This window comes from Elephas maximus, chromosome 26 (genome assembly GCF_024166365.1).
Source record: "Elephas maximus indicus isolate mEleMax1 chromosome 26, mEleMax1 primary haplotype, whole genome shotgun sequence".
In the NCBI taxonomy this organism is placed as follows: Eukaryota; Metazoa; Chordata; class Mammalia; order Proboscidea; family Elephantidae; genus Elephas; species Elephas maximus.
The window spans coordinates 13,481,521-13,742,041 of NC_064844.1; the positions used below are offsets into that span (position 1 = coordinate 13,481,521).

Sequence of the window (260,521 nt, forward strand, 5' to 3'; positions counted from 1 at the left end):
GTTGTTGCTGTCAGGTACTGTCAAGTCAGTTGTGACTCCTAGCAACCCTACGTACAACAGAATGAAACACTGCCCAGTCCTGTGCCACCCTCACAATCATTGCTGTTTCAGCCTATTGTTGCAGCCACTGTGTCAATCCTTCTCATTGAGGGTCTTCCTCTTTTTTGCTGACCCTCAACTTTACCAAGCATGATATCCTTCTCCAGGGACTGATCCCTCCTGATTACATGTCCAAAGTATGTGAGACTAGTCTCGCCATCCATGCTTCTAAGGAACATTCTGATTGTACACCTTCCAAGACAGATTTGTTTGTTCTTTTGGCAGTCCATGGTATATTCGGTATTCTTTGCCAACACCACCATCAATTCTTCTCCCATCTTTCTTATTCACTGTCCAGCTTTTGCATGCATACGAGGTGGCTGAAAACAACCATGGCTTGGGTCAGGCACACCTTAGTCTTTGAGGTGACATCTTTGCTTTTCAACACTTTCAAGATTTGCCCAATGCAATCCACCTTTTGATTTCTTGACTGCTGCTTCCATGGGTGTTGATTGTGAATCCAAGTAAGATGAAATCCTTGACAACTTCAGTCTTTTCTCTGTTTATACTGATGTAGTATTGGTCTAGTAGGAAGGATTTTTGTTTTCTTTATGTTGAGGTGTAATCCATACTGAAGGCTGTATCCTTTGATCTTCATCAGTAAGTGCTTCAATTCCTCTTCACTTTCAGCAAGCAAAGTTATGTCATCTGCATAACACAGCTTTTCAATGAGTCTTCCTCCAATCCTGATGCCCCATTCTTCTTCATGTAGTCCAGCTTCTCGGATTATTTGCACAGCATACAGATGGAATAGGTATGGTGAAAGGATGCAACCCTGACGTATACCTTTCCTGACTTTGAACCACGCAGTATCCCCTTGTTCTATTCGAACAACTGCCTCTTGATCCATGCACAGGTTCCACATGAGCACAATAAAGTGTTCTGGAATTCCCATTCTTTTCAATGTTATCCATAATGTTAGGATCCACACAGCCGAATGCCGTTGCGTAGTCAGTAAAACACAAACACCTTTCTGATATTCTCTGCTTTCAGCCAGGATCCATCTGACATCAGCAACGATACCCTTTGTTTCACGTCCTCTTCTGCATCCAGGCTGGCTGAATTTCTGGCAGTTCCCTGTCGATACACTGCTTTTGAATGATCTTCAGCAAAATTTTACTTGCGTGTGATATTAATGGTATTGTTTGATAATTTCCACATTCAGTTGGATCATCTTTCTTTGGAATAGGCATAAATATGGATCTCTTCCAGTCGGCTGGCCCGGTAGCCTTGGAAACCCTGTGGGGCAGTTCTGCTCTGTCCTAGGGGGTCACTATGAGTCGGGTTTGGTTTTGATTTATACCTATGGATATGATCCATTTGGGAATAGGATTTTGTTATGTTTATGAGGCTCTATAGTGTAGAAGGAAAGCCTGTGGTATAGCGGTTAAGAGCTAAGGCTATTAATCGAAAGGTTGGCAGTTCGGATCCACCAGGCACTTCCTGGAAACGAACAGTATGGGGCAGTTCCACTCTGTCCTATAGGGTCGCTATCAGTCAGAATCCACTCAATGGCAACGGGTTTGGGTTTTTTTTTTTTTTTTTTTTTTTTGGCATAGTGTAGAATGTATCCTAAACCTAATTGTTTCTTGGGTTGTAAGCAGAAGCATAGACAGAGACAAGCAAGTACAAATAGGGAACTACAGACGCCAAGTGAAGATCGCCAAAGAACCAGGGCTACAGAAGCCGAAAGAGACAGGATATTCCCCCAGAGCCAGCAAAGACAGAGAACCTTCCCCAGCAGCCGGTGCCCTGAATTTGGGCTTCAAGCCTCCTAACGTGTGAGAAAATATGTTTCTGTTCTTTAAGCCACCCCCTTTTAGCATTTCTACTAAGTAGCACTAGGAACTAAGTCAATAGGTAAAGGAGTATTCCAGGCAAGATCAATCGGTCAGTCCCTCAGAGGCTAACCCTGCATAAAGCTCACCAAGACCATTTTTGCTTGCAGGAGAAGCTGGAAAGTAAGTAAGAAAGCACAGAAGAATGTGAGGGTGAAAAAAAGTTTGAGAATTTCTCAAACTGCTTTGGTATAGGAAATTAGGATACTTGACACTTTTCCCAAATTTTATTTAACACCGGGCAAACTGTACTCTGTCTGAGAGATGCTTTCTCCACCTATAAAAGGGTAAAGGATAACACTTCGCAAGGTATTGTATTTGTAAGAACGTAGAAACCTACTTGATGGTATTTTGTTATAAAATACAACCAGAAATTTTTAGCTTGGACGTGAAGAAGAAGTTTCTGAGGGTAGAAGCAAGATGATATCAAAACCAAGTCTAAGATAAAGTTCCTTGATTTATGGGGCTTAAAGAATAATTTTCTCTTTCAAAATGAACCAAGATTTGTCCCATTCTATCTTTAGCACACGGGTTAAGAATATTGTTTTTAACTGTGGGTGATGACCCATCAGTAGGTAGTGACGTCAGTTTAGTGGGCCAAGACTATTAGTTTTTTTTTTTTTTTTAATGAAATAGAACCGAATAGAAAATGTAGTAGGACACTGTGTCTCTAGCACAATGTCAAGCATGATTTTCTGAAGCTTTTGTTCTAGTGGTGTTATATGTGTGCATGTGCATGTTAAATATATACTGGCTTGTTAAAATGTATTTCTTAGTATGCATTGTGGTTGAAAATTTTTGAAAACTACTAGTCTAGGCAACTTCTCAAGAAATAGGATTTTTTTTTTTTCCTAGCATTATCTGAGACTAACAAAAGAGCAACAGGTCCAAAGTCATTTGGGAATACCTTAGTTCCCTCTGTAGTTGCCACCAAAATTACCATCGGTTAGCACGCAAGAACGATTATTATTGGGCTTTGTTCTGTTTTTGATAAGTCTATTTTAAATTGATTATTTTGCCTTTTAAAAGATCAGAGGTGTGAAGGTATGCACACACACAAATAGGACAACCATGACTTTTTCCTCTAATGATAAAATGTACCACCTAAAGACAGATAAAAATATAATCACAGTATTCATAATATGCCATAAAAAAAAAATCACTCAAACAAAATACGCAGATTAAAAATTCAGAGGAAGAGAGAAAAAGAATTTCAGAAGCAACTATTATTGCCTCTCCCAGGCGCTTGGGCCAACTCATCAAACCCAGATGAATGCACCCTGCACCCATGTCAATATAAATTCAGCTCTTAATTGACAACACTGTTTACCTAGGGCAGATACAGAATGACTGGATAGGACTGGGAGGAAAAAGGCAGGAAGAAGACAAGAAAGGACACTCCTCAGCCCCGGAGAAGATATGATCCAGGGGAAGATACAAAGAATAAGTGGTATCCTCTTTTCATCATCCATGTAAAGAAAATGGACATTTTATGGTAATCGACACCCTTAAAGACAAACAGTAGCTCCTGGGAGTTCTCATGAGCCAGAGAAGGATCTGGAATCACAGTGGTGGTGTAGAAAACAATAATCACTCTGAGAATGAAGAGGGCATAGCTGGAGAATCTGGTTAGGGGACCAGCCCACTTACTAGTTAGTACTAACTTAATCCTCATGTAGCTGCGGCCAAAGACAACCCCTAACCCATGCTGTCCAAGGCCCAAAACAGAGTTATATAGCTTCTGAAAAGATCTACCAGCAACTGAGTCCCCTGGGTAGAATAGAACAAATGTTGGAATAAAATAAAGCCTCCAAGTAGGATTGCTTCTCAAAAATAAATGGGACATTTGCCCTGTGCCCAGCCAGATCTACCTAACTAATTCTTAGGGAGCTTTTTTACACCATAACCCACTCATCCCAGCATCACCTTTGATGTGAGAGTCACTGCCATGGAGAACACCACTGAGGGCTGAAACTAGATTAAAGACCTTGTGAACTCCACCTCCTGAGAGAAGCAGAAATGATAGGAAAATGTTTCTTTGATGAATCTGAAGATCTACTAAGAAAGAGAGTGCAGTATTACAGAATAGCTTATTAGGATATTAATTTGCTTTGTTTTTATTGCTACAGGAAAATGAGAGCTCTGCCCTGATGTCAAGGCAGTATCCGGGTTTCCTTGTCTCAAGTGAGACTGCCAGGCCAAAGCAAAAGGTTCCCAAACAGAACACCTCTTCTTGACTTACTTGTTTTAGAAGGCCTAAACTGAATGAAGGGATTATGTTAGGGAAAAGGAAGAGAGACAGTGTCTCTGAGGGAACGGGTTTGCAAAGAGGTCTTCCACTGCAAGGAAAATTGGCGGGGAGGGGGAGGAAAATGGCAGGAAGACAGGGAAAACCCACCATGACTTGGAAGAAGACAGAATTTTGAGGTTTCTAGAATGCAGGACCCTAACCCAGTCTCTAACAATTCCCCAGGGAGACCAGAGGATTTGAAGAGGTGGTCTGGCCATAAGTATAGAGAGACTGATACTTAGCTCCAGGAATCCCGGCCTTGGCAAAGATTTTCGTATTCAAAAATAGCGCAGGAACAGGAGAGCCTTCTGCCTCCCAGGGACCATCTGGGCTTACAGGATCAGCACACTGCCAGAGACCAGTGTAGACTGAAGACCTGGAGAAGCTTTCTAGAACATCCTGCTACTTATGAGATGCCCCAAGACCTTTTGTAATATGTTTTGGGGAGAGGTGGGGGAACACTGGCCCCAGTCTCATAGCAGACACTGACTTTACCATGAAGGAGATCTGGGGTCTGATTTAAATTCTGACTTGACAAAGAAATGTGACATCGCTTCATGCCCCATCAAGCCCAGTGCACCTATGCTTTGTAATGCAGAAATAGTGACAGTTAAAACTTAAGAAGTTAAACCAGTAAACAAAAGAAATACACAAACATACATTTGTATCTGCATCTGAATTATAATTTATTCAATTCCATACAGTGAACGAAAAATGTGAGCAGTTCTGTACTGGGCTGTATTTAAAATAAAAGTCAAGTTTCACAACATGCAATATTACAGTCCCACCGATTTACGAGGTTGATATACTGAGCTCAGAAGATTTACCACTCTGCATCACCAACAGCTTTTGCAAATACATAGTCTTTCCCTCCAAAGCACATAACACCATCTTTCAAATAGAATTTCCATTTGTTCTTGTTTCGATGAACCTAGAGGGAGAAAAATAATCTAAATTCATTCATTTTGTAAGTGAAAGGATCATGTATATTTCTCTGCTATATCACATGGGATTATTCTGACCCTAAGTGGGAGTTCCTTAAAAGATCGCCTTAAGATAGCTCATTCATTCACTCGACAAATATCTGAGTTCTGTGTATCTGACTCCGTTTTAGTTTAAATATGTATATTTACACACACACCAAACCAAACCCACTGCGTCAATTCTGACTCATAGCAACCCTATTAAAAAAAAAACCCTATAGGACAGGGTAAAAATGCCCCGTAGAGTTTCCAAGGAGCACCTGGCAGATTTGAACTGCCGACCTTTTGGTTAGCAGCCGTAGCACTTAACCACTAGGCCACTATACACACACACAAATATAAAACAGACAAAAGGGATGCCTTTGAAGAGTCCACACTTTAGTGAGGAGGAGAGAGGCAGAAAATAATAAGTAAATGATATAAAATATTAAAAGATACTAAGTGCTATTTTTAAAAGTAGAGCAGGAAAAGGGGGATCATAAATAGAGAGGTGGAGATGCAATTTTAAATAGGACGGTCAGGGTGAGCCTGACTTCGGAGGTGACATGTGAGCAGAGACTTAAAGTATGTGAGGGATAAAGATAGGCAGATACTGACTCAGCAAGACAGAAGTACAAATGCCCTGAGGAGGAGCATGCCTGGACTGCTCAAGAACAGCAAGGAGTTCAGTATGTCTGCGAAGGGATAAACAGGGAGCATGTAGTTATCATCAGGGATGGAAAAAGGCGCATTTCATGATGAAGAAAAAAGTCACAATAAAGCACTGAGCAAGGTCAGAAAATACAGCTTACAATCTGCTAGATTCTACTGGCTGTTCTTTGGATCCCATAAATCAGCCTAGACAGACAAAATAAGACATGAGAAACTCTACCCACCTTTCAGAGGTAAGAAACCATGAAATCACTGCTACCTCTGGGTAAACCACAAGTGACTATTTAGAAAGCCTTAGAAATATATGCTCTAAAATTGAGGCAAGGGGAAACATTAAACCTAGTCGTTGACTATAAATAGTCAAATGCAGGAAGAGAAGCCCGTGACTGCTACTCAGATTCATTTTGTGAAGCATAAGAAAAAACAAAGGATAAATCCTTGCTTGTGTTTTAAAAAAAAGTTCTAATAGTAGAAAATGTTTACTCTGAGTTTGACTACCAAATTTTCACTATCAGAGGTCCTGAAAAGTTCCTGGAATGCAAATAACAACAGAATCCTGCACTCATCACATGTGGTAAAATCTGGCCAGAATTAGGAGAAATTAGGACAACAACTCATGCTGGTAGCTTTATCAAATGACTATATTTATTCTAGAACTGCAACAATGGTTCAACATTAGGAATTTACTAATATAAAAACCATATTATTAGACCTAAAGAGCCAAATCATATAATCATCAGCAATGATGTTGAAAAAGCATTTGATAAAAACTCATGCATTTTAGATTTTTTTATAAACTCAAGAATCAAAGAGTACACACGCATGCACACACACACCTACATCAGCCACCAATCCAGCAACATGCTTAGCAGGACACAGACAAGAACGCCCACTATCATGCAACTTCTTAACACTCTAGAGGCTCTAGTCAGTAGAGGTACTAGCCAATGCAATTAGGCAAAAGAAAAGAAGTGGAAAAAAAAGAAAGGACAAAACAAATTTGCAGATGCTATGATTATATGTCTGAAAAATCCAAGTTAATGACAAATTAATATGAATTCAATATTGATACAAAATTAATATACAGTAATCAACAGCCTTCATATATACAAGCAACAGAAAATATAGCAGAGGGCCCCATTTACAGCAGTAACAAAGGAGATAAAATAACTAAGACTAAACTTTGAAAAGATGATGCTTTCTCACTCTTTGGTCCACTAGAACCGGTATGTTCTTTGCTCTTCATTATTATTTCAAACCATTCCATTTTCTTCCTCCTTAAAAACATCCACTTTTTGACATCTCTGACCAGCGCCTGATCTCTAAAATCTATATGATTCTGTTAAAACTCAACCACAAGAAGACAAACAACCCAATCAAAAAGTGGGCAAAGGATATAAACACGCACTTCACTAAAGATGATATTCAGGCAGCTAACAGATACATGAGAAAATGCTCTCGATCATTAGCCATTAGAGAAATGCAAATTAAAACTACGATACAATTCCATCTCACTCCAACAAGGCTGGCATTAATCCAAAAACCACAACATAATAAATGTTGGAGAGGCTGCGGAGAGATTGGAACTCTTATATACTGCTGGTGGGAATGTAAAATGGTACAACCACTCTGGAAATCTATCTGGCGTTTTCTGAAAAAGTTAGAAATAGAACTACCATACAACCCAGAAATCCCACTCCTCGGAATATACCCTAGAGAAATAAGAGCCTTTACACAAACAGATATATGCACACCCATGTTTACTGCAGCACTATTTACAATAGCAAAGAGCTGGAAGCAACCAAGGTGTCCATCAACGATGAATGGTTAAATAAATTATGGTATATTCACACAATGGAATACTACGCATCGATAAAGAACAGTGACGAATCTGTGAAGCATTTCATAACATGGAGGAACCTGGAAGGCATTATGCTGAGTGAGAGATGCAAAAGGACAAATATTGTATAGGACCACTATTATAAGATCTTGAGAAATAGTATAAACTGAGAAGAACACATTCTTTTGTGGTTACGAGACAGGGGGAGGGAGGGAGGGTGGGAGAGGGTTATTTACTTATTAGTTAGTAAATAAAGAACTACTTTAGGTGAAGGGAAGGAGTGAAGGGAAGGACAATACTCAATACAGGGAAGGTCAGCTCAACTGGACTGGATCAAAAGCAAAGAAGTTTCCGGGATAAACCGAATGCTTCGAAGGTCAGCGGAGCAAGGGCGGGGATTTGGGGACTATGGCTTAAGGGGACTTCTAAGTCAATTGGCAAAATAAATTCTATTATGAAAACATTCTGCATCCCACTTTGAAGTGTGGCATCTGGGGTTTTAAATGCTAAAAAGTGGCCATCTAAGATGCATCAATTGGTCTCAACCCACCTGGATCAAAAGAGAATGAAGAACATCAAGGTCACATGATAACTATGAGCCCAAGAGACAGAAAGGGCCACATGAACTAGAGACTTACATCATCCTGAGACCCAAAGAACTAGATGGTGCCCGGCCGCAACCAATGACTGCCCTGACAGGGAGCACAACAGAGAACCCCCAAGGGAGCAGGAGAACAGTGGCATGCAGACCCCAAATTCTCATAAAAAGACCAGACTTAATGGTCTGACTGAGACTAGAAGAATCCTGGCAGTCACGGTCCCCAAACCTTCTTTTGGCCCAGGACAGGAACCATTCCCGAAGACAACTCATCAGACAGGGAAGGGACTGGACAATGGGCTGGAGAGAGATGCTGATGAGGAGTGAGCTACTTGTATCAGGTGGACACTTGAGACTGTGTTGGCATCTCCTGTCTGGAGGGGAGATGGGAGGGTAGAGAGGGTTAGAAACTGGCAAAACGGTCACGAAAGGAGAGACTGGAAGGAGGGAATGGGCTGACCCATTAGGGGGAGAGTAAATGGGAGTATGTAGTAAGGTGTATATAAGCTTATATGTGACAGACTGACTTGATTTGTAAACTTTCACTTAAAGCACAATAAAAATTATTTAAAAAAACAAATCCACCTTTGATCCCATGTCTTCAGACTATACAGTCTACTACCCGTCATTGGTGCAAGACCCTGTTCCCCCTCAGTCCTTGAGGATTTTTGTTCCTGGTTCAGTCACTGTCTCCAGTAAAAAAACCCACTGCCATCGAGTCGATCCCGACTCATAGTGCGTTAAATCCTAAAGATTTCAATATGCTCAAAGATGTGCCTTCCAAATACCCTGGCCTCTTAGTTCCCTGACTTATCCACTGATTTTTTTCCTCCGCCCTACCTCAACCATTTATGAGTTATCAATATGGTTATCGATAATTATATCAACGTGACCAACCACTAAACCTCTCCATAATCTCAATTTCAACCACTGCACTATCCAAACCCAACTTCCTATTTTTCCAGCCCATTCCTTCTAAAACCCAACTCTAACATTCCTTTACCCCTGCCAGGACCTGATGCCTTTGGTCCTCTTATCTTTTCCACTATTTCTCCTTCCTCCCTCCCTCAACGGCCTCACTTTCCTCCTTGCCCAGCTTAAATTCTGTATCGATCATTATCATCATTCTGCTGCCCCTCTTTATGTCGTTCTATTTATGCAGCTAAACAAACAGCCCGAGTTAAATCCAACTTTTCTACTTACTCTGTGCTCATATCCATACAGCTGACCATAGATGGAGAAACACATACACACCACGGTACAAATCACAATCGTATTCTAACAATTTCTACCACCTCCACTACTGTAGCTGTTGTCTAAGCCAACGTCCACTCTCGCCTGGATTCATACAATAGCTTCATAACTAGTCTCCCTGATTTCTCCCTTGTCCCCCTACAGTCTAGTATAAACACGGCAGCCGAAGAAATTCTGTTAAAAACATAAACCAGATGTCATTTTTCTCCTTGAAAGTTTTCAACGATTCCCACCCAAAAACTAAAGTCCTCACCATGAACCACAAAGATCCCTCCCTTGCTGCTATGGCCTCCTCACTGTTCCTTGAATACATAGGCTTTCCTCTACCTCAGGGCCTTTATATTGGCTGTTCCCTCTGTTTGAAATGTTTTCTCTCCAAATATCCTCATGCTTCACTCCCTTACCTCCTTCTGATGTTTACCCTACCTTGTTCTTAGGAAGCACTCCTCTACAAGGTAGCCTTGCAACCTACTCCTCCACAACATCATGAAAATATCAAATCCCGTAAATGTAACGTGAGGCCAAAGAAAATACCAAAAGGGTTTTGTTTTGAACAAGACAGACTGATTCTGAGGTTAATATTTAAAAAATAAATTAAAATATCTAGGAAAGCTCTGGAAAAGAACATCAGTGAAGAAGAACTGATCTTACCAGACATCAAAACCTCAATAGTTAAATCAATGTAGTACAGGTCCATGAACAGACAAACCAAAGGAACAAAACAGAAAGTCAAGAAGTAGACCCGAATACACACAGAAATTTAGTATATGATAAAGGAATCGTCTCAATCAGTGGGGACAAAATAAACTTTTCAATAAGTGGCATTACGACAACTGCATAGTCCCTGGGGTGGAGGAGGGGGGAGGAAGGTGGAATCCTATGTCCCATTATACACCAAGATACACAGCAAATGAATGAAGACTCAAGTATAAAACAGAAACCAAAGAAATACAAGAATACCCAACCCAAAACCCGTTAAATGAAGATGCAGCATATGAAAATATTTTCACATTCCACTATAGTGTCCTATTTATAGCACAGAATAAAACCAGTTGCTAATGAGTTGGTAACGATTCACCGGCAATCCCACGTGAATTAGTAGAACCGTGCTCTACAGCGTCTTCAGTGGCTGATTTTTCTAAAGAAATCACCAGGCTTTATTTCTGAGGTACCCCTGGGTGAACTCGAACCTTTCGGCAGCCGAGCGTGTTGCCAGTTTGTACCACTCAGTGACTCCAAAGCACAGGATAATCTATAGTAAAAGGTCTCATTTCACCACTAATCTTCCCTATCAGATCCTTGTTACTTTAATCTTTCTATTAATCTTAGACATTCTCTAGGCCTCTAATAATGTGTCCGCACCCTTTAATTCTCAGTTAACACGTAGACCAGTGGACATCATTTAGTCCTTTTTCACTGCACATCTTAATATTTTCACGTTTTTCCCAAATTAGCCTGTAAATTTTAAAGGTAAATTCTATATGCTAATCAAAGCCAAACAAAATACACTCAGAAAAGACAAAAAGTGCTTCTCAAACTTGAACGTGCATACAAATGACCTGGGGGTCTTGTTAAAAAGTACGTTTTGATCTAGTACTCTGGACGGGGACTCGAAATTCTGCGTCTGTAACAACCTCAAGGGGAATTTACGCGACTGGCCTTCAAAACGACTGAGGAGTAAAGCCCTAAAAAGAGACTGAAAATATTTTCAATTGCTTTGAGTTTGGTTACATTTAATACTCCTTGAAACGAGTCAACCAATGACCAGAGCTGGGAAGCTTTTCTTTGATAAAAATGTACCCCAACAGTGTTCCCCCTTTGACCTTTCAGATATATTCTCTCTGTTATCTATCTTCTGACTTCATCATTCCCTTTTAAAAGCATTTCAATGGTTCCCTATTGCCATGGTTTCCATTAATTTTTTAGTATTGGCCTTAAAATATTCACTAATTAAAGAATATTCTCAGACAACTAGATTTTTAATCACTGTAAATCTAATATCACTCCTTCTATGACCCCACAAGGTTGTTGTAAGGCGGAAAAGACAATGTACGAGAACACTCTGAAAAGCACAAAGAAGTACGTAATTAATCTCCACAAAGCAAGCTATCTCCCACAATGCAACACAATAAAGGACACCATATCCACAATGGTCTAGAAAATTCTTTGAAACTCTATGAAATGCATATATAATGTAGTGCCTTATAACGGTTTTTTCATAGAAAGTAATGTAATATACTGTCAATAAGAAACTAAAGTTAACTTTCAAACTGAGAACTCTCGCTATGCTTTCTTACGGTCACGTTTACCAGCGTCTCCAAGTTGCCTTCTCTAAAAAAACTAGCTGTATAAAATGTTATAGGACAGAAAGTGATCTGATTTTTAGAGAAAAGGATTCATTTTATAGCAATTTAAAGCATTATTATTTGTTTCCCCTAGGTATATTCAAATTATGACTGGGAGAAAAATAAATCAAAGATATAAATATGCCTGACATAAGGCCAAAAACTGGCCAATCCATCCTCTCACAGCTGTAGTATTTTAAAAAAGAAGAAGAAAAAAAAAAAGCAGTCTATTTTTTAGTTGCTAAAGTTAAATTACTGGGAGCCCTGTGGTACAGTGGTTAAAGCCATCAACTGCTAACCGTAAGGTCGGCGGTTTGAAACCACCAGTGAGTGGCTCCACAGGAGAAAGATGTGGCAGTCTACTTCTGTGGAGATTTACAGCCTTGGAAACTCTATGGGGTCGCTAGGAGTCAGAATCAACTCAGTGCAGTAGGTTCAAGTTAAATTGCTACTAACTTAATCTCTGTATCTGATACCTCACAGATACCTTCAGTTGCCCTCGTCCGGCATTCTCTAATGTCCAACTAACGCCGAGTCCCACTAATTCTTCTGTCATGACTTCCAATTCTCCCGTGTTCTCACTACCGTCCTTAGTCTGGGCTCCTGTTACTTCATGTCTGCACCTGCCCGTTTTTCTTAGCATCTGCCGCTTCCAAACCACTACTCACTCAAGTTTTTACACCCAATACCCAATTACAATATATACAGTAACCTGTTCAGAAGACTAACGTCCACCAGATCCAGTGTGGATTTCTCCTACCAGCATTCAGTACGTTCCAATCTGCTCCCTGCCCAGTCCACTCCCCCAGCTTCATCCAAAATCCCTTCCCATCTGACTCATAGCGACCCCATAGGACAGAGCAGAACTGCCCCATAGGATTTCCAAGGCTGTAACCATTAAAGAAGTAGACTGCCACATCTTCTTCCTGTGGAGTGGCTGGTGAGTTCGAACCATGTGCTCTCGGTTAGCAGACTAGTGCTTAACCACTGCACCACCCCCAGGGCTCCTTCCCCAGCTTCACAGTACACCCAAAAAGAAGGCATTCAGGGTAGAACTATCTCTTCACTGCCCCTCAAACCTACCACGCCCACTCATGTCTCTGTCTTTTATCAGTCTATTCCACTCTGAATGCCTACTCTCCTCACTTATCTCTATGCTACAAATCATTCAAGGCCCATTTCAAAGCCCACATCACCCACAGCTCCAACTACAAATGATTTCTTGCATTTCCTAGCCACTTTTAGGACAGTGCCACATATCTTAGCATTTGATTTCCATGCCACTCGTCTTAGCTTTTGATTTACCTGCCATCTTATTGTTACCACTCTATTATTCTGTACAGAAACATCTTGTTTCAATAAGCCTGTCAACTCCTTAAGTTAAGGGCTGTTGCACTTTTGGCATCAAGACCACACAGTGTTAGACCCAAAACACACCCTCAAAACTTACAGAATTAAACGGTTTCAAGGTTAATTTAACTGTGAACTAGAACTTACCCATCATTACTTCCCACCCTTTTGCATACCTTTCTACTATAATACAATTAAGAAACACAAAGTGCAAGAGGTGAATACAGCACCTTGTCATACTGACAGACAATCACGTTATCCGTATCAAACAGGTCTGGCATATCCTGCTCACTGTCATCATCTCCGGAATTTAAAGGGTCCTAAAAAAAAAAAAAAAAAAAATTTTTTTTTTTTTTTTTTTTTAAAGATGAAGATGAAAGACGACCACATTAAGGAATTTCATGGTACCTTGGATTTTCTAAAGAGAGATATATAGAAATAAAAGAGCTTGGAGAGGCACGATAGTATTACACTTAAAAGCATATGTTTTAGAGTCAAACTCAGCTTTGAGACTGAATAGCTGCATGACTGATCTAAGACAAGTTGTTAAAACTTTCCATATCTCAGTTTTCTCCTCTGTAAAATGAGGACAGTAAGAACACGCATAGCACACTGGGAATATTAGATAAGACATGGCAGGCAAGACTCAGCACACTACCTGGCACGTATGTAAGGTCATCATAAATGACAGCTAACACTACTTACGTACTTAATTATCATCTTCCACCCAGGTTTTACCACATTTATTAGCATTAGAGCAGATACTGTATCTACCCTGGCTGTCTTCTTTAAGCCCTGCTTCCACCCCCCAAACATCCCACTGTCTCTAGTTAAGGCCACCAAATACAGAAGCTGATTCCTAAATACATAAAAAAAAAAATTTTTTTTTTTTAAAATACATAACACTGGTTTAAATTACAGTTTAAAAGTTTAAATCCCATAATACAAATAAGACTCACGACAGGGTTAATCTTAATTGTTATTTCTTTTGACACCAAAGTATACTCAAATACAAACATTATAAATTCAGTAAAAAAAGGTCGCATCTCAAAAGCGATCCTCACCTCTTCTACAATGCCTGTTTGAGGGTCTCTGTTACCACTGCTGTTAACAGTAGAGTCTCCATTTGATACACCATCACCTTCTTCCTCAAGTAACTTCAGGTGTGCCGCATCAATCATCCTTAGAAAGTCATTCTCCTCTACGTCTCTTGAACTTCCTATTTCTTCATTGGAAGATGTATCTCCGGCTCCATCTATTTGAATTATTTCATGAATATCGTCATCAGTGGCTGGAGTACTTAAATCCTTCTGAGAGTTAGAATCCTAAAAAGAGAAAGAAATTCAGTAAGGGTTCTTCAAGTTACACAAGCTGTGAAATATATAACACTGAGAAATATAAAAACATTGAATCACACAGAATTTAAAATTACCAAGTATTCTACAAGTGGTCACTTAAAATATATTTCTGCCCTATAAAATGATGCTCCTTCTAATTTTGAATTTTAGAATATCCCTAGCATTCCCAAGTGCTATGGGAATGAAGTATAAATGACATTAAGCCCACTTACAACCAGACCTAGACAACAAATGAGTTCAACGCCATCAAATAATATTTGCCAGTTGTTTTTATATCCCATCTTCAATTTATTTAGCACCTAAATATATACAGTACTGGTTAGTTTCTAAATATTTCTTTTGATATTAAATAATTCAATGAAGTAAAAAGGAGAAGCAGCATATTCAAGGAATAAATAAAATACACAAAAGAAACTTGGTCATCACTTCAGGCTACATAGGTAGCTATTATTTTTATCATTATTTTCATCCAGGACAACCAACAAATGAGCATTTGCTGAGTATTTTACAGGCATTTTCTGATGTAAGCCTAGCAACACTCTAAGAAATAAGGCACTGTGACTTATCAAGGTCCTAAGCCAGAAAGGAATAAAGCGGAAGTCAAAATCAAGGTTGATTTCTAAGACTACACTCCTAACTACCGTGCCACACTGCCTCCCAAGTGGTTTTTCACAGGCAGAATCAAAATCAACAAGATTGTAAGCTGCTTAAGAACAGGGACTTTTAAAAAAAGATTGTATATGCCACAGAATCTACAGCAGTAGTTCTTAACCTTTCTGAGAAGGTCACAGACCCCTTGAAAAGCTGGTGAAAGCTCATATGCTGGTTGTTTTAGAAACACATCCTAGGTTGACACACACATTGTACATGCAACAGGGTACTTTAGCTTCAAGGATGGGGTAGAGAAGTCATGGAAAGACAGCTACTGAGTACTCAAAGGGCCTTCATCATAACAGCCCGAGAAGTTTTGGGAGCCTGGAGGGTAACAGAAGCTAAAGAAGGCCCCCAACAGACCCAAGAAGCTTTACTAAGATCTGAACAGATGCCTTTCTTCATATTCCCCTGAATTTGTGAGGTACAGGTGATAATACAATATGACGTATCTCAATCCATCAACTTAAGATACAACATATTGAACTTGTTTTTTTGAATAGATGACTGTCCTGAGATTCATACTCAAAAGAATATTCTCTACAACGAACCCTCAAAGTGCCCCCAACAAGTAATCCTACACAGAAAAATTCAGATAAATAAAATACATTTTGCATGCAACTATTTTTTACCATACTGGAAACAGATTTCCTTCACAGATGGAATATAAGAAAATTCAGAAGGCAGAGCTAGCATAGCAACCTAGACAGACATCATGCTGTCCCTCTGCAGTAAAGACCCGAAAAACTAAGCAAAACAGATACAAACGTCAATCCTAGAACCGTAAGTGTCAAATGGAAGGATGAAGAACTAGATCAAACACCAAATAGAAGAAGAAACTAAAGGAAAATAGAATGAGGACAAGACACAGAGTAGAGGTCCCCTACCAACTAACAAGGCACAACATCACCATCTTCGAGCATAGCCAGCAACAACCCCAGACAGAGAGTACATATGGGAGGGCAACTTTAGGGAGCTCCCAACAGGAGACAGCACCCAGTAACCAGAGAAACATACCTTACCACCCCTCACCCTTCTGTTTCATACGCCATCCCTACCCCCTTCCGACAGGCCAGGTACTGCCACTGGGCTTAGAGAGCTACCAGGCCACCACCACTCCAGGTCCACCCCACCCCCACCTGCTGGCTCCTGCTGTGACACTCTTCCCCCTTTCTTCCTTCTTTTCTCCCTCCCACCCAGCCCTGTACACCGCCCCCACCCCTTCCTGACAGGTCACACTTCGCCACACAGCTAGAGAGTTACTGGCCTGCTGTCACCTCAGGTCTGCCCCACTCCCAACTGCCATGCAATTTTTCCCCCTTCTTCCTTTTCTTTCTCCTTCCCACCTAGTCCTGTATGCCACCTCCCCTACTTCCCACCACCTCCCAGGTCCAACCACTCCCCGCCGCCAGCTATCCTTTTGTTTTCTCCATTCTCTTTTGTTTTCTTTGTCCCCCCTGCCCTGGCCACCTAGTCCCATACGCCACCCCCCCTCTTGCCAGCCCTCACCATGTGGCTGCGGCTAGAGCATTCCCAACTCAGGCCCGCACTGCCCCTCCCCTTCCATCACTCAACCAGCTCCTGGACAGAGGGAAGCAAGCCTGTATCACTCCCTGTCTAACACTCCCACCTATCTGGTAAGGGGCTGTGAATGCTATCACACCACTGGACCAACAACAGGAGGCAGACGGCGCCTGCCCAGTCAGCCCTCAGCCACCTTGCGAAACCAGTGTCCTGAGAAGCAGGCTTGCCCTGCCTGCTGCTGCCCTGCCCACCTGGACAAGGTAGTGAGAGCTATCATGTCCACAGATGAGCAATCAGCAAAGCACACTTGGCCCACCTGCCCTGACATATCAAAACAAAACAAAGAAGCTGGATGAAATAAACAAATATACAATCAATAAACAAAGAAAACATACTTTAATATCTCAGAGATAGCAGACAATATCAAGACATACAAAAAAGCAGGACCAGATGGCTTCAGTAAGTGACCAAAATAAGGAACAAGATGACCTTCCAATAAAAGAAAAGGTAGTGGAACTACCTGATATGGAATTCAAGAGACTAATATTTAGGCCTCTCCAAGAGACTAGGAGGAGCCCTGGTGGTGCAGTGGTTAAGGACAACAGCTGCTAACCAAAAGGTAGGCAGTTCGAATCACCAGCCACTCCTTGGAAGCTCTACTCTGTCCTATAAGGTCATTATGAGTCAGAATTGACTCGATGGCGACAGGTGCTTTTTTGTTGTTGGTGGTGTTTTTTTGAGAGACTAGGAAAGAGATGAGGAAAAAACAGAAAAAAACAAGGGAAAAATAGACAAGATCATGGAAGACACAGACAAAACCAGCAAAAATCAAGAAAAACACAGAAAAATCAAATAATTCAAGAAAATAATATAAGAACAAAATGTCAAAATAGACAATTAGAAATCATACAAAAACAACAAATAGAAATCCAAATGATAAACAACAAAATTTTAGAAATAGACAACTCAATAGAAGGTTTTAGGAGCAAATCTGAAACCACGAAGACAGAATTAGAGAGACTGAAGACAAATCCATGGACACCACTTTGAAGAGAACTCAGAGAAAAGAATGAAGAAAACCTAAAAAATTATGTGGGACACAATCAAGACCAAAAATCTGCACATGATCAGGGTTCCAGAACAGGGGTAGAAAGGGGACAACACAGAGAATATTGCTAAGCTTTACTGGAAGAACACTCCCCAAATATCATGAAAGACAAAAAAACAATCATCCAAGAAGCTTAATGAATCCCATTTAGGATAGACCCTGAAAGAAAGTCACCAAGACATACCATAATCATAATTCATAAAAACCAAACTTACAAGAAATATTAAAGGGAGTCCTTTAGAGACCAACAACAACAGACATCAACTGGAGCCTAGGACACAGATCAGCGTCAATCAAGGCAAAGAACGCACAATAATAAAACAAAGCTAAAAAACTTAAAACAGGGAATCACAGACATCAATCCGTAAATGACAATTACATCAAAACAATAAAAGGCGGAATAAACGGTGTAGGTGTAGAACTTTCAAATGGAAAAGGAAGTCAAGGTGATACCAATAAAAGACTGGTTCAAATGTAGGAAGTGTAAATTTCAAGGTAAACACAAAGAAAACTAATAAACCTACTCCTCTAAATAAAAAAGAAGAAAAACAAAGTCTCAGTAAACATGAAATCTGTGATAAAAAAAAAAAGAAAATTCACAAACAAAAGAAATTGGCACAAGAAAGTAAGAGCAACAGAAAAAAAGGACCACAAACACACACAAAAAAGGCAGAATAACATGACAGCAATAAGCTCATTCGTACCTATCATAATCACACTGAATGTAAATGGCTTAAATGTGCCTACAAAAAGAGAGTGGGAGGATGGATAAAAAAACATTGCCCGTCAATATGCTGCCCACAAGAGACAGACCTTAGACACAAAGACATAAATATATTAAAAATCAAAGGATGGAAAAAATATATCAAGCAAACAGTAACCAAAAAAGTGCAGGAGTAAATGGACTTTAAGGAAAAATCAACCACAAAAGAACAGGAAGAACATTATATAATGATTAAAGGGACAGTTCCGCTAAAAGACATAACCTTAACAAATATCTACACACTCAGTGACAGGGCTCCAAAATACATAAAACAAACTCTAACACACTGAAAAGAGAAACAGGCAGTTCTACAATAATAGTAGGAGACTTCAACATACCACTCTCAGTAATGGACAGAACACCGAGAAAGAAACTCAACAAAGATACAAAAGACCAAAGGCCAAAATCAACCAACTTGACCTCACAGACATATACAGAACACTCCACCCAAAAGCAGCAAAGTATACATTCTTTTCCAATGCACATGGAAAATTATCCAGAATAGACCACATTTTAGGCCACAAAGCGACTCTCAATAAAATCCAAATCATCTAAATAATAAAAAGCATTTTCTCTGATCACAATGCCATAAAAGTAGAAATCAGTAACAGGAAGAACAAGGATAAAAATCCAATTACATGGAGACTGAATAGCGCCTTGCTTTTAAAAAATGGGGTAATAGAAGAAATCAAACAGGGAATAAAAAATTCCGCAATCATATGAAAGCACATCATACCAAAACCTTTGGAACACAGCAAAGGCAGTGCTCAGTGGTCAATTTATAGCAATAAGTCCACACATCCCAAAATAACGGGCCAAAATCAAAATGTTAGCCCTACACCTCTTACAAATAAAGAACAGCAAAAGAAGCTCACAATCAACAAAAGAAAAAAAATAATAAAGATTAGAGCAGAAATAAATGAAACTGAGAACAGAAAAACAACAGAAAGAATCAACAAGACCAAAAGTTGGTTCTTTGAAAAGATCAACAAAATTACCACTGGCCAAACTGACAAAAGAAAAACAGGAGAGGAAGCAAATAACCCAAGTAAGAAATGAGATGGGGGACATTACAATGGACTCAACTAAAATAAAAGGGATCATAATACTATGAAAAATTGTTCTCCAACAAATTTGAGAACCTAGAAGAAATGGAAACATTTCCAGAAACACACTACCTAACCTAACACAAACTGAGATAGAAAATCTGAACAGACACATAACAAGAGAAGAGACTGAAGAGGTAATAAAAAAAAAAAAAAAAACTCCTAACCATAAAAGGCTCTGGCATGGACAGCTTGACTAGCCAGAATAACCCTGAAAACAAACCCAGGCAAGGATATCACAAAAAAAGAAAATACAGACCAATATCTCTCATGAATATAGATGAAAAATTCTCAACCAAATTATAGCCAATGGAATTCTGCATCATATCAAAAAAAAAAAAAAAAAAGCCATGACCAAGTGGGATTCATACCAGGTATACAAGGATGGTTCAACATTAGAAAATCAATCAACGTAATCCAGTGCATAAACAGAAAAGAAGCAAATGATCATCTCAATTGACACAGAAAAGGTATCTGATAAAGTCCAACATCCATTTCCGATAAAGAAAACTCAGTAAAATAAGAACAGAGGGGAAATTCTTCAACATAACAAATGGCATCTCTACAAAACCAACAGCCAACATCATTCTCAACAGAAAGAGGCTAAAAGCATTCCCCTGAGAACGGGAACAAAGCAAGGATGCCCTTTATCACCAATTCTATTTAACATTGTGCTAGAAGTCCCAGGTAGAGCAATCAGACAAGAAAAAGAAATAAAGGGCATTCAAACTGTAAAGGAAGAAATAAAACTATCGCTATTTAGAGATGACATGAACCTATACAAAGAACCCCAAAGATTCCACAAGAAAACTACCGGAACTAATAGAAAGATTCAGCAGAGTAGCAGAGTATAAGATCAACATATAAAAATTTAGCTGGATTCCTATATACCAACAAAGAGAACTCTGAAAAGGATATCAAGAAAACCATACCATTTCTAATAACCCCTAAAAAGATAAAATACTTAGGAATAAATCTAGCCAGGCACGAAAAAGATCTATACAAAGAAAACTACAAAACACTACTGCAAGGAGCCAAAAGAGAACTACATAAATGGAAAAACATACCATGCTCATGGATAGGAAGACTCAACACTGTGAAAATGTCAATCCTACCAAAAGTGATCTACAGATATGATGCAATCTCTATCCAAATACCAAAAAATTCTTTAAGGAGATGGAAAAACTAATCACCAACATTACATGAAAAGGAAAGAAGCCTCACATAAGCAAAGCATTATTGACAAAAAAGAACTAAGTAGGAGGACTCACACTACCTGATATTAGATCCTACTATATAGCCAGGGTAGTCAAAACATCCTGGTACTGGTACTATGACAGACACAGTGGAACAGAATCGAGAATTCAGATGTAAATCAGCTGATTGTTGACAAAGGACCAAAGTTCACTGAACGGGGAAAAATAATCTATTTAAAAAATGGTGCTGGCAAAACTGGATGTCCCTCTGTAAGAAAATGAAGCAGGACCCATACCTCACACCATACACAAAAACTAACTCAAAATGGATCAAAGACCTAAATATAAAACCTAAAAGGATAAATATCATGGAAGAAAAAATAGGGACAATGCTAGGGGCTTTAATACATGGCATAAATTCAATACAAACCATAACTAACAATGCACAAACACCAGAAGATAAACTTGGTAACTGAGAACTCCTAAAAATTATTCACTTATGCTCATCAAAAGACTTCCCCAAAAGAGTAAAAAGAGGACCTACAGACTGGGAAAAAAAAATTGGCTATGACATAGCAACAAGGGGCTAATCTCTAACATCCCCAGAAAACTACAGCACCTCAATAACAAAAAGACAAATAATCCAATTTAAAAATGGGCACAGGATATGAATAGACACTTCACCAAAGAAGACATTCAGGCAGCTAACAGACACATGAGGAAATGCTTATGATCATTAGCCATCAGAGAAATGCAAATCAAAACTACAATGAGATTCCATTTCACCCCAACGTAACTGCCACCAATCAAAAAAACATAAAATAACAAATGTTGGAGAGACTGCGGGGAGATTGCAACTCTTATGCACTGCTGATGGGAATGTAAAATGATACAACCACTATGGAAAATGATATGGCATCTCCTAAAAAGCTAGAAAAAGAAATACAATTCAGCAATCCCACTCCTAGGAATATATGCTAGAGAAATAAGAGTCGTCACATGAATAGACATGCACACCCATGTTTACTGCAGCATTATTCACAAAAGCAAAAAGACAGAAACTATCCAACTGCCCATCAAGAGACGAATGGATAAATAAATTACGGTACATAAAAAAAACGGAAAATTCCTTTTTTTTTTTTTTTTTTAAATACTACACAGCAATACAGAACCGATGATGAATCCGTGAAACATCTCACAACATGGATGAATCTGGAAAGCATTATGCTGAATGAAAAAAGTCAATCACAAAAGGACAAATATTGTTATGAGACCACTATTATAAAAACCCAAGAAAAGATTTACACACAGAAAAAGACAATCTTTGATGGTTACAAGGCAGTAAAGGGGTGAGGAGGGGAAATTACTAACTACATAGTAGACAAGTATCAACTTTGATGAAAGGAGAGACAACACACATATAGGAGACGTCAGCACAACTTGCCCAAGGCAAAATCATAGAAATTTTCTAGACACATCCAAACAGCTTGAGGGATCGAATTACTGGGGCTGAGGGCTGGGGACCAGCATCTCAGGGGACATCTCATTCAACTGGCATAACATAGAGAAAATGTTCTACACCCTACTTCAGTGAGTAGCGTCTGAGCCTTAAATGTTTCCAAGCAGCCATCTAAAATACACCTATTAGCCTCATCATGTTTGGGGCAAAGGAGAATGAAGAAAACCAAAAGCACACGGAGAGTATCAGTCCAAGGGACTAACGGACCACATGAACCACAGCCTCCACCAGCCTGAGCCAGAAGAACTAGATGGTGCCTGGTTACCACCACTGACTGCTCTGAGAGGGATCACAACAGAGGGTTCCAGACAGAGTGGGAGAAAAATGTAAAGCAAACTTCAAATTCACACACACACACACACAAAAAAACCTTACTGGTCTAAGAGAGACTAGACAAACCCCCAAGACTACATAGGCCCCTGACACCCTGCTTACTCAGAACTGAAGCCACTCCCAAGTCCACCTTACAACCAAAGATTAGACGGGCCTATAAAACAATTAACATTGGAGAGGACTGTGCCCGAGTTCAATCAAGTATGTAAGACCAAAAGGGCAACATCTGCCCAGAAGCAAAGCCACGAAGGCAGGAAGGGACAGGAAGCCTGGACAAATGGACACAGGGAACCCAGGGGGAGTAAAGGGAAAGGGGGAGAGAGCTGACACATTGCAGGGATCTCAACCAATGTCACAGAAGAATTTGTGTACAAATTTTTGAATGAGCAACTAATTTGCACTGTAAACTTTCACCTAAAGCACAATAAAAAATTCATGCTTGTGAAAAATTAATGGCTATATCCTCAAGAGTAAAATAAGTCAACATTGTAAAAATAAAATAAAAATTTTAATTCTGTTTAGAATAAATTATAGAGTGATCTCAAAGTTTCCACAGCTGCCTATGATATAAAATGCTGGAAAAAGAAAAAATCAGTACCACTCTAACAGTGAGCAAAAGCTGGATAAATCTCCAAATCATAATCCATAAGAGAGCTGGGGTCTTAGGGCAACCAAACAGTCTAAAATCCAAGGACTGGCATCCCTTAGAGGGATAAGACATAAGGTCATATCCCTCTCTGAGAAGAGAAATGACCATTTCCAAGTGTAAATACTATTTACTTTAGTCTCTCCCTTTCTATATGTCTGGTATTCAATCAAAAATAACAAGACAAACAAAAAATGAAAACAACCAACCATCAAGAGACAAAGCAATCAACAAAAGCATATACATATGACCTAACAATCCCACTCCTAGGTATTTACTCAAAAGAAATTAAAATATATACATATATCCTTATTAAAAAAAAAAAAAAACCTATATATGCATATATTTAGGGGCTTCACTCACAAATACCAAAAACTGGAAACAAATGTGCAAATGGTAAGTGGATAAAGTGTGGTATATCAATATGACGGAATATACTGATACACGCAACACACGGATGAGAATTTCTAACGTATTACGCTAAAGCTATGTATTATCCTATTCTATTTATTTTACATTCTGGAAAAGGTTAAAATCATCAGAAAGAAACAGATAAGCAGTTGCCAGAGACTGGGGAAAAGGGGAGAAAACTGAGTTCAAAGGAACAAGACGGAACTCTTTGGGGTGATGAAAATATCCTGTATCTCAGCTGCGGTAGTGGTTACGCAACTGCACACATTTATCAAAACTCATACTGTACTCCTTTAAAAAGGGTGAATTTCATTGTATATAAATTATACCTCAATAAACATGATTTCTTTAACAGTAAATTATGATAAACTTAGCCTTAGGCCTGAATAATAACATGTTGAAATTGGCTTTTCACTTTAGTAGCAACAAGTATTAAAAACCTTAACTAACTAGATCTTTTGCTGCAAAGTGAATCAGAGCTTCCATGGTACTTTGGTAGCTGACTATAAGCTTATTAAGATTCCAGGACTCTTCTAGCTGAATTCATGTAGCATCATCACCTTTTACTTAAATCAGTGAGAGCATCTCTATGCTGGGACAGAAGATTACACATCCAAATTTTTTATCAGTAACTGCAAAAATGACTTAACATTGTCAACTTCAGAAGCACTTCCACCAGGCCTTGGAAAGTTCACGTGATTATCTGACTCCAATCTCTTCTTCCAAGATGGTAATTTGACCAAAATGGTCACCAGTTTTTCGGCAACATCCATAATTGATACTACAGGACCTTGAACAGAAAGGTTTAAGTCTTTCAGATGGCCAGCTGGGGCTTTGAACTGGTTCTTCTCAGTTCAGTCATAGCCAATGAAGTGACACTGGGACAGACCTGCATTTTTACACTCTGGGTGAACTGCAACAGTAGCCAGAACAGGACAAATCATGAGTCAAAGCCTTGCTAGAAACATAATCTCTCTCTTAGGAAACAAGGGCAGTGTACTCTTTGCACAGCAACCAAGCCTCTTGCCTGTCAGATTTTGTGCAGAGTGGGAAACAGCAATGCCCCACACCAAGATGGTGGCCAGATGAGCCTCTCAAATGTGCATCGCTCTCCTCAGTTCTGGCAATAATCCAATCACACACATCAGGCTCCTGAAAGGGCTCGGGACACCTCTTCCAGGTCTCCCATTCCAGGGCTTCGACCTGTAATTTCCCATTTTAGATCACCCAAAGTATAAAAATTCAGATCTGTTCCAGTTTCACTTCGTCGGCCATGAGTAAACTGGTTCAAACCAGTTCGACGCCCCGTGGCCAACATCTACCACACAGATCACCAACAAGCTCCTCCAGGTTAAAGTCTTAGGTGGGGGGCTTTCATTCTATCTCAAAAGTAGAAAAAAAATCTCCCCAAGGATCAATCAAGGGCTTTAAGCTTTGCCCTTAGGAAAGCCAGAAAAATTATGCATGAAGAATGTCGTGTTTTGCTCACATTTTTTGATAAATGTCTTGGAAAAGACAGTAATTCAAACTCTTAGCTCTGATGTATTTGAGTTTCATGGCAGCAGATGAGACTTCTTTTAGAATTATTGGCTAAATCTAAGCACTAATGCATGATGCCAGTGTGCGGAAATACATAGCAATGCCTTGTTTACCGAAGCAACAAAGCCACGTGCTGTCAAGCATCTTGAGAGTTCTATCAATATACAGAGTACCAGTATGTTACCAAGTAAATAAAGTTTTCATTATTTCAAAATGTCAACCATTCCAGCTTCCCCAAAAAAGGGGGCTCACAACACAGGAATTCTTTGATTGTATCAATGTGCAAGTAATGATTAAAGTCAGATGTTGGCTGCCATTGAGAAGAACTGGTATTTTTACCCTGTTAAATGTTAAGGAAAAGCCACATAGCTGCTGACTCTTCTACAGACTCCTGCTGAATGTGAAGAAATCTCGGCAATTCTAGTGCAGACGGTATCACCTGCCAGGGTCTCTGCTTTTTCTTTCTCTGCTCTAAATTATAAAGCACCCCAGCGAATGCCAGGATTCCCCACTTCCCCAAGATCTCTTCCTTTTGCTGGGTAGCACAATAAACAAATGTACATGATGCTTCAAGATAAGGTTTTGTTGGCCAAAGCCAGCTTCCAACTCTCTAATCATTAAGCTTTCTTCTCATGAAAGCCCTATTTTTCCACAGCTAGTAAGTACTGACAACTTTGCACCCATATGGGGGGGAGGGGGTACATATAAAACAAGAAAAACCTAAGCTATAAAATACTTTCTTTTTACATACACACAATGGAATACTTCAAAACAATAAAGAACAATGACACATCTGTGAAGCATCTCACAACATGGACCAATCTGGAGGGCACTACACTGAGTAAAATAAGTCAATCACAAAGGACAAATATTGTATGAACCACTATGAGAAAAATTTAAGAAAAGGTTGACACACAGAAAAAGCAATCTTTGATGCTTACAAGGGAGGGAAAGGGTGGGAGGGCAAATCAGTAACTAGATAGCAGACAAATGTCAACTATGGTGAAGGGAAAGACAACACACAATATAGGAGAAGTCAGCACAACTTGACCAAGGCAAAGCCATAGAAGCTTCCTAAACACATCCAAAAACCTTGAAGGACCAAGTTACTGGGGCTGAGGGCTGGGGACCAGGGTCTCAGGGGACATCTAGGTCAATTGGCATAACATAGTTCATAAAGAAAATGTTTTACATTTATATCCTACTTTGGTGTGTAGCTTCTGGGGTCTTAAAAGCTTTCCAGCGGCCATCTAAAATACATCTATTGATTCCATCACATTTGAAGCAAAGGATAACGAAGAAAACCAAAGACACAAGGAAAATATTAGCCCACAGAACTAACAAACCACATGAACCACAGCCTCCACCAGCCGGAGCCCAGCAGAACTAGATGGTGCCTGGCTACCATGACCGACCGCTCTGACAGGATCACAGCAGAGGGTTCCAGGCAGAGCAGGAGAAAAATGTAGAACAAAATTCAAATTCACACACAAAAAAAAGACCGGACTTACTGGTCTGACAGAGACTGGAGGAACCCCCGAGACCATGGCCCCCTAACGCCCTGTTAACTCAGAACTGAAGCCACTCCCAAAGTCCGCCTTTCAGCCAAAGATTAGGCAGGCCTATAAAACAAACAATAACACAAGTATACAAGACCAAATGGGCAACACCTGCTCAAAAGCAAAGACGAGAAGGCAGGAAGGGACAAGAAATGTAGACAAAGGGACACGGGGAACACAGGGTGAAAAGGGAAAGGGGGAGACTGCTAACACATTATGGGGATTAAAACCAGATGTCACAAAACAATCTGGGTATAAATTCCTAAATGAGAAACTAATCTGCACTGTAAACTTTCACCTAAAACACAATAAAATTAAAAATAAATGGTCGATAAATATGGAATAATTTAAAACAATACTTTTTGACATCTTTCAAGCTAAACTATGTCAAACCCAGTTGTCTATAATCATAAATGCCAGGGTGTATCTTCCAGGCATTGAGCACTTGGGACGCGTCAGACAACGTGCTGCTGAGCACATCACACCATCATTTAACACTTCCACCACCTCAAGTCTATGTCAGATACTACTGGCTTTCTTTTACAAATGAGGGAACTGAGTAACTAGCTCAAGTGTCTTAGTTATCTAGCACTGCTGTAACAGAAATAACACAAGCAGGTGGCTTTATCAAACAGAAATTCATTTTCTCACAGTTTAGGAGTCTAGAAGTCTGAATTCAGGGCTTCTCTCTCTCTCTGTCCACAGTGAGGGAAGGTCCTTGTCTCTTTTCAGCTTCTATCCCTAGATTCCTTGACAAATGTGTGGTGTGTAGCTTCCTCTTCATTTATGCTTGCTTGCTTAATCTGCTCTTTACATATTTCAAAAGAGTTTGAATTAAGACACACCCTACACTAATACCACCTCAACGTAAGAAAGAAACCTCATATCCAAACATAACCACAGGCATGTTGTTGTGTGTCCGAGTCGATTCCGACTCATAGCAACTCCATAGGACAAAGTAGACTGTCCCAAAGGGCTTCCTAGGCTATAATCTTTACAAGAGGAGACTGCCAGGTCTTTTCTCCTGCAGAGCCACTGGGGGTTCAAACGGACAACCTTTCAGTTAGCGGTAGAGCATTTAACCACTGCACCACAAAGCCTCTTTCTAAACCACAGGTATAAACCCACTGCCGTCAAATTGATTCCGACTCATAGCGACCCTACAGGACAGAGAAGAACTGCCCCATAGGGTTTCCAAGGAGTGGCTGGTGGATTCAAACTGCCAACCTTTTGGTTAGCAGCCGTAGCGCTTAACCACTACACCACCAGGGCTTCCCACCACAGGTATAAAAAGCAAAGCCAACCTCACTGCCGTGGAATCGATTCTGAATCATAGCAACCCTGTAGGACAGAGCAGAACTGCCCCGTAGAGTTTCCAAGGAGCACCTGGCGGATTCGAACTGCTGACCTTTTGGTTAGCAGCCGTAGCACTTAACCACTACACCACCAGGCCTTCCCACCACAGGTATTGAGGTTAAGATTTACAACACGTATGTTTGGAGGGCACGATTTAATCCGTAATACCAAGTCACATAGTTATCAAGGGACAGAGAAACAATTCAAAACAATTCTGAGCATTGAGGCCAAAACATTAAACTTTTAGGATGGATAGAAGGAGATGGCTGGAGTAAGAAGCTGCAGAGGCTATAGACTGATAAATTAATTATGAAACTATTAGCCCAAATGAGAGATAATTAGGGCAATGATAGTAGGGATGGAGAAGACAGATTCAGAAATATTTAGGAGTTACAACAAAAATCAAAGGCACATGACTGATTAATATAAGTGGAATAAGGGAGAAGAATGAGCCAAAAGGACCACCGTGGCCTTTAGCTTGGGGAACCAGGTAGGTAATGGCACCATACATACAGCATCTCTGATGAGAACAGTGACTTACTGACACATTCAGATGGAGAAGCCTCGAAGACAGATGGACAGGAGAATGAAACTGGGGGGAGTTATTCAGGTACAAACGTAGTCTATCAACAAATGGGTGACAGTTAAAACCATGGCAACACACGAGATTGCCCGGGAAAAGCACGAAGTAAGAAGAGACATGGGCTGAAGACAGAGAACCATTAAGAAACTCCAGGGGAAGACAAAAGGGAGCTCATGAAGAAAACGAAAGGATACAGGCAGAAAGGCCGGATAATGAGAAGCTAGGGCAAAAGGAATGACAGTATTTGGCAGTAAGGCAACGAGGGGGTGGGAAGCACAGGCAAAGGATAAAAAGGCGTTAAAGAGGACACACTACCAATGCCCATTTCTTTCTGTAAAAATGGTGTGGGGGCAAAGTCTGATCTCCTCTAACTTCCGAAGGGGGAAGGACAGTCAAGATCAACAGCTCAAGGCTGATTCCCATGAGACGGGGAAGTCAGACGTGCCTCCTCTCTCCACCATCTTTACCAATTCTGACACCAGCCGTCCCTCCCATGGCACTCTCTACTTCTCTCCTGGGTTCAGTAATTCACTGCAGTGGCCACACAGAACTCACAGACCATACTCACGATTATGAGCTTTATTAGGGAAGTAACAGGTGCAGGAACGCTCAGGATACAGTCCTTCCACCAGGACAGCCTATTCCCAGCTGTGCTCAAAGGCATGCCCCTCTCTGGCAAGTGTTACAAAGCTTTTAGCTCTGCTGATAAGCACCCAGAGGCATACCACCGGGAAGCCTCTTGCCTGAAAGCGTTCAGCTTTCTCCCTCTGTGGGCTGGGAAACCCACCGCAGTGTCTCCTGTTGGTCTCTTCTGCTGCCACCTCTTGCCATCTTCGGTGCCATAGCTCACTCTCTCTCACTCTCTTTTTCTCTCTGTCTCCTGGTTCCAGAAGCCTCTCAGCACAGGGATCCTGGGTCCAAAGGACACGCTCCACTCCTGGCTGTTCTTCCTTGGTAGGGTGTGATCCTCTTTTTCCTACCTCTGGGATGGCTCATTTCAAGCCAAGCGAGATGACAAAGCTGACCAATCCCCTTGGTGGGCAATAATTACCCTATCTGCAGAGTCTCACCCAATTATTTGGGTGGGAATTACAAGACCCTGGCAAGAAAGGCTACACAAAAACAATCCATTAGCGCTGCACTCTCCTTCTACTCCTAATTTTTGGTGTTCAAATGAAGAACTGAGTTTATAGTTCTCTATAACCACCAGCGACTCCATGGGAGAAAGATGTGGCAATCTGCTTCCACAGAGATTTAAAGCCCTGGAAACCCTATGGGGTCACCATAAGTTGGAATCGACCTGATGGCAGTGGGTTTGATTTTTTTGTTTTTTTAATAGCTTTCTAAGGTTAGAAAAAAATTCCTAGACCAGGGAAAAACTGAACATAGTAATGTGCACTTTAAAATCAGAGCACAAAGATTGTCAGAAATATATTTTATGTAATAGTAAGAGATGTTAAACCTACATGGATCCTTAGCTCTTAAATCTACATAGATTCCCACAATCTCTGGAAGTCCATACAGGAAAGGTAAACAAGTATAACCAGTCGTAACTTGTTTTAAAGCAGTAATTTCTGAAAGCTACTTGTAGAGAAAAGAAAAGCTATTCAAAAAAAAAAATTTTTTTTAATTTACCAGGTTGCTAACTATTTTAAAGGTATCTGACAGTAAAGAAACATTTCACAAAGTAAATACTCTTTTTCACAAAGTAAATAATCTTATAGGTTCACATTTTTTGTTTTAGATATAAAAACCAGTTGCCATCAAGTCAATTCTGACTCATGGTAACCCCATGTGTTTCAGGGTAGAGCTGCACTCCATAAGGTTTTCAATGGCTGTGATCTTTCGGAAGGAGATCACCAGTCATTTCTTCCAAGATGCCTCTGGGTAGATTCAAACCACCAACCTTTCAATTGGCAGCCAAGCACATTAATCGTCTGTGCCACCCAGAAACTCTGTTTCAAATACAGACCTATTTTAAAGCTAATAAAGTTATACGAAACATTTCCCAATGTATGATAAAATCACAGAGCATGATACCACTAATCTCTATAGCTGTTAAATACTCGACATACATTATCTCAAATAATCCTAAAAATTACGAGGTTGGCATTACGCTCAGTTTACGGACTATGACCGAATAATTGAGTAACATTACACAGCTCTGCTTGTAAGTGGTGAATCTGGAAGGAAAACCTGGCGGCGTAGTGGTTAAGAGCTACGGCTGTTAACCAAAAGATAGGCAGTTCCAATCCACCAGGTGTTCCTTGGAAACCCTATGGGGCAATTCTACTCTGTCCTATAGGGTCGCTATGAGTCAGAATCGACTTGATGGCAATGGGTTTGGTTTTGGTGGCTTCAAAGCTCAAGCTTTCAATAACATTCTCCACTAACACTCTCCTAAACAATCCTTGGTTATCTCCCTTAACGAATCTACATCCCCACATTAGAACAAAGTACAACAAGACGACATCTAATGAGTAACAGCAGCATAAGTCCTTGGCTCATCCCATCAAAAATGTGCGAAATTCATATATAGGCCAGGGAGAAAATTTCTCCCAAACTAATAGGACAAAAACTAACACTTATTTTAAAATGTACAGTTATTTCTTTTTTCACTGCAAAACCCAATGTTTCATAATTGAGTTCAGCCTACATTGATTTTTACAGTCTTACGTACTGTATGAGAAATATCATGAAAAAATTCTCAAAATAAAACACACTTAAATCTCGGCACTTCATACCAAAACCAAAAAACAGACTTGCTAAGAGGTCTTGAACAGGCTTCATCAAACACCTGAAACATTCTAGAAGAGGCCTAACAGTTTTAGACAGTCACGTTCTTTGCTCTTTGTCCCTCACTGTACCCTAATAACTTCCCATTCTACCTAGGAAATTTAAAACATTCTGAAAACAAAATATTAAGGCAGCACTTAAATACCCATTACTACAGGTTTGTACAGTGGCTCGAGAGAACCACTGAACAATTAGCTAATGGTACAGCCTGTAATTATTTGTCAGGTGTCACTAAATCTTATAACAGGAATTAGCTACAAGTCATTTGGAAAAAAGATAATGCAAGATTGTTCTTTTTTAATTTTTACCATCCAAAATTCTCTATGAATCTTTTTTCCATCACTATGAAGTCTCTGGAAATTAATATCTCTGGCCTATGTTCAGTGAAGAACGTTAATTACAAGCTATTTTTTAGTGGTTTACACTTCTAAACAAAATTAAATAAATCCAGTATTTTAGCAGGTAGGGAGAAACAAAAATATATACTGGCAAAACAGTTCCTCATATAGGAAAAACTTCCATATTGGGAGTTTAGGAAAATTAGGTAAAGGAAGAAAAAAAAAAACTCTGGACTTCTTTTGTATATTAAATATGACAAGGCATTACCTGAAAATATTTAATTACTGAGATGGATTTCTGGGTCTTTAAAAAAAAAATTCACCTGCCAGGAAAAAACAATTCTCACAATATAAAGAAAAGGTAAAATGGATTACCTTAAAACAAATGCATTTTCTTTAAAGAAATATTCTAATTCATTGGTTAAAGTAAAAGTTTAAAAATGCCGAGCATAAATACTTTAAGAACTAATGGTTATATGAAATACAGCAATAAAGAAGCAATCTTCTAAAGGAAAACAAACATAGACTTCTGATTAAACTTAAACTGCTTTAAAAAAAAAAAAAAACACTGAGGACGTCTGAACACTGGTCACTGCCCGCCATCGAATACCATTAAGCTGAACATACAACTACCTTCTCTGAGACGGGTAGGCTGCTGGGCTCCTGTACATTTCTTGGTTGCTTTACAGAATCGCATCCATACACCCTATTTTTAAGAACACGAAGCTGAACATCAGGCAGGTGCTGGTGCAGAGCCCCCCGAGGGCCCGCGGAGTAGGGCCTACCACGCAGATTCTGAGTCACGGTCGTTGAAACACTGAGCGCTGACTCCACGTTAGAATCTAGTTGAGAGACCTGTGGGGCAAATACAACGCCTGGAAGATTGACATACTGAGGGCTTTCCTGCTGACTCAACGAAACGTCCAACATGATTTTATGCTCGTTCCCAGGAGGGACAAATACGTCGGTGGTGACATTTTCTACGTGTTTCCTATCCACCGTCCCAGGATGCAGAACCGTGGGCTGCTGGAACACAGGTTCCAGTCCCTGTGGTTTTTCAGTAGTTGTGTGAGGAGACGAGCTCAGTTGTGGAAGGCTCATCTGTATTACGGGAGGCTGCCCCAGCTGCTGAAATATTTGCTGAACTGGATGCTGAAGAATACTTGCTCTTCCAGGAGTCTGTGTCACTATAATTGGTACATTGACTTTATAAAGGTGGCCTTAAAATGGAGAAAGCAAAGCTGTAAGTATAAGAGAATCCTAACTTTCTTTAAACAAAAAAATCTCATGCACAACAGACTGGGAGGAAATGTACCAATATGTTAACAGTGGTTCTCTCTACTAGTGTTTATTTCCTTCTTCAGGCTTTTTTGTATTTTCTACAATGCATCTATATTATTCTTTATTTTTTTTTAATTAAATGTTTTTCTTTAACTCCAGCCTTTTCTACTATTGGTTATATAGTACATTTTAATATATACGCAGGCCACCATATTTAATCCATTTTCTCCCATTGATAAATAAATGGCAGTGTTACCAACCCAAAATGGGATTTTAATAAACATAATCATACAAAATATATTTCTGATATTTAAGGTCTCACATAAAAACTGCAAGGCCAACTAAAAAAAGTTTAATTATTTCAAAAATTATCAAATGTCTTCTCTCTCTTTCCTCTAAAATACTACTAAAAGAAGAGAAAAAAAGGAATTTCTTTTTTGAGCATCAAGTTGGATATGTTGCTTAAACCTTACAACCCAAGGTTTAGACACTGTACTCTTTCAAATCAAGAAACAGTGTTCTGAAAAGCAGAGGTTGTTTAACCTTCAAACCTTCAGTCGTTCTTTGTAGTATACCATGCAACCTCCAAGAGAGGAGGAAAAAGTGAATGAGCTTAATTTTCAGTTTTCCTTGTTAGAGCTAGCAGGCACCCAGATATGTTATTTTATTTTGTATCTGTTGAAATGTAGATAACGCCCTTGAATTAGAGAAAATATATATAAAGCATCTAAATAAAGTTGGGAAAGAGAATTGGGAATAAAACACAGCACAAGGCCTATTATAACATCTTTTGTGGCAGATGCCTCCATGATTATAATAACCACCATTTATTATTACATTTAAAATAGATTTTATTAAACCCACTAAACCCAAACCTGCTGCTGTCGAGTCGATTCCGGCTCATAGCGACCCTACAAGACAGAGTAGAACTGCCCCATAGCATTTTCAAGGAGGTCCTGGTGGATTTGAACTGCTGACCTTTTGGTTAGCAGCTATAGCTCTTAACCACTATGCCACCAAGGTTTCCAGATTTTATTAAAATTTCCTATAATTTCTGGTATGTAGTATATTAAAATCATGAAACTTAAATATCCGGAAGTTAGTACCCACGCTAAACCCTTAGAATATACTCTCACCAGATGCAGTCCGTAGCGTCACACCTGCTGGTACATGAATAGGATAACTGATACCGGAAGGAAAAGTAAAATTTGCACTGGAGTTTGAGGTGCCCTGGATATGAGAAATTTACATTAGAAAGTTAGAAAAGGAGTTGTACCTTTTTTCCCTGGCCTCACAGGGAGTTAAAAAATCTGATTCAGAACAGTAGGACGATAGTTTTGACAAGTTCATTAGGGCTGAGTTCTTTGAATAAAACTTTTTAATATTCAAGTTAGGTCATCCCACCAGGGAGCAAGACAAATTCTGTTCTACAGCTCTTAGCAATGAGCCAGTAAGTCTCAGTGAGTACTATGAACATTGATTCGTAAAATTCATACCCCCTGTCTGGGCCACTGATTCTCAAGGTGCCAAATACAAGGCCCACAGCTGTTTATCAGTGTCTTCTAGTCTGTAAGTGGATCACTTACAGTATTTTAATGTAGATAATATGATAGCCTATCATTCTTATTTTGGAAAAATTAAACCTTGTTAGTTGCTGTAGAGTTGGTTCTGAGTCATGGCAACCTCACTTCAGGTTTGAAAAAAAAAGACACTAAATCAAAAGACAAACATTTTTACCTAGCAGATCTGCAAATACTTAGGATTAGTAACACCCAACGTTGGTGAAGATGTGATAAAAATCAGTTCTCTAAGACCACTGCTTTTATGAGTATATATTGATATGAACCTTTTGGAGGACAATTTTGCAATATATTATCAAAATTGAAATTATGCATGACTTTTGAGCCATAAACTCCACTTCCAGGATTTATCCTGATGATCACATAAGTACACAAAGACATATGTACATGTATGTTCAATGGAGTGCTATATTAGAAAGACTGGAAATAATTTAAATGTCTATCAACAAAAGATTAGTTAATTAAACTGTGATACAACCACTGGGGTCAATCTACATTTACTGGCATTGAAGGTCCCACTATATTATTAAGCTTAAAAAAAATTACAGGAACAGTACAGACAGTGATCCTACTTCTACCCTGAAAACCAGTGTAATTTCTTCAAAGAAGTTTAGGCGGACACATATCACATGGTGAAACAGTTATCTTTGCACAATAAGGGTGCAGGGCTCTTTCACTTTTTACTTTATAAATCTCTGGGGGATTTTGGTTTTGTTTTTTATACGCATACATTTCTACAATTTGTATTTCTATCATATTGTAGAAATTTATATTTCTACAATCAGGAAAAAAATGTATATTCTCATGAACTTAAAGGTCAGACATATTTCTTCTTGGTTTCCTATCCAAAACAGTAGACTTCCCCATAAATCCTGATGAGGGTGAGGATTTTGGTTGTTTTTAACGAAGAAATGGGAAGAGATGGCCCACTAAACTTTTTACCTTACAAAAGTAAAATGGTTTGAAAGAAAATGAAAAACAGTAGATCATGTATCATCAGTACCACAGAAGTAACATAAAAGAGAAAAAAATCTGTTCTTCCCCACCTGAAAAGCCATTCAATTTTCTATTGAAAGCTGTAATTTTATTTCCTGCCCCTAAATGCTAGGGGGAAAAGAAACCTACACTCTAACTTCTACTTTACAAAGACAGACAATGACCAGAATAGTTCACTTCGGTAAAAGGAAAAACTATGATATAGCTCAACGCTGGGGGGGAAGAAAATCAGAAAAAAAAAAAAAACCCACCACCTCAAAATTATTTATTTAGGACCCACCATTATACAGTGTATTAAAACTGCATACAACTTCAGCAACTTCAAAACTCTCCTAACACTGTAGGTACAGACTTGGCAGATGCTGCTGCCATGAAAGATAGGAAAAGTTGGTAAGAAAATGTCAATTCTGGAACTCCTGAGTTTTTGCTATAGAAGCTACTCCTGTTTCCCCATCCCTCACATATCTTTTCCCATTCAATTAGAGGATTGTGAATTTTATCTACGCCTGTTCTGCCACCATGCACTAAGGGGCAGGTGTATCTTTTAAAATATATGTTAAAGAAGTTACATACCAGTTCTGCTGTGGTAAAACTGGGAATGGTTCTACCAGGAGGGATAACTAAAGGTGCTGCATAGAAAACAAGATAAACATTACACATCTGTTACAGTTTACCAACTGAATAAAACTGGTAAGTACAGCTTTTTAAAAAATATATGTAGAGCTTCCATCACTAACATATTTTTTCCAACAAATTCAGATAAAGATATAAGTACCAGAAGAAAGTATCTCACAGTAATCAAATCTACTATACTTTAGAAATCCATAACAAAACACCTAGGATGTCTTTAGTAAGACAACATAGCACCAAATCTCCATTAGAGTTTGTCATTGGGGGAGGAAAGGTAACATTTCTTTTAAAGCCACACGTTTCCAAGACACTACACCACAGAGCCAACTAACCCAGCACAGAACCATTCTAAACGTTACAGGTTTGAAATAAATTCCAATTTATTCTCTATCAACAGATGAATGGATAAACAAGGTGTGGTACACACATACAATGAAACACTTCTCGGCCATAAAGGAAAATGAAGTCCTGATACATGCTACAACATGGATGAACCTCGAAGACATTATGCTGAGTAAAACAAGTCAATCACAAAAGGACAAACAATGTATGATCTCATTTATATGAAATGACATGAACAGGCAAATGTATACCAATCAAAATTTATCATTGGTTACCAGGGGCGGGAGGGAGGAAACAAAAGGGAGCCATTGTTTGGAAAGTAGTTTCTATTCCCATCGATGGGAAATCTGGCACAACGTGATTAATGCAATTGATATTAATAAACCTGAAAAAAGCTAAATTGGCAAATGTTGTGTTATATGCATTTTTACAACCACAACAACAAAGAACAGCTGCTGATACTGCTTATGTACAAACAAACGCCTTATGGGATTTGTTTCCTTGGTTCAGGGGTTTAGGGTTATGGTCTCATGGGACATTTCAGTCAACTGACTTGGTATTATTTTAGTGCTCCTGTTCTAGGTCCTAGTTCATTGTATAGTGCCTGGGGTCTTATAAGCCTGCGAGTGGCCATCCCAGGTCCAAGGATTGGTCTCTATTACCCTGGAGCAGCAGAGAAAGAAGGAGGGTCAGGAATCAGAAGAAAAACTGGAATGGATGTCTAACATGAACAAATGCCTCCTTTGCCATGAGACCAGAAGTATTAGATGGTACCTGCTACCATCATTGAATGTTTTGATCAAAGATTCTACAGAATCTTGATCACAAGGGGAAAAAAGGTAGACCAGAATTTCAGATTTTAAAAAAATCCAGCCTTTCTGGAGCCATTGATGTTGAATCACTCCTCAGAATTATTCCCTTGAGGAAATCTTTAAACCAAAACTATCCCCTGAAGTCATCTTGAAAGAGATTACCCAAATTAGTAAGGAATGTTTGCTTTGAGTATTACGCTGTTTTAAAGAATTATCTACATCTGATCAAACTGATGGCAGTAACTTGAAAGGTTAGAGAAGCTCGGGGGAAGTGAGCGTGTGTTAACAGTGGTGAAATCATCTGGAAGAGGGCATGGAGAAAGGTATCACAACGTGAAAAATGTAACCTATGTCACCAGATTCTACGTTTAGAAATTGTTGAATTGGTATATGTGTTGTGTATATTTTCACCAAAAATTAAAAAAATAATAACCAAGAATATAAAAAATGCCAATTCATTCATTTCGTGAAAAGTTATTTACAGTACTTTGGTCAAGTAAGCAAGAACAGCTAGATAAACAAGTTTTAGGAATAAATGGTCTTCTGAAGACTGCATGTGAAGTAAGTACAACTGCTGAGAAAAATACAGGAACAAACTCCCTGAACTTCAACTCAACCTGCATGAAAGCTGCAAACCCATGTGTCTTTCCTTCATTATCTACCAATTTTCTATACTGTCCCTTCATTTGGAAACCCTGATGGCGTAGTGGTTAAGTGCTATGGCTGCTAATCAAAATGTCGGCAGTTCAAATCTACCAGGTACTCCTTGGAAACTCTATGGGGCAGTTCTACTCTGTCCTATAGGGTCACAACTATGAGTCGGAATTGACTCGACAGCAGTGGGTTTGGTTTTGATTTTTTTGGTCCCTTCACTTGTAATACCTCTAAAAAGTTGACCTTGTTGGATATACAATCTAACATCTTTAAAAAATGTTTTAAATCGTAGCCCACAACAGAAGGATTTCAGTTCCACTGATGTAACCACAAATATTAAATACTCAAGGTTCATTTCACCCAGCTGAACTTGAGTGTTAAAATGTCATTTTGCCTTTTCTTTATAAAAACAACTTTTTAGCATGTTTATGCAGCACAGCTGCATTAAATGTAATGTTTATTATGGCCAGATTTTCACTTACAGCATTAAGGAAAATTACCCAAATATCTGTTTCTAGGATGCTAGGACAGCTCCATCATAGGCAACCAACAGCTCAGAAGAACAAACGTTTTTTAAACTAGCCATTCTTTCCACGTTAAGGTAACAGAAGTGAGGCTGCAAAGACTGATGGTTAAGGAAGCAGTGAATTATTTTTATTCTTTGTTCATCTATGGCTTTGCTTACTCACAGGCATTCCTTTAGAAAGGCTAAATTAGAAAGAACTGGAGTGGCAGAAACACAATGGTATTAGTCTTAATTAGCTGAAGTGAGCAAAGCTCAAGCTGCTACGGCTTAAGCCACAGCCTGAGAGGAAACAAAAATCTGTTAACACACTGTCTGAAGCAATTAAATGAATTTCTTGAGGAAGAACAGCAACCATTTTCCTCTGTTAAATACCCTGCAATAAATCCTGAAGGAGAATGCGCTATATTTAATGAAATCAAACACAGCTCTGAGAGTTTTACAAATGTCTTTACAGCCATAGGAGTAAAAGTACTGAACTCACACAGTTCTAGAGTGAAGTCTCAAGTAGCTCCTATTTAATTTGATACTAAATTCACAAGTTATGTACACTATTGATGGATGCTCGCAAATTATATACACAACTAAAGGTGCTTGAAACGTTCTTTTAAATATTCAGGATAACATTAATAACCAATTAAGTCTTAACAGAATATGTGTTCTTATGTAAACTAAGAGTATCAGAATTTATAACTTCATGTATATATTCCAAAAACATTAACTTTAATTTTCACAATGAGGTTTTATGACATAGAAAAAAATCAATCCCACAAACATAATTTAGGAAACTTTGAAGAAAATCTGGCAAAATAATATGTACATTTCTAAGTATATTTTCTCCTACCCAGCATAAAAAATTCTTTGATACATTGTGACAGGTAAGAGTTTCAAAGTTCCTGGTCCTGCTTTGAACCATTCTGAGTCCTCACACCCAAATCACCTGATTCAAAAGGAACAAAGACTGGTCAGTTTCATCTCTGTGACTAAGCGTTAGCATAGGGAGGTCTCCTGATGAACAAACTGAATATTCTAACCTTCACATTGTCTACAGAACCAATGACGCTACTGAAATTTTCACCAGATCTGTCTAAGAACAAATGGGCACACTGTACCTATAGTTTAGGAGTACTAATGCTCAATGATAAAAGCCACCACAGGTTTCAATGTTCCTACTTACCTCTTCTTTCCTTCCATAATGATAACGACTGATGGTTTCGTTAAAAAGACCATTTGCAATAAAGACCAAATAACGGAAGCTGATGGGAAGGACCCTGGGAAAAGGCAATCATAGGCAGGTGACTCACTACACACACATCCCAGTTTATAACTGCTATTCTGTTGTTGTTAGGTGCCATCGAGTCAGTTCCGACTCAGCAACCCTACGCACAACAGAACGAAACACTGCCCGGTCCTGTGCCATCCTTACAATCGTTGTTATGCTCAAGCCCGTTGTTGCAGCCACTGTGTCGATCCACCTCGTTGCTATTCTGAGGTATCTATTAATAGAGCCCCACTGCCTTCTCAAAAGTGGATTACAGGAGGCGGGGCCAAGATGGCGGACTAGGTGGACGCTACCGCGGATCCCTCTTGCAACAAAGACTCGGAAAAACAAGTGAATCGATCACATACATAACAATCTACGAACCCTGAACAACAAACACAGATTTAGAGACGGAGAAAAAACAAATACGGAGAGGCAGCGATTGTTTTCAGAGCCTGCAGCCAGCGTACCAGTCAGGTGACCTTCGGCGCCCCATTTGGGGCAAAGCCCGGGGGCAGACGGCACAAACAAGGGGCCTACCCCTAGCCCCGAGCTCATTCCGGGAGGGGGCCCAGCCGGTTCGCGCAGGCGGCGTGGCGGCGCAGCCGGTGGGAAAAGTCCCCGGGAGGCAGTGACTGGTCTTGGAGCGGGGAGAGCAGCATCCCAGAAGGGGAGCCATCCCGCCGGGATTTAGGAGGGGAGCAGGCGCAGGGAGCTGCTCCACCCCCCTGAACTAACCCCGGGAGGGGGCCCAGCCGGTTCGCACGGGCAGCGTGGCGGCGCAGCCGGTGGTAGAAGTCCCCGGGAGGCGGTGCCTGGTCTTGGAGAGGGGAGAGCAGCGTCCCAGCCGGGGAACCGTCCCGCCGGGATTTTGGAGGGGCCGGAACACGGGGAGCCGCTCCACCGCCCTGAACTGACCCCGGGGGGGGCCAGCCGGTTCACAAGGGCGGCGTAGCGACGCAGCCGGTGGGAGAAGACCCCGGGAGACAGTGACGGGACTTGGAGTGGGGAGAGTGGCGTCCCAGCCGGGACGCGTGGTCGCGGCATAGGTACGGGGAGCTGCTCCGCTCGCCTGAGCTGATCCCGGGGGGGAGCCCAGCCTGTTCGCGGGGGCGGTGCGGCGACGCGGTCTAGGCGGGACGGGGAGTCCCCGGGAGGCAGCAACTGATTTTGGAGTCGGGAGTGCACCGCCCCAGGCTGGCAGCTGAGGATCTGACCGTGACTCCAGTGGGCCAGACCCCCCCGGGGGCAATCTCCACACAGACAGCACACATAGGCGACGCGCCCCACGGAAATCTCAGATATAATAGTCATTCCAAGCAAGACAAGCAACTCTGGCTATATTCTGAGGTGCTACTCTCCTATCTCTCTGATCCCTCCCCCACCCTCCCCAGGCGGCTTCATTAACATCCGAATAGCCTGAGCCAGAGGGAGAACTCTGATAGGGATCTGACTGCATTTTTTTTTTAGCGGATTTTCTGGAAAAACTAGTTTCCCAGTGATGGCTCGGAGACAGCAGTCCATATCAAACCACATAAAGAAGCAGACAATGACAGCTTCTCGAACCCCCCAAACAAAAGAATCAAAATCTTTCCCAAATGAAGATACAATCCTGGAATTATCAGATACAAAATATAAAAAACTAATTTACAGAATGCTTCAAGACATCACAAACAAAATAAGGCAAACTGCAGAAAAAGCCAAGGAAAAAAAACAAGATAAAACTGTTGAAGAACTCAAAAAGATTATTCAAGAACATAGTGGAAAAATTAATAAGTTGCAAGAATCCATAGAGAGACAGCATGTAGAAATCCAAAAGATTAACAATAAAATTACAGAATTAGACAACACACTAGGAAGTCAGAGGAGCAGACTCGAGCAATTAGAATGCAGACTGGGACATCTGGAGGACCAGGGAATCAACACCAACATAGCAGAAAAAAAATCAGATAAAAGAATTTAAAAAAATGAAGAAACCCTAAGAATCATGTGGGACTCTATCAAGAAGGATAACTTGCGGGTGATTGGAGTCCCAGAACGGGTGGGGGGGGGGGGGACAGAAAACACAGAGAAAATAGTTGAAGAACTCCTGACACAAAACTTCCCTGACATCATGAAAGACGAAAGGATATCTATCCAAGATGCTCATCGAACCCCATTTAAGATTGATCCAAAAAGAAAAACACCAAGACATATTATCATCAAACTCGCCAAAACCAAAGATAAACAGAAAATTTTAAAAGCAGCCAGTGAGAAAAGAAAGGTTTCCTTCAAGGGAGAATCAATAAGAATAAGTTCAGACTACTCAGCAGAAACCATGCAGGCAAGAAGGGAATGGGACGACATATACAGAGCACTGAAGCAGAAAAACTGCCACCCAAGGATCATATATCCAGCAAAACTCTCTCCGAAGTATGAAGGCAAAATTAAGATATTTACAGATAAACACAAGTTCAGACAATTTGCAAAAACCAAACCAAAGCTACAAGAAATACTAAAGGATATTGTTTGGTCAGAAAACCAATAATATCAGATACTAGCACAATACAAGGTCACAAAACAGAATGACCTGATATCAACTCAAATAGGGAAATCACAAAAACAAACAAATTAAGATTAATTAAAAAAAAAATAAAAAGTAAAATAACAATACATATAACAGGGAATCATGGAAGTCAGTAGGTAAAAGATCACAATAATCAAAAAGAGGGACTAAATATAGGAGGCATTGAACTGCCAGATGGAGAGTGATACGAGGCGATATAAAACGATACAAGTTAGGTTTTTACTTAGAAAAATAGGGGTAAATAATAAGGTAACCACAAAAAGGTATAACAACTCCATAACTCAAGAAAAACTAACGACTCAACTAACATAAAGTCAAACACTATGAAAATGAGGATCTCACAATTTACTAAGAAAAACGTCTCAGCACAAAAAAATATGTGGAAAAATGAAATTGCCAACAACACACATGAAAAGGCATCAAAATGACAGCACTAAAAACTTATTTATCTATAATTACGCTGAATTTTAATGGACTAAATGCACCAATAAAGAGACAGAGAGTCACGGACTGGATAAAGAAACACGATCCATCTATATGCTGCCTACAAGAGACACACCTTAGACTTAGAGACACAAACAAACTAAAACTCAAAGGATGGAAAAAAGTATATCAAGCAAACAATAAGCAAAAAAGAAGAGGAGTAGCAATATTAATTTCTGACAAAATAGACTTTAGACTTAAATCCACCACAAAGGATAAAGAAGGACACTATATAATGATAAAAGGGACAACTGATCAGGAAGACATAACCATATTAAATATTTATGCACCCAATGACAGGGCTGCAAGATACATAAATCAAATTTTAACAGAATTGAAAAGTGAGATAGATACCTCCACAATTATAGTAGGAGACTTCAACACACCACTTCCGGAGAAGGACAGGACATCCAGTAAGAAGCTCAATAGAGACATGGAAGACCTACTTACAACAATCAACCAACTTGACCTCATTGACTTATACAGAACTCTCCACCCAACTGCTGCAAAGTGTACTTTTTTTTCTAGCACATATGGAACATTCTCTAGAATAGACCACATATTAGGTCATAAAACAAACCTTTGCAGAGTCCAAAACATCGAAATATTACAAAGCATCTTCTCAGACCACAAGGCAATAAAACTAGAAATCAATAACAGAAAAACTAGGGAAAAGAAATCAAATACTTGGAAAATGAACAATACCCTTCTGAAAAAAGACTGGGTTATAGAAGACATCAAGGAGGGAATAAGGAAATTCATAGAATGCAACGAGAATGAAAATACTTCCTATCAAAACCTCTGGGACACAGCAAAAGCAGTGCTCAGAGGCCAATTTATATCAATAAATGCACACATACAAAAAGAAGAAAGAGCCAAAATCAGAGAACTGTCCCTACAACTTGAACAAATAGAAAGTGAGCAACAAAAGAACCCATCAGGCACCAGAAGAAAACAAATAATAAAAATTAGAGCTGAACTAAATGAATTAGAGAACAGAAAAACAATTGAAAGAATTAACAAAGCCAAAAGCTGGTTCTTCGAAAAAATTAACAAAATTGATAAACCATTGGCTAGACTGACTAAAGAAATACAGGAAAGGAAACAAATAACCCGAATAAGAAATGAGAAGGACCACATCACAACAGAACCAAATGAAATTAAAAGAATCATTTCAGATTACTATGAAAAATTGTACTCTAACAAATTTGAAAACCTAGAAGAAATGGATGAATTCTTGGAAAAACACTACCTACCTAAACTAATGCATTCTGAAGTAGAACTAAATAGACCCATAACAAAAAAAGAGATTGAAATGGTAATCAAAAAACTTCCAACAAAAAAAAAGCCCTGGCCCGGACGGCTTCACTGCAGAGTTCTACCAAACTTTCAGAGAAGAGTTAACACCACTACTACTAAAGGTATTTCAAAGCATGGAAAAGGACGAATTACTACCCAACTCATTCTATGAAGCCACCATCTCCCTGATACCAAAACCAGGTAAAGACATTACAAAAAAAGAAAATTACAGACCTATGTCCCTCATGAACATAGATGCAAAAATCCTTAACAAAATTCTAGCCAATAGAATCCAACAACACATCAAAAAAATAATTCACCATGATCAAGGGGGATTTATACCAGGTATGCAAGGCTGGTTTAATGTCAGAAAAACCATTAATGTAATCCATCACATAAATAAAACAAAAGATAAAAACCACATGATCTTATCAATAGATGCAGAAAAGGCATTTGACAAAGTCCAACACCCATTTATGATAAAAACCCTTACCAAAATAGGAATTGAAGGAAAATTCCTCAACATAATGAAGGGCATCTCAAAGCCAACAGCCAATGTCACTCTAAATGGAGAGAACCTGAAAGTATTTCCCTTGAGAACGGGAACCAGACAAGGATGCCCTTTATCACCGCTCTTATTCAACATCGTACTTGAAGTCCTAGCCGGGGCAATTAGGCTACACAAAGAAATAAAGGGTATCCGGATTGGCAAGGAGGAAGTAAAGCTATCACTATTTGCAGATGACATGATCTTATACACAGAAAACCCTAAGGAATCCTCCAGAAAACTACTGAAACTAATAGAAGAGTTTGGCAGAGTCTCAGGTTATAAAATAAACATACAAAAATCACTTGGATTCCTCTACATCAACAAAAAGAACACTGAAGAGGAAATAACCAAATCAATACCATTCACAGTAGCCCCCAAGAAGATAAGATACTTAGGAATAAATCTTACCAAGGATGTAAAAGACCTATACAAAGAAAACTACAAAGCTCTACTACAAGAAATTCAAAAGGACATACTTAAGTGGAAAAACATACCTTGCTCATGGATAGGAAGACTTAACATAGTAAAAATGTCTATTCTACCAAAAGCCATCAATACATATAACGCACTTCCGATCCAAATTCCAATGTCATATTTTAAGGGGATAGAGAAACAAATCACAATTTCATATGGAAGGGAAAGAACCCCCGGATAAGCAAAGCATTACTGAAAAAGAAGAAGAAAGTGGGAGGCCTCACTCTACCTGATTTCAGAGCCTATTATACAGCCACGGTAGTCAAAACAGCCTGGTACTGGTACAACAACAGGCACATAGACCAATGGAACAGAATTGAGAACCCAGATATAAATCCATCCATGTATGAGCAGCTGATATTTGACAAAGGACCAGTGTCAGTCAATTGGGGAAAAGATAGTCTTTTTAACAAATGGTGCTGGCATAACTGGATATCCATTTGCAAAAGAGTGAAACAGGACCCATACCTCATACCATGCACAAAAACTAACTCCAAGTGGATCAAAGACCTAAACATAAAGACTAAAACGATAAAGATCATGGAAGAAAAAATAGGATCTACCCTAGAAGCCCTAATACAAGGCATAAACAGAATACAAAACATTACCAAAAATGATGAAGAGAAACCAGATAACTGGGAGCTCCTAAAAATCAAACATCTATGCTCATCTAAAGACTTCACCAAAAGAGTAAAAAGACCACCTACAGACTGGGAAAGAATTTTCAGCTATGACATCTCAGACCAGCGCCTGATCTCTAAAATCTACATGATTCTGTCAAAACTCAACCACAAAAAGACAAACAACCCAATCAAGAAGTGGGCAAAGGATATGAACACACATTTCACTAAAGAAGATATTCAGGCAGCCAACAGATACATGAGAAAATGCTCTCGATCATTAGCCATTAGAGAAATGCAAATTAAAACCACGATGAGATTCCATCTCACTCCAACAAGGCTGGCATTAATCCAAAAAACACAAAATAATAAATGTTGGAGAGGCTGCGGAGAGATTGGAACTCTTATTCACTGCTGGTGGGAATGTAAAATGGTACAACCACTTTGGAAATCCATCTGGCGTTATCTTAAACAGTTAGAAATAGAACTACCATAAAAAAAAAAAAAAAAAACAGAAATCCCACTCCTCGGAATATACTCTAGAGATACAAGAGCCTTCACACAAACAGATATATGCACACCCATGTTTATTGCAGCTCTGTTTACAATAGCAAAAAGCTGGAAGCAACCAAGGTGTCCGTCAACGGATGAATGGGTAAATAAATTGAGGTATATTCACACAATGGAATACTACGCATCGATAAAGAACAGTGACGAATCTGTGAAACATTTCATAACATGGAGGAACCTGGAAGGCATTATGCTGAGTGAAATTAGTCAGAGGCAAAAGGACAAATATTGTATAAGACCACTATTATAAGATCTTGAGAAACAGTAAACCTGAGAAGAACACATACTTTTGTGGTTACGAAGGGGGGAGGGAGGGAGGGAGGGAGAGGGTTTTTTATTGATTAATCAGTAGATAAGAACTGCTTTAGGTGAAGGGAAAGACAACACTCAATACATGGAAGGTCAGCTCAATTGGACTGGACCAAAAGCAAAGAAGTTTCCGGGATAAAATGAATGCTTCAAAGGTCTTTTTTTTTTTTCCAAAGGTCAGCGGTGCAGGGGCGGGGGTCTGGGGAAAATGGTTTGAGGGGACTTCTATGTCAATTGGCAAAATAATTCTATTATGAAAACATTCTGCATCCCACTTTGAAATGTGGCGTTTCGGGTCTTAAAGGCTAACAAGTGGCCATCTAAGATGCATCAATTGGTCTCAACCCACCTGGAGCAAAGGAAAATGAAGAACACCAAGGTCACATGACAACTAGGAGCCCAAGAGACAGAAAGGGCCACATGAACCAGAGACCTACATCACCCTGAGACCAGAAGAACTAGTTGGTGCCCGGCCACAATCAATGACTGCCCTGACAGGGAGCACAACAGAGAACTCCTGAGGGAACAGGAGATCAGTGGGATGCAGACCCCAAATTCTCATAAAAAGACCATACTTAATGGTCTGACTGAGACTAGAGGAATCCCGGCGGCCATGCTCCCCAGACCTTCTGTCGGCACAAGACAGGAACCATCCCCGAAGACAACTCATCAGACATGAAAGTGACTGGTCAGCGGGTGGGAGAGAGATGCTGATGAAGAGTGAGCTAATTATATCAGGTGGGCACTTGAGAGTGTGTTGGCAGCTCGTCTGGAGGGGGGATGGGAGGATAGAGAGAGAGGGAAGCTGGCAAAATTGTCACGAAAGGAGAGACTGAAATGGCTGACTCAAGAGGGGAAGAGCAGATGGGAGTACGGAGTAAGATGTATGTAAACTTATATGTGACAGACTGATTGGATTTGTAAACGTTCACTTGAAGCTTAATAAAAGTTAATTAAAAAAAAAAGTGGCTGGGACACAGCAAAGGCAGTGCTCAGAGGCCAATTTATATCGATAAATGCACACATACAAAAAGAAGAAAGAGCCAAAATCAGAGAACTGTCCCTACAACTTGAACAAATAGAAAGTGAGCAACAAAAGAATCCATCAGGCACCCGAAGAAAACAAACAATAAAAATTAGAGCTGAACTAAATGAATTAGAGAACAGAAAAACAATTGAAAGAATTAACAAAGCCAAAAGCTGGTTCTTTGAAAAAATTAACAAAATTGATAAACCATTGGCTAGACTGACTAAAGAAAAACAGGAAAGGAAACTAATAACCCGAGTAAGAAACGAGAAGGACCACATCACAACAGAACCAAATGAAATCAAAAGAATCATATCAGATTACTATGAAAAATTGTACTCTAACAAATTTGAAAACCTAGAAGAAATGGATAAATTCTTGGAACAATACTACTTACCTAAACTAACACATTCAGAAGTAGAACAACTAAATAGACCCATAACAAAAAAAGAGATTGAAACAGTAATCAAAAAACTCCCAACAAAAAAAAGTCCTGGCCCAGATGGCTTCACTGCAGAGTTCTACCAAACCTTCAGAGAAGACTTAACACCATTACCATTGAAGGTATTTCAAAGTATAGAAAAAGACGGAATACTACCCAACTCATTCTATGAAGCTACCATCTCCCTGATACCAAAACCAGGTAAAGACATTACAAAAAAAGAAAATTTTAGACCTATATCCCTCATGAACATAGATGCAAAAATCCTTAACAAAATTCTAGCCAATAGAATCCAACAACACATCAAAAAAATAATACACCCTTGTGATCAAGTGGGATTTATACCAGGTATGCAAGGCTGGTTTAATATCAGAAAAACCACTAATGTAATCCATCACATAAATAAAACAAAAGATAAAAACCACATGATCTTATCAATAGATGCAGAAAAGGCATTTGACAAAGTCCAACACCCATTTATGATAAAAACTCTAACCAAAATAGGAATTGAAGGAAAATTCCTCAACATAATAAAGGGCATCTATGCAAAGCCAACGGCCAATATCACTCTAAATGGAGAGAACCTGAAAGCATTTCCCTTGAGAACGGGAACCAGACAAGGATGCCCTTTATCACCGCTCTTATTCAACATCGTACTTGAAGTCCTAGCCAGGGCAATTAGGCTAGACAAAGAAATAAAGGGTATCCAGATTGGCAAGGAGGAAGTAAAGCTATCACTATTTGCAGATGACATGATTGTATACATGGAAAACTCTAACGAATCCTCCAGAAAACTACTGAAACTAATAGAAGAGTTTGGAAGAGTCTCAGGATATAAAATAAACATACAAAAATCACTTGGATTCCTCTACATCAACAAAAAGAACACCGAAGAGGAAATAACCAAATCAATACCATTCACAGTAGGCCCCAAGAAGATAAAATACTTAGGAATAAATCTTACCAAGGATGTAAAAGACCTATACAAAGAAAACTATAAAACTCTGCTACAAGAAATTCAAAAGGACACACTTAAGTGGAAAAACATACCCTGCTCATGGATAGGAAGACTTAACATAGTAAAAATGTCTATTCTACCAAAAGCCATTTATACATACAACGCACTTCCAATCCAAATACCAATGTCATACTTTAAGGGAATAGAGAAACAAATCACTAATTTCATATGGACAGGAAAGAACCCCCGGATAAGCAAAACATTACTGAAAAAGAAGAAGAAAGTGGGAGGCCTCACCCTACCTGATTTCAGAACCTATTATATAGCTACAGTAGTCAAAACAGCCTGGTACTGGTACAACAACAGGCACATAGACCAATGGAACAGAATTGAGAATCCAGATATAAATCCATCCATGTATGAGCAGCTGATATTTGACAAAGGACCAGTGTCAGTCAATTGGGGAAATAATAGTCTTTTTAACAAATGGTGCTGGCATACCTGGATATCCATTTGCAAAAGAATGAAACAGGACCCATACCTCACACCATGCACAAAAACTAACTCCAAGTGGATCAAAGACCTAAACATAAAGACTAAAACGATAAAGATCGTGGAAGAAAAAATAGGATCTACCCTAGGAGCCCTAATACAAGGCATAAACAGAATACAAAACATTACCAAAAATGATGAAGAGAAACCAGATAACTGGGAGCTCCTAAAAATCAAACATCTATGCTCATCTAAAGACTTCACCAAAAGAGTAAAAAGACCACCTACAGACTGGGAAAGAATATTCAGCTATGACATCTCAGACCAGCACCTTATCTCTAAAATCTACATGACTCTGTCAAAACTCAACCACAAAAAGACAAACAACCCAATCAAGAAGTGGGCAAAGGATATGAACACACATTTCACTAAGGAAGATATTCAGGCAGCCAACAGATATATGAGAAAATGCTCTCGATCATTAGCCATTAGAGAAATGCAAATTAAAACTACGATGAGATTCCAGCTGACACCAACTAGACTGGCATTAATTCAAAAAACACAAAATAATAAATGTTGGAGAGGCTGCGGAGAGACTGGAACTCTCATACACTGCTGGTGGAATTGTAAAATGGTACAACCACTTTGGAAATCCATCTGGCGTTATCTTAAACAGTTAGAAATAGAACTACCATACATCCCAGAAATCCCACTCCTCGGAATATACCCTAAAGATACAAGACCCTTCACACAAACAGATATATGCACACCCATGTTTATTGCAGCTCTGTTTACAATAGCAAAAAGCTGGAAGCAACCAAGATGTCCATCAACGGACGAATGGGTAAATAAATTGTGGTATATTCACACAATGGAATACTACGCATCGATAAAGAACAGTGACGAATCTCTGAAACATTTCATAACATGGAGGAATCTGGAAGACATTATGCTGAGCGAAATGATTCAGTTGCAAAAGGACAAATATTGTATAAGACCACTATTATAAGATCTTGAGAAATAGAAAAAATGGAGAAGAACACATACTTATGTGGTTACAAAGGGGGGAGGGAGGGAGGGAGGGAGAGGGCTTTTTATTGATCAATCTGTAGATGGGAACTGCTTTGGGTGAAGGGAAAGACAACACTCAAAACAAGGAAGGTCAGCCTAATTGGACTGGATTAAAAGTAAAGAGGTTTCCGAGATAAAATGAAAGCTTCAAAGGTCAGCGAAGCAGGGGCTGGGGTCTGGGGAACTTGGTTTGAGGGGACTTCTAAGTCAATGGGCAAAACAATTCTATCATGAAAACACTCTGCATCCCACTTTGAATTGTGGCGCCTGGGGTCCTAAATGCCAACAAGCGGCCATCTAAAATACATTAATTGGTCTCAACCCACCGGGAGCAAAGGCAAAGGAAGAACACCAAGGTCACCCGACAACTAAGAACCCAAGAGACAGAAAGGGCCACTTCAACCAGAGACCTACATTATCCTGAGACCAGAAGAACTAGTTGGTGCCCGGCCACAATCGATGTCTGCCCTGTCAGGGAACACAACAGACAACTCCTGAGGGAGCAGGAAACCAATGGGATGCAGACCCCAAATTCTCATTAAAAGACCACACCTAATGGTATGATTGCGACTAGAGGAATCCCAGAGACAATGCTCCCCAGAACTTCTGATGGCACAGGACAGGAACCATCCCCGAAGACAAATCATCAGGCATGAAAAGGACTGGTCAGTGGGGGGGAGAGAGATACTGATGAAGAGTGAGCTAATTAAATCAGGTGGACACGGGAGAGTGTGTTGGCAACTCTCGACCGGAGGGGGGATGGGAAGATAGAGAGAGAGGGAAGATGGTAAAATTGGCACGAAACGAGAGACTGTAAGGGCTGACTCAATAGTGGGAGAGCAAGTGGGAGAAGGGAGTAAGATGTATGTAAACCTACATGTGACAGACTGATTGGAATGGTAAATGTTCACTTGAAGCTTAATAAAAATTTAAAAAAAAAAAAAGTGGATTACAGATCATATATCACCACCGTAAAAGTACAGTAGTCCCTCAGACTTCGGGGTGTTTGACAGGTCAGAACTATTTTCACAATACCAATACATGCCTTTTTCTTTTTTTGGATGATGCAAAAGCAATGATGAGTAAACTACAGACACCTTAGCATGAACTGAGGCAGCAGACACTGTCTTCTCCACTGTCACTTACTCTCGGAAAACAGTTTCACTTAAGGTCTTTGATGAAACCACAGGAGTTTTACCAAATTTTCAGTCCTCACGTACACTCACTTCTCTTTCCTATTCCATGTGATGAAACGAGGAGAAAACATAAAACACGTCTTCAGCACACTGAAGAGCAAGAAGTAGGAGGAAGAACATTTGTGTGATTCCTTAAATTGGGTGCAGACTTATCCTTGTTTTTCATGAAACATCTGTCTTAGTCACCTAGTGCTGCTATAACAGAAATACCACAAGTGGATAGCTTTAACAAAGGAAAGTTTATTCTCTCACAGTCCAGTACACTACAAGTTCGAATTGAGAGCACTGCCTCCAGGGAGACGACTTTCTCTGTCAGCTCTGGAGGAAGGTCCTTGTCGTTGGTCTTCCCTTGGTCTGGGAGCATCTCAGCACAGGAACCTCAGGTCCAAAGGACATGCTCTGCTACTGGTGCTTCTTTCTTGGTTGTATGAGGTCCCCATGTCTCTCTGCTCACTTCTCTCTATTATACTTCAAAAGAGATTGGCTTACGACACTATCTAATCTTGTAGATACCATCGATGCAACTACCACTAATCCATCTCATTACATCATGGTGACAGAATTTACAACACACAGTGAAATCACATCAGATGACAAAATGGTGGACAATCCTACAATACTCAGAATCATGAGCCAGCCAAGCTGACATATTTTAGGGGGACACAATTCAACCCATGACATTCCACCCTTTGGCCCCCAAAAATTCACGTCCTTGCCACATGTAAAACACATTTACCCCATCGTGTCATTGCAAAAGTCTTAAATCAACTACAAGTCCCAAATCCAAAAATTCCTCTTCATCTGTGAAATCCAGAACACAATTTATCTGCTTCTGAAGTACAATGGTGCAACAGCCACAAGGTAGGTATTTCCATTACAAATGGGAGAAACTGGAGTGAAAGAAGACATTAACAGGCACCAAACAAGTTAGCAGAACACATTACATTAGCCCTCAAGGCCTGAAAATAATCCTCTGTTCTCTGAGATCGTTCACACGATACCCCTGCCCTCCAGACTCTAGGTATTGGCCACACTCTCTGGAATGTGACTGGAGGCTCCTCAGCCCTGGGCTTCAGCTCCACCTTCCAGGCCCACTGGGGTGGCCACTCTGCTCCTTCGGCTTTAGGCGCACCATTCTCCTAGTCCATCTGAGTGGCAACTCCACCTTTAGAAACACCAGATGCCATGGCTCCACCCTTTGAAACCACCAGAGGTTGAGGCCATACCTTTTGAGTCTGAGGCAGCTTGGCTTCCTGTTCCTTATAGCTTCAGATTCTGCTTCCTGGTTGCTTGGTCCCTCAGACCCTCCCCTCGGGCCGCACACCCACATCTCCCCTGCTGGGGCAAGCGTTCCAGCTCTGTAGCTCTACTAATAGGTGCCTGGAGGCACCCCACTCTGCCAGTAAACTTTGGCTGGAAGGCACTCAGCTCTCTTGCTCCATGGGTCGGCAAGCCTAGTTCCACCAGTAAGTGCCCAGAGATACCCCTCTCTGCCAGGAAGCCTCCTACACACAGGCACTCAGCTCTCTCGCTCTGTGGGTCAGCTCCAGCAACGTCTCATGCTGGTCTGCTGCTGCTGCTTCTCTCAGCCTGTGCCATCTCCATGTAACAGCTCTCCTCACTTCCTTCTGGGTCCTCTATCCATTCACACTTCCAAACTGCTTCCACATTTTAGGAATCTGTTAGAACAGCACCCCACTCCCAGTACCAAATTCTGTCTTGGTCATCTAGTGCTGCCGTAACAGAAATACCACAGGTAGATGGCTTTAACAAAGAGAAGTTTATTCTCTCACAGTCCAGTAGGCTAGAAGTTCAAATTCAGGACACCAGTTCCAGGGGAAGGTTTTCTCTCTCTGTCAGCTCTGGAGGAAGGTCCTTGTCATCAGTCTTCCCTTGGTCTGGGAGCATCTCAGCATAGGAACCTCAGTTCCAAAGGACACACTCCCAGTGCTTCTTTCTTGGTGTTATCAGGTCCCCATGTCTCTCTGCTCACTTCTCTTTTTCATATCTCAAAACAGACTGGCTTAAGACACTAACTAATCTTGTAGATCTCATCAATGTAACTGCTACTAACCCATCTCATTACATCATAGTGATAGGATTTACAACACATAGGAAAATCACATCAGTTGACAAAATGGCAGATAAATCATACAATACTGGGAATCATGACCTAGCCAAGCTGACAGATATTTTGGGAGGATGCAATTCAATCTATGACAACATCATTTTTACATGAAGGAATAACTGACAGAAACTATGGTTATACAGACTGGAGCATTTGGCAGACTTTTTTTTTTTTTTTTTTGGTATCCATTACTGCAAGGAAAACAACTGACAGCATTTGTATGCCAAAGAAAAGACTCAAGCTTTTAAGCAAAAATCAGAATTTTGGAAAATTTAGATCTACCACAGTAAGCTTGACAGGTTTCCCATATTTGAAACACTTTCGTGATGAGATGATCGGCGATATTTAATGAACAGGATTTTACCTTGTATAACAAATGTGTCAACTGGGTAACTTAGTGAACCAATCTTTTCCAAATAACCAACATATGCTACAAATCGACACATAGGTTAAAGAGTCATTCAAAGTGCAGGATAAGCAATGAATTTTAGTATAATGTTATGAAAAATTTATTAATATGGTGTCAGGTTCCACCTTGTGGCTAACCTCTCAGAAACTACCATGTGTGGAGTTTTGGTGCTGTACCATCTGAGAAAGCTATTAAAATACTTTTTTCTTTTCTGACTATGTATCTGGAAGAGGTAGACTTTCTTAGTGTATTTAAACCAAAACAACATAATCGAGACGGACTGAATTTAGAAGCAGATATTAAGCTGGACATTAAAAAGCTCTGCATAAAAAACTAAAACAATGCCATTCGTCTAACAAAGTATTTTTTTTGTTGTTTTCTGGGAAATTGTTATTTTTCATAAACGTGTTATTATGCTAACATGTAATAGGTTTTTAAAACTGATTAATACACCAACTTTTTCAAATATCTCGGTTTTAATTTCTAGTAGGATATAAACCAACTGCGGTCGAGTCGATTCTGACTCATAGCGACCCTGTAGGGTTTCTAAGGCTGTTAATCTCTACGGAGACAGACTGCCACATCTTTCTTCCGAGGAGCTGCTGGTGGTTTTGAACTGCCAACTTTTCAGTTAGCAGTCAGTCGCTTTAACCACTGCACCTCCCGGGCTCCTTAATATGATATATAATCAAAAACCAAACCCGCTGCCGTCCAGTCAATTCCAACTCATAGCAACCCTACAGGACAGAGTAGAGCTGCCCCATGGAGTTTCCAAGGAGCACCTGGTGGATTCAAACTGCTGACCTTTTGGTTAACAGCTGTAGCACTTAACCAATGTGCCACCAGGGCTTCCATATATGATATATAGATATTTATAATCCACATAAATAACAGCCCTTTGGGGTTCTCAATTTCTAAGAGTATAATAGGGTCCTAAGACCAAATAAGAACTAAAGATCCATGAAACTACTAAATAAATGGATTTTTTATGTGGTTGGGCAAGTGGTGGAACAGACGAATGACTCAGTCCACTGCTGATCTAATTTGAACTTATTATCAAAGGAGATAAAAAGGCTATAGACATTAGTTTAGGTTATTTTAATCACACTTAAGCATTAAGATTAAGAAGTAGTTCAATTTTATGACACTACTTACTTGGAAAATGTTATTGTAGGGTAGCTAGTAATGAAGAGAGGAACAAGGCCTATAATGCATTTTTAAAAACTACACGTACTTCCTCTTGAACCACTTCATTATAAATGTTGTAGAAGAGAATAAAAAGAAAAATTGTCTTGTTTAAAATGCAATTATTTCTATTACTCTAACTTCTAAGACATCGAGTAAGATGCTGAGTGAAAACCAGCTAGATATATTAACTGCAAGACTTGTGATTTAAATGACTGGTAATATTACCATCTTGCGGCAAAACCAAGTACTGCAATTCTGAATGACAAAGAACCTGAGAAGTCTAACTAGACTTTGGCTAAAAGACATCAAGTGTTTCCTTCTCCACACTACCACCTCTGTTCCACCCCTCGGAAAAAAAAATCTTTAAATTCCTTTATAAATAAGATAGACATAAGGGGAAAAAAAGTTAAGAAGAGTGTTACTTAAACATGGAAGTACAGGGGATGTCCTGATAAAACCATAAGTTAAAAATGAAAGCATAGCCCCAAAAACCCAACAACTGATGAAAAATGTTTCAATGTGTCAATTTAGAAATTAACACAACCACGGGTAATTTTTATAAGCATAGTACTGGGTAAAACTCACGTTTGGTGATTCAATATTCATTGTTAATTTATTTCATTTTTATAAATTATAATTGCTGTCATACTTAAATTCTCTCATCTTTAATAATGATACTATTACTTCTTCTCTTCACCTTGGCACAAGTGATTTTCATGTGAATTTACCTGAGCATGCGATGAACGCTCGAGTTATTACTGACAACCTAACCCAAGCCTGCCTGCACTTGTTAAGAGACACCAGTCTACTGAATATCAGTAAAACTCAATAAAACCTATTTGTGTATGTCTCCGTAGACACAGGTACACCCAGTACAGCAGCAAAAATACAGTAAGAACCAGAGGAGAAAAGAAAGATTAAAGGCTAGAAAGACAGAATAGTATCAAAACCAAAAACCAAACCCACTGCAACCCTATACAACAGAGAACTGTCCCATAGAGTTTCCAAGGCTGTAACCTTTTTTTTTTTTTTTTTAAATCTTTACAGAAGCAGGCTGCCACATCTCTCTCCCAAGGAGCAGCTGGTGAGTTCGAACCACCACCTTTCCGTTGGCAGACCAGCACCTAACCACCATGCCACCTGGGCTCTCTAGAAGAGTATCAGTACCACTTTTATCTAATCAGCTAAGTCATTTCCAGTTTACATATATATATATATATACATATACACCGTGGACGAATATTTTCCTTAAAAGCAGAGATCTAGATTCAAGAAGTCCAAAAATAAAGGTAAAATGCGTATGGTCAATTTCTAGCCATTATTTTATATACCCAGAAGAGAAAGTAGTCTGAATAATCTCCATACTCTTATGAACTCTGTTTTGTTTCCAATACATTAACAGGATTATAACGCAGAAAAGGAGAGAGCAGGAGACAGTGCACACGCTCACAGGCATGCGCCTTTCCGTCTGCTGCCTAAGCAATGGTGGCTGGATTCCTCCTTGACTAGACCCAATCCAACTCTCTGATGGAACCAGTGGGTTCTCCAACAGCCCACAAACTATACAACTTGTTCCTCTGAAGGCTTTAACACTTTTTGTGAAACTTGACACGAAAAACAAACAAAAAATAGCAATTTGAGAAACTGATTTTTTTCATCATAGTTACATGGGGTGATGGTTCACGCTCAGTTTATTTAACAGGAATCACCATAAGGTACAAACAAGCCTTCTCACCTTAAAAACACTACCCTAATGAAAAAAACCCCACCAAAGGAATTTGTTCTGAAGATTCAAATAGTACTAATTTACTATCCAACCTGCTGATGTTTGCAATGTTTGGTGCAAGCCATGTGGCAACTGAAGGGTGAAGAGAGGCGAATGGATGCTATTTCTGAAGAAATCATCTGTTGCTTTAGACTGCAAGATCTTGGTTTCCCAGAGCTGCAGAGAAAAATGGTTTGTTTTTAAAAAAAAAAAAATCATTGGGACATATTATTTCTGTTTTTTAGAACATTTTTAATTTAATTGTCATCTAATAGCACAATGAACGGGTAAGGACTAAACTAAAATTTACCACTTTTTATAGCTGAAAAAAAATAAAAAAGGAGAGAGAAACATGTATTGTCTACAAACCTGCTTCAAGTCTTTTAAGACCTGTTCCTCTATGCCTTCTTCAGCAAATAGATTCCGCACTCTTTCAATTACATCTTCAATTACAGATCTGTAGAGTGTAGGCTACATAAAAGCACTTGTTAAAGGTTTAAATTCCACGTTTGCATGTATTTACCCTTAAAAGACATGCAATGTACTCTCTAACTTGTAGTTTAAAGAAAAGCCACTATAAGGACTTTTACTAACTACCTCCCACTCCCAGTATCATCTTAAAAACCAAAACCAAACCCATTACTGTGGAGCTGATTTCAACTCATAGCAACCAAGCCTAAAGGACAGAGAAGAACTGCCTCACAGGGTTTCAAGGAGCGGCTAGAGGGTTTGAACTACCGGCCTTTTGGTTAGCAGCCAAGCTCTTAACCACTGTGCCACCGTCTCTCTTAGCTTTCCATAAATTGTATTAGCTTCAGGCCCATATCTGGATATGAGATGGATTTCTTAACAAAAACTACGAAGGACCTGAACCAACTTTACCCTTCCACAATCTACAAATTTCATAAGGGTAAGTAACATCTAGGAGGCCCGGTGACGCAGTGGTTAAGTGTTCAGCTGGTAACCAAAAGGTCAGCAGTTCAAATCCACCATCCACCCCTTGAAAACCCTATGGGGCAGTTCTACACTGTCCTCTAGGGTCACTATGAGTCAGAATTGGCTTGATGGCAATGGCTTTTTTTTTTAAGTAACATCCTAATACACTTCCTAGTAAAAACATGCCAAGACAATAATATTAAGCAGATCTCTACTCAGATTATACACTGGTTTTACCAACAGAACAACGGATCCACGAAAAAAGTCCTTCATATCTATGTAAATTGTGCTCTCTCCCTCACCCTAGCCCCAAAGTGGCAAATGTGCTAACAATACTGACCTAGTGGACATTCCACTGATTAAAACAAACAAACAAAAAAAGGCAAAACAGGAATTTAGTTGAGCTGCTCTTATTTCAAATTGCTTCATCAGGTCAAAATGAACTTTGTGCCATCCTAGGACTGCTTTCTCATAAACACTCTAAACATTCCTGCTCATGCGATCGGTGGGTAAGGCTTTAAACTAAATCTTCTAAAGATCCAGGGCAACCCTATGAATAGGCTAATCAGAAATGTTTAAATAAGAAGGTATTCACAAGCACATCCATTGGGATTAAGTGCCCCAAGATTAGTTGCTTCTAGAATGGTTTACCTTGATTAAAAAAAAAATTAAGGCTTGCTAAATCAACACCTGAGGATTAGTCCCACCCTAGCGTGACCACATTTAAAGCTGGGGGAAGTGGGGGGGGGGAGGGGACTCCTAGGTCTAAAAACATCTTTAAGATCCACCCTCCCGGCCTAAAAGCAGCAGTCAAAAAAAAAAGAGAGAGCCCATTAAAACAATTTTTTGAAACCAAAATAGGTATTGGACATACTTTCTCTTTCGAGGCTTTATTTTTGCTTTACCTTTGATAAAGCGGCATATAGTCCAGGAAATCTATTTTAACCCCTCGTTAAGTAAAAGAAAACACACACCCCTTCCTGGAGTTCATGTCAGATAAAATAGTACACACGGTAAATGTGTATTCAAGTATAAGTATTTTACGTATCTTAAAACGCATTAACATCAGAAGTAGATGCACATTAAAATAATCTCTAAAAATAGACCTTTTTAGGCTGGCATATGTATAATTCACAGAACATATGAAAATGACACACCTATAAACACACTGCCTTTCACAAAATGTGATATTTGTTGACCGGAACTAAAAATAAAGGTGAATTCTTGATTTTTTTTTTCCTTTTAATTCAGGTTTTTAAGATTGATGGAGGGTCTTAAAGTGCGTGTATCCTATAAACTCTCACTGTGAGATTTAGATAGCTGTCGAGTAAAAGATAAATGTCTTTTTTTTAATTCGAATTGTACACTTACGCATTAACATGCTAAAGAAGGGGACTTTGAAGGGCCCAAAAAATACGCGGTTGAGTAACACGAAACACCACATTACCTAGTTTTCATGTTAGTAAAAAAATATGGCCTGGAATCAACAATACTCATACTAAAAATGAGAATTACAGTACAAATGAACCTGGAAATTTTCTTGACTCAGGAAACTGGGAGGATTTTGGGTTCCACCTAAAGTACCCCATTGTTTTTGTTAGTTGCGATCGAGTCAGCAACCCCGTGTGCAGAGTAGAACTGCCCCAGCGTGCCACCCAGGGTCTTCCTCAATTTGGGTGAGAAAAAAGACGAAGAGGGGGAAACTTGCTCTTCCGGTCGGGGGCCAGGGCCAACTTCCGGTTCACTGGCCCTCTTCGGCTTCCTCCAACACAGAGGTAAAGAAGATGCGGTTTCAGAAAGTCTGTGAGGGACCAGGGTAAAGAAAGGCGTGTGCCGGTGGGGCTGCCTGGAGTCATGCGTCCAGGGTCGTGGGGGGCTCCCCCTACACCCTGCTCAGGCCAGAGGCCAGGCTCGTCCTTACCACAGAGTTGGCACAAGCCATGCCGGTGGGCTCAGCGCCTCGCGCGTGCGCAGCACGCCTGACCCCCGCAGGAAGCGCATCCGGGGCGTTTTTTGAACGCTTGGTGTGCGCGGCCTGCGCAGCCGCAGAAGGACGCGGGAGCGGGGCGGGGAAGGAGAGGAAGGTTAACGAAATAAGCTGTCTTAGCTGGAGGGGTGGATCCGGGCACCTTGGCCTGAGTCAAGGCAGCTAAAATGGGTGGTTTACTCGGGTCTAGGCCAACTCTTGAGCCCTGTGGCGAAGTAGCTAAGAGCTGGGCTGCTAACCAAAAAGGTCACCATTGGAATCCACCAGCCGCTCCTTGGGCAGTCCTACTCTCCACTGGAGGGCAGCGGTTTTTGGTTTAGACCAATGCCGGGCAGCTCACGTGACCCTTAAGTACCCTGATTTCCTCAATCTGTGAAATAGACTTAAGGAAAAGTGGAGGGGCAAGGAAGTGACCATTCGCCCTTAATTGCAGCTTTGAAATCGGTGGGGTGGTAGCTGGCCCAATCCTACCAATTTTCATTCCGCCCCAACATGCCACCCCCAATTGAACTCCAGTGAAAATAACAAGAGCCAAATTCCTCACAAACTGGTTCTCAGAATGTAGTCCCGGGACCAAGCAGTGCCAGCCCCATCTGAGAACCTGTTAAAACGCAAATTACCAGGCCCACTCCAAATCTTTGATATCAGAAACTGGATTGGGCCCAGCGCCCTGTAATTTTAACCATGATCTCCAGGTGACTGATGAGCTCTGAAATGAGACCTACTGACCTATGACAAGGATTCTCAAACTTCGCTGCACATTGAAAATCACCTGGGAAGCTTAAAAAAAAACAACTGATTCAATTAGTTTGAGATGTCCCTACGGGATTTGCCAATGCCTCCCAGTTCTCCTCTTCAGCAGAAATCGCCATCTCTTGACTTGGAATAATTCCCCCCCACCCCTGAAGAGCGGGCATCTAGGGGCACGCCTTACATAGGGCTGACGGTAGATGCGAGCATAGATAACCAGGAAGGTTAAAAAAGGGAAGAAGTCTTGTATTGCCACTGCCCTGCCTTTTAAACAGCCTTTCTAGTCTGCAGATTGGTCTTGACCTAACCAGGTGGCTAAGTTATTTGATGATTAAAACTATTCGGTTTAAAATTGGCTGATATAAGTGCGCATATATTTATTTGCCCATGTAAGTATGAAGGAACTGTTTATGACCTACCAGTCTGTATTTGCTTTGCCTGAGTGTCGGTTACCTCATGGTTTGTGAGTTTCAAGCAGCTGATTTATATGAAGCCCTTTAGAAGATTTTCCTAAATTGACCACTACCTGAAATTTCATTTACAGAAAGCCCAGAATTTTATATAATAATTCTCTACCTGGCAATTTACTACCAGGAGTAGTCAAAGTGACTTACCTTTCACCCAAAATAGAAAAGCTAAAAGCAGTCATTGATTCCTATTCATGTTATGAAATTGAATTAAATTATTCAAGCTAGTTAAGTAAGAAAGCTGAAATGTCTCGTTTTCCACCTTTTTCATAGGCGGGTTTTCAAACTTGATTCCTAAATGCACAGGGTTGGTAATCACCTGAATTTTTGTGACACCATACTGTTTTATTTTGCTTCATTATATATAACACCCTTCTCAGGGCTGTAGTGTAGATCATATATATTTTCAAAATTAAATTTAGACGTTGGTACCTGTGGAGCAGTGAATTACTATTATATGGCCCTTCTAGCCATGGTCTTGTGACTCCCACAAAATGATTGGATGGGACTATGCAGATAAGGTACTTGTGACCCGTGAAGGGGATTGGACAGTTTTTCTAATGCAAATAAGGCACATGGAACCTTTATAGGGGGTTGGTCAGTTTTGCCACCCTGTTAGGCTTAAAGGGAGCCAATCCCAGAAGCTAGGGGTGGGAGAACCTCACTACCATTAAGAACAGCCAGGAGTGGAGCGTGTCTTTGGACCCAGGGTTACTGCTCTGAGAACCTCCTAAACCCAGGAGACAGAGCTGTAATGCTGTAGACAGCAGCGGTTTGAGACAGTGGGAAGCAGGAGACCGGTGCCGGGTGGCATGGTGGGGTTCTTGGCCCACGGAGCCAGGGAGCTATGCCTCTTCGAGCAGAAGACTTCCTGGCAGAGTGGAGAGCCTTCGGAAACTTTGCTGCAGAGCTAGAGTTTTGTAACCCTTGCCTGAGCAGGGCAGAGACCAGGCCAAGGGTTGAGGGCCAAAGGCTGAGGGCCAAGGGCTGAGAGACCTACCTGCAGGCACAGCTGAGAAGAAGCTGTCCTGATCGAAGAACTGTATCCTGAGGTTTTTCCTGTTAACTTCCAAGTTGATCCTGATCCTCAGTTTTAACCTGTTACTTCCCTAAAAACTCTGTAATTGTGAGTACGGTCTGTGAATTCTCTGAGGCCTTTGCAACAAATTATCAAACCAAGCAGAGAAGTACAGGGTGCCGTGGGAGGAATAGCTGGTGTCAGAATTGGTAAAAAGGTTGGTGAGCAGAGGTATGCCTGACCTCTACCTTATAGGAGTCAGCCTTGGGCTGATTCTCTTTCCTCGTCCTGAAGTTAGCCGAGGTCTGATACCATGCCATGTTTATAGTACCCATGAAAAGTGTAGCTAAGAACTATCACTTAGTATACTTATTATAGTCAGGATATACATGGATTGAAATGTGTCCTCCATAAAATGTGTTGGGATCTTAACCCCGATACCTGTGGATATAATTCCAATTAGTAATAGAGTTTTCCTTATGTTAATGAGGTCATATCAGTATAGGGTGTGTCCTAAACCTAATCCCTGCTGAGGTACAAGGAGCAGCATAGACGCTGAGACAAGAAGCACAAACAGAGGAGAATAGATGTCACCCCACATGAAGATCACCAAGGAACTAAAGAATGCTGAGACAGACGAGGATCTTTCTTTCCCCAGTGCCAGTGCCCTGAATCCGGACTTCTAGCCTCCTGTCTTAGTCATCTAGTGCTGCTCTAACAGAAATATCATAAGTGGATGGCTTTAACAAAGAAAACTTTATTTTCTCACAGTCTAGTAGGCTAGAAGTCCAAATTCAGGGCATCGGCTCCAGTGGAAGGCTTTATCTCTCTGTCAGCCCCAGAGGAAAGTCCTCATCATCAAGTCTTCCCCTGGACTAGGAGTTTCTCCGCGCAGAAACCCCAGGTTCAAAGTATATGCTCTGCTCCTGGTCTTTCTTGGTGTTATGAGGTCCCTACTCTCTGCTTGCTTCCCTTTCCTTTTATCTTTTGTAAGATAAAAGGTGATGCAGGCCACACCCGAGGGAAACTCCCTTTACACTGGATCAGGGATGTGACCTTAGTAAGGGTGTTACAATTCCACCCTAATCCTCTAACATAAAATTACAATCACAAATGGAGGACAACAACACAATACTGGGAATCATGGCCTAACCAAGTTGACACACGTTTTGGGGGGACATGGTTCAATCCATGATACCTCCTAAACTGTGGGGAAAAACCTGTTCTTTAAAGAAGACACCCACCTGTGGTATTTCTGTTACAGTAGCACTATGAAACTAAGATAAGTGATTATGCAGCTTTGGCAGAGAAATGCCAGTGAGTTTCCCTTTGTCCCTAAGGATCTGCCTGAATGGTGGCTGGTAAACTCAGCTATAATTTCTTCCTAATAATAGACAGTGTGGTCATTAGAGGAGGTATGATTTAACTTGAGTTCTGAGTGAATTCAAGTTGCAAATCTGCTCTGGACCTGTGGTAGCTAGTTTCCAAGATGCTCCCCATGATCAGAGGGCTATCTATGGAAAATAGTGCCTATGGCAATTAGTTTTAAATTGCTGAATGATCTCTCAACGTGGCAATGGAAACTGCTATGGCCAATAGAAACTGCTCATTAGCGCCACCTCCTCAAGTGGCACCCACAGCGCGTACCCTACCTGCCATACTTTAGTTACATCTCTGCCCGTGCACGACCCCCACCTCCTGGGATTCACAGATTTGTGTCGTCTTCTTCCACACTGTATCATGGTTTGTCTGTGTGACGAAAAGAATACAGCATGAACAACGGTATATCACTTCTGAGATTAGGTTATAAATGGTTGTGTCTTTATTGGATCACTCGCTCTGAGGGAAGTCAATTGTCATATCTTGAGGACATTCATGTAGCCTATGGAGAGGCCACTGAGGCAAGGAACTGAGGACTCCAGTCCCAAGCCAGCAAGGATCTGATGCCTGCAAACAACCAGGTGAGTGAGCCTGGAAGTGGATCCTTCCCCAGTCAAGCTGTCAGATGACTGCAGCCCCGACTGGATCTTTGTGAGAGACCTTGAACCAAAACTACCTTCCAAGCAGCTCCCAGATGCCTGATCCTCAGAAACAGTGAGATGATTAATATCTGTTGTTTTAAGCAGTTAATTAAGTTTTGGGGTAATTTGTCACACAATATTAGAGAACTAATACAGGCTCTATTCTCTGATTTAAGGAGCGCTGGTGGCGCAGTGGTTAAGTGCTCAGCTGCTAACCAAAAGGTCAATTCAATGGTTCAAACCCACCAGCCGTTCTGTAGGAGAAAGATGTGGCAGTCTACTTCGGTAAAGATTTACAACCTTGAAGACCCTCTGGGGCAGCCCTGCTCTGCCCTAAAGGATTGCCGTTTGGATTTCTAGCTTCCTAAACTGTGGGAACCAACTCGTAGGCAATGGGTTTGCATTTTGTTTTTGTTTTTGTTTTTTAACGCTCTGATTGGACTGTAACAAGTGGAGACTGAGTTTTCCCTCATTGTAATTTCAGCATTTAAAGTATTTTGAGGACCCACGTCAGTTATAAGCGTTGAAAAATATGTAAAGGAGTCTTTATATACTGATACTCGATAGAATTGACCCAAGATTTTCATGAAACAAGCAGACTGCTATATTTGTGTAATGGTCACATTTCTTTGGTCAATTTTTCAAACTCAGAGGGCAAGTATGTTCCATACACAAAGCATTTTTGATGTTAAAAATGAAACTCTAAGATCCCAAAGCTTCATTGAGGCCATATTACAGTAAATATTTGTTATGTTAGTAAATACAGAATAAAAAAAGGATGCTGAGCTTTGGTTCTTCTTTGAGTATCTAGTCCTTTGAAGTTACACCTGGGCCAAAGCATAAAGCTCTCCCCTAAGTGCCCATCACAACTTAGAGCATCAGATTTTTGTTTTCTCCTGCTTTGTTTAGAGACAGACCATGATACATATTTCGTGTATCATTTGTAGCCAACACTAGTCTTTGTAGCAGTTAAGCAAATTGTAATTATCAGATTAATTTCTTTGCCTTCCATATGTTCTCATTAATTTCCCTGGAGGTATCAGTGATTCTATTCAAAAAGTAGAGAAAAAACTTCACTTTTCTTATGGAGAGAAAAGGCCCTATCTGTGAAGTGCTTTGTCTAAGGAGAATATATATATACATACACATACGTATGTATGGCACCCTAGTGGCACAGTGGTTAAGAGCTCTGGCTGCTAATCAAAAAGTCAGCAGTTCAAATCCTCCAGCTGCTCCTTAGAAACCCTATGGGGTAGTTCTACTTTGTCCTATAGGGTTGCTATGAGTCCAAATCGACTCGACAGCAACAGGTTTGGTTTATATATGTATAAAAATAGTGGTGTTTCTAAAGGACATTTTATATACATACAAACGTGTGTATATAAAATGTTTGTATGTATATAAAATGTCCTTTAGAAACAGACCTTTTTTTTTTTGCATACTAAACTTCACAGTCAAATACAGGGGGGTATCTCAGTAACTGTATAAAAAAAAAATATATAGACTCTAAATAATATGTAATGAAAAATACAAGTTAGTCTATGAGCACGTGGCTTAAGGCAACAAGTATTCGTAATGAGTTTCTAAATATTTTGCAACCAATGCACTAAACCCAGCAGTATTGTGTTTTTTCAGCCTCTGTTTCATCCTTCACATCTTCCAGGAAATGAAAATCCAGAAAATCTCTGCCTCACCCTGTAACTTTGAAATGGTTACAACGTCGGTAGTTCTGATTTACTTATACTCTGCATTTTAGTAACATTTTCCATTTTCTAATACAACTCTAAAATCAACTACAGTATCTGAATGTCAGATACTGTTCCACCATGATGAATCCCTACCCACCTCCCCACCCCCAACAAGATTTCAGCTCAAGTGACCATATGACACAATGCTACAGCCAGCTGGTGACCTTATCACACTTTGGAACATCGTTGATGGTCACATTTCCATCACATTTCTGGCTATTGCAAAATGCTTTAATATTCGAAATATGCAAATGGTGTGTACATATGAAAGGTGCAGATTGTATTAACTCATGGAAAGCAAGCAAGATGACTTCAAACACAATTTTCCCCATCACTGCTTTTTCATTATTCTCATCAAAGTGTTGAGAAGGATTCAGTAAGTTCTTAGCTAACGAATGATTCCATTTTTATTCCTTTAATCACAATGTGAATAATCATACGTGAACATGAAATATTAGCAGGGATAACAATGTTCATTGTCTCCGGTTAATTCTCCAACCCAAATTTCCACTAGAGAAGATAGAGGTAAGACCAATAAACTGAGCTTGAGGCTATGACCTGGAGAGAAGCAACCAGCATTTTCCCTCAATAACTGTACTTTTCTTCTTTCTGGATTTGTCTTATTTTATAAGGAGTAAATGGCAGCATCTTGAATATTCTATATTGTTATCTTAGGTGCTTTCAAATATTAGGGAAGTGTAGTATAATATTTTTGGACTCAGTTTTAAAGTCCTATTTAAGAACCCTCAATTCCCCTTCATGGTCTAACCCACACCCCCAACTACTTCACTTACTAGGCTCTACCACTCCTGAGCTATGGCACATATATACAAAATGCCAGAGACCCCCAGATGCCTAACACCCGAGGGTGACCCCTTCTTCCTTGGGCCTGCAGAATTATTCAAAATGCCTTATTCCCAGGAAGACCACAAATCTGGCTAACACCACCCTGCTTACCATACATAAGCTGCCACCTACAGTTTTGGCTTGCTGTTACCCCTTGCCAAAGTAAAACCCCTGTGTGGCCCTTCATGAAAGCCTTCTCTACTTCAGAGGGGTAAGTAATAAAGAGTTCTGCCTTTCGTTTATCCAAGTGTCTTTGGGTTGTGTCCCGCCAACCACCCGTACCAAAAAACTCATTGCCGTCAAGTTGCTTTCAACTCATGGTGACTCTATAGGACAGGATAGAACTGCCCCCTAGAGTTTTCAAGGAGCACCTGATGGATTTGAACGCCAACCTTTTGGTTTGCAGGCAAACTCTTAACCATGACGCCACCAGGGTTTCCACTGTGCCACCAGGACTCCCAATTGTACTTGAAATCACAAAATTATGAAAGAGGAAAGCAAGGACTGGGATGTGTTTATCTGAGGTGAGCTAGTGAGTAATTCTTTATCCAAATGTTTTTCATTTGGGGTTGCATTTTATCCTTACGTGGACAAGTCAAGAGAAATTTAGCACCTGGTATTGTTTCAAGTGGTCCCTGGATGGTGTAAATGGTTTGCGTTTGACTACTAGCAGTTCAAAACCAGTTGCAGCAGTACGTCAACAGGGAACTGCCAGAAGCTCAAGCCAGATTCAGAAGAGGACTTAGAACAAGGGATGTCATTGCTGATGTCAGATGGATCTTGGCTGAAAGCAGAGAATACCAGAAAGATGTTTACCTATGTTTTATTGACTACACACAGGCATTTGACTGTGTGGATCATAACAAATTATGGAAAACATTGGGAAGATTGAGAATTCCAGAACACTTATTTGTTCTCATGTGGAACCTGTACTTAGACCAAGAGGCAGTCGTTCAAACAGAACAAGGGGATACTGATTGGTTTAAAGTGAGGAAAGGTGTGCGTATTAGCTATATCCTTTCACCATACTTAGTCTGTATGCTGAGCAAATAATCTGAGAAGCTGGACTATATAAAGGAGAACCGGGCCTAGGGATTGGAGGAAGACTCATTAACAACCTACGATGTGCAGATGACACAATCTTGCTTGATGAAAGTGAAGAGGACTTGAAGCACTTACTGATGAAGATCGAAGACCACAACCTTCAGTGTGGATTGCACCTCAACATAAGACAAAAATCCTCACAACTGAACCAATAATGATAAATGGAGAAAATACTGACGTTGTCAAGGACTTCATCTTACATGGATCCACAATCAACACCCATGGAAGCAGCTGTAAAGAAATCAGACGACACATTGGGTTCAGCAAATCTGCTGCAAAAGGCCTCTTTAAAGGGTTGAAAAGCAAGGATGTCGTTTTGAAGACTAAGATATGCCTGAAAAAAGCCTTGATATTTTCAAAAGCCTTATATGCATATAAAAGCTGGACAATGAATAAGGAAGACCAAAGTAGAATTGACACCTTTGAATTATGGCATTGGTGAAGAATATTGAATATTGAATGGACCGCCAGAAGAATGACAAATCTGTCTTGGAAGAAGTACAGCCAGAATATTCCTTGGAAGTGAAGATGGTGAGACTTCATCTCACATACTTTGGACATGTTACCAGGAGCGACCAGTCTCTGGAGAAAGACATCATGCTTGGTAAAGTGGAGGGTTAGTGAAAAAGAGGAAGACCCTCAAGGAGGTGATTTGACACAGTGGCTGCAAGAGTGGGCTCAAGTGTAGCAAAGATTGTGAGGATGGCCCAGGACCAGGCAGTGTTTCATTTAGTTGTGCATAGGGTGGGGTGACTGTGAGTTGGAACTCACTCGACGGCACCTAGCGACAACAACTAGCAGTTCAAATCCACCCCGCAGGCGCCAGGGAAGAAAAGCCTAGTGATATGCTTCCATAAAGATTACAGCCAAGAAAACCCTATGGAGCAGCTCTGTTCTGTGACACGTGGGGTTGCCATGAGTCAGAATCAACTCAACAGCAACGGGTCTTTTTGGTTAATTGTTTCAAGTGCAGAAAAAAAAAAAAAACAAGAAACCTTCTGTGCCTACGTAGTGATTCCAAAAACCCTTTACAAGAGACAGATATTTTGATTTCACGATTAGAAATAACAATTACCTTCCTTTACTTGGCTTTGAGTATTAAGTGAGAAAATGTGACAAGCATCTAGCAAAGCCTCTGCCACGTAATCAGTTGCCATTGAGTTGGTTCCAAGTCATAGCAACCCCACCCCATGTAGGCGCTAAAAAGCTAAGGGTTCTTCCCATTTTTAGCAGCTTTCCCAAACAAGATTAAAGTCAAATGTAAAAACAAACATTTTAGTCTTTTCAACCCCCTGAAACTATATGTGTTTATTAAGAAAAAGTATTCTTGTAATCATATTAAATATGATAAGTTATAAAATTCTTGAGGACTCAGGCTGCATATTCTTCTTCTTTATATGCCCCGAGTTCCTAGCATAATACCTCAAATATGGCAAAAAAAAAAAAAAGCAAGTATTCATTAAAGTTATTGACTTGAATTTATTGTTAAATGGCTATAAACTGGAATTTCTAGCCTATTTGTGGGGGAAAAAAGTAGGGAGTAAAATGCGACTATCCTTGGGCGGAAGTATTACATTGGTCTAAATTCATCCTGTGGTTCATTCGATATATATATATATATATGTATTTTTTTTTATTGTACTTTAAGTGAAAACTTTCAGATCAAGTCAGTCTCTCATACAAAAAGTTTATACACACCTTGTTATGTACTCCTAGCTGTTCTCCCCCGAATAAGACAGCACACTCCCCTTCTCCACCCTGTATTCCCCGTATCCATTCAACTCGCTCCTGTCCCTCTCTGCCTTCTCATCTTGCCTCCAGACAGGTGCTGCCCACACAGTCTTATGTGTCTACTTGAGCCAAGAAGCTCACTCCTCACCAGTATCATTTTCTGTCTTATACTCCAGTCCAATTCCTGTTTGAAGAGTTGGCGTCAGGAATAGTTCCAGTCTTGGGCTAATGGAGGGTCTGGGGGCCATGGCCTCTGGGGTCCCTCTAGTGTCAGTCAGACCATTAAGTCTGGTCTTTTTATGAGAATTTGAGGTCTGCATCCCACTGTTCTCCTGCTCCATCAGGAATTCTCTGTTGTGTTCCCTGTCAGGGCAGTCATCAGTGGTAGCTGGGCACCATCTAGTTCTTCCAATCTCAGGTTGATGTAGTATCTGGTTTATCATTGGATATTTTTTATTGAACACATTGGTCATAAATTCTGGCCTAGGAGTCAGGACTAACATTTCTACTATCACCACCTACCACCATCCCTGTATATGAGTCTCTTCCCAGAAAATGGAAAATCACTGCAGGCAGAGCCAACTCCATCAAAATCCAAGATGGGGGAGGGGCTGTAAGAAAAACAAATAAGCAATTACAATATAATGGAATTAGTACTAAAAATTATTCACGAGGAGTGCCTAAGCCAAATGTGGAGGGCCGAGGTAGGCTTCCTGGAGTGGGACCCCTAAACCTAGAATGTGGGATGAGGAAGGGACAGAGGAAGCAGGCAAAGAAGAGTGTTCCAGGCAGGGGCACAGCATGAGCCAAAGCACAGGGTATGAGAAATGAAATGGTGGGTTTGAAGAAGAGAGTAGTTCACTTTGGCCAGAAGACAGAGAGCAAGGCAAGTTATGGCAAGAGCTGAGGCTGCCTGGTGAGCAGATGCCAGATGATGCATTCCCCACTGGCTGCAGCATGGAGGGTGGATTGGAGCAAGGCCACAATGGGGGCAGAGCAGCACTTAGAAATCTGCAGGCTGTGGAAGATGAACAGCTTCATTTGAAAAGCCTGCACTGAAGCAACATCCATGGGGAAGAATAACTCATTGCCTTGGAGTCGATTCCAACTCATAGCAACCCTACAGGACAGAGTAGACCTGCCCCCTAGGGTTTTCAAGGAGTGGCTGGTGGATTCAAACTGGCGACCTTTTGGTTAGCAGCCTGAGCTCTTAACCACTGCACCACCAGGGCTCCTATGGGGAAGAATACCGAGATCTAAGTGGCCGATGCGTGCCTCTTCCTGGAACTCAATCACAGAAGCCAAGGGGGAAGAAAGGGGAAGATCCTAAGAGTCTTGATGTGGTCTGGGGAAACGGGATAGGGCATCTGCTGATGGGAGACAGGCAAGAAAAAGGGACTAGAAACTTGTCTAGTTCACTGTTTTATCCAAGGCCAACTCTGGTCCCCCAGTGTGAGTTTAATATAGAATTTGTCCTTTTCCACAATGAGTACTTAGCAAAGCCTTTGAAAAGTGTTTCAGAATGTCTCAAAATTATCCACTGGAGAGGCAGGCTATTGGCATTTAACAATGCCACTGTTCAAAGATGCTCTTTCCTTGTCCTTTTCATGGCACTTGAGGACCGTTGGGTGGAATTCTCTCTGAGTAGTGTGAAAATATCAAAATAAAACCATGTAGAGAAGGACAAGCCCTGCAACTTGGTGTCATCTCCCATCCCTCGCCAAGCCACTCAGATCTGTAGCGTCTCTTTCAGAGAAGAGAAGCAGAGAGAGAGAGACTTTAAATTCTAGAGTGTTCACCACTGGTTTCCAGAATCAGAGGTCCCTTAACCATTTCTTCTCTGTTAGAGGGGATTAATAACCTTAGCCCCAAAATCTCAAGAATGTCTCTATTTAGGTTAGTATAGTATAGTTGATATTGAAGCATCACTACTAGTAAAGAACATGTAAATTGGAAAAGGTGACCAAAGTATTCAAGAAAATAAGTCAGTCATAAAGGGTCCTTAAAGAAACAAGACCATCTGTGCGTGGAAGAGTGAAGAGTCTCGGAATCCAGTTCCATTTATGGGAAAGAAAACTAAGAAATAATACCTTGTGTCTACATAGACCTACCTGCATCTGTACCCATGAACTTCACCTTCCCTCCTGTTGCAATGGGTGAGTGTTCGTGCTCCTATCTAAGTCAGCCCCTCTGTGAGCTCCTTGGTTGCCATCCTCTCTCAGCTACTCGGAGATACAGTCCTAGTATTTTCTCTTTCCTTTGCGTCACCAATTTTCCTTTCCCTCCTGGATGCACTGATCACATGCAGAAATGTCCACCATCCACATCAGCACTGTATCAAGGACGGGGTAGTGGTCCAGTCAGCCTTGAGCGCAAGCAATAACAGAGCGCGCGGTCTGTAGAGAATTTGGATACAATAATAAAACTGACTAAAAGTCAGTCTGCTTTTCGTTATCGCTGTGCGCGGGAATTCTAAGCAATGTCCACGATAAAATACTCTTCCCTCCATTTTTTTTTTTTATTGGCATACAGTCTAACCAATCGTTGCAATTGCTATAGTTTTAATAATGCACGTTTTTAAGCTTCAAATCAGCACATATTAATTTCTTATCATTTAATAAATATTATATTCTACATGGAAGGCAGTTTGGAGAACTCCAAGTTACACAGTTAGACCCCTGACACGCTTGGACTCAGATACACATATTTATTTCGGCAATAAATTCATACTGGTCTAGAATCAGAAACCCTGGTGGCGTAGTGGTTAAGTGCTATGGCTGCTAACCAAAGGGTCAGCAGTTCGAATCCACCAGGCGCTCCTTGGAAACTCTATGGGGCAGTTCTACTCTGTCCTATAGGGTCACTATGAGTCAGAATTGACTTGATGGCACTGGGTTTGGGTTTTTTTGGTTTGGTCTAGAATCATACAAACTTGCTTCAAGTGTAGTTCATATTTCTAACCCATTTGGTACTACCTATTCTTGTGTTTAGGAGCCCTGGTGGCTTAGTTGTTAAAAACTCAGCTGCTCACCAAAACATCAGCAGTTCAAATCCACCAGCCACTCCTTAGAAACCCTATGGGGCAGTTCTACTCTGTCCTATAGGGTTGCTATGAATTGGAACCAACTCAACGGTACTAACAACAATAATGTTCCTGGATTTAAACCATAGATTCGAAATAAACATTGATTGTAAAGATGAAGAAATAGAACTTGAGTTACTTCAATTCTGTCATTTTATGTGACCTTTTGGAGTTTTTATTTTTATCTTTTAATTTAAAAGCATGAAATAGAGGGTGAGTTGCAAGAAAGGATGTAATATTTTTGTTTGCTAAGTTTTGTTTGATTACTTTATTCATGAAATATTTACTGTGTTCACCTTTAAAATTGAAGTTTATTCTTCTATCTTAATTGTTAATTGTTTTAAAACTAAAGGCTGAATTTTTAAAATATACATTATATTGTCGTTGTTGTGTGCCATCAAATCAATTCCAACTCTTAGCGACCCTACAGGACAGAGGAGAACTGCCCCAGAGGGTTTCTAAGGGGTGGCTGGTGGATTTGAACTGCTGACGTTTTGTTTAGCAGCCTGAGCTCTTAACCATTTAACCACCAGGGCGCCAAATACATTATATTAGTGGTACAATTAAAACAGTTGCCTCTCTTTCATCCTTTACATCTTTCAGAAAATGAAAATCCAGACAATCTCTGCCTCACCCTGTAACTTTGAAATGGTTACAATATTGGTAAAAAAAAAAAAAAAAAAAACATTGCCGTTGAGTCAATTCCGACTCATAGTGACCCTATAGGACAGAGTAGAACTGCCCCATAGAGTTTCCAAGCGGAGCCTGGTGGATTTGAACTGCTGACCTTTTGGTTAGCAGCTGTAGCACTTAACCACTACGCCACCAGGGTTTTCACAATATTGGTAGTTCTCATTTATTTAAATTCTATACTTCTGTAATCTTTTCATGTATTTTAATTTTATTAGAATTCTCTTATTAGTAGACAATTTTTTTTACATAGAATATTATTATATCCAACATAGGGCAGTTCTACTCTGTCCTATAGGGTCGCTATGAGTCGGAATCCACTTGACGGCACTGGGTTTTATAGCAAAGAATCAATGTTCAAACTATTAAAAAAACCGAAACCAAACCCGTTGCCATCGAGTTGATTCTGACTCACAGCGACCCTATAGGACACAGTAGAATTGCCCCATAGAGTTTCCAGGGAGCGCCTGGTGGATTTGAACTGCTGACCTTTTGGTTACCACCTGTAGCACTTAACCACGACCCTACCAGGGTTTCCTTCCAAACTATTGGGTCGACATAAAAACTATCGAGGAAATGGTTGTGCTTTTTTATTACACAGAAACTTGGAGGGACTTGCAGGTACTCGCGGTACTTGTTATGAAACCAGCCACCGATTCGTAATTACTCTGAATTTCATAACAAAATTTGAAGTGGGATCCCCATACCAACATGAAATGACATCAACCCAGCAGAGCTCAACCAAGAAAAAATATAAAAGCCAAACAGGAGATGGCCGAAGCTATGGCTGGGTTTATTTTGAAATACGTAGTGCCTTCAACGCCGCATATATGGTTAATGAAAATGCTGAAGAAACACAAGCTGTCACAGTCAAAGTACTTACACCAGACACAACACAAATTCAGGTGACACAGGGCTGAAAGATGGCAAAGAGTCATCTTCTGCAAGCCTTGATGTGGAAAAGAAAGAAAATGTTAGCAGGAGTCAACATCAGTAGGATAAAAAAATAACAAAGAAAGAGACACTAGTAAAGATCAAGACCGAGACTTCTGTCTTTAGTGGGGGGAAGGGGGTTTAAAAAAATATTTGATCCCCACTAACTACTGTTCTAATTCATATTTATAGCAAAACGCCTCAAAAGAGTCGTCTACTCATGGCCTCAGCACCACAGGAGTTGGCTTCTATTACCATCACTCCACTGACCCCGTTTCCACCAAGGTCACCAGTGAGCTCCACGTTGCTGAATTCGGTGGTCAAGTCTCAGGCCCCATGCTCCCTAACGGTAGCATTGGAGACAGCTGATGACATCTTCCTTCATCTGGTGTTTAGAACACCTTTCTCTTATTTCTTCTATTTTAGTTAATCTTCCTCAGTCTCCTTTACTGGATTGTTCTCATTTTCCTGACCTCTAAACTTTAGAGATGGAGCCCTGGTGGCCCAGCAGTTAAGCACTTGGCTGCCAGCCGAAAGGTTGGAGGTTTGAACCAACACAGAGGCTCCAGGGTAGAAAGATCTGGTGATCTGCTTCCATAAAGATTACGGCCAAAAAAGAAAAAAACCATGGGGGCAGTTCTACTCTGTCACATGGGGTCGCTATGGGTTGGAATTAACTCAACGGCACCCAACAACAACAACAAACTTTAGAGAGCCCAAGGCTCAGTTCTCAGACCACTTTTATTCTTTATACCCACCCCCAGGTGACCCCATCCAGCCCCACAGCTTTAAATGCTGATGTTCTCAAAGTCCTATCTCTAGCCCAGCCCTATTCCCTGGATGCCAGTATATCCTATTGCCACTTCCCATCTCCACTTGCATGTCTATAGACGGGCGTATCAAAGTTAACACATCCAAACCTGAATTCCTGATCTTTCTCTCCAAAACCTGCTCCTACAACAGCCTTCCCTGCCTCCATAAAAGACAGCTCCACTCTTTCATTGCTCACACCAAAAATTTGGAAGTCCTCTTTGGTCTCCTTCTTTTCCTCACACCCCACGTCCTAGCCATCAACACACACAGTTAGCTCCATGTTTCGAGTATGTTCTGAGTCTAGCCATTTTTAATCTCTCATCACCACACCCAACCACCATCGTACCGGGGGAAGGTGCCATGTGAAGACAGACACACACAGCAGATGTCTCTACAAGCCCACGAACGCCAACAACTGCCAGCTACTAAAAGCTGAAATAGACAAAGAAGGACCTCCCTCTAAAGCCATGCCCTGAATTCAGACTTCTAGCCTCTGGAACTGTGAGAAAATATATTTCTCTTCTTTAAAGCCATCCACTTGCAGTATTTTTTGTTACAACAGCTCTAGGTAACTAAGACAGCCTCCTAACTGCTCTCTGCTTCTGCCACCATCCTCTGTTATGGACTGAATTATGTCCCCCCAAACAGTGATGCTGAAGTCCTAGATCCTGTAACTGTAATTATGACCCTTTAGGAAACAGGAGTTTCCTTGTGTTGTTAGCCAGGTCATATAGGAACAGGGTAAGTCCGAAACCTAATCACTTCTGAGTGGTGTCCTATAGTAAGAGCAGAGTGGGCACAGACGCACAAAGAGAGACGCCCTGTCAGGACCAGGGCAGGTGTGCCTATAAGCAGCAAAGAAATGCCAAGGGTTGCTGGCAGTCACCTGAAACCAGGAGCGAGGCCCACAGAGTACATTGACACAGCTGAGACCCTGTTGTTGACTTTTAGCCTCCAGAGCTGTGAAAAAAGAAATTTCTGTTCTTGAAAGTCACCCACCTCTGGTATTTTTTATTATGGCAGCACTAGAAAACTAAGACACCCCCTTTTATGTCCATAAAATCATCCTAACCTGTAATTCGGAGCCCTGGTGGTTCAGTGGTTAAGAGATCAGCTGCTAAACAAAAGATCTGCAGTTGGCATCTACCGGCCGCTCCTTGGAAACCCTGTGGGGTTGTCCTATAAGGTTGCTATGAGTCAGAATCAACTGGAAGGCAATGAGTTAACCTGTAATTCAGGTGATGTCACTCCACTGCTCAACCCTCCTAGCAGCTCCCATCACACTCAGAATGAATTCCAAAGCCCTGCATGATCCACCTCCACCACCTACCCACAACCTTTCTCAGATCTCCCCCACTACCTTCCTTTCCCTTCTCACTCTGCTCAGGCCACCCAGCGGCCATCTGCTCTCCTTGGGGTTCCTCTGACATGCTAAGCACACTCCGGGTTTCAGTGACTTTTACTAGCGGTTCTCTCTGCTGGGCTCGCTCTCCCCTCCGGGATCTGGGATCCGGTGGCTGGCTGTCTCTCATCCTCCAGGTCAATGTCACCTCATCAGAGAGGGTTTTCCTGGCCAGCCTATGTAAAAGGGCATTCCTCTGCTACTCTTCGTCAATTTACCCTGCTTCATTTTTCTGCAATCATCACAGCTCGATATACATCTGTTTATTAGCTGACTTTCTCCACCACTACATACGCTCTACAAGAGCAGGAATGAACTGTTTTTGATTATTGGTTACCCTTTTTAAAAAAACTCATTGCCATCAAGTTGATTCTGACTCATAGCAACCCTGTATAGGACAGAGTAGAACTGCCTCATAGGGTTTCTAAGGAGCGGCTGGTAGATTCGAATTAGCCAACCTCTTGGTTAGCAGGCTAGTTCTTAACCACTGAGCCACTAAGGCTCCATCTGGTTACCCCCAGTGCCTAGAATGAAACCTTGATGGCACAGTGGTTAAGTACTACAGCTGCTAACCAAGAGGCAGGCAGTTCGAATCTGCCAGGTGCTCCTTGGAAACTCTGTGGAGCAGTTCTACTCTGTCCTATAGGGTCACTATGAGTTGGAATAGACTTGACAGCAGTGGTTTTGGTTTTTTTAGTTTTGAGTGCCTAGAAAATGCCAGTCCACAGCATGTACTCGATAAACGTTAGAACGATTGGGAAGACAACTGATTGGAACAATGGTCAGAGAGAATTTTAAGGCGACTCAGAGCCACAGCTTGGGGTGGACTAATGACTTCAGCAGCCTTCATAGAGAGGGAGACACCATCGGGAATACCTCAGAGTCTCAGCAATCTCGTGTGTGGGGTGCAATATAAACTTTGGAAACACGTTGTTCTAACAGGCTTTATAAGAGAGTTACAACATTCACCTGGAAAGAAGATTTCTGAGAGAAAGATAAGCCCGTGGTGAAAGGACAAGGCTTATGACTGCTTCTGGGGGATGAAAAAGGGCAAAGGCTCTTCCCGAGTCAAGGGAGTATGGAATATTCTCCCACAAACATATATTTTCATGTTCTTGCCTAAGAATCTGAAAACTCACAGCAGAACAAGACGGACTGAAGATGTTTACAAATCGCTTAAAGAAAGCAGATTTAGAATTCATTAACTCTCTTTAGAAGAAGTTTGTTTGAAATCTGTTGAGAAGGAAGGCATTCTTTCTTTTTTTTTTTTTTTTAGTAGTTAGAAATGTTCAAGATGGGGAAGCTTTGGGATGTGTAAAACTGTATTCAATAGCATTTGTAGACCAGTCGTTAAGAATACTTTAAAGTGTTTGTCTACTGCATTAATTTTAATTATACTTCATCGAACTCACACAATGCTTTGAAAATGCCTTGCAAAATGCCCCCCAAGATCTTTTACTAATCATAACAAAAGCACCACCAAAAGCCAAGGCTGATTGATGGGTCTAACTCGGCAGCGGCAGCTTGCTGTGAGTGCCCTCTTCTGTTTTCAGAGAGTACTGCATCCCATTTCCTGGAATTCACAGAAATTCTGGGGAAGAGCAAAACGGGCTTCTCAAGGAAATGCCAACACACAATCATGTTATTTAAATAAACGACCCTCCCCCTACCCTGGTCAAAAACTCCAGTCCTTATGTGCTGAAAAGTATCTTTTTTCATAACTTTTTTTTTTAAACTGTCTCAATTCCCCAGAAAAAGGAAATATCCCTCATATTCAGATCCGTACAGTTGTCCTATCAATCCTGAGGTTTAGAAGGCTGTGCTGAGGAAGATACAAGAGTGGAAAAAAGAGTGGAAGGAGGAGGGAAAGTGGCAAACCCCAGAGTATCACGGGGACTTGCATTTCCCCAGCAGGAAGCCTCATAGACACGAACTTCAATTCTTTAAAATAAGGGCAATTCATCGAACTAGTTTTCCTTTTCCTTGTAGAGGGAGCATGATTTTAAAGAAAGAGTATTACTTACAGCTTTTAGCTATGATCTTTTACGGCAACTCAAGTATTTGCTTTCTGAGCAGCAATTCTGCCTTCCTTTAAAAACAAATTATAATCAAATGCATGTTTTTATGCCAGTCCTAAGCAGGAAGTTATTAATACAGTTGTAACAAGAAAAGTCCTTGTTTCATATAAACCAGGAAAATATGCAGGTAGTTAGGTTGAGTCGCATGAAACTGTCATCAAGAATGGGTCAATATTGGCTATCACATATGATTCAGCTGAATACAGACACAGCCCAGGGCTTTAGGACCCTGGATAAGGGCACAAAATCCAGAGTGAAGCGGCCACAGAGAATGGGGAAGTGGGGAGAGAAACATCAAAATCTAGTGGAATCGCTGTGTCTAGGTAAAGGGCAGGGTGGGGGGAGCCATCTAGGGTGGAGTTGAGACAGTCAAGAATTGATTGATGCGAACTGAGGAATTTTCTACACATGTCAGTTTATAGTACTTCATCCTTTTGTTGTTTAAGGAACTAGAAACAAGTTTTGTTAACTCCAAACCAAAATCCAAACCAAACCTGTTGCCACTGAGTCAATTCCGACTCATAGCGACCCTATGGGGCAGAGCAGAGCTGTCCCCATAGGGTTTCCAAGGAGCGGCTGGTGGATTCGAACTTCCAGCAAGGATTAAAACAGTGCTTAATGATCCAGACTCTGAAAGTTTTGAAACTTTACTAGCTGGATTAAAATAGAACTTCAACACACAGAAGCTTTTTTATATACTCCTGAGGTTCACCCTTCAAAGACTGAACAGGCCCATGGAACAAAACAAGACTCAGGAACGCACCAGCCCTGGGGCAGCGACTGGAAGGCAGAAGGGAATAAGAAAGCTGGTAATAGGGAACCCAGGGTTGAGAAGGGAGAGTGTTGACATGTCGTGGGGTTGTTAACCAAGGTCATGGAACAATGTGTGTACTGTTTGATGAGAAACTAGTTTGCTCTCTAAACCTTCATCTACAGTACAATAAAAAAAAAAAAAGAAAAAGGCTTTCTTATAAAAAGGAGAGGATGGAGAGGTGGTTAGATTTTTTTTTTTTTTTAATCAGAGCTGATTTACTTCGGATCTATTATGTCCCCCCACCTTATTTGAAATATATTCTGTATAATTGTATAAGAAAGTTTTCTAAACTTAAAATTTTTTTCCTTTAAATGCACATTATTTCTGTAAATAGCACTATGTAAGTTGGCAAGTGTAGAAAATTCCTTAAAATCATTCTGTGAACAAAGTTTGTCAGGAAAAATTGTAAACGACTGCAAGAGTAGGTATCTTGGTGACCTCACTGCACCTCTTATCAGTGCCTTCCACTGTCTTTGAGTTATTATACTGCTCTGTAAATTACAGAAAACTGATGATAATCCTTGTCCCTGCTCACAGAAATGCAAATTAATTGTGAATACCTAGGAATTGATTACTGCCCTGTGGATAGGCCCATTTTGCGTCTACTTGTACATTCACACAGAATTCCTCATTTTCTATATATGAGTCTGCTCTTTGAATTCTCCACTTAACTGATCGTAACATCTTATTGGCGCGCTGGTGGCGCAGTGGTTAAGAGCTCACCTGCTAACCAAAAGGTAGTTCCAATCTTCCAGCCGCTCCTTAGACACCCTACGGAGCAGCTCTACTCTATCTTGTAGGGTTGCTATGAGTCAGAACCGACTTGACAGCAATGGGTTTGGTTTTTTGTTTTAATATCTTACCGATTCCTGCATTAACAAGTTAAATAAAATCTTGGACACATGTGAGAGTCATGATTCTACCCTCTCTCAAAAATCATCCCTTAAACATCGTCAATTGCACTTTGGTAGTGGTTTTATTTTTCCAGGGTGTGCCAAGATGCCACGTTCACTGGCTCCTTCATAGTGAAGCAGTGTACACACACCTGATAAAGAGTCAATTGTTTAAGGTTATTGAAATTGATTTCATATATAAAAAGGAAAAAAAAAAATAGCCCCAGACCTTGCGAAAGAAGATTTAAGCCCACAGCACAGCAAGAATCACTTGAAATACATCTTTAATTTTAGAAAAATCAATATGCAATCTACAAAATACTTTGTTACATTATTATTAAGGCTCAACCTGTTTTATATTTGTAGTGCTAGGACATAAAACCATATTTTGAATAAAATATAGTACTTAGTCATTGTTCAGGAAGACCTTCTAACTGGATTTATAAGAAAAAGGGCTGTCTGATAAGCATAGCTCCAGATGAAGGGAACTAAAACCCTGGCACCGTCTACTCTATAAATCAGGTCAAAATTGCCAGCCTTTATTTACGTAATGGAAAGAATTTTTTTTTCATACCTTTGTTTTTAAATGGATAAACTGTTTTGATGCCCACAAAAAAAACAGGAAATGTCTTTAAATCCAGATCCGCACAATTGATCAGGTAGCTATCAACCCACGAATTCATTTACAGTTAACATGATTCTTCCGCTGGTAAGGAAACCAGCCCAGAACAATCAGACCAGAGTGCCTAGTCAGAAGTTGGCCAACTCCTTCGAAGTCTGCCATTATGTCAATCCAAGGACTGACCCCCCTCAAACGGTCAAACTCATAAAAAGGTGGCCTAAATTACCTAAATAAAAATGCCAGCAAGGAGTATTTCTTCCCTTCGCACTCCCTTCTTTCTTGCCTTCCCTCCCTTCATAAAGAACTTCATTTACTTTCTGGAAGGAGATTCTGCTTCTTAATTTGTGAGTCTAAATGGACCCACCCTGATTTTTCACTTAGAGCTCCCCACTTACATTTGACCTCCTGCCATTTCTGAGGTCAGAAGAATTGTATTAAAATGCCTCTCCTCTCTACTCAGAATGTTAATTTAACGCTAAGTAATGAATATTTAAGGATCCTAATGGATGTGCAAATGAACAGTTATGCTGGGGTACCCCGCTGTTCACACTATCACCCTTGGCGTTGCTCTGCAGACCCTCAATTGGGCTTTAAGGCAGCCTTTTCTTTCTGTGTTTCCGACACTGAATCTTGAGATGCTCCGGAAGCCTGCATGGCTGAGAGTAAACCACCCCTGCAGTGAGGTAGCCACAGACACTCAGCCTGTGAAGAGTGAGGGGTGATTAACTGAACGCTTTGCTGAATTTATTTTGAAGTGTAAATATTCATTAAGTTCATCTCAATTAGACTCCTAGCTCTTCATGGGCAGGATGCCATAGAACGAGCTTAGAAAGAGCGGCAGTAATTAACCCAGCTAATTCCCTTGGACGAGTGGTTCACCATCAGGGTTCAGCACGCCTCCACGTTTGCTCTGAGCAAACTGAAGTCACCCCAGAGTGTGCCCATAAGGAAATATGATGAAATTAAAAAAAAAAAAAGACGCACAAACGAATTTGCCGTTCCATACGTCAACAGGGAGCCTCAACCGTATGATAAAAATGAGCAATGCCTCCAGCGAAGTTAAAAAGAACAGTCCTAATTCATTGCAACATGACATTGGCAATCTTTACCTTTACCTTTACCAGTGAAATGATGAAAAGCAATAAAATCTGCTGATTGATACAGACCATCAGGAAAGTCTGTTTTTTTTTTTTTTTTTTAACAGTTTAAAACAAATGTAATACAATGTTAAATACAACATTCACAATAAGCTCCGTGGGCCAACAAATAAACATTGTTTGGAAGAACATCATATCAGTTCTAACCCAAAACAAATTTAGTAAATAGAGAAAAAAAAAAAAAAAAAACTCCTAATTATGTTTAGGAAACCCTGGTGGTGTAGTGGTTAAGTGCTACGGCCGCTAAACAAAGGGTCAGCAGTTCGAATCCTCCAGGCACTCCTTGGAAACTCTATGGGGCAGTTCTACTCTGTCCTATAGGGTCGCTATGAGTCGGAATCGACTCAACAGCACTGGGTTTGGAATTATATTTAAGATTCAACATAAACTGAAAGTGTATTAATACCACATGGAGAACTTGTTTTTCAGACTAAATTAATGCCTAGAATATAAAAAAAAGAATATAGATTTCATCAATTTGAAAATTCTGGCCTTTCACTGTAAATACAAAAAGGAAATTATAAACAGAATTGCAATGGCTAATGTCATCGGCTTTTCATTAGAAACCATACTATTATAGTCATTTACCTGAATCTGAAGAAAAGAAATGTTGCCTCTTAGAAATCAAGGTGGAATAATCTAGTGTCTTTCACTTTACTCATCTTTTAAAGAAAAATACTCTAAGTTAGGTGGAGTTAGTATAAAATAATCTGACTGCAAAAGCAGATAAAATTGTAATATGATTTAGACTTCTACTCAAATGAGGCTGGTGTTACAAATAACATTTAATCAACATACATTCTTAGAATCTCTACTACTGGGAAACAATATTTATGAACCTTAAAAACTTTACCTTTAATGTACACAAATATTTTAACTAGCGGCCAATACTGGGATTCCGTTTTCAAAGGAATTCCTACAAGGAAAAGGCAGTATCTTTTAATAACTTGTACTAAAAATATATATACATATATACCAATAGAAATGGCTTCTTTGTAGCACACACCAGAATACAATAACAATACAGTGGGTGAAAGAGAAGTACCAAATACAGCCCATGATTGCTTATCAACATGGTAAAAGGACAAACCCAATGCGGTTGAGTCAATTCCGACTCCTAGTGACCCTACAGGACAGAGTAGAATTGCCCCACAGGGTTTCCAACGAGCGCCTGGTGGATTCGAACTGCCCCATCTTTTGTTTAGCAGCGGTAGCTCTTAAACACTATGCCACCAAGGATTCCGGTAAAAGGACAGGAAGATATAAAATTCACAATACCTCCAAATTTCCTTTTTTGCCTGTGGTATAAACATCAGTCTACACGTAGCCACATCTCAGAGAGTGGGAAACAAAGCATTTTGGGTTCGTGTCTCCTTTGATTGGCTTACCCTCTGGTACCAGTGCTCATGCATCAAGAAGAGATGGCAGCGAGGAGAATAAATACGGCACCTTGGTAACTCGCAGTGCAAAACCATGAGCCATCGAGGAATCAAAAATTAAAAATCGTTTAGCCAATCTGGCTGCCGGGTCACACATATATTGACAATGCCCTTGGGCTTTGATAGGGAGCAAAAGCATCTCACAAACTATAGACACATTTTATCAAAGCCCTGGGGCACAAACATATCAAAAGTATAAAATCCAGATGGTTGGATTTCAGGTCTAATCTCTAATCACAGCCATTGAACCAGTCCTAAAAACCCTCTGTTCCAAAGTCATTTCCACTATGCAGTAGCAGAACTGGGTGTGGTTTCTACGAATTACATATTTGAAAAGTGGGTCGTCGTCATCATGGCGTCTTGCTGTTCTTACTGGGTTATGTCATCATCATGGTGTCCTCCTGTTCCTACTGGTTTATGCAGTCACCAGCTTTATCTGGGTCTTCTCCATCTATTTTAATCCATTTCTTTTCTATTTCAACCTATTATTCAAAAGCAAAACATGGGCAGCATTAACAAGTACAACGTGACAGTAACACCTGTTCAGTCCTATCTTATACGCGAGACAAGGACTGTAGCCACCTCATCCTTTGGGCCCTGACTCGGACACAGCCCCTCCACCCTTGCGCACTAGCACCATAGCAAGGTATCTGCTCTCCTTTTGGGGACCAGAATCACACCAGTCCTTCCCTCCAGATTCTGATCTTGAAGAGACCCAAAACCCTCTCCCTTAGAATTTTAATGAAATGTATACAGAATATAAATATTGATAAGACATTTGCAGATTGGGCTAGACACGTGATAGACCATTCTCCATCTATCTAGGCTTTGGCCCACCTGAGATTTATAACTCATCCCCAATTATCTCTAATCAGCTAGAACACAAACTAGTAAACCAGCTGGGCTGACCCATCTGCCTGCCCCTCATCTGCTGCCTCTCAGCTCAAATGTCTCCTCTTCATTGAGGCCTTCCCTGACCTCCCTGGACCAGGAAGTCCTCCATCACTCTCCAACCCATCATCTTATTTTATTCTCTTCTTAGTTATTTGTCACACTCTGCAATTATATTATTGTTTCCTAATTTTTGTCTCCCCCCACTCAAAGGTAAGCTCCGTGGGCACAAGGACCTTGTCTGTCTTGCTCACTGTCTGTCTCCGCAGCTGGAGCAGTGCTTGGCACTTAGAAACTGCTCACAGATACTTGCTGAATGGAAGACTACCATTCTGAAACGACCTGCCACCAGGTGCAGATCTGCCCAGCCTGAACCAAAGGGGCTTGGGGGGTACCTGGATATTGTAGCAAGCTCGCTGCTGGATGTGTTTCTGAGGCTGGACATCACTCTCCACACCCAGGGACCTGACCTCTGTCCTTGAGGCAAAGGTGTCAAGTGTAACAAACTGAACTGTAGCAAACGGATACCAATCGGAGGGAATTTCTTGGTCTGATCCAAGCTCTAGTTTGTATGACAGACAATGAGGATGATCTGAACCTTGAGAAAAGAAACATCAAACTGTCAAAGAGTGTCTTCATGGCCTCGAACATATCTCTTGAACAACAGAGGCACTCACCTTTCTCATTAATAAGCAATTCCATTAGCACTATGGCGGTGTGAATTACATTTAAAAAAAAAAACTGTTGCCGCTGAGTCCATTCCAACTCCCAGTGACCCTTTAGAACAGAGTAGAATTGCCCCATGAAGTTTCCAAGGAGCACCTGGTGGATTCAAACTGCCAACCTTTTGGTTAGCAGCTGTAACACTTAACCACTAGGCCACCAGGGTTTCCTGATTATGCACTAGCTAGGGGAAAAACATCTGCATTTTTAAAGTACTAGCTTTAAAAGAAGTATAACTTTATTACAATATACATATCTACTATATGCATATATTAGTTCCTAAAAATGGTTTCAGTTAGAAGTATTACTAGGGCTATTTTAGTTCATTAAAAGAGTAATATTAATATTAAACAATTAATTAAAAGGTAAGAGTAATATTAAACTTAATTTTTTGCCTGGCTATACTTAGGAACTTTACAAGCCTCTTTCTCTTCAGCAGACTGAATAAGCTCTTATAATAATTCTTAACTTACTTGGTTCCTTACCACTCTATTTATAGATAATGCAAAGGTGAACTTCAGCCCAAATTAGGTCACATTATTAAAAACTTCTGAGTTTTTAAAACTTCCTGAAATTGTATTATGTTTCAGAAAATATTCCAGGCCAAGAACTCTTTTTTTCAGTAGAACAGGTTATTCTTTATGACTGTAATTCTCACCCATCCTCCTTAAAAGCCTTGGCCGGAACAGCTGTACAGTGTAGGAACAGGCATATTGGCCTTCAATGTGTCAAGCTCACATTTGCTTTTGATTTGATTCAATTTGGCATTTATTGAACATCTTACTCTGTGCCAGGCCAGGCTCTGTGCGAGACTCAGGAATATCAGACATGCAAAGACTTTAAGTGGGGTCGTGCAATGTATGCGTGTGTGTGTGTGTGTATTATAACAAAAAAATATTTTCAATGTCATCGCTGGAGTAACATCACGAGTACTCTGTGACTCTGTTGCACTGTTCAAAGCATCTACATATCCAGTGTGGCTGTTATTTTTCACTTAAATAACTGTATGAGATGACAGTAATTTCCAAAGCCAGATTAAATTACTGTACCACTGACAAAGCTCAAGAAAGAACATTTCCATCAGAATATAGCTGTAGGCACAAAAACAAGAGTTTAGAGATTTCACTTAATTCTTAAAAGATAAATTGCCTTTCATTCCTCACAACCTGTTCCTTGTACAGTGACTAATAGAATTCCAAGGCTTTAAAAGGCCTTGAGAAGCCATCAATCAAGTAACCAACAGATGCTCATTAGCCACCCACACCATTTACACGTAGGGCAGGATGACAGTGGCCTCTGAGTTACTTTAAGGCACCCAGATCATGCAGCAGGTGATAGCCATCTATCCACACCCATATCCAGAGGGGCTTCCACACCCACTACCCTTTCTGGTCTTCTGTCTGCAGCAGGGTGAAGTTAAATGCATTTAATCTTAGTTACCAAGCCAAAAAACCCAAACCCTGTCATCAAGTCGATTCTCATAGAGTCAGAATCGACTCGTTGGGAGTGGATTCGGTCTTAACCAAGGCTGTTAAATTCTGCTATGGCCCAGTGGTTGAGAGCACCCGCAGACACTGTCGATTCCCATTCTGCTTCCGAGTAGCTGTGTAATCCTGGGCAAGTTACTTGACCTCTCTGGGTCTCAGTTTCCCCATCTGAAAATGAGAGATGATGATAATAACATGAACCTTATAGAGTTGTGAGATTAAACCCGCACAGTCAGCACAGCCGTGTGGGCACATGACAGTATAGACGTGCTAGACACCTTACTTTTATTGTGTAAAAAGCCATAGGTTATAAATCCAATTTAATTAATGACTATCATTTTTGCTGATAAAAGACTATGAATTCTACATTCCCACAGCCAAAAATGAAATTGGAGATTATCTCATTTGATAACCACATTTTATAGGAAAAACAGTTTTGGAAGTTTTACAATGAAAATTCTTACGCGAGTTGAAGACTTGGTACTCTGAAAACATTAGAAACAAAACCTTTCTACCTGCTTTTCTTAAAAAAAAAAAAAAAAAGAACTGCTAAAAGATGAAGATGGGCATTTTTTCTTTCATGTTCTGGTGTATTTTTTCTAGCTTTTACAAACTCTAAATACTGTGCAATGTTTAATGATACACTCCTCCATCAGACTTTGGGCTTCATAAGGGCAGGGACCATGTGTGTCCCTAGCACAATGTCTCTGGCACCTTTGGGCTCAATGGGTATTTGTTGAATTCATGAATAAACGAGCTAAGAGAAAAATCATGTCATTTATCCCAGCGTTGACCACCAGGGGGCACTCTCTGGCTTTGGTAATTGTTAACTCTCAGCCAGGACTTCAAGCCAGTGGTTCTGGTCTGAAGCCCTGCTGAGAAATTTGCATTTCTAACAAGCTTCCTGTGGAGAATCTGTATTTCCATGCCAGATATACTGAATCAGGATCTACATTTTAACAAGATCCCCAGATGGATCTGACCCCTAACTTCCTGGGAACTTAGAAATGCAAATTCTCAGCAGGGGCTCAGACTGGAAGGAACTGTCTGGAAGCCCTGCTCTCATTGTAAACCCACTGCTGTTGATTCTCTCAACATAACTATTTTCTTAGGTGCTCAGATGCAAGTCACAAAATCTACTTAAGCTAGTAGATGTCCACAGCCTCTTGAACTTTAATACTTCACATCTGAAACGGAATTGCTGAGGGCTCGAGGGATGCATAGTTGAGGGATGACAGAAGACGAGGAGACAGCTACCAATGAGCTGACAACAAAGAACTGAGAGAAAAAAGTAAAGGCAGGCTATCTTTTTTTTAATTAGTAAATTTAGGAAGTTAGACATATTTGTTAATCGACCTTCCACAACCCTCTCTTCCTTTTCTAATTCATGCCGTCATCTGCACCTTCTGTGGCCAACTGGTGTCCTCTCTCTCTCTCCCTTTCTTTCTTCCTCCCTCCATCCCTCCCAACAATGCCAGTTCTCAGGACACACTCCTCTGTCACCATTCACACCTTAGTATAAATGAACTCTATGAGCTACCTGCCTCACACCTACCTTAGCTGTAAAATGAAAGACCTGACCCATTGTGAAAGGAACATCCAGTGTTGTCAGGCTAGAAGAAGTGGCACTTAAGGGACCAGCAGCCCTTATCATCTCTCCTGAAATCACACCCAAGGGATTTCATGAATATGAAATGTTAATCTGATCTCACAAATCCTACACAAATGTGAGTGGGGAAAAAAAAAAATTTATATTAATGCATAATAAACCAAACCCGTTGCTGTGAGTCGATTCCGACTCCCAGCGACCCTATGGGACAGAGTAGAACTGCCTCACAGGGTTTCCAAGGAGTGGCTGGTGGATTGAAACTGCCAACCTTTTGGTTAGCACTCAAGATCTTAACCATTACGTCACCGGGACTGCAATGCATAATATAGACTAATTCATATATTGTGTCAGTTTCCATCTCTGATTTTTTTTTCCCCCAATAGTACTGGTTTTTTAAAAACTAATTTGAGAAGGGTAAACCTTTTAAAGGCTTAAAAAATAATAATAAATCTTCCACTATCCATACACAAAGCTCACAAAGAAAGACCGCGACGATTCAAGTTCTGGCCACTCTGGTCCTCAGGCAGAAACGCTGGCATCGCTTGAGCACTGGTTAGAAACACAGTATCCTGGGCCCCAGTTGCTCTACATTGTAACACAATCTACAATCAGCATCTACATTGTAACACAATGCCAAAGTGAATCATGTGCACACAAGTTAGGGAAACACTGGCTAGGACAAAGATTTCCTCAATGCCCCAGACTTACTCTTTCTACACTTCTTTCAGAAAGTAAACTGGGTTGTAGTCTCTCCAGGGCACGCCCCATCCCTCCCCCTTCTGAAGTACTGGAGAAGCCTGGGAGACAGGACCCCATGGTCTGGGATGTGTCCTCCCCCCAGGCCAGTGGGGCCCTCAGCGCTACCTGACACAGCCCCACTGCCTTTGTCCTTGGCCTCCTCTGGACAGAGACCTGATCCAAACAAAGCTGCTTTGATCCCAAAGGATTTGTTCAGTGAATTATCACTGTGTAATTGACAAAAATGCTTGTAAGGCCTTGTTCTGTGTGAGCTGGTGCTATGACAGCCTCCCAAAAGAATCCTTCAAGGCCATGATCGAGTCCAGCCAGCTTCTCTGGGAATGTTCATTCATGTCACTGTTCTCGTCAACCTCACCATCAGTAAATACTTCATTAAGTCAAATACTGCAGTGATGAAGGTCTGGGAGCACAAGGTTACGGGGGCAAGGAGGAATGAGCTCCACCCAGGGGACGTAACAGGCTCCACAGGAGAGGCACAAGGTCCACAGTTCTCAACCCTGGCTGCTCGGGAGATCCTTTCCAGATACCAGAACCTGGGTCTCACCTCAGAGTCTGATCAGTGGGATGAGGTCTAAATATGAGCATGTTTTCAAAGTGCTAATGACTCTAAGGAGCCCTGGCAGTGCAGTGGTTAAGAGCATGGTTACGAACTAAAAGTTAGCAGTTTGAATCCAAATCCACCAGCGCTCCTTGGAAACCCTATGGGGCAGTTCTACTGTCTTATAGGATTGCTATGAGTTAGAATCCACTCAACAACAATGGGTTTGGTTTTTGGTTTAACGACCCTAAGAGGGCAGTGATGGTTTGGTGGTGGCGCTCTCACCTCCCAGTGGAGACCTGGGTTAGATTCCTGGCCAAAGCACCCCAGGTGCAGCCACCACTTGTCTGTCAGTGGAGCTTGCATGTTGCTATGAGGCTGGACAGGTTTCAGTGGAATTTAGAAACTAAGACGAACTAAGAAGAAAGGTCTGGTGACCTGCTTCCAAAAATCAGCCAAAGAAAACCCTACGAGCACAAATGGTCTGATCCCATGGTGCATGGGGTCACCATGAGTCATGGGCAGGGGTAGATTAACCAGTAAGCAAGGTACGCACAGGCTTTCTTGTGTTTACTTCCTAATCTGTAGTATACAATTTCACATGGGTTTCACCACATCTTTGAAGTCTCGAAACTGAAGCCCACCTCCCACCTATGTGCCTGTGTTTCTGGTGTTTATATCTTGATGACACCCTACTCATTTTTGCAGGCCTCTCTTTGCCTCTCCAGCAAAGCGTTCCCTGACACCCCCAGACAGCTTCTCTGAGACCCCCATCATATGAGTTCTGTACATGTTGGAATAAAGCACACTTCCACGGCGTCCGGATAGCTGCTTCTGGGCCTGTCTTCCTACAAGGCTGTTAAGCGTCTGGAGAGCAGGGATTATGTTTGCGTCTCTATCATCTGAGCACCCAGCAGTGAGCCTGCATCTAAAACAAACCTAGTGGGAGTTTGTTGAATGAATGAGCAAACCCTCTTCTCAATAAATTCTTGCTGACAGAATCAATTAACTCCAGGGAAATGGAGTGTTGTAAATAGGGGTATTTTCACAAGAAGCTTTAATTTTCCAAAATTAGAAAGGAATGATTTATATAGGTTCTCAGGTTGGAAAATGAGCTTGGCTTCCCTGGCCAGGACCAGCTGGAGGTGAGCAGCAGGAACGGGCTCTTTGGGAGCCCAGCTTCCTGTCGCTCTGACTCCCCCTGGACCAGCCAGCAGGATGAGCCCTCTGAGATCCTCACGGAGGGTCAGGGCTCCTCAACCCTGGCTACACATCACATTCCCCTGAGAGCTTTGAAAAAAGTACTGATGCATGGACCCAGCCCTCACAGATTCCAATTAAACTGGTAAAGGAATGAAGCCTGAACATGGATATTATTGTAAACTCTCAGGCTATTCTAAGATGCAGTCAGGTTTAAGAAACACTGTATAAAAAAAGAAAATTAATATATAAACCAAACCTGTTGCCGTTGAGCTATAGGGAAACCCCAAACAAAAATGCCCTGAGACGAGCTTAGATTTCCCAGGAGGGAAATTTACATCAGGCTGTGAGCTATTTGGAAGCAGGGATCAAATCTTATTCATCTTGATCCCCAACACCTGGTACACAGTAAGTGCTTAATAAAGGTTTGGTTGAAGGAATGAGTGCATCAACTCAGATCCCCCAAACCTGCCCCCAATTTAGCCCCATCTCCCAGCATTCTGCTAGAAATAAGTCAGTTGGATCAGGGAGGAGCCCTAGTTTCAAAATATCCTCTTTTGCTCTATCGTATTACACCGGAAACACTGGGGGCGTAGTGGTTAAGTGCTATGGCTTCTAACAAAGAGGTCGGTAGTTCAAATCCACCAGGCACTCCTTGGAAATTCTATGGGGCAGTTCTACTCTGTCCTACAGGGTCTCTATGAGTCGGAATTGACTTGATGGCAGCTGGTTGGTTTTGGATTGTACTACACAACAACCAAACCAAACCAAACTAAACCCACTGCCATCGAGTTGATTACGACTCATAGCGACCCTATAGGACAGAGTAGAACTGCCCCATAGAGTTTCCAAGGAGCGCCTGGCAGATTTGGACTGCTGACCTCTTGGTTAGCAGCCGTAGCACTTAACCACTACGCCACCAGGGTTTCCCACTACTAACTAACTAACTAAAAAAAAAAACACTGCCGTCTAGCTATCCTAAAATGAATGCAGTGCTAGGACTGTCTTTTCAAAGTTTTAAACTTCTAGATCGATAGTTTTCATTGCAAAATCAAAGGCTAACTGAAAAAAAATTTTTTTAAAACAATTAGGCTGTGTGCACCTAATTCTAAAACAACCAGTTGAGAGGGCCAAATTGGTTAATTTAGCCAATTTGGTTAATTTCATTGGCAAAAATGAAAGTCCGTCTCATTTCAGAGAGCAAGGATCAAAACCTAAGGAGGGAGTAGTACTGGCTAAGAATACAAAAAAAAAAAAAAAAAAAATTTCAGGTACACTCACAGATGACAGGTCTTAAAAGGATAGTAAGGGAATTAAGATAGGTTAGCAATATTTTTAATACTCGAAAGTTGGCATCAAGAGCCCCAACCAGACATGCCCACAAATTATCCCTCAGTGCCACCATCCACAACCACATCCTAGCCTAGGGTGCTGTTTCTTAAGATTTAAAAAAAAAAGTAAAATTTATATGGTTTAATATAAATTTCACTTTTTTTTTTTTAAACTAGGGCCCCTCTCTGTTCCAACTGAGTTATTTCTAGCAGAATGCTGGACCATGGTGCCAACTGGAGGCAGGTTTGGGGGATCTGAGCTGATGCATTCATTCATTCAACCAACCCTTTATTGAGCACTTGCTGCGTACCAGGTGTTAGGGATAAAACAAGCCAGCTGTTGGACTAAATGTATCGCCTCTGACCCAGCTCTACAGCCGCGGGTGCTAAGTGTGGCCTCAGCTGCAGTGAGCATCCGTTTCAGTCTGGTTTCAACCCCCCAGAGAATGGTGAAAATATTGAAGCTACTTCACATACAAGTCAACATAGGGTGTTGAATATTTACTTGAATTTTTGTCAGGAAGTCGGTCTATCTTCCACACCACAGCCCGGTAGGCACTCTCATATTTTGCTGACCCCACAGTGACCTGTATGACAGGTTCTGTATCCAGTTCCTGTAAACTCCCCAGACAAGCCCGGCGGTTCATTTTGGCTTTCAGAGACTTCTGTCTCTGGAGGTTCATGGTCCAGAGGGCCTTGATCCACTGTGATGGGACAGGAAAGTGTATCATTATATTGTCACAGGACCTCAGGGAAGCAGCTTGGGATGGTTTCTGAGCCAGCGGCGCCATGTTGACGAAGGACTGGAGCTCCACGTAAGCTCCTTGGACAACCACGACAGACTTCACGGAAAAGGGAAGATCCCCCCCGTGATACAAAGTCTTGAAACGCACCAGCTCAAACCGGCAGGCATCCAGAGGTGCAAACTTAATGATTCTCGATTGCTCAAATTCTTCAGCTTTCACACATTTATGAAAATGATACTCAAGGATATCAATCCCCCTTTTTTCCGGGTCCTTTTCAAAATAGCGGTCATCTCGCTTCTGCAGCTCAAGGTCATTCAAGGTTAAGAAGCATTCCGCGTTCCCATTCACAAAGCAGAGGCAGCAGATTTGCGTTATCACGGCACTTTCAACCAGTTTTCCTTCTTTAGTGATTTTACCCCAAAAGTTGTCCACGATTTCCAGGGAAATCTCTTGTTCCTCGTAGCTCCTTTTTGGTTTTGAAACAGCCGGCAGCTTCATCAGCTCCTCGTCCACGGTAGTCAGAAAGTCGAGAAAGTCCTGGTACTCCGTGGACCCCAGCTTCAGCATCTGTTCTACGTCTGGTTCGTGAACTACTTCCGTCTTGGAATGGTACTTCCTTTTTTCTGTGTAAGACACATGCTCAATCTTCACAGTATGGATTTTTCCTGCCACACTGAAGTTCTCAACTTTGGGTTCAGAAAGCCTACAATGTGGATCGAGCTGTATTTCTTTAAATGGTTTCTCTAACCCCTTCTCATAATACATTTGCAAAATTCCTCCAGGTAAGACTTTCAGAAAAATTGGTCCCCACTGCCGGGAGGACATCATGTTCTTCTTCTCAGGAATTCTCAGCATGAAGGACCATCCGGCTTTTGGCTGACTCTGGAAGAGTGCCTGGGGGACAAAGGAAGAAGCAGGGTCTTCCGCATACAGACACCTCATGGACAAATTTCCAAGTGAGTCTTGATTTTCAGCTGATTGGAGGTGTTCAAGCTTCTCACAGATATAGTTGAGTGAACACTGATTTAGACTTTTTTGATCAATGGGCATCTCCTTGTCCTTTGATGCGAATGGATTCCTGCTTCCTGGGGGGTCAAAGGTTATCTGGGAAGCACTGCCCTCATCTTTCCAAAATGGACTTGAAAAGGCACAGTCCTCCTGGAAATACTGAAACTGGGGAGCATCACTTTGGAACCGTAGGCTTTCAGTCTGGTGAGGGCTAGTTTCATCTGGAAGACCCACTTTGGGAGCTTGGCGTGCACATGAGGGGTCACTGGGCAAGGACACATGGGATATGCAGGCCGGTTTAGTAGGTAGTAAGGAGGAACCTGCTCCTGATGTTGTCAGTGGACGGTTTGAAGACGATTCAGGAATAGGATAAAGCACATGAGCCCCTGCTTTGGGAATTCCAGGAAAACCTGGGAAGTCTTTGGTAGGTGTAGAAAGAGGAGAGTTACTTGGAGGTCCTGGGCTGAGGTAAAAGTCTATGATGGGAGACGGGAGAGGGGTGCTGCTGGTGGAGGGAGGTCCAGTGGAAAAGTCCCTGAGGCCAGGGAGGTTCAGCTTAAGTCCTTTAGGTCTACAGATGCCTTGATTCTCCAGAGGGAAATTCTTTGACTTTTGAGAAGACTGAAAAGCGGGGTCATCATCAAATGTGACCCAGTTGCCCGGGTTCGTGGAGCACATCTTTGGGGTGAGGTTGTGGTCTTGTCGACGGATCGGGTATGCTGTCTCTATTAAAAGAGAAAGAGAAAACAGGAACAGAAGATGAGAAGAAGAACTCAAGTTACTAGGGGTCTTTAGTTCTGAGAAATAATCGGATGTAAAAGCCCCCAGATTCACAGATTAACTGGATTCAAAGAAATGTTTAAAAGCTGTCGCACTTTTGATTCAAACCAATAAGTCTTTGAGCCGTTTCTATATAACCAGACCTTGTTAAGGTTGTAGAGAATATCGGAGATGAGGGAAAAAACCCAATTTATAACGGACTTATATTCCATAGGCCGCCCAACGTATATGTGAGGTTTACAATTTAGAAAACATCTTCAAATTTACGATCTCAATTATCAAAATGACACGGTGAGGTATGAGTTATTATCCCCAACTCTCAGCTGAGATTACTTGGGTTTAGGGTCACTGCCTAAAGTTACCCAGCTGGTAGGAGGCACAACCAAGATTTTTCTATAACAGCTTTATTGAAATATAATTCACCTACAAAAAAAAAAAAAAAAATCCATCCTTTTAAAGTCCACGGCTCAGAGGCTTTGAGTATATTCACAGTGTCGTGTAATCATCGCCACTATCTAATTCCAGAACGTTTTTATCACCCCAAAATCAAACCCATGCCCATCAGCAGTGACTCTCCATTCTCTCTTCTCTCCAGGTCCTGGTGACCACGAATCTGCCCTCCGTCTCTATGGAGATTTCATATAAATGGAATCCTACAGTATGTGGCTTTTCTGATTGGCTTCTTCTACTTCCTACAGTGTTTTGGACGTTCATCCAGGTTGTAGCCTGTATCAGTACTTCATTCCTTCTCATGGCTGAATAATACCCCATTGCATAGATGTATCACATTTTGTTTATCCATCATCAGTAGATAACCATTTGGATTGTTCCCACTTTTGGGCTATTGTGAATTGCGCTGCAATAAACATTTGTGTACAAGTCTTTGCGTAGGATAAACATTTGTGCACAAGTCTTTGTGTATGATAAACATTTGTGTACAAGTCTTTGCGTAGGATAAACATTTGTGCACAAGTCTTTGTGTATGATAAACATTTGTGTACAAGTCTTTGTGTGGGCATGTGTTTTCCATTCTCCAGGCACAGAAAGAACCAGGATTTGAACACAGGTCCCTTCAGCACAATCTAACACAACAGAAATTACTGAATTACTCTAACTACGCCAGAGGCAATGGGCTGAAGGACCACAGCACAGACCTGGGGGTTGGGTAGCCGGAATGTGGCCACCACCAGCTGAGTGCACAGCCTCACAGACTTCAGTTCCACCTCTGCCAACACGTGATTAGACTAGAATGATCTCTGAGGTCCCTTCCAACTCTGAAACCTACTCTAGGACGCTTGACGCCCAACCGAAATTTGTATCCAAAGAAGAAATTGTGTTATCACTAAGTGTATAAGGCCTTAGTGGTGGGATCCTTAACCGAACTTCCATCCTGACAGAAAGTAAAACTCCATGAGATCTACTTGTGTGGAGACTCATAACCTGCTGAAATATCGCCCATGGGAAAGGCTTATTTCTTTCCCTCCAGCCTGCCTAAGGTTCGGCAAAGGCAACCAATCATTCAAGCTTAGAAAAGAGCCAACACAAACAGAGAGAAAGCCTGGGGCGCCACTGGGCAAGGGTGCTCAGTGTTGTCATTTGGTACGTCCACACATTCCTGAGGGCACAAAAACACACGGCAGAGCTGCAGCCTCTCCGGCTCTCAGGCTCGCTGGCTCTCTCTCCTGGCATTTCACAGTCCCTGCCCATCACACTGGAGCTACCACAAAGCACTTTCCCTGGACGAGCAGGTTTCAGTGGACGCCGCCAGGAGCCTGAGAGGCAGGAAATCAGCAGCAATGTTTCCTGACCCGTCCCCATCCCCTCTTCAGGAGGAAACCAGCCAAAATAACTCCTCACGCAGGGTAAGAGATCATGAAAATATTTACTTTCGTTGGGCTTATTAAAAAGAAAGAGGAGATCCAGAGAAGAAATAATCCAGCTTCAGACTGAATTCTATCCTGATCTGTACAAAATGTTTCATCTCTTCAGTTTCGCGTTGATAGTTCCAAAATTTGGAACCATGATGTTGGTGTCTTTGGAGTTTTTTCTTATTATGAGACAAATAAAGTGATTCTCCTAAGCCAGACAAAGAAATCAATCCCATTTTTTGGTAAATGACCCTTGAACTTTTTTTAAAGTACACGTTGCAAAAAAATTTTCCTAACCCAAGCCCAAAATCTACGCAAAGCACAAACCGGAAGGATACTGTGCCCACCTGGAAGAGCCTATTCCTCCGGGAAGCCCATCTGCCCCTTGGACATCAGGCTGTGGGAAATGCAGCTACAACACAGCTTTTCTCAAAGTTGTTCAAAAACAACAACAGCTCAGTATCAATTTGGATCCAACCCTGAGAACGGCTTTCATAACTCAGCCTGCCCCGTTTCCTACCCTTAGTAATGAAAAGGTTCTCAGAATTGCCACCTAACAAATATGTCCAGGAGCTCCCCTCCCTCAATCCTGACCCACTGTCTAATTTCCTAAACTCTGTGTAGCTCCCTGCAAAGAGCTTCCTTTCCTCACCATCCCACCCCGATCTATTCTCAAGGGTCTACTTCTGCTGTTGTGTTTGCTCTTCTTCAGAAACCATCCAAATAAAAGGTAACGTGAAGCTGTACCTTGTCCTGGGGGTTGTTTGTCAAAGTCAGGCTAGATGCACTGGGTGGTAGAGTCAGCATTCCAGGCCGTCTGCAGCTGGAGATTTTGTCCCCACTTCGGCGTGTGTCTGTGAAGAACAACACCCTCCCAGTATGGCCCCTAGTGTCTGGCTTCTCCAGGTCTGCGTGATGTTGGGGCGCATTGATGCTGAAGAGGCATTCAGCAGAGCTCAGGGAAACACCACCAACACCTATCTGTAGCCTTCTGGGATCAGCCCCAAGCGAACTGCTCCTAACCAAGCCTCAGAGCACATCTGGACCCCCAGGCCCAGCCTGGCCTTTCCCGGAAGTCGCCCCTGGTACAGAGGCTGAATTTGCTCCTTTATGCCTCTGCCTTTTCTGCTCTGAAACAATGCTGCATAATCTGGAGAAAGAATGTCTTAATGTCAGTATCTGTGTGGTTTCATTGGCTGTTCCCCAAATAAGGAATTCTCAGTCTCCCCACCAATGCCAGGCTCCTCAATAGCGACGCTGTAACGAAACCAGAGCTGCATCTGCAAAGCCTCCAGAGCTGCTAGAGGCCAGCAGTCCGGCCACCCTCGCCGCCATTCCAGGGCGTATATTCTAAAACAAAGCCCAAGCCAGGGACAGCCCAGCGGGCAAAAGTGCATCCATGAAGAGCTTTCTGAAAGGTTTGCTATCAAAGTATTTAAAAGATCATTCCTATAGAATTTTCCCTTTTAAAGGGGAAACTAAACGCTTGAAACCAAAAGGAACCATAAAACACCACCAAATCCTCAGTGGTGTGAAGAAGCCTGCATAGCACACCCTTATCTGAGGTCACAGAAGTACTCACAGGCCCCACATACCATATTATCAGCACAGATGTCCTGCAGCCTATAAGGTTTAATAGCAAATGAGTGTAGTATTTAATTCAGCTATGTGACAGGAAATACCATTCATAAAACATTAAACTACAGCAAAACCAACCGAACCCAAAACCAAACCCACTGCCATCGAGTCGATTCTGACTCATAGAGACCCTATAGGACAGAGTAGAACTGCCCCGTAGAGTTTCCAAGGAGCACCTGCTGGATTCGAACTGCCAACCTCTTGGTTAACAGCCGTTGCACTTAACCACTACGCCACCAGGGTTTCCAAAACCAACTGAGGCCTTCAAATATTATCAGTGCTGGTTCCAACTTAATGCCTCAAGTGGAGGACAAGCCCCGCCCCTCCCACGTGATATTTAGCCTTCACTTTGCCAGGATAAATTTGGGCCCCAGCAATTTTTCTAACTTTATTTATCATCTGTTCATTTCCTAAATTTAGAGAGTAGGTAGAGTCCCTGCGTGGTACAAACAGCCCACTCGGCTGCTAACCAAAAGGTTGGATGGTTGAGTCTGCCCAGAGGTTGCCTCAGAAGAAAGGCCTGGCAATCTACTTCCGAAAAATCAGTCATCGAAGAGCCTGTGGACCACAGTTCTACTGACACAGACCAGGTCGCCATGAGTTGGAGTTGACCAGATGGCAGCTGATGGCAATTAACAGATATCAGCTCAAACCAGCTGGCCCTAGGAGATGGCCTTTACCTGAACAAAGACAGAATTTGGAGCTGGACAGGCATTCTGATTTCTGACTTCTTTACTTATTATCATATTCAGGAGCCCTGGTGGTGCAGTGGTTAAGAGCTCAGTTGCTAACCAAAAGGTTAGCAGTTTGAATCCACCAGCCGCTCCTTGGAAACCCTATGGGGCAGTTCTACTCTTTCCTATAGGGTCACTATGAGTCAGAATTGACTCCATGGCAGTGGGTTTGGTTTTCTTTGGTATCATGTTCATGTCACTGTCATAGATGCTATGGAAATTTGCTAAGCAAATGTATCTGAACCTCAGTTTTCTCACCTGTAAAATGGTGATATTAACATCAACCTCATATGCAAATTGCCTCATAATGTTGTTCGGTGCTGTCGAGTTGATTCCGGTTAGCAGTTGACTGCTTTAACCACTGCGCCACCAGGGCATCTTATGAAGAGGACGCTACTCCACAAAAAAAGAATAATCTAGCCCAAAATGTCAGTAGCACCAAGGTAAAGGAAACCTGCTCTGTAGTGAGAAGGTCAGTGAGCGGAGGGCGTGGCAAGCAGGGGTGTGTTGTTTTGTAGATAATCGAAGGCTTGGGTTTGATAACTTGCCTGAGGTGGCACAACCAGAAAGTGGTGCTGCCAGAATGGAACCCAGTCTTGGGTCTCTCATCTCATGCTCTTTCCACGACACCACACTGCAAGGGCAGAACGCAGAATAGGGGAGAGGGCTGATAAAGGAGGATTCTTAAATAACTGACGGGGCCTGGAAACCAAATGCAATCTATAACACAAGGGAAAAGGGGGTGTCTGGTACTGGAATTGTGGGCTCACCTGCAGGTAAGGCAGGAAGAGGGGCTGGTTTTAGACATACTAACCCACTGCTGTCAAGTCGATTCCGACTCTTAGTGACCTTACAGGGCAGAACAGAACTGCCCTACAGAGTTGCCAAGGAGCGCCTGGTGGATTTGGACTGCCAATCTTTTGGTTAGCAGATGTAGCTCTTAACCACTACACCACCAGGGTTTCCTTTAGACACACTGGACAGGCCTAAAGTATATCCAAGTGGAAACATCCAGCAAAAAGCTAGCAACAAGAGACAGTACCCTGAAAGAAAACTGGGGGCTACAAATGTAGAGTTGGAGGTCTTTCAGGGCGGGTGAGACTTGACTGCAGGGAGAGTGGGATAGGCCCCAGAGCACCCAAGGCTGAGCCCGGAGTCACTGGTACGGGACAGGAAATGCAGAAGAGACAGCAAGGCACACCCCGGGAGGCCAAGTAAAGCCAGGAGATGCCAGGACCCCCAAGGCAGAAAAGTTTCCTCATGGGGGCCTTAACGAATTGCAAAGGGCATGGACAATAGAGTCTGGGAAGACCTTGGGGTTTAGTGGTGAGGTCAACAGTGACAAAGGGTGTGTGACAGCAGCAGGTAGAGGAGAGGCCAGCCAGGAATCGAGCAGCAGAGGGTGCATGAGGCCAGCTTCCCTAGCGCGGATGCTGGGGCCCAGGCTGTCTGGCACAGACCACTCCACCCTCCAGCTCCTGGTTCCCTGCAGTTCTGCTCCCCGGATTGCTGCGTTGTTTTCTAGTAAGGGCCTGCCTCTTCTGACCCTACCTACTTCTGGATCTCAGGAGCAACACAAAAAGGGCCGGGGGTCCCCCCACACTCGCTCCCCCCAAAAGGCACACCCCCATTGTCGTTCACTTGATTCCAATTCATAGTGACCATACAGGACAGAGCAGAACTGCACCATAGGGTTTCCAAGGAACGGCTGGTGGATTTGAACTGCCAGCCTTTAGGTTAGCAGCCAAGCTCTAAGCCACTGTGCCACCATGGCTCCCAGGGCTGCCCACTCTCCAAAAAATCCAGCCTACCCCGGCCAGTGGAAGGAGGCAGACAAGGAAGTCTGCGTTCAGGCGAGACCCTGCAAACAAGGGCTGTTTTCAGGACTGCCTTCTGGCATTTATGTTCCGTGGGTTCTTCAGTGGAAAGAGTGAGGCACTCAAAGAGAGAAAAATGAGAAGGGTATTATTTCCACAGGGCTCCCAGCGCTGGGCTGGGGTGCAGGGCCCTGGAGTGACTAGATGGTGGCTCCTGGGTTTTGATTCTCAATTTGCAAAGGAAACCAGGATAAGGTTAGCTGAGGGGTCCTGGCTGAGATCGCCCACTTGGAAATATGTAAATCTCCTCCCGGCTCCCTTTAGGACCCCGGCTCCCGCTCCCCAGATAAACAGGAAGTCCTGGAAGTTTAGATACAGAAAGATCTCTCAGGACTTAAATACTTGGGGTGGGGGGGAGGTGATAACTAAAATCAACCACTTTGCTATGAAAAATGGTCGTGTAATTTGTCATAATTGCTGTGTAATTGCTTTCAGTGTTTTGAGAGGAGGCAGGTAGCTAAATGGCCCAGAAAGGATATTTAACTCCCTTAAAAAAACGTAATTCCTTCTCACACACTAACCTTGCTGCATTCAGACTAGAATGGTCTGTCCAAGGAGTGAAGGGCCACCACCTGCTGGGAGAGTTACCCAGAATCTCTATGCTGGATGCCGGGCTTTGGGAACCATCCGCCAAATGTTCTGGTCCAAACTCTCGTACCACACGTTCATTCTACGAGTACCTGGGGGGTGTCTTCTAAGGGTGGGTTCTGGGCGAAGCACCGTGGGGGCCACAGAGATGGGTGAAGTCTGATTCACATCTTGTGTGGTGGAGAAAGAAGGGTGGAGAAGTTAGGGAGACTTATATCTGAGAAGTTAGGGAGACTTATGTCTGAATCCCAACGCTGCCACCTATTAGCTGGGGGACCTGGAGCAGGTTACTTTAATTCTCTGAGCCTGTGCCCTGAGGTGTGAAATGAGGGTAATAATTGTGACCTTTTAGGGCTCTTGCACATATTAGAGTGACATATGAAAAATGGCAGGTACATGGGGGAGGTCATAAATACAGGCTGTCATTACTATAGATTCCTGTCTGTAAAGTGCTTATAACTTGGTCAAAAAAACACCAAACCCACTGCCGCCGAGTTGATTCCGATTCATAGTGACCCTATAGGTCAGAGTAGAACTGCCCCATAGGGTTTCCAAGGTGTGGCTGGTGGATTCAAACTGCCGACCTTTTGGTTAGCAGCTGTAACTCTTAACCACTGCACCATCAGGGCTCCTATAATCTGGTAAACCCACCCACTGCCGTCGAGTCGATTCCGACGCATAGCGACCCTATAGGACAGAGTAGAACTGCACCATAGAGTTTCCAAGGAGCGCCTGACAGATTCAAACTGCCAACCTCTTGAAGACAAAAACCAAGCCCACTGCCGTTGATTGAGTTCAGACTCACAGTGACCCTATGGTAGGAAAGACCAGAAAAAACAAACATCTAGTGACAGACAGCGTGTTTTCACCCTCCTTTGCTAAAGCACCGAGAAGTCAGAGGGGACGGCACTGCGGGATGGCTGAGAAGCAGGAAAGGCTTCCTGCGGGAGGTGGCGTCTGCTTGGATTTCAACACAGGGTGGCAAATCAGGCATTCACGATCCAGCCCTCTGGTCCTATTTCTGCTGATTTGGGCCAGGTGCCAGTTAACACCAGGGTAGGGGAGTTTCTCCAGCCCGGCTTTATTCGCCCCGGTAAGCAGACACAAAAAGTCCAGCTACATACACGATGATCAGCACTATGGTCGGTGTCCTCTCGGGCTGCTCAAAGTGGGCCACAGGCCACAGAGCCAACCTCAGAGACCACCAGGGCTGCATGTGTGCCCCAGAACCAAATAGAAGTTACATGAGGTACAATTATTAGGCACTGTGGTTTATCCACATCCAGTTCTAGGCTGTTGCTGACCACCAAACTCACCTGGAAATGGCCCACGTCACTGTGGGCGCACAGGAGAGATCTACTGAATTACAGAGAAAAAGCACTTTTCTCGGTGGTGACCCTCTCCACGCCCATGGAACGCACATGTGTATCAACGTGTAACAATCTGAGCAATCCCAAGAACAGGGAAAGATCAGAAAAAATCACGTATTAAGGTCCCATTCACAATCCAGTTATGAAGCCTCCAATGCAAGTATCTACACAGAAAAATAATATTTGTGTCTCTAAGACCCCAGGGAGTGCTTAAAAACATACATGTGGATTTTATTGTGTTTTGAAGGCCACCAAAGGTGTTAGCAAAGAATTTCACACTTAAAGTCAGATTAGAAACGTGTAAGTGGGCCGGAAAGTATGGGTTTACCAAATGGCGTTCTCCGCACAGGGCAATGTTGCTGCTGTAGCTGTTAGCTGCTGTCACGTCAGCCCTGACTCATGGCGACCCCACATGGAGTCAAATCCTTGTGATCCATAGGGTTTTCGCTGGCTGATTTTTGGAAGTAAATCTCCAGGCCTTCTTCCGAGTCCATCTTAGCCTGGAAGCTCCGCTGAAACCTGCTCAGCGTCTTAGCAACATGCAAGCCTCCACTTATAGAGGGGTGGCGGCTGCACATGAGGTGCACTGGCCGGGAATAGAACCTGGGTCTCCTGCATGGAAGGTGGTAATTCTACCACTGAACCAACCCTGGCCTCTATGTAAAATCACAGATCGTAAGTCTCAACCCGAGAAGAGCTTGAGCTCCTGGCAGACTCACCTCCTTCATCTCGTTCCTGAGTCCCCATTTAAATGTGTAACCCCCAGCCTCCTCAGGAAGCCTGTTCTGAGGCCAAGGCTACCCCAGCCGAGTATGCACAGCCCTGCAAGGGGCCTGTGAGCTCCAGATAGACCGCTAAGCAGAGCCAGGTTCTCGCCCAGCCTCTAACGTGCTCTCAGGGTTCCACTGGACACTCCTAGGCTCTGTTCCCTGTACAGACACTCACTTGGCCAGACCTTTGCTCTCCTGCTCATGGCACACCTGGGTCCCTCTGAGTGAGGTCCCACAGCTGGTAGACCATCCTGGGAGCCAAGGGGCCAGTGTTCAGGGGTTTTGTGCCAGCCCTGCTTCTCTCTGGGTCTGTAAGTTTAAACAAATCACTGCTAGCAAGTGGTTCCAAGGTCCCATCAAACTCTAACAACCTATGAGGATTAATTCTCCTAAAAATGGGCCTGCAGAGAAGTGTGTGCCTCACTGAAGACCCCTTCCTGCTTCAGCTCTTTTAGACTCCTGCAACCATGCTTCAGGCTGGAAGTCTTCTTAAGATGGCTGCAAAATATATCCTATCCCAAGCTCTTCTGAAAGTCACCCTGTCCCCCCATCAAGAGGTGAGGTCTATTCCCCTCCCCTTGAACCTGGGTCGCCCGCTCTTTGCACTGACCAACACAATGTCTGTGGTGGAAGTGACAGCCCTTACCTGGCCCAGACTTCTGCTTCCTGCCTGTTGGAGTCCAGAGCCACCATGTAAGAAACCCAGGTTACTCTGCTGGACAGGGAAGCCACGTGGAGGAGCCACAGAGAGGCACCATAATGGATGTCCAGCCCAGCTGAGCCCTCAGACGATTCCAGCCCCAACTGCTATCTGACTGCAAATACATGACAGACTCCAAGCGCGAACCACCCAGCTGAGCCCAGTCAACGCTCAGAACTGAGAAAGATAGTATTAACTGCTGTTCTAAGCCTCTATGGTTTGGAGTGGTTGTTCTTTAGCAATAGAAAATAGAGCAGTGGGCAATGCCACTGTGAGGCCAGCAGAGTAAGGCTCCCCAGGCAGATGTCAGGACCTACAGAGCCTGGCAGACATGCAGAGCTCAGGGGCACTAAGTCTCAGAACAGGTAACTGGCCAGGAGTCCAGGTGAAGCTCCCAACAGCACTTTGAATTTACCCCATCACAGCACTAGTAATGGCAGACTGGGTGTCTCCCCAGGCCTCCAGTCTAGGCTGGGAGCAATCCCCAAACAGGGGCTAACTGGGTCTCATTCACACCTGGGTCCCCTGCCCTGGTACAGGCCTGAGGGCCTGGAGCCTTTTTTGGTGAATGAGTGAGAGAAACAAGTACCTGACGCTGAAGCCAGATTCCAGCTCATCTGAGCTCCTTAAACGCTTCCTACAGAGCAAGAACTATGCCAAGGAAAGTGCAGTAGAGCTGGAAAGAAAAGTGGGAAGGCAGCAGCAGAAGGACATTGTTGGCAGGGAAAAACTCACCGCCAGGGCCAAGCTTTCCAGGAAGCTCAGGGTCTCAAGCAAAGCACCTCCGAGCCCCAGGCAGACACCAGGATCAGTGGCTTCACCATCTGAAGGCAAGGCCTGCTTAGGAAGGCTGTGCAGGGCATCAGTGAGGCACCTACCATCTCATCGACCATGCAGGAGCTCCAAATTCAAGTCCTCATGCACAGCCACCACCCATCTATTAGTGGAGGCTTGTGTATCGCTATGATCCTGAACAGGTTTCAACAGAGCTTCCAGACTGAGATAGACTAGGAAGAAACGCCTGGCAAGCTACTGCCAAAAATTAGCCAATGAAAATCAGATGGATCACAACCTACTGATCACAATGGTCTGATTTGTGGCCAATCGCGGGGATGGTGCAAGACCGAGCAGTGTTTCGTTCCCTCGTGCATGGGTCTGCCAGGAGTTGGGAGCCCAGTTGGCAGCTAACAACAGCAGCAGGGCATCTGGCTGCACCAACAGGATAAGGTCTCTCGGGATCACCCTAAGCTTGGTTTGGCCTGATTCCTTGGGTTTGGAGGCAGTAGAACCCCATGTGCCCATTACAGGGCAGGGGGGGGGCCTTGGAGGGGCTTGGCTCTTGGTCATAGCACAGTTGCGGGGTGGGAGGAGGGAAGGGCACTTGAACTGTGAGCTGAATCACATACTGAGCCTCTGGGAGCTTTGGGACAGCAGATTGCCTTCCTTACAGAAGGGCCCATGTTGGCTGCACTATCACCCCAGTCCCTCCTCTATACCTAGGAGAACCCTCTCTACACAGAGTCCACCCCATTCTTCCTGCTGTGCTGCTCCACATGGTCACCTAACTAGGGTGCCTGGCTCAGGTCAGGACACACTAAAGTACACATATTAATCCCAAGTCCAAAAAGAGGACTTGCTCATGGTTTACTTAAAGAGTGGATGGCAACCATGCAAGTGCCCACTCGCAGGTTTAGCAAAAAGGATGAAAGTTGTGTATCAGCCCTGCATTCAGGTTTTCCAGCCTCCAAAGATAAAGCAACACCTTGAGCAACAGCTCCAAAGGAGTTTTTCTCTATTTCTCTTCAAACCACACATTCTGAAGGTTAGGAATTGCTTAACACTTGGAAAGTAGCTATAAGCATCTGTGAAAGAAGTCAGAAAAGATGGATCGGGGGGCTGGCCCGGCTTCTAACTGTGGGACTCTGCAAACCAATGGCCCACCATGATGGTGTATTTTATGCGGCAACTTGCCTAGGCTATGGAGCCCAGTTGTTTGGTCAAACACTAGTCTAGATGTCACTATGAAGATATTTAAATGATCGCATTTAAATCAGTTGACTTTAAATAGGTTATCCTCCATAACATGGGTGGGCCTCATCCAGTCAGTTGAAGGCCTGAAGAGCAAAAACAGGTTTCCTGAGGGAGTAGGGTGCTGCCTCATGATTGAACACAGACACCCTCCTGAAATTTCCTGCCCTGGTGGTGCAATGCTAAATCCTTGGCTGCTACTTAAAAGGCTGGTGGTTCACGGCCCCCGGGCACCATTTTAGCTCAGTACCGAAGTCACTCCTGAGGTTCGCTCTTCAGCCAAAGATTAGATAGGCCCATAAAACAAAACGAGACTAAAGGGGCACACCAGTTCAGGGGCAAGGATGAGAAGGCAGGAAAGCTGGTAATAGGGAACCCAAGGTTGAGAAGAGAAAATGTTGACATGTTGTGGGGTTAGTAACCAACGTCACAAAACAATATGTGTACTAATTGTTTAATGGGAAGCTAATTTGTTCTCCAAACCTTCATCAAAAGTATAATTAAAAAAAAAAGAAGGTTAGCAGTTCAAAACTACCCAGTGGCTCCATGGGTGAAAAAGACCTGGCAATCTGGTCCCATAAAGATTGCAGCCTAGAAAGCCCTATGGAGCAGTTCTACTTTGTCATTTGGTAGCACTACGAGTCAGGATCAACTCAAAGGCACCCAACAACACACACATACACACACACACATATTATTTTATTACTTCTGTTTCTCTAGGGACCCTGACTAAAATGCCTTCTTTGGGCCTCAGTTTTTTCACTATAAAATGCAGGATAACATTGCACATTCCCATGATTTGGTTATGCACATTAATAAGATAAAATGTATATGATATATGTAAAAAAAAAAAAAAAAACTGTCGTTAAGTCAATTCTGACTCATATTGACCCTATAGGACACCGTAGAACTGTTCCACAGGATTTCCAAAGAGCAGCTGGTGAATTTGAACTGCCGATCTTTTGGTTAGCAGCCAAACACTTAACCACTGTGCTACCAAGGCTCCATATGTAAAAGGTCCTCATAAGAAAAACTATAAATGTTAGAAATATATTCACGTAGATACTTACTGATACCTGCTGAGTAAGTGGCCAAATAACCTGAGATTCTAACAAGACATCCATTTAGTGACAGCCGGTTCCTCTCTACACTTCACAATTCCCAGCTAGAGTAAGTACCAGATCCTAGAACACTGCCTCATTCCCCAAGGGGCCAACCTCCCAGTCTGCCCATGTCTTAATAACCAGCTCCCCAAGCCTACGCTCGTCCCTCCTGTCCAGACTGATAGTCTCCAGACCCACTCATCTGGCGCTGGCCCTGACCTCAACCTTCTGGCCTGGCTCCCACCTCACTAAACACATCACTAGGCTGCTTCTCAGATTAACCGCTGAAACTGGAACCCTCTGCTCCCACTCCCAGGGCCTCAACCACCTTAATAACAGGTGAAAACAACTCATCCTCTCTTCCTAGTTTTCTATGACCATGTGGAAGGTTTGTGAACTGGGAGCCAGCACATCTGCTCAGGGTCACCTCAGCCCATCTCAGGCCTGGACTACATCCTTGACCTTCACCTGCAAAATGAGGCTCACATGGGCTCTTACACCTCAAGGGGCTGTGGGGAGCATCATATAAGGTGATACAGTCAAAAGTTTCCTGGAAAAATATGAAGCACTCTCTAAGTTCTTTTGTTCTGGTTACTCTTGTTAGTTTTCATCAGTATGGTTTCAGACTATAAGTCTCTGGAGGCCTGAGATGGTTTCCCAGGTGAAGCTAGACGCTCTTTGTGGCTCCAGCGCTATTTGAAAATGCAGGGAGATCTCCAGACAGAGGCTGGGCTGGAGTCAGGAGCCTTGTAGGCTCTGCCAGTAAATGAAGTGCGTCACTTAACTTCTGCGGGCATTTGTCTTCATGTGCACAATGGTGCTTACAAGCCACCCACATTCCTATTCACCAGATACCCGGAGGGTGAAGAATTTGAAAAGAAAAACACTGTACAAGTGGAAATGTAGTATTCAGTGGGCATGGAGAGCTGAGAAAGAAAGGATGCAGAAGAAAAATAAAAGGGGAAAAGACAGAAATAAAAGGGAGAGAAAGCAAGCACTTGGGGTAAAGTGTGAGACCCTCAGAAGTGTGAGGCCAAGGAAAGAATGCTGCAGGAGTCCCCAGGGCAGAAAGTGTCCCCGAGTCTGAGAGTTAGTGTCTGGATCAGAAGATTCACCCCAGAGGCTTCTGAAGTTCAGCTGTAGCAGAGAAAAGTGGAGTGGAAGGAAGTGAAGTCTTCCATCACTTGAGGTGGCATGAACACATAGTAGAAGAAATCAAAGTGCTTTGCTGTTTGCTTGTACAGCTCAGCTCAGAGCGAGAAGACAGATGAGGAATTAATAGGTCTACTACCTGGAAAAACTGGGTAAGGTCTCTAGAGAAGCCCGGTTCGCCGACTCTTTTTGCACTTGGGCCTTCTGTACCAAGAGCAATCCTCCAAGGGAAGAAGGAGGAACAAATTTGATTAAGAGAGAACTGATGCATGTCACACTATTCACAATAGCCAAACGGTGGAAACCACTCTAGTGGTCCATCAACAGATGAATGCATAAACAAAATGTGGTACATACATGTTATGGATTGAATTATATCCCCCCAAAATGTCTGTCAACCTGGCTAGGCCATGATTCCCAGTATTGTGTGATTGTCCACCATTTTGTCATCTGATGTGATTTTCCTATGTGTTGTAAATCCTATCTCTATAACGTTAACGAGGGGGGATTGGAGGCAGTTATGTTAATGAGGCAGGACTCAATCTACATTAGGTTGTGTCTTAAGTCAATGTCTTTGAGATATAAAAAAGAGAAAGCACAGAGACAGGGGGACCTCATACCACCAAGAAACAAGAGCCAGGAGTGCGCATCCTTTGGACCCTGGGTCAATGTGCTGGGAAGCTCCTCGACTGGGGAAGATTGATGACAAGGACCTTCCCCTAGAACCAACAGAGAGAGAAAGCCTTCCCCTGGAGCTGGCATCCTGAATTCGAACTTATAGTTTCCTAGACTATGAGAGAATAAATTTCTCTTTGTTAAAGCCATCCACTTGTGGTATTTCTGTTATAGCAGGACTAGATGACTAAGACAATACATCAAATGGAATACTACTTAGGGAGTAGGAGAAATGAAGTCTTGATACATGCTACAATGTGGATGGAGCTGAAAGACATTATGCTGAGTGAAATAAGTCAGTCAAAGGACAACTACTATATGGCCTCACTTACACAAAAAGACAAGAAAAGGCAAATGTATAGAGACCAAAGCTTATTAGTGGTTACCAGGGGCGAGAGGGAGGCGGAAAGGGTACATCATTGATTAGGAAGCACTGAGTATCTGTTAATGGTGATGGAGAATTAGATGAAAGGTACAGGTCGCACATCATGGTTAATCAATGTCACTGAGTTGTACAGGTAAAAAATGTTGAATCGGCAAATGTTGGGATACATTTTTAACACAATAAAAAAGAGAGCTAGAGAGCTGATGCCACCCTAGTCAGAGAGGAGATGGTGGCGGGCGGGGGGGGCGGGGAGCACTGAATGGATTCACAGGAGTTCATGTCTCCGGGTCCAGGAGAGTTTATTCCCAGCCAAATGAACTGGAACTTGTCATTGAATCCATTGAAAAGCTTTGAGGATCCACAAGTGGCAGAAGGCCCAGAAGGGCAGACATGGGCAAATACTATTTCAATTTTCACAAAAGAGAAAACAAAGGACTGAGAAAACTAGAGGCCAGAAGGCCGTACGCTGACCCCCAGAGTTCTAGAAAAGGTTATCGCAGAGGATGACCTAATGGAGAGACTGCAGTGCAGGGGCAGGGACTCTGGTAATGGACAAAGGGGCTCCATCCTGGGACTTGAAGGAAGTCACACATTCAAAGACTAAAACTCTCTCAAAGGGGGGGTGACCAGGACAGTGGGACATGCTGAGTTCATGTTATAAAAGGACAAGCTACAAGACCTGGAAGAGTTTACCTAGATGAGATTTGGTGAGGACACGAGAAGACAAGACTCTTTGAATCAGATAAAGACTTTAAGAATAATTGAGTCCAACCTTGGCAATTCAGGAATCTCTAATACAACATCCCTGATGAGGCATTATCCAGACGCTATGGAAACTCTTCCAGTGATGGAGACTTCACTGCTTTATCAGTAAGTGTATCTCATTATCATATGGGCAGGATGCAACTCTTCCCCTTCCTGCTAGCCCCAGATTAACCTCCCCCTGGCTCCCACCCATGCTGTGGGGGGACACCAAAACCCAGCTGCCACTGAGCTGACTCCAACTCATGGCAACCCCATGTGTATCAGGGTTTTCGATGGCTGATTTCTCAGTAGAGCTCCAGGCCTTTCTTCCAAGGTGCCTCTGGGTAGAACCAGGAGTTAATGTAGGTGATGTGGAGAAAGGCTGATAAGTGAATAAGGTCAGGGAAGCCTTTCTACATCATGCTAAGGAGCCTGATTTCATCCTAAAGGCAATGGGGATTCAGTGAAAAAAGTTAAATAAACAGGATTGGATTAGTATGTTAGAAAGAAAGCTCTAACAAAGTGGAAGATGGACTGGAGGGAGGTGAGGCCAGAGGCAGGGAAACAGACAGGGGGCTGTTTCAGGAATTCAGGTAGGAAACAAGGTGGAAACTGATGGCTCCCATCCACAGGCACTTATTTATCTTTAAAGTGTGAAATATAAGACGGGAGAAAAGACTGTTCTCTACGTACATCTCTCATGGCAACATCGTTCTCCACAGTGACTTGATGGTACCAGAAGAGGAATATCAGCCTTGCATCATGACCAACTGTAATGTATAGGAGCCTCAGACAGAACAGGGGCCCAGTAAGTGGTGGTTGAATGCATGAGCCATGTATATCAGAAAGAGGGTGAGGGTGGAGAAGTCCTAAACAAAATATGGTCACGGTCCCAGAAGCATGGATCAGTCAAGCCCAAGCAAGATGACAAGTCAGAAACACAACAGGCAGAGAAGTTCCAGAAGTTGTTAGGTGCTGTTCAGTCGCCTCCGACTCACAGTGACCCTCTGTAAAATAGAACAAAAGGTTGCCTGGTCCTGCATCACCCTCACAATCTTGAGCCCATTGTTGCAGCCACCGTGTTAACCCATTTCATTGAGGGTCTCCCTCTTTTCTGCTCACCCTCTATTTTATCAAGCACGATGTCCTTCTCCAGCAATTGGTCTCGCCTGATGAGGTGCCCAAAGTAAGGGAGAAGAAGTCTTGCTGTCATTGCTTCTAAGGAGCATTCTGGCTGTACTTCCTCCAAGACAGATTTGTTCACTCTTCTGGCAGTCTGTGGTATATTCGATATTCTCCACCAACACCACAATTCGAATGGGTCAATTCTTCTTTGGTCTTCTTTTTCACTGCCCAGCTTTTGCATGCATGTGAGGCAATTGAAAATACCATGGCTTGGGTCAGGCGCACCTTAGTTCTCAAAGTGACATTTTTGCTTTTTAACACATTAAAGAGATCTTTTGCAGCAGATTTGCACAATGCAATATGTCATTTGATTTCTTAACTGCAGCTTCCATGGGTGTTGATAGTTGATGCAAGAAGAATGAAACCCTTGACAACTTCAATACTTTCTCCATTTATCATGACATTGCTTATTGATCCAGTTGTAAGAATTTTTGTTTTCTTTATGTTCAGATGTAATCCATACTGAAGGCTGTAGTCTCTTACCTTCATCAGTAAGTGCTTCAAGTCATCTTCACTTGCGGCAAGCAAGGCTTTATCATCCGCATATCTCAGGTTTTTAAACAGTCTTCCTCCAGTCCTAATGCCACTTTCTCCTTCATATAGTCCAGCTTCTTGGATTATTTGTTCAGATATAGATTGAATAAGTAAAGTGGAAGAATACAACCCTGCCACACACCTTTTCCTATTTAAAGCGCCCAATATCACCTTGTTCTATTTGAACAACTATCTCTTGATTCATGTGCAGGTTCCACATGAGCACAGTTAAGTGTTCTGAAATGCCTGTTCTTTGCAATGTTATCCATAATTTATTCTGATCTACACAGTTAAATGCCTTCCTGTAGTCAGTAAAACTCAGATAAACATTGTTCTGGTATTCACTGCTTTCAGCCAAGATCCATCTGGCATCAGCGAGGATGTCTCTCATTCCATGTCTTCTGAATCTGGCTTGAACTGGTGGCTCCCTATTGATGTACAGCTGCAGACGTTTTTGATAATATCTCCAGCAAAATTTTGCTATCATGTGATATTAACGATACTGTTCGATAATTTCCTCATTGTTTGGTTGCCTTTCTTTGGAATGGGCCTGAATATGGATCTCTTCTAGTTGGTTGGCCAAGTAGCTGTCTTCCAAATTTCTTGACATAGATAAGTAAGCGCTTCCAGCATCACGTCTGTTTGAGGAATCATCTCAACTGGTATTCCATCAATTCCTGGAGTTTTTTTTTACCAAGGCCTTTAGCACAGCTTGTATTTCTTCCCTCAGTAACAGCAGGAAGGGGTTAAAAGATACAGGTGATCCACAGGAACGGAGGGTAAGGAGTACAGACAAGGAAACTATAAGGAGTTGGCACCTATCTCAGGTGTAAGATTTGGCATGGCTCCAATATGGCAGAATGCATTTGGAGTAGCTCATTGCTTACTTGGGACCCATCAGCAGGAAAGATCAATCACTAGAAAAGTACATTACGTTTGGTAAAGCAGAGAGTCTGCTAAAGCTGGGGGGGACCTCACTGAGATAGACTGACACAGTGGCCACAACAATGGGCTCAAATATACCAATGATCATGAGGATGGCATAGGAACGGGCAATGTTTCCTTCTGTTATACACAAGGTCGCCACGAGTCAGAGGTCACTCCATGACAACTAACAACATCATACAGTGGCCTTGTCAGAATTGGGAAAAGGCACTCTCTCTGGTCAGACAGACAACAAGCAGGCTGCTAGCAGCAGGCGTGTACATGGCAGCCCTGCTGGGTCCCCACACGTGGCTGGTCAAGGCTTGCTTCAACATGTGGAAGTGCACGTGTGAGCAGTTAAGTAGGAATATCTGGCAGGAGAGGGGAATGTGTGGGTGGGGAGAAGGCAGATCCCAACAAGCAGGTGGCTGTTTAAAGCTGGGTAAACCCCAGCACATGTGGTATAAAGCCATTCTCACTTTGAGGTTATGGTCAAAGATGAACGATAAAGACAATGACTTCAGAAGCCGAAAATCACAAATTCCTTCCTTATTAGCGAGTAAAAATGCTGATCTAGGTAAGTCTGAGCTATCTTGGAATTGGAGGGTTCTGACTTCATCACCCAGCTTGATCACCCTTTTTTTTTTTTTTTACAAGACATTGTTTTTTGAAAAGCAGGAGCACCTGACCTCCAGCATACCACTTAGAATGACACCAACTGAATACCTTCTCCTGAAGCCATGACTACCAGAGGCCCTAGGAACTGTCACAAAATTTTTGAGGTTCACTTCCAACCACAGATGAGCAAGATGCCTGGAGCTGGACCGGGGAGGTTCTCAGCGGTAAAGATTGGAGATAAAAACGTTTCTCTATGTTTGTATTACTGCTAACCTGAGGCCAACAAAGGAGGGTTTGTAGCATCAATTACCTCTTCCAGGCCCCTAAATTAGCACTGAGTTACCGTCAGCTACAAAAAAGTTCAAAGGGATGAACAGAGGCCAATGTATCAGCTTTTCTCTGAGTTTCTGGGCCATGGCTGTTTTAAATTAGATTCCCAATGCTGCTTCCATGAAACTATTGGCTTAGCTCTGCAATGGAAAAGCACTTTTTGTTCTCCGAGCCACAAATATTTATGCAAAGCCATGTTCATAATTCCCATTATATTTTATTTTCATGATGTGCTTTTCCTCCACTTAAAAATAGTCATAGTTATTATTATTGTTGTAATTATTATTTCTGAAAAGTCACTCCTGCAAAAAAGCAACAAGATCAGAGCCAAGTATAGATCCCACAGGGCCCAAATAACTGATTGTTGTAAGGTATTCTCAAGGAATACCTTTAGTTCTTCTGCCTTCTAGGGCTTCCTCTTCTTTGTGCCTTTCCTATCTCCATGTTACCCTCAATCGTTCAGGACCTTCACAATCCCTCCTGGGAAAATGTAGTCCCGGAAATGGCCCTATCAGATGCTTATAATTTTATATACTCTCTCCTTCTGGATTTGTGGCTTTTAAGATGTTATCTTTAATGAAAGGAAATTTTATTGTCTCCTTAAAGGACAGAAACATCAATGAATGAAGCAAAGAGATATTTCTAATTTAGAAGGGCATGGTTCTTAAGTAGGAACTTGCTTATTCTGTAGAAAGGTAGATCAACAGACTGGGAGGGCTACTAAGAGGTGGTACCAAAAACCAAACCTGTTGTTACTGAGTCCACTCCAACTCATAATGACCCTATACGACAGTGTAGAACTGACCCATAGGGTTTCCAAGGAGCAGCGGGTGGATCTGAACTGCCGACCTTTTGTTAGCCACCGAACTCTTAACCACTATGCAACCAGGGCTCCCTCAGAGGTGGGACAGAGGCAAAATCAAAATGGCAGTCTAAGGCTTTAAGGAAATTCATACAAGAGGAGTCTAAATCAATCACTACGAAAACATAAGATACTAGGAGGCATAACCATGGCCCCTCCCCAGAAGTCTCTCTGATCAGACCTTCTGAAGCACAGTCCTGGTGTGAAAAAATCAGAGCAGGGGAGGGAAGGTGGTGGGAGGAGACTAGCATTTGTGAGCATTAACAAATGCCAAGCACTTGGTCCAAATTCTTTTGTGTTATCTCACTTATCTTTGGAATAGACTTTTGAGGTGGGTTTTACTACTACTATTCTATAAAGAAAGAAACTTAGCCTCAGAGTTGTTAAGTAACTTACCCAATGCCACACATCTAGTTAGTGTCAAAGCTTGGATTCAAAGCCAAATCCATTTCCTTTCCATTATCACTTACGGCTGATGTGGGGGCCAGTGGAGAAGGCCAAGGACTATTGCAGGTTTTGTTTCCTTAAAAGAACAAGGCTTGTTGGGGGGATATGGGGTAGATATCTTTGCATAGATATCTTTGAATATTAAAAACAGGCTCCACTGATATTAATCAGTACTCCCAGAAATGCTGTCAGGCACGAGTAAATAGAGACTCAACCAATTGTTTAAAGTAACCCTCTCTGCACTGTTAGAGACACAAGAAAACATGCATCAACCAGGAAACACGGATTACCACATTCATGGACCACGGGGAACAGAAACTACCTTTCCACAAAAGCCTTTTCCTTTCAGCATAGATATGAGTTAGGGTGTTTGGGAACTTGGATCTCCTCTGAACTGGGAACATTGGCCAGACAGCATAAAAATATAAAAATAATCATAGGAGCTAACAATTATAGTGCTTCCTCATGTGCCAGGCAACGTTCTAGCATTTTACATGCATTGTCTCCTCAAAGTAATTCTTGAAGTGGATATATTATCAACTTTACTTTATAGAGAGGAGACTGTGAGAAGTTAGGTAAACTGTCCAAGGTTACACGGCTAGGAAATCACAAATGGTCACTGAGTGCTGGGTATGATAAAGTTTTCTAATTCTACACCCAGACATACCTGTAGAACATTTTAGAGAAAATCCTAAAGGCTGCTGGTGAGAAGACAGATTGCTTTCTAATGAAATAACAATCATTAGTCATGGAACTTTACTTAGTAGTAGCAATTTATGCAAGAAGACAAGGGCATACCTTTTGAGGGCTGTGGAAAAATCATCGGAAGTCTAGAGTTCTATACCCAGCCAAATTTTCATTTGTGAGTAACAGCAAAATAAAGACATTTTCAGGAATATAAAGACTTCAAAGTTCACCCAAAATTCTTTATGAAAGAACTTATAAATTTATGTTGGCATAAAGAAAAATGAACCCAGAAAGAAGAAGCGGACTGTCAGAAGCAGCAACCCCCCAAAACAAAGTAATATAAAGTAGGTGAGTAAATTGCGACTCAGAGAAAAGTTTAGGTAGGAAGCATGAGGCTTACACTGACGTTATTAGTTATCCAAAATGCAGGCCTTAAAGTCCCACACATAACGCTAGAAGCGGGCCTCTGAATAGCCTCTGAGCTTTCTACTGCCCAATGAGAAACTGGAAAACACCATCAGTTAAAGGATTCACAGCACCCTCGAGAAAAAAACAGACAAGTTACTCAGGACAACCCCTCCTGGCACTGGGACGAGAAAGAAATTTCTCATATGGTTAAACAGATACAAGATCTGGGGCACTGGTTTGAGTATACTTTGGGAAAGAAATTCCTGACCCTTTTCCTTATCTTACAATTCATTTCCAACAAGGAGGTGATTATCATTCAGAACCTTCAACCTCTCAGAAATCTCTTCCCTGAAGAACACAAGAGATAATGTCTCGTTCTTGAGGTGTGTTCTTTTGATTGACAGGTGTTTTGGAAAGGCCCACCCTTGTGGGAGCCTTCAAGAATATTCCAGGGAGAGGATGGATAAGATGGCCTCTGGGGGCCTGGATGCCTGCGAGGGCACATGGCGGTATGCAGAGCTGGCATTTCTTCCCAGTGCTTCCCCCAGAGTCACTCACCCTGAATATTTCCATCTTTCACTAAACCACTTGTTACCAACACATGGGCTCACCCACGTAGCCAAAACCAAACCAAACCAAAGGAAACCCCGTTGCCATCAAGTCGATTCCAGCTCATAGCGACCCTGTAGAACTGCCCCATAGGGTGTCCAAGGAATGGCTTGTAGATTCGAACTGCCAAGCTCTTAACCACTATACCACCAGGCCAGGCCTCCAAAAAAGGGAGTTGACTATTGATTAAATTGTTTTCACAGTAACAAGTATCCAGAAGCAATAAGCTTTTCTTTTTCTCATTTCATGGCAAATCCTTGACTTATCCTGACATAACATGCATCATGCCAGTAAGTGGTAGTTTGGGTGCTTCCTTGGGTCTTCCGACCCATCACATCCTCTGATACCGCCAAGAACAAGGTTATCACCAGGACTCGCAGTGTTCTAAAGATATGCTTTGCCCTATCTCCTTAAAAAGAAATCCTGCCTTGTACTGAGTATGCTCAAGAATCCCGTGGGGTTTGTGGAACTGCAAGCTGGATGGGAGGTCTCTGTGGAATTCCAGATACTTCTTCTGGGTAGAGCTGGCTCCCCAGGGAAGGTGAGCTTCCTTTCCTCTGACGCAGTCTGAAACGATTCCCAAGGACTTCCAGAGAGGAGTCGAGACAGTGGGAGTGACGGGGAGGCAACGGCATTTCACAATTAATCAAAATATCAGCTCCGATTAAAACATGAAATATTTTCCCTTCCCTTTCCTTCTACTGTTTTTCCTTAGAATTGAAAAAACATAACACATGTGCAGGGAGATAGTGATTGAAAGGCACAGACTTTGGCCAGCGACCTGAATTCCACACTGGACTCTAGCACGTAGTGGCTGCTGTGCAACCTGGGCCAAGTTACCCCACCCTCCTGTGCCCCCCTTCTTAGTTTCTGGATCTCTATAATGAAAATAATAGTAATATTTACTTCAATGAGTTTTAAAAGGATCAAATGAAATAACGTATGTAAGTGCTTAATACTCAATAAATGTTAGCTACTATGTTTTTTTTTTATTATTATTGTGGAAACCCTGGTGGCGTAGTGGTTAAGTGCTACGGCTGTTAACCAAAGGGTTGGCAGTTTGAATCCACCAGGTGCTCCTTGGAAACTATGGGGCAGTTCTACTCCGTCCTATAGGGTCGCTATGAGTCGGAATCAACTCGACGGCAGTGGGTTTGGTTTTGGTATTATTATTGTGGGAGCTCTGGTGGCGCAGTGGTTAAGAGCTCAGGCTGCTAACCAAAAGGGCTGTAGTTTGAATCCATCAGCCACTCCTTGGAAACCCCATGGGGCAGTTCTATGGGGTCGCTATGGGTCGGAATAGACTCAACAGCAACGAGTTTGGTTGTCTCAGTTTATTATTATTGTAAGGAGCTCTGGAGGCACAACTGTTAAACGCTCAACTGCTAAAGGTTGACAAGGTTGGCGGTTCAAGCCCACCCAGCGGGTCCGCAGGAGAAAGACCTGGCAATCTGCTCCCGTAAAGATTACAGCCTAAAAAAACCCTATGGGGCAGTTCTACTGTGTCACGTGCCATTGCTATGAGAGTTAGAAATCGACTCGGTGGCACCAAATAACATTATTATTGTAGAAAAGTTAAGAAATGTGGGCAGACACAAAGAAATTCAAAGGAACCCATACCCACCAACCATTTCAGTACACATCATTTCAATACAGATTCCTCTAATATTTTTTGGATATATTTTTAAGGAGTGAAATTATTTTACAACTTGCTTTTCAAATTTAACATCACACCCTAAACATGTCCTACGGGATTCAACATCCTTGTAAAACACAATTTATAAAAAGCCATATGGTACTGAGTGATTTTGCTTTTTTAATGAGCCCTGCTCCCCTTCCTTTATGCAGCTCCCACACCCCGTGTATCTTCCATTCACCTGACTGTCCAGGTGAGTACCGGCTGCCTTGGATTGACTATTTGGGGATGCAGTCTTCATCTAACCATCCAGACCACCTGCTCCTCAGGTCAGGGGCACCTGGCTGACCTTGGGTACATCTCCAGCATCCAGAGCAGTCTACCGGGGGGTGCCCAACAAACCCTGAAGCTAATGACAAGCTGCCCACCGTACAAGATACCATAAGGAGAAGCAAAAGCTGAACCAGGCAGAAAGGCGGTTTCTCTCTAAACGGTTCAAGGTTGACTTCCAGGGCACTACATGCGCTATTTTAAAATCCGCAGGAAAAGGAAGAGACTAAAGATTTTTATCTGAGTGCATTATTTTTCTAAGCAACAGTGTCAAACAAGTTCAAAACTTAGGAGTTTTCTTTTTTGAATGGGAGGCACAACGCTCCCTTATCAATGACTTTTTAAGATCCTGGTAAAACCGTCCTAATTCATACTAATGGGAAAGTGTCAAACTGCATTAGTGGATAGGGGTAAGCCAGCTCCTTTTCAAAATAAACTCTTATTTCCAGTGAAATTCATTTAAAAAATTTTTTATTTGCAAATAATTCAATACCTTGACCTGTTCTGACGATGCTTTGATATTGTTCAGAACCTGACCTAGTAATACGTTTGTGGCAAGCACGCTTGTTGTTTGTATATAAACGTGAATGACTGAAGTTCTTGGAAAGTGCGTTCTCCTTTAAAAACAATAAAAGGTGAACATCCTTCTGTGACCCGGCTCCCAGAGCTCATTCCTTAGCAAAGCCTTTTCTTCCTAAGTCTTGAGCAGACCCCAGCTCAGGCTGCTCCAGGTCTGAGTGAGCAAGCAGAGGTTTGCAATATCAACAGAGATTGATCCCTAAAAAAAATAATAATAATAATCTCTGGACCCCAGACTTGATCTGTCCAGACCCATCCAAGAATTAACAAGCTCCTCTAAGCACCCAGAGAACCAAGCCTGTCACGGAAACACTGATCCCACTGTCAAGAGAACCGACATAAAAACCACACAAATGAACTGAACATTTTTCCACCCAGTCAGAGTCAAGTTGAAGCAGCAGCCACAGGATTAAAAATCAGCCAGGCTGTTTTTTCTTAGTGGTCCTGCTCATTTTAGCCTCTTCAATTGCCTTGTGTTTCACAACTCCTGTTTATGGGAGAGAAGGTGGGGGGAGTGGGGGAGTCGAGAGAGTCAGACGGCTAGAGGGTTGGAGAGACCAATGCAGACAGGCCCTACCAGCCCAGGAATGCCCACAAACCCGCGGTTATGTCAGGCAAATTAAAACTTCTAGCCTCGGGGAGGCTGAAATAGTCTGTTTGGGGTGGTCTGAAAACAAGCTGCAGTGAATTTACCTCTCCCACTAAAACGCTGGTCCTGTGGACTGCAATCTTTACTTCCTGAAGATTTGGTTCTGCCCAATATTGTTAGTATGCCATTCTTTCTCTCTCTCTCTTTCCCTGTTGCCTTCTTTTGGAATTTTAGAAAGGCTAACCACACAAGCGTCATTATTCATTAGTGGAAAAAACACAACTGGAGAGGTTAAAAAACAGTCAGATCTACAGTGACACTTTTAAATGCAAAATCCTTAGAAGGAAGAGATTTTACTTTTGGACCCAAGAAGGTAGCTTCTGGGTACAGGGGACCCAACACCAGGTCCCAGTGGGTGTGATTTCTGTAGGGAACGCCTGGGGGGGTGTGGAGGCCCCTGCGGCTGCGGACCTTTGGCCTGGCTCGTTCAGCGCCCTCGACGGCAGGAGTGGACCCCGGGCTGGGGATGCCTGCTGGGCCCGGGGCCTGGGGGACACAGCCTCCCGGAGAAAGGGCGAAGCACAGGAGCCGGAAGAGGAAAACTGAGTCCCGGGGGTGGGGGGCCCAGAGATCCCAAGGGGGGACGGAGGACTGAGGCTGGTGGCCCGGCCGGGAGGGTGCAGGACCGCGCGCGGCTTTGTAAGCGCCCCCGGCCCCGTCCTCGGGGCTGATTCTACGTTCTTTTCTTTCCTGTTTGAGTTTTCTTTCTCTTCCGAGCGTCCCGGGTCACAGCCGCTGCCGCGGAGCAGAGGTGCGGAGGAGCCCCCCAATCAGGGACTCCTGCGGCTCTGGAGCCCCTCGGGGCAGCGAGGGCGAGGACGGGAGATGGGGGTCACCGCGTAGGGGCGCCGAGCGAGCAAGCCCCGATGTGCCCGAGCCCCGGGGGCGCCCCGCTCCCCACCCGCCAGCTTTCCCAGAGAACTGGGGGTTACAGCCCGCAGAGGGGGCTCCCCAGGCTTCCCCGTCCCTGTCCCCTGGGACTGGTCACTCACGGGCAGCGCGGCTTGGGCTCCGGCTCTGGCAGGCGCCATCCACACCAGGAGGAGGAGGTGGGGCCGGAGGCGGAGGAAGGGGGGAGGGGGAGGGAGGGGGGAGTGGGAAGGGAGAGGGGGAGGGGAGGGAAGAGGGAGGGGGAAAGGGAAGGGGGGGAGGGGAGAGGGAGGGGGAGAGGAGAGGGGCAGGGGAGGGAAGAGATGGGGGGCAGGGGAGGGGAAAGGGGAGGGGAGGGCCCGGGCTGTCCGAGTTGAGGGAAAGGGGACTCCTGCCACTGCTCTGCCCTCCTCACTCCTTTCCTAACCCCGGATCCCCCAAGGTTTGTTGATCCCCCATTCTCTTCCCTCCAACCTCCACAAAGGGTGGGGGGTGCTCCCTCCTGTAAAAGTGTTTGTTGGGGGCATATGAGGTGCGTTTAGAATCCCCCCCCAAAGCAAGTGGCTCCGACCGTCGGCAGGTCTGAACCGGCACCCTATACACCTTGGAACTCCGTCCCCATCTCTGGAATTTTGGGGTGGTGGTTGCCTAGTTGCTTCATTGAGCATATTTTCCTCTCGTGATTGTGATTGTCGTTGTTGTGTGCCCTTGAGTCGGTAGGACTCTAAGAGACCCTTGTGATGAGGAAGAGGGAAGAATTCTTTTTGAAGCTGAGTGCCTATTTTTTTTCCCTGCAGGCAGGACCAGCCCTGGACTCAGGAAAAGATGAAAGACAAAGATGGAGCCCCGCCTTACCGGGCATGTCAGTGCTCAGGAGGAGGAGGGCACAGGATGGCTCAGGGAGGGCCAAGCTGTGTGGAAGGTCCAGGCAAGAGATGTCTCCTGTTTGCAGAAGAGAGGTTAGACCTGCTGGCTTCTAGCCCCCACTCCATCACCTGGTAACAAGTGGCTCTGGGCAGGTCACTTGGCGGCTCAGCCTCTTCCTTAAGTGGGGCTGCCTCGCTGGGAGGGAGTCAGGGTGAGCCCAGGCAGTGGGGCATGCCCTTTATCGCCCCCCTCCCCCCCACCACCCAACCTAGGATGGGAGACTGGAGCTGGGTTTGAATGGGCCTCAGAGGGAAGAGCAGAGGCCCAGGGGCTTCGTGTTTTGGAAGCTGGCAAGACTGCAAGGCTTGTGTTAGGGGAGGTGGGAAATCAGGAGGCAGAGCTGGGCTACGGGGCATGAAACAGAAAATAAGGCACTGATGCAAACCAACACCTGTTGCTGTGGACTCGATTCTGACTCACAGCGACCCTATAGGACAGAGTAGAACTGCCCCATAGGGTTTCCAAGGAGTGGCTGGTGGATCTGGACTGCCAACCTCTTCGTTGGCAGCTGAGTTCCTAACCACTGCGCCACTAGGGCTCCATTTTGATGCAGTGGTGTCCTATTCAGCTTTGTATCCCCAGCACTCAGTAAATCTTTAAGGACTCAGAGTGACGAATGAGGAGGATTGGTTGAGCAGTCTGCGAGATCGACTGCCTGGGATAGGAGGGCTGGGTCCAGGTAGAGGACTTAGGAGACCAGGGTGAGCTTCTCGGCTTGCAGTGGAACTCCCAGGTGGTGGAAAGGGAAAAAAAACAGGGAGTTCTGAATTGAACAAGTAGTTGTTTTTGATAGCAATGTGATTCTCTTTTTAAATGCTCTTTCAGATATCGTCTTGTTTTTGAAATGGGAAAGGCAGTTAGTGCCCCTTTCAACCAACGGGATCATAAGCCTGTCCTGAAACCTTGGTGGCATAGTGGTTAAGAGCTACGGCTGCTATCCAAAAGGTCAGCAGTTCAGATGCACCAGGCGCTCCTTGGAAACCCTATGGGGCAGCTCTACTCTGTCCTATAAGGTGGCTATGAGTCAGAATGGACTCAACTGCAGTGGGTTTGGTTTTTGGTGAAGGCTAGGAGGGAGGAAACTGACATGGAGGGTATGTCTGTCTCTCAGAACTTCTAATTGTGCTTATGCTTAAGACACCCTAAACAAGCACAAAAAGGTACTGGGTCCTCCCACTTCCCGAATCATTTCCTCTAGCTGCCCTCTGGGTGATGATGGTCAAGGGTTGAGGAAGGACAAATGGGACCCTAGAGAACAGGAAGCCAACTGGTTGGCTGGTTGGTTAATAACTTTTCAGAGACTGTTCCATGGAACCAGAGAGGTACTAGGCCCCGAGCCAGCCTTCTAGTAAAGAAGGAGGGAGGCAGAGGAAGGAAAGAAAAAAACTTGTTGTCCCTAGGCCTTCACCCAGGCATCCTGGCTGAAGCACCACAGTAAACCTCCTGTGCCCTGTGTCCAGTTCACCTTCACCAGTGGGCCTTCAGGAGGCCCGGCCTATCCCAGAAAATGCCACTGTTAACAACTGGAGATAGAACTCATGCAGAAAACAACCACGAGCTTGACAGATAGCAATTATGACTGCATTTAAAGAGAGCTCTGAGTGCACATTCTCATTTTGTCATCTTTGAAATAAACAGCATGGCTTTGATTAGTAGGTGGCCCACCTGGTGAAAGAACTTTTTTGGGGAAACTCTGCAAACATCTGCAAAGCAAAAACCAAAAAACCCATTGCCCTCGAGTTGATTCCGACTCAAAGCGACCCTAAACAAATAGGTCCATAATTGTCTAAAGGCCAGATACAATTGGTCGAAAAACATTTATCTTTTGCAAGGGACAGGCCCTCCCTCTTCTGCATGACTCACCTTTACCCCAAAGGTTGCCACTTTCATGAACACAGGTTTATTTCTTGTAATTTCGTCACATATTACCAAAGGACCCTTTCCAGCAATGTCCCTTCGTATCAAAATCTGGTGGTAAATAGCTCAGCCTGGCCTCACTAGCTAAGCCACCACAGCCGTTCATCGCCAGCTGTGACCTCATTTTACTCCAGTTCCTGTTCTTTTCCTTGCTCTACAACGAGTAGACCCTCTCTCTATGTCATTCTCCTTTTTATGAATAGGTTTCTCTTTCCTAGCAGCCTTTTCACAGAAATCAGAGCTTTATGTTGCCCCATTGTTTAACAAGGGGTCCCAAAGCGACTGTAGATGTGACCTAGTAGGTTAACTTGGAAAAAATCCTCAAAACTCATGTCAGCTGAAGCTGTCAGAATCAATTAATATAAATTCAAACCAGCTTGCAGAAATGCCCTATCTGAAAGGTGACTTGTTGGGGGAAAGTAAGGACTTCAGGGACAAGCTTAGCCCTGAATACTTGATGGGAACATTCCTCTCCAAGAACTTGGAATGATTAATTCCTTCTCACCGAAGATAAGAGTAAGGGTGTTTTGGGAAAACTGTATTAAAAAAAAAAAAAATTATTACCAAATGGATAGCTTCAACACAATAAAAATAAAACGGGCAGGAAAAATCACCATTTTGGGTGCCTGATGCATTCTGAGCTGACGTTTGAATGATATACCGTTGATATATGACTTTCTCCATGAGGAAACCCGAATGCTCTTTGGAGGGGAATTTCCAGAGATAAATCAAAAGCCCACATCTTTACTGAGAATGCCAAGTGAAATCATTGATATCTAGGAAGATGACCACTTAATCAGGTCAGAATGGCCTAAGATGGGCTGTCCTGTGTCCCAGGGATAGGACGCTCTCAAGTGTGACTTTAGTACACACTGGATGTTGGCCAGGCCTTAGCCCGCTCCCAAAATTGTATCCAATTAGCACTTACTGGATGCCTACTATGTACAAGACATTCTGCTAGGCACTGTGGGGTTCCTGCCTCACAGCATCTGTAGCCATTCGTGGAGATGGCATACATGAAAACGACCCCAAGAGGTACGGTGACAGCTTAGTACAACAGGAAACATGTCCTAAAGAAATACAGGAAAGCCAAAGTCAGGGAGGATTTTCTTCAGCATCCGAGCAAGCCACTAGCGATATTTTGTTGTCAGTTAGGGAACTGTGTTGCTTCTACTCTTGGACCTATGGGGTGTCATCACTCTATGCCGCTGCTCCCTGATGTTGCGTGAGCACTGGGCTTGAGCTCAGAGATCATGAAAGACCCTGGTACGACAAATACAAAGGTTCTCAGTGGGCAGGTGCTTTTTCAAGTCCCTACACAGGCAAGCTATGAGTTGGAATCAACTCGATGGCAACGGGTTTGGTTTAGTTTGGCTTGACACAGGCAAGGTAGGCATGCCTCCAGCATTATTTCCATGTAGGAGTCAATTCTTCTAAACCTCCCCTTATGAAAGCTGTTCTTCTAATCCTCTCCAATCTTTTCTTTCAGAGGTTTGCAAGAGCTGAGATGTTTTCCTACTCTAACGCTTTGACTGCCAGTTAATTTCCTAATTTGGAGCTAATTACTAAACTGCTTAAAAATTTAAGGAGACGAGGCAACAGGCTTAGTGATGAGCTTTCCGTTTATTCCCTTGGTGTCTGAGGACATGGCTGTTAGCCGAGAACAGAAGCTTCCTCTTCTATCATAGAACAAACTATTCCTTGTAGGGTGGCTCTGCCAGATGTTTTCTTAGCCGTCATCAACCAACTATGTTACCATCTTCGTATGTTAAAGTTAGAGAGGAGTTTGAAGACTTTTAAAGACCTGGGAACTGCTTCCAGGGTGAATGCTGCATAAAACAAAACTATAAACTGCCTATTTCTGTGTCTGGGTTTTTTTTTTTTTTTTTTTTTTTTTTTGCTGTAAGGTTTCAATTCATAATCATTTGGAGAGCCTTTGCTCCAGCTTCTTTGGTGACTTTCTTAAGTTTATTTTTTCTCACACTGTTGTTTGGAAATGGTGCAGCTGAGGTGGTTTTTTTTTTTTAATGGATAATGAACTTGGAAACTAGTCATGTTGTTAAAAACCATGTTAGCTTTAACCAAAGCAGTTGCCTTCATAACAATGCAATGGAGAATCCAGTTTTCTTTAGCTTTGAGAAGTCAGTATTGCATGTTGGGACCTGTCTTAGTTACCTAGTGCTGGTATAAGAGAAATACCACAAGTGGTTGGCTTTAACAAAGAGAAATTTATTCTCTCACAGTCTAGGAGACTAGAGGTACCAGCTCCAGGGGAAGGCTGTCTTTGTCAGCTCTGGGGGAAGGTCCTTGTCATCAATCTTCCCTGGTCGAGGAGCTTCTCACCACAGGGACCCCAGGTCCAAAGAAAAAGCTCTGCTCCTGGCACTGCTTTCTGGGTGATATGAGGTACCGTCTCTCTGCTCGCTTCCCTCTTTTGTGTCTCGAAAGAGACTCATTTAAGACTCAACCTAGTCTTGTAGATTGAGTCCTGCCTCATTAACATAACTGCCGCTAATCTCACCTCATTAACCTCATAGAGGAAGGATTTACAGCACATAGAAAAATCACATCAGATGACAATCACACAATACTGGGAATTATGGCCTAGCCAAGTTGACATATATTTTGGGGGGACACAATTCAATCCATAACAGGGCAGGTGGGGGTGGAGTTTAAAAATATGACAATACGCACGCTATTAGTGTCTCAAACTGCACCTGGAGGGTTTTATCCTTCACCCAGGACTACTGGGCTATGCTGTAGAACACAGTGTGAACAGTGCCCCCTGGAGTTGTACCGCCAGGGGATCTAACTTCTCTCTTCCTGTTAAAGAGCCTTTTCTCATTTGGGATTTCTTATGAATAATATACTCCAATTTTGATTTTAAAAATATATATATTACATGTTGTGTTGTCGTGTACTGTCAAGTTGATTCCAACTCACAGTGACTCTACAGGACAGAGTAGAACTGCCCCATAGGTTTGCCAAGGCTGTAATCTTTACAGGAGCAGATCACTGGGTCTTTTCTCCCACGTAGCCACTGACGGGTTCCAACCACCAACCTTTAGGTTGGCAGCCGAGTACTTAACCATTTCACCACCAGCAAAAAATGCTAATAGTTGAATCTCCACAAAGAGATGTGTGTTCTTGATACTTTTCATCATTTTTCAAATTTTTAACAACGAGCAGGTAGTATATAATCAGGAAAAAGTAGTAAATGCTATTTAATAAGATCAGAAAACTCCATCTTCTCCAGGAAGCTAGGCATGATTAATTAAGTCTTCTGCCTCTCTACGGACTTCAATCAATTCTCTGGGGCCCTAGCCTGTTCCTAGACAGAGAATTACCTCTCATGTTTCAGTTCCCATCCACATGAGGCTGAGACAGAATAGACAACTCTTTTGAGAGGTGGCTGCAGAAGCAAGTAGACGGAGAGGGCAGGCACTGGAAGGGTGTTCAGAGTTGGAGGGGTTAACAGTAGGAGAGACTTGATTTCTGGATGATGGGAAGGAAGATTCCAAAATGACAGCTTTACTGTCATCCTGAAGATCAACCAGAACAGCCTGGAGCAGGTCAGAGGGCTCCAGGAGGCATTTCTTGAAAAATATAAAGTTGGTGACCACCCCGTTGAATTTGGCACACTTGAGAATTACATAACTGGGGAAGAATTCAAAAAGAAATTAGTGATATGCATCACAGAACAGGAGTCCCTGGGTGATGCAAACAGTTAACGCGTTAGGCTGTTAACCAAAACATTTAAAGCTTAGAGTCTACCCAGAGGTACTCTGGAAGAAAGGCCTGGCAATCTACTTATGAAAAGTCAGCCACTGAAAATCCTATGGCACCTAATTCCATTCTGACACACATGGGGTGTCGTGAGTCGGAGCTGACCCGATGGCAACTGGTAAACCATAGAACACACAGTCCATTAAAACAAACCGAAGTAAAAAAAGGATTAACTCCAGGCAAGACAGAGTTGTACAGGAAAGGAAAAGGAACCATGGTATATTACATGGCTCAGCTATCAATTGCATTTGAGTACTGAAAATAGAGTATACATTGAATACTGGCCTAATCGCAGTGTTGACTTAGTTATTCCGAAGAGAAGACAGGAAAAGAGAGAGAGGAAGTTCGGGGGGCAGAGAGTGGTGGGGAGTGGGAGGCGGCTGAAACAGGCAGACCCTCATCTCCCAAGTGTGAAGGCAGTCAATAACAAGAAAAGCAAAACCAGCATGCTATTTGGAAATACAGAAAGAGATACCAAAAAGTGAAAGAAAGGGGTTGTCCCTGGGGAGCCTGGAATGGAGGGGAAGATCAAGGACCTGTTTTTTGTCTTGTTTTTTCTTTGCAAAAAGTCTTTTAGAACAGTTTGACTCAAACTACGTTAATGACGTCAATAAAAATACAGGCATGTAATAATAAAAAAATGACAGCCCCTGCGCAATACCCTTTGCTTGCCGCCCTGAGGCAGTCCCAGGGCAGGATGGACAATAAATGGCAGCTTGTACCTATGCATTTATGGGGTCGCCTCTTGGCCTCGCTGAGGCTGGAGCTGTCAAGGGCAGCCAGCATGTCGGTGTGGCTCATCACAGTCTCCGCAGCACTGGGCACAAGGCACTCTCACCACACACTTGCTGAATGAATGATGAAATGGGTAAGACATGTTTAGAAGTCAGTGCTCACCAGCTTGTCAAAGGTATACAGAGCTGAAGTATTTACAGGTGAAATGACTCAATGTCTGGGATGTGCCTTGAAATTCTCCAAGAAAAAAAAAAAGTGTCGGAAAAAAGAGAAAACTGATTAAACGTTCATACTGAGCGGTAAGGACATAGGGGTTCATACCAGTCTCTCTACTTTGGAGTTAGAAAATCCCCATCATAAAATGGTAACAACACAGTCTGAGCAGAAAAAGGACTAGAAGGAAAGAGCAGCCTCACAGCATAAATACGGATACTAAACGTGGGGGCTGGGCCTTAGGAAGGTCTGTGTGACAGGGCACAGGAGGTCCCAGGCTATGCACGTCCAACATAAAGGACAACTGCCACTTGCCCTTTAATGTTGTGTAAATTCGCCCTCACTTTGAAATGACTGAATCAACCCCTGCTCACAACAAACGCATCAAAGTCACCTTCGCTCGCTGCACACGCAGATTTTAAAACGTTGAAAAGGATTCGAGCCTGTTCCTGCACTAAAGGCCAAAAGAGAACAGTATGCACCTGATCTGACTTACCTATAAATTCGACTTACAGACACACTTAGGAACGGATCTCGTTTGTAATCCGGGGGCTGCCCATGTAAGTAAATAAAGGGACAGAGAAGAAAAATATCACGTCAAAGGCAAAGACTGTGTCAAACCAGACCCAGTGCTATCAAGGTGATTTCGACTCATTGCAAACCCACGCATTACAGATTAGAACTGCTCCATTGGGTTTTCTTGGGTGTGATATTTACAAAAGCAGATCACCAGGCCTTTTTTCCATGGTGCCACTGGGTGACTTTGAACTGCCAACCTTTAGGTTGGTAATTGAGTGCAAAGCATTTGTGCCGCCCATTTCTGGGTGGGACCTGAACACTGTGCCCAGGCTGCAACTAGCCCAAGAAGCTAACTGAAAGCTAACTGAAAGAAGGAATAAGAGGTACTTCCTGAAGACAGGGGAAAGCTGAGCACGGTACTTCTGTTACTGAGAGATTTAGCTTCATTCTCCAAACGTATAGTTCCTGTAGGAGGCCCGCTGAGAGCCCCCAGTTTCAAAGAGCCAGGACTGTAGTGGTGAATGAATAATCCTGGCTCTGGCATCAGACGAGTCTGGATTTGAATCCCGACTCCAGGGTGTACTAGCTGTGTGACCACGGACAAGCTGCTTAGGCCCTTTAAATCTCAGATACAAAACTGAGCTTCATCTGTAAAATGGGGACAGTAATAGTATCTATGAGACAACAGTTGCTGCAAGATTAAGTGAAATAATATGTGTCAAATCTTAACTACGCTTGACTTATGATAAGTGGCTAATAAATAATAAATGGTGGTTATTATATGCCTTGGGAAGTGACCCCACAAAGAAAGCAGGAATCTCTGCCATTAATTCAGAAAGGCACAGTTTTGCCATGGACCCAGCTGTACCCTCTAATATCTTGCCCTGTCCCTCAGCTCCAGGAGCCTCACAGATACGCTGACACCTTACAGAGCGACCAACAGTCCTGAGTGTTGTGGGGCCAGACATCACGCAAGGCACTGGGTGGCTGGTCTGGGAGCTCTGGCGGCTCACAGCTGCTGGGTGGCATCAACAAGGGTATCTAGAGTGGAGGGCTGCAGAATGCTAAAGTCAGCAGTGCAGGCCAGGAAGGTGTCAGTGAAGGCTCTTCACAGAGGAGAGATCTGAGCTGGTCTGGGGATGTGCAGGAATCTGGAGGTAGGTGGAAAAGGTAGGGAAGGGCATCACTGCCAGAAAGAACAGCAGAACCCAAGGTATAGAGGTGTGAAAGCCTGTGATACATTCACGAAATGACACAATGAGGAGCCGTCTTGAAGGCTTTCACTCAGGAAAATGGCTATTCAGAGACATGTTTTAGAAAGATGGTCTGGTAGAAGGGGTAGGAGGCTGAAGTAAAGAAAGATGAGTGGTCCAGAAAATGGACAGTGAAGGAGCAATTTAAGGTATTGAGTAAGGAGAGGCAGGAATTGAGAGACATTGCTAAGATAGGAAGATCCAATAATACAAAACGGCCACTGAAATGTGTGAGGTGAGGAGGAATCCAACAAGAAGGTTCCCAGGTCTCTGGCTTAGGTTACAACTAGATGGAGGCTAGTTGCCCCTCCCTCAGCCTTCCCTCTTTCAGGCAAGTTTGTTCAGGCCAAAATCTTGGTCTTTGACTTCTCTCTTTCCCTCACACTCACATCCTGTCCAATCAACATTCATCTCACAAACATTCAACTAAATGCCTGCCCTGTGCCAGGGAGTGTTCTGGCAAGGAGATACCATAGTGAACAAGTCACACAAAAATCTTGCCTTCATGGAGCTTTATCTTCTACAGGTGGAGACAGGCAATAAACAAGAAAAATAAGCAAAATATATAGTATGGATTACACCTCAACATAAAGAAAACAAAAATCCTCACAACTGGACCAATAAGCAACATCACAATACACGGAGAAAAAATTGAAGTTATCAAGGATTTTATTTTATTTGGACCCACTATCAACACCCATGGAAGCAGCAGTCAAGAAATCAAACAACATATTGCATTGGGCAAATCTGCTACAAAAGACCTCTTTAAAGTGTTAAAAAAGCAAAGATGTCACTTTAAGGACTAAGGGGCACCTGACCCAAGCTATGGCATTTTCAATTGCCTCACATGCATGCAAAAGCTGGATAATGAATAAAGAAGATGGAAGAAGAATTGATTCCTTTGAATTATGGTGTTGGTGAAGAATACAGAATATGGAAGATACCATGAACTACCAGAAGAATGAACAAATGTGTCTGGGAAAAATACTCCTCAGGAGCAATGATGGTGAGATTTAGTCTCACGTACTTTGGACATATTATCAGGCAGGACTAGTCTCTGGAGAAGGACATCATGCTTGGTAAAGTAGACAGACAGTGAAAAACAGGAAGACCCCCAATGAGATGGATTGACACAGTGGCTGCAACAATGAGCTCAAACACAGCAATGACTGTGAGGATGGCACAGACCAGGCAGTGTTTTGTTCTGTTGTACACAGGGTTGCTACGAGTTGGAAACAACTCAATGGCACCTAACAATAGTACATCACATTGTAAGTACTAAGGAGTAAAATATAGCAGGGAAGAGGAATATAGGGGGAAAGAGCTGCAATTTTAAATCTGTCAGCAAACCTGATCAATTCTACCTTCAAAATAGACCCAGAACCTGACTTTGCACAACTCCCACTGGTACCACCATGGCCCCAGGCACCATCATCTCTCACCTGGATTACTGCAGTAGTCTCCTAACCAATCTCTCCGCTTCCACCCTTGCTTCGCTACAATCCATTCCCAGCAGAGCAGCCAACAATTCTCTTGAAACATAAGTCAGCCCTCTGTCCCCAACCCTCCACAGGCTTCCCATTAACTCTCAGAAAGGCGAAGCCAAAGTCTACCACAGACCTACATGACACTGTTATTTGGCCCATGGTTACCTCGCCAACCTCATCTCCTGCTGCCCTCACCCCAGTCACCCCACTCCAACTGTGCTGGCCTCCTTGCTGCTCCTGGATTTCAGGTGTGTATACTCCTACCCCAGGGCCTCGGCATTTATACCAGGTACTCTTCTAGGCAATTTACAATATTAATTCCTAGGCAGTAGGTGCTATTATTATCCTCATTTTACAGAGAAGGCAACCAGTGCACAGAAATGCTAAGTAACTCATTTGTGAGGCTAGGGATTCAAACCCAGGGAGTATGGCTTCAAAGTCAGTACTCTAAACTGGGGCTGAAGGAAGGTATTATAAAAGTTAGAGATAAGTTCAATCTGTTTGTAAACTGGGGGAAAGGAGTCAGCACAACAAGAAATTGAAGATATAAAAGAGTCAAGCCCTAGAAAAGGAGCAGCATCAAGCATGGGAAGATAGGTTAGCTTTGCGGGTAGCAGGGACCCCTCATTCCCTGAAGCAGGAAAGCAATAACGACAGGTGAATGTGTGTGGAGGTGTGGAGGTCAAAGGGTACTCACTGTGCCAGGCTCTGATTTTGATGTGTAGATCCTGAATGAGGCAGGCAGGGCTTGAGGACAGAAACCGTGTAGCCAGTATTGAAACTTGAACAGAAATGGATTAGAAATACCAAAAGGACCGTCACGGAACACCGAAGGCCTATAGGGCTGGAAACCCTAGGTTTACAACAGAGCTGGGTGGCATGGCTACATGACATTTCCGTAAGAGTGCTCAGGGGCCTGGGCACCAGGGTAGTAAAAACAGCTGGTTCAGGTGACAGAAAACTGGAAATGGGCAGGGGATGGAAAACAGAAAGGACAAGAGGGCTGGGGACTTGAAGGGCTGGGAAATGTGGGGCTGAACTGACAACCCAGCGATCTCCAAGGCAGGATCCAGACCTTTCTCTGCTGTGAGGACTCTGGGCAACCAGAGCCTCTCTATACTGGCAGCTGAGGGCTTGGGCAGAGGCCAAGGAGTTGGCACTTGTGCTGAGCACAGAGCTAATGAGGGCTCTCAGGGAACCAGAATAAAGTGTTTTGGAAGGTGACTGGCAAGTGCCTCAAGGAGAAGCTCAAGGGAGGTGGAGCTGCAGGCAGGGAGGGAGAGGAAGGGGTTTCAGGAACACCTTGACTAATCTGGGGACTTGACCATCCAGGTTAAGCAGGCCTGTGCAAGCCACTCAGAAAAGGAGTAATATATTTAGGGTTTTGGGAGTGGAGATGCTAGGAGAGACACTCCTGAGATACATAATATATGAGATGAACCAAGGGGAGGTTGAAGGACCCAGGGTCCTTGCTTGAAGTGTGGTTACAAGTAGCTGTCCAGGCAAAACTTGAGAGCCTTAATAAAGGATTGACTGTACAACTGTTCCAATTTGGGGAATTAGAAAGATTACATCTAAGTCAACTGGGATTTGGGATCCTTGTAGATTTTGTAAATCTGCCTTTAATGGCTTTCAGTTTCCTTTATCAAATTTTCATAGAGAGACTGAAAGTTTGATATAAGTATGAATTTATTGACATCAATTTCCTTAAGCTATTATTCTAACACAGGGTGACAGAAGAGCTGAAGACAATGATAATAATAAATGCACAAGATCTGAAATTTGCAAGACCCACTCTCTTCCTCTCCGAGAAAGAGAAAGAGAGAATGAGGAAGTCTTCAAAAGGAATCTGGAGACTGCTTTCAATTATAGCAAGAGGTAATGACAATTTAACAATGTAACCCTTTATCCAGAAACATTTATCAATTCCATACATACTAAATCAATTCCCATATAACTGAGTTTTGAAAATATACAAAATATTTGTTGTTGTTACATACTGAAATGAAAACCTAATTTTAAAAATTGCACAGTAAAAACAGCTTAAAGAAACCTATAATATCCAGGGTATGTGTGCTGTTTTCCACTTTACTGTTAACGTAAAATTCTACATTTGCCTCACTAGTTACAAATACATTTTAAGTGTTTCAAAGCCAGGTACAACACTGACTAGCGTATAGGTCCAGCCACACTTCGGCTTCTTGACCGCGGAGCCCAGGGTGGACGTGGAGTCGGTCCCGTGGCTGTGGGCACAGACAGCAGTGGCTCTGGAAAGAACAGTCACCAACCAGCCATTTGTAAACTACCGGCTCTTGTTCTTTTTAGAATTTCCCTGTGCAAAGAAAAATGGCAACAATAAGAACGCAAACTTCCAGAAAAACGGTTCTCATCATTTATAAACCAAGCTGCCCAGAAATCATACTTCATTTTGGAACAGTTTAGCTTCCAGGAGGGAGAAGAGCTGCCGAACTTGCATGGCTGACTTGTATTCCATTATCACAGAGCAGTTTGTGGCTTTTACCTCTCCCCACGTCCTACTTCCATGGACCCTGTCCCCCCGGGGGCTGAGGGTAGGCGATAAAGAAAGAAAAGAAAGCTACTGTCTTAGCTTTATCGAAACCTCAAACATTCATTTTGTTCAAAAGCCAAGGCAGCTTAAGACTTCATAAGGCTAAACAGAAAATTTCAGCCCAAACATGTTTCTTTGTTGTTTAAATAGATACCTCTTATAGGCCTTAAGAAGTACTAATTTTGAAGGTGTGCCAACTAATACCCAAATGGCACTGATTATCTGTCAAAAGTAAGCTTAGATCCTGGTTGAGAGCAAGTTAGAGGGGCTGTATCAACTTCTGCCCAACTCCCTCACATATGCAGATTTGGACTTTCCAGTTTTGCGTTAACTCTTCTCCTTTCTGGAGAAGCTCACTTCTGAGGAAAACAGTTTAACTAAATTTCTCCACTTAACGTTTAAGTACGAATACATTTTCTTCATGTAAGTGGGAAATGCTTGCAAAACAAACACAAGAAGCAAGATAATGGCAAACAAATGGTTGAGGATGTTTACTCAGTATCCACCCGCAACGATGTCACTTCAGCTATAGCACGGTGCTTGTACAACCTAAATTGCTAATAAATGGGGGAAACAAAAGAAGCAAAATACAGGGATCAAAGGAAGATTAACGATACAATGACAGGTGTTCTGAGAAATAGTTTAAAAAGCTCTAAGAAGGCCTGAAAATTTCCTAACTTCTGAAGTACCTGTAATCCAATTACCTTCAGGACAATGAACCTTGCCATGCTCAACATTAAAACCAGAAACCAAACCCACTGCCGTCAAGTTTATTTCAACTCACAGCGACTCTTTAGGGCAAAGTAGAACTGCCCCATAGGGTTCCCAAGGTTGTAATCTTTATGGAAGCAGACTGCCACATCTTTCTCCCGTGGAGCAGCTGGTGGGCTTAAACTGCCAACCTTCTGGTTAACAGCTAAGTGATTTAACCACTGCACCACCAGGGCTCCTACTCAACACTGGCCTTTCTCAATTCAAAACTAAATGCCTTTTGCCAGTATGGAGACTGAAAAGTTTCCCTAGAATCATCGCTACTTCTCGTCTGGGGTCTTAAAAGTCTGTGAGCGGCCATCTAGGATACTCCACTGGTCTCACCCCTTCGGGAACAAGGAAGAATGAAGAGAACTAAAGATACAAGGGTAAGATTAGTCCAAAGGACTAATGGACCACATCTACCATGGCCTCCACCAGACTGAGTCCAGTACAATTAGATGGTGCCCGGCTACCACCACTGACTGCTCTGACAGGGATCACAATAGAGGGTCTTGGACAGAGCTAGAGAAAAATGTAGAACAAAATTCTAACTCAAAAAGGAAGACGAGACTTGGTGGCCTGACAGAGACTGGAAAAGCCCTGAGAATATGGCCCCAGACACCCTTTCAGCCAAAGACTGGACAGGCCCATAAAACAAGACGATAGGGGCACACCAGCCCTGGGGCAAGGACTAGAAAGGAGGAGGGGACAGGAACGCTGGTAATGGGGAACCTAAGGCTGAGAAGGGAGCGTGTTGACATGTCGTGGGGTGGTTAACCAATGTCATAAAACAATATATGTACTAACTGTTTAATGAGAAACTAGTTCGTTCTGTAAACCTTCATCTAATGTTCAGTAAAAATAAAAAAGATTAATGAGAAAAAAAAAGAATCATTGCTACTTCTTTCAAACGTTAGATGTTAAAACGGGCTTTCTCATACAACCACTAAAATAAATTAGATATACCATGAGGAAAAACCAAAACACGACCTTTTCAATACGTGTGCTTCCTCCCATTACTAGGCATATAACCTGTGAGTCCGCTGTTCCCCTGCTGGAATATCAAGAGGCCAAAAGAGTTTTAAAAAGGCGTTCCTCGAGCTCAAGTTTCCCAAAGCACAAGTAACTAAAGAACCATAATGAGAACCACATTAGCTGGCTACAGACATCACAGAGGTGTCCTAGCGAAGCACCGGAGACACCTTCCAAAGTAGCTAGAGGCCAATCGATATCATGAAACTACTCTGAGAAACAAAACTGTAGACAGCAGATTCCAATGCAGTAACAAGACGTGTTTTCCAAGAAGATCCTGACTGTGCAGTACGCTGCCCCGCACCACCACCAGCAGATGCTAACGGCAGGAACTCAATAAACACCCGCTGAATCAATAAATGACAGCAGCAGATCCCCAAGAGCACAGGCTGGAGACAGTGAACCCCAGCTGATGGTGTACAGCGTTGCCTGAGTTACCAAAACGTGCTCAGCATCTGAGATGACGCACACACCACATTCCTGGCCCCCGGACTTAGCTTTCATGGCAAAAGACTATATACGTTATGTTTTAACAATAGAGAAACGGTATGTGGCTATGCATTTCAACATAAAAATACTGCCCGATATCTACGGGTCCCAGCCTGGGCAAGCTGAGGCTTTCTGGGAAACAAAATCAGAGGAAATGTTTGGATTTAAGAGGGTAAGAAATTCCTCTGTCATATGGATATTTATGAGCACGAATTTGCTGAAGAAGATGACTCTTCAGCACCACCACTTCAGACTCTGATATAAAAGAAGAGCAGTCCCTACCCTCAGCGCCCTGGGAGGCCCCCTAACCCTAATCCAGCGGTAGCAGAAGTGCAAAAACTGCCCTAAAGCAGCAGACGCGGTCTTAGGGCCTTCAAGGGCAGACCTTCTCCACTTATGACTTAATTTTACTTCAGATAAGAAGACAAATGAGATTAAGGAAAATCATTTATAAATGCTTTAAATCTCTTAACCATTTGCTCCAGAAATGCAAGACCTATGGCCATATTAAATACTGTATTCCAGGAGACTGCCCTGGCTCGCCTCACCTGCCATACCTTGCTGGCCATCTTGAGCGTGTCGATCTCTTCTCTCTGCTTCGACAAGGTCTCGTTCATGCTGCACAGGTGGTCGCTCATCATACTTAACTGGTCCTCATAGCTCCTCTTGGTGGTTGTCAACTCATCCTAAACAGCAAAGGAAAAGAGGGAGAAAAACAGAAAGAAAGAAAGAAAGAAAGATCAAAATCCCACCATCCACACCATTCTACAACTTTTTTGATTTGTAAAAAAAAAACCTGGAAAAGCCTATCAAGATGACCTATCTGATCAACTGACGTGAAGGTCAAGCCACAGACCCAATAAGAGAACAAAGTTAAAGAAAAGGGAAGAGAGTTTTTCTTAGCCTTCAAAATGTTCCGGATTTCTTTACAAAAATATAAGGGTTTACTTCTATGCCGTGTATAAAACTGTCACAAAAACAAGAAGGTTAAATGATCTTTCCAGAATCCCTCAGGTTTTCCTGAGCCGCAGGTGAGGGGAGGAAGCCTGTCTCCTGCAAAACCCTACCTCCCACACCTCAGTGGCCCGCCCGCACAGCAACGCCTCTCTGGAAGAAGCAGCCTTCATCTCTCTTCCCATGGCTCCCGCTCTCTTCAGCCCTCTAAAACCTTGTCCTGTTCTTGTAGCTAATGCTGTAAGCTAAATCTGAAACAGGGAGGAAGTGGCAATGCTGTGCTAACATGTCTTCTCTGCCCAGTGTCTGTTACCTAGTGCTGCTATAACAGAAAGTGGGTGGCTTTAACAAACACATTTATTTTCTCATAGTTTAGGAGACTACGAGTCTGAATGCAGGGCTGCTGGCTCTAGGGGAAGGCTTTCTCTATCTGCTCTAGGGGAAGGTCCTTGTCTCTTCTGAGCTTCTGCTCCTGGGCCATCTTCATGTGGCTTGGCATCTCTCTTCCTCTATCTCTGCTTCCTAGCTGGCTTGAGATTGGCTCAAAACACACCCTACACAAATCCTGTACCTCATTAACGTAACAAGTACAACCCATTCCCAAATGGGATTATAACCGCAGGCACAGAGGTCAGGATTTGCAACACATATTTTAAGGGGATGTAATTCAATCCATAACACCCAGTATCGTGTTTCTCTCTAACAGAGGCTTTCTGGAGGCAATGTTGTAAAAACAAAATGGTGAGGAATATTCCCTGGGTGACTTAAGTGATTAAGTGCTCGACTAACAAGCTGAAAGCCTGGTGGTTCAAATCTACCCTGAAGCACCTCAGAAGACAGGCCTGGCGATCTGCTTCCAAATGGTCACAGATGGGGTGGCCATGAGTGGGAACTGGCTTGACAGCAACTAACAACAACCACCTTTTGGTTTATGTTAGTTTGATGAAACAGGAAGCAAAAGGAAGAGAGTGATGTGTGCAGAACAATCCTACAGTGCACCAAGACACGTGGTTGCAGGGAAGAGGAGGGAAAGGATGGATTATGGGTAAACAAGTATATTTAAGGAAACGCTGACTACCTAGAAATTAACATCACGTCAGAGAAACAAATGCTGTAGCCACTTTGTGCCTGATGTAAGTAAGCTGTTACTTTACAGTGAGTCAGAAATGAAGCGGTGAGAAAAAAGCATGTCCAGAGGTTGAGAGCCACTGCTTTGGAAAGGAAATGCCAGCCTTGCTGGCCAAGTCCTTCCAATGAAAAAACACACTGAACTTGCTCAGGTGACACTCAGGGACTCACCTGAAGCCTGCTGACGTTCTGACTGGCCAGCTTCATCTCTTCTGTCAATGCCTCTTTGGACTTTTCAGCCAAGGCCAGCCTTTTAGAGAGTGCACGGCACTGTGAAATCAGAAAATGTCCCATCACCCAGGAAGCACTTTCCAAAACTAACTTTACTTGATGGAAGATTATTTGAAAACAATCCCAAGAGCCAAAAGCCATTCATTCATTCCACAAACCCACTGAATACCTGCAGGCATTGTACCACACACAAATGTGGTCCCCAGCCTCATCATTTTAATAAGAAAGAAAAACAGTCTAATCACCCACGCTCATCAGTGATTTTCTGCTGGCTCTAGCTCCAGCTCCACGACCAGTGGGTACAACGAACACAGGAGGTTTCTACTAATACCCAGGATTCGTTTTTACTGACGCAGGATGAGAAGGGAAGTGGCTACTTCAGAAGTTATTGATGGCTTCTGACCATGCCCCATGGACCCTAGGACTATACTTTCCCTGTGTTTTAAGTCCCTTGTTAGGGACCAAGTTATAGGAGAATAAAAGCTTTACCGTCCTACGCTCTAGGTTACACTCTATCTGCATGGAAAAAACAATGAGTGCACGACTGTAAAGATCCCAGCTGCTTTCTTCGGAGCGTCTGCCAAACCCAGACTAACCAGAACACTGTTATTCAAAGAGGATGTGCCATTAGAAGAATCACTGGGCTTTCTGGGAAGGCCCGAGTCAGACGAAGAGGATCTGCAGAGACACATTTAAATGCCCTGTCAACATCAGATGCTCACACTGACCCTTCCAGCAAAGCTGTCCAGGGGGTCGCCACTTCCTGTTTACACACAAGGAAAAATTTGGACAACTTAAAAATTCTTGCATCACAATTGTGCTGAAGACATTTGCTAAGATCAACAAATCTCTCAGAACCAAAGAGCCTCAAAACCTCTCTCGCTACTCATTTCATTCCTCACAAGGGAATTTCAGGACAGTCTGGCCAACCAAATCAACCATCCCCCTACTAACGAAGCATCCACCAGGCGCTCAGCACTGAGCCTGTCAGAGGGTGGGAGACACTCAGGGCACGGTCCACATGAAGATGACAATAAGCAGGCAAGTCTGGGACATTAACTCAGAAAGCGGGCCGGAAGCAAACAACAAGGGAACGACTGTCTGCTGCACGGTGTGGCTAAGTGACCGGCACTCCAGCAGTTCCACCGCAAGTCACCCAGTTTGCTGTCTTCCTCCCTTCCTGCCGCCCAGCAAGCTCTGCCGCTATTGATCAGTTTGCAGCACTGAACTAGGCAGGTCGTGTATTTTGGCAGGAAGAGAAAAGACCAGCAAAGTCCTTCGCCACTTCCAGCAACTAACCTCCTATCAATGTCTCCATCTCTGCAGTACAGGACAAAAGTAGAGAAAAGGGCCCACTACAGGGTGCTGTCTTTCCTTTTTAGATTTCTTTAACCATTTTCACATTATTATTCTCTGTCTGCCATCCATAACTACTGACCTTTCAATATAAAGTTTCAAAGCAGATACCTTAAAGACATTCTTATATGTGGGGCAGCATCCATATTTCGTCTTATCATTTGTTTCTTAATCTCTGATATCTGTACTTTGTTCCTTTATCCTCCTCCCACCACCCCACCTTTTAATTTTTGGTGATTATCTCGCACATTTGGAAACCCTGGTCGGGCTGTGGTTAAGTGCCACGGCTGCTAAACAAAAGGTCGGCAGTTCGAATCCACCAGGCGCTCCTTGGAAACTCTATGGGGCAACTCTGTGGAAACTACTCAGTCCTATAGGGTCACTATGAGTTGGGATCAACTCAACGGCAACAAGTGCATTTTTGGTTTATCTTGCACAGTGTTTTACTAATTCTCTTACGAAAATGAATTATTTGGTGAGGGAAGATGAGACTGTAACAAGAAGTAAGACTGTATATCTTTTAAAGGTTGACAAACCTTACACTTTTCATTTTGCCATTGACAGGAATTTATATTTCCACGTTTGTCATTTGGAAATTGGGAAACATTAAATAAATAAATAACTAGACACAGGCATAGTGTGAGTACGCTGAGAATGCCTGGATCTGTAAATGTCTGTGACTTTAAGCTGCCCATAAGCCAAACCAAACCAAACCCACTGCCGCTGAGCCGATTCCGACTCCTGGCGACCCTACAGGACAAAGTAGAACCGTCCCATAGAGTTTCCGAGGCGTGCCGGTGGATGTGAACTGCTGAGCTTTTGATCAGCAGCCGTAGCACTTAACCACTATACTGCCAGGGTTTCCAGAATTGCGCGTAGCTCTCTAAAACAAGTCCTCTGTAGTAACAATGCTCCAAAACACGTCTGACCACATGGAAGGCTACCTATCCATCTCCCAACTGTTTTTCAGTCACTTGGAAATGACAAATCAGTCCTATATTAACTGAAATGAGGATTTCTGGCTGGCATACAGACCAACCAATATGAACCTCAACCAAATGTATGTGAACACGTGGACACTGGCCTCTCTCTCTCTCCTGGTGAACAGTAGGAGGCGGGACAGCGGCCTGATCGCTGAGTGGGTGAGGAAGAGAGCACCTGACCTAAGGAGCGCTCCACTCACCTCGGCGTAGAAATGCACCGACTTACTATCAGCCACCTGCAGCTGCGATGTGAGCTCCCCTATCCTGGCCATGTAGTGATTTTTAATTAAGTCTTCACGGGACTCCACATCCGGAACCTAGAGAGAGAGAGAACACAAACATGAATGAATGCCAGTGAGCTGAAGCAGTTCTAGAAAAAAAGACTAACCATCATTTCAGAAAAATAAAAAGCCATTTTGTACATTTTCATCTGTCATGTGACATAAGAATGTAACAGGGAATCCTAGTTTTCCAACCCCCTGAATAAACTCCAGACAGGCAGGTAAACGTCCACCCTAATTAATTTCTCCCATGCAGTATTTCAGAGTAAAGTTATGGCTTCAGAGGACAGAGCAGAAGGGAAGTATGGAGCAGCCCACTGGGACCATGTCCCTTCCCCCAGCTTTTCTCTGACTTCACATCTCCATCCGTCTGGCTTGTATGTCTACCTCTCACTAGAAAAAGGGGACATTTACTGAAACTCCTAAAACCCAAACATTCTTTTTTTTTTCTTTCCCCCAAATCACCTTAAGACAGTCTAATGTTCTTAAACAAACTAACAACTGACACTATTTCTATATTGAAATGTTCATGGCCCTTTTTCCAGACTGCTATTTCTATGAGTTACTCCAGCAATGACGCACTACTGAGTTTAATTTAAAAACATATGCACAAGTTCCAGCTTATCTAAATTATAAGGCCAGTAAGGAAATCCAAGAATTTACCAACCTCCTTGAACTAAATTTACCAGCTCGCCACGCTGAGTGGTAAGCTGAATGACCTCAGTGTTCTTTTAACGGTTACTTACGAGATTACACTGAATATTTCTAAATTAAGACATGCAAGCCTATCTGACAAGTCAGATTTGACCTGGATTCACTTACTCGAGGGCTGGAAAGAGCTACAGAGCACACCGCTCATCAAGGCCCTAAAAAGCCCTGCTTTGCCAGCCTGCCCCCTGGACTGACACGGCCCTCAGCCTCCCACAGCACAGCAGCCAGCCGGTGGCCAAGCTCACACCACACCTTGTCCAATTGCCAAGTCAAGTCATTCACTGAGGCAATTACAAAAACAGGGTTATAATCTGTTGGTGACAGCTAAAATAGAACCGGAAAGAAAAGCAAGAGGGATCCATTGGTAAAGGGGAAAACACTGGCGCTATGTTTGTCAGAACTTTCAGAAAACACCACTGGGCAAGGACGGCTCTCGCAGAACTTTGTCGACAAACACGCTGCTGGATATTCAGTAATAAACAACGTGGTGATGGCATACATTACCTCACTGTCAGAGATCTTGGTCAAAACTCCAATCTGGAACACAGGAGAAAGAAATCTTTAGAAGCGGCTGTCTACGTTTCAAATACAATGTTCGATGAGTTATTAACTACAAAAGATTACACCTGTAATACTTTCTCTTCTCAGCTCATATTAAGTTTTAATGAGCATTGGGACTAGGGTACTAGAAGACCACCTACGGATTCTAACGACAAGGATGTTACACCCAGGGACGGGTAATGGTGTTCGCCGTTTCCGTCACAAGGCAGTAACGTAACGATCATCACTAGATACTCCATAAAAATGCTGATCAGCTATTGTCACTGGATGGGTTTCCAACAAATCACCAGGGAAGAGAGACAGAGGCGTCAGCTCCTACCCTGTCTTGTTATTTCCACACCTGTGTCCTAGGCAATAGTCAAGAAGGGGTAAAGGCAGAATCATGGCAACCGTCATAAATAATACACTCTGAATAGAAAACATGAATAATAAATATTCTGGTTGAGAGCTCAAAAGGAGAAAGGAGAAAGACACTTTTGATATATGTGTGTATTATGATGACAATAGAGTTAAATTAAAGAAAATGAAAATGTAATTTTAAATACATTAAAGTACTGCCAGAATTTTTAAGGCTTGCTTTTGTAGATAAAGATTTTAAAAACAGATAGCCACAATTAGTGGATTCGGGTTATTGTTCAAAATGGAAGGGCATGTGCTTGGGCACGAGGACTTAAACTACTAAACAGTTCCGAAAGATTCTGTTACTCAGAGATGACAGCCAGTAAACAGCTTCCACAGATTCCAAGTAACACCCCCAAGAGTATCACTCTGCCCAGCGAGCAGTATGCCAGTTGAATGTGCTAATGAATGCTACACCCATCCAGCTATAAAAGGTCTTTTATACTTTTTCTATAGAAGAGCCATAATTTTCTACTCACTGAAGCAGGAGTAGCAATTACTCTTTCTCCTTCAGTTAAGAACTGCTTACAGTAACACACCAATCATTGAATCTTACATATTCACACGTGACTGGATTTTGCAAATACAAATATCCAGGAGGCAACGATGCATCCCTCCCACCTTCCCCCCCAGCCTCTCACTCCCAGGTTCTGGTTTGAGAGTGTCATACAGCACACAGCTCCTCAAAGCAATGGTATTAGATAAACGGAAGGAAAAGTTTCAACATACGTAATTCCGTTATTTTCCCATATGCTGCTAATGGGAATATAGGCTGATATAGCCCTAATACGGCCATAAAGATCAAGGAACTTAAAAATATTTATGCCTTTTGACCCAATAGTTTCAACCTGAGACTATATCCCAAGGAAATCATCTAAAAAGCAGAAATAATCTCATGCATAAAAATGAGATGTTATTTAAAATAGTAAAAATTATAATCGATGTTCAGTTATAGGTAAGCTAAGGTATACCCATAAGGACCCTTACGGAATCAGTAAATTTATACAGAGTTCCTAAGAACAGGATCAATATTTGTATATTAACATTAGGCTAAAGTATTTGAAATTTTATAAAGTACGATCTCAATCTCAACCACGTAACATTTTGTAGAAAATAAAGATTAACAAGTTGAAGCTTGGGTATCCAGGAAAATATGATCTTTTTTATTTTTTTTTCTTCTTACCTGTATTTTCAAATCATCTTTAAAGTGCGTGAATTATTTTCTTAAAATAGATATAAAATTATACTAATTTTAAGCAATGCTTTTTAATTCCAGTAAAAAAATGGGAATTTGTATTGCCTGTGCTTTTTCTTTCTTAGGGTACTGCTATCTTTTATTACAATAAATAATAGGTAAACTAAAACCAACCAAACCCGTTGCTGTCGAGTCAATTCCGACTCATAGCGATCCTACAGGACAGAGCAGAACTGCCCCATATGGTTTCCAAGGAGCACCTGTTGGATCTGAACTGCCGACCTTTTGGTTAGCAACCATAGCACTTAACCACTACACCACCAGGGTTTACAATAAATAGGTAGGTAATGTTCAAATTGTAGTAGTAGGTGTTTTAATAAAAATAATAAGCGTTTGACCTTTGAACTGTTACAGGGTTAGAAATGAAATAGTTTTCTATCTCAAGTTACTTTTTCAGCCTCAATGAGCTTGAAACAAAGTCATCTGGTGGCTTAAGAGATTCCTTTATTAATTAATTAACCTTAAAATGGGCACAGGCTTGCTACCAATGCCCAAGGGAAGAAGACAGAAAGGACACTCACAGCCACATGTGTACAACCACGCACACAGTTCACTAAGGCTGAAACACAGCACATCAAGGGAGGCAGAAAACTCCATTACTTTTTATGGCTATTGTCTACTATGTGCAAGGCAGTGGGTTAGATGACTTTGGGTCATTTTTCACAGGACTGCCATGTGCAGAAGGGAAGGAGATTTGCATGGTAAGACGCTTCTGTTGACCTGAAATACTCTTCTCCTGCCTTGGACTCTCGCTTATTTTTAAAACCCATGCATACATGACTCTTCTGTGACGTCCCTCGGCCCCTCCAGTTACCTTCTCAGTGATCCCACAGCACTCTGTACAGACATCTCACAAAGCTCTTATTCCATTAGATTTCAAGCAGCAAAGGGAGGGTCACATATTCCACTACACAGACTAGACTGCGAACCATGAAAGGTGGCTGCTGTCTTGGTTCTCTAAGCCAGGCCATAAAAGGCAATGCCTGGAATGGTGGTTCACAGAAAATGTGTATCAGCTGTACCTGAAATGATGGGTAGGGTTTTGAACTCAAGAAAGTCAAAGAGAAGGAAAGACAAGTTGGGAGGAGAAAGTATGTGACTATTGAGGAGGTTACAGAAAAACAGATATCCAGGCAAAAGAAACAGCCAAGAGCAAGGACTCCAAACCCACGGCCATCGAGTTGATTCTGACTCACAGCAACCCCATAGGGTTTCCAAGGCTGTAAATCTCTATGGAAGTAGACTGCTACACCTTTCTCCTGAGGAACTGCTGGTGGTTTCAAACCACTGACCTCTTGGTTAACAGTTGATCGTCTTAACCACTGTGCCACCAGGGCTCCTTATGAACGTGGACAGGGAGGTAAAAATGCCAAGAACATTACCAGGGAAAAGGAGTTTGGTTTGGGTTTGTACAAGGAACTGGTAAAGGAAAGGCTAGAAGGGTAGTTTGGAACTAGGTATCCAGGGGCTCTGAGCGTCAAATACATAAATGGATTATATTCTGTAGGAAACAGAGAGCCACTGAAAGTCTAGAAGCAAGAGACTCCATAAGCAGTACTACACTCTAGAAAAATCAGCCTGACAGCACTGTGTGAGGTGGATGGAAGGAAAATGACCCTTAAGTGAGATGCAGACAGAAAGAGAGCAGAAGAACCAAGGCTATGTACACATGATAAACAGACAGCATACTTACAGTAAGAACAACTTCAAAACTCAACAACAACAACAAAAAAACCAAACCCATCACCACAGGGTCAATTCCAACTCAAAGAGACCCTGTAGCACAGAGCAGAACTGCCCTATAGGGTTTCCAAGGAGTGGCTGGCTGGTGGATTCAAACTGCTGACCCTGAGATCATCATCACTCATGGCCCACTAGTGCTCAATACTGAAGGTTTTCTGGAATGAAGATGCCCCTAGAAATCTTTCTCACTTACATATGCAAGAACAGTGCTGTGTATAGAAAATGTCAAATAAAAAGACTTCAACTTTCAGCAACTGACATTAACAACTCAAATATACCCCATGTTACCAACTTTCAGCATTTCTAGAAGGCAAGAGATAAACAAATGAGTTTTTGTCAGCTGATCTGTTTTCTGGCACTGTTCATAGGACGGAGCTGTGGTGGTTAGGGTACAGGCTCTGGACCCAGACAACTGGTTTGAATCCTAGTTCTGTCACTTATCAAACGAGGATATGATGGTACCTATAATTTCCTAGGATCTGTGTAAGGTCTGACTGAGTTAATATATGAAAAGTCTTCAGAACTGTGCCTGGCACAAGATTACTGCAATCACTATTACCATCTTCCGCGTCCTCCCTGGTCTAGCCTGGTCCCATAGTTACTCCCTGGTCAGCATTATTTCTACTGTTAGTTCAGTTAAAAGAAGAGGGTAGGAACAGATGCATGGAACCAGGGAGAGATGAGGGGAGAAAGAAGAGATCAGACCCAATGGAGAACAGCCTGTGACACTGTCATGGACGGAATCGTGTCCCCCAAAAATGCCAACTTGGCTAGGTCATGATTCCCAAAGTTATATGACTGTCTACCATTTTGTCATCTGATATGATTTCCCCATGTATTGTGAATCCTAATCTCTGCCTGCAGTTGATGAGGCAAGATTAGATTGTTAAAGAAGATCAGGGTGAAATGTAATTCCCTTATGCAGGTCACATTCCTGATCCAATGCAAAGGGAGTGGCCTATACCATCTTTTATCTTAAAAAAAAAAAAAAAAAAGGAAAGGGAAGTGAGCAGAGAGTGGGTACCTCATACCACCAACAAACAAGAGCCAGGAGAATAGCATGTCCTTTGCACCTGGGGTTCCTATACTGAGAAGCTCCTTGACCAGGGGAACACCGATGACAAGGACCTTTCTCCAGAGCTGACAGAAACAGAAAGCCTTCCCCTGGAGCTGATACCCTGAATTTGGACTTGCAGCCTACTAGACTGTGAGAGAATACATTTCTCTTTGTTAAAGACATCCACTGGTGGTATTTCTGTTATAGCAGCCCTAGACGACCAAAATAGATCCCATCAATGAGACAGACTTTTTTTCTGTCTGGAAACAGGCTCTGAAGGAAATTCCACAGATGAGTGCGTGGTGGCAGTGTTTCATTCTCAAATGGTCCTTGGACAGATGTCAAAATTCTGTTGTTTGTTGAATGTCCCTCTCATTACTTCATTTATAAACCGTAGCTAAATGTTAAACCTCTGACATGGGATGAAAGCAGATGTCTTCCCCTATCATGAGGCAATGTACAGGATTTGTGGTCAGGACACAGGCTTGTAATCGGGAGAACACTATAGGATCAATCTGCGAGCACGGTGATCCTCCAAGTCAAAGCTCTGAGAAGTCTGGGTTTTTTGCTCGTGTTTTGCTTTTCTAAAATTATCAATTCTTTTTTTTTTCTCACCTACATTTTATTATAAGAATTTTCATATATACAGAAAACTTGGGAAGCAGGTACAGTGAACATCTGTATAGCCATCATCTTGTTATTGTTGTGTGCCATCGAGTTGATTCTGGCTCCCAGTGACCCTACAGGACACAGCAGAACTGCCCCATATGGTTTCCAAGGAGCCGCTGGTGGATCCTAACTGCCAACCTTTTAGATTCAATAATTGTTAACATTTTGCTACATTTGCTTTATTTATCTGTGAAAATATTTTCTGAGCAATCTGAAAATAAGTTGACATTATGACACCTCACCCTACGTACTTTACCATTTAGCTTCAAAAAATAAAATTTTTTCCTTGTATAATTATATCATTACTGCACCTAAAAAAATTAATGCTAATTCTGCTTCAAAGGCCAGTGTAGCAGGGGCAGTGGTTTGGGGACCATGGTTTCAGGGGACATTTAAGTCAATTGGCATAATAAAATCTATTAAGAAAACATGATGGATCCCACTTTGAAGAGTGGCGTCTGGGGTCTTAAATGTTAGCAAGCAGCCATCTAAGATGCATCAATTGGTCTCAACCCACCTGGAACAAAGGAGAATGAAGAACACCAAAGACACAAGGCAATTATGAGCCCAAAAGACAAAGGGCCACATAAACCAGAGACTACATCATCCTGAGACCAGAAGAACTAGATGGTGCCTGGCTACAACCGATGACTGCCCTGACAGGGAACACAACAGAAAACCCCTGAGGGAGCAGGAGAGCAGTGGGATGAAGACCCCAAATTCTCATAAAAAGACCAGGCTTAATGGTCTGACCGAGACTAGAAGGGCCCCGGTGGTCATGGTCCCCAAACCTTCTGTTGGCCCAGGACAGGAACCATTCCTGAAGCCAACTCTTCAGACATGGATTGGACTGGACAGTGGGGTGGAGAGGGATGCTGGTGAGGAGTGAGCTTCTTGGATCAGGTGGACACTTGAGACTATGTTGGCATCTCCTGTCTGGAGGGGAGATGAGAGGGTGGAGGGGGTTAGAAGCTGGCGAAATGGACACGGAAAGAGAGAGTGGAGGGAGAGAGAGGGCTGTGTCATTAGAGGGAGAGTAATTGGGAGTGTGTAGCAAGGTGTTTTTTTGGTTTAGCAAGGTGTATATGGGTTTTTGTGTGAGAGACACTTGATTTGTAAACTTTCACTTAAAGCACAATTATTTAAAAAAATTTTTTCAAAAAGAATTAATGCTAATTCTGAGTTTCTGACACTGTTAAGATGCAATGAGGTATGCTGTTGTTAAGTGCCATCAAGTCAGTTCCAACTCACAGTGATTGTACATACAACGGAAGGAAAGAAACACTGCCCTGTCCTGTGCCATCCTCACAATTGTTGCTATGTTTGCATATATATTTTTTTCTCTCTTTTTATTCTGTTTTAAATGAAAGTTTACAGTTCAAGTTAGCTTCTCATTCAAAAATTTATACACACAGTTATGTGACCCTATGTGCTCTCACTATCATGTGGCAGCACACTCCTCCTTTCCACCTTAGATTTCCCATGTCCATTCAACCAGCTCCTGTCCCTTTCTGCCTTCTCATCTTGCCTCTGGACAGCAGCTGCCCATTTAGTCTCATATATCTACTTGAACTAAGGTGCACACTCTTCACAAGTATCATTTTACATCTTATAGTCCAGTCTAATCTTTGAAGAGTTGGCTTCGGGAATGACTTTAGTTGTAGGTTAACAAAGAGTCTGGGGGCCATGTCTTCTGGGGTTCCTCCAGTCTCAGTCAGACCATTAACTCTGGTCTTTTCACTAGAATTTGAGTTCTGTACCCCACTTTACTCCTGCTCTGTCAACGACTCTGTTGTGTTCCCTGTTAGGGTGGTCACTGGTGGTAGCCAGGTGCCATCTAGTTCTTCTGGTCTCAGGCTGATGGAGTCTCTGGTTTATGTGGCCCTTTTTGTCTCTTGGGCTAATATTTTCCTTGTGTCTCTGGTATTCTTCATTCTCCTTTGCTCCAGGTGGGTTGGGACCAACTTATGCATCTTAAATGGCCGCTCACTAGCTTTTAAGACTCTAGACACCACTCACCAAAGTGGTAGGCAGAACATTGTCTTAATAAACTTTGTTACGCCAATTGACCTAGATGTCCCCAGACCCCTGCCCCTGCTACTCTATCCCTCAAAGTGTTTGGCTGTATTCAGGAAACTTCTTAGCTTTTGGTTTAGTCCAGTTGTGGTGACTTCCCCTGTATTGTGCGTTGTCTTTTCCTTCCCCTAAGATAATTCTTGTCTACTATCTAGTTAGTGAATACCCCTCTTCCTCCCTCCCCACCCTCGTAACCATCAAATAATGTTTTCTTGAGTTCTTATAATAGTGGTCTCATATAATATTTGTTCTTTTGTGACTGAATAATTTCATTCAGCATAATGCCTTCCAGATTCATTCATGTTATGTTTCATGGATTCATCTTTGTTCTTTATTGTTGTGTAGTATTCCACTGTGTGAATATACTATAATTTATTAATCCATTCATCTGTTGATGGGCACCTAGGTTGTTTCCATCTTTTTGCTATTGTGAACAGTGCTGCAATGAACATGAGTGTACATTTGTGTGACGGCTCTTATTTCTCTAGGCTATATTCCAAGCAGTGGGACTGCTGGATCATATGGTACTTATATTTCTAGCTTTTTCCAAATCAATTTCCAAAGTGGTTGTACCATTTTACATTCCCACCAGCAGTGTATAAGTGTTCCAGTCTCTCCACAACCTCTCCAATATTTATTATTTTGTGATTTTTTGATTAATCCTAGCCTTGTTGAGGTCTCATTGTACAATGTTTTGATTTGAATTTATCTAATGGCTAATAATCATGAGCATTTCCTCAAGTATCTGTTAGCCACCTGAATGTCTTCTTTGGTGAAGTGCCTGTTCATATACTTTGCCCATTTTTTAATTGCATTATTTTTCTTCCTGTTTTTGAGGTTTTGTAGTATCTTGTAGGTTTTAGAGATTAGACCCTGATCAGATATGTTGTAGCCAAAATTTTCTTCCCAGTCTGTAGGCTGTCTTTTTACACTTTTGGGAAAGTTTTTTGATGAGCATAAATGTTTGATTTTTAGGAGATCTAAGTTATCTAGTTTCTCTTCTGGTGTTTGCACATTGTTAGTAATGTTTTGTATTCTGTTTATGCCATGTATTAGGGCTCCTTGTGTTGTCTCTCTTTTTTCTTCCACGATCTTTACCGTTTTAGATTTTATATTTAGGTCTCTGATCCATTTTGAGTTAGTTTTTGTGCATGGTGTCAGGGATGGGTCTTGTTTCATTTTTTTTGCAGATGGATATCCAGTTATGCCAGCTCCACTTGTTAAAGCGATCATCTTTTCCCCGCTTAATGAACTTCGGGCCTTTGTCAAATATCAGCTGCTCATATGTGGATGAATTTATGTCTGGATTCTCAATTCTGTTCCATTGGTCTATGTATCTGTTGTTGTACCGGTACTAGGCTGTGTTGGCTACCACGGTGGTATAACAGGTTCTAATATCAGGTAGTGCGAGGCCTCCCACTTTGTTCTTCTTCTTCAGTAATGCTTACCTTATCTATGGCCTCTTGCATATATATCTTAAAAATAAAAGTTGGTTTGTAAATTTTATTCTCGGGAATGCTGTGGATCAGGTGCAGGCAAAGCTGAGAAGGACCATGACTTGCTCTTCAACAGCATCGATAAACTAAATGGATAAAGTCAGAAGAGCACACTCCTTGGGAGCAGGGCCTGTAAGAAGCTCCACAGCTCTCCCCAAGTTCCTCCGAAAGGCCTGTAAAAAGACCCTTCTGACTATGAGGGTTTTTTTTCCCCCCCTTCTTAAGTTCTCCTTTTCTAGATTTTTCTGTTTATTTTTTTTACAATGGCGAGAATTTTATAATTAGAAAATTTTTTAAAAAGTAACTTTGGACTCTGTAACTCCAATACAGACGTTTCTTCACCTTTTCAATCACTGCAGTTAAAAATAAGGGCAGAAACATAAAAAGACCAGACTTACTGGCCTGACAGAGACTGGAGAAACCCTGAGAATATGCCCCGGGCGCCCTTTTAGCTCAGTAATGAAGTCGCTCCTGAGATTCACCCTTCAGCCAAAGATTGGACAGGCCCATGAACAAAATGAGACTAAAGGGGCACACCAGCCCCAGGACAAGGACTAGAAGGCAGGAGGGGACAGGAAAGCGGGTAATAGCAAAACCCAAGGTCGAGAAGGGGAGTGTTGACATGCTGTGGGGTGGTCACCAATGTCACAAAACAATAAGCGTACTCATTGTTTAATGAGAAGCTAGTTGCTCTGTAAACCTTCATCTAAAGTACAATAATAATTAAAAAAAAAAAAAGGCAAGAAACAAGGTTGCAAGATAACTTGCCAGATGCTGCCTTATGAAATACAATTAACCTGATGGGTTTCTGTATTATATATATGTTACAAAGCTTTATACCATCAAGTAATCCACCACATAATTGGTTACAAATGGTGTTTATTGTCATTTGCATAAAAAGTTAGGCATTTGGCTCTTGGTCAGAAATATAACCCCGTATCATAAATGTTTCTATGAAAAAACTGCATCATCTTAAATTTGACTTACATTTGCGTATATCTTTTCTAGAACACAGCCTTCTCCCTAGGGACCAAAACCAAAATCCACTACTGTCCAGTAGATTCCGACTTACAGTGACCCTACAGGACACAGTACAACTGCCCCAAGGAGTTTCCAAGGAGTAGCTGGTGGATTTGATCTGCCAACCAACCCTCTGGCTAGCAGCTGAACTCTTAACCACTACGCCACCAGGGCTCTCACTGTGGGGAAGACTCGTAAAATCACTGGAATTTAATGGAGTTGCTTTGTGAAGTGCATGGATCATTCCTGTTACAAACACTGATAACGTAGTTTAGATGGTTAACGTTGAACTCAAGGTTACATCCTTACCAAAAGCCAAGGGCCACAAAAAGAGACTTACCAGACTGGTGCTCTGAACAGGCTCCGGCCCAGTCTTGGCTGCGGCTTCTTCCTGGCCCGGAGCATGAAACACAGCAGCAGTTTCCGGGGCCAGCCCAACCAGCTGCCCACTCCCTGTACTCTTCAGCTTATCTGCAATTCGCTGGTTTTCTTTCTCCAGCTTGATTTTGGCTAACTGTGCTTCTAACATCCAATGTTCTTTTTCCTGCTCCAGTTTAGAAATCTTCTCCAAACTTTGCTGAACCTTGAAAAGTAACAGAGTTTTATACCTTAGAGGATGATAACAGACAAAACTAAGTGGCCCAGAAATACTTTTTAGAATGTAAATCAAAACTACCTTTCAAAGGTGAAAACAAAGCTTGACCCTGGAATAGGGAAAGATTTATTAAGCAGAGTACAAAGAGCACAACCATAAAACTGAGAAATCGAACTATAGTAAAATAAAAGAAAAAAACCCTCTATACATCAAAAGGTGTCAAGACAGTGAAAAGGAAAGCCACAAAATGGAAGAAGACATTTCAAAGCATGTGTCCGAGAGAGAGGACTCATTCAGAACAAATGAAGGATTCCTACAAATCAGTAACAAAAAGGTAGATAACCCAAGAGAGAAATAGTCATACACACACACACACACACACACACACAAACACTTGAACAGTCACTCGAACAAGACTGTTGTGGTAGCTGTTGTGTGCCAACAAATCAATTTCGACTCATAATGACTCGACAGAACAGAGTAGAAATGCCCCATAGGGTTTCCTAGGCTGTAATCTTTACGGAAGCAGACGGCCAGGTCTTTCTCCCACAGAGCGGCTGGTGGGTTCAAACTGCGGACCTTTTGGTTAGCAGCTGAGCACTTAACCACTACGCCACCAGGGCTCCTTTGAACGAGACTACGAACATATACAAAGAGGGTGCTCAATAATACTATTCATCAAGGTACTACTCATCAAGGGAAAGCAATTTAAAACCACCTGAATGACTAAAATTAGAGAGAAAATAACTAAAGGTGGGCACGTCTGTGGAACAATTGGAACTACATACAGCGCCGGGAAGAGTGAAATTTGGGACGAACACTCTGAAAAACTGTTTGGAAGATCTCTGAAAGCTGAACGTATCATATCCTATGACCCAGCCATTTCACTTCTAGACTTATACCCAAGAAAATGTATGCATATATTTACCAAAAGTCACATATAATAATGTTCATAGCAGCATGATGGCTTGAAACTACTCAACTACTCATCAGCTTTAAGAATGGATAAATAAATTATGTATATTTGCAGAATGGAATACAAAACAGAGATGAAAATGAACACATTACAACTACCTGTAATAACATGGACATTACAAACACAACGTTGAGCAAAGGAAGCCAGGATACACAGTATGTACTGAAAGAGCATATACTTCACAATCGCATTTAACAAGAAGTTCAGTATCAGGCAACAAAACTAAGCTATGCTGTTAGAACTCGGGATAATGGTTATATCTGGGGGACAGAACAGTAGTAGCTGGAAAGGGGCCCGAAAAAGGCTTCGGGGGTCCTAGTAACTGTTTTCTGTTTTTCAAGGTTTACCTTATATAAAACAAAACCCACTGCCGTTGAGTTGATTCTGACTCATAGAGACTCTGTAGGACAGAGTAGAACTGCCCACAGGGTTTCCAAAGAGCAGCTAGTTGATTCGAACTGCCCACCTTTTGGTTAGCAGCCAAACGCTTAACCACAGTGCCACCAGGGCTCCTTACCCTACACAGAGGGATGGTATAATTTTTTTTTTTTTAATCTGGGTACTGGTTTCATCAGTGTGTTCACCTCATAAAAATTCACCAACATGTGCAATAATGATTTGTGTAATTTTCTGTAAGTATATTTCAATAAGAAGTTAAAAAAATTCTCCAGGCAAATAAAATTCGAGATGCCATAAATGACGGCAATCATCAAGTAAGTTCCAAATGCTTTAACAACTATCACGATTAAACAATTACTGTGGGCACTCTTCATAGTACTTTATCCCCCTGATGGACGCCTCCTAACAGGCCTACAATTCTCACTTCTCACAGGGGTTCCCAGCAGCTCGACCACTTTCAAAGGCAGCAAAGTGCAGAGCTGGATTTGGGCCCCCATCTGTCGGCTCACAAGCCTGGTTCTTTACACTATACCACACTGCCTCCCACTGGATCTATTAATCCTCACGGAACTCTGAAAGGTAGGTATCCTCCCACTGGAGAGAGGGAGGACATGAGGCCTAGAGAGCATATCTGACTAGCACACAGCTGCTCAACAGTAGAGTGGGACAAGCGTTAGCTTTGAAGTCATGCGGTTCTGCCACTTGCTAGCCATTTTACTTGGGGTCAAAGTTACTTAATTTCTCTGAATCTTACTTCCCTCACACAAAATAAGAATATCGAAGATGAATTTCTATGGTATCCTACATTTTGTTGTCTCAGGAATTTGGTCAGAAATTACTTTACGGATTAAACTTCTAGATCCAACATCCTAGGGCATTAATGTCAAATAGGTAAGTGATATGTTTCCAATGAAAATAAGGTCAGTATAGACAAAGTATTGTCTCAGATGAATGTACTTCTGCTGTCTTTCAACATTTCCAAACCTAACAGCAAGCCAGGTGTTGAATAAATCTCTTGACATGTTAAACTGGTGTCAATGTGTAGCAACTTCTGAAAAAGACAGTACTACCACCCACCCCCAACCAGTTCGTTTCTGCTCATTTAAGAAATGAAAATATCTCTGGGCATCTAGCCCCTCTCTCCTTTATTGCCTTAATATTTCAGGTATTTAAGTCTATTGCCTAGAAGAATTAATCATCACGGCCAAAGTGAGTCGATACCACGTTAGTGGCAATTATAACACCAACTGAATATTTACTTATGTAGCCTTCAATTTAGGCCTATTTATGTCTTTTTTTTTTTTTTATGCTTTAGATGAAGGTTTACACAGCAAATTAGTTTCTCGTTAAACAATTAATACACATATTATTTTGTGACATTGGTTGCCAACCACACAACGTGTCAACATTCTCCCCTTCTTTACCTTGGGTTCTGCATTTCCATTTGTCCAGCTTTCCTGTTCCCTCCTGCCTTCTCTTCCCTACCCCTGGGCTGGTATACCCAGTCAATCTTGTATACATGGTTGAGCTACGCATATTACTGTTTGTTTTATGGGCCTGTCTAATCTTTGGCTGAAGGGTGAACCTCAGGAATGACTTCAGTACTGAGTTAAAAGAGTGTCCAGGCTCATACTCTCGGGGTTTCTACAGTCTGTCAGCCTAGTAAGTCTGATCTTTTTTTTTAAGTTTGAATTTTGTTCTACATTTTTCTCCAGCTCTGTCCTCTATTGTGATCCCTGTCAGAGCAGTCAGTGGTGGTAGCCAGGCACCATCTAGTTGTACTGGACTCAGTCTGGTGGAGGCCGTGGTAGATGCGGTCCATTAGTCCTTCAGACTAATCTCCCCCTGTATCTTTAGTATTCTTCATTCTCCCTTGCTCCCGAAGGGGCGAGACCAGTGAAGTATCCTAGATGTCCGCTCGCAGGCTTTTAGGACCCCAGATACTACTCACCAAAGTAGACTGTAGAACATATTCTTTATAAACTATGTTGTGCCAATTGAGCTAGATGTTTCCTGAGATCAGGGTCCCCACAGCCCTCAGCCCAGCAATTCAGTCCCTCAGGGAGTTTGGATGTGTCTCTGAAGCTTCCATGACCTTGCCTTGTACAAGTTGTGCTGGCTTCCTCAGTATTGTGTACTGTCTTACCCTTCACCAAAGCTATCACTCATCTATTGTCTATTTAGTGTTTTTCCATCCCTACCCCTCCCCTCCCTCATAACCATCAAAGATTGTTTCTTTTTGTGTGTGAACCTTTTCATGAGTGTTTACAATAGTGGTCTCATACAATATTTGTCCTTTTGTGATTGACTTATTTCACTCATCATAATGTCCTCCAAATTCATCCATGTTATGAGATGCTTCACAGATTCATTGTTGTTCTTTATCATTGCATAACACTCCATTATGTGTATGTACCACAGTTTGCTTATCCATTCTTCTGTTGATGGGCATGTAGGTTGTTTCCATATTTTTGCTCCTGTGAATAATGCTGCAGTGAACATGGGTGTGCATATGTCTATTCATCTGACGACTCTTCTTTCTCTAGAATATATTCGTAGGAGTGGATTTGCTGGATCATATAACACTTCTACTTTCTAACAATTACCATGGTTTTCCAGGAGCCATACCTGTTGTGCAAGGCCTTCTCGACTTTCAGTAGAACTCAGAAGGACCCGGCGGTTTGCCAGTGCTTCTTCATAAGGCACAGACTCTAAGAGGGGCTATGGAAAAAGCATCAGAAGAATTAAAGGAAAAATAGTGTACCACTCCCCTGATCCTACATATGCAAATAAGAATGTTAAATGGGGTTTGGCAATCAGATGTATGCCAACACAGACTACTTCCCTTAACACATACGGAAAAGGACCTTTTTTTGAGGAAGAAAAATAACAAAGGGGAACTTGTACCAGCTATAAGCTACACTAACTAAAACCATATGGATTTGCACAAAAATAGACTGATGAAGGAACAGAAAATTCTAAAACAGACAAAAGTATATGCGAAATTGATTATGTGACAAATGTTGCATTTTTAATTCAATGGAGAAAGGATGGGCTGGATAAATGGTCCAAGGACAACTGATACTATTTGGATCCCTATTTCACACCTTATAACACGATAAATTTAAATGAGGATTTAAATTCAAAAATTTTGACCACAAAAATACTGGAAGAAAATATAGATGACTATTTCTCTAATCTTAAAAAGTACCCCTGGCTGCGAATCACCATCGTAAGAAAAGAGACATGATATAAAAATTAACACCTCTATTTTGAAAGAATATAGCAAACTGGGGGAAAAATACTTCCAACATAAACAGAGGATTAAAATTCTTAATATATGAGAAGCTCTTTCAACCCTAATTAAGGACATCTATTTAAAAATAGGTTAAAGGTCTGAACAGAGAATTGACAGAATATAAACAAACTTTAAGAAGAATGTTCCACCTGACTAATAAAAATGTAAATTAAAACAATAAGGAACCTCTCATCTCTCAGACTGACAAATATTTTTTAAGATTATAATATCCTTGGTTAAATTTATACTTCTATTGCCAGTAAATTATTAAGTAGGTAACCTTCCCAAACTGTAGTTTGGCAAAATGTGCTAAAATTTGAAACACGTGCAGACTCTGAACCGGTAATTCTATTTCTGTGATTTAATCTTAAAGACATAATTTTTAAAAATTTAGAATATAGGGAGATAGGGAGCCTTATACATTGTAAGGAATGTAAAGTACTGCAGCCACTCTGAAGGGCAATTTGACAGTAACAAAAGGAGCAAGCCACATGACCTAGAATACTCCATTTCTCAGTAGCTACTCTAGAGAAATACCCACACATCTGCCCAAAGAGTCATTTACAGAGCCAGCCATTGTAGTAGTATTTTAATAGCAAAAAAGTTAAAAAGATCCTAAAAGCTCACCAATAAGGGAATACCTAAATGAACCAAAGAACTCTGATATTGTACAATTCCGTGCCATGTATAAACGGAATACAGCTAGCCCCATATGTAAGGATACTGACAGATCTCTAAAACATATTTTAAATGAAAAGCAAGTTGCACAATAAAACATACATTTACATGGAGAAAAATACTATATGTTGTCTATAGGTCTGTATATGGAAACTCTGGTGGTATAGTGGTTAAGAGCTACGGCTGCTAACCAAAAGGTTGGCAGTTCAAATCCACCATGCGCTCCTTGGAACCCCTATGGGACAGTTCTACTCTCTCCTGCAGGGTCGCTATTAGTCAGAATAAACTGGACGGCAATGGGTTCAGTTTATCGGTTTATATAACCAAAAAAACCAAACCCGTTGCCATTGAGTCAATTCCAAGCGACCCAATATGACAGAGTAGAACTGCCTCATAGGGTTTCCAAGGAGTGGCTGGTGGATTTGAACTGCCAACCTCCTGGTTAGCAGCCATAGCTCTTAACCACTGCGCCACCAGGGCTCCAAAGGTGTATATAAAAGCTCAGGAAGAGTCTAGAAGGTTATACACCAAACTGATAATAACTATGGTTACCTCTGGAAAGCAACTGGAATTCGAGACTATAATTTACCTGTAATGTTCTGAATTAATGTAAGACTGTGTTTATGTGTCAGGTGCAATTAAAAATTAAAAAGAAATGAAAAGGATGAAGTAAAAAACAAATGCACAAAGTTGCATGTACAATAATACCTACGGTAGCATTGTTCGTAACAGTGAAAAATGAGAAACAACCTTAATATCCACCAGCAATGCTTTGGGCTAATTAAATTATTGCACATTTACAGAATGAAATACTACAGATAAAATATTATTGACACATTAATGATGGCAATCCTTTATAGATACATATAAACTGGTATATAAAAATATTCACAACGCTTAAGAAGAAAAAAACCAGAGGTTAAAACAGTGATATGCACAGAGGCACATTTTGCTTTTTGTAGCATATATAAATGTGTGCACATTAAAATTCTTTTTGAAACATATACTCCAAGAGAATTAACAGTAGTTGTCTTTGGGTGGTGGGACCTGAAGTGATGCTAATTTTCTTCTTCATGTACCTCTATCTTGTAGTTTCTTTTTACAATGACTATGTATTTCATAGTCAGAAATCATTAAAAACACATTTCGGTTTTTTGTGTTTTATGATGTTCTGAAGTCTGACACTTACTGATTGCCTGGCTGCCTTGCCCTAGGCATTCCGCTCAGCACTAGGGACGTGAGGCCAACATTGCCAGCTGAAGCTTACAGGCAAAGCTGCTTATCAGGTGAGATTAGGTCTCTTGTCACCTCCTCCTCCCCACAGACCAGAGGTGTAGCAAGGGCTGTTGTTGTTAGATGCTGTACCGTCGAGGCAGTTTCGACTCACAGTGACCCTATGTACGAAACACTGCCCAGTCCTGTGCCATCCTCACTATCATTTTTATGCTCGAGCCCATTGGTGCAGCCACCGTGTCACAACAGGGCTAGAGGAGGGCATCTGCCCTGGATTCGAGAGTCCAAAAGGGCACCAGACGAGGCCACTCAGCAAATCTCCACCCCCCTTTGACGAGGGCGGCAGGGTGCTCAAACTTAGAGATTGGTCCCGGGCGCTTGTTATCCTCCCTACGCCTCCGCCACAGACCCTCCCCAATGCCTACCAACTACCTGCACCCCAAAATTGTGTAAAACCTAAACAGTATGAATTGTGGGAAAACTTGCCGTTCTCTGGAATTATCCCTGATTTTTCCTCTGATTGAAATGTTACAGAGCAGCTCACAGACCTTTCTCAAAGCCTTCATGTAGGCAGCGGCTTTCTTCTTGTACTGCAGCATACACTCAGCTGACAGGGGACTAATGAACCCAGCTGCTGCCTTGGGCCCATAGCTCAGTGAAGCAACGAAGAAGTCCACGTTGTTGCTGAAGAAAGAGGCCATCTAAATGAGGCGCAACAAGAAGACAGATTTGGTGTTCCAGTAATATATCTAAACATGTATCTAACAGTTTACAGAGAAAAGTTAAAGATGTTGAAAATGGAAATGAAATTTCAACACCTGCCCAAAAGCTCATGTTTATTGATTCGAGAAGACCTAGGCAATGATTTATAATAAAAAGAGGATACCAGTATAAATACTGAGACCAGACTTCTAACATGTCCTACTCCAGACAATTTCTATTCTGCCTGAAGACCAAGACAGACTCTGATTTACTCTGTAGGTGACATTCATGAGTTGTTCACCTCATTAATTTCTGCCACTGTTTTACGACCATCTGTGTTTGGCTGTCTACATTCTGTTCGTATTTTATCTTTGAATGCAGAAGTATTCTAAATGTCCAACAGAAGACATGACACACACACCTCGAATATGTAATCTCTACTCGTTTATTCTGCAAAGCTCAATTTGTGGATTACAAATATAATAATAGTTTAAAAAAGACTGGAAATTCAGTAAATCCTTGTTATTTATACATTTAACATTTGTTAAATTTATGTAACAGCCACAAAGATCCAATTCTGCTCAGCTATGATTTTGAAACTATGGCGCTACATGAAACAGTCATAAGAATAAAACTGTCTTGAAGGTTCTTAGTCAGAAAAAAGAAAGCTTTAGATAAAGAGTAAGTGAATTGTGAAACGGCATGTTATACCTTGACAAAAATTGCTCAAAAATTAAGTGAAAAATCATTAATGGTCAGAAAGGTTGCAATTTTCATCAGTGTTTTACTTTGACAAATGAAATTATGTTAGGTAGTGTGGGTAAAGGACCTAGTTTTACTGCAGGTAAGGTAGCCTTTGTTCTTGGCTCCAGAGAAATAACCTTTGGAGTGATTGGGAAGCCTGAACCTGGGACATCCGGGCCACACTAGAGGACTGGTGCTGACTCTTGGGGGCTGGCCAGACCAGAAAAGACACACCTAGGAGGCTGCTATCAGCTAGCCTCGGGAGGCATGATTTAGCCTACCATGCGGGACTGGCTGATAAAAGCCAGGAACACTAAGGCTCAGAGAGCTTCCTGGTTGAACAAGAATGTCTGGGGTTGGGAGGGTAGTGTGTCCCTTGGGACATGGAAACTCCATGTTGGGAACCCTCTTGGATCCCAGTCCACGTGTCTCTTCATCTGTACCCTTTTATGGTTGTAATAAATCTGTAACTGTAAGTATGGTATAAAACCAAAAACCAAACCTGATGCTGTGGAGTCAATTCTGACTCATAGCGACCCTATAAGACAGAGGAGAACTGCCCAATAGGATTTCCAAGAAGCAGCTGGTGGATTCAAACTGTCGAACTTTTGGTTAGTATCTGTAGCTCTTAACCACGAGGTAAGGGCTCCAAGTATGGTATAAAAACCAAACCAAACCCAGTGCCATCAAGTCGATTCTGATTCATAGCGACCCTACAGGACAGAGTAGAACTGCCCCACAGAATTTCCAAGGAATGCCTGGTGGATTCAAACTGCCGACCCTTTGGTTAGCAGCCATAGCACTTAACCACTACGCCACCAGGGTTTCCCAAGTATGGTATATCCCCTGTGAATTCTGAGAGTAGTCTCAGCGAAATTATCAAATACAAAGGGGCAGCCAGAGACTGCTAAGGGTGTCATGTGGACTCCTGAGCTTACAAATGGTGTCCTGAAGGGGTAATGGGAACCAGCCCCGAATCTGTGGCCAGCAGGTCAGAAGGTTGGGGTGTCATGTGGACTCCCCAAACTTTAGGCTGCCTATTTGGCAGTCTGAAGGAAGGTGTCCTTTTGACTTGTGAGGTCTGCCCAAGCTCCAGGTGGCTAGGGTCAGAGAGAGATACGAGGGTGGACAAGTGGGAATGTGAGGACTGGATCAATCTAGTCCACACTTTAGAGGGGACTGGATGTGTGCTGATCCTTACCGAGTAGGTAGTCTTCAGGCAAATGAGGATTCCAAAAATTTGAGCTCTATGTTCCTTGTGAATGACCCGGGTGATCACAAACCCAGTATTTACATTTTGGTCAGGATAGTATGGTGAAGCTTATTTTCTTTCCTCTAATATTTCTACATTTTCCAAATTTTCTTTAATAGACATATGCTACACCTTCCTACTGGGAATTAGAAATCATAAGCTTTAGTCAAATTGCATTAGCTAAGTATTAAGCTGTGATCAACTAAAATTAGCTCAGATACTTACTTTAGTGAAAAATCATTTTTAAAAATCCCAAAGTGAAGATCAGCTACCTTTCCTTAAGGTTTCAGACAGAGCAAATCTAAGATACACTATGATATATGCACATATTTAATATCATAGAGTTCTCCTGAAAGGCAGCAGATGCAGACTCCTGTAAAATGCCAGCAGTCTTTTTCCAGAATTTTTCTTAATTCAATAAAAGTTAGGATTATCCTCAGAAAGCTTCTGGCCTGCCTACAGATGAAAGAGGTCAAAGAGGGGGAGGCGGGGTGGTTGGTTGCCTGGCTCAAGAATCTGGTAGGCACAAATCTGTGAGCTGACAGAAGCTAAAGACACTATATGCCTTTTAATCATGGCCCCACGCTATTACAAACTGTTACAAGGACAGGTCTGAGTTTGGGAAAGATGACGCTGAATGTCTAACATGACCTATGATCCTTTCTGATTAACTTAAACCATTTGGGGGAAAAAAAATTGTTCCTATTACAGTCAATCTGTCAGAAAAAAGCATGGCAGATAGATACATATACAGAGATTCGCATTTCCTTGAGAAATTACCTTGAGTCTGCTGAAATAAATGGGCTTAAGTTAGTCCTGAATACAGTCCCTGGGGTTTTGTACATTATGGGTAGTTCTCAGAGAAATCCCAATTGTTAAAGGTGCTGACAACAGCCACATGAAGATGCACTCTGACAATTTGATTTCTACTGAACCCAGAATATCCAAGATGGGATTTTTTTTTAAACTGCACTTCAGTCACTTTATAACAACAGTTAAATACTTAATAATCCAAATGATTTTTACCTAATATTAAGGGCTCAATGAAAAAGACACCTGCTAAAGTCACTTTAAAAAGTACTTGCTAAGATATAAAACAGAACTGGCATTATCACAAGTGCTGTCAAAAAATCAATTAAGCAACACACACATAAACAGACAAAAACAGGAGAAAAAACCCCAAAATCTTAATGTAGGGTGTTTTGGTATTTTTTTTCTTTTTTCTAATTTTCTGTACATAGGTACATAATGTTCTGTGAACCTATATAACAGACCCTTGGTACACACCAGGATCTATACTGAAGCCATCTAGAATCTTCAAATCATCAAATATTGCATTAAAACATAAACCGTGTGGTGATCTGTTCATTCACCACAAATGCTAAACAGTCACTACCATGTTATTTTAAGTATGGGTCTAAAACCCAAACCTGTTGGTATAGAGTTGATTCCCACTCATAGTGACCACATAGGACAGAGTAGAACTGCCTTACTGGGCTTCCAAGCAGCAGCTGGTGGATTCAAACTGCCGACTTTTGGTTAGCAGCCGAGCTCTTAACCACTGTGCCACCAGTGCTCCAAATACGGGGAAGGAATGAGTAAAGAGACAACTTTATTTTGTCAAAAAGCTGGACGTACCAAAATCTTGTAACAGACCAATTCCCCCATGTCATTCAAGAAAAATAAAGGAGCATATTTCAGAAGTGAATTTCATATCAACATAAACCAGAGAAAAATTACCTTTCCTGCTCCATTTGTTAATGCTACTGCTGATGACAGGATACAGTCATTAGTTGTTATTAGCTTCTGGGTTGCTGTTGGTAGTTCATGCTCTATTGTAGCTTTCTGACTGTAATGTTTGGAAATATCTATAAAAGCAACCAAGCGAAAACTCATTACTGTCTACAGACAAGTCCCATACAGATAACCGGGCTGTTAATTTCTCAAACTTACAAATTTCTAAAATAAATTTGACAAAGAATGATGCCAAGTATCAGGGTTATGCTGACTATCAGTTAGGTCATGTTCCACACAGCAAACCTGAGGAACTGAGGGTCTCCTGACACCATCTGGGCTGTCTTTACTATGGCAACCAGCTTGTGGGTCTGATTCTCCCTCGTTTGAGTGTTAGCTCCAATTCTAGCATTCAGTAAATGACCCTGGCCAGTGTTAGCCAGTCAAAAACCACTGTTTTGTTGGCCCAGCAGGCACTATGGAGAAATTACCCAGTACTTATATAAGCAAGCCATCACGATGGACATCCAACATGGGAACGGTGTCCCATAATCCTCATCGGACCCAAGCTAGTTAGCTAGTACACATCCTAGCTGACGATGACAAGTGTCTACACAGCCAATAAGGTCTAGATATTGCAGGGGCTGTTTTCATGTGCTACTGCCTCCAGTCAAAGATTAAAACAAAGGCCCATGGTTGGCAAAACATAGAAAAGAGCGTTAGCTATAAAAGGCTTAACAGAATTTGCAGTAGGTAAGACTGGCCGCGTGCCTAGGTCTGGGGGTTTCCTGGGTTTCTGAGAGAGAGATTTTGTCTTGGACATAAGGAAAAATGAGGGAATTATTAAGATGACACTTGATTTACAAGGACAGGTAATTATATAGGTGTATTTTTTTTAATAATGACGTATTTATAATACAGCTTCCTTTTAATTTTTTAGAATACTTCTGTTATAAGAACACTAATTTTCCTTACAAAAAAGGCTAAAAAACAAAAATCACAAAACATGTAAATTAACTTTTATAGTAGGTATGTATGCAGGAAACTGAATTTATTCAGTATCAAGAGATTTAGTTGATTTTACACTATAAATAAAAAAGGCCTGGTGGCGCAATGGTTAAGCACTCAGTTACAAACCAAAAGGTTGGTGGTTTGAACCTACCAGTGGCTCTGCAGGAGAGAAGAGCTGGCAATCTGCTCCCATAAAGATTACAGGAAACCTATGCGGCAGTTCTACTCTGTCATGTAGGGTCATTATGGGTCAGAACTGACGACAGCATACAAGGATAACATGAATGAGATTATTTTTTCTGAAATTTTAAAACTAGGGAATTTTTTTCCTCCTTTTTAAAAATTTTTTTTTTTATTGTACTTTAGATGAAGGTTTACAGAACAAACTAGATTCTTACTAAACAATTAGTACACACATTGTTTTGTGACATTGGTTACCAACCCCACAAACTGTCAACATTCACCCCTTCTCAACTCTGAGGGTGTTTTTTTTTTTTTTTAATTGTACTTTAGATGAAGGTTTACAGAGCAAACTAGTTTCTCATTCAACAATTACTACACATATTGTTCTGTGACACTGGTTGCCAACCCCACCACATGTCAGCACTCTCCCCTTCTTGACCTTGGGTTCCCCATTATCAGCTTTCCTGTCCCCTCCGGCCTTCTCGTCCTAGCCACTGGGCTGGTATGTCCATTTAATCTCGTTTTGTTTTATGGGCCTGTCTAATCTTTGGCTGAAGGGTGAACCTCAGGAGTGATTTCAGTATAGTGCTATAAGGGTGTCCAGTGGCCATACTCTCGGGGTTTCTCCAGTCTCTGTCAGGCCAGTAAGTCTGTTCTTTTTTGTGTGTGTGTGAGTTAGAATTTTGTTCTACATTTTTCTCCAGCTCTGTCTGGGACCCTCTATTATGATCCCTGTCAGAGCAGTCAGTGGTGGTAGCCAGGCACCATCTAGTTGTGCTGGACTCAGTCTGGTGGAGGCTGTGGTAGTTGTGGTCCATTAGTTCTTTGTACTAACCTTTCCCTCGTGTCTTTGGTTTTCTTCACTCTCCCTTGCTCCAGATGGGGTGGGACCAGTAAAATATCCCAGATGGCTGCTCACAAGCTTTTAAGACCCCAGATGCTACTCACCAAAGTAGAACGTAGAACATTTTCTTTATAAACTATGTTATGCCAATTGAGCTAAATGTTCCGTGAGACCATGGTCCCCACAGCCCTCAACCCAGTAATTTGGCCCCTCAGGGATAAAGCTAGGGAATTTCTATGTATAAACAAGTATAAACAAAACAAAACAAAAAATGTATTGCCATCAAGTTGATTACGACTCATTGTGACCCTACAGGACAAAGCAGAATTGCCCCATACGGTTTCCAAGGAGGAGCTGGTGGATTCGAACTGAGACCTTTTGGTTGGCAGCCAAGCCCTTAACCACTGAGCCAGCTTGTCAACCATCCATCATGTCTTCCAATACTTTGTATTATGTTTATAAGTGGAGACACAAAAGGCGTCTGGGGGCCTCTGACTCTACCATAATCTCCATCAGCTCATGCCAAATAATAACAGTAACATTCTCTGATTTGGACATATACAAACAAAGCACCTTTAAAAAACTGCATTTATAGATTCACTAAAATACCAAAGAAAACAAAACAAATCCCAACAAGAAGATATTTTCTATGTAAATGAAGCTTTAAGCCGCCCTTTCAATGGATAGCTACTTCCCACCTCTTTAACATCTCCTCTACAGAAATTCTGAAGAAACCATCTGCTGGAACAAATCATACTATCAGCATAGGAAAAAATTTAAAAACAAAACAAAACTGTATCCACAGAGCTACTTGTGGTTTAGATGGCCTAGTTCTAGGGTAAGTCAAACTCTGGGATGGGGAACTACAGCCAGGCCCCAGCGCCCCACGCCAAATGCTGAACAGGAACAACGCAGCAGTCCCTTGGATTTCCTACAGGCCAGACCAGTTCTGCAGGGCTGGAGCTGACTATTGTCAACTGCCACCCAGACTGCCTGTCCAAGCTATGACTCCTGCAACCTGGGCTAGCTCCAGAAGCAGTGACTTATAAAGCTGCTTAAAACTGAAGACAAGCCACAAAAAGGCCCATCAGCTACACTGAACGGTAAGGTGGCACTCGGTAATATTGCCAAGGCTAACTCCCAGCGCCACAGAATGTGTGCCAGTCTACCAGAGGGTCTCAAATGCCCATCTTATACATGCTCTACAACATGGTTTTAAGATTTTAAAAATTCTTTGCTATCAAATTAGTGACTGGTCGCTAATTTTTTATTAAATGCAATGAATAATCTAGGTATTTGGCCCTATTTCCAAAAGTCTTTAATAACTGCTCCTTCTGTCTCTTCCTTCCCCAACCCCAACTGTCTCCAAAGGCAAAAGAAAGGAAGGCACAAAGGGACAAAAAAGAGAAAGGAAGAAAAGAAGCCAGGAAAGAAAGGAGAGAGGGAGGGGGGAGGGAATAGAGGAAGAGAGGGAAAGAGACAGGGAAGGGAAGGGAGAGAGAGAGAAAGAGGGAGCAAGAAAGAGAGAGAGAAAAAAAACCCTAGAGGCAATGCGGCCCCGTAAATTAAACAGTCATGACTCAGAATCACATGCTAAGAAACATGAAGTGTTCTAAAAGCTTTCCCTCTGCCCTCCAGCAGACTATTAGGAGCACAGAAACAACTGAAAACTGACCAAAGTTTCCAAACAGGCCTTCCTTACTTAAGGCTATGTTAAACAAAGGGGGACTTCAGGTGAGCACTTCGAACATGAAAATGCACAGGATGCTGTCTGGGGAATTTGTTTCTACCTTGGTTTCCCCAATTCCTTTGTGCCTGTGCTCCAACAAGTGTGTGCGGCACGTGCCTGGTGTGGTAAAACCCACACACCTGCCTTAACTAATGGATTCTGGCTAAAGTACCGTGCACGAGGATTTCTCTTCAGCACTCTGTTTGCCTTCAGAAAGGGAGCAGATGGGAAAAGCAGAAGGCAGTGAGCTGTGCACTTTGACGTAAGCCAAATGCTACTTAGCCTTTTATGTGAGGTCCATCCACCTCGGCAGGGTTTGTTTAAATCTCATTCAGATTTAAACAGATCTGAGAATGCCGGACGAAGGTTTGAAGCTTATTTATGTGATTTTTCAAGCCTCACCTTTCATGACATCATGAAATCCATGCAGAGCGGCACCCACGTTTGTTAAAACGGAGCTGTAGTTTGTCCGAAGGAGCCCGTCTGGCTCTGTACCTAGAAAACCAAAACCATAAATGTAAACATTTTCCCAGGAGATGTCATCTGAAAAATTGACAGCCCATGACCTCCTTCTATTTGGGGGAAGAGAGAGAATGCAATTTGCTTGTGATAAGTTGAAAATGACAGCTCTTAAAATCTTTGCAGACACATTCAGATATAACAGTGATGCACACGCACACATCTAACTTTGTTGTGTATCTGTGTATCCTTAACGGTAAGTCTTTTTAATGGTTAAGAATCAAAATGAAACTGCTAAGCAGGATTAGTCTTTCATTACCCTTTTGGGAATGAAAGTCTTTGAAAATTTTCTCCTCGTTAATATAGAACACATTTTTCATCTTATTCTTTTCTTACACATTAGTATCGGCTGAACACCATTAAAAGCACTTTTATGAAAAGATCTGAGTTCCACTTCTGCCGCAACAGTCTGAGGAGATCCGCAGACCCACTGCCCAGTAGCACTAGTGAAAAGCATAAAAGATTACCACTGAAAGTCTCCGGGAAAATTCTAAAGGACCCGGAGCACATGAAAAAACATTTACTCAAGAAAAACTCCTAAAACTAGGTAAGAAGCAAGAATGTGTAATCTGAACCGAGATCCTCTCCCCACCTTCTCATTCCAGCTCAGTGAGATGGAAACTTCACTCCAGATGGGTGCAGCCAAGAACACAGGGCAAGTGTGGCCAAGAGGTGGGCTCTCTTCCTTACTCAGCCTGCATCCATGGGGCTGAGGCTGTACTTTGGACACTGTCCCGCCGAGAATACTGGAGTCCCAACTGCCCAGACAAAGGTTCCACACCAGAAAAGGCAAACTAAGAAGACCTGAGACTACTGCCCCTGCCTCCATTGAGTGCCCAGCTTCTAAAGCAGGCATGTCACTCAGAGGAAAAGCACAACACTGTCACCACCCCAGCTCCATAGCTGTGGCTAAGACATTTTGCCCAGGGAGGAAACAGACCTTAAAACAGAGACTCTGAATATCCCAAAGGAACTATGTGCAGTAAATAAACAATAAAAATCAGCAAACTTGCAGTGTTCAAACCTTGCACATTCCAAAGAAGGGACTGGCCCTCTGCCATTCCTGGAAGATAACCTCTGAGCCTTTGGAATATTCTGCCTGATAAAGGGTATCTTTGTATAACTGGGGCCTTGGGCCAGGCCAGATAATTTAAGCTAAGTGGAGGGCTTGGGCCATTTTCTATCAGTCTGACCTTTGGAGGGGCTAGAGACTGAGTAACTGGGGACAGTTATGGAGGTGGTCCATGCATACATGACTGACCCCCAATAAAAACCCTGGACACCAACGCTCAGGTGAACTCCCTTGACTGGCAATATTTTGTATGTGTTGTTGTCATACATTGTTGCTAGAAGAATTATACATGGCTGTGTGACTCCACTGAGAGAAGACAACTGGAAGCTTGTGTTTGGTCTTTCCTGGACTCTGCCCTCTGCACCTTTTCCTTTGTAAATTTTTACCTGCATCCTTTCATTGTAATAAAATGTAACTGGGAGTGTTACCGTTCTTTGGAGTTCTGTGGGCTCTTCTAGCAAACCATCAAACCTGAGGGTGGTCTTGGGGACTTTCAACGCAAAGTGATTTCATTTGCAATGGAGTATGGAGAAGTTTACATGTAAACGTGCTCTCAAAAACAAAAGAGGTTTTGATGAAAAGCAATTAAAAGAAGATTGTTAGACTCATTAGAAATATCAGCTAAACTCTAGGGCAGCTAGTTTACCAGATAAAGAATCAGGGAAGAACAGCTCCTTTGGGATCAGAACAAATCTCAAACACTGAGCTCAAAAACTATCCCTTCAAAAAAGCCCAAGTTTCACTGGATCAGTCTGTGGAGCAATTTATGACCCAGATTATTTTTAAGAACAGTGCAAGGGGCCAGCAATTAATAAAGCTTAACAGCTGGGTGTGGCCACAGAGACAGTCAAAGAGAGCCCTGCCGGAACCACTGTCATCCCAGGGTGATTATGGGCATACCCAAGCCTGTGCCCCTTGAGGAACAACATTGGAGGCTTCACACGGCAGGGGTGGGGGAGAAAAAGACTTCACTAAAATAATTCAGCCAGTCATTAAACAAATAATAACCATTATAACTCCCAGATTGGGGGGACTAATACCTAAAGTTGTTACAATATATTATCTAAGTTGTACAGTTTCCTACAAAAAACAATGAGACATGCAAAGAAACAGGAAAGTCTGACCCACACACCAGAAAAAAGCAAGCAATAGAAACTGCTGTGAGAGTGAGAAGACTTAACAGACTTCAAAGTAGCCATTATAAATATGCTTAAAAAGCTAAAGGAAAATATGCTTAAAGAAGATATTCTGACAATATCTCATCAACTAGACAATCTCGATAAAGAGATATAAATTATTTTTTAAAAGAATAAAATGAAAATTCTGACATTGAAAAGGATAGTAACTGAAATAAAACAATCACTAGAGGGACTCAATCTCAGATTTGAATGGGCAGAAGAAAGAATTAGCAAACTTGAAAACAGATCTATGTCTATTCTTATGCAATCTGAAGAAGACACAGAAAAAGGAATAAAGAAAAATGAACAAGTAGGTTGCCACTGAATGCACCAACCTATGCATAACTGGAGTACAAGAAGGAGAAAAGACAAAGGAGAAAAAATACTGGAAGAAATAATGGCTGAAAACTTTCCAAATTCGAAAAATATGAATCCAGGAAGGTCAAGGAACTCCAAGTAGGATAAACACAAAGAGATCCACAAACACACACATCATAGCTGAAAGTCAAAGACAAGAAAAGCTGCAAGAGAACAATGATGTGACACTTGCAAGGGAACCCCAATAAAATTAACAACTATCTTCTCAACAGAAACAATGGGGGCAAGAAGGCAGTGAGAAAACACATTCGAAGTGCTCAACAACAATAAAAAAAGTCAACCAAGATTTCTATATTCAGCAAAGCCATCTTTCAAAAATGAAGGAAAATAGACACCCCCAGATAAATAAAAGGAGGTTCTTCTGGCTGAAAGTAAAGACCCAGACAGTAATTTAAGTTCACATTAAAAAAAAAAAAAAAAAAACAAAGAGCACTAAACTCATGACCTTTGAGTTGATTCCAACTCACAAAGTAGAACTGCCCCATAGGGTTTCCAAGGAGCAGCTGGTGGATTTGAACTGCTGACCTTTTGGCTAGCAGCCAAGCTCTTAATGACTGAGCCACTAGGGTTCCTTTAAAGAGCACTAGTAAAGGTAATTAAAAATCATAAAAGACAGTATAAATGCATATTTCCTTACTTAATTGATTTAAGAAATAGTTGTGTAAAATAATATGTATATAATGTATTATTGGGCCTATAATATATAGAAAGCAATATTTTTGCCAATAACAGCACAAAAGGGGTGAGGAGGGGTAAAGCTATATTGAACTCCAGATGCTAACTTGAACCTACAGGAACAAATGTAGAGAACCAGGAATGATAAATAAGAAGTTTTAATATAAGAGAAGCTATAAATACGTACTTGCTTTCTTCCCTCAACTTTTTTAAGGACATAAAATTACATAAAGTAATAATTATAACAATGTATTATTGGGTTGAAACATTTATACATGCAATATGTATAACAATAATACCACAAAAAGGGGGAAAAGGGAACCGAGCTATATAGGAGTAACGTTTTTATATCTCACTGGAATTCAGTTAGTATAAATCTAAGCTGATTCTGATTAGTTAAGATGAATATTAATTCCCTACAGCAACCACTACATCAATAACTAAATATATATGCACTGGGTTTTTTGGGTTTGGCAGCAATGGGTTTATAGATAAATATAGTGAAAATCATTAAAGAAATCAAAATACTACATTAGAAAATATTTACTTTGTGAAAAAAAAGTAATGGAAGAAGAGAGTAACAAAAAAAGATATGGATGTATAGAAAAGTAAAGTGGCAGTTGAAAATCTAACTATATAAATAATAATATTAAATGTAAATGGCTTAGACTATCCAATAAAAAGGCAGAGATAGTCAGACGGGACAAAAAAAGAGATCCAACTATACACTGTCTCTAAAACTCACACTTTAGATTCAGAGATACAAACAGTATTTTTACACAAATAATGTGCACCTTCTACATGTTTGCCAACCGCGTCCTCGCCCCCATGAGGTATTTTTTTAAATGCCACCATGCCAATTTTTTTTTTACATGTTGCTGTAAAAAAATAAAAAATTAGTATAGTGTGCTTATAAAAATACCTTGCAAGGGGGAGGGCACGGTTAGCAAGCAATGTAGATATTAAGTGTTACGTGTGTAAAAATATGGTAGATTGAAAGTAAAAAGACGGAAAAAGATACATCATGCAAACAGTAACTACGAGAAAGCTGGAGTGGTTATACTCAGATAACACAGAGTATAAAACAGAAAATGTTACTAGAGATAATAGGGACATTTTAAAATTAATAAAAGGGTCAATCCAACAGGAAGATGCAACAATTATAAACACACGTACCTAATTGCAGAACACCAAAACATATGAAGCAAAAACTGACAGAAATGAAGGAAGAACCAGACAATTCAATGGTAATACTGGATACTTAATATAACACTTTCAGTAATGGATAGAGTAACCAGACATCAGGTCAACAAGGAAGGAGAAGACTTTAACAACACTATAAAGCAACTAGACCTAACATTTATAGAACACACTACCCAACAACAGCAGAATACACATTCTCTAGTATACACGGAACATTTTCCAGGGTAGACCATACATGTTAACACATAAAACAGACTGTAGTTATTTTGAAAGGACAGAATTAATACAAATTATGTTCTCTGACCACATGGAATGAATTAAAAATCAATAACAAAAGAAATCTGGGAAACTCAAATATGTGGAAATGAAACAACACACACATAAATAACCAATGGGTCAATGAAGAAATCCTAAGGGAAATTACAAAATGCTTTGAGATGAATGAAAATGAAGATATAACATACCAAACCTTATGGGATGCAGCTAAAGCAGTGCTTAGAGGGAAGTTTATAGCTGTAAACGCCTACAGTAAAACTAAGAAAGACGGCAAATCAATAACCTAACCTTACACATTAAGAAAGTGGAAAAAGAAGAGCAAATTAAATCTAAAGCAAGTAGAGGAGGGAAATAATCCAACCTGATAGAAATAAAAAGGGTTATAAAGGAATACTCTGAATAACTGAATGCCAATAAATTAGACAACTGAGATGAAAATGAACAAATGCCTAGAACGACGCAAACTATCAAAACTTACTCATGAAAAACAGACACCTGAATAGATGTATAACAAGAACCTAAATATTAAAAAAGAAAGAAAGAAAACCTACTCACAAAGAAAAGTCCGGGCCCAGATGGCTTTACTGTGAATTCTACCAAACATTTAAAGAAGCATTAACACCATTCTTCCCAAATTCTCGCCTCAAGAAAACAGAAGAGGAGGTAACACTTCCCAATTCATTCAATGAGGGCTGATACCAAAACAAGGCAAACACTGCACAAGAGAGCTACAAACTAGCAGTTTTATAAAGGAAATAGAAGAATCCTCAAAAAATTCTAGCAAACCTAAAATGATTTCTACACCATGAACGAGTGGGATTTATCCTAGAATGTAAGGTTGGTTTAACAACTAATACTCAATTACTGTAATATACTATCTCAATAGAAGAAAAAATAAAAACCATATGATTGTGTCAACAGATGCAGAAAAAGCATATGGCAAAATCCAACACTGTTTCATTATAAAAACTAGCAATAGAAGAGAGTCTCCAGGGTATTTATGAAAGAACCCATAGCAAAAGAAAAAACGGATCAACTAGACTTCTTCAAAATTAAAAACTTTTGTGTTTCAAGTGACAATACAAAGAAAGTGAAAAGACAACCCACAGAATGGGAAAAAAAAATTTGCAAATCATACGTCTGGTATGGGGCTTGTATCTAGAGTATATAAACTGCTACAAGTCAATAATATGTGACAAAAGACCCAATTTAAAAAAATAGGCAAAGGATTTGGATAGACATTTCTCCAAAGAAGATAGATAAATGGCCAGTAAACACATGAAAAGATGCTTGACATCAGTAGCCATCAAAGAAATGTGAATCAAAACCACAATAAGATACCACTTCATTTCCTCCAGTATGGCTATAATCAAAAAGTCAGATAATATAAGTATCGCAAGGGTGTGGAGAAATTGGAACCCTCATACCCTGCTGGAAATGTAAAACGATGCAGCCACTTTGGAAAACAGTCTGGCAGGTACTCAATGGTTAAGCAAAGAATTTACCACACGACCTGGAATTCCACCTCTAAGTGTATATCCAAGAGAAATGAAAACATATGTCCACACAAAAACTTGTACTTAAATGTTCATAGCATTATTCATAATAGCCAAAAGGTAAAAACAATCTGAATGACCATCAACTAATCAATGGATAAACAAAAATATGGTGTACCCATACGATGAAATATTATTCGGCCATTTATTATTCCGCCATAAAAAGGAATGAAATTCTGATACATGCTACAACATGGTGAACCCTGAAAACATTATACTAAGTGAAAGAAGCCTGGCACAAAAGACCACATATATGATTTGATTTATATGAAATGTCTAGAAAGGGCAAATCTATGAACACAGAAAGTAGATCAGTGGCTGCCGGGGACTAAGGAAGATGGGGAGATGGGTGTAGTAGCTAAAGGATACGTGATTTCTTTTTGAGGTGATGTAAATGTTCTAAAATTGACTGTGGCGATGGTTGCACATACCTGTGAATATACACGGATTGATCACTGAGTTGTATACTTTAGTAGGTGAATTGCATGGTTTGTAAATTATATCACAATAAAGCTATAACAAAATAAAACGGGATCATAGCACTAGGAAAACCATGGCATTCTTAAAAGTACCATTTAAACTGAGGTCCATTTAATTATTTGAAAATACTTTTTCTCAATTTAGGCCAAAGGGGAAAAAATACTATTTTGACTTCTAATACTTCCCTCTGCTACTTGTTGGAGAGTTGATGCAAGTTCTTATGATTTGCCCGTCTCGATTTTAAAAGAGGAAGGAGAGGAAGGGAATTACTATTCAGTGCATGTCCCCTTCTCGATTTTAAAAGAGGAAGGAGAGGAAGTGCATGTCCTCTATGCCGGATGTTTTACATTCTTACTTTAACTTAATAATCACAACATTTACCTCCATTTGACAAATGGGGAAACTAAGGTACAAAGAGGTAAAGTGATTTGCCCAAGGTAATGAATGTTTAAGGGGCTGGAGGATTTGAATTTAAGTTCTTCTAACTCAAGATCCTAGGCTCTTCCCATTTTACCAAGCTGAACAGTCTTCCTTTTCCAGATTCTTGTACTCTAAGTCCTTCAAGTTGAACCATAAGAGGTAAAACATACTGTTAACGGATTGAATTAATGTCCCCCCAGAATGTGTGTCCTAACCTCTCTGCCTATGGTTATAATCCCATTTGGAAATAGGTTGTCTTTGATATGTTAATGAGGCAGGATTAGTGTAGGGTATACCTTGAATCAGTATCTTTTGAGATAGAAAAGAGAGTAAACAAGCACATACAGCAGAGCTGGGGGAAGAGGAAAGCCAAGCCATATGAAGGCCACCAAGGAGCCAAGGAACAGAAGTGGAAGAGACAAGGACCTTCCCCCAGAGCTAAGAAAGAGGAAGCTTTCCCCTAAAGCCAGCACCGTGAATCCAGACTTCTAGCCTCCTAGGCTGTGAGAAAATTAATTTCTATTTGCTAAAGTCTCCCTAAAGTCACCCACTTGTGGTATTTCTGTTACAGCAGCACTGGATAACTAAGACACATACTTACTTGGCAAGGCAAGAAGAGAGACGTAAGTCTGGAGCTTCTCAAACACAGCTGTCATCTTTTTCATATCCTGAGACAGTTCTAGGTTCCTGGCTCTCAGCGCAGATGTGCACAGAGAAGACTCACATTCTTCTTCTAAACTAGGAATGGGTAGATTTGTAAAAAGTAAGCATCCTAAACAATTTGCAATTAGCTACAACAAAACATCTAAATTCTCAAACAAGGATATACAAAGAGAGACTCTGCAGAATAAGGAATTTGATCTATAAGGTTCTAATTTTTTTTTCACCATGACACACCCAACTGCTTGCTGCCAATGCCAATGGAGTTACAGAGGATTACATGAAAGAAAAAAAAAAAAAATGCATCCTGAGAACAGCACAAAAGGTTTTCCTTAAAATATATACACAGAAAAACATTTCATCAACTGAATTTCTAAAGAGAATTAATCAAAACAGGGTTGCCACTGACACTAGCGGAGATAATTATTAAGAAACCTTTCTGCTTTATTGATAAATGTGTGTTGTTTTCAGATTTTTATGAGTATGAATAAAGCTGTTGTGAACATTTTTGTACAAATAAAAAGAAATCTTTCTTCATGCGTATGTATTTTCAAAAGCCAAACAGATAAGAAAAATGTCTACAGCTTCGAATTTAAAAATAAATGCCTAACAGTCCTAAAAACACATTTTATCATTTTAAATTTTAAATAGGTGCTTTGGAAAACTTACTTATAAGGTAAAAAACATGTGGACTCTGGCCAATGTTTATTAAAAATAAATAATAGTCAAGTCCAACGCATGTTACACAAAGCTAGAAAAGATGGCCCAGGAGGCGTAACCCTTCCCATGCCCTGTCCCCTGCCTCTCTAGTTCTGCTTTCCCCAGAGTAGGCAGATTGATTCCATACTAAGCCCATTTACTACTAAAGACCAGGTCCTCTTGTCAATGAAGTGGTATTTACACCAGTGCCCCTCAAACTGCTGAAAAACACGAATGCCTCGCAGGCAGGGCTGAAAGCATATGGGGCAGGACCTTCTAAGAACAGGAATCCCACGTGGAGAAGGGACTATCCAGTGTTTCTAAATAGCTAATAGCTAAAAGACAGAACAAAAAAACATAAATGTTTCAATGAGTAAGTACCACTTTTGTAATGGCTCTTTTTAAACATAAGCCAAATCAATAAGGTATATTCTACTTTAGCATGATTTGAACCTCCAGAGTGAATTTTCAAAAAAAAAAAAAAAAACTCTACACCTACCCGTAACATGTAAGTATCCGAATAAATTATAATCCATGATTATTAGCTTAAATCAAGAATTTTCTGATTCCCATATGTTCAAATCATGGAATTCAGTTACTAAACTACTGTTAGGTTATAATGAGAAAATATGATAGCTCTTAACAACTATTTAAAAAAAACAATGAAATCTTATGTTTTATGAAAACCTAAAATATAATATTTTAGTTTTATTGGTAAAACTAAAAACTTTTGAACTACAACTACTTGTATATTTTCAATATCTGTAAGTTACTGATCTAAACATTTTCTAAACTTATTTTGCAATATACTATAATAAATATATGTTCTTATTTCTCTTGTGGTCCAGTTTTATTACTCTTTGATTGCTTAAAAAAAAAAAACTTACATCTTAGGATGAAAAGATTTAGAAGAATTAGGAGTCCTGGCAGTTTTAGACCAAAAGTATTAGTAACCTATAAGCAGTATTATCACATTTCAGGTTACATATATTATTTTCTCTGTCTTTTCAAAAATATTTAACATGGTCTGTTTAAGATTAAAAAATGAGATATTCTATACTGGCTTGAGTAGATAAAGTTTTTAGTTTATAACTTAAATAAATCACCAATAATAAAAACAAGAATATACCCTTTCAAAGAAACCCAAGGATTACAGAGCTGGGATTAGAAGTCAACTATTGTAGTCCCCATCTGGATGTTTAGAGCAACCGAACCCGTAGCCATCGAGTCTACTCCAACTCATAGCGACCCTACAGGACAGAGGAGAATTGCCACATAGGATTTCCAAGGAGCGGCTGGTGGATTCAAACTGCCAACCTTTTGGTCAGCAGCCGAGCTCTTAACCATTGCACCACCAGGGCTCTGTTTATAGCAAAGGGATAATGAAAACCCAAAGCTAAAATATTTCTTTCAATAAATGTGTCATTCACAATCACTGAAAATACTAGCCCATAGTCTAATGTGGTTATAGTAATAGCCACAGTACAGGATACTGAAAAAAAAAAACCCTAGCTAACAGTCTACAACTCAACTTTCTTAAACATAAGTTTACACTGCTCAAGTCATGGTTTACCCTTTTTCACAAGCCCAAATCAACTGTGGTGCAGAAAGGTCAGCCAGATCACAGGAGACACATATTTACTACTTTATTTAATTCCAGAGCAGGTCAGGTGATACCCCACAACTCCCCAAGTTCACTGGCCTCAAGTGGCAAGTACCTTTTTAACTGATAAGGAAGAATCTTTCTAAGAAAACATATGTAGGAGGTTAAATGCTCTGAAAAAGTTTTCAATTTCACAGTTGTTTCCTGGAAAAGAAAAACAATTTCAAGATTAATAGTGTAATTTGACAAGGGGGAGCTCCTGCTTCCAGAAATAATAACGTGAAGAAAATTACCAGGACAGTCACAGTATCCTCAGTGATGCTTTCAAATAAATGAAGCATTCCTTCCTCAAGAGGGCGAACATAGGACGCGTTTTCATGAAGGTATTGTGAGAACTGAAGGGGAGGGAAGGGATTTCGAGTCAGATCACGAGAAAATAACAGCTGTCAACACATCTGTACCCAGGCCCACTGGGCTACCAACCTCAATTCTTTCAGAAACATTTTTGGATTCTGGAAACCCAAAGGGCAGATGCTCCCCCTTAACAGTCCCAGATGGTATTCCAAGTCCCCATTGTCCAAACCCAGAATAGGAAGAGGCGTGACACAATGAACAACCAGGCACTGGGGGAGAGAGGACGGACGCTGCATTGCAAACCAGCACCTCCCTGACCACCTGCTTCTCCACAGGTCTCCCAGCTTAAAAAAAAATATGAAAATTGTTAAGACTGGGTAACACAGATTTATTGGGTTATTTACCTCATTTTTAAAAAACAAGCCCATTAAAGGCAGCTTCTTATCTTTACTGTATACAATGTGCAGGATTAAAAAATTCCAGGAAGGTAATTATCATCAAAATGAGGATATGGGGGGAAGGGTGGGACATCCCTGGGGACAGCAGAAGCCTGGTGCCCAGACCCCTCCCAAGTCCCACCCTCCTGTGCATCTCTTCGCTTACATCCTTTGTGTTCACAATAAATGGTAACTGCAGAATAACTGAGATTCAAAACGGGCCAAGAGCCAACAGCTGCTGTCAAGCCGACTCTGACTCATGATGACCCCATGTGTGTTGCAATAAAACTGTTCTCCGTAGGGTTTTCAACAGCTGGTTTTTTGGATTACCAGGCCTTTGTTCCGAGGTGCCTCTGGGTGGGCTTGAGCCTCCAACCTTTCGATTAACAGCTGAGCATGTTAACTGTTTGCACCACCTAGGGACTCCGGACCAAGAGGACTGGCCACTTAATAAAGAAAGACAGCATTGAGCATGTAGGGTCTTAATGATGTTATTTGGGACTTGAAACCATTTCATACCTTGGGAAAATTTAAGATTTGTTTTAGTTCAGAGCTTGTTTTCCCAAGATTCGTCAGTTGATACAAACCCCTTTCTCATAGGGTAATTTCGTATGTTTTTTTTTTTTTAATTACGTCTAGCTAGTCAATGAATCTTTGAAAAAGGTGTTCAACCTATTTGCACAAAATAGATGTAAATCAAATCAGTAGAGTTTGAATTACTTGGGAAAAAAATGAGGATATAAAAAAATTGTATAACACTCACTGATACCTCAGTATTTATAAAGGGCTAATTCAGTAAGAAAAACAGATTCAGAAAAAGATCCTAAGGCATTCAGGAAATTTGGAGGCAAAAAGGTGACTTTCATTTATGAAGTGTCTCAATTACCTAAGTGCATGATGGCTCAAGTTCGATTTCTAGTACAGATATGTAAGGCCCCACTCATCGTGCTGACAAGTGATTCCAATGGCTCTGCTGAGAGCTACATAGATACAGGGCCCCGGGCAAGTCAACCTCTCTGGCCTTCAATCTTCCAAGCTGTAAAACAAGATGAACTCTAAGCTTAGAGTTCTAAAAGTCTATTTTATGATTTTATGAACAAGTCTAAACATTCCGGTCATCTCTTAACAAACAGTTACTCCATCTCTTTCAACATTATAGACTTGTTAGAAAAACCATAGGGCCCTTCTTCCATAGGCCAAAGCACTTCTCAAAAAGTAAAATATGGAAAGATACATGAATTCTTGAAACTAATAAAGTGTTTCTGACAAGTGAAGGTTAATATATTTGATTCTCACTGTGTGGACAAAATGTGGCTCAAGATAAAATAAAATTCTAATAATGAACGAAGACTCAGTATTTGGAAAAAAGTCAACTATAGCATACAGGTTTTTTTGTTTTTGTTTTTTAAAACGTACCTCACAATGAAAGCTATACAGTGAGTACAAATAGAAAAATGCCAGCAAATTAACCCTTCTAATAATAAAGTCAGGTCCCTGCGTGGCATAAACAGTTTGCTCTGGTCTACTAACCTAAACGTTGGCGGTTCAAACCCACCCAGCAGTGCCACAGAAGAGAGGCCAGGCAACCTGTTTCCATAAAGATTATAGCCAAGAAACCCTGTGGAGGAGTTCTACTCTGTAATAGATGGGGCTGCCATGAGTTGTACTGACTTGACGACAATGGAAAATAATAAAATCCCTCTTCTCATTATGTCACACCCCCAGTCATAAAGCTACAGAGGCCTCCACCCTATTTACCAAGAGGTCTCCACCATGGCATGCCCTGAGGGGCCTCGCAGAGCTATTTTCTCTTCTCAGCCTCACACCCACTCCTTCCTTTAGTAACTTCAGACACCAGCCAAGACAGTCTGCTCCCTACTCCCCTCTCTCCCCAACACACAAACGCCCCACTACGGTTTCCTGCTTCCATGGATTCGCGCACGTCTTTCCCTTTTCTGGGAGTAAGAAAGCCTCCCCTCTTGCTCACTCTTCAAGGCCCACCTCAAATCCCCAAAGCATCTTTCCAGACATTACCACAGACAGCAACTGCCCTCTCTCCTGACGACCTCATGCCGCTTACTCATACCACTCATTCACACCGAGGCCTTCTAACAACTCCCCTGGTATTTAATTTCTTAAGAATTTCCATTTTTGCCTCAAGGGTAAAAATCATAACACACAGTTTTCCAGGTCCTCCACAGCACCTGGCCAAAGGTCTCATACACACAGGTAACTGCAAATTCACTGGTGCACAGAAGTGCCTGGAAATAAATAACCCGTTTCCCTCTTTACTCAGGGCAAACATAATGTGTTCTGAGTTAACTCTACCTTCTGATTCAGTGGAGATATAGTGTCGATGGCAGAATCAACAGGAAAAATCTGAATCCTCTGTTCCGTATAGGTGTGAAAGTTCAGAAGAGCCGTCACAAGATCTTGAACAAAAGCCAGGGCCTGCCCAGCAATGTCCCGCATCTTCAGCTTTAAAATTAAAAAGTAGATAGTTAAAGTCAACTATCAAGTTGTTTCTCTAACATAACTCTATTAAGTCTGCTTCTGGAGAAAACACTTAAACCGTACTGTAATTATACTCACTCCTCATCTATTGACATGGGTAGGTTCCAAAGACCAGGTCGTTATGGGAAAATCGACATTATATGAAAACATAGGATAACCACATCAGATCACAAAATGGAGGATGACTACATCACTACATACCTGCCAAATCACATCATTACATAACTGCCAAACCACTGAGAATCATGGCCCAGCCAAGTTGACACACAATCTTAGCCATCACAGCTAGCATTACTCTCACTTCCCACCTCAGCAACTGTTAATTCCAGACATACATCGTTAATGTGCAAAATAGATAGATTTTCTACTACTGTCATAAATGAAAAATGTCAGATAATGAGATAGGAAGTGAGGAGCAGGTGTATTCCTTAATTTAAATTCATTTCCTTCCATGGACGTTTTAATATTCCTATCTAAGTATTAATAGACTGAATTATGTCCCTCAAATATATATGTTGAAATCCTAAACCCTGTACCTATGAGTATAACCCTGTTTATTACATGAATAAGATCATACCAGAGTAGGGTGGGTCCTAAACCTAATCACTTCTTAGTTACAAAAAGAGCAGGCTAGACAGAGAGACAAATACGGGGGAAGACAGACACCAAGGAACATCGAGACACTAAAGACAGACACTAAATGAACCTCAAACATCACGCACAGACACCAGGAACTAAGAGAGGCTCACAGAAGGACTCAACATGGCTAAATCCCTGATTTGAACTTTCAGAATCCAGAACTGTGAGAAAATGAATTTCTGTTCTTTAAAGCCACCCACTTGTGGTATTTCTGTTATGGCAGCTCTAGGTAACTAAGACACTAAGTAATTAGAAAGCCACCAGTTTTGGCAAATACATCTCCCCCATTTAATCTAGTCCATTTAAGTGCAAGGTCTACCAACCTAGAATACCATATTTTTACGCAAATAATGTGTACCTTCTACGTTTGTTTGCCAACGATACCTTCTCCCCCCACTGCAAGATATTTTTGTATGTCCAGTATACTAATTTTTCTTTATAGCAACATGTAAGATATAAATTGGCCTAGAGGTGCTTATGAAAACACCTCATGGGGGGAGGGCACGGTTGGCAAACAAACATAGAAAGTTGTGTATTATTTGCATGAAAATAGTGTAAATCAACGGCTCAAAACGTTAGCGTGTCCCAAACTTAGTTCAAACGTTATCAGACAAGACACACAGCAAAAAAATCCACGTTATTTATGAATTCTATAAACAGCAAGTTACACATTTGAAAAAGAAATACCAGAAAGTAAGACGAAAGTCAAACAGAATGACGCAGGGCATCAGACAGAGGCTCGACCACTAATTCTCTAGTTGTCTCTGAAAAGCTTGACATGCACACGCTGAAGATAAAAGCAGGCGTTTCATCCTTTACCTGATGCCTCCGATTGTGGAGCGGGACGTTCAGTGCGTTATACCGACTATATTCTACAAAACAAAAACGGGTGTGCGTTTAAGTCTCTCGTTTTACGTGAAGCAGCAGAAAAACGGCTTAACTGCAAAATAATGACTGCTTTGCAGCAGCACAATCATACGAACATAAGAATTTAAAATGACCAAAGCCCCAATCACGTCACAGGAGGATAAGGGAATTGACACAAAATCAGTGGTTGCTCAGATCAAGTAATATTTCTATTTTTTTTTTTACGTTCCGGTTAAAAAAAGAGCCAAACGTACTCATTTCCAAGAAATCATTTCAAATACTTCCTTGGGGCCTATCAAGATTACCTAAAAGGCTCATGACATTCTCATCGTCTCCAGCCATCACCCTTCTAAAATAACTGCATGTGGCTGTCACGGATCATCCCAAACATCACTGTTGTCATGACACCACAATGTTCAAAAATCTACCGCTGTCGGCGCAATCCTAACTTTTCCGGGATGGTTTCAACACCTTCCTCACTGTCCTCCTCTTTACCCCAGAGCCTGTCATCGGCCTCTGACAGCTTTCTGACACCCGGCCTCACACCTCCTGGACCTCCTGCTTCTTATGAGCGTCATCTCTACTCAGCGCTTCAGCCACTCAACCTACCTCTCCTGCCTGTGTCCTAAGTCAGAACGACCCCAGTGCCAAAAAGTCAGATTCTGAAAGTCCTCGCGCCACTCTCATCAATTCTCTCGTACGTTCCCACTGTTGCCAGATCGGCTGTGTATTCCCAGCTTGGTCTCCCATCCATCAACACCTCTGTTCTCCTATCAGTCCTCTTTGAGCCTCGCCTAGTTTCATTCCCAGCCTGTTCCATCATTTCTACAACATTTTTGCCAACACAAGACAAGAGCAGGGTCCACTGCAATATACTCTACCAAACTTAAGGGGGCCTTCGGCGCTGCTCAGAAAACATGATTCCATTGCTGTCTTCCCGTGATAATTCCCATGACACCTACTCCAAACCTTTTCCACATTAAGCCCTTAATATCTTTCTTCCTCCCTGGCCCTGTCCCATAGATGGAAGGGCCTCACCCCTACTTTGCCAAAAAGACCAGAGACAGAGCACAAGAGGTTCTTACACTTCTCACCCTCCATCTCAGAGTCACGGCTTCCTCACATTTCTTTCCTCATCCAATCTTCCTTCTAGGCCCTTAGGACAGCCCTCCCCCTAACCTTCAGGGAACAGCCCCCACAACCTTCAGGGACCTAACCCATCAATCACACCTTCTTACATCTTCAGCATCACCTCATTACAAAAAAGGCGTTTGCTGCAGCTTGTTTAACTCTATCAGCACAGTGACCTCTTCCCCTTGACTTATTATTACTTATTAATTCTCTACCCTCTCCCCTCCCCCACGCACACAGCCTGTTCTTTTACTACATTCCTTCTCATTTCCTTCACCCCCTAAACCTAAACCAAACCCATTGCCGTGGAGTAGATTCCGACTCCTAGCGACCCTGCAGGACAGAGTAAAACTGCCCCGTAGGATTTCCAAGGCTGTAGTCTATACAGAAGGAGACTCCCACAAGTGTCTTCCACAGAGCGGCTGGTGGGCTCAAACCACCAACCTTTCATTTCACAGCTAAGCACTTAGCCGCTACACCGCCATTAGCTCCAAAGAAGGCAGAAAATATCATAATTGTGCCATCTTTCAGATGGGGGCACAGGCTGAACTGCCCAAACATAAAACCACTGCACCACCAGGGCTCCTCTTCACCCCCTGCTGCTCAGAAAGCAGCACTGCTCTGTCTGCTCAGCGTCCATTCATTCCCAACCCCTGTGCTAGCAATCTGGGGTCCACTCCACCATGCACAAAGCATTTCTCTCAAAGGTCGGTAGTCCTCTCGTAGTCGCCAAGCCCAGCTGCCTTTACCCTCATCACCCTCTCCGAGCTCTCCACAGCAGGGCACACAGCTGGCCAGCGCCCACTAGGTGGAAACACTCCCTTCTCAGCTTCTATCTCACTCCCTTTCCCCGGCTCCTCTCCACTTCAGCCTCAGACCACTGAGATGGAGAATTCACCAAGGACCCACTTTGCACCCCTAATTCCCATCATTCCCAATACAGGGGCTCATCCATCCCATTGAGATCACTGTCAGTTTATCTTCCAAGGTCAAACCTCATCCTCTTTCCCAAAAACTCACTCCTCAGCTACCAGACTTTTATTTCTGTCAACTGTACCACCATCTTCTCATTAGCCTGCTTTGTCCTTTTCCCTTACCCTCACGCCCAGCCAAGGACCGAGCTGTTCTCTTTCCTCAATACTTTCTGCACCTCTCCTGACAGCTCAGGCTCAGGGCTCCATGATCGCACACCAGAACTACAATCACAGTAGTCTTAGCCCCTTCTCCTGTTCCAATATTGTCTACACTCAGTTGCCAGATTAGCTTCGTGGGCACACAGATTTCATCATATTCTCTGACTCAAAAACCTCTCCAATAACCGCACTGCCTTATGGTTTAAATCCGAAGTCCTTAGGCTGGAACGCTATGGTCCACTCCCACCCTCCTGTCAAAACTTGCCTGTCATTGCCCTCCACCTTTCCACCCACCCTAGTCTCCTGTCATGCTTGACTCATTGCTACTCCCCAGACCATGAAGGCACCTTTCGTCCTACACACAAGGCTCCGTGCAACTCTGTTTCATTATTCCTCAGCTCTGCCCAACAAAACCTACTCATCCATCTAAGCCCGGATGAAAGCAAACTTGTTCCAGGAAGCCTTCTCCAAACAACCCCCCCAGGAGTAACCTCTCCTTCCTCTGGAGTCCCAAGAGCTTCTCTAAGGCACAGTCTAGCTTACATTTTAGACATTTGTGTATCCTACCTTTCCCATACTGGACTCTAAGCTCCTGAAGGAAGAGATTTTTACCTTATAAACTTTGCACCCTCTGTGCTACCTACCAGGTCCCTGGGTGGCAAAAACAGTTTCCACTTGACTACTAATCGAAAGGCTGGCAGTTCAAATCTACCTAGAGGCGATCTACTTTCGTCAAGATTACAGCCGAGAAAATACCTCGGAGCAGTTCTAACCTGTAACACGTGGGGTCACCATGAGTCGGAATCAACGTGACAACAACGGATCTGGTTTTTGGTTTACGCTAACGGCCCATCTGAGCACCTAGCAAATGATCTCTGAATATTTCCTGGCTCAAAGTAATAACCTGTAGATGAGGTGATTAGGACCTAAAACAAGCTAACAATTAGTATTGGGAAAAGGAGAAGAAATTCAAAAGGGAGTGAGAAGAAAATTACTAGAACCTGATGACTGATATTAGGGTCTAAGGGAAAATGAAATGCCAAGGTTTTAAGTCTAGCGGACCAAAGTATGATAGTGTTATTTAGATTAATAGAAATTCTAGAAATAGGCATTTCAAAGAGGATCCTAAATTTGTGATATAATAAAGACATGCTGATTTCGGTGGTAAATTAAGCCACCGTTTTTCTTTGGTTTCTTTTCTTTCCTCTTTTTTTTTAGATCTTCCTAAGAAAATTTTAGGGGAAGTAAAAATCACTTTCAATCATGCGACTGTAGAAAAAGCAAACATATCAATCTGAATCCAAATTAATCCAAAACCCAAACAATTAAGTATCTTCTCGGCTTTCAAGGTTTTGACTGAATTATTGTCTAGAGATCGAATATTTGCCACCATCACACATGTAAATTGATTTTTTTTAAAGGTTTTTTTTGTTGTTGCTGCTCTTGGGTGTATAGACTACCTGCCAGGCCATTCCCACGGTGAACAGGAAACAGGGCTTCCCAAGTCAGCCTCCTAACTGTCACTGGGGATCAGACGTAATCAAAGGGCAGGAGGTAATTTGCTAAGTACCATCCGAGGTCTTAACAGCCTGCAAGCGGCCATCCTAAAACACGACTATTGGTTTCTACTCATCCAGAGCTGCAGAGAAAGAAGGAAACCAAAGTCTCAAAGAAGAAACCAGTCTAGAGAACCAATGGTCTACATGAACAATGACATCACCTACCCTGAAACCAGAAGAACTAGATGGTGCCCAGCTACCACTACCGTTCAGACCAGGGACTCAACAGATACTCCCAGACAGAATGGAAGAAAAATGTAGAATAAAACTCAAATTCCTAAAAAAAAAAAAAGCCAGATTTACAGACCATTAGAGAATAGATGAACCCCCGAGACTACTGTCCTGAGATACTCTTTAAACCTGGAACTCAAACCACTCCCAGAGATCACCTTTCAGCCAAATGGCAGACTGGCCCATAAAATAAATAATATCACCTATGAGTACTGTCCTCCCGAAAATAATCGTCTAAATGAAACCAAATGGTAAACACTTACCCTAGGCCAAAGATAAAAAGGCAAGGGGGGACAAGGAAGCCAGATTAATGGAAACTACACAACTAAAATGGAAATAACAAGAATGTTGATATATTGTGAAGAATGTAACCAACGTCACTGAACAACAAGTCTAGAAATTGTCAAATGAGAAACTAATTTCCTTTGTAAACTTTCAGCAAAAACACAGTAAAATATTAAAAAAAAAAAAGAGCAGAAGGCACAAGATATAAGCCAGAGAAGATCCCCCTCCCCCACCAACACCAGCATGAGCTAAATCTTTTCCTGTACAGACATCTGGGTACCTCATGTGCAGGTTGGTTTTTACCTTGGGACATGCTAAACACATGCAATAAGAAAATATGGATTTGGGCTTCCTCTAAGAAAATTGGCTTTGGAGTAGTTACATGTCAATCTGAAATCTCCCCTATGAAATATGCAGGCCAGATCTCATCAAGAGAAGAAGAAGGCAACTCTATGTTGTGCCAATTAAGTTTTTTGCCAAACAGATTAGAAGTTATTTTAATCAGTTGACTACCACAAACTGGAAGGTTCAAAGTTGCAAATAATGACAAAGCGAACATAGTACCTACTTGTATCATTAAAAGGTACTTTTTCATTGATGATTGATAAGGACTCCTCTAATCTACCCGACAAATCCTCATGAAGATGCTTTAACTGCAACTGACTGAAAGAAAAAAATACAAAACCATATTATCACCAATTAGACAGCGAATCTTCATTTGCTCGTCACCCCGACAGCTGGTACTGGGCTTCAGAGAATCGTGCCTTACATCTGGGATGCTCTTGGTGGTGGAGAATTGTTAAAAGACAAAGACGAGAAAAATACTAAGCCTCCAATCTAAAACCCCTGCGGCTCGGGCTGAACGGTGTGGAGGTTTGGAAGAATTTATCACAGTCCCAGCTATCTTATCAACCCTAAGTTTATTTCCCAAAATAAGTAATTTTAGAGCCATTTTCAAAATCATAAATTTTCTCCTTATGACACGTATTTATTCAAGTATTACAGCAAAGTTTTTTTTTTTTTTAATATTATGTCAGATCTTTTTTCCTTGAGCTCAAAGAAAATAAACTGAAGCTTTTTTTCTGATTTTAATTCAATTATGAGAATCAGTACACATCGGAACCATGTATGTAATTCTGCCAACGCAAGTAAACTGAACTAAGAAATACACTTGAATCAATCCTATTAAAACCTAAAGTGTTATGTTATTTATCATGTAAATTTAACTTCCATCCATAAGTGATATTTTAAGATTCAGGTATCTCCAAAGTATATCATATAAAACCTGTATTTAATTCAAAATATACATAAAAAGGCTTGCATTGTGACGATTAGTCAGTTGTCCTGCCTGGGATGATTAATCAGAGGGCCTTAGAGTGGTAAACAGAAAGCACCCAGTCTTCAGTACAGGAGTCCCAGAAAGTTATCTGCCACAACCCAAAACATCTGCAGGCTGTGGGCTATTGCACAAACAACTCTATCAAGAATGCTTAAGGCCCCAAAGATCACAAAACTGAAATGAACCCTGAAGATGAACTACTCCATCTCCTCATTTCAAATTAAGACAGGAGCTGCTAAAGCCAAAACTCAGGTCTTCTGATCCTTACTTCAAGCCCCTCTTAGAATTCATGTTTCCACATACCATTCTTCTGTTCGAAGTCGACATTCCTTGGCCTCCTTTTCTAGGGCCTGAGATTTTACCTGAATTTTAGAAGAAGAAAAAAAAAGCAGGTGGTTCAGGATACAGGTGTGGGCACTCTTAGGAGACAGTGCAGGCAACAGTCTCCCCTGAGTGACTAACTTGTGTTCTGTAAAGTGCACAGACAATTCACAGAAGCCCTGACTATCCTGTCACATGCTCTCACAAACAGTGGGCCTTACTTCTAGTTTAGCCTTGTCGTTCTGCAGCTTCTCAATGGTTTCCATGTACTTCCGCGTCAGGCCGTCGACCACTGCTTGGTGCTGGGTGGCCTCCATCTCCAGCGTGGCCAGCCGGCTCCTCAGCTCTGCCTCCACATGCTTGTGCTGCTCGTCGGCTTCAAAAAACTGAAAGGAAAAGACCATTTCTCTTCTCACAATATCCTCAACCACACAAGCAAAAGGAGAACAACAGCGAATATTCACTGAGCAACGTCCACATGACTCCATATGTTCACTCAACTCACTGAGCCCTCACTATATCAGAGGGAGTCCTATCATCAACCCCCTTGACAGATGTGGAAACTGGGGCTTAATGGAGTCCCATGACTTGCCTAGTGTCTTACAGCTAGAATACAGCAGAAACGATTTGAACACAGGAAGCCTACTCCAAAGCCTCCTTCCTCCCAGATTCATGAATTTCTCTTGCATACAATTTCTGGCACACAGAGAATTCACCTTGTCAGGGTATAACTTTTCTACTAGGCTAACAGCCACAATTAGATAATCAAAATTAGAACAAATGCTAACGCTAAAACAGGTAAACCTTGTCCCCTCAGTGAGAGTCCTTTTACTAAAGAAGAATGATGAATACTTAGACGCAAAAGGCACTGAGGTCCAGAGTTCATTTTTTAATGTTTTCAAAGACTGAGAATTAGTCCACATTTATTTTGCCATTTGACTATAGCAAAAAAAAAAAAAAAAAATCAGGAGCTATACTTGGTAATGCTACACTATGAAACTTACGACATACAGAATAGTCTGGGGACAGGCATTCACTGTTCCTCAACATTCCACAAATATCTGAGTGCTGGCCATGGAGGAGGCCCTGTGCCGAGCTGGGCATACAAAATCAACACGGCCCTCCCCTCATAGACCATGCAAAGGAACAGATAGGAAACCATACTCTCACGGACCTTACAAAGAAACAGATAGGAAACCAACTAAACATTACTAAACCAAAAAGCAAACACTACTTGTGGATAAACAGCTGCCACCTAAATGATCCATCCAATCGTTTCCTATATAGAATGAATAACCCAAAACCCAGCGCTGTCAAGTCGATTCCAACTCATAGCGACCCTATAGGACAGAGTAGAACTGCCCCATAGAGTTTCCAAGGAGTGCCTGGTGGATTCGAACTGCCGACCCTTTGGTTCAGAGCCAAAGCACTTAACCACTACACCACCAGGGTTTCCCCTATAGAATGAATAGTTCCCATATATTTCTCTATTGTTAAACATAAACTCACTCTGCTGTCCTCTGTACAAAAATGCATACTTCAAAGCCCAAGTCCACATTAAGATGTATACAGGATTTGAGAAATGAATAAATGACGTGACATATACATCTAAGACCGAAAGAGACGTTGAAACACCCACACATACACAAAACTTTCTATCTGTATAGGTTTTTCGACATTCTAGATCATACAGCCCATTTTTCAATTCACCGGGAAAAACCAGAAGATTCACTCACTTGTATATGCAAGCGTTCGTTCTCTTCTATCTTCTTCTGCAGATCTTCATCAAAGACGCTCTTCTGCTCTTGACTCAACTGAGAGGAAGATTCTCCACTTTTCTGATGGAAAGAATAAGTTACGCCCACATAACTTTCACCCTCTAGAGAAAAAGCCTACGGTACACAGGTTGGCTATCACCTTAGCAGCCTGTCTCTTCTACATGTTCACCATTCTCAACAAATCCCGCAAAAGCTATGCAGTCCATCATTTAACTTTTCCTGTGTGACGCAAGTTGGAACTGCAAATACTGCAATGGACAGGAAAGCTTTAAAAAGAGAGAGAGAGAAGCAGGAAGGCTCGCTGTTCTCTGTAGGTGAACTCAGGAGTTGTTCTGCTGGGGGACAGTGCATCCCCAGAAAGCCAGCTGTACAAATACGTAAGGAGTATCACTTCCGTTCAATCTCTTGGTTTGGGAAATGACAGTTTTATCAGTTCCGTGGTCTGAGTTGCTAAACTCCTTTTAGAAATTTTAAAAGACTGCTTAACAGCATTCGCAAACGTAAGTGTATCTCAAAGTTCGCATAAATTTCTTTTTTTAAAAAAGCCTAACCATACAAAATAAAGCCGTTATAAATAAGCAGAAGAGAAAAGTTCCAAGATTATGAAAAATACCTTCCCTTTTGCTTTTTTTATTAACATTTCCGAGTGAGAAGAATAGCACTATTTAACAGATGCAATAAAGAACACTTGTTTTCACGGACTTCGTGGAACTGAGACCGTTCAGGAGACAGACTGACAGTGAAACAGCGTTCACGCGTCAGTCACCACCCTTCTCTGCTTTCTCTTACCCTCGCTCCTCACTTCAGATGAAGCCACCTGCTGAACTAAAACATCCAGTGTGAACCAAAGACGGAAAAGCCCTTTGAAAATGGAGCAGCTACTTAAAAAAAAAAAAAAGGCATTAAATATTCACCATGTTTAGAACCCAAAGGTGCATAAGGAACGCTGCTGAATGACATACTCTGGTTCCACAGCTCTCTCAAATCTGGAAAGTTTTCATTAAAATTCATTCAGAAGTCTTACCCCCAAACTTCTGCTAAAACAGTCCTGGGAGAAGACCTTAATAACCTGGAAGAATTGTTGAATTATAGGTGGCTATTTTTTTTTATTCCCTCCCTAGGGTCTTTCAGAATTTCTAGAGTATGTGTACCGCATTTTTACACAAATAACACATGCGTTATATGCTTCTTTGCCAACCATGCAACCTCTCCACGCATTACTTTCCTAGGTGTGCTACGTGCGTTATACGTGTGTGGGTCTGCATTATCTGTGAAAAATACGGTACCTTGGGAAAGTTTCCCAAGCTGGTCTAATACTTATCTGTTTTGCATTCTCTGTTTCCCCTTGGGAAACCCTGGAGGCGAGGTGGTTAAGAGCTACAGCTGCTAACCAAAAGACTGGCAGTTTGAATCTACCAGGAGCTTGCTGGAAACCATATACGGCAGTTCTACCCTGTCCTATAGGGTCGCTATGAGTCTGAATCGGCTGGACAGCAACCAGTTTGTTTTTTTGTTCCCCCTTTATTTGGAAACTGCTGATCTAGAGAATTCTTCCATGTAAAGGAAAAGCATATGGGAAAGTTACTGACATATAATTATGTCAAATGCCCAGTATGTGGCAAATACAGTCACGGCAAAAATACCAAACTGTCCGCATAAGAATGAACACTTAGAAAAACGCATCTGCTATGGACTTATATAAACCTAAGGTACGAGTGTTTCAACTGCTACTTTCACATCATATGAACAGCAGTTACAATTTGACAATATTTCTCATCTTACTCACCCTACTTTGTATTAATAGCAACTTTGTATAACCAAAAGATACCAACAATTTTGACCAATAGGAGATTTCCATCTACTTTTCTCAGACACTTAACCATGTACATGTTTGGTCCTAATAAATTCTTTAAAACTTAGTTTCATATAAAATGTCTCTATACTTAGTAAATACAAATGGTAAATGCCTACTTTCTTGATCCACTAGCCAGGTGTAATATTTGGGGGTCAGTTAAAAGTAAGTTAAAAAAAGAATTTGGGGATGGGATCTTCTGTTAAAACCAGAATGGCCTGTAGGCTTCTGTACTTAATGACAAGGTCACACCAATTTGCTTTTATGTGAATCTACCTTGTTTTTCTTGCCTCGGGGTTCACTTAGAGCCAGCTCATCCTGAAGCAGTTCTACCCTCTTGGCAAGCTGCAGATTTCGAAATGTCAAACTGTCCATCTCCTGTTGTAGCTTTCTCAATGACTGATCCTTCATTTTTAGTTGCTCCTGTATCAAAGTGAAAAGAGACCAACCCTCAAAATTTAGCCTGAAGGTTTAGAAATAACACACACACACACAAAAAAAACTTGTTTGTTTCATCAAAACATAATCAAGACCACCTGCTTTAGGGAATCCAAGCTGTATGTTTATCATTCCAGTTCTGACGTCTGTAGCTGTTTTGTGGAAAAATCATTTTTTGGCCCAAGTAAATTAAAAAAGAAAATAAAAACAGCAAGTATACTGAAGTTACAGATAGCCACATCACAGTAAAACAGTAAAATGTTGTCAAACCTATGAAAATCAGCAGACACAAAGCTTGAGGCTACAAATTTATAAACTTGAGTCTTTAAAGAGGGCCTCAAGACTCATCGATGAGACCCATCAGTGAGCAAGAATGGAAAGAAATATTACTTGTACTTATTTTTTCCTATAAATTCTCCCTGAATTTAAATTCGTTAAAATGAAGTCTTTTCTACACACTTAATTTTACTTTAACTACTCTGAGAAGTCAAAAACAAAAATCTATGTTCATATAACGCAAAAATATTTTCAGATACTGTTCTATATCAATTCATTTGAAAACTAAATGAAAACAAAAACAAAATCTAAGATCTAAACAACACGCCTTCTGCTGACCAATCTGAACTCTGTTTACATCACAACGGGGTAAGAAAATGGGAAGCTAAAGAGAAATATTTCGTTTCAGTTTATTCTTAAAAAAATTACTCTAACAATATTTTACTTATGATATTTCAAAAAACTTTGCATTCACTGATAACCAAACACAGATGGCTATTTTCAACGAAAATAAAATCTGTCGTTGTAGTCAGTTGTTGAGTTGATCTCGACTCACGGCGACCCCATGTATGCAGAGTAGAACCGTGTCCACAGGGTTTTCATGGCTGAGATCTTTCAGAAGCAGATCGTCAGGCCTGTCTTCCAGGGTGCCTCTGGGTGGGTTTGAACCGCCAACCTTTCAAGTCGTAGTAGAACCCTTAACCGTATACGCCACCTAGGGACTCCTTCTTAAAATCTATTACTGTATTTATATTTAAAGAACTGTACTTCCATTACTTTGACTGAAACGATCATTACGTTAAGAAGAGGAAGGTTTTAATGACAAGGTGATCAGAATACAGAAACAGTAACCTAAAAACCACAGGATGGTGCCCACAATCTTCTGAAGTTAGTTGCATATGAGAAGCAGGGCTTAGGGGACTAAAACCATTACATTCCCATTAAATAGAATAAGTATTGTCCGTTTCTATTTCTTGTTTACTCAGCCCGTAATTATTACCTGAAGTTCAAAGGTAAACATAGGCCCAGCCCATGTCGAAACCATCATATACTCCACATCAATGAATGTTTGCCATACCCGATAACTAACTGAAGAGGCAAACCCAATAAAATCAAAAGCCTGCTATAAGACAGAACACCCTAACATTCCCTTCTAACAAAACAGTATAGCCATCGGCACTATAATTATAATGGCCACTACAATGAATAGCAAAACAAAAAGTAATTTCTTTAGATCTTTGTAATGAATTAATCACTCCATTAGTCAATGATTAATTTCAGAAACCATCTATCGCCACCTCTCTCTCAACCCCCATTTCTACCATGGGGATAATAATGTTATCTGCCCTCCCAGAGTTTAAGACAAAATGAGATCACGGATGTAGTGGTGCACGCTCAAAAAATGGAACCTGCTGTCACCATGACCTCTGTTACTTCTGTCATTACCATCATCTCCACCATCACAGAGTTCACCAAACAGAGCCAGCAATGGGTGGGGGTCAAACAGCAGGACAGGCTACTGAGACAAGCTGGGATATAACTGTCCTCCATAACAGGCTTACCGTCATTAGGAGAAATAATGCTCCTTTCTGCAATGACTGAGGTAAAGTAATCCTGCCCTGGGTGCAGAGAGGGTAGGAAGTACTGAATCATCTCAGCCCTGGGTCTGTGGTAACAGTACCTGAGGAAGGGGTACTCTCAGAGACAGACTTCTCTTGTGTGGGGTCCTACATTGGCTAAATAGGAAACATATTCCTGAGTCCAGGTTACCTGAGTGGCCCCATCTGAGAAATATCACTGGTTGAGGCTACCCTTGAAAGAGACAAGAGTAAAGGGCATCTCATCCCTTTTGTCTAAAGGAGAGAGCGGAGGGAGCAAGAGAGACAGCGGAAGAGTGCGGTAGGCAGAAGAGTTAACTGAGACTTAGCCAAGAAGGAATCCATAGCCTAGATTAACTAATCCATTTTAAAAATGTCTTAGGCAGTATTTATTACATGCCTAGTGGAATGAAACAGTAACAAATTCCTTCATCCCCTATCACATTTCTTTCCTCAGTTAACAAGGGCTGATGGTGAAAAGTAATCAGTCAAACAAAGTATCCTGATTAACACAGATTATCACTATTAAATAGCTAAACCCAAAGGCAAGATGAATGGATAAATGACTAAAAAAAGTAAATCCACTTATTAGGGGTGTACTATGTGCTAAGTGGTGCCATGGTTAAGCGCTCAGCTGCTAACCAAAAGGTCAGCGGTTTGAGCCATCCATGGGAGAAAGATGTGGTAGTCCGTTCCCATACAGATGACAGCCTTGGAAACCCTATGTGGCAGTTCAACCATGAGTCGGAATGGCTATGAGTCAGAATTGACTCGATGGTGATGGGCTTGGGTTTTTTGGACTATATGCTTAGTGCTGGGGACATAAATATGACTATGAGTTGGAAGTGACTCAACAGCAATGGGTTTGGTTTTTTGGTTTTATGACACAGCCCCCCTCAGAGAGCTCCACCTGGTGATGAAGACAGAAAAATCCATCCAAAACCAAAACCATTGCTGTTGAGTTGATTCCGACTCACAGCAACCCTATGGGACAGAGAAGAACTGCCCCACAGAGTTTCCAAGGAGCGGCTGGTGGATTCGAACTGCTGACCTTTTGGTTTGTAGCAGAGCTCTTAACCACTGTGTCACCAGGGCTCCAAGACAGATAAGAAGCCCCATTAATCCAGATGAATTTTCCTAAATAAAGTCCTTGAGGTATAGGAGAAATGCATCAGATAAAGTCAAATAATACTTTTTTTGCATAATCTTCAGTAAGGAAATCAAAGCACATTACATTTATGCCTAAGCAAATAGGAATATTAAACAAGCATAAAAACTACGTTACCTTCCACTGTCCTTAGTGAATAAGGGCTCAGAGTTGGGACTTTAACCCAGAAAACTGGCTGAATTCCCTACACAGTGCTTCACAACACACGAACTCAGCCCTCATGACGCAAATGCCCCGTTGCCTACCTTTAAAGCAGCAGAATTTGCTTGTTCATCCACAACACCTTTTTTCAGGACCTGATTTTGAGCCCGAAGCTGAAATACAGCAAGCAGTAATTCAGTTTTCAATATAAAACAATCGCTTGTAAGGAAACCAATTTCCATTACTCTATAAGAATTAATACATATACATGAGAAGTACAAAAATACACATCAGCTCCAAAGAGGGTAGTAAATGTCATAATTGTGCCATTTTCCAGATGGGGACACAGGAGCTGAGCTGCCCAAAGACATAAAACTAATCAACGACTAAACTCCTTGACTTGCAGCTCATCGTTCTTTCTGTGAAGCCAAGTTACCTCCCTAAATAAAAACCAGTACGAATAGTGAAGTACTGAACGTACTGTTTTCCTTAAAATTCTGGCACGCCACTCATTTGTAAAATACAAACAACTGGATGTGTTATGCAATAAGAACTGTAGAGAAAATAAAATGTGAGACATCAACATGCCCGGTGGGACACGGTGCCTAATATTATACGTGCAAATGCCATCAGTAACAGTGGCCTCAGGGATGATAGGCTTGTCATCAGGCATCAACTGATGAGTACACAAACACAACTAAGAAGCAGGCTCAGCTAAGAAATTAATAACGATAGCAACTTACACAGGAACGCGCGTTAGGTAGCAGGCACTATCTTAAGTGCTTTAAATGTATTACCTCACCTAACCCTCACAAGTCCGTGAGGTTAGGTACTATAGTTATCTCCATTTTACAGATGAGAAAATTGAGGCACAGAGAAGTTAAGTGACAATGCTGAGATTCAGACCCAGCAGTCTTCACTTGAGTCACAAAGCTAGTTCGTGTATATTGCTTACTGTTTTACAGAGTTATGTTGAAGCAATAAAAGCAATCAGGAGGAGAAGTGGGGGAAGTATTTGGGGAAGAGGTAGGACTTCTTTCACCCCCCCATTAATTGAGGAATAACTTAAGTAAAGTATAGACATCAAAATTACACATCTTGATGAATTTTTTTCGTACGTATACACCCGTGTAACCACTGCCAGGGCATGGAAAGATAAAATTCCCTTCTATAGCAAAAGGAAAACATTCTCAAGAGGGAGAACACAGCAAGTACGTGTAAACATTAAACCCAATGTGACCAGGCTCAGTACAGAGACCATGAGAGGCCAGGTTCTTCTCTGAGACACTGAAAAGAATAGGACAATTTTATCCGTGAGCTCAAAAAATAATCTACTTTTAATTCTGCACAGCTTGGATCTGTCTTCTGAAAACAAAAATGGCTCTTTTCTGTGCCAAAAGAGTAGGGATATTTGAGTATTTGAAACTCAATAGAAAATTCCGCTAAGATTCTAGCAAGCAAAGCAGGAGCACTGCAGGATGTCAGAGCAAAAGACAGACTAAAAGGACAAGCTTCTTCTATTTTTAGAAAGCTAAAAGTCACAGTTCACTGTCACAACAGAAAGAAGACCCAGATCTTGCCTCTGCCATTTACTGGGCAATATGAATGTTTAACTTTTCTAAGCCTCAGTCATGTGGTCAGTAAAATGGATCAATATACCCGCCCTGTCTTCTTCCTTCTGATGTTGTTCTGAGAGCCAGATGAGAAACTTATGTCAACTCACACTTTAAACCATCAAGTGCCCAACCAATGAAATGCAATTCTTATTAGAATGGAATCAGAGAGACAACAATATATTTATTACAGTTTATCTGGTATCAGGCATCGTACTAAATAGAAGATATGGGGAAGAGAAAGAAGTAGAACATATAGTCCCTGTTTTCAAAGAGCTTACAATAAGGGAAGATAAAATATCAAAAAATAACTAGAATACTAGTATTTCCTGCTTTTAAGAAAGTTGTATAGACATTAAATTCTCTAGAACAGGAATCTACAAACTAAGGCCTGTGGACCAAATTTGGTCTGCTTTCTGTTTTTATAAATAAGTTGGAACACAGCCATACTCATTCATTTATGTATTGTCTATGGCTGCTTTTGAGCTACAACAGAATTAAGTACTTTTAACAGAAACCATACAGCCCCACCCTAAAATATGAATCCAGCAGGCGCTCCTTGGAAATCCTATGGGGCAGTTCTACTCTGTCCAATAGGGTCGCGATGAGTTGGAATCAACTCAATGACAATGGGTTTGATTTTTTTGGTCTTGGCCCATTACACAAAAAGTTTACCAGCTCCTTGCTCTAGAAGTTCAGAAGAGAAAAATACCATTTTAAGGTTCACTTCTATCATCTAGTACTCTATTTTTTAATCATTACCAACATACTGCTGCATAATACACTACCTAGATTACAGAATTCAACACTTTCAAACTCACAGAGCCCAAACACAGCAATACTACTTCAGTCTTTAGGTTCCATTTCATACCCCTTTCCTAACTTTTAACTATAATCTCTTACATGTCTTTTCTGTGTGGTATGCAGAGGCTCCTAATGACTGCTTCAAGAGCTCCCCCGAAAAAACATGACCCATCAGTATGTTGACTACAAGAGACATACCTTAGGCACAAAGACATAAATAAGTTAAAAATCAAAGGATGGAAAAAAATATATCATGCAAACAGTAACCAGAAAACAACAGGAGTGGCAATATTAATCTCTGATAAAACGGACTTTAAATCAAAATCCATCATAGGAAACAAGAAGAGAGATCACACAATGATTCAAGGAAAAATCCACCAAGAAGATATAATCATAATAAATATCTACACACCCAATGACGGTGCTCCAAAATACATAAAACGAACACTAACAGCACTGAAAAGAGAAACTGAGAGTTCCACAATAATGGTAGGAGACTTTAACACACAACTTTTGATGAAGGAGAAAATAGAAAGAAACTAAGCAAAGATACAGAAGATCTAAACAAAATTAATAAACTTGACCTCACAGACATATACAGAACATTTCACCCAACAGCAACACAGCATACATTCTTCTCCAACGTACATGCATCATCCTCCAGAATACATCATATTTTAGCCCACAAAGCACCCTCAATAAATTCAAAAACATCAAAATAATACAAAGCATCTTCTCTGACCACAACGTTATAAAACTAGAAATCAGTAACAGGAAGAACAAGGGAAAAAAATCAAACGCATGGAAAGTAAATAACACCTTGCTGAAAAAACCACTAGGTAATAGAAGAAATTAAAAAAAAAAATCCTAGAATCAAATGAGAATGAAAACACAACATACCACAACCTGTGGGACACAGCAAAAGCAGTGCTAAGAAAAGAATTCATAGCAATAGAGGCACACATCAAAAAAGAAGGGCCAAAACCAATAACTTATCCCTACAACTCAAACAATAGAAAAAGAGTAGCAAAAGAAACTCACAGTTACCAGAAAAAGGAAATAACAAAGACGAGAGCAGAAATAAATAGAAAACAGAAAAATATGAGAATGAATCAACAAGACTAGAAGTTGGTTCTTGGAGAAGATCAATAAAATAGACAAACCACAGGCCAAACTGACAAAGAAAAACGAGAAGATGCAAATAACCAAAATAACAAACGAAATGGGCAACATTATAACAAAACCAGCTGAGATTAAAAAGGATCATAATGGAATACTACGAAAAAGTGTACTCCAACAAATCTGAAAACCTCGAAGAAATGAACAGATTTCTAGTAGCACACCACCTACCTAAACTAACACAAACTGAAGTAGAACATTTAAACAGACCCATAACAAAAGAAGAAATTGAAGAGATGATTTAAAAAAAAAAAAAAAAACTCCGAAAAAAAAGAAAACCCTGCCCAGAAGGCTTCACTGGAGAATCCTACAAAACATTCAGAGAAGAGTTGACACCAATCCTACTCAAACTATTCCAGAACACAGAAAAGGAAGGAATACCCACGAATTCATTCTCTGAGGCCAGCAGAACCCTGATAACAAGGCCAGACAAACACACTACTAAAAAAGAAAATTATAGGCCAATATCCCTCATGAATACATATGCAGCAATGCTCAACAAAATCTTAGCCAACAGAATTCAACAGCATATCAAAAAAATAATACACCATGACCAAGTGGGATTCATACCATGTACATAAGGATGGTTTAACATTAGAAAATCAATCAATGTAATTCACCATATAAATAAAACAAAGGAAAAGAATCACATCATCATCTCAATCAATGTAAAAAAAAAAAAAAAAAGGCATCTGATAAAGTCCAACATCCATTCCTGATAAAAACTCTCAGCAAAATAGGAATAGAAGGGAAATTCCTAATAGTTAAAGGCGTATATACAAAAACAAGAAACCCTGGTGGTGTAGTGGTTAAGTGCTACGGCTGCTAACCAAAAGGTAGGCGGTTGGAATCCACCAGGCACTCCTTGGAAACTCTATTGGGCAGTTCTACTCTGTCCTATAGGGTCGCTATGAGTTGGAATCGACTCAACGGCAGTGGGTTTGGGTTTTTTGGTATACAAAAACAACAGCCAACGTTATTCTCAATGGAGAGAGACTGAAAGCATTCCCCTTGAGGACAGAAACTAGACAAGGATGCCCTTTATCACCATTTTAATTCAATATTGTACTGGAAGTCCTAGCTAGAGCAATAAGGCAAAATAGGGAAATAAAAGGCATCCAAATTGGTAAGGAAGAAGTAAATCAATCCCTACTTGCAGATGACATGATCCTATACATGGAAAATCCCAGAAGCTCTACAAGGAAGGTACTGGAACTAATAGAAGGATTTAGCAAAGTGGGCACGGGTACAAGACTAATATTAAAAAATCAGTTGGATTCCTCTACACTAACCAAAAGAACTCTGAAAAAGAAAGCAATGCCATTTACATTAGCCCCCAAAAGATAAGATACTTGGGAATAAATCTAAAAAGTGACGTAAAAGAATTATACAAAGACAACTACAAAACACTGCTGCAAGAAACCAAAAGAGAACTGCATAAAAGGAAAAACATACTATGCTCATGGATAGGAAGATGTAACATTGAAAAAATGACAACATCATCCAAAGCGATCTACATATATAACGCAATCTCGATCCAAATTCCAACACCATTCTTTAACGAAATGGAAAAACTAGTCACCAACTTCATATGGAAAGGAAAGAGGTCTCAGTTAAGTATACTGAAGAAGAAGAAAAAAGTAGGAGGTCTCACACTCCCCAATCTCAGAAACTACTATCCAGCCACAGTAGTCAAAACAGCCTGGTACTGGTACAACAATAAACATAGATACCAATGGAACAGAATTGAGAACCCAAAAATAAACCTATCCATTTAAGGGTCAAAATCCATTACATGGGGAAGAGACAGTCTCTTTAAAAATGGTGCTGGCAAAACTGAATGTCCATTTGCAGAAAAATGAAACAGGATACATACCTCATACTATACACAAAACCTAACTTAAGAGGAGCAACGAACTAAATGTAAAACTTAAAACCATAACGATTATAAAAGAAAAAATACGCACAAACCTAGAAGCCCTAATTTATGGCAAAAATAGACTATCAAACGTAACTAAAAAAGCACAAACAGCAGAAGATAAACTAGATGATTGGGACCTCCTGAAAATCAAATACTTATGCTCATCAAAAGACTTCTCCAAAAGCATAAAAAGAGAACCCACAGATGGGGAAAAAAAGTTTGGCTACAATGTATCTGACAAGGGTCCAATCTCTAAAATCTATAGAAAACGCCAACAACTCAACAACAAAAAGACAACCCAATTAAAAAATGGGCAAAGGACATGAACAGACACTTGACCAAAGAAGCCATCCAGGCTGCCCACAAATACACAAAAGGATGGTCATGATCATTAGCCATTATAGAGATGCAAATCAAAACTACAATGAGATACCATCTGTCAACTAAACCGTTCTTCATGAAGTATACTTCTTTATATCACCCACCTACAATGAAACATCAATACTAGGGATAGATAACTTACTCAATACAGTTTTATTCAAATTAAATCCTGTATATAAAAGGCATCAACAGTAATGCACTATACCATAAACTACAAGGTACCGTCATTATTTTAATAGTTCCTTCCCAAGACTCTTCTTCAAACCTAATGGACAGCAAGTATCCTCAAAAGTCTTACGCTTAACTCTGTAATGACCAGTGTCCTGCCCTGTGCTATATACAACTTTGGTTCTGGACCAGCCCGGCCTCAGCCAGACCTATCATAAAGCTGTTTCTGTAAGAAGAGAGTAGAGGTAAGGCAAGTGTCTTAGTCATCTGGTGCTGCCATAACAGAAATACAAGTGGATGGCTTTAACAAAGAGAAGTTTATTTTCTCACAATCTAGTAGGCTAGAAGTCCAAATTCAGGGCATCAGCTTCAGGGGAAGGCTTTCTCTGTCACCCTTCTCATCAGTCTTCCCCAGGACTAGGAGCTTCTCCAAGCAGGAACCCTGGGTCCAAAGGACTTGCTCTGCTCCCAGCACTGCTTTCTTGGTGGTATGAGGTCCTCAACTCTCTGCTTGCTTCCCTTTCCTTTAATCTCTTGTAAGATAAAAGGCGGTACAGGCCACACCCCAGGGAAGCTCCCTTTACCTTGGATCAGGGATGTGACCTGAGCAAGGGTGTTACCTCCCACCCTAATCCTCTTTAACCACAGGCAGAGATTATGATTTATAACACATAGGAAAGTCACAAAATGAAGGACAACCACACCATACCGGAAATCATGGCCTAACCAAGTTGCCACATATGTTTGGGAGACACAATGCAATCCATAACACCAAGTATGATCTCTCTCACTTTGACAACGTGTGATAGGATAATTGGCTTGGGATTAGGGATTTATTACCTTAGATCACTTCACCAAGCATTAGGAGGATCTGTGGAGAAAGAGAGGTGAACCATCTAAATGCATTTTTTTCATCTAATCTTCAACAATCTTCTGTGTTAGAACCATTCTGACAAGGCTGACTTCTTGAAGTGGACACTTTGACATTTACATTTGTTTTATAGCCCTATAAAACAAACCTTTAAATGTTCAGCTTTTCCTCATTCCAAAAGAATGTGTACAAAAGACAACCCTAACCTTATCCCTAAACCCTCTCTAACCCTCACCAAAATCCTGATTCTAGGCTTCAGGAATGGGATGGAGTATATGCGGGTTAATTTTAAAAAGTTGAAGGTTTGAAGTTTTGGTTTTCTAAGTCACGTCAAAAACCAGCTGCATCAAGATTTAAAGCAACTCACTTTCTAGGAAAAACAAAACAAAAACTGAGGTTTAAAGACGTAAGGAATTCCTAAGACCGTGGCCCCTTGGACGCCCTGCTAACTCAGAACTGAAGCCACTCCGGAAGTCCATCTTTCAGCCAAAGATTAGACAGGCCTATAAAACAAACAATGACACACGTGAAGAACGTGCTTCCTAGTTCAAGCAAGTACTCGAGACCAAATGGGCAACACCTGCCCAAAAGCAAAGAGGAAAAGACAGGAAGGGACAGGAAACTGGACGAATACACAGTGTTAAATTCAAGGTTTAAAGGGAAAGAGGGAGAGTGCTGACACATTGTGGGGATTGCAACCAATGTCACAATTTCTGTATACATTTTTGAATGAGCAACTAATTTGTGCTGTAAACTTCTACCTAAAACACAATAAAATTAAAACAAAAAAAAGAGAGAGAGAGAAAAGGAATAAACAGAGATGGGGAAAAAAAGACACCAAGCCACAAGAAGATCATGCAGGAGCAGAAGCTCAAAAAGAGACAAGGACCTTCCTCCAGAGCCAATAGAGAGAGAAAGCTTTCCCCTAGAACTGGCACCGTGAATTCAGACTCTAGCCTCCTAAACTGTGAAAAAATAAATGTCTATTTATTAAAGCCAAAAAAAAAAGAGAAAGATGTAAGAAATTTGCTCAAGGTCTCACTGTTTGAAAGAGGCAAAGCTAGAATTCAAACCCACCCAGGTCTGTCTGGCTGTAAAGACTACTGTGTTCTTTCCACTACTGCCTTCCAGAGGGCACGGAGCCCCATAGCAAGCCACAGGGGCCTGCTCTAAGGGCCATTTGTAGAATTCCAAAACAAGAAATTCTACATATGCAGAACAATCATTTCTAAACCCTCCTCCACACAGTTAAATCTCTCGGCAAGCTTAATGGTTTCAGGGGACATCATTAATAAGACACAGCCCACTCAACCACTAAGTAGGTAGAGGGCCGGGGAAACATGTTAAAATCAAGTTCATTCTATAGATTCTTTCCTCCCATGGTTGAGGTTTGAGGGCTTTCTTACCTTACAATAAGCCTTACCCACGAGATGATGAAGGAATCCCTGGTGACGCAGTAGTTAAGAGCTCAGCTGCTAACCAAAAGGTTGGCAGTTAGAATCCACCAGGCACTCCGTGGAAACCCTATGCAACAGCTCTACTCTGTCCTGCAGGGTCGAGAAGAGTCAGATTCGACTCGATGGCAACAGGAATAGATGAAGAAACTCTATTCTGATCCTACCACTTTAGGAAACGAAATTGTCAGCAGATTAAGAAAAAAATGCAATTAAGAGAATTTCATAATCCAGGAATGCCCCGGGATAACCTCCCACCACTTGCCACTTCAGAGATGTGATGCTCTCATTTCAAGCGCTCTCAGAGTAAAGCTCTTTGAGAGGGTCACAACTGAATGTATCTTTAGGGAAGTTTATGTAACTCACAATGGACTTAAACCACAGCTGAGTGAACTGGAGATGCCTGAGTCCCCAAATATTACAGATCAGTCTTCCGTGCAGAGAAAGGTCAGCTCTGTGTGTTGGTCCCAGCTCTATCATCAACCAGCTATGTGACTTAGGACAAGGCACTTAACCCGCCAGGTCTCAGTTAACTCATCTGTTAATGAAAGGATAGCCTGGAATCATGATTTTAATCTTGTTTGGTCCTGGAACCCTTGGGGATCTGGTAAGTTAAGGGCCTACTCCCTAAAAAATGCACTTTAGCACACAAACACAAAACTCTGCATATGGTATTGGGGGGAAGTCATCTGTGGAGCCCAGCTTCAGTATCCCTGGCCAGGACGATCTTTCAACCCTTGTCTGGTTCTCTAACATGTTAAGTATTCTAAGGAGCCCTGGTAGCGCAGTGGTTAAGCGTTTGGCTGCTCACCGAAAGGTCAGCAGTTCAAACCCACCATCCACTCCACAGCAGAAAGATGTGGCTGTCTGCTTCTGTAAAGATTTAGAGTCTTGGAAACCCTATGGGGCATTTCTACTCTGTTTTGTAGTGTCCCTATGAGTCCAAGATGACTTGATGGCAGTGGGTTTAAAGTTCTGGGAAGACCCTTTAGTCTCTCTCTTTGTCTCCGTCCCTGCTCCTCTAGGTGGCAGAATAAAGTATCTGCAGGCTATGTCCTAGTGGCCGGGGTTACTTTCTCAGTGATGCAGGAAAAAGCTGCTCCTCTCAGGCCTGTCAAATGGAACCCCTTCTCCTGCTCCTGTTCCCGGCCAGGTAAATTACACTAGGACAAAACTTCCACCCTTAACCTTTGTAGTTGAGCTGCACCATCTGTGACTAGGTAAGGCAGATGAATTCAAGAGGAAACCAGTGCAATGCCCCTTGTCTTCCTAGGGCCTTGCAAAGTGTGGTCTGCAGACAGCTGCAACAGCACCTGCTGGGTGCAGAATCTCAGGCCCCAGCCAGCCCTGCAGAACCAGAATCTGAAGTTGAGTATCTTCATGTAAACCACACAGACATTTAAGTTTATGACGCCCTGATCAAGGGTCTATGTCAGCACTATCTAATATGGTGACCATTAGTCACATGTGGCTACTTCGATATAAACTATTTAAAATTAAATAAATTTTGAAATTCACTTCCTCAGGTGCACTAACCGCATTTCAAGGACTCCACAGTCACACATGGCTAGTGGTTACCCTACTGGACAGTGTGGATATGAACACTTCCATTATCACAGAAAGTTCTATTAGCACTGGACCCAAAGCTGTTTTCCAATCCATCTTTACTAGTAAACCCTATGCATCAGGTTTTTGAACCACAGGTTGTAACAAGCTGATACTCGATTGTGATCCAATCCTGAGTCTATCTCTCTCATGGGAAGTGGTGATGGATCAGGCATCTCCAGCCACCATTATGAAAAGTAAACATACGAATCAAAACCAACTCCTTCCCAATACCAGTAACTGTACTAAGAGTGTAAGTCTAAAGAGTTCTTCCAAAGGCAAGGATCTCCTTATTAACAAAAGGAAACCTCAGTGGCAAAATAAACTGTTTTTAAGAAAAATAATGGATGTTTGGCTTTCCCAGTGTTTTTCACTGCCTCAAACAGAGCTTAAAAAGATTATCTTTATTTGAACAAACACTACTGAAGCCAACACCCTTACCCTGGGCAATGGTTCTCCAACTTCAGCAGTGCATTGAATAACTGGAGAGGTTTGTTACAATGCAACTGCTGGGCCTCACCACCCCCCCCCCACCCCCGAGTTTCAGACTCAGCAAGTGTGGGTGAGGTCTGGGAATTTGCATTTCTAACTTATTCCCAAACGATGCTAATGATGCTGGTCCAGGGACCACACTTTGAGAACCCCTGACTCAGCGTGGCACAAACTCTGGGAAAGCACTTACAACTTGAAACCTGCTCACACACATACACGGGTACAGGAGCTCCCGCAATGGCAGCAGGCTGACATCAAATGAGGCAGAACTGAGTACTTTCAGCCTCCCTTCTCCCTAACAAGATACAGCCGCGCATCAGGGACAGAGGGGGCCTAGGGAAGAACACCAAGTGAGAAATGGTCTTTGAATTTAAATCCACAATGTCGTAACTGAAGGAACCTTAATTAGCTTCCCCTCACATTTCAGAGAAGTAGCTTGTATCTAAAAAAAAAAAAAAAAAACCATACACCTCTGAAAACCAATGTCAACACGCCTCCCCCTTCCTCCCAGCTCTGCTGAACCTGAAATCTGAAAAGCTTCCAACGACCTCCTAATTGCCCAGACCACTGGGGTCTTAGTCTCCGTTCTTACATGCCTTTCTACACTACTTCATGCTTTTAGCACTCTGTCTGCCTCAGAAATTCTCATCCATCACAGACTCATGGGTCACCTTTTTATCTAACTACACTCTCCATCTCCTTTACGGGAGACCCTTTTTTCCTTCTCGGGGAGAAAGAAGATTAAAACCAAAGTTCTTAAGCAAGGAATGGACCTTTTCCGAGAACACTAACTGAGGTCTACATTAAGGAAGAATGGACAGAATCTGCAAGTGTCCTTTGTTTAGGGATCGGCTCTCTCAACATGTAGACGTCTTTCTACAGATTAAGAGATCTTGTTTCTTTACACCCTAAATAAGGTAAAAGGAAGATGTAATTGGATTTCAACATCAGCCCACAATTTTCTGCCCCAGGAAAAGTAACAAAAAGGTAGAACACGCCTTCCTTTTGTCAGAATGGTCATTCAGCAGGCAAATGGCTAGAGGCAGCATAGATTATATCTAGAAATTGCTTAGAATTAAAAAAAGCACATGAAATCTTTTGATGGGTCTTTGTTCTCTCTGTGTTCTGAAACTTCCACCACACTGTAATTATAAGAATAAAAAAATGGCGTTGCCCAGTAGGGGAGACACCCTCCAAGTCTGGCAGACCCTCTACAGCCTGCTTAGCATCTCCTTCTGTCACATCCCCCACCCCTGCCAGAGTCCCCAGTTTCCATCCAAAGTGTTCTTTTTAATTAACTCACAGTTCAACTACCGTCTTTATGGGAATGACTCCAAGAGCTCTAGCCTCTGTCCTGACTTTTAGCCAGTCCATCCCTGCTAGAAATTTTTGGCACTTGTCCCAACACACCTCAAACTATGTGAATAAGACAAATCTGTCTTCCAACCCTAAAATCCTATGCCTGCATCCAACATTTAATGCACCCCTTCAGCTCCAAATCGGCTCTCCTTCCTGCCATCCCTCATTCTGTCAACGGCACTCCTGTTCCCTCACCTAAGAACTTCACAGTCAACTCTGGCTCTTCCCTCACTCACCACCTCCAATTGATCACAACGTTCTGCAGAACGAATGAGACACAGGATGAACGCCTTTATGCCTCTTTATGGCTTTCATAAACACATGTGCAAAGCAGGCACTCAAAAATGAGGTATGACTAGAGGAACAAAGTTCTTTTAAACCACAATTCCTGAGTCTAGCCCCTCCTGTCCATCCCAACAGTCTCTAACCCCATCCAGTCCTACATTACTCTTCCTAAAACTATTCTAACAGCCTCCTGTCTGGTTTTCTCTTCAATCTTTCCCTATTCCAACCCATCCTCCATAACCAGTTTCTTTCCTAAAAAAGTAACATCATTACCCTCCATAAAAACCTCTGATGTCTCCCCACTACTCAAAAGATAAAGTTCAAACTTCTTATATGACATCCACAGTTCTGTATGATCAGGTCCCAGTTACCCCTCCAACCTCGTCTTACAGCTCCCCACCACGTACCTTAGAGTCCTTCCACGTCAGCAAACACAGGTCGTTCCCTTCGCCTGAAATGCTACCTTCCCTTCCTCCCTCTTACCTGCTCTTCAATCTAACTTCACCTTACTTGTCTGTCTCCTCTGGGCTCCCACTGAACGGTAAGCCATTCTCAGGGTGTATCATTATGTACCATGCCTGAACATTCTATTACCAGTGAGCTCCTCACGCTGGAACCCCGCCACACTCAACCGACCCTAGCAGATGGCTCACCAGGGTCACATAATAAATGTCTACTGAATCAATGAGTTTACATGTCCAGAAGAATAAAGCCTCTCAGTTTTTACTACTGTAGGAGGCTACACAACTATTTCAGCAATGCAGTCACAGCTCAGAACATTTCTGGAACTCCTCTTTTGCCCTTTGGAATTGCCTTTGTAGTTTGTTTACTATTTGAAGAAAATCAGTCCCTTTACGTTATATTCATGAGACACTTTCAGCCCAGAACAGTAGGGTCAAGCTTGAGCACTGCCATCCTCTCCCCACCCCACTTTGTCATATGGATTTGTTCCAAACAATGTCTGGTCCTTTCAAGCAAAAACAATCCTCCTTCAAATGATGAAAACTTGCCATCCCTGATGATACATAAAAACAGGTCACAGGCTCTTAATACAAGTTTAAATAGAATCGCAAAAAAAGTTTTACCAAGAGCGGCACTGATGGAATAAGTGGAGGATCTCAAAAGACACCCATTTGATAGTGAAAAGACTAAATAAGTACATTTAAGTGTAAGTTTTTGTTTTATCTCCAAGGAATGTTTCATTTTTACCTTGCTGGGTATTAGGTGAATAAAATCATGAAGAAAAAAAATCGTGCCTCTGTCTTTCCCAACTGTAAAAAAAGAAGGCTAAGTCTTCCCGTTGCCTCCACGAATGCCAAGATACTTGAAGTCTAGATGCGGAATGGCTGCTGAACGGATTTCCACAGATGTAAAATCTGACTTAATGAGCTCATTAGAAAATTCTGAAGGCAGAAGCACCCTACCCAGAAGCGGGACTGCCCTTTTCCAAGGTAAGGCTTCCATCGTTTGAAAGACTGAGGCCATAAGCATGACAAAGCCGGCAGCTGCCTATTTTGCTTAATTCAACATGTTTTGAGCACCTGCTGTGTGCTATTCTCCCCCACTCCAGGTGACCGAGGGAAAAAGAAAAATCACACAGCCCTGGCACTCAAGCTCTCAGCATCACTGCAGACATCATCTTGTGAAAGCACCCCATCCCTGGTGAGGCAGTTTACACGTCTGACACTCTATTTACCTTCCCGAAATGCTTCGGGGGCGGGGGACAAGTAAGTCACATCCACCCTGCGGGATGGGAGAAAGGTTGATCTTCCCAATGACTGGGCTGCGAAAACAGAGGGAACAGCGAGCGGAGGAGGTGGTCTTCACCCCTCCCTGCCCTCCTGGCCAGCACCAGAGGCAGAAGCCAGGGTTTCTGACACCCCAGTCCCACGCCTGCTCGCTCTGTGACAAGGATCAAACTCCCGCTCCATCCCGCAGAAATGCACACAGACCCAGACGCCGCCCGGCCTCATCCCCTGGGAGCTGCAGGTGGAGGCAAGGTAATGGTGGACAGAGACGGCGGAGGACGGAGGCGGGGAACGCTCGCCTGCCCCCCTCCATCCCGAGCAGTCGCTGCCGAGGCAACCCGAGGCCGCAGGGCCGGGGACCCCCTATTCCCTGCCCACGGTGGGTACCTTCGAGTACTCCTGAGCCAGCTTCTGGTACTTCCCCTGCAACTCTGCCGAGGCCATGGCCTCCCCAGCCCCGTCCAGGCAAGGTTGCCCAGGCCGCTCGGCCCCGCCCCCGGACCCCAGCCCCCGGCAAGCTCCCGGGTACGGCTCCGCCAGCGCCCGCGCGCTCCGCCGCCGCCACGGCCGCCGCGCCTCCTCCTCCACTTCCGGGTTCGTCGGTGGGAGGAAGGCGGAGGGGGCCGGGGGCGGGGCGACTGCCGGGGGCGGGGCGACGTCTGACTCAGCCGCCCCGCCCCCTTAGGCCCCAGCACGTGCGCGCGCAGCCTCACTGGCGCGCCGGGGCTCTGACTCCGGGGCCGGGGGGCGCCATCTTGATGCATGGTCCAAGATGGCGACGTGGAGCGGAGTAGGAGAGAATAGGAAGGCGAAGGAGAACGCTGAGAGCTCACAGAATGGGCGGGGAACGACGGAGAGGGGCGGTGGTTGCGAAGAGCGGAGGACCGGAAGAAGAAACATTCTAAGCACGTCAAGAATTCCGGCTCACTCCTCCCCCGCCCCAGCTGGTTCCCATGGCAACCCCCTGGCGTTTGATGGTTACATCTTGCAGAACCCAGATGGAGAGAAAGACCTGTGTTTCCACTGTCACGTTACCCCGATATGATAGCACAGGACATGCCCCGCGCTGTAAACTCTAAGACCTTCCCCAATTTATAACCCTTGCTGCCGCCACCAGCCCCTGCTCCTGACACCATGCGAACCTTGATTTTTTTTTTTTTGTATTTTGTTAATGAGATTTCTTTGTGTCCCTTCACTACCCACTCCACCCACCCCTGCGTACACATCAGAGCCTTTCTCAGTGGATTGGGGAAAAAGGAATGATTTCTGCCACGCGTGCAGAATAAAGTGGACATTAACGGCAAATAACTGGGGAGTTGAAGCAAAACAATGAGATATTTTATGCCCCTTTTGCTTGGAAATAAAGCCTACTTTCATTCAGTCATTAAATATTTTTTGAGGACACGTTAGATGTTCTAAGCATTGCATTCACTGCAGCATGGAAATGTTTATTGATAGAAGAATGAATAAATAAATTTCGGTATACGTTTGCCAGAAATTACAACATGGCAGTTAAAACTAATGAACTAGATGTACACCAACGTGAAGAGATAACAAAACACCGTGTCGAATGAAAAGGCAAATTGCAACATGCTACAGTATGAGAAGATAAACAATATGAAATAACATATGAACACGTACTACAAATGCAGAAATAAGTACTGGGAGGGCACACATCAAATTCTGGATAGCGGTTGCCTCCAGTGAACAGACTCGGGAGAACAAAGGAGCGTGGACTTTCTTTTTATTTCTTTAATTTTTTTAAGTAGATATGACAGGATGTTAACATTAACTAATCCTAGGTAATAATAGGTACAGGGCTGTTTGCTATATTGTCACTTTAGAATGCTTGATATTTTTTCCATGATTACTAAAACAATTTGTACTATACTGGTTTTCTGTTGAGCTATGAGCAAGTCTAGGTTTTTATAGTAAAGGCTGAAGTTGTATGCATTCCCAGCCATTGTGATATGTAGAAGGATTCCAAGATTTTTTTAATGTTTATATTTTCCAGTTTGCTAATAGCCAGGTCCTACTGTTCAGCTAACTTGCACAACAATAGCTTTTAAATTATTATTATTAGTTTCCCAGGGCACCACCAAGTGGTAGAATTAAACACTGTAAATGTAGTTCTCTGGTTTGTGAGTGGCTGGTAGATTCGAACTGCTGACCTTTTGGTTCCTAGTCAAGGTCTTAACCACTGCACCACCAGGGCTCCAATATTTATGATAGGCCCCCTCAAAAAAAAATCGTAAATGGCTATGAACGGAACAGATAGATAAATAATTGTACATTCCTGTTATGGAATACTGAACAGCAATGAAAAAAGACAAACTACAGCTACAAGCAACAAATGGATGAACCTCAAAAACAATCCAGAGCAAAAGAAGCCAGGTCCAAAAAAATTGCATAATTTCATTCGTTGAAAGTTTTTTTTTTAAAGGCAGAACTCAACAATGAGGTCCAGGTATGCATGGTTGGGTGATAAAACTAGAAAGGTAAGAAAGTGGTAAGCATGAAAGCCAGGAGAGTGATCACTTTGCGGATGAAGAGATGGTAGTCTCTGGGAGAGGGCGTGAGGTAGGCTTCTGGGGTGCTGACAATGTCCTATTTCTTACCTGTGTGATGCTTACACAGGTGTTAACATTGTGATAACTCCTTGTGAGGCACGCTTTTATCTTGTGCATTTTTAACAAAATTTTTCTTAAATTTCAATTGTCCCATATGCTTGCCAGAAATTGTCTCAACTAAAACACAGTGTACTTATGAAGGTTGCTTGGACCCGTGGCAAATATTCAAGTGCTGTGATGATTATTAAGGCATTTAGAAGCATCGCAGTTTTTAGAATATGTGGGTATCTCACAGAACCATAAGAAAAGAGGAGCTGTGGGGCCTTAGGCACGACTTAGACAGGAATCTGAAAGCTTCTGCAATTCTCACCCTCTCTGTCTCTGCCTCTTCCTACAGGTCTACTTCTATTTCTGCTTCTGTGGGGTAGCCAGCATAGTGGCCACGGGTCCTGTGCGTCCAGAGAGAAACTAGGTTGCTTAATTCTAGTATGAAAAATCCTAAGGATGGGCGGTATCGGTATGTTGCTGTTGGTATGTGCGGTTGAGTTGGTTCCGACTCAGAAGAACCCTACAGGACAGAGTAGAACTGCCCCATAGGGTTTCCTACACTGTGATCTTTACAGGAGCAGATCACCGGGTATGTCTTCCTCGGAGCCACTGGGTAAGTTCGAACCGCCACCTTTCGGGCATTTAACTGCTGCATCACCAGTTCTCTGATTAGCCATTGTTGTTGTTGTCAGGTGCCGTCGAGTCGGTTCTGGCTCATAGCGACCCTACGGACAACAGAACGAAACACTGCCCAGTCCTGCGTCATCCTCACAATCGTTGTTATGCTTGAGCTCATTGTTGCAGCCACTGTGTCAATCCACCTCGTTGAGGGTCTCCCTCTTTTCCACTGACCCTGTACTCTGCCAAGCATGATGTCCTTCTCCAGGGACTGATCCCTCCTGACAACATGTCCAAAGTAGGTAAGACACAGTCTCGCCATCCTTGCTTCTAAGGAGCATTCTGGTTATACCTCTTCCGAGACAGATTTGTTCATTCTTTTGGTGGTCCATGGTGTATTCAATATTCAAAATTAGTCGTTAGGTAAATGCAAATCAAATCCATGATGAGATACCACTTCATATCCACTAGGATGGCTATAATTTTAGGAAAAAAGAAAAGAAAAACTAAGTGTCGGTGAGGATGCGGAGAAATTGGAACTCTCATACAATGCTGGCAGGAGTGTAAAATGGTGTGGCCGCAGTTCAAAACAGTTTGGCAGTTCCTCAAAAAGTTAAACAAGGAATTACGGAATGACCCAGCAATTGCACTCCTATGCATATACCCCCAAAGACTTGAAAACAGGGACTCAAGCAGATACTTATACTTCAGTGTTCATTGCAGCATTAGTCACAACAGTCAAAAGGTGTAGGCAAAAGCGTCCACCACCCAATAAATGAACAAACAAAACGCCATTCCCCAAATAGCTTACTGAATCTAATAGTGAGCAACTCGAATTTAAACCTATTGTATATTTAACATCTCGTGTCTTTAAAGAGTCACATAGTGGGGCAAAAGTTGGATTTTGCTGATGCAAAGCAGGCACTGGTGTGTAGCATTTATATAGATCCAGAACAGCGTGGAACTTCCTTTGACCACAGAGACAATGACCGATTATGCCATCGGGCTCTTTAGATGATGTTGTCAGCCTCTGAGTGAGCGTTCTTTCATGGAACAGTAGAGCCACGTGTTTGCTGTCTTGGCTGGGGGATGTCTTTCTCATCTTTTCATACATCTGAAAATGAAGAACTTGTTTCAAGCTTCAAAGCCCTACCCATAGCCTTTAAATCATAGTCCTGCTTCCTAATAGCCTGCTATACGGAGCAGCTACTGCAGTGACGTTGGAAGATCAGCTATTGCCACCAGTGTCTCCCCATGCGATCACTAAGATAACTAAGCAAAAATCCTCTCTGGCCTGGATCACAGTCCTCACAACTGGTCACCCCATTTGATCACGGGGATAACGCACAACAAAGAGTGTTTGTATGGCTGGATTCAGGGAAAGGATTAAGGAAGGCAACTGGTGGGCCTTTTATTATAACACACTGTCCTGGTGGATATTTTTATTTTTAGTCCAGTGGGAAAACGCATAGCACTCTACTATGAAATGAAATTAAAAAAAAAAAAAGGAAAGAAAACTTCCTTCCACCTAACTTTTCCCTTGAGCAGCTAGCTCCAAAGTTCAAGTTTTGTAACCCATGCTCAGTGGGGCGAAATGTGAACAGAATCTGCTGATTTGTAACTTTGAGGGGCCCGACTAAAAATAGGAATTCTGTACTTGGAAGTTTTGCAACCCCTTCGTTTGGCAGTCCCCCAATGCTCTTGCTTACACACAGCAGGACAGGGAAAAATGGACCTAAAGGGCGCAGAGCGCTGACCTGGCTCATCTGAGATCACATGACCTGCACTAGCCAGATCAAAACGAGAGCCCGGGTCCTCCACCTCTACCGGGGGCTGTATTTCCTCTGTTAGGTTAAGTACCTGCATGTAGAAAACCTTTTACTGTTTTGCTGAAATAGCCAGGAGGTGAATAAGCCCTAGACTAGGGGAGGGAGTGCCTAAGGATGCATCATACTCCTCAACGTATATTTGGACTCATACCTTCATGAAAGAAAAAAGGGAAGGGGGTGACCCAAGTATCCAGGATCCAGGATTGTCTGGAATAATCCAAGGGCAGGGTGCAGCCAGGCCTTGGGGCAAATGGGAAGTAGAAACATTTCACAGCTCACGCCTCGTCTTTCAGCCCAGTTTTCCTCTTTTGCTTCATTTTTGTTTTTTCCTTCTTCCAAATTGGTTTTCTCTGAAGGCAGGAAACAGAAACGGCCACTTCCAGCACCCAGGTTTATATAAATCAACCTATTAGTTTTTTTTTTAAGTTTATAACTTTTTCCACCACCCGCCTGTCAGTTCGTTTCTGTTTAAAAATGGGGCTGCCATGAGTCGGAGCCAACTGCACGGCGACTGACAACAACACAACTTTTTATTGTGAGCACTTTGAAAACACATGCAAGAATAGAGAGAATAACGTAATGAAATGCACAGACGCATCACCCAGTTTCAATAATTATCAACTCCTGGCCTATAACCTCATCCGTGTTCACCCATCCCCCTTAATTAATTTAAAACAAATCCCAGACATCCTATCATTTCATCCTTACACATTTCAGTACGTAAGCTCTATACTTCACTACGTCGTCTAAAAGCTCTGTGTTTCAGTAGTCAGTCCAAAAGGACTCCTAAAAGCCATATTTCATTCAGATTTTCTTAGATGTCACCCAATGTCCTTTTTTCTGTTCCAGGGTCTCATTTAGCATACCACATTACATTGATCCATCCTGTCTCCTTAGGCTCCTCTTGGCTGTGACAGTTTCTCAGACTTTCCTTGTTTTTGATGGCCTTGACAGTTTTGAGTACTGGTCAGGTATTTCGTAGAATGTCTGTCTCTGGGGATTTGTCTGATGTTTTTTCTCTTGACTGGAACCCTGGTGGCGTAGTGGTTAAGAGCTTGGCTGCTAACCAAATGGTAAACAGTTCAAATCCACTAGCTGTTTCTTGTAAACCCTATGGGACAGTTCTGCTCTGTCCTATAGGGTCACTAGAAGTCGGAATCGACTTGGCAGCAACCAGTTTGGTTTTTCTCTTGATCAGATTGGGGTTATGGGATTTGGGGAGAAAGAGCACAGAGGTAAAGCACCGTTTTCAATATACTGTTTCAAGAGTACATACTATCAACACTACTTATCACTGTTGACATTAATCTTGATAACCTATTCAATTTTGCTAATAATTAGTTGGATTTTCTTAAACATGAAGCTCTCCCTTCTTCCATTCTTCTGCGTCAGAATTCTGATTTCACCCTTATTGTCTGAGTGTCAGGGCCCTGGCAGCACAGTGGTTAAGAACTCGGCTGCTAACCAAAATGTCAGCAGTTCAAAGCCACCAGCCGCTCCTTGGAAATCCTGTGGGGCAGTTCTCCTCTGTCGTATAGAGTCTCTATGAGTTGGAATTGACTCAATGGCAGTGGGATTGGCTTTTTGATATTCACTGCCAGTATCATACAGAGGGGCAGAGTAAGGTCTCTCCAACTCTACAAGTGGCCCTTTTGGGACAGACATACCCCACCTTTCTCCACAGCTCTACAAATAGTACCAGTTACAGTCCACCCATCAGTTCTCACCTGCGACTCCTGGTCTACTTAAAATGGCCTTCCAGCTATCCCCTGACTCCAGTCCACCCCACTTATTGCCACAGATTACTAGCTTCACAGATTAAAAACAGCTTCCTATTTCCATAGGGAACCTGCGTCTTTCCCACCCTCTGCCTCAGTCCTTCTGATTGACCCCTCTATGTCTTTGCACACACCACCTTGCTTGATCCAAATGTCTGCCCTTGTCCCCACCACCTCAATAAATCTTGACCAATTTTCAAAGCCCATCTCAGACATTCCCTCTTCTGTCCTAGCTGTCCTTTAGCGTTAAAAAAAAAGAAAAAAAATCTGGACTGTTGTGAACCCAGCAGAAGCTCTGCAGGAGAAAGATATGGCAGTCTGCTTCCGTAAAGATTACTGCCTTGGAAACCCTATGGGGCAGTTCTACTCTGTCCTACAGGGTTATTATATGAGTTGGAATCGACTTGATGGCAGTGGGTTGGTTTAGTTTGGTTTTGGACCATTATGGGTGCTTATTTCCTGCCATTGTTAATTGCCTATTATATCATGGCTAGTCGTGTGCCTTCAACTAAACTGCAAGATCCTTAGGATGAAGACTGTATCTTATTTACCCCTTTATACTCAATGATCCTGTGAACGAGCATACTTACAGTTAACCCCACATTGTGCCTACAGCATCTGGAGAGGTGTGCAGGGCTGCCTGTCATCAGACAGAACATGGCGGCATCACAGTCATAGGCACAGAGCATTGCTTTACTTTTCCCGCTGCATTCCTGCACATTTAGAGGCCATCTTGGATGCATGTCCACTTCCGCCTTCTCTCTCTGTTTTTCTTGCCCTCACTCCTACCTCCACCACCCTCCCCCGTGTTCCCACACTTTCCCTGTCCCAAGGCTCTTGGTTCCATTCTGGAAGCCCAGCTTGCGGGGCAGCAGGTCCTGTCTGCAAGCCCAGGTAGAGTCTTCAGGCCTGTCGGCTTGTTTTTGGCTTATGCTTACTGTCTCTCAAATACATAATGTCAGTGCTTGTCAGGCTACAGAGTCTCTGTTTCCTTACTTTAACTTGCCAAGGACCCCTCTCCCCACCAGGAGTAAGGAGTGAGAGACAATGACACAGAAAAAATATCTCGACTTGCCACATACATGGTGTTGTTGTCATTAGCTGGTGACCCTACACGTTACAGAGTAGAACTGCTCCCTAGGGTTTTCTTGGCTGTAATCTTTATGAAAGCAAATTGCCAGGCCTTTCTTCCACGGTGCCACTGGATGGGTTTAAACTACTAATTTTTGGGCTAGCAGCCAAGCACAAACTACTTGTACCACCCAGGCTCCTTACATAGTATACATATTAATGTAGCCCTGAATTTCAAGGGAAAACCAAAAAGACCAAACCCATTACCATCGAGTTGATTTCAACTCATAGTGATCCCATAGGACAGAGTAGAAATGCCCCATAGGGTTTCCAGGGAGTGGCTGGTGGATTCAAACTGCCAACCTTTTGGTTAGCTGAGCTCTTAACCATTCGTTGCACTACCAGGGCCCCAAATTTCAAGGAAGAAGACTTTTATTCACGGTTTCCTTCCCAAACCCATCCATAGGTAGGACCCAAATTTGTCCACTATTCCCTGTCTCCACTGGCATCATCTCTTGTCTGAAGAGCCTCCCAGCTGGTCTTCCTGATTCCACTCTTGTCCAGCTACGGCCTTTTCTCCAAACAGCACCATTGGCCATCCCTGGCTCAGAATGTCACCCAGCCACTTTATTCCAGGTCCCTATTTGCATATCAGGCATTGCAATGGCTATACAACAACATTGCCCTGGGTGTACGCAGTGGTGTGCCAGAGCAGACTCATATTGACTCATGAGAGCCGATGGTTAAATTTTCAGGAATTGTGCAAGCTGGTGGTTAAACACAGCCATCATTAAAAATTAAATTATATAAACTTACAATTGAATAAGTTATATTGCAAAGTTAATAGGTACTCAACACTTGTCATTTCCTTATTTTAATGGTGTTGTGCAACTCTGAGTCAATTCTGATTCACAGTGAGCCTATATGACAGAGTAGAACTGCCCCATAGGGTTTCCCAAGCTGTAATCTGTACGGGAGCAGATTGCCAGGTCTTTTCTCCCAAGGAGTGGCTGGTGGGTTTGAACCAATGACTTTCCATTAGCAGCCAAGCGCTTAACCAGAGCACCAGTGGGGTTCATTCCTTATTTTACTACAATCTATGCTCTGAAGTTATTGATGTTTATTGTCTCCATGGTGGAAATACCATATAATGGTGTGTGACACATCTCTTTGTAACTGTATTCAGTAATGTCATGTTGGTAGCTTGAAATTGGCCATAATAATAATATTCATACCATGAAAATAGGCAAATGTTACAAATCAGGGCTTTTCCCCCACTTTAGAGTCGCCAGCACTCCCTGCCTGTAGCTAGGTGGTATCTGACTTTGGGAGTCGCCAATAACTTCAGAGTCTTCTTTGTATGTCCCACAACAAAGGCCATAAATATTGGTCAAGGGAAGCCCCAGAAACCAAGGCCAAACTCACTTGCAAGGCCCCTTGAGGCCTCTCAAGGTCTGGGTCTACTTCCTCTTTGTTTTCCTAGCAGAATGAGTGCTCAATAAATGTCAACAGAATAAAGAAATGAATTCATGTTTTCCTCAAGGTAAAAAGTTAAACCTAACTTGAATAAGGCACTTTAGATTACATAATAGCTAGCACTTTCATTTAAGCTATAAATGTTAATTTACAATGAAAATGACTTAAATTTAGTTATTAATTCATTAAAATGACAAACTTAATTATTAATTCATTAAAATCAATAAGCAAAGTTCCGTAAATGTTAGTTGTTACCATTATAATTATTACTCTATAGCCCACAACCTATCCAAATTTATTGATCCATCACTGTTCTATATTAGGCATCTCATTCTTAAAACAAGATGAGGGAGTTCTTACATTTACATTTTGAATAATACTTTATTTGGAGAGCTTTCCTCGTCTTAGCTTTAAAAAAAAAAAATTCAATCAATAAACCAAACGAAAATTTTGCATTAGCAATTGAAGACAAATGTTAAGTATTTTTTCCTGTCTTTCCTATGTGACAGTGAGGAAAAGTTGACAAAGGAAAGTTCTTCACAGAAGAATTTCAGCTAATAAATGTGGAAGGATGATAGAAAAATCACTATTTTGCAACCCCTCACAAAATAATTGAGTCAAGGCATAAATCACCTGGAACCAATAAATGAAGGGTTGATGAGGAAGTTGGCATTGGGAATCAGGCCACCATCCCTGAATCTACCCATCAGCCTTAGGGCAGTAAGAATGGGACAGCAGTGCCACTTATGTACTTTCCAATGGGTTTCAGGATGAACTACATAGAACAATGTCTGCAGCATTCTTTCCAAAATGTTTAACCTGGATGACATCCTGGTTTTAGAGCAAACTTCTGGCTTATAGGAAATGAAGAGGTTAAAGGGACAAGTTAAGCAACCCCAGAGAAAGCAAATGGGCATATACAGAATGTAGAACTACCATACAACTGAAAAAGCTGGGAATCAGGAAGTGCTTTGTATGAAAAGAGAGATTGAAGATTTTCTTACAAAGTTAAACATGCACAAACAGCATGATCAGCAATTCTACTCCTAGGTGTTTACCCAACAGAAACGAAAACATATGCCCACAAAAAGAATTTTATGAAAATATTCATGGCAGCTTTATTCGTAATGGCCCAATATTGGAAATAATCCAGACGTCCAGCAGCAGTAAAATGCATCAGAAAAACGTGGTATTTAGGGAGGCAGGGCCAAGATGGCGGAGTAGTCAGACGCTTCCTGTGATCTCTCTTACAACAAAAAAAACAACAAAGACCAGAAAAAACAAGTGAATTGATTATGTATGACAATCTAGGAGCCCTGAACATCAAAGGCAAAGATGAGTAATTGGGCTGAGTGGCAGGGGGAGGAAGAGATGGTTCAGAAGCAGCAAGGAGCTGCCAGCCCTGACCCGGCAGGAACTGGCATCTCACAGGCCGGATCCACTGGTGCAAGCACGGTAAGGCAAGCAGAGGTGTTCAGGAGGCGTTTACCACATTGAGAGACCAAGCAGTGGAGAGTCCACTCACGCCTCCAGAATTAGTGAAAAGTGGCATGCAATCAGCAAAAGATAAGTACTTATGTCTAATCTACCGCCCAGCACAAAAAACACCGCATTGGGAAAAAAACCCTCTCCCATTTACCTGACTCCTCCTCACTCTGCACCCTTACCGAATCAGCTTCATTGATAGCTACTTTCTCTGGGCCATAAGTAGGACCTGTCGTGTGCTCTGAGCCATTCTCCCCACCTTGGAGAAGGAACAAATTAACAAATAGGGAAAATATAATCTGCCAGTAGCCCTAAACTGGGAACTAAGGGCAGAAACAGCTCCTTTGCCTAGGCACAGGTATAAGGGGTCCACAGACTTTGGGTGCCTTTCACCCCTGCGTAGACCTAAGTGGGCCGTTTCAACAGCATAGCCCCTCATTAGCACAGTACAACAGGGTATATACCTGAAGTCTAACTTCAACTGTTTCAGCTATATAGTGGAGAGGTGGGTTCATGATGTTTGCCACCACTATGCCTATTAAGCAGGGTCCTCACCTACCCACATCTGGGGCCTAAGGACTGGTGGCTCCACCCATACCACCTAGCTACCCATGGCAGGGGTCCATGGTGCTTCCCAGTCCTTACAAAGAACATCACTGGGTGCCCATGGTCTGGCTGCAAAACTCACCTACCTACGTGCTCCAGGGAACAGGGATGTGCTTTCCTCACACACTCTCTGGGGTGGTTGTCAGCCCCCTGCCTTGCTCAGTGTGTGACTTTCTACTGCAGCCAGATACCTGTGCCTACACCAATCATCCCTGCTTGTCTAAGACTGTAGGTGAAAGCCTGAACCACACACTTGGTTACTGACTACCTGGACACCTGAGCTGAATCCATACAACAAAAGTAAATGGACTACTGGGCTCCTATACCTAGTAACAGCTCTAACCACTGGTGACAGGATGTTAGAGCTCCAAAGGAGCCAGTAATAAACTAGCTCACTTGAGCAGCATATTTGGGCATATCTAAACAAAACCAGAAGCTAGAACACAGTAAGCAAACATAAAATAAATAAAATAACCTATTGATGGCTTGGAGACAACAGTCAATATCAAATCACATAAAAAGGCAGACCATGATCTCTTCAGCAAGCTTCCAAAACAAAGGATCACAAAATATTCCAGATAAAGAGAACTTTCTGGAATTACCAACGGTAGAATACAAAAGATCACTCTACAGAACTCTTCAAGAGATCAGGAAGGAGATCAGGCAGAACGCAGAACGAACCAAGGAGCACACAGACAAAGCATTAGAGGAACTTAAGAAGATTGGAGAAGAGCATAATGACAAATTTAATAGGCTGTAAGAACCCATAGAGAGACAGCAAACAGAAATCCAGAAGATTAACTGTAAAATTTCAGAATTAGACAACTCAGTAGAAAGTCACAGGAGCAGAAATGAGAAAATGGATGTCAGAATTAGTGAAACTGAAGATAAAGAACTTGACACCAACATATTTGAGGAAAAATCAGATAAAAGAATTTTTTTAAATGAAGAAACCCTAAGAATTATGTGGGACTCTATCAGGAGGAATAACCTACTAGTGACCTGGTGTACCAAAACAGGGAGGGATGACAGAAAATACAGAAAGAATTGTTGGCACAAAACTTTCCTGATATCATGAAAGACGAGAAGATATTTATTCAACATGTTCATTGAACCTCCACACGAGGTAGATCCCAAAAGAAATTCACGAAGCCATGTTATAATCAAACTTGCCAAAACCAAAGATAAAGAGAGAATTTTAAGAGTGGCTAAGGATAAATGAAAAGCCACCTACAAAGGAGAGTCAATAAGACCAAACTTGGACTACTCAGCCAAAGCCATGCAGGCAAGAAGGCAATGGGTTGACATATATAAAGCATTGAAGGAAAAAAACTCCAACCAAGAATTATACACCCAGCAAAACTGTCTTCAAATATGAAGGTAAAATTGGGATATTTCCAGATAAACAGAAGTTTAGGGAATTTGCAAAAACCAAACCAAAATTACAAGAAATACTAAAGGGAGTCCTCTGGTCAGAAAATCATTAACATTGGATAACAACCCAGGACACAGGACAGAGCAACCAGATATCCACCCAGATGGGGAAATCACAAAAATAAATCAAAGCTAAGACACTCAAAACAGGGAAACAGAGACATTATTATGTAAAAGATGACAACACGAAAACAAAAAAGAGGGACTAAAAAATGTAGTCATAGATCTTCCATATAGAGAGGACGTCAAGGTGATATAAAGAAATAAAAGATTGGTTTAAACTTAGAAAAATAGGAGTAAATATCAAGGTAACCACAAAGGAAACTAACAATCCTGTACACTGAAATACAAAACAAGAAAAACATAAAGATTCAGCAAATACAAAATCAACAACAATGAAAAAGAGGAAAAGAAAATACATAAAGAAAAACAGCTCAGCACAGAAAATTAAGTGGAAAAAAGAAACTCAACAACACACACACACACACACAAAGACATCAAAATGACAGCACTAAACTCATGCCTATCAATAATTACGCTAAATGTAAATGGACTAAATGCACCAATAAAGAGAGAGAGTGGCAGAATGGATATAAAAAAAACACAACCTGTCTATATGCTGCCTACAAGAGACACGCATTTGACTTAAAGACACGAACAAACTAAAACTCAAAGGATGGAAAAAATATATCAAGCAAACAACAATCAAAAAAGAGCAGGAGTGGCAATATTAATTTCTGACAAAATACACTTTAAAGCAAAATCTACCACAAAGATAAGAAGGACACTATATGATGATTAAAGGGTCAATAAAAAAAAAAAATTTTTTTGTTATACCAGGAGATGGCTCATACACCTCGATGGCACTGGGTTTTTATATATATATATATATATATATATATATATATATATACCAGGAGGATATAACCATAAAAAATATTTACACGCCCAACAACAGGAGTCCAAAATACATAAAACAAACTCTAACAGCATTGATATCCCAGAAAATAAGAGCCCTCACACAAATAGATATATGCATACCTATGTTCATTGCAGCACTGGTTATAATAGCAAAAAGACGGAAACAATCAAAGTGCCCATTAACAGGTGAATGTATAATCAAATGATGGTATAGTCACACAATGGAATACTATGTAACGATAAAGAACAATGATAAATCTGTGAAACATCTCATAACATGGATGAACCTGGAAGGCATTATGCTGAGTTAAATTAGTTAGTCACAAAAGAACAAACATTGCATGAGACCACTATTATAAGAATTCAAGAAAAGGTTTAAACACAGCAGAAAACATTCTTTGGTGGTTATGAGAGTAGGAAGGGAGGGAGAGGGGTATTCACTAACTAGATAGTAGACAAGAATGATCTTTGGGGAAGGGAAGGACAACACACAATACAGGAGAAGTCAGCACAACTGGACTAAACCAAAAGCTGAGTAGTTTCCTGAATACAACCAAACACTTCAAGGGACAGAGTAGCAGGGATGGGAGTCTGGGGACCAGGGTCTCAGGGGACGTCTAGGTCAATTGGCATAACAAAGTATATTAAGAAAACCTTCTGCACCCCACTTAGGTGAGTGGCATCTGGAGTCTTAAAAGCTAGTAAGCGGCCATCTAAGATGCATCAATTGGTCCCAATATACCTGGAGCAAAGGAGAATGAAGAACACCAAAAACACAAGGAAAATATGAGTCCAAGAGAAAGAAAGGGCCACATAAACCAGAGACTCCATCACCTGAAACCAGAAGAACTAGATGGTGCCCAGCTACTACCAATGACTGCCCTGACAGAGAACACAATAGACAATCCCTGATGGAGCAGGAGAAAAGTGGAATGCAGACATCAAATTTTAGTAAAAAACTAGACTTAACAGTCTGACTGAGACTGGAGGGACCCCAGAGGACAAGGCCTCCAGACTCTCTGTTAGCCCAAAACTAAAACCATTCCTGAAGCCAACTCTTCAGACAAAGATTAGACTGGACTATAAGACATAAAATGATACTGGTGAGAAGTGTGCTTCTTAGCTCAAGTAGGCACATGAGACTATGCGGGCAGCTCATAAGGGAACAGGAGCTGGTTGAATGGACACAGGAAATACAGGGTGGAGAGAGGGAGTGTGCTGTCACATTATAGGGAGAGCAACTAGGGTCACATAACAACGTGTGTATAAGCTTTTGTGCGAGAAACTGACTTCAGTTGTGAACTTTCACTTGTTGTTAGGTGCCGTCGAGGCAGTTCCGGCTCATAGCGACCCTATGGACAACAGAACGAAACACTGCCTGGTCCTGCGCCATCCTTACAATCGTTGTTATTCTTGAGCTCATTGTTGCAGCCACTGTGTCAATCCACCTCGTTGAGGGTCCTCTTCTTTTCCGCTGACCCTGTACTCTGCCAAGCATGAGGTCCTTCTCCAGGGACTGATCCCTCCTGACAACATGTCCAAAGTATGTATGATGCAGTCTCGCCATCTTTGCTTTCTGGTTGCGCTTCTTCCAAGACAGATTTGTTCGTTCTTTTGGCAGTCCATGGTATATTCAATATTCTTTGCCAACACCACAGTTCAAAGGTATCAATTCTTCTTCAGTCTTCGGTCTTCCTTATTCATGGTCCAGCTTTCACATGCTTTCACTTAAAGCACAATAAAAAAAAAAAAAAAGGGAGAAAAAAAATCAAAACATACGTACCTGAAGGAAAGTGTGGTATGTACACACCACAGAGTACAACTCAGCAATAAAAAGGAACACGCAATAACATGGATGAACCTCAAAAACATGCTGAGTGAAAGAAGCTGTACACAAAAAAGTACATACTGTGTCTCCATTTAAATGAAATTCCGCAAGAGGCAAAACTTATCCACGGTGAAAGAAATCAGAGTAGTGATTGGGGCTCGGGAGAGATTTGACTGGGAAGGTGCAGGAGGAAACTTTCTAGGGTGATGGAAGTGTTCTGGTCTTAGTTAGGGCATAACTTACCAGGTGTACACATTTGTCAAAACTTGCCAAACTGTATGCTTTACTAGTGAACAGCCATCTAATATACTCCACTGGTCTCACCCAGTCTGGAGCAAGGGAGAATGAAGAAAACCAAAGGCATAAGGGAAAGATTAGTCCAGAGGACTAATGGACCATAACTATCACAGCCTTCACCAGACTGAGTCCAACACAACTCGATGGTACCTGGCTACCACCACCGACTGCTCTGACAGGGATCACAATAGAGGGTCCCTCCCAGACAGAGCTGGAGAAAACTGCAGAGCAAAATTCTAACTCACAGAAAAGGCCAGACTTACTGGCCTGACAGAGACTGGAGAAACCCTGAGAGTATTGCCCCTGGATACCCTTTTAACTCAGTACTGAAGTCACTCCTGAGGTTTACCCTTTAGCCAAAGATTAGACAGGCCCATAAAACAAAATGAGATTAAATGGGTACACTAGCCCCAGGGGCAAAGACGAGAAGGCAGGAGGGGACAGGAAAGCTGGTAATAGGGAACACAAGGTCGAGAGGGGAAGAGTGTTGACATGTTGTGGAGTTGGCAATCAATGTCACAAAACAGTATGTATATTAATTGTTTAGTGAGAAACTAATTCGCTCTGTAAACTAAAGCACAAAAAAAAAAAAAAACAAAAAACCGTATGCTTTAACCTGTGCATTGCACAGTAAGGATTACTCAATTGAGAGAGAGAGAGATTTAAGATACATAAAACCGAATACAAGGTGTGGGCTTGTTGGATCTGGTTTAAAGCAAACAACTGAAAACGGTTTTAGATTCGAGGACACTTGAGCGTAGAGTATTTACACAGACATTTAGATGTTTCCAAGGAATTATTAATTTTTAGATGTGATAATGGCTTTGTGGTTATGTAAGAAAATGGCCACAGTTTTTAACTCCAGTACCTGGGTGGTGAGTCTATGGGGACTTTGTTATTCTCTTCTCTCTGTTTTTGTGTATTATAGTAGTTTATAAGGAAATTAGGTTATAATGACATGTGCAAAGACCTGGAGTTAGAAAACCAAAAGGGAAGAACATGCTTGGCATTTCTCGAGCTGAAAGAACTGAAGAAAAATTCCAGCCTCTTGTTGCAATTTTGAAGGATTTTATGGGCAAAATATTAAATGATGCAAGAAACATCAAAAGAAGATGGAAGGAATACACAGAGTCAAGGTACCAAAAAGAACCGGCCGATGTTCAGCCATTTCAGGGGGTAGCGTATGATCAGGAACCAACAGTTCTGAAGGAAGAAGTCCAGGCTGCACTGAAGGCATTGGCGAAAACAAGGCTTCAGGAATTGACGGAATACTAATTGAGATGTTTCAACAAACAGAGGTAGTGCCGGAGGTGCTCATTTGTTTATGCCAAAAAATTTGGAAGACAGCTACCTGGCCAACTGACTGGAAGAGACCTGTAACTGGGCCCATTCCAAAGAAAGGTGATCCAATAGAATGCAAAAATTATCGAACAAAATCATTAATATCACATGCAAGTAAATTTTTGCTGAAGGTAATTCAAAACCGGTTGCAGCAGTGCGCCTACAGAGAACTGCCAGAAGTTCAAGCTGGATTCAGAAGAGGACGTGGAACGAGCAATATCATTGCTGATGTCAGATGGATCTTGGCTGAAAGCAGAGAATACCAGAAAGATGTTTACCTGTGTTTTATTGACTATGCAAAGATATTCGACTGTATGGATCAAGACAAATTATGGATAACATTTCAAAGAATGGGACATGTTATCAAGAGGGATCAGTCCCTGGAGAAGGACATCATGCTAGGTAAGATAGAGGGTCAGTGAAAAAGAGGATCCTCAAGGAGAGGACTGACACCGTAGCTGCAACAACGGGCTCAAATATAGCAACAATTGTGAGGATGGCACAGGACCAGGTAGCGTTTCGTTCTGTAGTACGTAGGGTGGCTGTGAGTCAGAGCCGACTCCAGGGGACCTAACAACAACAGCAGCAGCAACAACGTATTAGCTTCCTAGGACTAAGTAACAACTACCAAAAAGTGGGTGGCTTTAAACAGCAGAAGCTTAGTGTCTCACAGTCCTGGAGGTTGGTAGTCCAAATGCAGGAAAGATCCTGTCCTGTCTCTCCCAGTTTATAGATGCATCTTCACGAGGCCGTCCTCCCTCTGCCTCTCTGGGTCTCTCTTCTCCTTGTTTATAACAACGCTACTCAGATGGGATCCTATTCTGGAATGATTGCCCATTAACTGATAACGTTTTCAAAGACCCTATTTCCTAACAAGGTCACCTTCCCAGGTGCCAGGGGTTAGGACTTCAATGAATCTTTTGTGGGGGACACAATTCAATCCGTAACGTGTATATTTGAAAACTTTCATGTTAAAAAATTAATTGCCTTAGGCAACCAAGGAGGGAATGTAATACATACGACGTGAAGGCAGAAAATATATGGAAGCTCTCAAAGTTACGTTCCCTTTTCTTATCAGACCTGAGACCAACTCTGCCTGCTCTTAATCTGCCTTGGCTGATTTTTTCAATTTTTATTAAAATTCACACATTCCAAGTCCATAATTACAAATGGATTATATGATTCACTTCTATTTTATATTTCAGTCAACAAATATTTACTGGAAAATAAGCATGAGTAGTGTACTGCTGGGAAAGTCCCAAACACACCTACACTCAGTTCTACCCAAACGACTCAATCAGCAGAATGCTCTTTCGCCTGGTGTATCTCATATTTCCACCAGGGGGCGTGCCATCACCGAATTTGCTTCCCGGTGCTTTGGGAAAGATAAAATCAGACCTACAGGCTGAGAAGGAGCTGGTTACCCGACTTTGGCGACCAGTGTTGGTAATTGTTTAGGCACGTCTCTGGTGACCTCATCCCACTACACGTGAGTCTTTAAGAGGAAACAATTAGCCTGTTTGAACAGAACAGGTAAGGCAAATTAGTAACTGGAAGATTACTAAGCCCTTCTGCAGGACGTGTTGGAACATCCTTGTATTCCCTTGCGTCTTAGGGTGTGGGCCCCTCTCCCTCACTTGATATTTGGGAAAAGAGACAAGTCACCCCTGTCCACAGGGTGCAGCCCCTTCTTTGTCTGGGGAAACCTGGGTGGACAGAGCAGGACCTGGACAGATGTGTGAGCAGTGGCTATTTGGGGACAGATGTCGGAGGAGGATAATAGAAAAAAATAATAACCAGCTTGCTCAGAGCCAAGAGTGCAGAAGACCCCTACACCCCCACATCCAGTGCAGCTGCTCCTTGACCATAGCTCCCAACCCCGCCAGCCTCAGCAGGGCCATCACTAGAGGGGCCCAGGAGGAGGAAGGGAATCAACGTGAGAACTGAACTCTGGTTACCAGTCACCTCTACATTCCTGTGCTGACTGGGTCGCTATGAGTCGGAATGGACTCGATGGCAAGGGGTTTGGTTTTGGGTTTTGGTGCTGACTGGACAAATACCAACGGAGTGGCATCTGTGCCAGGCACTGCGATAGGTGTTGGAGATGCCTGTGAAGAGCTCATAGACAGCCATCGGTGATGGAGGCAGAGAGTAAGACAATCATGACGACACACTATGAGTACCTCCATAGACCCACGTGGAAAGAGAGCTCTGTGGTTACAGGGGAAACAGGGTGGGGGCCTTTTGTGGATGGAGAGGAGGAAAGTGCAAAGTTTACAGTTGGTTTATAGAGGAGGTGCGTGTTTGCAGAGTCAGTCAATTGTCCAGAAACACTGATTGAGTGTCTTCTGTGTGCCAGGCACTCTTCTAGCACTGGGATGTGTCAGTGAATAAAATAGTCCAAAATCCCTGCCCTCAACTACCCTGTATGATACTGTAATGGCGCACACGTGACATGACGCTTTTGTCAAAACCCAGAGGACTGTACAAAGCAAGAGTGAGCCCTAATGTAAACTACAGGCTTTAGTTAATAACAATGTATCCTTATCGGCTCATCAGTTGGAACAAACCTACCGGAGGAACGCAAGACGTTAGTAATGGGAGAAACTGCAGGGAGACAGCCGGGGATAGGGGAACTCTCTGTACTTTCTGCACAGTTTTCCTGTAAACCTAAAACTGCTCTAAAAAAATTAAGTCTCTTAAACGAAAATTCCTGCCCTCAAGGAGGTGGCATTCTCATGGGGAAGACATAGCACGCCCAGTGAATATAATAAATAAGTTAACCCTATGGTAGATTAGAGGTCCTGGGTGGCGTAAACTGTTTGCACTCAGCTACTAACCTAAAGGTTGGCAGTTCGAAACCACCCAGCAGTGCCGAGGAAGACAGGCCTGGTGAATTGCTGACATAAAACTCACAGCCATGAAAACTCTATGGGGCAGTTCAACTCTGTCAAATGGGGTTGCTGTGAGTTGGAATTGACTCGACGGCAAGGGGGTTGGTTTTTTGGTACAGTCAATTCGAAGGTGAAAAATGCTATGAGGAAGAAGCAGAACAGGGTAAGGGAAGGAGGAGAGTCAGGGATGGGGTTGGACTTGAAGGTGAGGTGGTCAGCTTGGCCTTGTTGAGAAGGTGACATTTGAGCAAGAACTTAAGGGATGAGAGGGAAGGAGCTGTGCCTGGGGTGCAGTCATGTGCAGAGTTCCAGGTACACGGAGCCAAGGCAAAGCATCTCTGGAGTGAAAGCGTGCAGGCATGCTGGAGGCACAGCCAGGAGGCAGTGTGGCTGGAGCCGAGGGGAAGGGAAGGAAGAGATGAAGTCCAGTTGTTGAGGGCCTTGCAGGCAATTAGAAAGACTTTGGCTTTTACAGTAAAGAAAAGGGTTGCCACTGCACTGTGGGTGTGCAAATAAACTGCTCTTAAAAAAAAAAAAAGCCCTTATTTGTAGCATTTGCCAATTTCCCTGGTGTAAATACTCCCACCATCACCTGTTTTAAGCCACCTATGTGGCAGTGTTTCATGTGATGTCACTGCACACTGGCTGTCCCTGGCTAGAGCAAGCCACTCCAGCCCACCACCGCTCTGGAGGGCTTTGAGCAGAGGAGTGATGTGAGCTGACCCGTGTTTAAGAAGGTCATTCTGGCTGCTGTGCTGAGAGAGACCATAGGCGTCTAAGGGCAGAAGCAGGGGGCGCTATTAGGCAGCTATTGAGGTGGTGCAAGTGAGAGAGAAATGTCTTGGAGCTAGGAAGTGGTGGGGGCAGGGAGTTGTGGCAGATTCAGGGTGTATTCCGAAGGATGTGTGTTGAAACCCACCTAGTTTTCTTGGCAGATTGGCTGTGGGGGATGAGAGAAAGGGAGCAGTGCAGGATGCTCTAAGGATTAGTGGAAGGTTTGGGGGCAATGAAAGGAAAGACATTCCAAGGACAGGGAACAGCACCTGAAAAGCCATGTATACAAGCACACATTCTATTTGCTGGGGGTGGGGGAGGGAGTGCAGAGAAGGGAGCAAGTTAAATGGAAAGAGGTGGCAGAGACTTGGCTGGAGACTCACAGTCAGGAGCACCACAGAGGGCAGCTGGAACCAGGGCTGTAGCCAGCACAAGACCACTAATAGGGTTTTAGAGAGAAGCATGGGATTAGGGGAGCCCTGGTGGTACAGTGGTTAAGGGCTCGGCTGCTAGCCGAAAGGTCGGCAGTTCAAATCCACGAGGTGCTCCTTGGAAACACTATGGGGACAGTTCTACTCTGTCCTGTAGGGTTGCTATGAGTCGGAATCAACTTGATGGCAAAGGGTTTGGTTTGGTTTTGGGTATGGGATTAGGTTCATAACATAAAAAAAGAACTGGAGGTAGTAAGACCAGTTAGGAGGCTGCGGTAAGGGTCCAGGAGAGAGTAAGGGTCCCGTCCACACAGTGGCAGCAAGGCTGGAGGGGAGAGGAAGAGCTGAAGGAGAGCCTGAGGGTCTTGACTGCAGTTCAGCAGGGCTGGCCTGACATGTAGGTCATGGAACACCCAGGATGCTCCATACATGCTTGGTCAGTAAATCAGTTAGTCGATGTAAGGCTTATTCCTACAAACCTCCTCCTGTCCCCTCACTTACCTCCCAACCCTAAAACGTCTTTTCCAGAGGACAAATGAACTTATCATAAAGAAAAGAGGTTTAAATGCACATGCCTCTGTCAGGGAGCTGGAAATGTTCTCAATCTTGATCGGGGTGGCAGTTACCTGGGTGTATGTAAACTTTCATCAACCTGTACAACTCAGATTTGTGCACCTAACTGGAGAGAGAGTCAGTCTCTGGGTGGTATGAACAGTTAAACGCTCACTACTAACTGAAGGTGCCTTGGAAGAAAGGTCTGGCAATTTGCTTCTGAAAGATCACAACCATTGAAAACCCTATGGGGCACAGTTTTACTCTGACATGCATGGGGTCATCATGAGTCAGAATCAACTTGACAGCAACTGGCTTGGTTTTATATATATATATATACACATATATATCCCCAGAGAAGTACTATATTAGCTGGCCATGATTCACTCTACCATGTAAATGACAGGACACGGAGCCTTTCCTTAGACCAAGTTCTTGTTTCCATGAGGGAAGAGGCAGAAGTATTGGCAGAAGTATTGGGCTAGGACAGATGGAGAAAAAAAGAGAGTAGGTAATCTATAAACTTCACTCATGTGTTTGTTGTTGAAAAATCCACATGGTCGAGGTTTCTCTGTAACCTCCAGATCTTCCAGTTTAAGTAGCACCTTACTCAAGGTGGAGCCCTGGTGGAGAAGTGGTTAAGCATTCGGCCACTAACCAAAAGGTTGGCAGTTCAAATTCACTGGCCTATCCCTGGAAACCCTGTGGGACAGTTCTACTCTGTCCTGTTGGGCTACTATGAGTCAGGATTAACTCAATGGCAACAGGTTTGGTTTTTTGGGTTTTACTCAAGGTGTGTGTGACGAGAAGGGAGAGAGGACAGGGGATACTTGCAACTGGTACCACACGTGACACATGGAGCCCAACGTTGTCTCTTACCAAAGCCATGCAGCACCTTTCCAAGATGTCATTTTTTATAAGTGAACTATCATCAGCCTGCCTTCAGCCCCCTGGCCCATCCAACCCAGAGGAAGATGTCTCTTTCTGTCCTTCGGATAGCTTCCCACCCCAATAATGGCTCCTCCTGTCCTCCAAGGCCAGGGTATACGTGCTACCTCTTCCACGAAGGCTTTCTACATAGCTTTTGTAACCACAGATGCAGAGACTGTTCAAGAGGGACCATAAAACCCAGACCCCACCTACACCACAGAATACAATGATTACATATCCACATACAGTCTTGGAGTGTTTTTTATACACCTCCCCGGTGAGGCAGGAAGTATGAGTTCAGGTGCCCACCTAGCCACGGCTGGACTCAGCAGGGATGTTTACCATGCTCTGAGATGTTTACTATGCTCAGGGGACCCATGCTCCAAAGAGCAAGTGACCTACGGCCAACTTTCATGCTTAGGCTCTGAAGAGAGATTTTATTCGTCTTGACTAGAGTTGCATGAGAAAGCTGGACAATAAATAAGAAAGACCAAAGAAGAAATGACACTTTCAAATTATGGTGTTGGCTAAGAATATTGACTATACCGTGGACTGCCAAAAGAATGAACAAATCTTTCTTGGAAGAAGTACAACCAGAATGCTCCTTAGAAGCAAGGATGGCGAGACTTTGTCTCACATATTTTGGACATGTTATCAGGAGGGACCAGTCCCTGAAGAAGGACATCATGCTTGGTAAAGTGCAGGGTCAGTGAAAAAGAGGAAGACCCCCAAGGAGATGGATTGACACAGTGGGTGCAACAATGGGCTCAAGAGGATGGCGCAGGACCGGGCGGTGTTTCATTCTGTTGTACGTAGGGTTGCAATGAGTCAGAGCCAACTCGATGGCACCTAGCAACTACAACAACCACTAGAGTTGCACTCCTTGGTAAAAGGATCAGAAGTGTGTGTGTGGTGTTTTTTAAATTATAAACAAATTAATAACAACTACCACTTATCTGGAAACCTTGGTGACATAAAGGTTAAGAATTTGGCTGCTAACCAAAAGGGTTCACAGTTCGAATCCACCAGGTGCTCCGTGGAGACCCTATGAGGCAGTTTGACTTGCTATGAGTCGGAATCGACTGGACGGCAATGGGTTTGATGTTTTGGTTGATTACTTATTAGCTGTCTACTGGGTACCAAGTATTTGATGTTCTCACTGAATCCTCACAACAGCCCAGTGAGGAAGATGTTATTATGCAATCTCTGATTAATAATCTGTTACAAGATGGTTGGGGGAATGACGTGTGATTTCCTGATTCATTCTATCTTTGGAGCTATCGGATGACTTTTACAGCTAGGCCAAACTTGATCCATTGACCACTTTCATGAGATTACGGCGTCTGTAATTCAGATCCAACTATGCACGCTGACAGAGCTTAATAAGAAAAATACAAATGCATTTATTTAAACACTTTTGATGAATAGTAATACTGCCAGATAAATAGCTCCAAGGCAAATGATGTGACTGAAGGAAAATGCTCATTTGAATAACTCATAGATCATGAGGAATAAATCCTGAGCTAGATGCAGAATAATCACAATGTCAGTTACAAATAGATATTCTGTATGTTTTCGGTAATGTGTCCTAAACTTTCCCTTATGAATATGAGTTACAAAATGCCTCAGTACCAAGTACTTGGACACTCAGAGAAGTAAAGAGCCTTGTCCAGGGTTATGCAAACACAAACTCAGTCACTTGACTCCCTTTTCTACCTCTTGCTGCCCAGAGAAAGTCCTGCAAGAAATTGAGCCGTCGCTGTCCTCCATGTGGGCACGAGCTGGGGCCAGGGCTCCTTGCAGTTGGCGTTGGAAATTCCCAGAAAACAGTCATCATAAACCAACCCTAAGCCAGGAGCAAATGAGGATAAATCTTTCAGAGGAAGATGCTATCCCACATCCACGATGGGGTAAGAGGCGAGGCATTGCCCACTGACCCTCGCGTTCCTTCTGGGCCTTACCACATTTTACGACAAAGCGTTTTCTAAGAAGAAACATCCCAAAAAGTAGCTGGAAAGGAGCCCATGACAGTCACGGGTTGTCATCAGGGGAACACTTCACTGGCCACATCCTCAGAAATAGTGACACCTCTACTGGTGTCTGGTTTCTGTTGTCCTGGCAACGCCACCCCCAAACAGTCCCTCTCATGGGGCATGTCAGAGAGAAGTTGGGCAAACGGCTGGGGCAGGAGCCAAGATATCTTTCCACCAAGATATCTCCCAACGTGAAGGGAAGATCGGTGGAGATTTATCTGGGGAGAAGGGGAAGATTCAAAAGCCCCCTCTAGGATTGTTTCTGTGTGTTTATTTTATACCTCTCTTACTCCTAAAAGCTTAAGGAGCTAAGGAAATAGATGCAGCCCTGGCACAGTTCACTCCACATGACAGGATTCAAGCAACATTTTGGATTGGGTGGAATGATGTGACTTCGTTTTAAAAAGGTCACAACATTGTTGTCCTCAGTTGTGTTACAGATGAGGACACAAACACAGAGAGGTGAAATTCCTTGCCCAAAGTCACAAAGCAGCTCAGCCACAGAGCCCACCCCTAGGTCCCCTGGCCCCCATCTGCTTCCCAGATCTTCCCAGCTCAGCAAGCCGCAGCTCATGGAGGGGGACCCTCTCGCCCGCTTGCGGATTTGCTCAGGGCTCTCCGTTCCCCTGCTTGGCCTGGGCCAGGCTGGTAGAGACACTGCTGCTTTGTGTCGCCCTCCTTGGCACAAGATGAAATCAGGTGGTCCCATTCTTCCTGTTCCACTCTGCCAAATCTCTCTCAACACATTTCCTGTGCACAAAGCCAGCTCCCCAATTATCTGCTCCAATTAAGGAGAGCAAGATGTGGTTAATTCAGGCACTCCAATGTGTTGGCCAAGGCGAACGGTCAGGTTGGCAACGCTGATGGCAGGTCCTCTTGGTATCCCTGTCCGTGCTGTGTCCCCTGGCACTTCTCTCCCACTCCCAGATGGCCACTTCATTTCGCCCTTCATTTTCCTTCTGAGTCCCTGGAGTTCCAGAACGGTACTTGTCCCTGCCTCCCCCCAAATCGACAGACAGTCCCAATTCTGTGTCCTCTGATAAACGAATGTGTTCCGAGCTGTTAGTGGCAGATCGTGGATGAATGCTTAACTCTCAGAATCAGCTCTCCAATGACTTTGCGTGTAAGCCACCTTCTGCATTTATGGCCAAAGCCAGGCTTGCAGTGAATGAAGGTAAAAATCATGCCTGTTCTGATTTCATGTACAGACCCCAGACACTCGGCTCTCTATCGCCAGCCCTTTCTGCCTCTCAGCACTAAAGCAAAGAAGACAAAGGGCTGAGTGTGCAATAGTCCGTAGCAGTTAGGACAAGGGGTGCTGTCAAGACCAATGCCCTCCCCCCATTTCTAGAGCAAATATTGAATTATCTCCCCATTATGATGTGGAAATGAAATTTATAGACAATATAACCCAGCTATACATATCTTTTCAAAAATAAAGTCAGAATAATGCTTTGACTGTAAAGATCCAAGGGAAGTAGTTTACAATAAACTAATATGTATTTCCATCTGGAAATGCCTGAGATTAGCAACACCAGAAGTTATAATGAAGGAATCAGATGCTGCATTAGTCATTCACCATGAATGGGACAACGATAAACAGAGATGAATACAAGTGTGTTAGGTTAGCTACGGAAACCCCGGTAGCACAGTGGTTAAGAGCTGTGGCTGCTAACCAAAAGGTTGGCAGTTCGAATCCAGCAGGCGCTCCTTGAAAACCATATGGGGCAGTTCTACTGTGTCCTATAGGGTTGCTATGAGTCGGAACCGACCTGACGGCAACGGGTTTGGTTTTTGGGTTTTAGATTAGATACAGTGGAGTTGCCGTTAGTGATGTAATTTTGCGAATAATGATCAAATTTCAATAAAGTCCCAAAAAAGTGAAGTACAACATTTCCTTGTTTTGTATGGCATTTGCGTTCCTGGAAAATTAGGTGCATCTGAAACCATGGGGCAAAAATACATCATGTTTATGTGTAAAGTATAGTTAGGTTCAAGGCACATGTAATTACAAACGTTTTCTTGTTTTTGTTGCATTACAAACGTTTTGTTGTTTTTATTGCTTTTGTTGTGTTGAATCTGCATAAAGGTCTGGGACAGGACATCCAAGTCTCTTGTCTACTAAATACGAGTGGTGTTCCCGTTCAAAATTTCCAGTATGTTCCCCGGGATAGCACTGTGCTACCCATTCCATTAGCAATTACTTTGGTTACTGCTAACAGAGTCCCCAAGTAACAGTGGCTTAAACAAGATTGGGGTTTGCTTTTCTCTCAGGTAAAGTAAGTCTGGATGCAGCCAGTCTTGGAGTCAGCCAGTTTGTCCAAGGCTCCTCTCTTTTCTGTTGTATCACCCCTAGCATTGATTTCTATCTTCAAGTTCATGGTTACAAAATGGCTGCTGAAGCTCTGCTGTGTAGGTAGGAAGAAAGAAGAAGGGAAAAAAAGTAGGAAGAACAAAGCCATCTGTTGTTGTTAGGGGCAGTTGAGCTGGTTCCATGTACAACAGAAGGAAACACTGCTAGGTCCTGTGCCATCCCCTCAATGGTTGAGCCCATTATTGCAGCCACTATGTCAGTACATCTCCTTGAGGGTCTTCCTCTTATTCACTGACCCTCTACTTTACCAAGCATGATGTCCTTCTCCAGGGACTGATCCGTCCTGATAATATGTCCAAAGTATGTGAGACATAGTCTCACCATCCTTGCTTCTAAGGAGGATTCTGGTTGAACTTCCAAGACAGATTTGTTCATTCTTTTGGCAGTCCATGGTATATTCAATATTCTTTGCCAACACCACTATTCAAAGGCATCAATTCTTCTTTGGTCTTCCTTATTCATTGCCCAGCTTTCACATACATATGAGGCAATTGAAAACACCATGGCTTTGGTCAGGTGCACCTTAGTCTTCAAGGTAACATCTTTGCTTTTCAACACTTTAAAGAGGCCTTTTGCAGCAGATTTGCCCAATGCAATGCTGTCTTTTGATTTCTTGTCTCCTGCTTCCATGGGTATTGATTATGGATCCAAGTAAAATGAAATCCTTGACAACCTCAATCTTTTCTCCATGTATTATGATATTGCTTATTGGTCCAGTTGTAAGGATTTTTGTTTTCTTTACTTTGAGGTATAATCCATACTGAAGGCTGTGGTCTTTGATCTTCATCAGTAAGTACTTCAAGTCCTCTTCACTTTCACCAAGTAAGGTTGTGTCATCTACAAATCACAAGTTGTTAATGAATCTTCCTCCAATCTTGATGCCCCATTCTTCTTTATACAGTCCAACTTCTTGGATTATTTGCTCAGCATACAGATTGAATAGGTATGGTGAAAGGATACAACCCTGACGCACAGCTTTCCTGACTTTAAACCACACAGTATCCCCTTGTTCTATTCCGACGATTGCGTCTTGATCTATGTACAGGTTCCTCATGAGCACAATTAAGTGTTCTGGAATTCCCATTCTTCACAGTGTTATCCATAATTTGTTATGATACACACAGCCGAATGCCTTTGCGTAGTCAATAAAACACAAGCAAGCATCTTTCTGGTGTTCTCTGCTTTGAGCCGGGATCCGTCTGACATCAGCTATGATATCCCTGGTTCCACGTCCTCTTCTGAATCCGGCCTGAGTTTCTGGCAGTTCCCTGTCGATGTGCTGCTGCAGCTGCTTCTGAATGATCCTCAGCAAAATTTCACTTGCCTGTAATATTAATGATATTGCTCAATAATTTCTGCATTTGGTTGGATCGCCTTTCTTGGGAATAGGCATAAACATGCATCTCCTCCAATCGGTCGGCCAGGTAGCTGTCTTCCAAATTGCTTGGCATAGGTGACTGAGCCACCTAGAAGCTGAAAAAGCCTCCTTTAGGGGCTTTCTTGGAAGTCCCATCCAACAATTCCCTTTATATATTACTGGCTATCCCTATCTGCAAAGGAGGCCGGGAAATGTAATTGCTTGATTAGGTGCGTTACCACCTCCAATAATACGGGGCTCTGTAGTGAAGGAGCTGGGATGAAGAACCTGCTGCAGTCCCACATGCAGATTCAACACCCAGGTCCTTAGAGAGGGGGGCGATCTTTTGGATTGCTTGGCTCAGGGTCTCAAGCTTGTGCGGGCTTCAAATTTTGGTCCTTACAAGGAAGCACAGTGAAGCCTCATTACAATGATCTATCCTGGCTAGAGGAGCCCTGGTGGTGCAGTGGCTAAGAGCTGGGCTGCTAACCAAAAGGTCAGTAGTTCGAATCCACCAGCTGCTCCTTGGAGACCCTATGGGGGCAGTTCTACTCTGCCCTATAGAGACAGTAGAGCTATGCCTTTTAACCTAAAGGTTGGCAGGTTGAATCCACCAGGTGCTCCTCAGAAACCCTATAGGGCAGCTCTACTCTATCCTGTAGGGTTGGAATCGACTCGACAGCAAGGGGTTTGGTTTTTTGATTTATCCTGACTAGATGCTGGTAACCAAAGCTGGAGACAGACCAACTTGAGGAGAACGGTTTCAAACCCAAAAACTGCCTGAACTTTGTTATTGTATATCTTTAAGGCACTTTCGGCTCATAGTGACCCCATGTGACAGAGTAGAACTGCCCCCATAGGCTATAATCTATACGGGAGCACACAGCCAGGGCTTTCTCCCAAAGAGCAGTTAGGTGGGTTTAAACCACGAACCTTTTGGTTAGCAGCCGAGTGCTTAACTGTTTACGCCACCAGGGCTCCTTATGTGAGCCTCTAGTGTGACAAATCAAAATGTAAGTGGTTGAGCTTCTCATATTTGATATTTGACATTAGTCATTCCTCTGTGTGTGTGTGTGTGTTCCAGAGAGTGTGTGCCAATCCCCGTGGAGTTGTCCTAGGGGACTCCTGTTCAGTTTCACAAGCATGCATTGCCCTACTGTTTTTCTCTTGCTTTGTGCCAGGGATACAAGATGAAGCTGACAAGCCTTCTTCCCTGGAGAGCTTACAGTCCTGGGACCAGCACAGGGAGGTGGTGGGGGTGGCGGTGACAGAGGCAGAGAGGGGCCACTGCACTATAACCTGGTCAGTGCTATGTAGAGGGATATGCTGGGCATCAACTGTCCATGATGGCCAGCAGAGTGCCATACATAGTAGGTACTCAAAGGACAAGGTGTTTCTTGACTTGTAATTCTTCTCTGTGGTGCTTAGAGAGAGGAATCTCTTCTCGCCCAAGCCGAGGCTGAGGAGCTACTCAGTGCTCCTTCTGTTGCTGAATGCTGTTTTTCTTCTCTTTTCATTCAGTCAACAGAACCATGCCCTAGAAAAAGTTCCTGGAATATATTCTTATTTTCCAACTTGCATAAATCCTTCTTGGGCTGAAGCCATGCCCAAGCCCTTGGAACTAGGAACTATCCAGAGATATAGAAAGATAATAAAAATGATCTGTGTACTTGGGAATTTCTCATTCTTCCTTTACCTCAGAACTCCTCCAGAGGACAATTTGACAACAATTTTCAGAGGTTTAATAAAATGTTTCTACTCTTTGACCCAGAAATTCCTTTTATAAGAGTTTACACTAAGAGAATAATAAGAACGTACACGAAGATGCAAAAAAAGGAGGTTTGTTAGAGCCCAGTTTATAATAATGAAAGACTGGAAACCACGTAGATGTTAATGTTTCCAGCAAATAGTAGGAGAAGGATGAATAAACATGGAACAATCTGTACAACAGCACACTGCACCCACTTGAAATGATGCATTTAACAACTATTCATTGATTACCTGCTATATGCCAGGCACTGTTGTAAGTAGAAATACATTAGTGAATAAAACCATGTGGAAATCAGTTATTGCCGTAATTGTCTTCACTGACTTGAAAATATGTTTAGGATCTATTGTTAAGGTTACAAAACAGTAGTCGTAATAGTAGCTAATGCTTATATACTATTTATTACATGCCAAGCCTCCTTCCAGAAGCTCTACAGATATTAAGTCATTTTATCCAAATTGTTGTTGTTAGTTGCCATTGTCGAGTTGGCTCTGACTCAAGGCGACCTTATATATGGCAGAACTAAACATTGCCGGGCCGCGTGCCATCTTCGTTATCTTTAACATGTCTGAAGCCATTATTGTGGCTATGGTGTCAATCCGTACAAGAATGCAGTATATAAAAATATACTTCCGAATTATTCTTTACTATTTTATCAAACAAGATGAGCGCAAATGCAATAATGAAGTAACTTTTTCTTTCTCCCATATTTACTCCAAGCCCACTCGCTGAATGTGGTCTTTGCTGTCCCTGGATGAAATCTCAGGCAGATCTCCAAGCTTTCCTGGTCCCTTTCAGTCAGTTGGATAGTCTTACTTAAATAATTAAATGTCCAGGCCAATCTGAACTTTGTTCAATTTGGAGGCCTCTCCTTCACTGTCCCCTGCTTCAAGCTTGGAAGCCGGAAGCGGCCACATGGGTCAGAGGTTGGCATCTTCCTCCTCGTGGTGCGCCTCCTCCTCCTCCTGTTGCCTGCCGTTGTGACCCCCCAGGGTTGGGCTCCTGGGCAGGGGCTTGGGGCAAGGGCAGTCTCTCAGTGGCAGGCTGAGCCTCCATTGGTCCCTTGGGCGGTGTGGCCAGGCACCTTCTCAGGCTCTTTTGCTGCAGGCGCTTTAGTGAGTTTCTCCTGTGACCCTTTGTGGAGGAGGCTGCCTCTCCTCCAGCTGGCCGCTTGCAATTGTCCCTTTAGCCCATGGATTTCCGGCAGTCTTCCACACACAGACCCTCACCTTTGGGCCCTTTGCCCATGCCCTCAGGATCCTCTTGCGTGGTTCATTTTAAAACAACCCCAGCCAGCTCCCTCTCCGAGCCCACATGACCCACTGGGACACTCAGCATCTTTGTGGCCACCTTCTCTTTGCTGTCGGGCAGGCTTACTTCCAGCACAGCCTCACACTCGTGGGCCTTTCTCGGCAAAAAGCTGATGCCAGTCCCCAGACTCCAGGAAACGCATGTCAAGGTCTCTCAGTGGGTCGCCAAGACACTGTCACTTGGCTTGGAATGAAGGATGAGTCCTCCCCTCTCCAATCCCTGGAGGCAGGGTGTGAGGCCCAACCCACCAACCAAGACTTTTCATAAAATCCCAGCTTACTGCTCCTTAACCCTCGCTTTTTATGGGCTGGAGTTGGTGATCGTTTAATGCCTGCAGAACCAGTTCCGTAATGTCAGCCTGCCTTGCATAAGTGGCATAGAAAGCAAAACCAAAAAACCAAGCCAGTTGCTATGGAGTTGATTCCAATTTTTGGCGACCCCATGTGTGTCAGAGCAGAACTGTGTACTTTTCTTCTTTGTTTTTCTATTTTGTTTCTTTCTGATCTTTATTGTTGCCTTCTTTCTGCTTACTTTGGATTTAGTTTCTTTCTCTAGTTTCTTAAGGTTAGACTTTCTATTTTCTCCTCTTATTTACCTGTTTCTTTTTCTTCTTGTCTAATGTAAGTGTTTCATTACTATAAATTTTCCTCCAAGCACTGCTTTAGCTACATCCTATAAATTTTGGCACGTTGTGTTTTGTTTTATGCATTTATTTTCCTACCTTCCTTATGAGTTTAATTTTAAAGAAAGCTTTGTTGACCAGTTACAATTTAATGAAACTGGAGGGTTTTCTAGATTTTCCATTTATGCCTTTTAGACAGTGTCCTACCCTGCCATTGGATTGTGGTTGTCCAGTCTCCCCCTGGGATCAATTTGGACATGGGTGCTGTTTTACGCATCTCTTGCTGCTTAAAAATCTTACTGGGCTTCACTCTCTCTTCTGTTCACTGGTTCACATGGGTGTAGCCAGCCACCTCTTCAGTACCAAAATACAGATGAATCTCCCAAGTAACAAAAAAGACAACTGTTATCATTGAATCCCTCCAACCATCCTCTTGCCATCCACATCTCACCTCTAACTGCTTTACTCCAAAGAGCTGGAGCCATGGGGCACCATCACTGTGCCAACTCCCCAGACTTGCCCAATTCAAGTTGCCTCCCTCCCTACCACCTCCCACACCTCCTCCCCTAATAAAGCCCCAATTCCCTAGTGCACCCCATCCCTGCTCAGTTTCAGGAGAATACCAGTCTGAACTTAGAACCTCTCAACCTTCCTAAGGGTCTCCTGTGTGCAAGTCATGGCACTGGAACCCCAAAGAAGCACGCCTAGTACATGCCCTGTGGGAGCTCAAGCAGTGGGGCTGCATTCACTCAGCAGAATGACTTGGTTTCTGATGGACAGTATTTGGGCAGGTTTTTAGGAGGTAAAGAGGCCTCCACCTAGCAGCCAGCCCCCTCTGGAGAGTCAGTCCCCTCAGCTGGCCTTCTTTTGCACAACTCTTTCTCTTCCCTTACTTTTGAATGCACAGATTTGCTGCAACCTCAAAGTTCTTCCCCTACTGGCCACAGAGGGCCCAGTCATGAAGGAGGCCTTGTGTATGATAAGCTCTTCATTAGTTGGGTGTCTGTAAGGGCACATGTGCTCAGGGAGCAAATTAAAATACCACTCAACTAGTCTGGAGAATAAGCCATTATATGGACATATCTTACTCCAGATAAAGAAAATAAAATAAACAGCTAGGCTAGTCCTAAAACGATATCTCCTTCTCCTCACCAAGTGGGCTAGCTGCTTTGTTGAAAAGATAAGGGTCTTAGAAATTAGCTGGGATGGCCTAAAGTAGGACAAAGGTATAATGAACTATTCTCCCTAGGAAGTGAGCAGTGATTTGAGATCTTGGGAGCTTGGAAACAGTGAGGATCAAAGAAAGAAGAGAGTAGACCCAGAATCACAGCAGGCAGATGGAACCCAAATAGAAGTGATGAGATACTAGCCAGCCTTGAGAAGGGCCACGGCATGTTTACCAGTTGTTCTCAAGTCAACCCCAACTCGTGGCGACCCCATGTGTATCAGAGTAGAACTGTGCTCCGTAAGGTTGTCTACGGCTGATTTCTCAGAAGCAGATCGTCATGCCTTTTGGGTGGACTCAAACCTCCAACTTTTCCGTTAGCAGCTGAGCATGTTCATGTTTTGTACCACCCAGGGGTTCTAAGGCACATTTAGAAGTAAGTCATTCTTATATTCAGTGTGAAGTGGTTCTCTGTGTTTTATGCAGCACAATTCCTTCTTTGCTCCAAACTTTTAATAAAGTCTGCTCTGCCCACATCCTTGAGTCACAGTGGTATTTGGGAGCACGAAGAGACTGGGAAGGACAATATCTGGTTTGGTCACAGGCTGTATAAAATGGGGAGCCAGTGTGGGAGGCAAAATGCAGAGTGGAGATCAAGAAAAATTAGTGGGAATTTGGAGCTGGAGATATCTAACAAAAATATAAGCATACCTGCCCAGCCAACCTCAGGCTCAGAACTCCTGGAAATACTGAGATTGTAGTTGATTTTCCTTCACATATTCAAATTGGAGTGGAGTCAGTCTGATCAATTTTGCTGAAGTAAGATCATCCAGAAAACTGGGTGACTTAGGGACATCCAGGCAGCCAACAATTACCACTGGGTGAGGTTTCAACGTACGACATTGGTTAATGGGCAAGGTGCTGACTCATGAAGGTTATTAATTTTGGAAAATAGGGAAAAATTGAAGAGGTTCAACATGCAAGCAATTTCTCTTTATGTCATAGTATTTTTTAAGGTATCAGACTTACCGAAAGAGATGGTTACAGATGAGATGTGTTTATTCTTCAAGCTACTAGCTCTATAGAAGAAATGCTTAGAATGTCACTAAAAAAGTGAGTCTGTGTCATACTTTCAGTATACTCTTGGGAGAAATCATAGAAAATGTGCTTTCTTACTGAGAGATCAAGTCATATGCTGTATTGGTTTCCTACTGCTGTTATAACAAATTACCTCAAACTTAGTGGTTTGAAGCAACATAAATTTATTATCTTACAGTACTAGAAGTCAGAAGTCTGCAATGGGTCTGTCTGGGCTAAAATCAAGGTATGGACAGACCTGCATTCTTTCTGGAGGCTCTAGAAAAGAATCCATTTTCTCACCTTTTCTAGCTTCTGGAGGCTGCCTGCATTCCTTGGCTCATGGCCCACCTCCTTCTTCAAAGCCAACCATGGTTGGTAGAGCCTTTCTCAAATCGCATCACTTTGACACGGACTTTTCTGCCTCCCTCTTCTCAGCTGCTAACCAAAAAGTCGGCAGTTAGCATCCACCAGCCGCTTGTTGGAAACCCTATGGGGCAGTTCTACTCTGTCCTGTAGTGTTGCTATGTGTTGGAACCAACTCAACAGCACACAACAACAACAAAAACATTACATGACTTAAAAATCATTGCAAAAACTGAAGAAACAAATTTTAGGAAGAACTTTGAGGGCCACGGCTCAAAACTTAGTCATCAACTGAGCTGCTTCCTCTTCCTGTGTCCCTAAAAAGAAGGAATCAAGAAAAGGAAGAGGGAAAGCCAAGGATATTGTGGTAATAATATTGGAACTTAGTAGAACCAAAAATTATATTTGCTCTCGAAGGGAAAGAGCAGGAGAGACAGAAACACTTTATCTAATAGCTCTCACTGTTTACTCATCTATTTATGTATTCATTTATCTGTGTGGTATATGCTCATTGTAAAAAAATTCATACAATACACAATTACATAAAGTACTTTCCTGTCAAGAAATCTCACATCCCAGAAATAACCTATCTTAACAATTTTGTATGAATCTTTCTAGACTTTTTTAATGTGTAAGCGTATATGTATGCATTTTAGTTATTAAATGTAAATATAATGTAAATAGTTATATTTAAAACTACACATACTGTTGTATAATCTGCTTTTTTGAATTTACCAGTAGATTACGGAGGTCTTTCAATGTCAATACATATCATCCCTGCTGATAATCTCAGAGTTTTTCATTGTAACCAATACCATTGATTTTAACATTCTCAACAGATGGACACCAGGGTTTTCACCATTGTAAATTACGCTACGATGAACTTATATTTATACTTACACATTTTTGCACAGTTATTCTACTATTTTCTTGGGATAAATTCCTTAAACTGAATTTCTAGGTTAAATATAAACATTCAAACATTTCATAGATGTTGACAGCCCTCCAGAAAGACTGAACCAACATATACTCCTACCAACGTCCATGCTATCATCAAGTTAAATCAGCCTTGGAAAGCTTTGCCAGTTTTATAGATAAAAAAGAGCTATTCTAGAAATTCATCTGCAGCATTTTTGCACTGTTTTCTTAGCTTAGGCATTAGGAGTTTATAATCCTGTAAAATAAACTAAGACACTTTGCTTCCCTCCTCTTCTTCTTATCCTATGAAACAGTTAAAATAAGAAAGAAATTACAAGAGACAAGCAGGATTCACCTGTTAACATTGTAACTGGTGCTTTTGTTGGGGATGAAGGTAAGTAGGTGCTTGACAAACTTTTCCACTTTATCTGTGGTTATGGGTCTATTTGGATTTTCAACTTTTCTATTAAATTGTTTACTTCATCTAAATGTTCAGATTTATTGGGATAAAGCTGTATGTATTTTTGTAATACAGTTTTGTGGTATGTGTTATTATAGGTCTCTGGGTGGTACAAACAGTTTGGGCTCGACTACTGATTGAAGGTTTGGCAATTCAAACCCACCCAGTCTCACCGTGGAGGAAAGGCCTGGCAGTCTGCTTCCGTAAAGAGTATAGCCAAAGAAACCCTCAGTTCTACTCTGTAACCCATGGGATCACCATGAGTCTGAATTGACTCAACTGCAACAGGTTTTTTGGTACCTGTTATTATACCCCTTTCCATTTCTAATCTGTAGTTTTGCTCTTGTTTTCATAACCAAACTTGTGAAAAGTTTCTCTCTTTACTGCCCTTCTAAGTAACAATCCTTGGTTTTAAGCCTACTTTAGGCGGTGGGTTTTGGGTTTAGTTTTTCTGGGTGGAAACCCTGGTGGCATAGTGGTTAAGTATTACAGCTGCTAACCAAAAGGTCGGCAGTTCAAATCCACCAGGCGCTTCTTGGAAACTCTATGGGGCAGTTGTACTCTGTCCTGCAGGGTCGATATGAGTCGGAATCGACTCTATGGCAATGCGTTTAGTCTTTCTGAGCCCTGGCGGTGCAGTGGTTAAAGCCCTCGGCTGCTAATCAAAAAGTCAGGAGTTTGAACCTAGCAGCCGCTCTGCGGGAGGAAGATGTGGCAGTCTGCTTCCATAAAGATTTACAGCCTTGGAAACCTTATGGGGCAGTTCTACTCTGTCCTGTCGGGTCGCTATGAGTTGGAATCGATTCAATGACAGTGGGTTAATTTTTCTGATAAATCACATTCTGCTTTTATCTTTTTATTTATCCTTACTTTCTCCTTCATATTATTTTATTCATCTTTCTGTCTTCTTTAATTTACCACAGTATTTTACCTTTATTGACAAAAACACTTAACTTTTTTGAATTTTCTCTCGACTACATCTTTTACTATTAGTTCATTGCTTAATGTCTAAATTACCTGTAATTTCAGTTTTATTTCCTCTTTGACTTAAATTTAATAAGAACATTTCCAAGCAAATTAACTTGAGGGAAGGGAAATATGCTTTTTCTTATTAATTTCTGGTTTTATTGAATTGTGGTCAGAGAGTGTGATGGTGTGATTTTTACTTTTCCAAACGTCTGTTTGACAAGGGTGTGTATTTTTGTTTGATACAAAACTGCATGTATCTATTAATTCAAGCTTAACCCATTACCATGGAGCTGATGCCGACTCATAGCAACCCTATATATCAATCAAATTCTCAATATTTTAGTTATTTTATGTATTCTATAAATTCAGAAGAAGATTTAGTAAAATTTCCATGATAATTGTGATTTTTGTCAACTTCTCTACACATTTCTAACAGCTTTTGCTTTACTTATTTTGTCCACAAATATTCACAGCTGTTATAATATCTTTGCGATAGACTGTACTTTTGCCAGAATAGAATATCTCTTCTTATTCTACCTTTTTAGCTCAAATTCTGCTTTGTCTAATATTACTTTTGCCACCTCTACTTTATTTTTTGCTTTTGTTTGATATGTTTGCCCCAACTTCTATTTTTAGTGTGTTTTATTTATTTTTTATTTAGGAGCCCTGATGACACAGTGGTTAAGAGCTCAGCTGCTAACCAAAAGGTCAGCAGTGTGAATCCACCAGCCACTTCTTAGAAATCCTATGGGGCAGTTCTACTTTGTCCTATAGGGTCGCTATGAGTGGGGATCAATTTGATGGCAACGGGTTTGGATTCTCTGGTTTTGTTAGCAACATGCTTAATTTTGCTTTTTAAGAATATCATTTGAAAGTCTTTAACAGGGCATTTAATATATTTGCATTTTCTGTGGTCACTGGGCTTCCGTTACACTTTAAGTTCCTGTGCAGGAATCTCCCCTCGACACATCGATCTTCTGTCCAACCACGGAGACAAATAAGTCATGCAGATGGTTTTAGTTTGTAGAATGTTGGCTCCAGAGTTCATGTTATCCAACCTGCTCTTTTCCAGGTGAGAAAGCAGACTGGTGTGAGGTCACATCATTTAGTGACGAGGCTGGAACTGGCAGGTAAATTTGAACATAACACTGTAATATCTACTGTCATCTCAAGAAGGCCTTGTTAGGGTCAAATGCAGTCCAGCTGCAGTCATCCACACTGGCTTTTCCCTTTTGACAATCCATAGCATTGGTTGGCTCTGGGTTATAGCCAATGTCATTGCTCCTTTCAAAATACGGTGTAGTAGAGAGTTTCCCAAGGATCAGTACCTGTACCCTGAAAGCACGATATAATTTTAGATGGCACAAGATAAATATTTTTGTTTTAATGTAATTATGAAAAAAATATGCATCTGGCACACCCTTTAATTTAATGGGTATTATAACTTAGAACAGCACCATCATGGGTTGAATTAGGTCATCCTGAAAATGTGTTATCAATTTGGTTAGGCCATGATTCCCAGTATTGTGTGGTCATCCTCCATTTTGTGATTGTAATTTAGTTGAGAGGATTAGGATGGGATTATAACACCACCAAGGTAAAGGGAGTTTCGCAGGGGTATGGCCCGTACTACCTTTTATCTTTCAAGAGATAAAAGGAAAGAGAAGCAAGCAGAGAGTTGGGGACCTCATACCACCAAGAAAGCAGCACCAGGAGCAGAGTGTGTCCTTTGCACAAAGGATCCCTGCGCCTGAGAAGCTCCGCGACCAGGGGAAGCCTTCCTCCAGAGCTGACAGAGAGAGGAACCTTCCCCTAGAGCTGACGCCCTGAATTTGGACTTGTAGCCTACTAGACCGTGAGAAAATAGACTTCTCTTTGTTAAAGCCATCCACTTGTGGTGTTTCTGTTATGGCAGTGCTAGATGACTGGACCAAGCACTAAGATTAAAAGTGGGACAATTTAAAGAAAAATATTAAGTTAATAGTACAGGTAACGCAGATATGAAAAACATCATGAATGACCGAAGTTTGGGAAATAGTGATTTTAGGGTAAGTTTTGAAAGCCAGATAACTCTGGGTTCATATCCTGGACCTGCACCTTGTGAGGGTTAAATAAGATACATAAAAGTCTTGAATTGATAAATCTTTGGCTGTGGTATTTCTCTAATATAGCTTGTATTAGTCCTGTCTCCTTAAATAGATTGTAAAATCCTTCAAGGACAGGAAACACACACTTTGCAAAGTTAAAGAGCACCATCATATGGGATTTTTGTTGTTGTTGTTTTTTGAGAAGAAACGTGGCCTAGATGAGCCAGTCACAGCCTGTGTATTTCTGAACTTGATCTGAGTTTTTTTTTTTTTTTTTCCAACCTCATTGTAGTCATGAAATACATTAGCAGCAACACTGAGGAGAGATTTAATGGTACTAGGCAAGGCATACATCAAGGTTAATAGAAAGGACCTTTGCCCTCGACATGATTACAGTCTAAATTAGTCTCCACAGTGACCTGATTTTGGGAACTATGGCTCCACTTTTAACTAGATTTATAAGTTAGTTGACTTATCTGGGTCTCAGCTTCCTCAGTTGCAAAATGAATGCTACACTAAATAACCTGGTTTCTGACAATTAATATTGTATGCCTTACATAATAAATACGTTGTGAGTTATAATTCTCCTATCAGATTCCCCCAAGTGACTACTATTCATTCATACAGTCATTCATACATGCATGCAAAGACACATATGACGAAGAACCCACTACATCAGGATTGGAGGAAGACTCATTAACAACCCTCGATATGCAGATGACACGACCTTGCTTACTGAAAGCGAAGAGGACTTGAAGCACTTACTGATGAAGATCAAAGACTACAGCCTGCAGTATGGATTACACCTCACATAAAGAAAACAAAAATCTTCACAGCTGGACCAATAAGCAACATCATGATAAACGGAGAAAAGATTGAAGTTGTCAAGGATTTCGTTTTACTTGGATCCACAATCAAAACCCATGGAAGCAGCAGTCAAGAAATCAAAAGACACGTTGCATTAGGCAAATCTGCTGCAAAAGACCACTTTAAAGTGTTAAAAAGCAAAAATGTCACTTGGAGGACTAAGGTGCGCCTGACCCAAGCCGTGGTATTTTCAATCGCCTCATATGCATGCGAAAGCTGGACAATGAATAAAGAAGCCTGAAGAATTGATGCCTTTAAATTATGGGGTCGGTGAAGAATGTTGAATATACCATGGACTACCAAAAGAATGAACAAATCTGTCTTGTAGGAAGTACAGCCAGAATGCTCCTTAGAAGTGAGGATGGTGAGACTTCTCACACTACTTTGGACATGTAATCAGGAGGGACCAGTTTCTGGAGATGGACATAATGCTTCCTAAGGTAGAGGGTCAGCAGAAAAAAAGGAAGACCCTTGATGAGATGGATTGACACAGTGGCTACAATAATGGGTTCAAACATAGCAACCAGTGTGAGGATGGCGCAAGACCAGGCAGTGTTTCGTTCTGTCGTACATATGGTGGCTATGAGTCAGAACCCACTGGCTGGCACCTAACAACAACAACTATGTGTCAGGCACTGTTAGAGAAATCATGACACCTGTTCGCCTCGAGGAACTACTTAATAAAGTGAGTGATTTCTGCTAATTGATTTATTATGTGGCTTAAAAACAAGAAAGATTTCTTAAGGAAATCATTACATAGTATAAATGTTTGGCATCAGAAAAACATTTTTTTTAACTATCAACATTTTTTTTAACTATCAAATCTCTCAGTTTAACAAGAAAATAGCTTCATGAGAGAAATTCTAAAAGGTGTTTTTCTGGAAACAAAGCAAAGCCATCTGCCCTAGGTGATTATGGAAATCCAGCGTAGACGGAATGCATCCCCATCCGGGTATATCCAGCCCTGGGCTACACTCTCTAGCAGAGTTAAGGGAAGGGACGCTCTTGCAGAACCTTCTGACAAGTTGGAAAACTAGGATGTCCTTGCAGCACCCCCCACCACGTGGCTCACACACTGACTTCGCACAACTTAGGAAAAGGCACATTAAGAAAAAACAAATTACAAAATGATGCCCGTTTGAGCAAAAGAGTCAAAAAGACAGCCTTTCTCCATACTGACCTAATGAGAGCGCATCTTGGCAAATGGGCCACAGGCTGGCCTTCGGCTCCACTCACCCCTCTGCGAAGTGACTGTACAGGGTACAGACGACACAAATGTGCTCAGCAACCCAGCTTATGGGGAACAATTGAATAGTACTAAACACGCAGAAGATAAAAAAAAAAAAAAAGGTCGGACGTTCATGTCACATCGGGGTCAGTTCTTGGAAACCCTGGCTGCGTAGTGGTTAAGTGCTGTGGCTGCTAACCAAAAAGTCGGCAGTTGGAATCCACCAGGTGCTTCTTGGAAACTCTATGGGGCAGTTCTACTCAGTCCCATAGGGTCACTGTGAGTCGGGATCTACCTGATGGCAACCGTTTTTTTGGGGGGGGGTGTAAACACGCTGAGGGAGCCCTGGTGGCACAATGGTTAAGAACTAGGCTGCTAAACAAAAAGGTCAGCAGTTCGAATCCACCAGCCGCTCCTTGGAACACTTATGGGGGTAGTTCTACGCTTTCATATAGGGGCCTTGTGAATCGGAATACATTCGACGGCAATGGGGTTTTTGTTTTTTGAAACACGCTGAGGCAATCATCCTGTGGCATAATTGTGATCCTTTTGAAAACAGGTTTTAAAAATTTCTAACTTTCCAAACCAAGTAATAGTCTCCGTCCAAGAAGCAGGTTCCCCCAAATTGCGTTTAGAAAACTAGCTCTAGAAAAAAACCTGCATTGTTCAGAGGAGGCCTTTTGTGGCAAACTGACCGCCGTACCAGCACCAGAAGCCCCGACAGCGTGAGGGTTAAACGTTTTCAAATTCCCTTCCGCCGCTGAAGGCTGGATCTTGTTGCCTAGTGACTGCTTCGTGGCTTGCTGCTGTCACTCACCTTGTCTCCAGAGAGTTATCCTCCACTCTCCTAAGGAAGGTTATGATTGGACAAAGGTGACATCATAGTGCATAGAAGAATGGCATCTCTTTGTCAAGGCAGCACCAATAAAATGATTCAAGAGTTGGTAGCAAAGAGTTTGGTTCCTTTGTTTTGTTTCTTTAATATAGAGCTAAAAAAAAAAAAAAAAGGATACAACATTTTCTCCATTTCTTGCAGAGCCAACGTTGCAGGTGTTACTAGTGAATTTTCACGCAGGAAACTTTCCTTGCATGTGGATCATCTTCATGGCCATTTAATCAGCACTTTTTTTTAGCCCAGCCAAAGCCTTTTCCCCTCCCCAAGCACTTGGTCAGCCCTTGAGAAGCTGAATGGGTCTCAGGCAGAAACCGGCAGCTCACTGTCCCACCAGTGGTTACAGAGTGGAATTTCGCACGAGGCAGGTTTTTTTTTTTTTTTTTTTTTTTTGGTGCTTATCTGAGACATACCTAAAGTGGTTCCAAAGCATCAATTTCAAGGTCAGCTTTATAATAAGACTTCGGGGCACAGACAGGAGGCATCAAAAGAATAACAAAATCGTATTAAAGTCGAAAACTTTTAAACTCACGCAGTTGGAGACATTTCACTCATTTGAGATAATAAGCAAACATAAGCTCTTTGATTACTTTTGATATTTACACCCCACATATTTGCACTGCTTTAAAAGCCAGCCTAATACCTTTTTTATTTTGTTTTATTTCTTTGCACGGACTTGCTGACCACTCTTGAATATTCTGGCCGTTAAAGGCATTATCCATGCGATCGCAGTGTGGGTTGCAGATCCATTATGCCAGGCTGCTATATTAAATCATCTGTTAAATGCTTTCTTTTCTTGGTAAATATTCTGTATACAGCATAGTCACAGCTGGTATAATTGGATAATTGCTCCCAATTAATGCTCTATTTCAAAAGCTGCAACTCCACTTAAAGCTTAGAGTCGAGCTGTAACAAAGGCAAACCCCCACGGGAAACAGAAGACAGAGTGAGAATTCCTTTCTGCAGTTCTACTGGAAAGCAATTAGAGAGAGAGAGAGCACTAGTAAATTATATATGGCCTTGCTTATACCGCCACTGATAAGAAACCTGCAGCGTGCAGGCTAAAATATGTAAGTACACCACTGCCTCTCCCCAAAACTGGCTGCAAGTATTTAAACATTGTCATTTCTCATTTGGATAATCAACTTTGTTCTTAAAGTGAATTAAATCTGACTGTACATTTCTTGGAAACCCTGGTGGCATAGTTGTTAAGGGCTACGGCTAACCAAAAGGTCTGCAGTTCAAATCCACCAGGCGCTCCTTGGAAACTCTATGGGGCAGTTCTACTCTGTCCTATAGGGTTGCTATGAGTCGGAATCGAATCGATGGCAGTGGGTTTTGGTTATACACTTCTTGGAGCAAAATTTGTTTAAAAGAAGGAAGAGATAGTATTTAAGCAGAATCAAGTGACAAGGAAACACTCATTCTCAGAATTATCACTTTCATTTAGAAACTTTATACATAATGTATTTTCCTTTATATTATACGTATATATGTAAAATTTTATATATAATTTCCTCCAAGAGTTCAGATGTGGTAGGCAAGGGAAGGTAGAAAGTGGGCGGGAACCGTTTTACATGAAATCTCAATAGATGTGAAGGGCAAGTTCTGTTGCTGACCTGGTTCTTGCTCATTTGATTAGAAAGATACCAAGCATCTGGGTTCTTAAAATGTTTCCCGGGTGGCAGTTACTTGAAGAATCAGTAAGTGGGTGAAACAAATTATGATATTGTAGAATTGGCAGTACTATAATTTGATTAAGATTTAGTTTCAAAGAGAAAGAAGCAAACTACAGACTTAATGAAGAAACTAGTCTACAGGACATATAGTCTACATGAACCACAGCCTCATCTACCCTGAGACGAGAATACCTAGATGGTGCCCAGCTATCACTGCCAACTATTCTAATCAGGGCCACAATAAATGAACCCTGATTGAATGGCAGAAAAATGTGGAACAGAATCTCAAATTCCTAAAAGACAAAAAACCAGACATACTGGACTGATTGAGACTGGCGCACTCCCCAGAGAATATTGCCCTATACTCCCCAAACCTTGAAGAAAAATTAACCCCTGAGGGTTACCTTGTAGTTAAATAACAGATTGGCTCACAAAATAATGAATATCACCCGTAAGTACTGTGCTCCTTTAAAAAAATCACCTACCTGAGACTGAAGGGTCAACAGTTACTTTAAAAGAAAAATAAGAATATAAGGGGGCAGAGAAACTAGATTATTTATTGGAAATGGAACAACCAGAACAGAAATAATGAGAATGTTCACACATTGTGAAGAATGTAACCAATGTCACTGAACAATTTGCATAGAAATTGTTGAATGGGAACCTAAGCTGCTGTGTAAACCTTCACCAAAAGCACAATAAAGTATTATTTTAAAAAAAAAGATTTAATTTCATATTTACTTTTATTTTACCTGTTAAGAGATTTAATACTATAAACAAGATCTTAAGAGAATGCTTGCCAGATGAGCTAATTATAAAATTATTCTACTCTCTTCCTTTAATGCCCTAAAAAAGCTTAGATGGCTTGGTTCCAATTACATTTAAAAGTAGTAAATAGGTATTTTAATAGACTTCCATAATGTAGGCTGACCTTTTTACTTATCACAATTGGTAAGATTTTACCCTAGGAAACAACTTGTTAAGATACAAGTTATAAAAGCTTAGTAGTACCCCTACTTTCTTAACTTTTAGGGTTATACTTTTTCTTTTTGGTTCAGGATCATTTTAGTTTGACAGGTAACCATAACAGACCATAGTGTACAGGATATATACCGTTTTGTCAAAGGATTTGATGAAGAATTTTTTGTATTTTATAAGAATTTGTATTGCTTTTAATGAACTCCAAATCTCAGGCTGTGATAGTGATCCCCTGAAAACCCAAGTTGACTCCATGACTCCCCCAGTCTTGGATTCTAACTTCTTACCATGGCGCCTACAGAGCTCTGCATGGCATGGTCCCACAATCTGGAGACTTCGCAAGCCTCACCTCCTACCAATCTTTCCTTTGCACAACCTGCTTCAGGTACAATAGCTGCCCTTCCTGCTCTTCCTCAAAAACATCAAACGGCTGCAGCCTCTACCTTTGCCTTCGCTGTTCCCTACCTAGAAGGTTGTTCAAGACATTCGTCTCTCTCTCTCCTTCACTTCATTCCAACCCTCACTCAACCAGCTCTTCCTGTCTACCCTGTCACCCCGATCCTGCTTCTCCTTTCCAACCTTATCAGTTTCAGATCATTTAATTCTATTTCAGGTAATTTAATTCTATTTTTCATTTTGTCAGTCTCCATCTGCTAGAATATAAGCTCCACGAGGGCACAGACTTTGGTGTGTCTTGTTCACTACCAAACAACAAGGGTGATTGACATTTTAATAAGTGCTCAATAGAAATTTGTTGAGTAAATGAATAAATGGCCAAGCATTCTTATTGTGCGTGGATATTCCTGTAACTTAGAGGCAGTACAACCTGGTAATTAAGGCATAGTTTTAGGAATCAGACATGGGTTTTAATCTTTTTTTTTTTTTTCTAGCTAGTGTAACTGTTGGCAATTTAAGACCCTTGAGACTGGGTTTCTTCATCTATAGGTGATAACATTGACCTCATTAACCTCATATGGTCACTATGATGATTAAATGAAATAACAAAAAATATATAAAATATTTGGCTTAGTGCTTGCCATGCCTGGCAAGTAGAAAACACTCAGTATTATCATTCCAGATAATGCCCATCACAGATTACTAAACCAAATTCAAATAGTTCTTATTAAAAAAAAAAAAAGCCACTGAACTAGAAACTGGTCCCCATACCCTCCCATTCCTTCTTAGAAAGCTTTTAATATTTCTTTCCTGCAATCCATCTCATAGTCTATGGGGGAGCCATCAACCTGACTTGAGGGTTTTTCATTCAACTATCAGGTCTAAAAGTAATAGAAACTGTCCAGTTTATTCCAACTTCTCATCTGTTGCTTACTTACAAATTTTTATTATCTCCCTTACTCTGCAGTTTAAATAAGACACACTATTTTTGTTCTGCAAAAAGAAATTAGATGAATTCAACAGCATATTAAAAGAATTACACACCATGACCAAGTGGAATTTATCCCAGGAATGCAAGGGTGGTTCAACATAAAATTATTCAGTGAAATACACTACTTTAATAGATCAAAGGAAAAGAACCACATGATCATCTCAATTGGTGCAGAAAAGGCTTTTGACATAATCCAACACCCTTTATGATTAAAAACAAAAAAAATCCAACAAACTAGGATCGGAAGGGACATACTTCAACAAGATGAAGAGTATTTATGGAAAAAACCACAGCTAACGTCATATTGAATGGTCAAACACTAAAAGCTTTTCCCTAAGATCAAGAACAAGACAAAGATGCCCACTCTCACTACTACTATTCAACATTGTACAGGAAGCTTTAGCCAAACAATTAGGCAAGAAAAATAAATAAAAGGCACCCAAATCAGAAAGGAAGATATAAAACTATATATATTCATAGATGACATAATCTCCAAAAATCTACAAGAAAGCCACTAGAGCTAATAAACGAATTCAACAAAGTGGTAGGGTACAAGATCAACCCCCCAGAATCAGTTGCATATCTATACACCAGCAATGAAAAATTAGAAAATTAAGACAATTCCAGTTACAATAGCATCTAAAAGACTAAAATACCTACATATAAATTTAACTAAGGAGGTGAGAGACATGTACACTGAAAACTATAAAACGTTGCTAAAAGAAATTAAAAACCAAAACCAAACCTGTTGTTGTCGAGTCAATTTCAATTCATAGCAATCCCATAGGACAGAGTAGAACTGCTCCATAGGGTTTCCAAGGAGCAGCTGGTAGATTCGAACTGCTGACTTTTGGTTAGCAGCGAAGCGAGACTTAAATAAATGGAAAGATATCCCATGTTTATGTATTGGAAGACTTAACATTATTAAGATGTTCATACTATTAAACATTCCCTATCCAAATTCTAACATTCTTTTTTTCAGAAATAGAAAAGCTGATCCTTAAATTCACATGGAATTACGAAGGGCCCAAATATCCAAAACAATCTTAAAAAGAACAAAGTAGGAGAGTTAACGTTTCCTGATTTAAAAATACAGTAATCAAAAGAGTGTGGTACTAGTATAAGAATAGACATATAGACCAATGGAATAGAATTGGAGTCCAGAAATAAATCCATACATCTAGGGCCAATCAATTTTCAACAAGGGTGCCAAGTCCATTTAATAGGGAAAGAATGTTCTCTTCAACAAATAGTGCTGGGACAACTGAATTTCCACATCCAAGAGAATGAAGTTGGACCCCTACCTCATAGCATATATGCAAATTAATTCAAAACAGATCAATGACCTAGATATAAGAGCTAAAGCCATCAAGTTCTTAGAAAACCCAAAACCCATTGCCAATGGGATGATTCTGACTCATAGCAACCCTATAGGACATAGTAGAACTGCCCCATGGAGTTCCCAAGGTTGTAATCTTTACAGAAGCAGATTGTCACATCTTTCTCCCATGAAGCAGCTGGTGGGTTTGAAATGCTAACCTTTCAGTTAGCAGCTGAATTCTTTAACCACTGCTCTACCAGGGCTCCTTCAGACTCTTAGAAGGACCTTGTTTTTGGCAATGGATTCTTAGACAACAAAAGCATAAGCAACAAAAGAAAAAAATAAATTGGACTTGGTCAAAAAAAAAACAAAAAACCTTTTGCACATGCTGCTTTCGAGTCAGTTCCGACTCATAGAGACAATATAGAACAGAGTAGAACTGCCCCACAGAGTTTCCAAAGAGTGGCTGGTGGATTTGAACTAACAACCTTTTTGTTAGCAGCCAAGCTCTTAACCAATGCACCATAAACGGACATTGTCAAGAAAGTGAAAAGACAGCCCATAGAATGGGAGAAATTATTTTAAAATCATTAACACAATAAGCATTTAGAAACTCTGGTGGCGTGGTGGTTAAGAGCTATGGCTGCCAACCAAAAGGTCGGCAGTTCGAATCCACTAGGCACTCCTTGGAAGCCCTATGAGGCTGTTCTACTCTGTCCTATAGGGTCACTATGAGTCAGAATTGACTCAATGGCAATGGGTAATAAGTGTTTAATATCCAGAATATATAAAGAACTCCTACAACCCAAAACCAAAAAGACAAACAACCCGATCAAATGCTGGGCAAAAGGCTTGAATAGGCATTTTTCTAAAAACATATACAAATGGTCAATAAGCACATGAAAAGATGCTCAACATAGTAAGTCATTGTGTGCCATCGAGTTCATCCTGACTCATAGCAACTGTATATGACAGGGTAGAACTGTCATAAGATTTCCAAGGCTGTAATGGATGGAGCGCTGGAGGTACTCACTCATCTATGCCAAGAAATTTGGAAGACAGCTACCTGGGCAACTGACTGGAAGAGATCCATATTTGTGCCCATTCCAAAGAAAGATGATCCTACAGAATGCAGCAATTATCAAACAGTATCACCGATATCACATGCAAGAAAAATTTTGCTTAAGATAATTCAAAAACGGTTGCAGCAGTACATCGACAGGGAACTGCCACAAGTTCAAGCCAGATTCAGAAAGGGGGTGGAACAAGGAATATCATTGCTGATGTCAGATGAATCTTGGCAGAAAGCAGAGAATACCAGAAAGATGTTTACCTGCATTTTGTTGACTATGCAAATGCTTTCTACTGTGTGGATCATAACAAATTATGGCTAACATTGAGAAGAATAAGAATTCCAGTACACTTAATTGTGCTCATGAGCCATCTTGTACATAGACCAAGGGGCAATCATTCGAACAGAACAAGGAGATACTGCGTGGTTTAAAGGCAGGAAAAGTGTGCATCGGGATTGTATATTTCACCATATTTATTCAATCTGTATGCTGACCAAATAATCCA

General features: G+C 42.0%; 3 protein-coding genes across 7 annotated transcripts; all 3 read right to left on the bottom strand.

The window, feature by feature from the left end:
• Window positions 1-5,018: 5,018 nt before the first annotated feature.
• Window positions 5,019-60,538, bottom strand: GTF2A1L (general transcription factor IIA subunit 1 like). Of its 2 annotated transcripts, XM_049870549.1 has the most exons (9): window positions 60,518-60,538; window positions 58,030-58,131; window positions 57,714-57,837; window positions 36,465-36,520; window positions 34,452-34,545; window positions 32,668-33,254; window positions 14,313-14,573; window positions 13,479-13,568; window positions 5,019-5,158 (listed from the first exon to the last, which is right to left on the bottom strand). In XM_049870549.1, exons 1-9 carry the CDS (start codon window positions 60,536-60,538, stop codon window positions 5,051-5,053), a joined length of 1,443 nt encoding a protein of 480 aa, XP_049726506.1. In that variant the 3' UTR covers window positions 5,019-5,050. The 2 variants fall into 2 exon arrangements, with proteins under 2 accessions (XP_049726506.1, XP_049726507.1); XM_049870550.1 differs by lacking the exon at window positions 58,030-58,131.
• A 19,955-nt stretch (window positions 60,539-80,493) lies between these two features.
• Window positions 80,494-121,750, bottom strand: STON1 (stonin 1). 2 transcript variants are annotated; one of them, XM_049870542.1, is made up of 4 exons: window positions 121,686-121,750; window positions 93,235-95,208; window positions 85,478-85,680; window positions 80,494-84,673 (listed from the first exon to the last, which is right to left on the bottom strand). In XM_049870542.1, exons 2-4 carry the CDS (start codon window positions 95,159-95,161, stop codon window positions 84,599-84,601), a joined length of 2,205 nt encoding a protein of 734 aa, XP_049726499.1. In that variant the 5' UTR covers window positions 95,162-95,208; window positions 121,686-121,750; the 3' UTR covers window positions 80,494-84,598. The 2 variants fall into 2 exon arrangements, with proteins under 2 accessions (XP_049726499.1, XP_049726498.1); XM_049870541.1 differs by lacking the exon at window positions 121,686-121,750 and adding an exon at window positions 97,879-100,371.
• A 12,322-nt stretch (window positions 121,751-134,072) lies between these two features.
• PPP1R21 (protein phosphatase 1 regulatory subunit 21) lies at window positions 134,073-211,807 on the bottom strand. 3 transcript variants are annotated; one of them, XM_049870540.1, is made up of 22 exons: window positions 211,589-211,807; window positions 197,426-197,494; window positions 193,977-194,123; window positions 191,807-191,908; window positions 190,292-190,456; window positions 190,053-190,111; window positions 188,979-189,073; window positions 184,024-184,076; window positions 182,380-182,529; window positions 179,554-179,655; window positions 179,376-179,464; window positions 176,900-177,036; window positions 168,944-169,036; window positions 164,781-164,908; window positions 160,891-161,043; window positions 157,762-157,854; window positions 153,504-153,746; window positions 143,392-143,424; window positions 142,096-142,212; window positions 139,497-139,595; window positions 137,792-137,929; window positions 134,073-134,732 (listed from the first exon to the last, which is right to left on the bottom strand). In XM_049870540.1, exons 1-22 carry the CDS (start codon window positions 211,643-211,645, stop codon window positions 134,703-134,705), a joined length of 2,352 nt encoding a protein of 783 aa, XP_049726497.1. In that variant the 5' UTR covers window positions 211,646-211,807; the 3' UTR covers window positions 134,073-134,702. The 3 variants fall into 3 exon arrangements, with proteins under 3 accessions (XP_049726497.1, XP_049726495.1, XP_049726496.1); XM_049870538.1 differs by lacking the exon at window positions 211,589-211,807 and having other exon boundaries at window positions 197,426-200,729; XM_049870539.1 differs by lacking the exon at window positions 211,589-211,807 and having other exon boundaries at window positions 134,074-134,732; window positions 137,801-137,929; window positions 197,426-200,729.
• Window positions 211,808-260,521: the final 48,714 nt, after the last annotated feature.

What these genes read in the sequence shown, in the direction of transcription:
- PPP1R21 (XM_049870538.1), bottom strand. Translation starts at nt 197,563, where the DNA reads ATGGAAATTGGTTTCCTTACAAGCGATTGTTTTATATTGAAAACTGAA. An exon ending in CCCGAGGCAAGAAAAACAAG is followed by an intron (nt 191,909 to 193,976) that starts GTAGATTCACAT and finishes TCTTTCCATCAG; the next exon opens with AAAAGTGGAGAATCTTCCTC. An exon ending in CTCTCTTCTTGCCTTGCCAA is followed by an intron (nt 169,037 to 176,899) that starts GTAAGTATGTGT and finishes TTGGTTTTCTAG; the next exon opens with GTACAGAGCCAGACGGGCTC.
- STON1 (XM_049870542.1), bottom strand. Translation starts at nt 95,161, where the DNA reads ATGTGCTCCACGAACCCGGGCAACTGGGTCACATTTGATGATGACCCC. An exon ending in ACTTCCTGACAAAAATTCAA is followed by an intron (nt 85,681 to 93,234) that starts GTAAATATTCAA and finishes TCTTTTCTCAAG; the next exon opens with GTTCAGATCATCCTCATTGT. An exon ending in GAGCTTGCTACAATATCCAG is followed by an intron (nt 84,674 to 85,477) that starts GTACCCCCCAAG and finishes TTTGAATAATAG; the next exon opens with GTTGAAATAGAAAAGAAATG.
- GTF2A1L (XM_049870549.1), bottom strand. Translation starts at nt 60,538, where the DNA reads ATGGCTTGTGCCAACTCTGTG. An exon ending in GACGCTACGGACTGCATCTG is followed by an intron (nt 33,255 to 34,451) that starts GTGAGAGTATAT and finishes CTCCATTTTAAG; the next exon opens with GCCACCTTTATAAAGTCAAT. An exon ending in AAACAGGCATTGTAGAAGAG is followed by an intron (nt 13,569 to 14,312) that starts GTGAGGATCGCT and finishes TTTTTTTTTTAG; the next exon opens with GACCCTTTAAATTCCGGAGA.